Source organism: Leuresthes tenuis, unplaced genomic scaffold (assembly GCF_036924035.1).
Source record: "Leuresthes tenuis unplaced genomic scaffold, fLeuTen1.0.hap1 SCAF_11, whole genome shotgun sequence".
NCBI classification, from domain to species: domain Eukaryota; kingdom Metazoa; phylum Chordata; class Actinopteri; order Atheriniformes; family Atherinopsidae; genus Leuresthes; species Leuresthes tenuis.
Genome location: NW_027325365.1, coordinates 18,425,280 through 18,710,234, shown reverse-complemented (window position 1 = coordinate 18,710,234; position 284,955 = coordinate 18,425,280). Strand labels below are relative to the sequence as shown.

Here is a 284,955-nt window from a genome sequence, read left to right as displayed (position 1 = left end):
GAAGAGAGAGAGGGAGATGTGTGTGTGTGTGTGTGTGTGTGTGTGTATGCTGGAGCAGAGGATGGACGATAGAAAGAGCGACTATAGGAAAGGTTTTTTTTCCCTCCTGCTCCATCTATTGGTATCAATCAATCGCAGATGCAAAGCTGAGCTAATGAGTCATTCAAATCTGCACCAGTCTCTCTCTGTGTAAGACTAGCAGAGAGAAAGAAACAAAGGATGAGATATACAAATGCAAAGTGTGCCTTTTAATCTCAGTAGCATGCAAAAGTTTGGGGACCCTTGGTCAAAATTCACGACCCTGTGAAAATCTAAATGAGTAACAAAAAATAAAAAATAAATCCAAAACATTAGGGCTAAACATTCAATTAATTCGTACCATCTCTTACCGTTTCAAAAAACAAAAGAAGGAGACTTGTTTGGCAGAGAAGTTTGGGAGCCGTACTCAGTTCTTATCATGGCAGCAGGACCATGAGCTCGTGCTGCTTGAGGTATGTTTAGGATGATTATCCTCTAATGCAAATGTTCTCTTTTCATTTCAGTTTTTATTGAATACTTTTACTATTTGCTTTCAGGGTTTTCTTGTATTTAATTTAAACCATTCTTTCCTCAAACAGTGAAATGTTCGCTGTGCCAATGAATGATTGATCAGCTGCTATTCAGCTCAGAACAGTTAGAGAGGTGCTCATTTAGTACAATTCTGCACACTTTTTTCTCCATACAATATATTCTATTTAAAAAATGTTCTGTTTTAAGTACATCGATCCACATGACTTCCCAAAATGTTTCCAAAATTGCTGTGAGATCACATTTTAATTTTGTGTTAAGAACACAGGAGGAGTGCAAACAATTCGTCCACGAAGATCTTTTTCAGGTAGGTGTTGCTGCACAGTAAAATGGTGCACTTGACCTCCTTTGTTCCTTTTATCTGTCATTTCTTGATTACATCATGCACTAAGAAAATCATTTTTGAGAAGTTTAAGAGTTTCTAAAGCTTTCTGTTTTGAGAAATATAATGAGGAAACACGATTAATCTCTATGCATGTTTTTGGACCGATCCCACACATGAAGAGGGTGAACATGCAAACTCCAAAGAGAAGGTTCCAAGACAAGGTGAGATGGATCACCTAAACAACTCTTCCAAAATGCTGCAGCCAGAATATTGAGTGGCACCACACAGAGAACACATTTCTAATTTTTCATATCTTAGAAAGAGAATTTAAGATTCTTCCTATCACGTACAAAGCCCTCAGTGGCCAAGCTTCATACTATCTTAGAAACTTAATGCTTTCATTATCTCTTAAAGATCTAATTTTATGTACCATATTAACAGATAAAGAACTTCACTGTTGGTGAAGTTTTTTCGCTGACCTGCTTGTTATTGATAGCATTTCCATGATCAGAATGGGAGACAGAGGCTTTGGTTTTCAGGCTCCACTCCCATTGTACCAACTCCCAATTTTTATCCAGGATTCAAACTCCCTAAACTAAAAACGTACCTCCTTCATAGTGCTTTCATTTAATTTGTTGATCTCTTTTGTCCTTACGTTTGTATTTTGCTGTATTTACTGAGCCCCTAAGGGTACATGGAATGAAAAAAAAAGGTGAGCGAGATCTCGCAAAGTGTTATTTATTAATTTACTTCCAGTTCAGTGCACAGCAGTTCAAAAGGTCACGAAGAGAGCGATCATGGAGGAGGATTTGGAAGAATCCCTGCTCTCTCGAGCGGTACCTCAAGTGGGCATAAATCACATGAAGAGAGACAAGGTGATAAATAAATAAATAAATTAAGAAAAAAGACTTACTTGTGCCTCCAAATAAAGTAGCAAAACAAAATTACTCTCTCTCTTCTATTAACCGTTATCTTCACGATAGCACACACAGCTTAAAATCACACAGGCAAACATACATAGAAGAGGAGAACACCTAAATAGCAGCTGAGGATCTCCTCCGGCGATCTGTATATCAACCCTGCTGCAGAATCTACAGCCTTAGTCAGCTGCCCGCCTCCTTGAATGCTTAGGGGACTGATATATCACACCTCAACACTAAAGAGAGGAGGGGAGAGAACGTTTTTATAGCGGAACACAAAACACATACATATTTAAAACTCCCATCCTTCCTCCACACAACATCTCTGCCAGTTAAGCATATTTCCAGAAATGCACAAAAGTGGTAACGTGTAGATCGCAAACAGGAAATGTCTATCCCGCCTGTCATAAGATGAGAGGAGAGGTACGCCCTGGACAGGTCACAGGTCTAACAAAGAGAAAAACTGCAGTGCAACAAAGCTCACACTCACACTGAGAGCCATCTTGCTGTGAGGTGACAGTGCTAACCACCACACCACCATGCCACTCGCAGCTAAAACCACCTGCAAAAACCTCTCCAGGAAAAATAACAACTTATGGCCAATTTCATGGCTGAGCATGGCAGCACTGTCCACTTCCCCAAGTCTTACAGCTGTGTCAGCATGGATGCTACGAGAACCCTTCTCACATCCACATACAAAAAATTCACTTTTTTTTTTCCAAATCAAAAAGCTTGCAGTGTTTTAACAAATGACTGATCCACACTACCAAATTCATTTTCTCACCCTACACACACTGATCCCTCACCCGGATCTTAAAAATTCGACAGGTTAATAATGCTGTGAATCCAAAACAAATTTCCCATAATTGTGCCTTCTGGAATACGGTTCGATAACATTAGCAACATTTTTCAACAACGTTATATACTGTACAAAGAATCAAAGCATCATATTTGCTCTCTTTTTTTTGTGAAGACAGCTCTCATGCAGCTCAGGGGCATCATGCTGGAGTCTAAACAATCTATAAAAGACTTCATGTTAGTATTTCCCAGGTAGGCTCCAGGTCAGAATCTTTTGTAAAACTCTGGAGGAAGTCCATCAATAACCAAAGCTCAACCACAGCTGAGATGAGCTGACAGCAGCTGACGTTTCAAAGGAAGGGAATCATTCCAGGGATGCATCCTGTGCTTCATGAAACTTAGGGAGTCCCTGAAGTATAACATCTTTATAGTTAGTGTCAGTCTTCCATGCTGAATAGTTCCTGTTTATACTTTGGCGCCATCCCTCTTATCTCTGTTGAGTTAGTTGTTAAGGTCCTATATCAAGGAGTTTAATTTGTATAAGGCTGTAGTGTTACTTTTCAGAGCATAGATAGAGGACATACTACAACGCCTCCTGTGCTAATTTATGTGTCCCAATTCCAACTTAAGCTTTATTATTATTCTCATTCCCACTGTTGATCCTGCTATGTAATATCTGAATCTTTAAAGCTTGAAATCTTTAAAGCTCTTGTCTGTGTTTGGCAGATTGCTGACAGTAGATCCTGATTTTTTTTTTTAAACCTGCCTCTCACAACTAGGCTCATGTTAGAAAGTGTTTTTCATTAATCTCCATTGACTCCAAAAATAGATCGACAAAGATCAACAGAACTCTTTCTCATTGAACGTGTAAAGTCGCAATAAGAATAATGTTGAGGATATACTAGAGCAATGATGACTGCTATTGCTGCTTGACAATATGAGAAACCAATAAATTATGCTATCGTCCTAATCAATAGGTTATCAAAAATTTGATTGACCTAAATCCTGTGGAACCTGACTGCATTTACTTTGCCCTCTGGGATTGTATTGTATTGCATATCGACTGCCTGTTTTGTTAAGTTTTTACAGCCCATATATCAGTAAAATGATTTTCCACCACCACACTTAAGTTGACTGTTTCAATTAGTCATTTATTTTGTTGAGCGCTGCACAGTGGTGTGGTGGTTACCATCGTCACCTCACAGCAAAAGGATTCCTGGTTTGAATCCCAACTGGGGCCTTTCTGTGTGGAGTTTGCATGTTTTCTTTGTGTATGCGTGGCTTCTCTGCGGGTAATCGGGTTTCCCTCCACCATCCAAAAAACTGTGAGGTTAATAGGATATTCTAAATTGACCCTAGGATTGAGTGTGAGCCTCCATGTTTGTTTGTCTCGTTTGTTTCTACGTGGCCCAGTGATGGACTGGTGACCTGTACAGGGTGTTCCTCTTGCCCAAAATGGATGGATGAATTCATTTTGTTGAACAATTTTATTCAATCAGATCCACAATTATAAGCACAAACATGACTTCAAAAGGTGTGACACTGGTGGTGGCCTGTACATATTTTGAATTTGTCTTCCTGTTCTTCATAATGAGAAATGCTTGTTAAATTCAGATGCTGTTATAAAGGAATTGCTACACTTGCACTACAGTTTGTGCCATGACTTTAAAATACACGTCTTCTCAAACTCAGCGCATTTTGTCTAAGAATAACCCCCCTTTCATTTTTCACCCATGCTTTGTTGTTTTGCATTTAGAGCAGCTTCTCTTTTCTTTTCCTTTACCAACTACAGTCAATATTTTTTTTAAATGAAATCTCATATCCTGCTGTCCCTCTAACTTTGATTACAGAATTGAAAATGTGACAACATCAGGAGAACAAGTATGTAATTTCAACATTTTGTCTGTCATTTGAGTTATCCAGAAAATCATTAATCTTTCTGGGTTTTTTCTGTAGCACTGATGATTGTCTTGTGTCACAGTATTAGAAAAATTGAGACATCGTCTTCCTCCTTTTCATTTTGTACTGATGGAGCGGGACCTGCGGGCTTACTTACTCCAACATCACTCACTACCTCAGTTAGCTCACCATGCTGTCAGTATAAACAACAGGAAGTTGCTGTAAGCTATAGACAGGCAATCCAGTGTTAGCCCTTTCTCAACCAGATTATGAACCAAATGCTCTGCTTTTAAAAAGGTTTCATTCATCCAAGGGCCTGTGTATTTTCATGACCAATTTGTTCTCCAATAGCCTGGAGAATTTGCTCCAGGGTGTACCGAGGGTCAGCCACAACTCGAACACCATGTCAGATAGACACGGGAGGCAAACCTTCATCCCAAATGACAGGCTTATGAATCAATTCTCCTGTGTTAGGTAGTTAACACAGTTACAGAATGCAAAATGCTAAAACGTCCAAAACACAACTCCCAGCATGCAGAGCAGGGAAGAGTAGGAAGAGATGAATAAATCTGAAAAAACTGCAGTGTGACAACGCTCCTAAATGAACTGAAAAGGAAGTGGGGCATTTGATTAGAAAAAGGAAAGAAAAGAAAATGAGACAGAGAGGTGGTGAATTGTTGAGGCTCAGCTTCACTGACAGTGCACTGTGTTTTGTTCTTAGAGCATGCTGTCTGTTATGCTCTGACAGCCTCAGGAATTGAAGAACGAAGCAGTAAAGGATAAAATGAAGAAGAGTGAAGATCTGGAGATAGGAAGAAAGGCCTTTGGAATCAACAGAGAGAGAAATAGCAAGACAGAAAGAGTAAAGCAAGGACAATTACACAGTTCAGGAAGAGAGATTTAAGCAACTCTTTCATCTTTTCCTTTTCTCTTTCTTGTCTTTTCATATATTTATCTTATCATGTTGCTGTCTTTAGATGGACATCTCATTTCCTTTCTCTTTGTCTGGCTCTGCTTCCATCGTTCAGTGTGGAACCAACACTCACGTTGAAACAGCCGTAAAGAAATAGTTGATAGCATAATTAATTTGACGGAAAAGACCACTGGCAATGAAAAAAATAATATATGTGGACAAACAGCCATATGAAATAATAAATGTACTTCTCGAAAACTGTTACCTGTGATGTATTTGGACAAGCATTTGATCAATTTTGAAAAAAAAGGTGTGAGTAAAATTTGCTTTTTCGATAACTTATTCAACAAAAATATCAATGCATAACCCTTTTCTATTTTTTTTAATAGTGCATCATTCCAAAAGGGCTGGTGAGTGGTTATATGATCAGAAATACTAGTTGTTTCTTTTCCCCATGTATGAGCAATTTCTGTCTGAGATGCGTGTATTTTGAAGCCAAAATCCTCAAAAGTTACCTAAAGATCCTGTTAAGAAATTAAGCCTCTTGGAGACCAGCGAAAAGAAGCAGCCTTTTCAAAATTTACTACACTTGTGTACTATTTTCTTGTCAGCGAGTTAATCTGTTGCAAATCATTTGGAAGTCTTGATAACTCTCTTAATAACTCTCTTGTTAGACTCACAGGCCTCTATAACCTTTTTCTTAGGGTGTTCTTATTTTATCACACGGTTGTTAATTGTAGCTAGAACAACAGCTAGTACAACCAAGCAAGTACTTGAAAAATGCCTCTGACAGGAGGATCAGCCTGCAGACAGCTGTGGTTCCAGCATGTGACCGGACTGAAAGCGTAGTGTAATCAGACCGTCACTCTTCTGCATCATCACACTGACTCTTCCACATATCAACACACGACCAACTACAGCCCATATGAGTTGCTTAGATTTTATATTTATTAAGTACAATTCAATTCATGAAAGCCCTGTAACATGAAAGGAGAGTCATGGATGTGAATAAACTGATTAACAACTGTTTAAAATTCCTTCATGGTCTGCCCTTTGTAATTCATCCCTAAGCGGAGCTTAGTGTAGCCTTAAGAATATCCTGACTTGATCCCTCAGGGGAAAAAACGTCATGCGCTGTCCTGAGGCCTGCTTTTGAAAGGTATTTCTAAAACTTGGATGTGTTAATCTAACTCTATATTCTACAACAAATTCAGGCTTTTTAGAGTGCGCTGAGGCAATGCTGCAGAGAAGAATCAGGCTTTCGGAGCGTGTGTGGGTAATTACGCATGAAGAAGACGATTACTATTATATTAGATGTTGGCAGAGGACTAACAGATGGTAATTCCCTCTCAGTCCTTCATTCATGACAGATCTCTGGAATACAAATGCACTGCTAACAATAAATTCACATGTACACAGTCACATGGGTCCTGTTTGAATGTGATTCCGCACAAGCGTTACACTGTTGCTGCTGCTGGAAAAGCAACACAGATCAGAATTACACAAGATGTTTCTTTGGTCTTTCCTTTGCACATTGTGTAGATAAAAGCCTGTTGCTGTCTCAGTTTCAATAAACTTCAAGTCTGCAGTGTCAGTCGTTAATGAAGGGCATAAGGTCAAACTTTCTGATAAGGCATCAGTTCTTTAATAAAGTCATTATCAAAGCCCAGAATGTTCTATCCCTTTCAAAACAAGTCCACATGTTGTCTGCAATTATGTTCTGAAGTGTAATCAATGACACAGAGTCCCTGGAGTCTGCAACCTCCGAGCCCTTTACAGCACATCTCCTTCTGAGCTTTGACAAAATAAGCAAGGAACAAAGTGCTCTGCTATTCTTGTGAGTATGTTTTCCCAATATGTAGCACAAACAGGAAAAAAAGATGAACTTAACACCATTCCAAGGCATTACCTTCCTCTTCTCCAACCCCCCCATGAACTGTGGTAAATTAGTCTTCACTGCTCTGTTAATAAAAGGAGGTGATGATTATAATCACTATTATCCACAGGTGCTTTAACGGTACATAACACCTCATGCAGTTATTAATCCCTTGCAATCATGGTACCAGGGCAGATATTGATAAATCAGCTAAAGCGTACTATGATACGCTTCACTTTGTACTTTCGGTGAGTCACAAGTAAATGACTGCAGGCTGCAACAAAATAACAATACTCCCCTCTGTGCAGATCTAAAATTTGGGTGTTATAACTTTCTACCCATTTAACCTCTCCACAAACACACTCTCTCATTCTTGGCTGGTCACATACAGAATTGTGGTCAGGAGCCATTGGTTTTTAACTTACAGGATCCCAATTCAGCATATTTTTTTTTTGTTGTACAGGGAACTGTATATTCTTGTTTCCTTCCTGAAACTGGCTGGTGGTCATTTGCATCACCAAGGCAGGATGCAATGCTTTAATGATTTTTGTAGCAATATTCAGTAACAAGATCAGACAAGTGATCAGTCAGGTAATCTAATTGTTTGGCACAGAGCTTTCTGCTTGGACAAAGCTGAACTGGTCTCAACTTCCCACAGCAAGCTACGTTTGCAAAGCAAAGCAATGGACCCAGAATTCAATTTGTTAATGCAAGATATTGCCTCATTCAAAGTGAATGAAAGTCGAGAATCTTGACACCTGATCAACATACGTGTGAATCAGGCCTACTGAATGCACCAGCCATAGCACCAGTGTTTTATGAAGAAGAATCAGTAGATTATTTCTTTATCATTTCACATGTTGCAGTGAGACTGTTTTGCCTCATATGTAGGTCAGATGTGTGGAGGATAGTTTCTGGATGCAGGAACATGGACTTGAGTTCAAGATAACCTTTGAATCACTATTTTTCACTTGGATTCTAATCCTTGTTCATACAGTTGCCCCACTAATACTTGGTAAGGCATTAAATGCTCTTGGTCAGGTTCATAAAACCGCTGGGTTAGGGTGAGGTTAACCATCATGGTTAAGCTTTAAAATATGCTGTTTTATTGAAGAAGGCTTCTACATGCATACAAAACACACTTTATGTTGAAAAATGACACTATGGAAGAATGGATTGTCTCTGATACATGCATAATGTGGGATATGCTGAGTGCTGAGTTCTGGTTTTCGGTTGTATGAGACCTGTGAATCACCTTAGGCTTGGACCCCTGTGTTGGACCATGGGAGTGCATTTAAAAGATAAAGACCACGAAAGGGAAAATTGTAGGCTATGGCTAAAAGTACATTTTACTGAAATGATTACATGAGTGAGTTGAAGTATTTCTGACAGCTCTGTCTGGTGTGTTTTCAGCTTTACTGAGAAGAAATCCTACCAGAGAGAAATGTCTCTTTTGCTTGAAATCATTAACAGTTCTGTCCTTCTGTCATATAGCCACAGCTTCTGGGACTATTGTTTGTAATACAGATGGTGAGAGAAATGAGGTAATTTATGTCCACTTGTACAAGAAGTTTTCATAAGAATCAGCCAGCTTTAAAGAGTGATTTTGGAGAATTTGCCACAAGTTTGTGTTCAGACTGCTGCCATCTGCACACAGAGAAACCTAAATTCCCCTGTGTGGATTATCAGTAGTCAGTGTACCACATCAGCAGGACTCACACACTGACTACAGACTATTCATTGAGGTTGCACAGAATTACAATAAGGAGCTCCAGAGATCCCTGAAACCTTGACAGGACAAACTGGAGCTTGTTAATAAAGTTTAAAAAAAGTTTTGATCAAGCAGTGAGAGTTACAGAGGAGGAGCTGACAGAAGAAGATGTCTAATTCCTACACCGCTACAAAGCTGCAGTGAAAGAAGTCCAGCATCTGCCCCTTCAGGCTGATCCACAGCTGCTCTCAGGGGAACTAAATAGATATGAGCAAAGTGACCTTCAACATCATTGCTGGGCTACATCTCAAAAGCGAAGGGTTAGCAGCTTCCTGAAGACCCAGGGAGCCACAGGGTTATATCATCACACCTGCTACTTCTTCATAAGGGTGGAATAAGGCAGAAAGACTGGAGGTTGTTGATCTTTTTGGAGGTGAAGACTGACAGCATCTCTGGGGTTCATACTTCTACTGCATTTCAGATGTAGGTGCTTGACACAACTGTTTTTAGCAGCTATTGTCAGCAGCTTTTTGTGATGTATTTAGTTTAATTGCTCTCCTAACTATTGTTAGCAGCACAGAGCTCAAACCTTAGCATCTTTGTAAATGTACCAAGCTTCTGTTGAAGGAGACATGCCAAACAGGAGCTAGAACATTTGTCACATGCCAGTGTGTATTTCGTTAGATTTTCTCAACTAAGAATGCATTATCTGCAAAGAATGTTGCATTCATGTGAGTAGTTAGCATTATGTTACCTCTGCTGTCATACAGTCAGATGGGAATGATCTTTATTCATTCCATTCATCTGCCTTAGCCAATTTTTTACAACTCAAACAGATGCATATGGTGAAAATTATCTGTTCTTGTCAGACAACATGTATCCTGCATGCAGCCAAAGCTTCATGGACTTGAGCCCATCAAAGTGAATCAATATGTTGGAGGATAATGATGGTGATTATGTAGCCTGAAGTGTGTTTGCCTCTTTTTCTCTCACAGGCTTTCCAGACACAAAGTATGTTCAGACAGTTTTTAAAATATCCCCCGGATATGGATTTATCATAAACAGAACATTTTTGTTAAAATAACCAAGAACTTTCACTGTTCACATGACCCACATTAACCAACAAATTGTGTTTTTGCTGCATCAAAAACGGGGCTCAGTGTTTCCAGTTTCTTTTCTGCATTGATAACGACAAAAAAAGTAGTTTAAGAACATCGGAAGTGCTCATATCATAGAACCTGTCAACTTCAAAGGGTAAAAGTCTGCTTCCTCCCTGTCTGTAAACAATCCCTGTATTACCAAGAAGTTTTACAGTCAAATCTCCCAGGTTTTGATGCGAAGAAGGAATTTCGATGAGAAGCCTGCAAGGTTTGCGCAGATTATGGAGGAAAAAAAACAGCAACTATACACCAGATGTTAGTTGCCTCTAGATTTCAATACATACCATGAACTGTACACAGAACCCAGCAGGGCTCCATGGAGCAAGGGCCAAGGATGACATCACAAGAAAAAAAAGGCTTTTTTTTATATACAAATCTTTAAGGTAGAAAGTTATGAAATGGAAACCAGAGAAGTGCGGTTTGGGAATATATCGCATCAGTTTGTTATAGAATGATGAAAATGAACCCAAAGGAAAAATGACACCATGTTTACATTAAAACCAAGGGAAGGTTTTATGTTTTGGTGCTGCTTTTCGGCTTTTGCTCCTATGACAATGCATGGATGAAGGAAATGATGAAATCAAAATTTGACAAAGGCATATCAGACAGAATGTGTTACCCATTAACAAAAATATAGAAGGTTTGAGATTAATGCTTTAGGTTATTTAGGACAACAAGTGGAAGCATGCATCCTGTTTTGAACAGGCCAACTATGAGTCCTGACTGAAATTGCATTGAAATGACTAAGAAGGAACTAGAATCTGCTGTTGCTATACTGCAAATTTAAAGATCTTAAACGCAGTCGTGGAAGAGATCCAGAAACTACCAGCAGACAGGAAACATCTACATGTTGCAGGACATATTAAGAGGCAGTCACTGTTGCCAAGGGGCCTGTAATTAAAATGCCAATATTTATGTCAGGGCTACGTTTTATGTTTGCATCTTTTAGTTCTAGGCTTTTCAGCGAACATTTTGTAATGATGTGTAAGGTCAGATTAATTGAGCCCAGAGTGACAATATAGCAGCAGTCTTTTTTTTGTTGGTAGTATTTCCTTTCTTTCTTTAAATTTGAATTAATCCCTTCTTTATTTCTGTCACGCTGTGGCTCTATGAAGATACAGAGCTGACAGCTCCATTAATACATTTTTCACATCCACCCATAGCCTACAACCTCTTACAGCGCTACATTTGGTGTTTTGATCTGACGATCTCTCACAGCAGAGCACAAAGCAAGCACACTTTAAACCTCTTTTTAATTTCATTTTTTGTAAAAGCAAACGGCCCACAAATGCAGCAGAACTGACAGCCTATTGCAGTTTAATATGATAATAATCAATTCTAACAAACGCACAGCTACACATGTACAATACAAGTGGGACTGACTGAGTGGAAACAAGTTTGTATAGTGACAAGGGTTTGCTGACATGGAGCTGAAGCTTGTAAAGCTTGTAAAGTGACAGCAAAAATTAAGGAGGAGAACAATACCAAAAAACTGTTCAGCATTGCTTCTTGGTGCAGTGTTACATAGAATATTAAAACAACACAAAGTCTACACCGCAGAGAGTTACACAACCAATAGAAATTTGTAGTGTCACTGTTGGCTCAGTAAAGTTTTCATGATATTCCTTAAGACAACAGGAAAGGTGGAAGCAGTCCTTTCTGCCTTTGTCCATCTTGGGTTATTGAGCAAGATTCCAAATGTGTCATTAGTTATTGTTTGAAGCATCCTCACTGTTGCTTTACGCTAATTGTATCACAAATGTCTGCATAAGCCAGAACACATTAGGCTCTGAAATAAAATCATCATTATATCATAAATGAGATTTTCCAGTATAGTTGCATCTGAATACAATTTGTGTATGGTGCTGCATGCCATCATTTTCACAAAGAACATTCCCGTTGATGATGGTGATGCAGATATCTTACCTTGCTCATTACAATTAGAGCAATGGCATGATGAGTGATCAAAAAGTTTACCTCTCTTCTCACTTCTACCAATTGTCAGTTGTACCAATTATGACAATGTCGTGTTGTGGTAGAATTTGATGTAATTTATTGAAACTTGAGTAGGACAGACTGGGCAGTTTCCGTACGTGAATAAAGAGACAGAGCAACAAAGACAGTGAAAGCAACAGTGAAAATAATTTAATCCACTGGTTTACATTGTTTGGTGTACATATCAATAATTTCTTAGCTATTTGCTCTTGCAGTCTGACAAAATTTTATACTATTGATTATTCTAATAATGCCAAGAGTACTAATATTATGATGCATTTTATTCAAGATAATTTGATCTGTAATTGATATGATTTAAGTGTATGCTTGCCTGCAAAATGTGCCAGCAATTTTCTATACTTTACAAATGTTCTGTTCAATCGCTGCTTTCATCAAGCAAATAACACAGACAGAAGCCTATGTCATGCATTGACAGTCAAGAAAAATGCAAAGGAGGTAATACTGAGTTTTAATGGCTCATAGGATTAGATATAATTAAGCTGAATCACAGAATTCCTTGTTTAAATCTTTTTGTAATTCAAGGCAAAGACTGCTGATACCTTGTGTGTGAGCAGTGAAATAAACATTTACATCGCTGAGTTCAGTTAAACTCACAACTAAATATTAGGAAACAAGACAGCAATGAGACAACAGTGATACATATTCCAGTAAAAACGGGCTGTTTTCAAAGTTATAAGAGAAAACTATACATCACTTTTAGAAATGTAAAAAGTGAACAGAAGACTTGCTTGCTTAAAGACCAACAGTGGTGCTACCACTGGGCCACCTTAACACTCAAGACAGAATGACAGTTTAGCTACATGCACACTAACACACTGAGACACATTGGTACAAACAGGAACACACAAAAGATCTAACAAATCCCCAGCAGTGTCTGCAATGACCTTGCCAGAAAGGATTTATCCTCAGCTTAGACAAAGAAGGTGCTGATTGTGATCATAAGACTTAAAAGTGTTTGATCTTAACAGCATAGAGGCTGGACAGTCGATTAACCCTTTGATCTCTCCTGATCCATGTGGTGTACAACACGCACGGCCTATATATACAGTCCATTCTGCATTCATCTGTCAAATTTGCACTTCAGATTTAGATACACAGATGTCGATCCACCACATCCAGTTCATCATTTTCAGGGGTCATGTGTTGCACAGCCTGGAGTCGATGCTTCACTGCATCAATTGGATTTCATGAGTGGCTGAGCAATGAAACCAGAATGAGAAAAGAGACTGTTGATATCCCCATTGACCTCAGCCTGAACTGACATGATAGCCAGCCGTATTGCTATAGACTGACTGTTTGGATATTGTGAGGCCTGAAGTAAAAACGCTTGGCCTCGAGAAGAAAAAAAAAAAATACATCAGACAGTCCATCCATGCTTCTTCTTCTTATGGAGATGTAAGAGGAAGAATTTGCAAAAGGGATATTAAGCTTAAAGAGTTTTTTAAGTTTTTTCATATAGAACATTACAATGTTTTAAAGAGCTCTTTTACATTCCTCTTATTTCCAAAGAAAATTTTGCAGTTGGGTTAATTTATGTAGTCAATATATTTTAAGAGAGTATCTGTTTTTCTATCAAAAACACAAATATGAGAACATTTTTTACTTTATTCTTTGCGCCAAAAAGCAAATCTTTTGAGTTGAGTTTGCCATCTCAGATGGCTTGTTATTCCACCTGTTTTAAATGTTTAAGCTCATGATGGCCACCCTGGACTCTCCCTGAAAATGCCACAATGAATTGTTTGCGTGAGCTGTCATGATGACCCAAAGCTAAAATTCAGGTGTATGAAGGTGTATGAAATTTCTCCAATTTCATTTTCTTGGTGACTTTGAAAATTAAGCTTTCTAAAGGTTGTAAATGATGTGAGAGAGAAAGCAGAAACAGTCCTTTAGTGAAAAAAACAAAACAAAACTGCCTCTAAATCTTTGGATACTCCATGATACTCTATGTACTACATTACAACCACCCCCTTCCTTACATGGACTCTGACTCTTTTTGAAAGCTGGCTGGAAACTGGCTTCTCTACGATGTTTTAGAGATCAGTCATAGAGAAGGGACAAGCAATCCATAGTCGATCAAGCTAGAGGACTTGGTCAGTTAAATTGATGTTTTCTCATGTTACCATTTCCATAGAAATTGCCAGTATCAACTCACCAAGCAATTAACACCCGTAAGAACAGCAAGACAGTCCACATTCCGAATAGAAGAGGCATCTCCTACACCTAGGCTTCAACTCCTGTAAACAACAATGTTTTCCTACATGGGGACATTCTTTGATATTTTTCATGATCTAATTTCCAGCTTTTTTATTCTAAACTACTGTTTGGTTAAGTTTAGGCCAAAGAACATTTATCAGAATGGATGAAGCCAGCGTACTGAGCCTACAAAAAGGTGCAGGAGGGCATCTACTAGCTATAACTATGGGAATGATGAGAACTGATGCTGTTGATTCAATAAGTCAAGAAAGAATAAGGGATAAGGGATTTGGTGACTGAAATCTTGCTAATGCTAAAGAAAAGCATGAGCAACTCACACCAACTCACAACAAAAAAAACCTAAAAAACATGTGACATTTGTCCAGAATATGTTTTCATTTGGACATGTCGACTGTTATGTCTGCAGTTTAATTCAACAACAATATGTAATGGTCCTTATTTTCCACACATATTTGAGTTGTGCATGTTCCACAACAGAAGTCCTTAAGGGTAGTTTCACTAAGGCCAGTATTTCTTGTTGAAGCTCTAAAGGAGCTTTTATAGGAAAGATAGCTCTTTTGTGTTGTGTTAAAGCATCCATGGTGTTTCCCAACTGGGCTTTGTTCAAACCTTTATAGATAGCCACCAAATCCCAACAAGTAAGAAAGAGCAGTCATGAAGTGTTGTGCACTAAACCGATAACAGAATATTGCTGAGCGCATGTCTTTTAAAAGAAAGTCTGTCCATGATGTCCACATTCACAGACAAGACAGGACAGCTCTCTGAATAGGTCTTTGCTCAGGCGTGTTAAGGACTTGACTTGTTATTGACATGGGAATTAATCTAAAAATATCCGCAGAGATTCCAAGCAGCACATTAGACAGACACAAAATAGGGCTGTTAGTGCAGAGGCTTGAGCTCCTTAGATCTTTGGTCCCAGATCAATTTAAAGGTCTTTTGAACCTACACAATGCATCAAAACAATCTTGCACCCTCTTCCTTTTGAGAGAAAGACAGTAGGTCTGGTTGTAACTGATTACAGTTGACACCCTTGCAGAGAAGAATTCAGATTGTATCCTGACAAATACTGGCTAAATTTTCCATCGGAGGATAAATCAGCAGCAGGGGTCTGACAAATACCATCAAAAGCCTGTCGAACCACCATTTGAGAGACTACTCTGAGCTTTTAAAAATGATTGAGCCAGGCAGCTAATGAGACAAGACAAACAGGCTTTCCTTTAAAAGACATCTGATTTTGGATACAATATTTGCATCACCTCTCTTTGAATTCAAGGCCACCATGTTTCCTGTATATTTTATGCAATCTACTGTGCCAATAGTTGTATATATTTTAGCTATTACTATGTTTAGGTGTAAATAGTTTGAACTGATACAATTGGACATATCTGATACTGCCACTGTAGTAATTTCAACCAGGGAACATTATAATATTTATTCAAATACTATTTAACAGTGTATTTACTAACCCTGAAAGATAATCAGGGGTGTTACACTGAAGGCAAAAATATGTTCCATCTGTCAGTGCTTATTGATGATAATGAAACAAACAAACAAAAAATCCTTAAATGCTATTAAAATGAATTTAAATGCATATGTGGGAATGCAGGGCAGGTTAGAGGGCAGAGGTGTCATAATTAAGTCTGGCTGTGGTGTTATTGTGTGATCTGAGCCATAGGTTGGGGCTGAGCAGGTTTCAGAAGTTTTCCTGGGTGGAGTCTGGCCGGCTCCTGCAAACGCGCTGGTGCCTCATCCAACGTCATCAGGATCTCTTCTTAAGGACCAGCAGGAGCAGCCATTCTTCGCCAGATTGTCAGCGTCCTTCACATAGTAATCAGGTCTCTCTCATGACTACAACCTGAATTGAATCCTTGCCTTACCTGCGTTTCCTTTTGAGTCTCAGCTTCCTCCGTGGAACAATATGCTGATTTTTATCAGTTTAGTTTAGTTTCCCTATTGTCTATTCCCTGTGGAGATATCTTGGAGAACTGATCTCAACAACTTGCCTGCTTGCAAACTCTCTGACGGCTCAGTTCCTCCTCATCACAGCCAGTGCCTTTCACCTAACAAGGAAACTTCTGACCTGACAAGTAAGGACACATTAACCTACTAACCTCAGTGGACACACCTGGAAATCTTCAAGATTTATGACCAAACTTGGACTAACTTAGCTGTCATCATCTCTCATCAAGACAGAAGGGCTTTTGGGCAGTCGAGGCGTTTCTGTGGGCTTTGTGTGCAATTTTAACAGTTTTTTTAGCCGAAATAACACTGGCTTTATGTGGCTCCCCTGCTTTGTTGTTAACCCTCCAAAGAGCCGCCTCTTGGTTTTACCGTCCAATATGCAAGTGCCATTTTAACCAATTTTTTAGCTGAAATAGCTCAGTTTTGAGAGCTGACTGACCTTCAGACTGAAGGTCCCTGGTTCAATCCCAGGTTTTGGCAAATCCTACTGTTAGTTATGGATGTTTGTCAACTGGGAACAATGACTCATGGTAGGAAAATGGAACTCATGGAATGAGGGAAGGCAGAACCTGGCACACCTTGTATGAACCCTACTGCTACCATTACTCCACATAATCCCTGTAGTCGTCCACACTGCTGTTCTGCTCCAAATGCCACCAGTCTGGTAGTAGCACATCCAGTTAACATCTTTTAAAATAGCTGATGGGGGGAAAAAAAAGGCAGAAAAGCATCAACTCAACATAACCTGGCTTAATGAAAACAAACAAGCAAGAACATGGCACACTTTGTATGAAGACACCCTACTGCTACCCTTACTCCACATTATGTATGCAGTTAGCTTTATGTGGCTTTATGAACTGCTACCATTGCTCCACATTATGTATGCGGTTGGCTTTATGTGGCTTTATGAACTGCTACCATTGCTCCACACTATGTATGCAGTCCTCCACGCTGCTGTTGTCATCTAGATCCCACCAGTCTGGGAGTAGCACGTCCAATTTCCCAGTGCCATTTTAACCATTTTTGTATCCGAAATAGCTGACTGTCCTCAGCAGCCTTCTTCGAAGTCTTTTTGATTTCTAAGCCAAACTAAATTATTTTTCTAAAGCCAACCAGAAAGTGACAAAATTATTATGTGTTGTGCTTCTGAGTAGCCAAGGCAAGGTGTACTTTAAATAATAATGTATCTTAGGCTTAACTATGTTGTTTTATAGCTCATTTTTACCAGGAGGGTACAAAGGTGTTTTAGTAAAGCACTGCCGTGTTGGTCTCAAGCTCATAAAGGCTGCTTTGGTTTCTTAAACAAAAGACGAGAGAATCATGTCTGTTCTGATGTGGAAATGATCATATGAGTCATGACACCATTATGAGTCATTTTGTGGGGCATGACCAAATGACCTACATGAGTGTTGCAGTTAGACTTATTGAAATAGAGTAAGGCAGTAACATTCCTTCTGCCACGCAACAGGGAAAAAGTCTTTTAGAAAATTGTGAAATAGTTTTCTTATAAACACAAAGTAGGCTTCTCATTACAGGTGTAATAATAAAATTTAGTTCTCTCAATTCCACAACCTAAATTATATCAACAAAGATAACACATTAATGAGTTTTGACAAGCTTTTTCCCCTCAAAATGTTTCTTAGCCATGTCAAATGTTCATCATTGACTATGCATATAAAATAGCACATAGTCAAATCAGCCAAGAAGCACACAGCCTGTGACCTCAGCGTTCCTTTGTCCCACATGGATTTTGCTCATCTAATCTCTAAATCCTGAATTATTTATCTTGTTATCTCAACATGAAAAGAAAATTAATTGTTTTTCAAGGTCAAAACTTCCTTGTAATTTCTGTTACCTTTATTAAAAAGCCCGTGCATTAGACTGGAGAATGGAGTCATTCTGTAGGGTGAAATAAAATGGAAATGACAGAAAGAGAAGTGACTCTTAATGTTTACATTTAAATCAATGAGCATTGATCAATCATACTGAAACCACAGTTTGTTACTGAAGTAGACTTACAGTGCTTTTGTCCACTGAAGGCGATGTAGAGCAGATCTCAATAATATGATATGATTCACATATTTGGTAAAATAGGCTATTTTGCTGTCACTATACATGTCCACTAGGTCTTTTTTTTTTTTATTTACGATACCAAGAAGTTGGCAATGACATGATGGATATTCATTTTTATATAAAATCTATGGTTACTTTCATGGACTTTATCTTATCATTATATTGTTTCTGTTGTTTCATTTACTGTTTCCTCATTTGTTGCTGCCCGTTTGACTTCTTCCTGCGTGATTACTTATTCCTTCTCTAATGTTTGTCACCTGATTATCCTTCATATTGTATTTATAGATTTCTTTGTTTTTTTTCTGTCTCTAGTTTTAGGATTATTCCAACCCTAATCACAGTCCAGGATGTGTCATGTCTATGTTGATTCATGGTGCAAAATAATAGCACTTTTGAAAAAAGTAAAGAGAAAAATACTATAACTACATATGCCTGTCAAAACTGCTTACATTTAACATTTCATGAAGCTGTCATAACATTTGTTAAATCTTGTAGGGATTTAGGTGGTGATAGCTGGTGGCAGTAATCCATAGAGTGTCAATCAACAGACCTGGGTTTGAGTTCCATCTGAGCCAACAGTTTCTTTATTTTTTCCCAATTCACTGTCAATCAAGAATGGCTTGTTTTAGTTAATACAAATACATGGTTTTGGGTCACTTGCTAAAAGATTAGATTAGATTTAGAAATGAAAACAGAATATATGATATGAGGTAAAGTATAAAACCAAATGTTTAGGTTTTGAAATTCCAAATCGTATTTGACGTCCGCATTCATGTCACGTGGAAGCTGTCCTGCAAAACAAACACACCATCCTTACATTCCCAACTATGATTGAAATTTTCTTTCTTTCAACATGCTTGTATAACTAGAGTCCTCTGTTTGAGTCCTCCTCAAGAGGCATATGTGCAATGCCATATGGTACCTTTAAGTTGTAAAACCAAAATATAACAAATGACAACATATATCTGCCTTAGTACCCCTGATTCTGTCAAGACACAACAAAATACTCCCAGAGGTAATAGTCTGGGAACTTCCAGAGCTTCGTGTTTGTTTATTCTTTGCATCTTACTTCTGCTTTTGTCACTGTAGAAGCTGCTTTTTCTGAAAACCACAATTATGTTAACCCAATATTGTGCAGCCTGTTATCTTTGAAACAAATAACCATGCTCTCTAATTACAAGTTATTTAACAAGTCAAGAGCAAACTAAAACAAAATTAGCTTGCACACTGCAGTGTAAAGAAGAAATTTTTGCCACCCAGCACTCAGCCACAGCTTATTTCCAGTGTGCATGGAGCTGTAATGTCGTGGTTCCTGATGAACAGTGTTACTTTGCACTAAACTGAATATTTAATTCCTATTGTTCATGTGTGTCCAGTGAACATAACAAGCTCACGGTAAGATACCAAATGGCAGTCCCACTGTGTCACAGTCAGCCTTCCCCACTCTGAAACAATCTCAGCCCTTCTAACTTGTGCCATCTGTCTGGGTCATGCCACCGGGACAAGTTTACCACAGGGCTCTGCTCTTTGTTCCACTCATATGAAAACTGTGATGTCACTTGACATTTATTGCTTTTTTTCATCCTTGAATTAGCTAGTGCCCTTGTGGAATTTACCCTCTGGCTGATGTTGCACTAACTATGACAACATAAATCTAAGGTCACAGAACTGTCCTAAGGAATGGCTCCTCTTATCTGTGAATAAATCACAATGACAGGGCACAGAGAAGCCTGTCACAATATTGGCTAGTATGGGTAAAGGAAGCATAGAACTGCTAAAAAGTGACAGAAAAGAGGAGAGAGAGAAGGGGTGTCTGTTACAGGTACAGGACGTTCTTATTGAAACTAGCATTTTTCAAGATTTTATGAGGTGTTTTTTGATCATGAGGTTTATCGCCTGTCTTTGATTAGGGCTGGTAGATTATATGTGCACTGCTTGTGTGAGATGATGACAGACAGAACAATCACAGTCATGCCACGCGTGTAACATTTTAACATTAATGATACATTAAACGCCTTAAAAATTTTCCACAACAGAGGACACCTTTCACAAAATTATCCTCAACATTCTTAAGTGAGTCCCTCCACTATGGAGAGGTAAAACCTCAGGTGTCACACTTAAACGGAAGTTTATACTTTTTCTTTTTTTGTGTGTGTAGCATTAAGAGAGACATATTGGCAAAAATGTAATGTTGAATTCATAACTGTTTTAGATTATGTAGAGTTGTGTGAACATGGTAACTCTTTACAGCAGGCATCCTTGCTCTGCCATGTTGCACCACTATGTTATTACAAAGTCTGGAAAGGAAAATCGAAACACTTACTCCAGATGACTGTTTTTTTTTGCACATACCATAATTTTTTTGAGCATGTTTGCCAGTTGGGCTTATGATGTAGGGGGTTGAAATTTGTAATTCATACTACTCTATATCAATACTTCCTGTTGGACTTTCATGCACTGGAAAACAATCTATTGACTCAGTTCAGCACTCAGACTCATACTTTAGAGTCATGCCGTCAATATGTGCAGAATGTGGTTTGGAAATGCCTCGCTAAAATATTCAACGTCTTCCCTCAGAGACGCCTCATGTGGATGACAGTAGGCTATATGTTTGTAAGTTGACCAAGTCATGCGCAACTTTGTTGTCCCAAGGTGGCACCAAGCATCAGTTTTAAATGTGGATTCAGCAGAACTCAGGACAAATTTCTACTTTGCCTCAGCTCACCTTAAAAGAGTTTGGGTACAGCTTAGAATAAACTGAAACAGTGCTCTGAGCTGTAGCTGTAGAAAGTGTGGTCATCTGAAAAGCAAGGTGTGAGTAAGGAGCCTTTTTGTGCTCTGTGTTTGCATATCTCAGTCGTGGGTTTGACAATAAAATATTTGTGTTACAAGAGCTGTATTTGGAGTGTACATGCTTCTGGGAGTAAGCTCCTTAATGTGGGATGTCATGTCTAAGTAGGTTTTATTGACCTGGGGTATTGCTTTCTAATATTCCTTAGCAAACTGTAGTTATGGAGATCCCACCACTAAGTGTAGCAGTGCTATCAACTCCATGTGTAAGATCTGTTTTTCTAAGTTCTGCTACTAGAATACTCGTGTACAAGGGCAATATTCACACCAGGTGACCAATCTTAAACACAAATCTAGAAACATGTTTTTTTTATTTTAGTTATCATAAATAGTTCACTGGTAAATGTAAAAGGTACAGACCCAGGGTATTTCAAATTAATTGTAATTGTATGCCCTCTCATTCGGAATAGACATTTACAGATCTATCTTATTATAGTTGAATTTCTACCTTGTCTTTTTCAAACTTTTGGATCTAAGATTTTTTTAGTGGTTTGTTTTGTAATGACTTAGTTGATTATATGGCTGAAACTTCCTGTATGATTGGTTTAAAATTTGCTTTGCACTTGAAACGTTTTTGCTTTGTATCATACATTTCAAATGTTCATTATAATTGTTTTATTCTATTTTTTTTTTTATTTTTGTAGCACCTTGGTCAGCATATTTACAATTTGAACCAGGAACATGCTTGCTGTGAGGCGATGCTGCTATCCACCACACCAATGAGCTGCCCATTTCAATAATTAGTTGAAGCATAATTCTTGTGGCAGGTAAGGCAGTTTTAAAGGTTCAGAGAGCAAGTAAAGAACAAGTGTAAATAAATAATTTAAATCAATAAGCAGGCTTCATTGCACGTCTGTTTAGGTTTATGTACAATAACATCCAGGTCTTGGGATCAAGTACAGTACAGTCGTAGTATGGTGCAGTCATTTTGGTATATTTTTTCAAGTCTTTTACAATCTGAGTCTATTAGCTTTGGCTAAATTGTCCTAAAACGGATGCATGAGAATAAGAAAACAGAAATGACTGGAATCCAGTCTACTATGTAATACTATCAACAAGAACAGAGCTTTAGTTCTCTAATCAGTCAGGTTGAAATACTTCTCTCAGCTGAGAATTTCTATTTCCCAAATAGATGCTTGGCAAGGAAAGCCAAAGGGTTTAGGTAGAGGAGAGAAGAATCCCTTTCAATATTCACTCCCTAAAGTCATTTTTCCCCTTGTTTCTTTCTTTTTTCTTTTTGTTCACTTTCCCAGAGAATAACTGATTAGACTATAGTGCTTGTACACATGTTGTTCTCTCATCTTGAACATTAACTGCTGAGACTGCCATCCTCAAAACATGACCACATGACATTTTCTACATTCAGGCAGATACTCAGCAATTATGTTCAAAGAAAATACAACCTCTGTTGGTTATGAGAGAAACTGCACGTGAACGACAAGATGGCATCCGTGACGGTGCAGTTGCATGGCGGACAGAATATTCTTAGCTCATGCTTGTTTTATAAACTTGCCCAAGGAATTTTAATTTCTAACTCTAATTTCATGATGTTATTTTCTAAAGCCAACCAGGAATTGACAACATTTCATTGTGATGTGTTGCGTTAACATATTGGCTATGCAAGAAAACCAGCAATATTGCATCCATGAAAGGTCATGGTTGCATTGCATTGTTGAATGTATTTTAGTCCTAACCATGATCGTTTTATATGCCAAACCAAATAATGCTGTTGCCTAAAGCCCACCAGGTAGTTACAAATGTGTTTGATTAACATCTTGCAGTATTATTGATAAGTTGGTCTCAAGCTTACATCACACTAAGGCCCATGTTTGAAAGTGATGCTTTTAGATATGTCTCTGTTTTATGATTCACACTGTGCCGCCCATCTTGGTGAACCAAATTTTGGATGGGAAATTAAAATTCCCTGGTGCTGTTTCTTGCCCATACTTAGGTTAAAACATTGTGAGTATCCAACAATAAAATGGCGGATATATTTGCCCCTAACCAGAGGTTGTGGAAACAAGCTATAATATGAAGAATAAGCAACAGAAAGAAGAAAGTAAAGTAAAACACCCCAAGAACAGCAACAATCTAAAGCGTTGCAAGCAGGAGACAGTGAAGCCAAGGGGTTCTATCTGTGCTGATGCCAGCAGCCTTTAATTAAGGAATCAACAGAACTGCTGTGCCCAGTTAGCTTAAGTAGAGCACCCTCACCAGACATTTTTATTCCCGTTGTGATGGGTTGCCAACTTATTTGAATTAGTGGTGGATGCTGTTCTACATAGAAAAAGACTACAAACAAACGCATGCATAAATGTATGTCAAGTCTCCCTTTAATGTGTCTTCCGGTAAACTGAACAGCCGACGCTGCCAGATATTGTTAGGCTGCATAAACAATGCTTTGCTAATCATAACTGAAGTAAGAAGCAGACGTGTTGTGCATGTTGAGCTGATTCAATTTAACAGCTTTTGTCCCATATTGACACAGCAATTATGGGTGTGATCTTAAATGATACCACAATTTTTTTGCAAGTTATTAGATATATATTAATGATATAATCTCCTGCTACAACCAACATACTGTAAAATGTGTTTTCTGATAGAAAAACAAAAAACAAAATGATCCTAAACAGTTTTATATAGAGCACAAAAAAGACAATCATCCCTAACGTGACTGGATGAAATATTAGATTCCACCTAGGGAGTAACTTTATAGGATTGCTGAGTGTTTCGGTCCTAGCTTATAAAGTGACATCATCTGGGATGGATCACTTTGCCCTTGAATGTGTCGGTGGGTGTTCATGTCTGTGCATGTTTGGGCCATGATTGTGTGTACTTCTTTGTGAACGTCCTTGGCTTTTGAACAGTCTCATGCTCCCATAGTCATCAGCAGTAGCTCTCTGCAGAGCAATGTAAGTCAGTCTCAGGGGAGTGTGAGACAAATGTGCAGTGTATCAAGGAGTCATGCAGTCTGCTGTGCTATAATGTTGTATTTGTTTGATGGTGAGGAGATGGCAGGAAGTGTACAATCATATGTTCCAATCCAGAATCCATTAGCCTTCTTTTACTTTTCTGGCCTTTTGTTTCTCAGAGCATTTTCACTCCACTGACACAATTATCCTCCTGTCTGCTCACATCATGTTCCCTCTTCTCCTCTCATTAGCTGAGGAGAGCTTTACTGTAAGGTAACTAGTTGACCATTTTGTGTGTACGTGTTGATAGAAGTTTGTGCATTTGAGTGTGTCTGTTTACATTTGTGTTATTCCCTGTAGACTCGGTGGCAGAGCTGTATCTTTAAAAGCAGCTCATTAGTGTGTCCACTTGGATTCCAGACTATTTCTTCTACAGCTGGTTCTGGGAGCATTAGGCCAGTGATGCTCTCTCCCTCTAATGGAGCATAACGAAAGAACCAGCACTGCTCGGCTCATGTTTGGTATCCTTTTAATTATCCTACCATGGCCAACTTAAATTACACCGCAAGACACATACAGACTTTTGCTTTTGCTTTTGTTTTGCTTTCTTCTTCACAAATTGTCAGGGGAAATGTGCTTTACAACACGTCTGTAGTGTGTCACCACAATGTCACAACAGATCACAGCATGTGTACATTGCTCCACAGAAAAATGTCACAATAATTGTACAAAAGCTATATTTTCCCGCCTCAGTTCTCCATTATGATACAGGTGCTGTAGCACTACTGACAATGTTTCCACTGCTGTGGCGATGTGACAATATTAGCACTTGCGACATGACAGTTGCCACCTCTGGCTAGGGCAGATATCTCTATCAGGGTTTTGTGGGTGGCGTTAAAGCCCTGGTCTTGAAGAGAGAAATCCCTGGTTCATATTTTGCCCTTCGCAATCTTTTCTGATCACTGTTTTACTCTACTCACTGACTTCTCTTTGTCACCTCCACCTGCAAATGGTTAAGTTTAGATGTTCAAAAATACTTTGATTTAGGCTAGAAGACTATGCCTTGTCACAGACTACAGGGTTTAATACTCAGTGGTTCCATTATTCTTCATGTGTGCAGTGCTGCCACTGTCCACCACATCATTAACTCATCATTTTCATGCCTGGAATGTGAAATAACTACTGGACATCAGGACAAATGTCCTATTTCACAATTTCTTGGTAGTCTGGGTTGAGAACCCTCTTCTTGATTGGTAACTTCTGGGCCAGCTGTAAAGTTTTCCAAATTTCATATGTTTTATAGGTAGCATAGATGAAAAGAAGAACTGGGATGACTCCAAGTTAACTGTGTCAGATATTGCAACTTGCATAGGGAATCCTGTTTTTACACATTGTTGAAAATGTCACTGTTTTGCTTCATAACAGTATCCAAAGCTTCTGCAAACACTGTCGAAATAATGTTCCGCTGATTTGGCTGCCAGTTTCTAAAGGTGCTTCTTCCAAATGAAATATGCAACTGTATCTCATTAATCTTTTCCCTCTCTCTCTGAATATGAAGATTACCTTGCAATTAAAAGCAAAACTAATTGAGCCAAAACTCCCCCCCCCCCTCAGGCTAACTTCCCTACTGTGAAAGGGGAAAAAGTTTGCCTGCCCTCATTTAGAAAGGGGTCTAGTTTGTGTTTCGTGATCACTGTTTATGTAAATTTTCATTAATGTGCATGTCTGTTTGTTCTGAGTGAAACCAACTGCTGTGACAAAGAGCACCTTTCCAACTTCAGACTTCACTGACATCCTTTGTTGCATCCTCCCCTCTTTTCTCTTACGATGCAGCAGCTGTGTTTTCATTTTGACCTCAAAACCTGCAAAAAATATTTGCAATATCGTTTGGATTCACGCCCTTCGGAAAATGCTTTTCTAGTCTTTTGTTTTGTCATTAAAAACAATATTCTCTTCTAGCTTTTTGCTTTTTTTCATGTGCACGTCTAACAACTTCTGTAATGAACATCTGCATCCTCTTCCATTTTTCTGTGGGGCAACAAAGTACAGCCATGGTTCCAAATGGAGTCAGAAAACAATGTAAAACTCTAACAACAGGTTCAGGTACCTGAATTCAGGCTCAGGGAGCACTGTGTGTGTATCAGCAGAAACCAAGCAGATTATATGTGGTGGAAAATGGATCATTGCTTCAGTGCAGAGCTAGTAAAATAGCAATATTAAAAATAATAAAGAATTAAAATGAAAAATTGAGTTGAATAAAATACAACAAAATAAAGAACGAAGAGCTCTATATAAGAATATTTAGAAAAAAAAACATGGAAATAGGGTTGTGCCTCCCTCGTAAATAAAAGAGCCAACCAGAGGGCTTTTTCCCAAGCTAATGCAAATGTGTCCCTTTTTATTTTTTTGTTTATTTCTCTTTCAAGTTGTGTCTAGGAGAAGTGTATTTATTCTGAAATGTATGCAAATGACATGCAATATAACGTGCAATGAGCTGACCCCTACCAAAATCGTGGGACATGTATGGTATGTATGGTTCAATCAGCAACAACAGAAAACTTTCTAAATACAATGACTCATTGATGACCTGCTTCCGATTTCAAATGAAAATAAGAGTGTTTGTTGTTTAAACCGACAACAGACTTGCTCTCAGTGTTATTCTTGGAGGGGGAGAAGAGATGGGGGATTCATTTTTCATGGACTTATTTGATTTGCACATTTAGCTTTCAAGGATTCTCAGTGTATTTCTGCCACTGAAAGCTCAGCATGAATAAGTCAACAGTGTCAAAATGTTTATTTATGCATTTATGAATCTCTCTCTTTACTGGTGCTTCATCTCACAGTGGGATTTCAATATCTGCTTTTGTCTGTATGCAAGCAAATGATATAAAAAATGTGATTGTTTTACATATGAGATTTTTCATATTCCATATTCTACAACTTTCTCAGCTTAGCATCCTGATTGCTGATGTTAGACTAGCATTTAAAAGAAAAGTTAGGAAAACAAGTTCTACCTAATTACTTACAGCTATAGCGTGAAAAGCCTCAAAATGAAGGATCTTTAAACAATCTGAGTAGAAGTCTCAGTCTGCTGTAACTCTCAGTTGCTTTTTTGGCTTCTGTCTCAGTCTTAAATATTTCAGTAGCTGTTGTTAATCCAATTCTTCTCTTGGAGTGACTCACAGTCTCAGTGCTACCGGAGTAGTTTGGCTCTCAGCAAGTGAAAAATGCCTATTACTGGAAGTAACTGGTGTGTAGTTACTTGTGTGATAGAGGGTACGAGATTATGCTGGTTATGTGTGGTGACAGCATACTTCAGTTTGCAAAGTCAGCAGTGCTGCAAAACAATATACATATCAGAAAGCAATTTACATGTCTCAAGCAAAGAGTTTGTAATTCAGCGAATAGGCCTTCCATGCCGTACGTACTCATCCTGGGCCTGCAGAGGCGCCAGCTGGCAGACACTTCATGTGAAATGAGCAACGTAAAAACCAACGACAGTTATTGGTGGCCAGCTGAAGGCCATAATCAACTTATGGTTTTGAGATGACTGATCCTATCAAAATGATTTTCTTATAAAAACATTTATGTCTGTGGGCAGTCTAAATTTCCTACTACCTCATCAACTGACCTGACAAATGTCAGTGATTTCTATACTGCACTCATAAGTCATATAATTAAAATCTGCCAATCAAATTTGTTCCTGTATGTAACGTCCACTCCAGGTGCCACCAACACAGCTGGTGTGTGTCTGTCTTAAGAGTGATATTTTTCTGAAATCAAATTTTAGCATTTTAGCTTTTTTCTTATTTCAGTTTACATACAAAGACCTTTGTTTAATGAGTCAAAACTTAAAATGTAAGGGTGTAAAATTTGTTATACAGCTTGTTTTTTTTTTTCTATTTGCATCCTGACATGCGAGCAGAGCCCTGCACATGATTGTTTTCTTAATCCCGCTCTTTCCTGTAGATTAGCGGTAGATTTCTGACCATTACAGTCTGCTCCTGCTCGTTATGAACATTCACACCAGAGTAGGAAAATTTCTTGTCTGGATCACAAATAGTTTTGCTTTTTATGAGACAGTTATGTGCACCACACTATTTCCTACTAGAGCAAGTTTCATTACAACTCACACAAAATCATTTAATTTCTTTCAGTACAAAAACACTTTACTGACTTAGAGGTGCTGCTAAATCTTTCGTAATTAAGGCTTTTACAAGAGTAGAATCTATGCAATCTATTTAAGTGGAATGATTTGATTGTTGTTTGTAACAGATTGTTGGAACAGATTTGGCAGGTAACTCTAATCAAAGCTTAGAAATAAAATTTGTACTCCTCGCATAGTTATCATTTCCCATGTTAATAGAAAGAGCTAAAGGGACTTTTTCATGTAAGAATAAATTTTTGATAGGAGACAAGCTCAATATATCCTTTGAGGGAGGGATGGGAAATGTTAAGAATGTAGTACTTCTGGTTCCATTATCGGTATCGTTTATCGATTCGGTTCCTTATTGGTTCTCTTATCAATTCTCATCCAGTTATATAGTACAAATATAGTAAAATGTATAACTCTATATATCTAACTATGCCTCACTCTCGCAGTCCTAGTCAACTAAATGTTAATATCAGATGGAAATTATTCATACAGTATGTCGCTAACATTATTACAAAAGGGCTCTGAAGTTTTGAATGCAGGCAAGAGTGACATATCTTAGGAAAATATAAAGCGTGCACATGATGTAATCGCGCAAATGCGTCAGACGTTAGCAGAACCTATAAACGGGATCGTTAGGCAGGTGGATTAATGGTTCCACAGAATCAAACTACTTCTCTTTGAGAACCGGTCCTCTATTCAAATCCCTACTTTGGTCTGCTCTAATAAATACGTTATAAATCAGTATTACATGTATGACAACAAATGTTTTGGAATATCTAAAATGATCAACATTTTCTTTTCATAATTTTTTTTAATTCATGTAATGTTCTTTCGGTGATATTTGGACATAATACATCCATTAACATCATTGGAGATTTATAATTGTCACTATTACTTTGATGATACTGAGATTTTCATCGGATTGTTTTGGTTCAATCCATCCTGTGTTCACTAACTTCACAAAAGAGCTTGGCAGCTCTATCTGGCACATGAAGTAACGACGTTACAGTAAGTGCTCATTAGAGTATGTCTACTTTTCTCCTGCTAAAACCATAGCAATACATTTTTTTCTATCGATAAAGCCCTGATTCACATTTTTGTTTTACACATGCAGCTGGTTTATAAATCAGACAATCAACACAAAAGCAGAGATTCACTCTCAGTGCTAATGCCACGCTTCATTAAGCTTGTTTTGATGTATGCCAGGGAGTATTTTTCATTTTCCACAGGTAATTCCTACATTATGGTTGACAATCTGCTTACTTAATTGCAAATGGGATAAGTATACAAGATGTAGCCTGCTTTGAGCTACTGCAGCGTACGTAGGTAATGAACCAAGAGGCAGGTTTTACATTGACGGACAATATAGCTGCTAATTTAGAACAAACAAGAAACAAGAAAACAGCGGTTGTCAATACACAAGAAAAAAAATACAGATTTCTGAAGATGCAGCATGCTAATGCAGTGTTGAGGTTTTTTGAGTGGTGTTTTCTTCCTGCCACAGCTGTTTACATCGCTGTGCCGATAATTGGATCACACTTATTAGTAGTAAGTGAGCCAGTGAGGTATTTCCAGCAACATATGTAAACACACCTATGATTGCTTAACATCAGAACCAGAGGCTCAGACCCAAAAAGTGGTCCTGTTGTCATAAGGTGAAGACAGAAATGCCTACTTTCATTCCTGAGACATAAAAAATAAAGAATAAGAATAAAAAGAAAAACATGTACACACTGAGAAGCTTGAACACCTCAGAGATTACCATCTGTAACATTATCTCTCTTTAGCTCTCCCTGCAGGCAGCATTACCCAACAGCTTAGCTTTCAGCATCTTGGCAGCTTAATCAAAGAAAGTCCTCAGTGGATTTAAAAATGTGCAGGCAGGAACAGACAGTGCAGACTTTCTTTTACCTGTTGTGTACTGTTTGAAGAGTCATCTCAATGAGAACATGTTTCAAATGCACGAACGCACCAATCTTTAGGTGTTTTTCTTATAAATGATCTGGTGAGCTGGATCTGGTGTCATTGGTGACCTTACTCAGAAGTTCTTTGTTGTAGTAAAACATTTGGCCTCACAGTGACTGGGCAATAGATTTATCGATATTATTTCTTTTACAAGCTTAGTTTCTTGTTATGCACACAAGATTTTAATTATTGATTTCATTCCTTCTCTGCCTTTGAAATAAATGTTTACAGGACTAGCTTACTTGCCATCAGCAGAAGAACTTCCCTTTGTAGCTCTCACAATTGTTTTATTTGCTGTGTTGAAAAAAGACATATTTCAGTCAGATTTACACATGTTTTGAGGAGGCTTACATCTTTGGTGCTAGCTGATTTAAAGCGCATTTAATATTTTATTGTGCTTACATTTCACCTGTCTATTCTGTGCTTTGCTCCACACACACACACACACACACACTGTTTTGCAGCAGTGATCAGCTTACTTCTTTCTTGGCATTTACCAGGTGCTTGTAGTTATAATTGTTTCTGTCAGAAAAACCAAAGGTTCCGCTGCCAGATGCAGAGAAGCCATGGCAAAAGAATGTTTTGAGCATCTAATCTACTCAGCACTTTTTTTTCAGTAATGGAATTAAGAAACAGACAGTCCTTTATTCCTCATGACCACGTTGTAGATCCTATCAGTGCAACAGTGGCCTTAATATAGACCAGTATGTACCCTCAATGACTCCTGTTTTGGGCTGCACGGTGGTGTGGTGCTTAGCACAGCTGCATCACAGCAAGAGGCTTCCAGATTTGATGCCTTTGGGCCTGTGTTTGGAGTCTGCATGTTCTCTCTGTGTATGCATGGGTTCTCTCCAGGTGCTTCCTCTCAACCCCCCAGAAACATGCATGTTAGGAGCCCCGGGGAAGGACAAAAACCTTGGAGAAACAAACCAGAGTAGGGGATGCTCTTCAGCCTTGGTTGGCAAGTCGCTTATGAGAGGGAAAACTCGGACAAGAAAACCAATGCCGAAGACAGATATACTGGTGTGTAACGGCAGTACAACACAACTTAATGAATGAAAAGAAATCAGCAAAGAAGCAATTGCTGCATCAGGGTCTTGAACTTTATTCCCACGGTTGAAGCCTTGCATCAACTCACTCGATCCTTCCTGCCTTTCCTCTTTAGTGAAGACTTTACACTGAGCCTTGTTCCATCTGTATGGATGGGTGACAACAGCTCACTATATGACAGAAATGTGCACTTATAAGAACCCTGGTATGACAACATCGACACTGGGGAAATTGGGCTAAGTAGACAGATTAAAAACTGGGTGGCATGGTGATGCAGTGGTCGACACTATAACTTGAAAAATAAAGAAACATGCGGTTTAGGTTGTTTGTTCACATTAGAGGTATGTTGCATACTATGGCGAATCTCTGTTTTGGCCAATGACTGACGCCTCACCTTCCATTAATAAATACAATATAGTCATTTCTTAACTTTTTTTGGTAATCCCCACCAATCTGGCTTTGAACAACAGAAACAGTGGGCTTGCTCTCAGTAAGGCAGAACTTCTCACTTTTTTTTTGTCTGGTGCTTAGATCTTACAGAATCAACGGAAAGAGGATTATTTTAATTCAAAGTCAAGTCCTTTCTTTTAGCTGGCAGATGTTTCAATGACAATGAGAACACATATTTGCCAAAGTTAACTCACAGCTCCAGTTTGGGAAACATGGGAATACAGAACAACACCACCCACATTAAACCTAATGTGGCAAATAATTACAGAATTTATTTTCCATTTCTCCACACTCACCTTCAACTTAATCACAAATTGTTTTTTATTCTCCACTGGGGATGAAGAGAGTTTCTGGGAAATTCAATTACGTGAGTAGAAGATACTGTTTTTTAAGTACATGTGACAGGCCCTGATTCAATTTATATCTCCTTTTGTCTGCACTCTGGAATCTCTCCTTTTCCTCCTTTTTACTCTCTGTCTTCAACAGTTAAACCCAGGTATGATATTTACAATATAAAGGGGCTTTTACTCCTTCTGAATGTTATAATTGTATACTTGTAGTGTTTGTCGTGGTAAACAGAGCTGAAAAAATGTTGTGATTTGGAATGAAATAGGAACCCAGGTTTAGCTGACTAAAAGAGGCTTTTGTCGAGGCTCATGTTGGACTAGGAAGGGAGGAAGCTCTTGGGAAAAACCACTGAGAGCCAAACAGACAGAGACAGAGATTAAAAGAGTCTTTGCTGCCACAGGCTTTTAATCGTGAATCTCATAAAGAGCAGGAAACAGTACAGTGTCATGGTTCTGTTATATTTTGTTAGGATCTGATGCACATCCGCCCCCACACATATAGACACAGACACATGGCAAGCACATGCAGAGAGCACAAAACACCCAGCATCCACATACACACACACACACACAAAATAAGCACAAAATGAACACAAGCACAGTGAATCCTACAAACCCAAACTGACACCACCTATCACACAGAACCCCTAAGCTTTTTCTCTCTTTCATTACAAGAGCCTGTTTGCTTTTGGTTTCACTGTAAGATGTAAAATCCCATGGAACAAGTCTGAAAGCAAAGAACAACAGCCGTGTAACAGCCATGTCGACTGCAACATCATATCCTTAGTGAGTATAAAACCAAATGATAAGAGATGATAGCAATATGATTTAAGTAATGCTCATGACAGTCAATCGTATTCCACCATTATAAATTACTTTAGACACAAATGAAATATGAAATATAATGAACAAAATTAATTTCTTCAAAGATAACTACATCAGAATGATTTCTTTGCTCATGCCTACATTAAACAGTTTATTAATCCTAAAGGTAATAAGGTAATAATGATACCATACATAAGTTCTTATAACAACTAAGCAATAAAAACTCAATAAGAGGCACATCATGATATGTTAAATGATATGATAAACTGATGAAGCTTTGCAACAATTATAAATTAAATTGAATGAATGAATGAGTTGATGCAACATTAACTTTGCTTCAGAATGATCTTTTTCCGTCTGCTCTCACAGAAAAGTGGGAAATGACAACAATGGCATCATTGCATTGCATTACATGATGGAGACTAGCAAAATCTAAGCCTGTTAAGGGAAGAAACAACCTTCTCCTCCGATGACTGTAGAATGTAGGAAAGTCACGCTAGTCTCATGTCAGATCGGCTTGCTTGGTTACCAGGGCGATGAGTCCCTTCTCTTCCATGAAAGGTCCAAATATTCATTAAGGATTTAAATTCATTAATTTAGAGAAAGAGAAGAGCAAACACAGAGTTCTACTATTTTTTTCTATATTTTTCCAACCATAACCAAGTGATTTTGGTGTCTTAAATTAAACCGAATAAAAACTAAAGTTATAACAGTCCAAAAATGAATAACATAAACAGAGAAATGGAATAATATTTCCAGAGAAGAATAACACCAAGGTCTCTTAAGTTAAACTCTTGCCACCTCCACACAATGTGTTGTTAAAAGTGTTATTTTATTCAACATGTGTCTGTGAAATCAGGTCAAAGTTTTGCATCATTGAACAGATTTACACCCCCAGTCTGTTGTTTTGTAACAATTTCTCTCATGCTTTTGTTTCAGAGTATAAATCACCAAGTAATACTTATCATGCTCTCGTTTGCGCACTTATACACCAAACTTACATAAAGAACCAGCAGTGAGAACAGGGTCCCTGCTGGGTCACCTTATGTCGTCAGCATCTAGACAAACAAAAAAGCACTTGAACGCTCAGCAGAGATGACTTCCAACTGCCTGCTCGGTCGTACAATCTACATCTGTTGAAGAAGACAGAGCTGCAGTGCAAAAGGTGGCGGTATTATGATTCTACATGTTCCATCAGCTGCAAAATGGTACCCGTGGAGTCCGACAATGGCAATGTTGCACACACATGGAAAATACAAGACAGATAGACATCCGCCAATGTTTAATTGTGATCAGCTTAGTGTAAAAGGGCCCTTTCATTTACTTAAGGCTGGTAGCTAGCTGGTAGACAGTGGTTACTCCACTTTACTTTACGTGCATGAAACTGATCTCTATTTAGCCCTCTCTGGTTCTCAGTTTTGAACCCAGTGCAGAAGAGAGACTGTCCATCTTGTGACGTTTGTTCATGTAGGCAGATACTGCCAATAATTACGTTTAAAGAATGTGCAATCTCAAGTTGCCTTGAGAGCCACTGCATGTGACCAGATTTTTTTTTAGCTCTAATCGTTTCCATAAAAATTGACCTAACCCAAGTAGTTTTGATTTCTGACCCTAATCAAAGGATGCTCATTTCTAAAGCCAACTAAAAAGTGAGAGGGTTTCATCATGATGAGTCATGTTTACATGCAACCAAAGCAACCAGCAAAATAGTGCCTATGAAGGTCAAAATGTAAATAGAATGTGTTTTAGCCCTAATTAGATGCTTATCTAATCCAATATATGATAAAAAAAACTTAGAAGTTAAGTTTTGTTGTGTTATTGTTGGAACCTACTAATCTCTAACCACACAAAAACACAGGACTGAAAGCCCTGAGCTGCCTCGTCCGACTCCTCCTCCCTCCTTATAAAGACTTTGTGGCTGCTTAAATGAAAGCCTTGAGAATTATGTCTGCTTTGATGCGGAAACAGTCAACCGGTTCATAATTCCCTTCTGCCACTTTTAGAGGCAATACAACGCAGGACAGCGTTATGAGCTGTATTAAGGGTATGAACAACTGACCCGTATGACCGTTTCAGTTGGAGGACTTGTAGGCAGAAGATCTTGTGCAAACTTATTGGGTAAAAATATGCAATGCAGGCGGACAACTTCAGATAGTGTTATGTTGAATTTAAACCATAAAGTTACTCTTGTATGCAAATATTGAACTCATACAGCAGTTCAGATCATTCTTTAACACTTGCTCTCTCCTTCAAATGCTTACACCAACTGCATAGACTCTAATGTGTCTGCAAATAAGGAACATTTTCTTGATCAATGTTTTTTATTTCCAGTTAATGTAATGACTTCACCACTGAGCTTGTTGTATCAGATAAACTCGTAATACCGCCACCATGTGTAATCTGTTACATGAATCAAAGAAGAGCAGCAAGTCCACTCAACTCAGAGGACAAAATTAGTGTTTGTAATCATTCTGTGAAAATGATCTAAGTGGTTAAATAATTGACTTATCAGTTTACTTTGAAATGTAAAGAGAAACCTTTTAAACTAACAAAGTCTCAGATACTTAGTATGCAAGTTACCTCACCTCAAGCACTTAAGCTGCCGTTCTTCTGTCCCGACAGTGATTGGTTTTGGGGTATCCAAGCTTCATCACTGGCATATAAAAACATCTAATGACATAATAAAGTGTCCTCTCAATGTATGCACATGCTGCTGTGACCTTTGGAGCATTAAGAAACTCTTCTCATAAGTCAGATAATGACTTTTGATTGAATAGTTGTGTAAACCGATGGGCAGGTTTATGTGTGCTTGCATTGGGGAGCTGGATGTAAAAGAAAAGTAAGTTACAGAGTTTGACATCTACTCCATCAGCTCTGTGAATTGTGGAACTGCATCGATCGTTGTGACAATATTATTGTGTCTTGTGGAGCCCAGCTGGGGAGGGTGATAACACAGATAACATAGCTCGTTTCTCATGAGAGCACGCTTCCTGGCCTCCGCCCCAGGCTGTGCGTCTGAACAGTCGCGTGTGATTGTGCATGAGGACGTGTTCTGTTTATGTTGGTAGGATGTACGGTAACAGGCAGTGTCACTGCAGCGGCTGTGCAAGAGATAGCAGCTTGTGTATGTGTAAGATATTTCCTCATGTTTCTGCTGTAAAGATGATAGCAGATGGTGGGATTACTGTCGGCTATAAACAGTTTGAAATTTAAGATGTCACATGAAAACAAAGAGACACACATCAAGTCAAAGCATCTGTTTTGTCATTGCACTGCAGTGTGAGGAGATAATGATGCAGTGTATAACCCAAAGACAGCTCCAAGGTTGAATGTTTGTATTTCTCTGTGTTTCTGCCCCCATCACAGTTATTGTAATGAAAAGAGTGGATTTCCCTCATGTCTTTTTGAACTTGTGTGGCCTTTTGGATGACGATGAAGTGGTGCTGAAAATGTGCAAGCTGTGGTAAAGAAAGAGATTAGAGAGGGTCTGATGTGAATTAATTGACTGTGCAGTACCTGAAGGTGGAGCCAGGAGCTGACGGCATGCTTTGAGTACTGTGGAGCCTTTGCACAAAAGAGGACGCATAAACCTTTTTGACTGTGTAAAATGAAAAGCTTAATTCAGCGAATGAACACAGCAATTTATATGTATATCTGAACTACTCATATTTAATAAGGTTTCCAAGCTTTAAGAGTTTTCCTCACCTTTCTTTTCTTTTCTACTCTTCCTTCGTCCCCTTTCTTCTTTCGTCCTCAACATGTCTCTGTCTGCCCCTCGCCTCCTCCACCACTCCTCATCTACTTACACCTTTGCCCCCTCAGGCTCATTTCACTCTTAGCCCATGTTGTCAGAGAGAAAAATGAGATCACAAGACACCAAGGGACACAGAGGAGGCTTTTGTCAGTAATGGGATTATGAGGTAAGGATTGGTTATTAAATAAAAAAGAGGGAAAATGTCCAATGGACACCTCAACAGAGGTTTAGCAACAGTTTATCAGCTAAAACAAGAAGTCTTGCTTGCAATGTGCAGTGCGTGGTGGATGCACGAGGATGACAGGGAAAACAATAAAGGCTGTTTGTAGTGTATTTGTCTGTTAAGTATTCTATTATGTGCCACTGTGTGAATGAGGGGTGAAGATGGTTTAGCAGAACAATGGATAAAGACATTCTGTGGAGGCCACAGCTCTCTAAATCATCCAGGTTGCGTACTAATAAAGTTGTTTACATAAGATCATCTCCGTTCTTCCCCTCACACAAAAAGGTTTGAGACATACGGGCATGCCATTAAGATGCTTTTCTGTCCTTTTTCAAAAGTCCTTTTTCTGAAGCTTTTTAAAAAACACCTTCATCCTGTTGGAATGTCTGTTTTTCTGCATGTGTGAGTGTGTTTACTCGGTCAGGCTTCATATGAGACAAGCAAGTCTGTTCGTTTAACCTTGTGCCCTGCATGCATGCCCAGCAGATAATGGGTACTGATGGCAGGAATCAGTTTGCATCCTCTGACTTTGCATCTGTCATGTGATCTGGCCAAGCATGATGCCAATTTCTGGATAATGGAGTGAGGCACCCACTGACTGATTTAGCTCTCTCTCACTACTATAGCTCTGTTTTCGCTTGCTGAAAGTCAACTTGAATGTATTTAATTATATCTTGATTGTGCTTGTTTAATTTGTGTTGCAATTGTTTTCAGAACAGCAGTAGGATGGCAACACAGCCAACAGAGCTTAAACAGCTATTGGGTCCTTGAGTGAGACTCTGAATCCTTACTCCCAGAGGGGAAAGTTTCCGGCTGACTCTTTTGTTTCTGTGGCTGACTGGTTTGAAAACTAGGCCCCTATTATCACTGTGGACAAGATATTCTGTAAAAATCCCAATATCTAGTCCCAGTGTGTGCTGTGGGTTACATAATGGCCAGGACTATATAACATTACAATCCAGCATCACAGAACTGACCACCAACCAGATGAATTATCAACTTTTGTAGTGTGTACTTGTGGAATGATTACCCTGTCTTGCCCAGGTCAGGAGTGTAATGCCAAATCATTTACAACATGACATTTTGTTACCATCAGGTAGCCTACTTACCGGTCAAATAATGGTATCTACTGATCTACTTATTTTATTATGTAGGTAGAAATATGTATTAGTTCTACTTGAGTAGATGAAACTATTATGTATCATAAAATTTCTCAGTCAAAGAATCCTGATTTGTTGGCACCCATATGTCACATTGATAGTTGGTGAGAAATTTGCAGGTTATGTATGTGCTTTATTTACCACCATTTATTTATTGTATTTTGCTCTGTGGGTTTTTGAAATGTCATTTCAAGTTTTGTATTCTGTCTTACTTTACTTCCTGTTTTATTTCTATTGAGCCCGTCCCCATGTTTTTCCCCCTAAGTTTTGCTTCCTGTCTATGTTTCACACTTGGGTTTCTGTCTGATTGCACCATTTAGCTTGAATGAGTTATTTCTGCTTGGTTTTCTTTGTTCGGTGCAAGATTCTCGTCATTGTTTGACTGCATCACTGTTTGTTCTGAGTCTAGTTTGTTCCCCGCAAGTTTTGGTTTTAGAATTTTTTTTTCATTTTATTTTTTAGTCCCCTGCTTCTGCAGAGCCCTAGAGATGGATCATCTCTCAACCAAGAACTGTGTCGTAATTTTTTTTAAAAAGTGGGTGAAAATACCAGTGACAGGTCTAATTACTGAGATAAAATAAGATGAAAAGAATAGTTTCCTTCAGAACTCAGACTTGGATCTCTCAGATTAACGCAGGTGGTTTGAGAGGATCTGTGACCCCCCCTTCAGCATGACCTGAAAGTCTGTTATACATGTGTCACAGAAAAGGGATATTATATTTCATGATAGCAAATAGATTCTTCCATCATACTGAAACTTTAAAAACAGACGAAGCATTTGCTGTTTGAAAGTGCACTGTTCAAACGTGGCCAATCCGCCCCTACTCGACAAGCTTGAGTGTGTTCGGACAGTAAAAGACAGAATGAGGTCATCCCGGAAGAAAGCAGTAAATCAGAGAAATAAAATTAAATGTGCCAAGTGTTTTAATAGTGGTTTTGTACTAAAGCACAAATGAGCATGTACAGCATACTCTTGGGCACACTTTGACACAACTCCATAAGATGCTGTTTGTCAGATTGTATTTGTCCCTGTTTTGCCAACCAGCCAAAATGTTACGTGGCACAATAATCTAGACGGGAAACCAGTTTGACTTTTTCTAGTCCTCCATCCACTGTCATCGGTTGATGTCTACACACCCACTGCCAAAAAGCATCCTGAAGACAGCACGATAAGACGAAACATGGGGAATGCAAGCAGAGAGAGGTACACCAGTTTCTCTTCAAAGTTTCTGCATGTATATATATTTCATAAACAACCATGTATATTCATTTTGGCTGTATCTTTACTAATTCGTCATTCTAGCTTAGTGCAGGATTTTCTTTTAAATCACATAAATGCACACATATGTATACTATCGTGAGCCTCTGCTGGAGGCTCATAACAAGACTCTTTGGTGAAAAATAATAAAAGACATTTTCAGTGATTAATAAGCTTCTCTTCCAGCCTGTGGAAAACTGGCACCTCTACTCAGTCATGTCTTCAATCTATTTAAAAAAAAGCTATTGATTTTCAAGACAGAAAGACAGAAAGAGTTTGAAAGTGAAAAGTAGAGATGCACAGAGTCTGAGAAGACATATTAAGACAAACACTGAGACACAAACATAGTGCCCCAATAAAGTTGTCATCTCTCATCAGTAATTTAAACATGTCATGAAAATGAATGCAACTAGCTTCTTTCATTGCAGTTGGTAAACATGCAAAGGGGTTTGAGGAATGCAGTTCATACAGCGCATCTGGCCTCAGGAGCCCATTGTCTTTGATGCAACCTTTTTATCTTTGGTGTCAACCGTGTGTTGTCTGCATTGGCAGTGACTGATTTGGAGAGACACAAGTGTAGAGAGTCGCTTTCAAGTCAAAGCCATTCATTGAACCCAACAAAAGAAGAATGGGCCAGGATTCATAGTCCTCACAGACTGACAGCAATTCTCCTGAATTGTAGAACTCAAGTTAAAACACATCTTGACTCTATGTTCTGTAGGTGTAGTGGGTTGGCTGTGTTTGTGTGAGTGTTTGTTACAAATTTTGGTTTGAGGGTTAACTGTTGATCTCAATTTTTTTCGACAGTTGTAGCATTTCACGGTGAGCTGATGCTCTCCGAGCCAGATGCAGTTATTTCATTCAACAACATTGCTCTTATGTTCCTTTCCACAAACTGTCCAAGTTACACCTGATATCTGTAGACACATTATGCAGCACTCTGTGGTAAATGCTCCCTTACTATGCAACAGTTACACAAGAAATTAACTGCCATTCATGCTGTTCTGTTCTGGGGCTTTGTAAACAGAGGTGAGACAACAACATGTCATGGCTCAACATAACTTACCAATTGTAAGTTCAAAGAGTTCAGCTTTTCGTGGCGGTAGTGCTGGTAGAGAGGACAAATTGGTTAAACTGAGGTTGAAATCAGCAGGGAAGCCGTAGTGAAATGTTGTGTACCAGACACAGATAATACCAGATGACAGGTTAAAATGGTGGAGTAAGGCTTGAAAACCACGCAGGGGGTAGATTTAAAAAAACAAGGCAGGACAGCAATAGATATATATAGATATAGACATAACACAATAGACCATCTCATTGACCTCTCATTTACCACTGGCAGCCTCTCTGTAGATAAATGAGTCACTGACTTTGGCATGGAAACATGCTCTTGAGATCTCTCGGTGGTTTAATTTAGGTGAATTACTCAGTCACTATAGAAGGTCTTGTAACAACAGTCAGGTTTGCTCAAATCAAAACTAACTTATACTCAAGTGAATATATTTACATCTTTCATGGTTGACATCGCCAACTTTGATGCAGAACCATTCATCAGCATCTTTAGCATCAACAACCACTTTAAAGCATTTTTAAAAGATGTTTGTCATCAGAAAGGAATGCTTATGCAGCCTAAAACAGAGAATAATTACTCTAAAGTTTGTTCTTACTGACTTAAAAATTTTTTAAACTTCTTTTTTTTTTCTTTAAGATAACAAAACTGGAAAAAATGATTTAGTCATCTTGTCATTCAGTGTATGTGTGTGCAGCATATTAGCCAAACATGTTTATGCATGTTTAAATGTTCCTAAAAATACAATTTAAAAAACATTTTTACAGTTTTTAGAGCCTGAGTGACAGGACATTCACTTGGACATTTACAATCAGTTCACTGACAGGGTTTGAATTGCTTTTACGTTTGTTCTTTATTTGGTGAAAGATCACTTACATCAGCCAGGGTTGCACCCGAACGGAATTAAGAACTAGGCTTTTTTTTTTTTTTACAGCTGTGTTTTTGTGCCTGCCAGAAAGATATGATTTGGATTGTTCAATTGATGTGTTTAACATGTCGACTGTAGGGACACCTGGGCTGACTTATTGAGTACATAACCAGTGTGGTATTACTACTTGGCATGATCTTTGTTTTTGGGGTTAGTTAAGCCTGTCAGATCACAAAGGTTACCTTGGATATATTGAACCTGCTTCATAGTACAGGTCCCTGATTGTAAAATCAGGTAAATACAACTTTAGTACAGTACATTACACAATAGATATATGGATTTTTAACAAATACTAAACTAAAATACAGAAGTAGTCTAATTCCACCCCTGTGATTGACTAGCTTCTATCAGTCACACTGTAATCCACCTCTACAGACTACATATTTCATATGTATGGGGACTGAACCCCACGAGGCAGCTGACATGGCAACTCTTTAAGACACATAACCTGGTGGCCATACCGTGACTGGTTACCGGGGTCATATGAGCACTATGTGTGCGATACCTTTTCAGTTAGCTTTGATTGGAACGTGTTTTTCAGCTTCCTGGAACTGGAAATATATTCTCTCCACTCAGAGTACCTGGGTTATTGTAACCATCTGTTCTACACTGTGTCAACACTATTTCTCCAGCCTACTTATTCAGTATGTTTGGGCGCTGTTTAAGACACATCATAAAGGCAACCAGCAGACCCAGCTGCTCGTGGGAGCATGAAATTTCAGCTGTGGCAACAATGACAACTGTCTTGAATGTTTTCCACTTGTGAATTTATGCTTAAGAATAATGGACATAAAACTGTTCGGAAATGGTCTCACAACTCTTCCCATATTGAAAATTGCTTGTGTTAACTGACACCTGAATTCTCCAGGCCAGCAATTTCCCAAAAGTGCCCTTTCTATAGAGGTGGTCACACTTGCTAATGATCAGATAATTAAGTCCATTTGATTAGAAACACCTGGCTGATACCCGTCTAATTTCTCTGAAGCAGTGATGGTGAAGGTATGAATGACAGGGTGTAACATGTCATACGTTGTTGTTCATATCAGGTTGTGGTGACTTGATTTTAACACCTAGTAAGGACCAGATCATTTTCTAAAACATTTTCTGACTATGTCCTGTTATGTAAAACATTTTACTTGAAATAGATTGACATGACTGTATGTGTTCTTACACAATAAAGAAACAATAAAACCGAGCATCAGAATAACTTGAAAATCTGTCAATAGTTGTATTAAAGACAGGTTTTAAACAACACAGTATTAGTACAGATGACTAAAAAGTAATGTAATTGTTTTTCCTATGGCCAGTTAATTTTTCCCTCCATGTGGCTATCATGAGTTTCAAACTGAAAGCACTACCATATGAACTTTGATTAAAGGAAGACGTTGTCAACACACCTGCCATACTGCTTCCTCTGTAATATTGGTTGAATGCCACCTCTTTTAATAAGCCCCCAGGTTTGGAATCATCTATCTATTTTGTGACCAGACATGCCTCCTAAATGGCTGTCCAGAAGGGAGACAAGATGTTTCACACAGCATGGTTCACTCATGAGGCTTGACTGCTTTGTGACACTGCAGGAGCAGTGCCTTGTGGGACGTTTTTTTGTTATTTACCCAGAATCCAGATTTGAATCTGTGTTACTGGGGTGAGGAGAGTTTTCTCTACTGTGACTGAAAAAAGTAGGGTGTTTAAAAGAATGTACTAAACTAGTGCTACTGCAAGTGTAACGCAAAGAATAAATAGTGGTCAACCTTTGCTTTTACGTAAAGTATTGTTTGCAACTAATTAGCCAAAAGGCAGGTGATCATTGATCTGCATTCATACTGTTTACAGGTTTAAAGTCCAGTCAGACAGAGGTCATCATTTTGTTCAAAGGGCTTAGCAACCCTGCAAATATAGATTTTCCTTAATCCTCTCTTCATCTGTGCTCCAGCCACAAATCCCTACCAACGTATAGGTGCTCATGCAAGGGTGCACTGAAACTGCTATTACAGTGTAAAGTAATCTCACATGACAGATATATCAGCTCTTGAGATCCAGGACAAAATACCCTCACGTTACATAAATACAAGTATGCTTACAAACATTTCCAATAAGCTCTCACCTCATCAGTCACCGTTGACAGTCACATCAACTTTCAAGGCTCACTTCAAGTTAATCCAAACCTTATCCTAACCTTAAGGATAAGGGGTTTCTACAGAAAACACAACTGTAATGGAGAGCAAATAGGGTTCGTCATCAAAACATCGCTGTCTGGTAGCACACTCATACACAGTGGTATTACATCTATTAAATAAAGAACTATAGATAAGAACTTATTTTTACAATTGACCTCTTTGAAATAAGTTCTCTGATTACATTTTACAAATGACCACATTCAAAATTTGATTTATATTATAGTTTCCATGTTACATTTGACTCAAGTTTACATTAGATCACTCCAAGCCTTCATTATATTCATATCGATCATTTCCCTCAAAACACATAGCATCAGTGAAGTCTCTCCCTCACCCAAAATTTGATTATGCATACGGTGGAATTTAAACCGGCTGCCTTTTTGCTTTGTTATCAACAAGAAGTTGACTAAACTTTCGAAAGAAATGAGCTAAAACGTTTTATAGACATACTTTCTCTAATTTTTCATTTGATCGTGAATAAAAAAACAAAAGGTTTGGCTTGTACTTGGTAAGCTGCCTTGATTGCTGATTGATAAAATGCAGTAGAAAGGTTATTGCCATTTAGGTTATTGATATTTGATTTATCAAGAAATTGTCATAAAAGATTATCATTGACAATTTGTGTTTTTCTGTTTACAGCAATTGGTAGCTTTTACTTCAACTTTTACCAGAAAATCCAACATTTCACCTCCTTCCAGATGTTTTAAATTTCAGATTAGCCAAAAAACCAAACAATTTTGAGTTAATTATGGAAATATCATATCTCTTTTAGTTTAATATGTGTGTTTTTACCCAGTTGAATAGAATTGTCAGTTTTGCAAAATGATCACGATCATTAGATCAAATAATTGTTACAGGGCTTGTATTTACGCTTAAAACACAGCAATTCTGCTTCATAGACTTACAATGAGAATTTCAAGACACTCTGCAGGTGGATTGTTAGAATGTTGCTACAGATAGAGCTTAGTGGGGGTCCTTCCATCACTTGCAATTCTCTGTTATTTCAGTCTCAGAAGAAGTCTCTATCTGCCTCGAGCTGTTTGTTTGGGGTTGCTGTCACCTTTTAGAATAAATATGTGAATCAGATGCCTCTCTACTGATACTGAATGATGCATGACTCTAAACATCTAAAGAACCTCGTACTGTATATAGAAAAACATGTTGCCACATTGATCCCCTAATCTTTGTCTACACAGGAATTGCATACACAGATTCACAGACAGACACACACACACTGACATTTGCCCGATGACATTTAAATATATTTGGCCTCAGGGTCAAAGGGAATATTTGGATCCATACAAAATGTGTAGATGACAGCTGTCATTTACATACAAAAGTAAATTGTTCAACTGCTCTGAAAAGATCCATCTAGAGTAGCCTGGGTCTAGAAAATGCAATAAACAACAACAGATGTTTAGCAATTTAAAAGTCATCTGTGTCAAAAGGAAATCTTATTCATGCTGAAATGTGTTTAGAATGAAGTGACAACTTTTAAAACCCTGAGGAGTTCTGGTTCATGTTGATGCTCTTCATATTGATGACAGCAAGGGATTTTAGTCTATTCAGATCTTTATTTCTGTGGCCCTGTGGCCTGTTAGTGGGATTTAACAAGTGTCAGAGCCAGATGGCGTGTGCGTGTGATTGTGTGAGTGTGTGTGTCTGTGTGTGTGTGCATGGTTGTATGTATGTTTTAAACTGAATAGAACAGGTGTGCCTCTTCATGCTCCACAATATTCAATAATTACAAATTAACATTCATCAACATACACATGAAAGCCTCGTGTAGACACAGAACAGTATTCTGAAATGCTCTTGTTATGCAAGTCTCCTGACCCCTCCTCTGTCTTTGTTAACTGCTCTGCTGGTGTGTAAATACCAAACTAGTGATTAATAGTGGGATGTAAGTCCTGTTGTGACTCTGTCAAGTCATCTATCATACAATCCAGGATGGCCAGTAGCAATGACAAGATTAATTTGCCAGATAAACTGGATCTGCTGGCCTGTTGCTAAAACTGATTCAGTTTTTATTAATGGTTGAACCACTTAAACACATATTACCACAACAATAGCAAAAATTCAACAGGATTCATTTTGTTATCTCTGAGTTATAGTTATTGTCATTTAGGCTTGACAATCTTTTTTTTTTTTGTCATCTAAATGTAATTTTTGACTAATGGCAAACATGATTTTCTATCGCTTCATACCAGTAGATGTTTGTCTCAGATTTAGCTTTCGCCCTCTTCCATGGATGCGAAAAAACAAGCCTCATAATTTCAGGCGAGTGGCTATGTATTCTGTGCCTAAGTTGAAATGGCATTTTCTCACCGGTCAAAATAAACTGAACCAGAGGAAATAAATGTTCCTTGGTGTGACGGAGCTGCTCCAGAGACGACTGGTGTTAACATACATGGCCACAGGGCACTACAAAGAATCACATCAAAGAGCCAACATATTACAGTCCAGGTCGGAATTACTGGCAGTCTTAAATTTCAAGGCCATGATTCAGTAATAAAAGCTAGTAAATCAATTTGTTGTAGCTTGAATATTTTTGATAGATTGTTCCGGGTTACTGGAGTGAGTCTTTCATGTTTTCACTGTGCCTACGTGTTTTCTGTGTGGGATTTGATTTCCTCCCCTGGTCTGTTTCTGCGTTACCCTTGTACTGGCAACCTGTTATTTATTTGATTAACTCCTGGCCTCCTAAAACCCACAGTTATCTATTTTGTCTTATTCAAATTCAAGATAAGGTGATTGTTCCCACACCATGCCACAAAGTGGTCGACCAATTCCCTATGCACACCCTCTTGTCTATCACCAACACACCAATGGCATGTTCAACAGAGGACAGGCCTTTAGGACCCTGGAGCTGATACCATCTCGATCTGCAGCTTTGTTCTGGCTCAGTCTCCACAGCTGCCTCTTTCTCTGACTGCTGGAGACACACGACTAAAGGCAGAGGAGATTTCAATGTGTCCCACTGTGGGGGGAGATTTTGGTGAGGCTGCGTTAAGATCCATCAATGAGTCACAGGGTGAAAACAGAGGAGTGACAGGGAAGCTGTAGGTCCAGGGAGGATGTGGGATTTTTGTAGCTTGCCGGAGGGGAGGAGAATGCAGGGGGATGTTTTGAACTGAGCCTAAAAAAACCTGTGATCTTTTTCATCTATGACCACACATCCCTCATCTTGTACTCCTGAAGTTTTAATTTTTCTTTTTTTTTCTGCATGCCTCTCTTATTATTTTCCAGCTGTTTCTGCACACTCTGCAGTAACTCCCTGTCCCCTCTATGAATGCTTTCTTCTTCATGTTCAGTGGATTCTTCAGGTCACCATTGATCCAGGCCTTATTATATAGATTGAATGCTTGCAGTACCTGGCAAAGCAGCTCCACAGCACGAAAGAACCTCCACCATGTTTTCCTGTCGGTAGGGTGTACTTTCCTTATAAGTTGCATTTTGGTGCCTAAAAAAAAGAAGGTGGAGCATACATTGTCAGAGGGTTCTGTTTAGGTTTTCTTTTGATTGTGGCTTAGCTATAAAAGTTTTTGCAAACATTCCTTTTCCCTCCACTAAGCCCTGTTTGGTTCAGTTCACAGTGTATAGTATTGGCTGAAGCAAGCAAGGTCATCCTGAAGTGGACTTCACAGACTTCTCTTATTGAGGTTTTTTTATAGCCACTGATATGGCCCTTAGTGTTGTTTATCTCCCATTCTGTGAGTTGAACTATTTAGGTGTTCTTTTCTTTTGTTTTTTTCCATGTACTAACAAGTATGTGAAAGTGCTTTACCCAGATTTGGTGCCTGTGCTTGCTTCACATCCTGTCTCTGCTGCTCTTAAGTCTTACCTAACAGCTTGGACGAACTGACTGGTGCCCGGTCCTGCAGGAGCGATTCAGCATTTGCCTGCCATAGCCTGCTTATCAGAGCAGCTGAACAAATCAAATCATAGAGACTTTATAGTGATCATTGTTGCGTTCTTTGTTTAATAACTTTGAACATTCAATATTGCTTATGTGCAAAATTGGTTAATCTGCAGCTATCATTGGAGAATGTGACGTGTCTTAAACTCATATTTCAGGGGTGTCAGTAGGCTAATGCTAACCAGGACCTCAGGATACCTCAAGGACATACCCTGCTCTTTCTGAAAGATTTGTTTTTGCTCTAATTCTCACAGGCCCTGACTGGTCATCAGTCTTTTCTTTCTTGGCCTCCAGTTCTTTGCTGACCTTCATCCTTTTCTTGATTGTAGATTGAAAATCAAAGGTAATACACTCAAATGTTCACCTCTGCCAGCTAACTGTTCGCCTATACATTGATACTGTGCATTTAAGAGCAATTATTGTAAATTTGTGAGAAAATGCTCTTTGATCACCTCATTTTGTCTCCTTCTCCTCTTATTAGTTTGTTCTGAGGCTAGGGGAAAGGTATCCGATCTCCCTGTCTCTCTGAAATCCGAGCAAGTGATTACTGGCTTGTAATGTTTGCCAACATACAAAAATATATTTTCCTATTGGATGCACTACAACAAACTGAATGAGAATGTATTTGAGGTCACTTTCCCAGGCACAGCCATAAACATGTTAAGATTTGTGAACAGTCAACCATAAATGCCATAATCATTATCTATAGGTCTCATTTTTTGACATTTTGAAATAATATTTGAGCCATTTTAAGTATTCATATGAGGTCATTAGGGTAATTTTGGACAAATGTGAACAAAGCCATAGTTCAACACTTCTTTCCTGTGTTTTCACTTCAGCTAAAATTGAGATGTTCCCAGGGGTTTGTTGTACAAAGACAGCTGAGCTGGCAGATCCTGGTAGCATTGCTTGGCCTCAAGGCAGTGTGAAGTAACTGGCAGTCAGAAGTCTCCCCTCTCATCTACAAAAGGATGAGTTTGTACTCAGCATAAAAATAACAACTTTTTAGTGAACACTGAGTGAGTCGAGAGTGCAGTTGTGGTCAGTTCTTTTAAAATTATTATTAATGAGAACAGACAGTTTAAAGCTAATCAAACAATTTTCTACCCAAATGGTATGAATTTACAGATCTCTGAGTTGTATCTTATTCATGTAGCCTCCCAAAAAAGAAAAAGTCCTTTTTTTCCCCCATGACAATGCCACAGCATTCAATGAAAAGGTGATGGAAAAGATCCCAAAATCCTGTGAGACTTCCAGATGCAGACTAATAAATTGGTGAAGGCTAAACAACCAGACATTATGGTGATTAACAGACTGTAGAAGAAGGCAGTAGTGGTGGGTGAAGAAATCCCAATCAACAGCAACGTCAAGTATTAGGAGAAAGTTTGAAAAATACCAAAGGCTAAAAGAGGAAGTTGAAAAGATGGGGGATGTGAGGGCAAAAGTGGTGTCAATAATAATCAGAGTTCTTGGGGCAGATGGATGCACAGTGGTGCTCCATCTGTTCTTTGTCTATATGTAAGGAAACCTCCATAAATTAACAAAAATTATTATATGAATTAAGCTAAACAGCAGTGAGGCGGTGGCCAATGTTGCTGTGATTCACAGTCAGTGTCTGAAAGCTGATTTCCTACCTCAAGTTGTCACTATGAAGTTGCTTGGCAACCAGTTGTGGCAGGTCTGTGGATGCCACTTTCCATTAACCTTTATTTCAGTCGAGGTGTCCCAAAAACTGTCTATTATCTAAAAATCTATGGTATTAGACATAATACATGTGACAAATATCTATTTTTTTTTTAGGCTTTAACAGTTCAGTGACCAGGAATAGTACTTTATTAGGATATTTGTGGAGAGAATGGTTTATAACTCATGAGCCATGGGTGATCTTGCCTGGAGTTTTAAGCATGCACACTGACAGCACATATTATAAAGACATGCAGCCTGTCAACACACACCTTAATGTATGACTGAAAAGCTCTCCCAGCCGTTTACTTATTCAGGTAAGTTGTGTTTCCCTCAGGAAGTGACCTTGTTACTTTCATAACTGTCTCATTTTATGATGATCTCTACCATCACACCTTTCACATTTTCACACAAAAGAACAATCACCACACACACAGTGAGAGTTCAAGTTGAACTGAATCTCCACTGAAACAGTACAAGCTTGCAGTATGCATGACCCACCATTACACCAATGTAGAAATACATTGAGTGTCAGATGTTTGATCAGAGAGCTGTGATTATTCAACCTGTCATTGGCTGTGGAATCAGATGGATGTTGTGATGGTTGTGTTAAATTTAGTCCTTGCATGAAAATGACAATGATGATGGCAGAGATCTGACCAGGAAAATGAGGCTTCAGATTTATGGTTGAGCACATCAGCTTTTTGAAATGTGATATGTTATCCCAGTTTTAAGATCGTTACAGCAAAATCCTATTATCTCGGATAATGACCTCATCATTCAAAGTGAGCAAGCTTTATTCACTCCCCTCAGGATTTACAGAACAAAGGTCAAGGCTGGGCAGAAGCTGAGTTTTCTTTATTTTACTGAAATCTCACAGGACATCATCAACCACTGACTGCAACTTATTTAAAGCTATAGAGATAAGGGTTGCAGAAGTTCAACACACAGGTATTTGATATGCTTCTTTTCAGCTTAACTCAGCTGGAATGACGAAGTACAAAAAAAAAGAAGATCTTTTGAAACTTGAAAACCTAATTTTGGAAAATCTACCTTCAGACAAGTAGGTATTCCAGAAAAAACATCAACCAGGGAAATTAGAGTTTCAAATATGGCAGACATTGTACAGGCCTCTATTTGTCACTATCCATATAATGATGTCCTTACCGAATGCAAAAAATGTCCATATTAGCTTACCAGATGGGTATCACCTTTGGAGACCTCCTTGAGCCTGTGATTTGATCAGTCATAGAAAATGGTCAATTCCAACCTCAGTTTAGAGCTCAGGGGATTGTGCAGTGCTGGGATACATGAAAAATATCTTTCAAGATGCTGGTCAATGGCTGATGCATCTAAGCAGAGTAAAAAAGATGGGTTGTTTCTCCCACGTGCTCATTTGCAGGTTCAGTGATTGACAAGTGCATAAAACTGTCATCATTCAAACAACAGGCTCCATCAGCTGGCTCTGCATTATGGAGAACAAAAAGGGCTGCAATATGTGATTAGACTGACTGACACCATTCACAGGTTAGCTGGCACACCAGGGGTAGACTGTTTACAAAGCACTAGATGCTACGTGTAACCTGACAAAGGTAACACTGCATTCAGTCAAAACAATGGGGTGAGAATGCTCTGAGTGCATCAATATTTCACCAAGCATGTTGGAGGACAAAATGAGTATGTCCTGGTTTACTCCCAGGAGGTGTTGGGCTCTCCAGCAGACTAACTGTATTACATTTCTATGCAGAGAAGTAATTTACACTCTATTCCTGAGATAGCATGCATGAAGGAAAGAGCGCATGCAGCCACACGTGCCTCTTGAACTGTTGGGGGCAACCAAGTCGACACTTGAGGAGTTGTGCAAATTTCCAAAAGAATTCCTACTGCCGTGGAATTATAGATTTAGATTATCTGAAGTAAAATTGACGGTTATAAAAATGTGCTTTTTCAATGTTTAGCAACATTGTGCTACAGAATGTTAAAAGACCATGAAATCGGTAAACAGAAATGCTGTGATGTATGCGCAAATTGCTTCAGTAATATTTTATGATCAGAAGCCTCAGGATTTCTTGTCTAAATGAAATGTTTCGTTTTCAAATGGAATTTGAAATGCAAATAATTCACTGTGCAAATATGCTGACTCTTGATGTGTCATTTTCCAAGATAAATGCCATAAAATTGGAAGCTGGACAGAATACGGCTGCTGTTATAATAAGTGTTTTCCATTTACAACCGTGAGTGGCTGATATCACAGTGACTTCCAGAGAGAATAGCTAAATATGTGACAGTTGTGCATTTCTCTACGTGTGTATATGTATGGTTTTCATAATTGGATTTTCTTTGGAGCCTGAATGAAACAATTAAGTGTTCAGGGTTACCTTAACTTATTCAAGTGTGCTGATGGATTTAAAGTCCTGCTTAATTAGATAAAGAGAATTTATGATTTTTTTTCCTCCTCAGTCAGTGAGCGGGCACTCTCAGTCTCTCTCTATCTCTTTTTGACATTTAATGAGGTTCATCTTCATTCCAAAATTGTACTTTTTTTTTTTTTAATGGCCAGCCTTAATTGTGCACTTTAACCGCTCAGTCTTTCAAAGTCTGTTGGAAAATGCCACGTTCTGCTCGCTGCATGTCAGGTTAACATTAAAGAATTGTTGTGGGTGGATGTATGAACTTGGTTGGCAGGATTAAATGGCTGTTGTATTTGTCTCTCTGAAATTTGACAGTCTCTGCAGTGTTTTTATTCATTGTAAACATTGGTACTGTTAAATTTCTGTGAATGAGACCAAAATCTGCTCAAATAGTTTATATCCTTTGAAGAAAGCCATTTCAGTTTGCTCCACTGAAGCAGAATGTATCAGTTTGGAGATAAAGTAGACTGACACCCCGCGTAGAGAGCCAGTAATGAGACTTACACATAACGGTATCATATAGAATATTTTTTCTGCTTGAGTTATCCAAGAATGGGGAAGAGGAAGCAAGACAGAGAAAAAGTCGGAGAACAGAAAAAGATGAACTACGATCAGGAAGTTTAATAACCATGGACTGTACTTTCAAGCGACATGAATGAATTAGAAGCCATAAAAATGTAAAAGCAGTGAGGAAATCGGTTCAGTGCTGAGGCAGTATTTGTAAAAGGGGGCATTTGAAGCCACTCAGTAAATGTGACTAAATTCTGAACACAACAACACACGTAGGCCTCACACAAAATTATTACTGTTCTGGCCGTTTCCTCTGCAATGCACTTCCATGATTGACATCCCTGCAGTCATGACATCATCAGCCACAGCATTTAATCAAATATTAGCTAAATAAATTACGCACACAGATGGATGTGGGCCAAGGGGAATTGGCCTTATGTTGGTTAAAAAGGATTGGAATGATGGAAAATTGGCTGATAGGATTGATTGATAGATGCTTTCTAACTCAGAACTATACCACAGAAGAGAAGCGTGTGCTTCACCTTGGATGCCAGGGAGTGGGTTATTATTTTTTTATAATCAGTTTGATGATTTACAACTGATACTACTACAGAATGAAAGCAGGAAGTACCCCAGTCAACCCAGAATTTCACCATCACTTTTCATTTTGAAACCCCAGTTCATTGTTATTGAGTTGTGGTCAGAACAAATCTTTCATTGTGTTAAAAAATGCAATGGGCTGCTGTGATGTTGGCATGTTGCTATGGGTACAAATTATAATACTATGGCACAGGATGTTATATATTTTCCTGGTAAGAAATAAAAAGGTTGTTGATAATCCTGTAAGAAGGTTCACCATGTAATATCCCTCTGTCAGTCATTTTCTGTTTGTATGGGTCTCCAAAGCCAATTTCAGAGTACAAGACTTCCATTGTTGTCTAGTTTTCTGATCTGTGACAGGGGGTCACACAATTACAGTTTTTTTTTTTTTTTTACTGGGCCTTCCTCTCAACTTGTCTTACTGAGTAGCTCCTCTCTCTCGTCATTATTGTTACACTGTAACCTACACAATACAGTATCGGTTATGAACTGCCATTTTGCCTCTGATCTGGGCCATTTGTCTGCGATGTGAAAATTGGGCTTAAAATCTACAAAATCAAAACCAGAGTACCTGAACACATAGCTGACAGGAAGTTAATGAGTTAAAGGGGAATTCCGGTATTTTTAAACCTAGACCTTATTTCTGGCATGAAATACGTTTATCTACTCACCGAGAAAATGTGAATGACAACTTTGAGTACGATGGACGTCCTTACCGGAGTGAATGAGCTGTGCTGCAGCGGCGGGCGTCGATGACGTCATCCCAGTAGACGAGTGTGTAGAAAGCCCTCTATAAGCCCCCCGATAGCAGTCAATAACAACAACATTGCAGCTATGAACTAACAGAGTAGTAGTACGCGTTCGTTCATTCATTCATTCGTCTTAAAGTATTGGTGAAATAAAGACAGATAATGCCTTATTTAGAGAATGCATCATCTATGCCCCCGTTCACTCCGTTATATGGATCTCGAGGAATCTAAATATCTTCCGAAGGACACCGACTTTCACCAAACTGCTCTCGGTGAGTAGATGAACGTATTTCATGCCAGAAATAAGGTCTAGGTTTAAAAATACTGGAGTTCCCCTTTAACCAGAGGTTCTGTAGCATTGCACTGAAAAAATTTGACATGCCTGCACTGTCATGAAATTATTACTTGCCCTCTTTTCTGCAAAAAAAAGCTACTTGTAATGAGGTAATAAGGGATCAAGAGTGGCAGTGATCAATGGACTGTAATACAACTGATATTTTGCCCATCTGTCCCAATAAGTTCTTCCGTTCTTTTTTTTACTTTCTTGTTGTTAACGATTGCTTAGGGATTTGTATCAGAAATACATTGTTAGGGATGCCAACAAGAAAATTCATGGTATGCTGTAAGAGCTACAAAGTTAGGGTCAAAAATTGAAAATAACTACATGTCTGGAAAACGTTCACGGTATCTCTGTAAATGCTCGGCATAATTTGATACAATTTAAGAAGTTCAGAGATTGCACATCTCTCCAACCAGGTTGCACAAGACATTCAATGAAGTCTCAGCACAAAATGTGCAGGTGACAAGGGGGACTTTGTGTTATTAGTTTATACAGTGTCAACATTTACAGACTTCTACAGAATATTTTTTGATTTTCTTGCTCAATGGGGACGTCTCTTTTTCCTCTCGAACTGCTCTATTTGGAGTGATGGAGTCAGATCAGGCCAAGGATAAGTCGGTATGAAGCCTATCTCTATGCACTCACTGGCTGTAAAACTGATACAACAGTTTTGGAAATCAGAGATGTGGCTAAAGGAATTTGGGAACGTATTACATGTAGAGAAGGGTTAACTGCAGAATAATAAACCCTGAAAAGTTCAAAATTAGCCACGAAAGGTTTGGTAATAGCAATTCCGGACAAGCAAACAGCTGAACAAAATCAACACAGATGGGAAAAAAAAGCAACTGGTGCAATGCGCTCAAGTCACAAGTTTATCATCATGCATTGGATCCCAGTACTGTTTTGTTGCACCACAAAATTTCTTTTGGAGTTTTTTCGGTTTGCTAAAGTTCAGATGAAGTTTTGTTGCTCTTTGGCTAAAGTTCAGCCCTTGCTGTTCCGATGCAATACAATTACTGAGCATGTCGAGTTGTGGTTGGTTTGAACGTGGCTTTAAAGTTGCAGGTGCTATGAGGGGAAGTGAGCCGAGGAGTGGAATGAAAAATCGTGTTGCAGTGTAAAAGTAGTGCTATCTAACAACCCCCCACTTCTACATGCACTTTTCTAACACTTCTGGTCTTTTTGACAGTGCAGATTTTTCAGACTCAAACACAGAGAGAAAGGGAAGTCTCCCACATTAAAAAGTGACTCAGTGACACTGAAAGGAGACACTCAAACTCTTGTCCTATTTCAACACCAGAGACATCCAGATACATTACTGCCTTAAGCATGTGTCATCTTTTTTCCCCCAGAGACCAAACGTTTTTTTAAACCAAAGGTACCACATACTGTATGCAGACACCCAACGATGACAGATTTTCACTCACATTTGAATACTAAAACCATATGCTTTCAAAACTCCTTACCGAACTTACTGGAAAAAAAGGTTCAACGTGTGTACATAATATAAGTAACAAACTGCAGCCAAATATCTTTTGATTTTCATTCACCATCAGAGCAACTCAGAGGTTGTTAAGATCAAAAATAAAAAGAATAAAAAAAATTTGTGGGTGACTTTATGACGATTGCAGGGATTTTTAAACACTACTTTTTGCTTTAAACCAGGTTGTATTTTACAATAGGAAAGATGTCAATGTGATAAAAAGGCCTGTGTTTGGCTACAGCGAAATGGTTTCCAGAAAAATAGGATCGTCTAAAAATAATAATAATAATAATATAATAATAATACAACAATAGTTACAGCTATTATATACACAGTTACTTCTATTACTTATTTTGTTGGGGGTTAAACACATTTTTGACACAGTTTCAAACAGCATAAGATTCTGAGTTTTTTTTTCTAATATAATGTATTTGCATTTCTATGTTTAAACAATTCTGGTATATTCTGGTATTTAATCAGAATGAATTATTCAGCACATAATTACATTGGGTGAGAGGTGGGATACACTCTGGACAGGTCCATCCCAGGGCCACATAGAGATAAAGGAGACAGACATCTATGCACACTCACACTCACTCCTAGGGCTAATTCAGAATCACACGTGAACCCATCATGCATGTTTTTGGATGGTGGGAGAGAGAACATGTGCATACATGGGAGAACATGCAAAAGCCACGCAGAAAAGCCCCGACCAGGATTCAAACCAGCAACCCTCTTGCTGTTAGGCAAAGGTGCTAACCACTTTACCACCTGCAGAAAAAGACTACATAATTTTTTATTTCAGTGTAGATTTGATAAACTAATAATAGATTAATTAATAGTATGTGTATTTGGCATTTCATGGTATTTCATTATGTTGTGTACCTGTACTGCATATACAATATATATCACTAAAGTTCTGACCGTATGACTGACACAAACATTGTATTGTTATTATCTTAAATGGAAGTCTGAATAAGCCGCTCCCAGCAGTGGAAATGTGTGTTATAAAAGAACAAAAAAAATCATCAGAAGGAGAAGGATGAACATAACTCCAATCAGCTGATATTTTCAAAAGATCCCAGACCCTTTTATATTCCCCCCTCAGCTGCCAACTTAGCCCAAATGCAGACAGTCAAGACTTCTTTTCAATCATTGTGGAGGATAGTGTTTGTGCAGCACTTTAAGAGAAAGGCCACAAAGAAGAGTGACTTTCCATCAGTTGTCAAGGCACACAACACCTGCCTCAGTGAGATGGTTCTTCAGATGAATTGTCACCTTAGGCCCTCATCACCCCAAATGACAAGTTGTGCTGTGTAGATACTCCTCTTTGCTGTCAGTCGCAAAAAAAGAATCAGTAATATGAGCCTTGGAAAAGTCCCTGGCTCAAAGCAATGCTCAGCTTAGCTAAAAGAAAATTAAATAACATGCTTCACCCTCCCTCGCAACAATCCCCCCATCATTTATAGACCACGGTGCAATCTAAATGCACTTACTGTCACCATTATTTTTTATCTTTTATCATGTTTAATCTCTTTTTTAAGACTTTTTTAACTGAGCTGCTGGATATTTGAATTTTTCTGATGAAGATGAATTATTTTCAAAACAAATATTGCCTGAGATATGTACAAAGTAAGAAACATGTCCAACAAATACAAAGCAGCGGCTACATGGAGAGGCCATTCATAATTAAAAACTTTCATGGTAATTGAAGCAGCTGATTCATTTCAACAAAAGTCACAATAACAGTCAACATTTGTGTTTGGATTCCTTTTTTCTGATAGTTGAAGCAGGCCTAAGCTAACCGCTCCACAAAAAGTGTCAGTTTTTATTAAGGCCACTAACTCTCATATCTCAAAAAAAGTAATAAAACAAATCCAGTTCCTCAGCAAACTTATACCGTCTCTTAGACAGTTTGCACATTTCATAACAGGGAATTAAATTAACCAGAGCCCCGAGTGTGCCTAAAAAAGTCATTTTTGGGGGGATATTTACAATTTTCTTTGCTGTGGAAAAATGTCACTGGACTGCTTGGACAGAGAGCTATGCTTTGGTCATGACTGATGGGGGACATGCTGTTCACTTTCTTCCATCATTTCAAAGGACTGTCAGTGAATAAAACAGAGCCCTGCTATACAGGTCCATTTCAGCATCAACCCCTATGAGGGAAAGTGCACCAGTCACTCTCTCAGTGAAAGACTCTCCAAGAAGATCTACAAGTGCTGCTTTTTTGCAGGGCAGTGATTGTTCCTGCTCAGCTCCATGTGATGTGTGCAGGCCATCTCCAGACTCACTCGGTGCCGCTTCATTGGTTGGGTCACTGTACCTGGCTCTTCTGTCTCATGTTGCAACCAAAGAAGCAGAAAGAGGCCAAAAAAAATCTAGTTGTCTCATCTTGTTTTCAAAAAAGCAAGTGAAGTCGTCCTTTTTGTCTATGAGACTTTTAACTGAATCAGTGATCCACACAACTGTGATAAGCAGTTGTAGTGAGCAAAGAAGCCCGAGGCACAAGTAAGGACTGACACAGTGACTGTATTTTGTTATTTCATTCTCAATTTATCTGATTCAGATGTAGCAAAAAGAGTGCATCGAGCCGACAGTATGTCTCATTATTCTAAACACTGCTTTCTGATAGCAGGCTAAAAAGTTGCTTTTGCCTTTAACTGCTCCTATAAATCAGTGAATACCTTTTATGTTTCATTCTGGGATGAGAGATTTATCCATCATTTGTCTGAGTTCAAGTTCATCGTCTGCTCTGCACACTGAAAAGGGAATATTTAGAGGGTGTGTGAGCTTTTGTCAAAAGTAGTAATGAATGAATTAAAGTGCTTTCTCCTTTCAGAGGCATCAAGAAGAAACAATGAAAGCATTAAACCTTCAAATATATCCCTCATGTTTAGTCAATAAGCTTCCTTTTGTCCAAATATTTAATGCATTTTTGTATGCATTTTGTGGAAGTTTATGATGTCTCTCTTCACACAAACAAGCAAGATTCTTACAGTCAACCAATGACTTTAAGACATTACATTCCCTCTCTGTGTCAAGCAGCAATAGAGAATCAGATCTGATCTAAATCAGGTCTGTGGGACAAGCCTAAAATATCAATTTCTTCCTTCTGCTCAAACGTAAAGTTAAACTTTCAAACAGAAAGCAAAAAACAAATGTTTACTTCATTACAAGAACTCAAACTTTGGAGGAGGTTTTAATGGCCCTCTGCCAACAGTTTAATGTAGCTTTCATCTTCATATCTTCACACAAATCAGTGTGCTTAGCACTGTTCTTCCTTTGATGGTCTCCTGCTAAAACTCCTTGTTTTTAAGGCACGATAAGGCATGGAACACAATGAACTTCAGTGAAACTGCAGCTCTAAAAAGCTCTCACAGCATGCTGTGACTGTGTGAATCAAATGCAGCAAACCGTCGTCACAAGGTTTTATTTTTACACAATTCAAGGTCAGGCGTCGGGTAGAAAAGGCAAACACAAGATTTGTTAACCACTTTTAGGCGGTTTATTCTTTGTTTTGCTGTTTTGTAATCAGCTCTCTGAGCGCAAATTAAATTACTCTGGCGGAAAGCTGTAATCAATTAATTTGGGCTGAAAGAGCAGAAACTGTGACCTTTAATCATTACACAATGAGCTGCAACTATTTACAGCTCCTACAGCTGTGTTTGTAATACAGATAGAAGGCCTACTTTCTAAGCATAAGATTGTTTCACCTTTGTTTGAACAGCATGGGAAAAAAAGATCATCTTATTAACATTTTTCTTTATAATTCTTAAAATTACATGTCATTAGATTTAGATCTAAGACACTGAAGCAAATGAACTCAGCAATCCACCAAGAAAGTTATCATTGAGTTCAGTGCAACTTGAGCATGAAATACAGCACAAACCCATGCTATTGATCAGTACACATGGTTGTTATGTCTTTTTTACTCATTTTCTGTTCTGAAAGCACACTTTAACATAAATCTGCCTAACATAAAGCTTGATTGAGCCCTAATTAATTCTGATCACTGTAATCTGAGCTTGATATTCAGCAACAGTAAAACATGCCAATCATATACTTGCATGCAGTGACAACAATGCCTCACATGATGTCTCTGTTCCGAAGTAAGTAACAAAGCTTCTTTAACGGTTGAAAGAGTCTAATGCTGAGCACCATTATCAGAGACACCAGAGTCTTTCTGAGGCCAGCTGAAACCAGTACAAAGGAGTGACGGCGCACCGAGAGAAGATAAGGTGTATTCTCACCATCTCTCTGATTCACAGGCCTTGACAATCAAAGGTAGGCTCTGGCTCTTATTTTAAAGGTTTAAAAATGGAATTGCGTTTTTCATCTTATTTCTCCTGACCTCACTTTATCGGCTCTGAGCCTGATGGTGCAATTGGCTTCGAGTACAAAAGTGTCACTGCCCTCACTTCGCTGCTTTGCTTTGGTCAAAGAAGACACGTGCACACACACACACACACACACACACACACACACACATACACACACACACATCAGTGCATCATGACTCTGTAGATTGTGTTACTGTGTGCACGATTAAATCATACGTGCAGATCTATAACTGGTATTGTTTAGACAGAGAAGCCCTTCCTCTGACACAAGACTTTCAGCACAGTAAGAATACAGGGTCCAATGGGAGACTTTTTCTCAGCGAAAACATTGAAATGTGAAACAAGGATGAGAACACTGCTCTGAAACCTTTACCTTTGGGGAAAGGAATGTTGGAGATTGTGAGAGAGAATGAGTGTGATGAATATGTAAGCTGGTTGGCCTAAAGACATAGCATGCTGTTGTCATGGTTGGCATTAGAGCCTATGCTTCTGGTGATAGGTGACATTTTATTGATTTACAGCCAAGCCAGTAGTAATATGAGTGAGACAGCATTATGTGACTGCACACTGTGACAGTGACAGACTTTCTATAACTGGATGTTCCTTCCTTCTTCAACTGTATCAGTATTCAACTGTTATTATTTCTGTTTTCTCTCTCGTTGTGACCAAAATGCCTACCTCACACTCTCACGTGAGACAGGGAACAAAAGTGACCACAGGAACAGTTTGCAGAGTCCTTGGACACTATTTTGCCCAAGGGTCCTCCGTGTTTGTTTCGTTCTGTCCTTGCTATTTTGTTTCACAAACACACACAAGCACGGATGCAAGCAGAGAAAAAATGTGGTCCTTTTCTCCCTTAAAGGCAGGGACCTTGAGACAGCTGCTCTGAATGGCAGAAAAACAATGAAGCACTCTTCGTCCTCCAGTGAAGAGGCGTTGCCAGGCAGCAGGAGCATGACGTTGTTACCACCTCCGTTCTACCTTCCCCCACACACGGCACAGGCAGAACCAGGAGCCCTGAAACATGTGTACATGAGTGTTCGGGTGTGTGTGTGACTTTATCTCTGAAGGCTGCAGCAAAAACTACATCACATGAAGCATATAATTAAGATTCAGTAATATTGTCAGATTCCAAATCTTTCCAAGAGTTTATGGTTTCTCATGACAAAATTGACATTTTTTCAGCAGTGAGCATCAGGCTTTGAATTAAACATTTAAACCATCAAGTAGTGGAGAAGATGATTGGCTGTACTCAGTTGCATTTCAGCTTTTTCAATCAATTCTAACATCTGTTAATCTTAACAGTCTAATTATTAACATGCAGTATACATAACAATATACCAATAAGGGCTGATGGATAAACTGATTGATTGATTTTTCAGGTAGTGAGGGAGGTAAAATACTACACAAATGCTAATCCTCTGTATTTATGGTATTTATGGTGCAGCAGACTGAACAAACATCAGTCGTATTTTGGTGGCCATTATTCTTCCTGTCATAGTTCAGGCTCTGGGTGACAAATGATGTCAATGAAATAAAGTGAAGAAAAATATTCAAATCTAAGTAATTCACCAATGCAAGAGTTTGTTTGTTGTGTTTATTACTTGGTTTGTAAGCCGCAACAAATAATGGAGACTGAAGACTAATAAAAAAAAGATTGATTGATTTGTTCATTCAGTTAGTTACTAACTATTGGCATATTTTTGCAATATACATTATGGAAATCCAACAAAGCACAGTTTAGACATTTCACTCAAAAATTTCAAATGCAAACGTCATCATTTGGCTACATGAAAAATGTCAACTGGATACATCCTTTAGAAACAACTGGTAGGTAGATAAATGTTATGGTGCTCCACAGTGGCTGCTGCAGTGATATTACACTGTCACATATGCATCATGTTGGCACAATCGCTGCAAATTTTACAGCCCAACTAAGACATCCAGCTGCTTACAGCTTTTTGTAAACACCTGGATACGCATGGCCACACAGTCACAATCCCCACATCAGCAATCCACTCTTGTTTGTGGTTGTTCAGTGTTTATCAGTGAGTTGGAACTGTCTGTTACTGAATGACTGCCTGTGACTCACAGAGCAGAGAAGCAGCCTTAGGCTCTCTCTTGTAATCCTTCCATTTCTTATTGGTTAACCACATCTTTAACACATCCTGAGTATATACAGTTATTATGGTGTTTTACCTGTTAAATCACTAATGCCACCTTGCAGTTATCAACCTGTACAGCAAAACCATTTCAGGAGATTTGGAGTTTTGGCCTTGCGGTAGCAGAGACTTAGAGTAATAAGAGAACTAAATGAAAAAAGAAGGAGATCCGGACCGGATTATGGTAATATGTGCTAATTTTGTTTTTATTTTCATTCTGAAGTCTGGAGTTCTCGAGCACCACAGCATCAATTCAGCTGATTTGCAGCCATACTCCATCTGTCTTTCTTATCTCCTCAACACTCTCCCACCTTGACTCACCCCGCTCACCCAAAGCCTGAACCACTTCCCCAAAGCTGTGTCTCTGCTCTCCAGCTCGAATATTAATATATTATGGGTTTATCGACTTTCTACTTTAGAGTATGTTTGCTGAAATGTTGCTTACACAGAAACTGAAGTTCAGCAGAGAAAACATTGCAATCTGATCAGTTAGATTATGTTCAAAAGTAAAGTTTGCACAGGTACGAGGACGTGTCTGGTATACTGATTGCATTATATTCACATTCGAGCAGCACATATGGAACATGATAGTTCAGTCTGCCAGATATTAACAATTTCTATTAGAATTACAAACTATACATCATGATATGGTAACACTATGCTGTTGCATCCACAGGCGGCTTTGAAGAGCATGTAAAAATGGTTTAATAACTGCTTTTAAATTTAAGAGATGCCATTAAAAGACAGTAACAATGTTTTTCATTAAATGTTTATGCTTTAAATGATACCTAACAGAATGTAGGTCTAATTAAGCTGGGTTTAAGAAACTGGGATGGGTTTTAGGAACTTAAGTTAAGATGACTGTAAGCATAGTGTTAAGCATGATGGTCTTCCAGCCATCGCCAGAAAGGATGGCTGAAAAATGTCTAGCATCCCAAGAGAGAACTTCTTCATCAGCTGAGAGTACAGACTTACTTGAATTCATATAGCTGAAATAATATGCTGTGTCATTAAGGTCCAAAACTGGCTTAGTAGTGTTGTGGATTAGGAAACACTGCATGTTTATGGGTGTTTTAATGGGAAGTGTGGCCATTTCTCAAGCTTTATGATCACTGTGTCGCTGATCTATAGTCTTAAGTGCTTGTTAGGCTACTTGTAGTAAAAGTTTTCAATCTGCAGACCACTTCTATCAAGTTGTCAATCAGGTCAGAAGTGGATGGAAAATGTATTTCTATACAATGACTGTCTCTGTGCACAGAGACAGCTTATGTATTGATTAATTTGCACTCTGATGCACTACATCTCCATATTTGTTCTTACGTGATGATGCTCACATTCCACTTCTATTAGGTAGGATTCACATGTAAACATTTCAGGAGTCAAGAGTCTTGCTTCTCATTCACTTTGAATAGGTTGACGTCTTGGATTGTTGAATTGAGCACAGCACTGCAGGCTCCAGCCAATCAAATCTACTGACTGATTGCAGAACAGATCTTGTTACTGATTGTCACTATCCTAAATGTCAGGTCCACCCAGCACTGACCATTATCACATTGCATCCTTGTGAATTTTGCCTAAATGGCTGAACATAGATCCTATCACACTCTCCTTTGGTGTCTTTCAAATGGGTGTCGCATTTTGCTCCCATTTGGAAGCAGTGTTGTAAATATGTGGAACAATCTGAACTGTGGATTGCTCCCATCTGTTTTGGCACTGTTGTTGGTTCTTTATTGCTCTGTTGTGTAAAAGACAAAGCTAACAGAAAAATCTGCTTTGAAAACCAAGTCTTGGGATCATGAAGATCGTCAGTTTAAATCTATGGATTGTAAAGCTACCACACATTAGACATTAGGGCATATATATTTAGGATATTACAAGTTTTCTGGTGAGACTGGCTGGGCTGAGCTCAATATATAGAAAAGTGCTTCCAGCTCTCTATCGCATGGGTTGTAAATACCAGCGCATATTTTAAAGTTAAACAGCAGCTATCTACTCTTTAGATACATACATGTTCACACTACTTGGTATTTTTCTTTAAAGAATCAAGAAACAAAAAGTGGTGTATAGTATGGAATCACTCTCTTTGCTATAAAGCCCCTAAATAAGATATGATGCTGCCAATTACCTTCCAAGGTCACACAATTATTTAAATAAGCCCCATCTGTGTGAAGTCTAAGTCTCACATGATCTCATTGTATATACAGCTGTTAAAAAAGGACCAAGAAATAAGTACTAAATAAGGGGAACCATCAAGCAAGCGCCCCAACAACCAACTTGGAGAAGTCTTCCCAATGTGCCCATCAAAACTCACAGACAAGGCAAGGAGGGCATTGATCAGAAAGAGACCAAAGGTAACCCTGAAGAAGCTGTAAAGCTCCACAGGGGATACTGGCATATCTGTCCATGGCACCACTATAAGTTGTACACTCAACAGAGCTGGGCATTACAGAATAGTGGCCAGAAAAAAGTAATTGCTTACAGAAATGTTTGCCAAAGGGCATGTGGAACACTCCCCAAACATAAGGAAGGAGAATGAAACTCTTTTGGCCATCAACACCATGTCTTGTGCAAAGCCAACGCCTGTCATCATCCTAAGAACACCATCCCCACAGGAAAACATGGAGGTGGCAGCATCCTGCTGTGGGATATTTTCCACCAACAGGGACTGGACAACTGGTCAAAATTGAGAAATTGAGAAAATAATGGATTATGCTAAATACGGGGAAATTCTTAAGGAAAATCTCTTCCAGTCCTCCAGAAATGTGAGACTGGGACAGAGGTTCCCCTTTCAGCAGGACAATGAGCAACACTTAAGTGATTCACGGGGAAATGATTAAATGAGTTGGAATGGCCTTGTCAAAGTCCAGATCTCAGTCCAACTCAGACTCTGTGGCATGACGAAAAGTTGTTGTACATCAGCGGAACCCATCCAAATTGAAGGAGCTGCAGCAGCTTTGCTTTGAAAAATGGGCAAAACTCCCAGTGGCTAGATGTGGCACAGTCACAAAGTCATACCCAAATAGATTTACATTGCTACAGAAGCTGGCTCAACAAAGTACTGACTTTAGGTAGGTAAATAGCTATACCTTCTCAAATTTATTTAAAACTCTTTTGGCTTCTCAAATTAACAAATATTTTGCACCTTCAAGTTTGTTGGCCTGTTGTCGAAAGTGAATAATAAAAAACAAAACTAAGATCTATGTTAATTTCAGGTTGTAACACAAGACAATTAATCTTTTTATTTACTAAAAAAATGTATTTTCAAAAACATTTGTTTATCCTTTTAGAGATGCAGGGGCCAGATCTGATACTATTATGCAAAATATGAGTATGAGCAAATAACAACAAGCAAGTCTTGTGTGGAAAAATAGAGAGAAACTCAACTTCACACATGGGATTTGTGGACGAGTCTAAGATTACACATGTTGGAGTTATCGCCTAACCATGAGAATAACATGTATTGCATGTTATCTCTTGTACCATAGTGACAGGAATGATAGTAAAATAACTAATTTTGCAAGGTGCAGAGGATCACCTCATCCCATCCATCTAAGAAAAACGTGCTACTGAGAAAATTTCCTCTTACCTTAAAGGTATGCTGCTGACTGCAGTGATCTATTAAAGGTATTAGGGGAACTTCGACTGCTTTGCATTGGACTTTGTCCCCCATGGGTGAGATATATAACAACAGCAGGCTTAACCTCTACTCACCAGAGAAGAGAAAATTCACCCAAGTTCTCAGGGGGGGGTCAAGACTTTCCCATTTTCATGTCAGGGATTTTAAACATTGATAAATCACAAAGAACCAAAAGAAGGAGGGGAAAACCTTCTTACAAAGAGAAGCACTGACTGCAGAAAAAATGCTAGCAGTGAATCCAACTAAACCCATGGAGACATGGTAGGTTAGTGGTAAGACCTGCAGAACATAAATCACTGAGACGAGCGCTTTAACAATGAAGGTGATACATCCTCTTTGGTTTTAGTGCCTTATAGTTGTGGTCACTGATGGAAAAGGCTGTGCAATAAATTGAGCACAGTATAGAAATACATCGCTTCAGCCACCTTTGAAATCTGAAAAGCGAGATAATGTTTGACTGAAATTCAAGGTGTTCATCTGACATTTTTACCCTGTTCTTTGCAATTTTGTAAAATTTCCCATATACAGTGGAGTATGTTTTAAGAAAGTTGCCGAGACCTCTCAGTCACTGCTGTCCGCTGATATAGAAAAGGAAAGAATAACTAGGTAAATGTGCCCTGAAAAAAATAACAGAGAATCAGTTTCAAATGAAAACGTATATCAACAAACAGTGATTGACTCTTCAAAACTGACTATAATTCAATCACATAGCGGTATGACAGATGAATCACCAAATTTGAATAAATCCACTTTATCAATTCATTCATTTTTGACTGCGTTTAAATGCAGTGATGTGATACTACTGTGCCACCAAAAAATATTTCAGCACCACAAAAAAAAGACTTTTGAATCAGATAAATGTTTTAAAAAGCCGTGTGGTGCATCTCACCCTCTGTGACTTGAGGGCAACCTTAACTCAGATCTGTTCTTCTCTGCTGCACATCACAAACTCCCACTGGACGCTCCAACTACTCTGCTGTCACCACATGCTCTATTTCTCCTCCAAATGTGAATACTCTCAATCTCTCTGTCTTCTGTATCACTTAGTGACAAGTGCTGGCATGTGAGTCTCTATTTGTAGTGTATTTGCATACTTGTGTATCTGTTCTCTACCTGTCTGCATGAATGAATGTATGTGTCTTCTCTCGAATTCAATGGACTCCCATAGATTCGTAACAGTGAAGAGTTTTACTCTTTCTGACATCTTTCCAAGTATTTGCTGGTGTATGTGTCCATATTCATGTATGTGTGTACACAGTGACACTGAAGATCTCTCCTGAGGGAGACCAAGAGAACAGCGGGACTGAATGTCCGACATTTTGGACAGCTTCCAGTCTGATACAGCGCAATATCTTTCTTCTTTTCCCCACAGGCTTGGTTGACATTTAATTTCTTTATCCCGGTGACCAATGCATAAAAGAAAAGGTCCTCCTGCAATTACAGCCAAGGTCAGTGCAGTGGAGTGTAGTGTGCTGTGATGTTAGGTTGTTGAATGGGTACCTTTATGGCATTACTGTTCTGTTCTGTGCATACACACACAAATATGCACACCGGTGTGCAGACGGGGTAAAAGGGAAAAGGCTTCATTTTAATAAAACAGAGACATTACATTTAACACTCCACTGAACTGCACTTCTGAGGCCAAAATCTTGTGTGAAATCATGAATGTAATGCAGTATTCTGTCCCTGTCAGTCAGGATGTGTGCACATTTAATTCAATCCACTTATAGCTATTTCAGTCAACTGGCATGGGAGCCATGCATGTCAGGAATTCTGCCTCCTGCTAATGGTGTTAACATAATGCTTTGGCTTTACTCTGTCAGCCTGATAAATATGTAGAATTCCATGCACATTAATGACCTGTCTGTCAAGGAGAAGTGGAGCCACAGCAACCTCAGACAAGCACTCTAAGGCAAACAAATACGACCTAAACACACATAGAAAATGTCCAAACGTCTCCATGGACACACTTCTAAAAACAGAAGAACAAACAAGGGCATCTATGTAATTGTATTCTCATTCATCTCTTGCATAGTGCCTCTCAGTGTGCAGATGTTGTTTATTTATTCTTGCCAAAGCATTATATACCAGCATAAACTTCACACCTAGCCAACTGAAGCAAGAGCAACACCTCGTTATCACTTTTTTCCCCCTTTACCCCTACTCACTGCAGCTCTCTAGCCTGCCAATATTTTTTCCTCTCCCCCCAGCTCCTTTACACCTCTCCTATCTCATTTTGTTCCTTGCTGGAGGCTCATTAAGAGCTTACCCTGGACGACTGCCTGGTTTGAGACGCTGCCAGTTTAAGTGGATGCAGGCTGTAGTTACAATAAGTGGCCACCGGGAGGCAGTAGTGTGCTACAATGTGTTGCCTTTACTGACCAGAGAATTTCCCTGTACTTGAGCTCAAAATGTATCCCCGCAAAATAATACTGGGCGGCCAAAACACGTGTGCTAAAGTAGGCAACTGACTGAGAGGAGAAGACTGTACTTGATTTAACATGGGAGTTAGACGGATGGAACAGATGGTAGACAGATGGAAGAGGGAGTGGAGAGAAGAGAGACGTTGCAAGAGAGGAGAAAGGGCAGCATCCAGGGTGAATCCATCAGCCTCTTCCTGTGAGGCGTGACAGAGCGCCAGACAGATAGATGGATGCCTTTGGGTGTGCTCGCTGAGTGGCAGAGCAGCTGGCTGTTCACTCCTCTGTCTTTTGTCGGATTCACCTGGATGGCCCATCAGCACACATGCAGAACATAACAGTGCCGCACATACATTCAATCACCCTCGTCCACCCCAAGCTAATCACACTCTCACAAAAAAAGTGTTTAAAATTTGCAGTAACTTCTAGGAAGAGAATACAGTGAGAGTGTAAAGACAGCCACAACATTGCTTAAGTAAAATTGATATCCTTGTAATGCCAGACATTTTCTTCACCCGATCAGCTACTTAAAATGGAAGCTCGCACTTAGTGGACTCTTTCCTGAGCTGCATCTGCTAGGGAAGCTGAGCCCACTGGTGGAAACTTGTGTGAGTATGTAGTTAGTTGCCACCACAGGCTTAGTAGAGTGGATGAAGAGACAGAGCGAGACAAGTTGGTGAAGAAGGCGAATGCAGCGCAGGTCTTGCCTGGGGGCTGTGAGCCAATATCCGTCACCGTGGCATTAATTATATTCTCTATTCATTAGAGAACACCCTCGGGACTGCCTTTATTACACACAGCCCAATTAGGCCTGCAGTGAGCTAACGATGCTAAGGCAGGGTGAGGGGCAGTGGGATGAATAAGAAAACCTAGAGGGCTGCAGCAGTGCCTCCATCAGCCCTTTTTTCTGGGAGTGGGAGGACACAGAGCAGATGGAAAAGAATGATGTAAGAGGATATGTAATGTTACAAGACATACCCTCAAAGAAATGTGTTTTTGCTCTGATTCTCTTTGAGCCTATGAGACTCCAAAATCAGGATTTATCTTTTCACCTGACTGAAAGATTAAAGCGTCAAAGGATAAAGCGAGAGAAAAAAATATTACTGAAACCCTTTTTTCCCCCCACAGTGGAATTGAAATGTGCATCAGAAACAAAGCTGTGTGTAGACAGCAACATTGTGGCATACTGTGAAAGTGCCATGTTGAAATGATGGACTTGTATTTCGTGTGTGTGTATGTGTGAGTGTGTGTGGCACTGTGTTTTGTAAAGACTCATACTATAGATTTCAATACTTTCGATTTGGAAAAGTCACTGTCCCATGAAACCCACTTACATTTTCTATTGCTCATTTTTTAGGATCCCCCAAGGATGCAATGGAAATGAGGAAGGTCATCTAAACTGAGGAAATAGTACCTTATCTTCATCATTTTGTGAACAGCATCCAAGTCTGAAAGTGCTTCAGAATGACTATGATAGTTTTTACTGAGAGAATTCTTACATATTTTGTGTCGGCTATAATTTAGGACAAAATGATTCAGTAAAACTTTGTCGCGATCCAATTTATTATGATCTCTGAATCAATGTTATTGTATCCCGATGTCAGAATACACAAATCCTAGACCACTCAGACAAATGCCCTCCTTTTCCAGCTCACCCCCCCCCTCCCCTCCCCAGTTTATCCCTCCTTATGCTACGACAGCAGCATGTTTTAGAGTACTGTATTTTTGGCTGCCGTGGAAGAGGCAAAGCAGATAGGCTGTTATGGCTGGGGGTGAGGCGAATCACTGTGTCAGCACTTTTTTGATGCAGAGCCTGTTCCCTATAACGTGTCTTTGGTTGATTAAACACATTGACTGGCCTGTCAGTAGGCTGGAGGGATGGCCCACTGCAGATCTGTGGCACCTCTTCTCCACCAGCTCTGCGTCTTAGCTGGAGGCTAAAAGGTAAAAGCAGCTCTGGATGTAAGGTGTTATCAGCACAATGAATTTGACAACACAGTAAAGTGCATCTTCATCTCCAGTGTTTTCCTTCCTTAAGCCTTTTTGCAACACTACTGGCTGCGTCTTTATCTTTTTACTTCTTTAACTTCCCCACTTCAATTCCTGCAGGTTTTTTCAAGGTTCAAGATTAGACAACCGCCCTATCCATGGCAATAACAATCCAATTTAAATGCTAAATAGACAGTCATATTCTGTAATTGCTTCAGTCTGCTCTCTGCCTTTTATTACTCATTTAATCCTTTCAGACTGCCCTATGTGTCTCCTTCTTATTCCCCTGGTCTCTAACTGTCTCACTAACTATCCTGGTCTCTCTTAGGGTCAGCTGATGCAATCATATCAGCGAGTGTCTGACTCCAGTGCATCTTTAGGCTGATTATGCACTTTTCAGTCCAATCTCATCCAGCTAATGATCCAGGGATTTCATATTTATTAGGCAGCGTAGCATTATTTATCATTTGCCAGCATCCAGCATAAATACTCATATTGGCTTTGAGTAAATGAGAAAAAGGTATGGGCAGAACTTGCTGTCTGGGAGCTGGAAAGGATAATAGGCCCATATACTATAAAAGGCACAAAGCAGGTCTTTGTCTCCAGAATCATTATCTGATTTTCTACTAAAAAGAAATAATATTTCCTTGTAACTGTTAACTCAACAAGATCCATGGATGTCCTGCTTTCATACTTCCTCAAACGCAGAGTATTCATCACCACGGTGAGGAACCTCAGTAGGAAGGGAGGTTGTCGGTCCACTGGAGGGTCGGTGATTTTGATATCTGTCTTTCCACTCCACATGCCGAAGTGCTCTTAAGCAAGATACCAAACCTTACAGGTATACATTGATGGCGGTTAATAATCATGTCCTTTTTAGTAACGTACACCTCGGATTACCACAGCAATTCCACATCATGGTTAATCCTATCAGCCAAAGTTTCAGCATATTTCTAAGCAGCTTAGATTTTGATTATTCTCTGTCCCAGAGGGCTTCTCTGTTGGGCTCACATTAATAAGACTAGTAGATACCCATGTTTTATGAATATTTGTGTTTGTCATATAGAAAGAGCTTTTGGGCCGTTGTTTGTATTGTCAAACCTTATTTTCTTTATCATCTTTGAAAATGTCAACTTGATTTTAAAAAGAGTATCAAAGATTAAGTCCCAAACTCAGGTGAAAGAGTAAGGTTTAGAGTGACAACACCTCACCGCATTTCCCACAACAAGCAAATCTTCAATTAGAATAATATTAATAAATTGATATGGATCAATGTTGTGCTCTCATTACACTATAAATTCTCTGTTTGGTTTTTGTGTTTGCCTTTTGGTTGACAACACGCAGAGGGAAACAGAGAAAGACAGCGCAGGTGAGAAAGTGGATAGAAATATTCAGAATGCTCTCCCCAATCCCAGTTGACAGCTGCAGCCGTGCATGATAATTCATGATGCTGAGACGCCTACACTCACAACTGAGGTGCAGGATTGGGAATACCAAGCCCTGTTTTTTAATTAAACGTTCTTATTGAAACACCGAAGGAAGAAAATGTGCAGTCATTTGATCAGTTGACACTTTTATCTTTTTGTCATATTTTGTCATGTCTTATCTTTTGGACATGCAGAGTATTACTTTGAGGTTTATTATTTTTCATAATGTGTGTGGGGGCGTCTTTTTTTAATATTTAGCCTAAATTTTTACTTTTAGAAAATACATAGTATGCTTACCCTTTTCTGAGGTCTCAATTAAACATCTGTGACATGCTTTAGATGAAATACAGACTACAGTACAATTCTTCCTTCAAAGCTATGATTTTACAAGTCCTTTTCAAGTCTTTTTCTGGCAAGTTGTTTCAGGGCATGAAGTGAACAATTTGACTTCCCCTTCACTTTTGCAGGGCGCATCTGTGGTGATATTTGTCCAACAGCTTCAGACTACAATACAGATAACTCAATATAACATGCCTCAATAACTCTTGTTATCATCATTTGACAAAGCATACAGTACCTGGTCTGACACAAACAGCAGACCCAGCTCACAATTCCATTCATCAAACTGAACACTTGACTTGCAGTTTTATACTCAAATACTTAACATTTTCATCGTCTGCTGTTTTGTCCGGGCCGAGTTGGTAATGATCCCCTGTTTTAGACACTGTCTTGTCACAAATTGTGTTTATCTGGCAGAGGTTGCTAATAAACCCCACCACTAATAGGTGGGCCCTCACTGTTGGTGCATTTTTCTGTGTTTTCTTTACATCTGTAGGGGCAGATGTTAAGAAATGTTGCTTTTATGGGTTACTCTTGATTTAAGTTTGTGTTACTAATGGTGGAAGGTAGAGCATTCAATGACAAATTGTAACTCAAACTTTTTACCTGTGATAACATCATTAACATAACTTATTTATAAAATATTACAAATAATGTAGCAGTAGTGCTGTTTTGGAAGATCTAGACACATAATGAATTTGAATATTTCAGTGTCGTGCAGATTTTGTTGATGATTTGATGTGCACATTGATGTTTTGTGTATGAATATTTATTGTGTTGCTTAAGTGAAAGCCAGTTAATCTTGCTTTGTCTCAAAGCAGAGGCTTGCATTAAAAATCCTGAAGTAGAAGCTTCCCGTGCAAGTGTGCAGTCTTGGCAATGAAAGGCAGCAAATACCAGAGCCTCAAAGCTCAGGTGCCTAGTGTTAGCCTTTTTTTTTTTATTGAGATTTTTTTTTCTTCCATGTGGCACCTTAATTGGTGACCAAAATAAAATCAAACAGTTTAGGCTTACTTCTTCCACCACACCAAACTCTACATTGACATTAAAGTGCATTAAGTGCTAATAGAGCATTATCTACTAATCTCTTTTTGTGTGAATTATATAACTACTGATTAGAACTTGCTCTAGATGGTGAAGCAAAGAGCAAAAGAGTTTGAACGTCCCAATTCCAAAGTAGATCAAACAAAGCATAATTTGAACTTGAAGACGGAGAGACATTTGTATTCTAAGGTGGGAGTGCTTTGAGTACTTTTTACCTGCAGACCTGAACCACTTACTAAATCAAATATTTTCAGAGAAGAATTTTATGTCTAGCAACATCTTTTTATAAAAGCTGAGATAATTTGGAAGTCGCTGACATCTTGTCTAATTCAATAAGCTCAGCTCTGTGATTTGAGGAAGTTTTTCTGTAATTTTTTTGTTTTATCTTCACAGGTCAGAGCCTGCTCAGAGCTGCCATCTTCCTGTGCATATCTGATGCTGATCCTCACGTCTTCATGTGTCTGTCTATACACACACACACACACACACACACACACACACACACTGGAGAAATACATAGTGGATTACAGGTGGATTTGATATGGTGTTTGCTTTCAGTCAGGTGGGTCCTATGTTCATTCAACCCACTGATTCTGTTGTGCTGATCCAGACCCTACAGGCTCAGTGAAAGCCACCCCCTTCAACACACATTCGCACCTCAGTTTATATTCTCTCAGCCAGCACACACATACAGTATTTAAAAAAAAGCAAGATGTAGCATACAAAACATGAAACTCCAATTTGCTTTACTTGTATCCAGTAATTACCACTTGCTGTTCTGATATGACTGAAGTGGGAACTTCTGTTGTGTCAGCAAGTATGCATCCCTCTGTGTATTCACTCATAAGGGTGAGTAGTTGTGATGCAATAATGGGCAGGCCAGGAAATACGACATATCTGTTTACATGATTAGCTCTGCAGAGGCAGCAGCAAAGCTGGCCAGTTTGAAGTCTGCAGGAGAGGATCAATACTTGGCTCGGTTCTTCAAAAGATCACATAATGCTCCCTTGATTGGCATGAGAATGACACTAAGTGTCACAAAGCTGATCATCACAAATCAAACTGACAATTTCAGGTCAGCTCTATTATTTGACCCCCTTACCAATCTTAATTGAGGCAACACAAACTAAAAGGATCAAATTACAAACAAATGAGTTTGGCACAAATGCATGTAAAATTATCTAAGGTTGCTTTATGCTGTGATTTTCCTACAAAAGTGTTAAAACATTTGTTGCAAAAAATTCTGTATGTCTAAAAGTCTCTTTTTGGTTGTTTTGTTTTTGTCTTCCTTGAAATCTTCTATGTTGCCTTGCATCTTCTGTACAACCCCTTCCTCTCTCCTTCAATTCAATTCAATTCAATTCTCCATCCTCAAAGCCAGCACAGAGATTTGAATGAAAGACTTAAAAATGAGATCATCTGAATGCAGCCTTGTGTGATATTGCAAACTCCTGCAGCCCTAACACCTACACACGCTCTTTTACCTGTGGAATTTTTATGAAGCTCATGCTCAACAGATTTGTTCGTTGATGGATGTTTGTGTAACCGAGGCCCCTGTCCTCTCTCTGGCCAAGTCAGTGTGATAGGCAGAGCTACTTTAGCTCAGCACCATTTCTAATTAATTGGAAAAGATCCAGGGAGCATTTCACTATAATTCGCCATCACACTGTGACAGTGTTTCACAGTGTAAGACGCAGACCAACACTGCACTGCAATACCTCTCTGTCACCTCTTATGATATTTGCAGATGATAAATAGGGGTTCATAACTACAGAGTGAGGGTCTAGGCCAGATATGCAGAGTGTTTGGCAATCATCCTTCTATCTTCTTGGAGAAAAAAAAAAACAAGGACAAAGAGAGGGCAGAGGGAGGAAAGGAAAAAATCAATGAAAAAGAAAGTAAAATAGGTACAACAGCAACTAAAATGGTGATCTAGATTATAAAAAAGGGATTATAATGGGTCTGACTAAATGGACAGGATTAGATCTACTGCCTGCAACAGTATATCAGAGACAGTGAACTGGACCTTTGATGTATTATGTCATGGCAGGGCTGGAGGAGCCACAGTCGAAGAATGTGTCTAATGAGCTCACCCATGCTGAAGTGCAAAGTAGTGTGACATTAATTCTTAATAGGAGCATTAAAGGCTTAGTTAATGGAGAATAGTGAGCGTTTGTGATTAACTGGCCAAATTAATAGCAAGTGTCACATAAAAACTTTGTTGAACTCTGGGTCTCTGCCTCTATGCAACACAGGATATTTGAGATGGAATCAGAAGAACAACAGACTCATCCATGGAAAGCAAAAACACAGCTCAAAGGTCTAACAGGATAAGATGGATGTCTTCAGCTTTTTTCCCCATCAGAGAATCACATTAAATCATCAAAAGTCCCAAAATCCATTTCTCAGAATTTTTCAGTTCCTCTACCATGCTGTTGTTTTGACAAGGCCATTGTCAAGGCCCTGAGGCCATTCTTGAGATTCTACAAGTTATATTGCAAGCAAGCATTGCTTTTGTGATGGGCATCAATAAAAATTTGGTGCTCAAGTGAATTTACAGCAGCTGAACAGACTAAAGCCCCATCATCCAGAACCACTTTGTGACTCAGTCGTGTTTTCTTGTAGTGTAGAGCAGAAATGGTTTAGACTACACTGACAAAACCTCAGTAATAGGACGAGTTCAAGTATGTTATTTAAATGGGATTAACTGATAGTAAGAAATTATATATCATCTGTCTAATCCTCTAAAGGACCACTCTGTCAATTGAACATTCATGCAGCCAAAACCAAATCCAGCCAACAAGAGATTCAATATGACTAAGGTGAAATACCTAGTCATAGGAGACAGACACCCACTGCAGCCACAAAAGTCATTGTTCAACATTCTCACACAGGCAAAAGTACTTCCCCAAAATCTTCAAATTGATGTTTTGGAGTTCCCCATTAATGATCTTATGTTCCCAGTGTCTGGTGTCCTTTATGTCAGAAATTGCTGGCCCAGTAGCCAATGTCTATCATAAAACCCTGAAACCAAATGACTTAAATGTTTCTAACAGGCTGAGGATGCTATCAAATGTTTCATCAAAGAGCCTTCTGTAATTTGGACAGCCTGTAACCTCAAACTGTTTCTGTCTGCATACTAACATGTTCACCTTCTTTTAAAGACACATAGGATCGATGCCTCTCCCTCTCTGTTTCCTCGTTTTAGTCTAATGCTATGTAAACAAATCAACTTTATTGTCCAAGTGTTTGGAAAATAATTCATGTGACTCTGTGCCATGCATATGAAATAGCTTTCAGAGATACTTTTGTGGCTCTACTTGGCATTCATTGTAAAATTGTCATTCGCTAGTCAGCAATTCTGCTGTGCCGCTGGTCCCAAAACACCAGTAGCATGTATATTAACGACTAATACATTACTCAGAGAGTTTGTTTGCATTCATGTTAATGTGGGTGAATGCAGATTAGCATGGATGCTGGCCTGTGTGTCACTTTGCTTTGTCATACACAAGAAGAGGGCAGGTGTATACGTTAGATTTATGCATAACGGCCCCAGGACTCAGCCAATCATGTAACTGAGACATTTACACCGGATCTAATTTATTTTGAAAGTTTTTAGTCAAGAAATTAGAGATGCAGTTTTATCATTGAATGTAAAACAGCTTTTCTAATTCAGTCACTGACCCTTGTTGATTTGGTCACGCTACTGTAGAGCTTGAGACTAATCAGGTAAGAAAACTGTTGTGTTAAGCTACTTTTAGAATCTGACTGCTGTATTTCCCCTGTCCGATTTAAAAATCCAGACCTTTTCCTTTTAGATTATAAAGAATTCCACTCAAACACAAATATGATGAGCCATAAAGCAGAAGAACTATCCACCATTCAGTGGTCCTCACTCTGTGGGACACTCTTGATTCCTCTCTGCGATATCTTGTTAGGCCAAAAATCAATCCTTCTATGGAGTAGCAGCCCATTTGTCCTGGCTCTGACAGAGGTTTGGGTCAATAAAGGGACTGCATTGCTACTCCCTCCTTGCAAAGCCTGTGCTTGGCACAGCATTTCTCTGACTGGCATCCATGATAGATGGCACAGACATGTGAATGCAATCATTGGAGCAAGTCAAAGCTACACTGGGAAGCGCTGACATATTTTGTTGTTTATCCTGCTTTTATCTCAGGGCATTGCATCGGATGGTAAAATGACTGCAACGCCGACCATGCCTACAGTGTACCGAAGTACATTTAAGATTTATGTTGTTTGGAAGGGTTGCCAAGAGAAATCCTCTTCTCACTAAAAAGAACATGGCAGCACCGCTCAGTTTTGCACATTTTAATCTAAATAAAAAACAAGACTTCTAGAACCAAGTCCATTGGAAAGACAAGAGCAAAGTACAGATGTCTGGTCATAATGCACAGCAACATGTTTGATGAAAACCAAACAAGGCATTTTAGCATAATCATCTCAGAACAGCTGTCAAGCAAGTGGTGGAGGGCTGATGTTTTGGGCTTGTTTTGCAGCCACATGACCTGGACACATTGCAGTCACCATCAGCTCCTCTGTATGCCAAATTATTTTGGGTGCTACATCTCATGGTTTACTGAGCACCTCTCCTCACTTTGCAGCTATCATTGTGGTCATTAGCTTTGTTTTCAGTTAGCCCGGCCTCGTGTTTCTGTATTTAGTTGTGTATTCATCTTCTCGGTTTTTCCACGAAGGTGATCAAGGCAGAATCTTGAGTCTGGTTCTGCTAGAGATTTACTCCTGTTAAAAGAAAGTTGTCCCATCCACTGCTTTGCTATGGGGGATTGAATCAAACGTGAATATTTGATGTGATCCATTGATTTCCTTTGCTAAATTACCTAAATTACTTATTATATTACTTGTGTTTTTTCAGTTTATAAGAATAATTTAGATTAATTGGACTGAACTGTACTGCACCAAATTTGAAAATGATTGGATTGAATTGGGTTGAACTGAATGGTTTTGTATCACACTTGTTTCTCCTAAATTAGCTTGCACAATGCACAATGCACAATGGAATCAGTAGTATATGACATACTACTGTCAGTCTGCACAACAGGTCACGTTTGAACTTTGAACTTGTTTCCAGAGGGTAAGAAACTTTTCGAGTTCCACAACAACTTCACAAGATCAAAAGGCTCTACATTGCTCAAAATTAGGTACATGAACAAAAGCGCATTCTATATTGGTGGTAAAAGCGCCTAAGGAATTTTCATCCACTCACAGTAAGACGTGACAGTTTCATATAGGCCACTGGACAGCAGCTACTGTAATTTTGGTAGGACAAAGAGATTTCTTCGTCCATGTCCTTCCTCACTCCACTAGTGGCATTGAATCTCGTGGACTTGGTTGAGAAGAGCCAATCGTCTTCGTAATTGTATTTTCTTAGTGTTAATAAAAGACATCTTAGCTTGGCTAAGTGAAACATAATAAAGAAATTTCTTTGATTTATTTGGTCATAACACGTGATTTACTAATTAACCTGTAATGAGCAGACCAGTGCATACAATTACCCTGATCTTATCATTATATGTCATGAATAAATATATGCATAAACAGTATTATTATCTGTTACACTTCTTGCATTATATTATCATGCAGAAATTATGCATATCTATTCAGTTTCCCACCCATTATTGTCTTTGTGACTGGCTCATTTGAAAACATTACAGCTCAGCTAACATGCAAACAGTCTTCACGACATAGACACAATTAAAAACACAGCGCACATGCAACCCTACCCCCTCCCACACACACACACACACACACACACACACACACACGCACCCACACCCACACCCACACACATTCAGCTCTGAGTGGACTTTCCCACATCTTCCAAATGATTTAAAGCCAACTGTGTAAACGAACACTGTATGATGAGTTTACGCGAGGTACAATATGTAAATAACCACAGTGGGACAGGCCCTTCTGCACGTAACGCTGAAACAGCTTGTCACTTCCTTTTCTTTGCATCATGTGGCTCTTGGTTTTAGCTCCTTCCTCTTTTGTTTCATATCAATAGTGACTTCACTCTTTATGCTTCTCACCACATGCCGAGGGGAGACTTTGTAATGAGACTTTGTTGAAGACTTTATGAAAATTTGACAATGTCATCGGTCATGGATGGAGACCTGCTTTCTTTGTCATCATCCTCATTGGTATCTTCCTCAGCAGCAGGAACACAGAAAGACACTTCATCTAAGACTGACAGCAGCTTCCCTGAGAGCCGACAGGAACACAAATCACCCGAAGAATTATGGTTTGTATATATGTTACATTTGTACGCGAAAACAGGAGGAGAGGAGAGCTTAATCTTAAACAATCTCCTGACCTAAGCCCTGAACTGTGAACATTGAGGTATATTAATTTCTTTTAAAGTGGTATTCACTTGTACGGTTACGTCTGTATTGTACAAACCTGTCGTAGTTGTGTCTACGCCCGTATCTTTTATTTTCCTCACATAGTGGTTTAAGATAACTCAAGAATATAAGATAGTTGATTGAGTTTGTTTTTTATAGAATTGTATAACTGTGATCTACAGTATTTTAAAATGTATGAAACCCTCATTACATATAGAGATGCTCGGATAGTTTAATGACGAGATTCAGCTCAGTGAGAGGGGGAGTGAAAGGGTATAGTGAAGTTTCCCATGAGGTCATAAAGATGTAGGCTTCAGTTCGTTGTTTCACTGACTCCATTATGTTGTAAAAACGGCTGATAAAATGCTATCTGTTATATAATGTCAAGCCTTTGACCTGAAATATAATTTGTATTTTATGGCAACAGCCATTGTTCTTAATGTGGACACATTTGGTAAAGGCCATGTCCACACTACTTAAACGAATAAGTAGTTTACCATGTGACATGTCTGAAATGATATATCTGATCAGGAGTGAAACTCCACAGTCCTGTTCATTGTTAGGCAACTCAGCTATGGTCACTGGCTGGTTACACACAGTCTTGTTCTGAGTATTGTTTTTCAGGGTCACTGTTAGTAAGAAGGAAAAATATTATCTCTCTCTTTATCATATGCCAAGACAGAGAACTACCATATAGAAGAAAAGAAAAGAAGAGCACAGAAAATGAAAGAAAAAGCAGTGGCATTTAGGTGCTCTTCCACAATGGCCTGCAATTGAAAACTTTGACAAACTGGGTCACACAGTGTTCATCCATTGTCAGAAAATCAGAAAATTGAAAAAGCTCTGGATCAAGAGAACATGGAGAATGTTGTGGTCCCAATGGGACAGCTGAATTTATAGAACTGACTTGCCAAGACAGGGTACTGGACATGGGTGGGTTAGCATTTCATGCTATATTGGCCACTAAAATTAGGCTCTTTTTTTGTTTCAATTAATTTAATTCAATTTTAACTGTTATCTTTGTAGTACACTTCCAAAACTGCAGAGCAGGGGATTTAAAGCAAATGATTCACCTAGTAGTGGCATCAAACAGCCTTCGCTTCAGCCTTTTCCGACCTTGTAGAATGAAGAGGGGTGACAGGGTACATTGTGCACACTTAGACTGAATAAACTTCCTCTTTTTACAAAGTAGCATTTGTCATTACCTAATAAGACCATATGACTTTTACACAAACAACAACATATTGATAAAAAAAACACTGAAAAAACACTTTCCGGAAACATAACTTTGCTTATGGAGTATGTATTTTTGTGAAAATGTCACACTTTCAGGAAATAATGAAAATGCCATTGTTTTGAGCTTTGACAACAGCACATATTTCACATTATGTGGTGGCTCTGATAAGTTTTCACAAAAGCCTAGGTCAGTATTTATTAAATACACTCAAGGCATGTTCCTAGTTTACATCTGTGTGTGCAGACTAATGTAAACTTTAAACTTTAAATAGCTGAAGTGCACTTGGTTTTATGCTGCAATTTAGATCTACAAAGTTGACTAGAACTAGGGAAATGTGGGTATGACTGTAAATCCAGACCCACAGACTCTCCACAAAACAGGCTATGTAGGTACTTGAGGAACTAGAGTGGCATTCATTTGCAAATGTTTTCCTGTTCATGTACCACGTCTGTGCATACCCTCCATAAGAACATAACATTTTTGATGAACATCTGTAGGTTAGTAGTCCTACATCTGTCCACTGCAAGCTACAAGCTACCATCTACCAGTGTCTTACAATGTTTATCTAAACTGGAAAAAGAGAAAGCAGGACAAAACAGAACCATAACCCATATTACATTAAAATAAAAAATAGATACAACCCAATTACTTTTGCTAAGGTTACCTATGTTGTTTATGCTAAGCTAAAAAAAGCTAATCTGTCTCATTAGCTTTATCAAACCGCTCCTATGATTTCACATCCCACAGAACTGTTTAATCTGTAATCTATTATTGGACAAATTGCTTAACATTTCAAATAGAAATTTTACTTTACACATAAAATCTATTTCTTATAGGTTATTTTGGCATTACATGTACTTGCATGTTCCTATTTATATAACCTTCATCTGACAATGCAACTCTCTGATATTGTGTAACAGGTTTTTCACATAGCGGGACACTGTACATAAGTGGATGAAAGCATGTATTTGTGGAGGAGTTTAGCCCTAAGGGGGGGTGAGAGGTGATTGCAGATTGTGACTCTTTGTAGTACTAAACTCTGTGAGGTTACAGTAGTCCACTAGTATGTTTGTGTGAAGAAGCCCTGGAGGGGTATCACGCAGAGTTGTGTGCTTCTCTTTGAGCAGATTCCCTCAGGTCTTCTCTTCTGCCTCCCTGTCAGCATTTACTTTAAAACCAGATAGAATATAGAGCAATAGAACTGATGGAAAATAACCTAGTTTGACTAATTAATCCAAGCAAATATTTTCATTTTCTGCAAGAGGTTCGCTAGAAATCAACATTTTCCAGGGATCATCACCCACATTGTTTCCACAGGCTATCAGTGCACAAATACATCTAATCATAAACAGAGATTTTGATTGGCTAGCAGAGCAGATGCAGAGAAATACATCAAAATGTGCTCAGATGAGTGTGTCTGAATGTCTTGAGTGTATAATGTGACTGCAGTTGTGTGTGCGTGGGTTTGCATAATAGCTGCTGTTCGATTCTCTGTAAGTGCACTCAATGCGAGTGGGTGTTCAAAAGTACCTTGACTTTCTTTTGTGCATACGTGTGTTTGCTTATTAATAGAAAACCTCTTCTAATGTTCATCATGATCAGTTTTATTTATGGACCATAGCGTCCTCATTCCTTGTGTCTGTGTTGGTGTGCGTTTGTGCAGGACAGAGAATATGAACCCCATGGGGGACAGACTGCTGTCCACAGAGGAGCAGGTCACTCTGATTACTGAGAGTCTGACAGTCACTTCCACTGATCAGGAGAAACTATTGCTGCTCAACAAGAATACCGAGCTCCGCAGAGTAAACAAAGAGGTACAACATCTCACTAAACCAGTCCAGATTCTCTACAGGCCTGCTGATTTACCGATGATAAATTACAATTTGCATTTAGCTCTCTCTGAAAACCTGAGAATGCATGTGGGTGTTGTGTAAGAAGTGCTGCAAAGCTGTGCAAATATACATTTTTCACAGCTTTGTCTCCGATTTTAATTACATGATGCTTAATAACTGTAATGCAGTCAGAGATTTAGTGATGTGCAGAGAGCAGAGAGAAGTGCCTCACCCCACTTTCTGATGCCCACATTGTTGTGGGGACAGACTATAGAGGAGAGCAGTAATGGTGAAATGAATGATGTTATTGATTACTGCAGTGGAGGCCTTGACAGTGATGATTTTTATGCGATGACGTTGGTGTGCCACAGTTGATGAAGCTGAACGAGGACTGGGACCAGGTATACCGCAGTGCCACGCTGGGTCTGCAGCACAGAGTGGAGGCTTTGGAGCTGGAGAACAGTGCCATCAAACAGCTAAACAGCCGACTGCTTCTCAAAGCTGAACAGCAACAAGTAAACACCCGTACAATCACAAGCATACTGCAATGGCCTATACACTGCAATGAAAGTGCGTGGCAATATGGTACATGGGGGAATTCCTTGCGACAGACAGCAATTGATGTGGTTTACATGTGTGATGTTTACTGCTGTATTTTGACTTACAGAGTGCAAAGGAGTATTACGAGCAGGCGCTGATGACAGAGCTGAAGAAGAACCAGGAGTTGCAGGAGTATATCAGGCTGCTGGAGAACAGGATGCATCACCCAGAAAGCAACAGCAAACCTGTCAAACAGGTATTTTTGCGCACCTGCTCAGTTTGTTATTTCAATTTCTTTCAATTTTGTCTGCTGTAAGACCAGTATGTAGCTCATCACCTCATCTTACCTTTTCACTGAAGGGCAGCTTTAGTGCTGGGATGATCGGATCGTACACCACCACTAATCCCCTCGGAAGACCTAACCTGTCATACAGCCACGTTTCTGGGTACAACCCTTTATCCACCTTTTCCCCAGCTTCCTCCAGCCCAGATGCAGGATGGCAGGGAAAAAGCCAGAGCAGTGCTTCAATGGGATCTTTGGGAAATACTCAGCAAGAAGTGCAAGATTTAAAAGAGCAGCTGGAGGCACGAAGATGTCAGGTGGGCTACTCTTGTCACCACAGCACCAAAAAATGTTTTAAATGTCTGATGTGATGAGAACAGAACTGATATCAAGTCACTGTTGCCGGGTAAAGATTTGCTCAATACTTAAACAAAGGCTTCAATAAGACAGTGAACTGCGCCACCAAGTGGTGGCTCTGGGCCAGAATAACAAATAGACCTGCAGATCACAAAATGTGGCTTTAACACTGGCTTACGGCCATGTTGATGTGTCACCAGACTGAGATTTATGAGGCAGAATATCAGACCGAGCACAACAACCACAAGCACACGCTGCAGGAAAACCGAAAGCTGAGGAAGAAGAGGGAGGAAATGCGCCAACAGGTGGCACTACTGCAGGAACAGGTAACGTTTAATTATCTGTAATCACACCTATACAGCTGGCAAATATGTTGTCTGATCCTGAGCTGAGTGAAAAGAATAGACTTTAGTATCACGCTGAATTGGTTTAATATAGAGTTTGCAACAGCATGTTAAACTAAAGGAATCCTATGATCTGAAATGAAGTCTATTTTAAATTGAACACTCCTCAAATAAATTTGAATTATTGTCACTTTTCCTCATCGTATGAACTTACAAAAACCTGTTTAGGAGATAAATACACACTGATCTGCTACCTTAATGTCTAAAAGATCTTTGTTTGTCAAGTCTTGTGAACTCTAGTGATCCTATTTTTTGTTGATCTGAAATGGCTGCAGCTCAAGATTTACGAGGATGACTTCAGACGAGAGCGGTCAGACAAGCAGATGCTGCAGCGGCTGTTGTTACAGAAAACACCTCCAAACAAGGACCCGGTGCTCATCCACCGCTGCAATAATGAGCAGCATCTTCTGGGGAGAGACAAGAGGACGCAAAATGAAGAGAAGCGAAAGCAGCACCACCCACTCTGCCCGAAGCACACAAACAGGGACAAAGAGTCTGACTGAGGCTCTGAGGGAGAGGAACACGAGGTCTTTCACACGGAGAATCAATTCAAAGACTAAAATGAGTCTGAGTCTCGAATAATGAGAATTGTTAATTGTGTCAGAAACTATGAAAATTTGGACAGCCACTGGAAAAGAATCATAACACCTTTACAGTGGGAGTAAAATCAGACTCTTTGAGCAATTTTTATTTTTGTCATCTTGGTTCTGAATTTAACAGATATTGTATATCTTTTTCATATGTCCCAATGTGATATTTTTTTTAAATCTTTATTTCATGCTAAGAATTGTTATGTACTCTGATTTTCATAATAAGACGTCAAAACAATTGTTGAGTCTGTAAGCTCATTAGTGATTTCAAACCTATAAAAATGTTTTCATATTACCATGTAACTAATGTGTTTGTGATAACGTAATAAATTCAGATAAGGAAGTGTGAGTAGCTATTTCAAAGAAACGCTGGTCATGTTTGCTCTATCTCTTTCCCTCTGTGAAGTGTTTTCCATCACGCTCATATTGTTCCTGTGCAAGATGACAAGTCATAATCCACTGATTTATCAACTGATCTACACAGATACACAAAGAATCAGCATGACTTGACAAGAATGTCATTTCTCTGACATCAGGGGGCAGCATTGCATTGCAACTATCTGCATGCTCAAACTACTTTCTCAGTTTTTAAAGAAAACGTCGACAGTTGTTTAGAGCTGGATCACCCATCTATCCCAGTTATATTTTTTTTCATTTACCCTCCTTATGTGGCAAGAACCAAACATATGGCATTGACGAAAGAAACGCAGAGTAGAAATTCACAATAACACAGTCAGACAACAAATGCAAACGTCTAAAACAAAGGCTGTAAAGAAAATTTTTGAACAAGAACAATGGAAAGATGACAATGAAAAAAAATGTGAACATTTTATAGGCTGAAATAAATGTACAAAATTGTTTGTCTTGTAATTCCTCTTTTTATTTTTCATTGGTATTTTCCAATAGTCAAAAAGAATAACATAAACATAAACCTGTTATAATGTGATGATATTCTTAAAAACACATAAGTGACAGAAAAGACTGACCAGGGAAAACAAGTAACAATGGAATCATTTAACCCAGAAAAACAGCTAACAGTAAAGGTGAAAAGACTGATGCTGGCAGGAATCGTGTGATTATTATTCCTCAGTCACATTCCGTCTTTGCTCAGCTGTCCTCACACTCTCATCTGACACAAAATGAATTTTGCCTTTGCCTGTGATCAGTCATCATTCTGTCACTCTCTGAGTCTCTGTCCAGGAACAAAAAAATGTTTAATACCAAAATGTGATGAGTGAAAAAAATTGGGGCTGATACAGTAATAAGTTCAATCAGGACGAAGTTCAAAAGAAAATTAAAAATAGTCCTTATCTTCGTGAGTCACGTTATCTGTTTCCTTTTGAAATCTCATGAGGCAGCCCTGTCTATAACAACATGTTTAACAAGTGTATCCTGTAAAGCAAAGGTTTCAGGATGCTGACTCAGGAGTAGGATGGTCCACAAGCAGCTCTGTCCAGTATATAATCTCTGTCAAAAAGTGTTGGCAGAGTCCAGACTCACACAAAGCAAGAAAAGACTGCACAGCAGACAGGTATGGATACCGTTTCTACAGATTCATTCATTCTGACAAATATGTTTCATTTGCAGATTAAAAATTTACTTAGAAAAATTAAAAAATCTGCACTGGGATGCAAAAAGATTGTACTTAAAGGAAGACATTTTTGTTCACTTTCACTGTGTTAAATGTTTTCTTTTGAATTAACTTTGTTTTTCATTTTTTATTTCATGACAACATAACTGTCTTCAGACAGTTTTGTTGTCTGACTGTTTTCAGTGTCCATTAAGAGGATAATGTTTGTTTTCTGGACCTCAGTCCGCAGGTTAAAAAAAGAAGAAAAGAAAGACTGCTAACATGGACAGTGAACATAATTTAGACAGTTTATGAGGTGTGGTGCCTGGTTATATTGGTCTTGAAGGCTGAGTTAAGTCTGATCTACTGTGTGTGACTGTGGTTTTCTCTTCAGGGCTTCAAGGGATGAGCAGCATTCATTTCTATGTGTTTATGAACCCAAAGGAAAACAGGATAAATACCAAACTATTAAAAAATTTGAACACTGCTTGACTATCCTTTCTGTCTTTATGCAAATCTTTAATCTCCACCATCATCAACAATCTCTACGTTGTAAATTTTGGAAGCAGAAAGCCTGAGGCATCAGCAGTGAAACAGTCCAACAAAGATGACTTCATCCACAGCTGAACTACAAGACAGCTACAAGCAGCAGGGCTTCCTCTCACCGCTGCCTGTGTTGAATGAGACAGAGCTGAAGGAGGCTCGACAGGCCTTTTCTAAGTTGGAGGAGGAATTTGGTAAGGAACGTATATGGTTCTATGATTGTCTTTTATTGTTATTGTCTTTTTGTCCATCCTAAGTAATGATAAGTTCCACATACAGTAGTTTTGATTGGGTATTAATTCTTCAGTACTGCCTTAAAAAGAATTTGTGATTTTTTCCAATTTAATACATTTGTTTTGTACCTGTTGCATCCCCAGGTGCAGAGTACACTCAGTACAGCCTCCACAATGTTCATCTTCAGTATCCATGGGCGATGAACCTGACCAAACACCCCCGTATCCTGCAAGCGATCCAAGCCATCCTGGGCCCTGACGTCATCCTGCTGGACTCACGCTTCATCTGTAAATATCCAACACTCAAACCAGGTCACACCCAGGACAACGAAGAGAACAAAACCAAACCTGATGGAGAGAATGGATTTCCATATGTGGCCTGGCACCAGGACATGAGGTGAATCCGACTTTCTAAAAGGAAAAAATGGATTTTATTTTTTTCTGCTTTTCTTTGTTTTGTCTGAATGTGAGTATTCTGTTCACAGGTATTGGGGTATTGCTGGTGGCCCTGTTCTCTCTGTGTGGCTCGCTCTGGATGACTCACTAAAAGAAAATGGCGCCCTTCAGGTCATCCCAGGTACCTATATGCTGCATATGTACTTTTTGTGCAAGCCGGAGTCTTAGCTCAGCTACAGCTAAATAAGTGTCTGTTGACCCCCACCTAAATGTACAAGTTTTTTTTTTTTTAATGAATGAATTTTGTATGTATAAGTGATCTGAATAAAATAGCATGTAAAAAGTAATTATCAGAATCAGCACTCTTCCTCACTGCCATTTGTGCTCTGGAGGTAGGCAGCCACTGTTCTGGCATGTTGCCCCATCGCCAAGCCACCCGCCCTGGAAACATGCTGTCAGTCAACCAGGAGATCCCAGAGGAGCTGGTGCAGGTGGAGGAAGCTGTGTTTTGCCCTCTGAAAGCTGGGCAGATGTCTGTGAGTTTGGTTTTTAATTGATTCTTTTTGTATATTTCTTTTTTTGTCATATCGTCTCTTAAACAGGTCTTAAATTATTTAAGCTGAATGAATCATGAAATTGTTTCAACAGATTCACGATGGACTTCTTGTCCATGCAAGTGATGCCAACACATCCCAGAGGAGGCGCTGTGGCTTTGTGATCCGTTATGTTCCTACCTGTGCCTACCCCATACAGGTGAGAGGAACGTTTTTTATGGTCTGCTTACAGTTTGGGATAGTCAGACTTGCATTGTGTATTGACTTTGTTGGTCTTTTTGCTTGAAATGTTTTGCTGTCAGGATGCTGATCGACCCAGGAAATTCAAGGCGACACAGTTGGCTTGTGGAGTGGATCAGTTCAACCATTTCTCCAACAAAAGCATTTGAATGATTACTGGAGTTTTGACAACATTTACTTTTACACTTTACCAGAATATCTGAGTTATATTAAAAGCCAAATGTCTGTTCTGAGTTTATCACTAGCTGTATTGATTTCTGAGATATATTTCACAACATATTGAAGTGTTGAAATGTTTGGGAAAAGTGGACATTGAGTTGTAATGATCGTTGCACTGCTTGATGAAGTTTTAAAGAGACAACCAACAAATAAATAAAAATGAACTCACAAACTATAGTCGGTAATTTCATTTCTCTTTTCTCACTGTATCTAATTCTGTACCAAATAAAGAAATGTAATTAGTTGATTTGATTTTAAAAGCTAAAACATTCATCAAGTTGCATGAAATTAAACACAAACATTCATTAACTAATTCTGAAGACGGTTTTCTCAGAGCTATCTCATCTATTGTAGTCTGCTACCACTGGTTTATTGTGCTGTAGAGCTAAATAAGTGATATGTGTGTTCCTGGTTATTAAAACAATAGACCGACAGTGTTATTTTACTAGAGATAACAAACAGATGAATAAATAATTGAACAAGGGAGAAGGGGTTCACTTTAGTTTCTCTTTCTCGATGCTGAGTAGGTCCCGCAGCATTTGAAGACCTTCATCAGGAGGCTGAAACAGCTCAAGAGGCGCAGCTCCCTAATGAGTGCATCCGGTCTGACAGAAGAGAAAACAGTACAGAAAGGCAGAGATTCTCTATTTTGTTGCTATTGTAAAAAACTTTATCTGACCCTGAAATGGCTCCATACTCCTGCCCTGTCTCCTCTACACTATGCAATAGTTCTAATAATCTGGTAATTCCACCAGGCATGGTTGAAACTGAGGTTTATTCTAAAAAAATGCAAGCAAGATGATCTGAATTATTATTCAACATGAAATGCATTGCTGCCAAGTCCATCAGCCAAGAGGCCAAGGGGCCTTGCTATACCCTGCTTCTACTGTCTTCTCCACACAGCTTCAGATAACTTCTCATTTCATCTGCTCTTCACATTGCATGCAAATTAGCTGTAAAGCTACACCCAGCAAGTAGTCAGGATTAATTTTTCCAATATTTAACAGGGAGCCCATGGGCTGCCTCGCCTCACTTTTTTGACAGTTGTATTGGAGAGGGACTTTAATGAGTTCTCTCAGTGTTATTCTCATCTGTAGAGGAAAAATAATTGCACAGTTGTACTTCCCAGAAGTTATTTTATTCAAAAATTTGAACACTTCAACAGTTTTGACAGTGTAACATCTGATTAATATTCAGACAAAATGTGAGTTAAGTTAATATTAAACTCAACATTTTCAAATGACATTTTTTAAAGAAAATAAATACAATGAATTCGTCATAACACTCTTGTTAAGCCAGCTTCAGTGTCTCTTTAACCATGACACTGATTCCATCAAACACCTGGTGAAAGGGAGCGTTGCACATGAAGGCAGAGGTGGTGACCAGCTTATTCTTTACATCAACGTGAGCTTCCTCCACATCTTTGTTCACATGTTTGCAGCCCATCTCCGTCACAGCACCTGCTGTCTGAGCGTATGGCCACCTGAGGATGAAAAGAAAGAAAAATGTTGAGTGAGACTGTTTTTTTGTTTTATAAACATCTAAATTATGTAAAAAGCTATTTCACACACTTTTCACACTCTTTGTCCTGCCCCAGGGTGAGCTCACATCCAGGCAGGATCTTGGCAGCCAGAACAGGGGAGATGCAGCACATGCCCAGAGGCTTTCCAGCTTTGTGGAAAGCCTTGATGAGCTTCTCCAGATGTGGCTGGACGGTGCAGTCCTTATTCTTCACGGCCCAGTCACTCAGGTTCTTAGCCACGCCAAAGCCCCCTGATTGAGCGCAACAGAACTTGTTAAAAAAGAAAGGTTGCATCTATCTTACTCTGTTCTCATGTATGTCTGAGGCCGACTCACCTGGGATGATTACGGCATCAAATGCTGAGACTTCTAACTTGGCCAGGTCAGTCACATCACCCCTGGCGATGCGGGCGCTTTCCTGCAGGACGTTTCTCTTCTCTTCGGTAGGTTTCCCCTCACAGTGATTTACAACATGCATCTGATCTGCATTTGGAGCAAACATCTGCACCTAAAATCAAACACCAGCATGTTAAACATTCTACACCATGTTAAACTGGGTATCTATGGGCTCCCTTTAGAGTTGCTATTAAAACAAAGTGTGTTATAGGTATGAATGTTATAAATGAGACTGGATGTTGAAATTTGACACAGAAAAAAACCACTGTAATAAATTGACTCTTCTTCTCTTGCACTTACTTTTGCTCCGGCTCGGCTCAGATGAACAAGCACGGCCGAGGCCTCATGGATCTCTGTGCCATCATAGACTCCACAGCCTGAGAGAATAACTGCAACGCGCTTTGCCATGGTTACTGTAAAACACCCAAAAATGCATTTATTTCAAGACTTTCTGTTTCTGTTAAACTGTCGTTAATTCAACTTCCATAAGTGTGACAATCTATTTGTTTCCTTGCAAAGTGAAAGGCTTATGAAGTGCAATGTTTAAATCGCTGAGCTTGTAGCATCCTGAGCCACCTGCTGCATGTTCCTATAAAAAATTTAGAGAGCCAGGTGAGCAGTTAACTGCAGTCGACTGCTACCTCTGCTGCTGCCAAGTAACACTGTTGACACTAGTTAAGTTTCGGGAAGACAAGACTCTGCTTAATGTGCATGACTCAGTTTGACTGAATAAACATAAAACTTGAGGTTGTATCAAACATATAATCAACCCATCTTTGCCCCTTACATCAGACAATCTGTCATCCCTTTTTATTGTATTAATGGATATCTAAAGTCAACATGTTTCTTATCAAATGATATGGCTAAAAGCATCAATAAAGACAGCAAAGATTTTTCTAGATTTAGATTTCTCACCTTGAACAGGAAGTTTAAAGAAGCACGTAATCAGGTCTTCAGTTGAGATGTGCTGGTTGAGCTCTGAGGCAGACTTTTTATAGTCCTGACTGCCTCTTTTGTCTCCTCCCTCAACCTGTTGTCCAAACTGGTGACATCATACATATTAAGGTAAGCAGGAACGCTATCCCCTTGGAGCTAATAGTGCTGACTCATACCTCTTAATCATTGCTATAATAAGACAAGTGAACTTTTAAACAGCATAGTTAGTCTATTCAGACATTTTTCACTGAAAGATTATTTTATTTGTTTTGACTCCTAATAAAACTTTTTTTTTGTTGAACAGAAGCTTGTTTGGGGGACAAGATCTGATTTTAATAAATGTGTTTCCTCCAAATGGAAAAACTCATCAAGACATCAAAATAAATCCCCGAGTATGTAATTATTCATAATCTCCTCTTTGAAATTCACAATTTGTACGCGCGTAATAAAGATAGAACTGCGTTCATAACACTCAAAATTATTAACCGTCACATTAAGGAGGAAAAGAAAAAGAGATTTTCAATTACATTCCTGAACGTTGACACATAAAACAAGTTTCCAACTGCAGTGCTTCACATTAAAGACAGATAATAGTCATAATTTCATGTGCAGTTTATCACACTGTATATCCCCGCGCTGAACGGTCTCTGTTATTTCGCAGGAAGGCGAAGCTTTTCCTGTAACTGCCAGAGTGGTGTGAATAAGATGAGATAAGATAAAGTATAAGGCACTGTCCTAGACTTTTCTCTCAAGTTCCACCTGCGTGCTGACATCACACGTCGCTCCTATAAAACCAAGCCTTGAGTCGTCAAAAGTCGACTATAGTCATGGCTCAACGAAGCTCGCTACACGGCTCCGTTGGCATTCTGAGCATCTCTGCTGGTAAATTTTTCCTTTCGTACGTCAGTCAGCGGCAGAAATTAGTCTTATCATTAATAATTGTGTGTAATACACACATTATTAAAACTAAAATACGTGGCTCTGGGGCGGATTAATACGACTCCTGTAAAGTTTAACTTGTGTGGTGTAACGTTTTCTTAAAAAAAATCTAAGCATGTTATTTAAGTAGAAGAACTACACTTAAAATGTGTTAAATGATGTACCTGCCGCTAATATGAGGCCATGTCCATTTGTTTAATTTTTTAATCATTCTACTGAGAAAAAAATCCTTTTAGGAAAGACTTAATCATACTGGATCATTCGAAGAGTCATACAGACACCTTCTTGATGCCATTTGATTTGGCAAAATATTCTCTAAAGGGACATATATAAATTAATGAAACAAAAAATCAAATCAATAAAACAAAAGCATTGTAACTTTGTCTGTTCTTGTGCTGTAGTTTAGGATAATCGCTGTGTTTTTGACCTACAGGCTCTCTTCTGCTTTTGGTGAACAACTACGCCAGCTCTCCTGAAAAAGACTTCATCCCTCACACTGCTCTGGGGATTTTACTCCTCATCGTTGCAGCCCTTGTAGCTTATGCAGGTTTGTATTGATTTAACTGAACTGTAATATTACTTTTGAACATACAGATGGTCTGACCCTGCCTCATCTCTCTCGTAGGTGTCCGTCACAGTCTGTCCCACGCCCAGCTGTTTTCCGCTCTATGTCTGACTGTCTCTGCTCTGTGGTGTGGTTCGGGTCTGGTGTACATCCTGGTAGGACAGAGGGTGCTGCAGCACACAGAGCTGGGGTCATCTCTGATCCCTGGCCTGGCAGCATTTACCTTGGCCTTGTTCATCATAGGCAGTGTTGCACTTTTTGTGAAGAAAGTAGTTCTGTTTGTCATAGCTGTCTGCATTTCTTTAGCCTGCGCACACCAAATTGCTGACCTGTCAGCTGCAGGGTTTGGTCAGTCTGCTACTGCTGCTAACTACCTCCTTGTGTGCCTTGTGGGTGTTTACTTTGGATTTGGACATCTACTGTCCACAGTCACTCAAGGTAAAGTGGAGCCTCCTAGTACGGGCCTGAAGCAAAAAGATGAGCAGAAAACAAAGCAGAACCAGGACAGTAGTGATGCAGTAAGTGTAGGTTTGGTGCTGAACTTGTTATCTGCCTCTGTATTAGCCTGTCCCCTGTTAGGTGTGGTCCCCCAGCTCTTTGTCGGTCATGTTCCCTGGTTGTGGACAGCTGGGGTCTTCCAGCTTGGCATGTGTATCATCTTTTATCGAGCTATGGACATGCTCGCTGCCACTTTCTATGGTTTCACAGCCTTGCTGAAATTTACAGAGGGCTACAGTGCTTTGTTATCTTTTTACTCCATTCAACCTATTTCCCCTGTCCCCTTCCCTGTGGTCTTCTCAGTGCTTTTCTTCATCCTGGCGCTGTTCAGCTGTCAGAAGAGCTTACTGGATGGACTCTACCAGTTATTCTTTGCAGCCTATTGTATTTCTATTGCAGCGCAGCCTCAAGGCTTCTTCCAAGGAGGCACTCAGGGTGTGCAGGCAGCCATATTTGTAGCTTCTGCTGGCATGCTTTTAATTACCTCATTCAACATGGTCTCCACTACCATGATTCCTACAGGACAGGGTTGTTTCAAGGCTTTAGTAAGCAGGATGAGGAGTCTTACTCTCAGAGCTCACAATAAGGAGCTACACGCACCTCACCTGGGCTACTCTAAATATGCAGATGCAGAGGTTTTAGGCCATGCCTGCAGTGTGCTGGCTACTTTTGCCATCACAGCCACAGTTGGTGACAGAAACCCATTGTCTGTTCTGGTTCTACCCTGGGTGGTGATGGCTGGTGGGGCGCTGCAGCTGCTGTGTGGCTCGGTAGCATTTGCCCGGGGTAAAACCTTTGAGAGCACAGTCTTTATTCTCTACGGGGTGATGTGGACAGTGTGGGGGCTGACACGATACGGCGGCCTCTACGGTGAAACCAGAGGCTTCAATGTAGCTGTTGGGATTATTGGCTTCATGCTGTTTAACTGTCTGGTGACAGTTGCAGCGTTGTTTCTGAATGTAGCCTGGTTTGTCTACGCATTCACCTTCCAGCTCATCCTCATCAGCTTCCTGCTGGATGCAGTAGGTGCACTGCCTTATGGTTACGACATAGGAGTCACCATCATCTTTGGCCTGGTCAGTTTTTACTTTTTTCTGGCAAACATTTTCAATAGCACATTCCAGTCTCCCCAAATCCCCTTCGGAAGACCTCTAGTCAAGCTGGGCGGTGTGGGGGGACGGGCAAATATCTGCCCTCACGTGCCGGCCCGCAAGGCCACGTCAGTCCAGCAGATTGCAGGTGAGAGATAACATACAATGGTGCTGATTTCTGAAATAAACAGTTGTTTTTATGCTAGTTGTGAGTGTATTTTTCCTCTCCCCCACTCCTTTCCTCATGCAGATATCATGAAAAATGGTGGCATATGTGGAATGCCAACTGACACCGTCTATGTGCTGGTAGCAGCCTGCAACAGACCAGATGCTGTTGTCAAAGCTTACAAGTACGTTTCCATTTTTATAAGAGCTGCCTTTTTTATATCGGTTTTGTGTTTCCCTCTCATTGATTTGTGCTGTTTGGTTTCAGGGTGAAAAAACAAGCTCAGGACCGACCCATGTCTATGTGGATCTCCTCCATAAAGCAGCTGGAGCCTGTGAGACACCTGCTGAGCCCCCTGCTCCTGGACTTCATGGAGGCTGCGTGGCCATCCTCCATTAGCATGGTCATACCCAGAGGTGGCTGTTTCTATATTTGCATGTGAAATAGTGTATGTGGGCTCCTGCATGTTGGGGTTTAATATTATCGGCTTTCTGTCTCACACAGGTCCCTGGATGGACACGTTTGGTTTGGGAGACGCTGCCAAACACATTGGAACTCCTCAAAGCATTGCTATCAGAAACCCAGACTGTTCAGTAGCAACACACCTTATTAATCTGGTAAAGATCGTGAATATTGATCACTGCATACTTTCAGAACGAATAAAAATCAACCAGGTGGACCTTGAGTGAGCAACTATTTTTATTTTTTGTAGGTGGGGCCCATTGCAGTAACCTCAGCCAACCCTACAGGCGAGGCAGACACGACTCACCATAACCAAGTTTACGCCAAGCTGGGAGACAAAGTAATGATTTCAATTAAGTGTTAATAAAATCACAAGGAGATGATGATGTTTTTGATAACTGTATGTGCATTTTGCTGTTTCTAGGTGGATGGGGTGCTATGTGATGGACCCTCACCAGAGAATATTGCATCCACTGTGGTTGACTGCACCAAGATTGAAACAGGACACATTGGGTTCTTCAGAGTGGGTCTCATTCCAAAATCCAAGGTCACGTAAATATTCCGAAAGTTTTCTCATTCTTTGAAACATCGTTCCGGCATTTAGTTTGTCTGTTCACACTAAAGTGTTTTTGTGTTTTGTAGGTTTTTCAGATTTTTGAGGAGGTTCAGAGTCGGCACAGGCAGGGTCACACAAATCCTGCTTTTGAACACGATCTGCACCCATCAGATACACAAATGGAGCAAAGTTCAAGAGGGGACGGCCCGGCAGAGTCAGCAACTGAAAACTCATAACCATCCACTGTTTTACACAAAACAGATCCAGATATAAGAAATAGATCATAGGATCTATGTTATAAGCACGGCTTGAAGATGCTGCCAGCTGAATAATAAATATTCTACTTTAATCTGGCAGATTAAACAGATGTGTTTATAAAGTGTGATTGTTTGCTTGAGTGTACACCATTCATTGTATATATTTAACAAAAATACTGTTGTGTATTATATCTATTGAATTATGTTTATAGAATTGCAACATGTCAAATAGAATGTGTGAACTGTTTGTACTTAAGGGATCGTACATAATACACTTCTACCTTACACATAAAGTATGGATAATAAAGTAAATTTGTGAAATCATAATCTTTCAAACAAGCACCCAAGGTGAAATCCAAGCCCATGATGTCATTGAGATATGTGATAAGATTCACCTAACTTTTTTAAATCTCCAGATGATATTTGAACAAATTTGTGCAACAGTAAAAAGAACTTTGTCTAAAAGTTGTCCTCAAAGTTTTCTATAATCTTTGACTGATGGTAAGGAAAGCACAACTCTTTATTCTTCAGACACGGTTGTAAACGGGTTACTTGTTTTGTGTTTTATATCACAAGCATCAAATTTCCATAGACACACTGGACCATGCTTCATGTCCTTTCTCCTTTTTGTCAATTCAAATTCAGTAAAAAATAGTAAATTACTTTATAATAAAGAATTAATTCAATTTTAGCCAAATATTCTTTGTTAGAAATACTTATAAAACCAAGCTTGGGCTGTGACCATAATCTAAACTTTTTTTTTTTATCTCAAACAACATTCCAATGTTTTCATTGTTTTTTCTCACTTTATTATGTTTTTTATTATGTTATGCTGATTATTCCACACTAGAATCAAACAGCTCATTATGCATGGATCTGTCAGTTTACCTTGTTTTTCCATGTAAATCTATTTCATCCTAAGTCAGATTGGATGTTATTTATCTGCCATCTTTGGACCCCTCCACAAATGCTCTTTGTATGTGGACTATGGTTTGGCAACTAAACAACAGTAAGACATTTGTCCAGAAGCCATTATTGTCTTGCCTTTTTCAAAGGTTTCACTGAAAAACTGAATTTTCAACAGCAGGTTTTTTAAGGACCTCTCTGTATTTTCATGCATTAATCCTTCCTATGTTTCTGCCTCTGCATCAGATAAAAACGTTGTCATCCTGTTTGGGGAAACATAATCACAGAGCCCTGTGCTCCTGGGAACTTAAAGCTCCAATCCGGTGACTGTATAACACATGTAAAAAAGTACTTTTCTTGTATTTCATGGCTGTTTTTTGTGGCGAAGTGCAATGTTACTCGTACCAATGTGGGTCTATATACAAATTTTTACCATGAACAAAGGTAGACTTAAACTGAGGTCAAGGCATATATCAGAGGCATTTCATTAAAAAATGCTCTTGATCAAAACTGTAAAGTCTACTTAATTGAGACCTGAGTCACTGAAAAAAAAAGTTGGAGACAGAAGAACGCAGCAGCTCATGAATTGATGACCAAAACTTGCAAACTGGAGACATGCAGTTAAAAACCTATCGGGAGGTCCTATTGTTGGCTTTTATTGAAAATTATCTATGGTCTAAATGAGGTGACGTGAAATGTTACTTGTCTTTGACTGTTTCTTTATTAAAGCTCTTCACGTATGGGAAAACTAAAGCAAACTCTTAATGACTCTATCATGTTAATCTTGTATTTCAGTGAAACATATCAACCAATTATGTTGTTATATGAACCAGTTCTTCCTGGTGACCAACCATCTATCACAAGTTTCTGTGTCCTGTGAAATGTTCCCTGTTTCTTGCTTGTCATTCCTAAAGTTTCTTGCCACTAACAAGGAAAATCACAAGGGTGATGTCTTAATGAGTCTTTCACTGACACCATATTATATTACCTGTAATGAAGAAAAAGATTTAGCTTTTTCCTAATTCTTCATTAAGTCTTTCTGCACAAATATTTCTGATATGTCTAACATTTTGTGACTAGAGAAACAACTTTAACTTATTAAGAAAAAACACTGGAAAAAAGGAAATATAAAATGAATTGCCATTGTTTTCGGATGTGCAGTATTTTCCACAAAGAGGATGCTGGTTGTCCTGACACTGACACACAAAAAAAGGAAGAAGAACATTTTTAAAAAGAAATGTGTTGTTCACGTAAGTGCAGAGTCTGCAAAGAGTCTGTGGCAACTTGTGAACATGTATGACAGGAACTAACACATGTTATTTTGAGCAGGATGCCAGCAAGGCACCAGCACCAGGAAAAAGAAGTCATTTGAAAGTTCGGTCAGTGTTACTTATTGATGATGTTAGCTAGTAGAGGAGTCAGGAATAAGCCTTAACCATTTTCAAAATCCAAAATCAAGCACAGTAAACAAAGTAAATGACAAGCAAGAAACAGTGACCTCGCAGGAGAAACAGAAACCTCTTGGTCAGGATCGAAAGATTAATAATCAGGAAGAACGGGTTCAAACAGCAACATTATTGTTCAATACATTTCAGGGAAGTCCAGGTTTAGCATGATGAACACTCAATGAATGATTGCTTTCGGTTTTTTCCACATGAAGAGCTTTAATGGTAATACAATAGATGATCAAATCAAACAAACATCCTCATCAAGTTTTTGTGTTTTAATTTGAACCCATTCAAACCTGAATCAACAAGTGTATGAAATCTTCACCTTTTCAAGATGCAAACTATAAGAATATTAACTGTGTGAAACAAGGGTTTGTATGACAGTTTGAAGTCGGACTCGAAGAATGTTTTCATATTCTGGAGATCCAATGTGTTTCCAGTTTCTGTTCATCAAGTTTATCATCTTTTTTATTTCCCTTGATTTTCTTCAGATGGAGTTTTATACCACAGAGAGTCATGAGACACATGGCAGTAGTGCTGCGGTTCACAGCCCAAAAATATTCTTTGTCACACTGAAGTGGGATCTTTATCTGTATTGAATACAAACTATATAATTTAGAAATTAAAGATGTCTTGAAATAATACGTTTAATATCTGTATCAGGCTTATTATGCTTGTACTTGTTATTGATATTCTTTGGCTTTTTTTTTTACCTTTACCTTCTTTTTTAAGTGTCTTTCATCCAGGAGTCAAAGTCAGAGTCATTAGGACAGTCAAATAGACAGTGAGTCTTCCACGTAATATTAATAGAAAAAGACATTATTGTAAGACGTTCACCCACACAGAACGGAAACAAGGAAAGATGTTGTGTTCCAGTAAAGAAGTTGTGCTCCAGTAAGGAAACAACCAGTTTAGATTTAAAGCCTAAATCACTGTTATCTTCTGTGAGTGAAAGACAGATTTAAGAATAAGTTCTTGGTATTTTCCTTGTGAAAGTAATCCAAACAAAATTAAAAGCAAACACATGACACCCAAAAAAGAAACAAAGAACAGAGAAATAAACTTGTGCCATTGTGAAAGATTCCTGATCAGGAAAAATGGGTTCAGACAACAGCGTCATTGTTCAGTACGTTGTTAAGAAATACAGGTTTAAAAGATAACAGTCAGTGAATGTTTCTCCAGCTCAGTCACCAGGAAAATACATTTCCACTCACATTTTTGGAACTAGAAATACCTGCAATGCCTGCATTTCATGCATGAGTATTGAACAGTGTTTAAACTCATGCACACAGTGTCTTTCTTATTTTCCTGCCAACTGGCCTTGTATTAAATACCAATCATATATCATATATATATATCAGGACCAGATATTTTACATTCTAGCCATAAGCAGATATTTCATTTTCTAAACTTTACCAAGCTGCTTTGGTTTGTATATGAATCCAAAGAAAATAAATTAGAGGATATACACTCTAAATATATTTTGTTCTAAAAACATCAAATGGTTACACATCTTCCTGGCAACTGGGTTACGTTTACCTCAGTTTCTATCCACAAGAGCATAAATAGAAATACTGTAGATGATCAAGTCAAGTGAATTTTGAATGTTATTCTTTAAACCTTGCTGGGCTTCCTGAAGCAGTCATGCTTTTAAGCAAAAATTACTCAGAAGAATAAAAAAATAACTAATTTGGAGAATTTCTTTTTTTTCCTATTCTTTGATCGTTGATGTTGAATCTAAATTGTTATCAAGATGTAATGTCATTTAGCATCTATTTACATACAGCAGAAACAGAGTCAATGAACAAAGTAGAAAAATCTTACCAATTTTGACCAAATGTTATTCTTTAGTTAATTGTATGCTATGTGACTTAAACTGAAAAAAAAAGTAACAATATAAAAAAATTACTGTGAAGAAATAGTGACCATTTAAGAAAATGCATAAACTTTGTGAGCAGTGAGGAAATAAAGCATTCTTCGTTACAGGTTATATAATGTGACATCAGTGACAAACTAACTGAGGAAACAGCTTTGTGATTTTCCCACGTTAAAGAGAAGCAACAAAGTAAATGACAAGCAAGAAACAGTGACCATCGCAGGAGAAACAGAAACCTCTTGGTCAGGATTGAAAGATTAATTATCAGGATGAACGGGTTCAAACAGCAACATTATTGTTCAATACATTTCAGGGAAGTCCAGGTTTAGCATGATGAACACTCAATGAATGATTGCTTTCGGTTCTTTCCACATGAAGAGCTTTAATGGTAATACAATAGATGATCAAATCAAACAAACATCCTCATCAAGTTTTTGTGTTTTGATTTGAACCCATTCAAACCTGAATCAACAAGTGTGTGAAATCTTCACCTTTTTAAGATGCAAACTATAAGATTATTAACTGTGTGAAACAAGAGTTTATATGACAGTTTGAAGTCGGACTCGAAGAATGTTTTCATATTCTGGAGATCCAATGTGTTTCCAGTTTCTGTTTATCAAGTTTATCATCTTTTTTATTTCCCTTAATTTTCTTCAGATGGAGTTTTATACCACAGAGAGTCATGAGACACATGGCAGTAGTGCTGCGGTTCACAGCCCAAAAATATTCTTTGTCACACTGAAGTGGGATCTTTATCTGTATTGAACACAAACTATATCATTTAGAAATTAAAGATGTCTTGAAATAATACATTTAATATCTGTATCAGGCTTATTGTGCTTCTACATGTTATTGATATTCTTTGGCTTTTTTTTTACCTTTACCTTCTCTTTTAAGTGTCTTTCATCCAGGAGTCAAAGTCAAAGTCATTAGGACAGTCAAATAGACAGCGAGTCTTCCACGTAATATTAATAGAAAAAGACATTATTTTAAGACGTTCACCCACACAGAACGGAAACAAGGAAAGATGTTGTGTTCCAGTAAAGAAGTTGTAATCCAGTAAGGAAACAACCAATTGAGATTTAAAGCCTGAATGCCTTGAGTGACGTTAACGTTAACATTAATATTAATGTTTGTACCTTTCAAGCCTGAGTCAGCATGAGCATCAGATCATCCTTTTCAACGCGTGGAAGATCATTTTGTTATTTAAGAATTGATAAATATAGGAGCAAAGTAAATCATTACCAGTGAGAGACCAAAGTTTAAATCTTAAAACTTTTATTGTTTCTTGTTTCTTTAGAGGTTGAAAATAGGTTTTAATGGACAGTTTTACTGGGAATTCTTCAGCATTTAGCAGGCTTTATCAAATAAAGCTTAGGTTTCAGAATGCTTCATAAACAAAGCTGTAGGAGTGAATGGATTCAATTTTCAAAGACTACTTTAGAGAAATGATGTAAAGCAAGAAATAAAACAGACAAATGAAGGAAAAAAACTTTTAATGGATGTAATTGTCCTTGAACTTTCCTTCTTAGGATGCAGACTGGGTCTGTAAGTTCCTTTCAGGTAGTTTCAAAACAACCACAAAGCATTGTCTTGGTTTTCTTGCCATGAACCATGACTGCTTCAGGAACACTATGACATCAGTGTCATCTGGTTAAGACAGTATTTCCCCAAAATGGTTTGAACAATGATGCCTTGTTTTAACCCATCCTTCCTGGTCAGCAAGGTTTGACTATAAGACAGGTTTCTTTCTCTCTGTGTCCATTGTTTTTTGATTGCCATGCTTTCTTTTGCATCAAAATTCCAAGGATAGTTTGTCACTGTGTCATTCATGAGATAATATCAACTTTACCGAAGATTCATACCGTAAGAATCATCCTTATTCATCCCATCCTTTATGTAACATAACTCTTAATGTTTCCGTATGGGTGGACGTCTTACTGTGAACGGTTTATGTTTGACCGGAAACGTATCAATCCCCGGCCAATGGTGCAACTGGGGAAGCTAAAATAAAATCCTTCAAAAAGGAAACATTCATAAAGGTCAAAGAAACAGCAAAAAATACAAACAATTTCAGTAATAAGACATTCAGTGAAAATGTTTGGTTTGTTTGTGAGATTTTATATCAAGCTGTTTTACAGGGTGTAACCTCTCCAATGTTTCTTTGTATAGTCCATGTTTGATGGGGTTGCTCATTTGACTTGCTCAGCTACCATATTTCTATTTAAACTCGTCATTCATGAGGAAATAAGTCAAACATTCATTGATTGTGTTGGTATGTTTAACCGGTTTTTGCTTGCAATATATTAAACAATGATGTTTAAACTCATTCTTCCTGATGATTAATCCTCCTTTTTGACCTTCTTTCACTAATGACATGTTAACTGTTTCTTGCTTGTAGTTTAATGAGTTTCCTCTGTTTAACAAAGAAAAGCTGTTATATGCAAAAATCATGCAAACTTTGCTGTGTAAATTGGACTTAACCATAGTTTATTTGTAGAGCTTACTCCTTGTTTGGCTATTAGGGAAGAAGTTCTAAAACTAGCAGAAGAAGTTATAATTTTCTTCCTATTGGCAAAATGTTTCAAAGCTGCATACCTTTAGATGAGAGAGAGAATTTGACCAAATAATGCTTTATGCTTTGCTGGTTTGCACTCTCTATTAAATGCCCCCATTGTAATGACTCTTGGGACTAAATTTTTAAATAATTTGACTAACTGTGAAGCAAGACCAATGACACATTTACAAATAAATTTCATGAATTGCTAAATACTGAAATCAAGGTTTTAAGATCAGTTTGGTAGCTGAACAATTACGTAGTTACAAAAGTTTGATACAATCATGAGATGCAAGCAAAATCTGCAGCCTTTAACAGGCAAAAATAATCCAATGGGACAGAAATAATCACTTTATTGGTTCTGAATCTTTTCCAAATGATGGCTTCAAATTGAAGCCTGAAATACAAATATCTTTTAAATTTTCTACTTTCAGTTTCCCTGTTATTGATAACAAATGTTAAATCATCATATTTTAGCACATTGAAAGACATTTTTGGACTCTTCTGGTAAGGAAAATTATTGTGAAGCCTCTGTGAAACACCAATCATTCATCTTGCTTGGAAACTCGCAGTATGTTGTAGAGGCTTAGCTGATACATAGGTGACATCATCATCTGCATACATTTGACACTTAATGTCGTGCACATCTGGTTGTAACAATAGTGCTCCAATACACATACGAAAGTAAGAATAGAATAATACTTTAAAACACAAATAACACATGGGAACAAATGACAATAGCTTTAAGAAATACTAAGGATACTAAACTCAAGTTTGTTGTGTAAGTCTTTTAAATTTACCAGTGAAAATAATGAGAATCAATGAGGTTATTCATTTGACTCTATTATCCACAGTATGTTTATTTAAACTCTTCACCTAATGTGAAACTGAGGCAAACATTCACTGTGTGACATCATGTCAGGCCTGTATTTCCACAAGAACATGGACAACGATGGTATTGTTTCAAATGGTTCTTCCTGATCGTGTGGTCTTTTGGAAACGCCGTTTTAATTAGAAACTAATATATTATCCTTGTTAGTCATTAATTAAAAAGTAATATCAAGGGCACGGGTTAAATTATTTAATGATAAAACGTTTCCACTCTTAACCTTGTTACCATAGTGCTGATAATGGTTATACAGGCTTATAAGGTAGCCAAGATTCATTTCCTTATTTTTCTATCCAGTTACAAGATGACAGTGAGCAAAATGATGTACTCCCTTTTGTACTACTGAGTAAAACAATTAAAAAACTTGAAAACTTTTTTTTAAAATGTAGTCTCAATGGTCTTAGGAGGTTTGTTGTTTTTTGTCTTATATTTTCCATTTGTTGATGCTACAAATGGTGGTGTATGGGATACCGAAGTTTTCCTTATAATCCAACACAAGTTTGTACTTCAGCAGAGCTTTGTATGGGGAGCTTCTTGGTCTACATTATAGTTAGTTAATGGTGTTGCAAACTCTAAGAGCAATTAGATTGGACAAGTAATATATTTAACATTGTTTTCACAAGCAATGATTTGAATCCATTGTCGCTGCTAAAGAAAATATAGCTATTTGTAACAGCTTATTTAAGACTCAAAAGTTTCCATGAAATTAATTTATTAATCACGTGTGTAATATGTAATGCAGATTGTTCAAGTACTTATTACACTTAAATTCACAACAAGAACATCCACAGGACACAAAGTAATGAAGATTATGAAGATACAGAATTTCATCCCAACAAGATGTTAGTTTCTAAAAGGAAGTCCACAAGCTGAAGAAGCTTATGTAAAGAAAAAAAATATACGCTTTGCAAGAAAGAAAAGAAGATGATGATCAAAGCATGTTGCTTTTCACTCTGTCGAAGATCTGTTGAACTTTTAATGCTGGAACACAGCCTTCCCTTACGATACTGATGGTCCCTGCGAAAAGAGTAAGAATGCTCTAAGTGACTCTTTTTCATTAAAAAAACAGATGAAAGCAAAGGAAGAAAAATAATTATTTTTGGAACTATTTTGAAGTTTACCTTCATCTATTCTCAGGCAGTTGACAACTGTAGAAGCAACAACTTCATTCGAATCCCCGTCACAGAGGACTCCTTGGATCTTATGTCCCAGTCGACTATGGCAACACAAATGGTATTTCAGACATTTAAACTACACTCCAGTTGCACATTTGATACAAAAAAATTTAATTTTACAGAGAAGGAAATAAAAAGACAATAGTACAATACGACCAACTCTCAGCAAGCTCTTCTACATAAACACCAGATTTACCTGATAACCATGCTGTGGTGGGTGCTGTCTGGCTCTCCGCTGGGATTAGCTGATGTAATAGCAAGAGGCCCAGTAATATCGCATAAGTGGCCGGTCACTGTGTGGTCAGGGACACGGATCATGATGCTGTCCCTAGTTCCAACACGGTCATAAGCTGGTCCTACTCCTACAAAAGATACATTCAAAGTTTAAGTGAACACTGATCATTGATAGTGATTAGTGTTAGACAAATGATGAGAAACTCCTAAGAATCTTTTTTCATATGCATTCTATTCTGTTTCTTTTTTGCCCCTTTTTTAATAAAACAGAAATGTATACAGATCAAGAGTGCCCAGCACCTGTTTCTTAAACTCATTTTGTGCAATTCGGACATAATTTCAATCAGTTTTGAAACAAGTCATTTATTCAAAGGGAGGCTCCAAGGGCAACATACCGAGTCTGTACAACCAGTCTCCTTTGCTAACAATGCAGCTAATGCCTCCAGGATACACATTCTTCATAAACTCCCACAGCAGAGGACTGAAAGGAGGCTTGGCTGCCACCAGTTGCTCCACACTAGAGATGCAAATACATATAGGCTTCTCTGCTGGTCTGTCCTGGGACACAGTTTGGAAATTGAATTAAATGATTTTCCCCATGTTACACACCAACAAACATTTTGTTTTTCTTTCTTACTTTAATGTTGTAGATTTTCTCTATCGCCTCAGGATTCTTGCAGGAGGCTGCCAGAGCATACACAGTGTCTGTGGGAATACCACATACTCCTCCCTCCCCCAGAAGGCTAGCAATTTTCAAGAGACTGCTGGTGAGACGTGAGTTAGCTACTGGACAGGGTGGTTCTGGAGCTGTTTCCTGCTTTACTTTTTCCTACAACAACGCAAAAAGGAGGGCATACTGGTAAATGTAAAGGATGCATTACAGCAGATTTCAGTAGGAATACAATGTTGGTCTCATCACCACTTACCTTTATCAGGGGAGGGCCCATCGGCAGCATTCTCTGTGAGAAGATGCAGTTTACCAGAGAAGCCAAAGTTCCATATATACAAATGATGGATACCAATGCAAGCATGGCCACTGTAAAAAGAGAAAGAAACAGACCACAATATTATGCATAATCAGTTTGATTTATATATTACATGTTCTGATTAAAGACTATTTTCATTTTTAAAAATGAAGCTTTTTCTATACTTACTTTCAAGTTCATATGGTAGCTGCTGCAGGGTGGAGAGCAGAAAGCACACCAGAACAACCTCCATGACAGTTGTTAAAAACAGCAGAACCAGGTTCCTGTAGGCAGCTGAGACAAAGAAACTAAATTCTAAATAGTTCAAAACAAACTTGTAAATACTTTAAATAAAGGAATATAATCAATCTTACCAATCAACATGAGGAAAGCATTAATGAGCAGGAAAGCAATGCCTCCTGCTGTGAAACCGTAAGCTGCCTCTGTAGAGAACTGAAGCTGGTTACCTGGAAAAAAATAACTTAGGGTAAGATTTTGATTCAACACAAAGAGTTAAATGTTCGCCTTTTGATATATATTGATGTACCTGCAAACCTAAACCAGGTCCAAGTTGCCCAGACAACCACATAGATGGATGAGATGACTGACCCAAAACGGCCACCTCCTGTGACTTGCAGCCTGCTGACATAGGCCTGGATGATTCCTCCAGAGATGAGGACCCAGGGGACAGTCATGTGAAGGAGAGCAGGATTCATACTGGACACTCTTGAATGGAGAGCTGAAAGAGATGCAACCCCATTTGAAAGATAGAACAGAGCATCTGAGGCCTGGTCAGTTTGGGGCAGCACCTGCTGGTCTCCCTGTTCAGAACGTCTACACTTGAAAGCCATCTTCAGCTGGTCGGTGGAGATGGGCTGTGGTCCTACAGGCATGAGAGACTTTTCTGCGATGGTGTTGATGAGACGTGAGAAAGTGCCATAGATAGAGGCTGCAGTGAATAGGGAGCAAGCTACACCAAAGAAGATGTAATAACTCTGCAGGGGGATCTGGGGGATTGTTGCGACGGTGAGGAGGACAAAGAGCAAGTTGTGGATCAGTTCCAGGACATCCATGTTCAGGCTGCCCACACACAGCACCAAGCCTGCCACCACAAAGAACCAGTTTCCCACCATTGCTTCCCTCCCAGAGACCACTCGACTCTCCTCTACTATCAGAGTCGATACCACAAACTCATCCCAGGCCTTGATCAGCCAATATGTGGCATGAAATCCAAACTTAGTTGCATGGTAGCAATCTAGGCGCAGATGAGCATAATAGCTGGAGAACAGCTGGGCAACACTAATGATTGATACCCATGCAACTCCGAGACCAAATGATTTCATGTACCCAAAGCTGTAGAAAGCAAAGATGAAAGGAGCAACAGAGTCACAGAAGAACCCCAATGCCATGGGCTCAGCATATTTTGTGTTTTTCTTCTTCTCTTGGCCAATACTCTGGGCACTTGTTGAGTTGGTGGTACCCAGCAGGAGAACATTGAAGAGGGGGGTCCCAAAGCCTTTGAGGATGAGGCGCTGAGTAAGACCTTTGGCGAGCAGAGCAGCTGAACCATATATGGCAAAGATCAGAATAAGCAACTCCAGAACCCCAGAGACCACAAGGGCCCAGGAGCCTGCTACTAGAACTACCGCTTCAAAGATTAAAGTGGCCGTGATGGCCCCGAAAACAAAAGGCATGATGTAGTTGACTGTGGCAGAGCAAAATGCCAGAAGAAAGGACAGAAGGATATAGGGGACCAGACCAGCAATGGCCGACTCTTCTATGGACAGGCATAAATGGCACTTTGTGGAGTCATTCTGAGATGTGTTGCCCATCAAGTTATTGGTGGAAATGTTTAGCATCTGATCTGACGCAAATGTTGTTTGATTTTGAAATAAGGCACCATTGTAGATTCGTGTGGCTCCAAAACTGCCCCAAAGAGCAGCATAGCCAATGAAGGCAGTACCACTCAGATGATCGTATTTTCGAAAGGAAAGCAATCCAGCCACCAGTTGGCAGATACCACCAATCAGGATGAGATGAACACCTGTAAAAATTTTGTAAATTGGAGTAAACCATTATGAGGGTGTATAACTTTCAGAATAATTTCTTGCTCATTTACTACAGGTTTTACCTGCAAGTATGTTCTCCACTCCAACTGGCACTTTGCCAGTGTGAGCTGTATTGAAATTCTGTAGAAGCACAAGGAACGCACTGATCCCATTTGATAACATGCCCAACACTCCTGGTTCCCCATAGAAACTGGCAGGAAACCCATCTGATCCTGACATGGTGTTGTCAAATTGTAGTTCTGATGAAACACCTCACAGAGAATATACAAATGACAAAGTGTCTATATATATTAACGAATTTGGTTAACTAATATTTAATAGGGTGATATAATGATATTCTGTTTAAATATTTTATTGATGTACAGATGTTCAAATGGAGTTCCTCTACCTTGCTGTACCAAGCCAGTCAAAGGCATTAAATATGGGGTGTGTTTGATTAGATAAAACTGTATCAGTAAAAGTCATTAAGATATGTTGCTTAGCATCACATTTCATTGGTCATTTATTGGTAATACACCTTTCCAGTTCCATTATCCTGGGGCATTTTGTAAACATAGCACCTTTAGGACATTTAGAAATCAACTGAGTTACACACTAAATCCTTGCAGCACTGGTACATTTGTCTGGAAATACCTGGCTGTGTATCTCAAATAATGACATTCAAATGTTTTTATATGTACGTCGATAATAACATAATAAACACGGAGCAACTTAGCTTGTTAAGCATCTCAGTTTCTGTTAGGATCTTCTTGCTGCCACACAAGTCTCATTTGGGTTCAAGTTGTACAGAGAATGATGTATTGATTAGTTTATAAAATTAAAAATAGTGGCTGTGTGTTAAAGGACATTTTACTTGACAAAAGTCTATCTTAAAAGCTAAAATGTTCCTGTACAAAAACTGCAAAAGTCAACTTCACTCAAATGAACTTGAGCAAGTGAGTAGACAAAGTATTAAATAGCAAGTCATCGTTACAGTAATTCAAATACTTTGAATCAAAACAATCATTATCCACCCCGGAGCAGTTTTAATATACCGTAAATGTAGAACTTCATCAGCAATCTTTTATTTAACACTAAGTCTCACACATTAGTTTTATGTGAATAAAACCTTCATATTAACTGTTTATCACCAATGTTATGTGTTTCAAAAGCTCAAATTAAAGAATTATTCAGTTGTGCAGGAAAAAGGGAGGAATTAAATGAAAGCCTTACTTGGTCAAGATGCTTGAAAGATGAAGTGCTGAGTGATTCTGAAGCAGGGATGCAGGTTTGTCATGAATAAGACTCACCTATTAGTAGGAGGAGTTTGAAAGAAATTTCTTGACCAACCAGCATCATTATGAGAAAACTACCTCAATGCTCCTTTGGTGATGTTAATCATTCTGATGATCAATAATGTTGAAAAGTCTGACCTTCATTTACATACTTGTCCTTCCTTCTTCCTTTTTGGGTACCTGGGTTATTATATAACCTGCCCAAACTCAAGTCAGCATCATCCCAAGCCTTTTGACTGCACAGCAACAGGAGAAACACTGAGGAGAAAATAAATGTACTGACAGAAGCAAAAAGCCAGTGTGATAAACCCAGTAAAGCCATGATGTCCGTGCTACAGGTAAGACTCATAATGCAATTCCAAAATGTTTTAAATAGACAAACGGATAAATGCTCTGCTCTGTCAAGCTTTAATGAATTACTGAAAATTTAGTTTTACACATTATATTTTGACATGTAATTAGCTTAATCCCATGGTTGTAAAAGTTTTGGAATTATTGATTATATATTCATTCATTATTCCATTTTGTTGACTCTTCAAGTTGCAATTGATAAACACACTAAAGTCTGAGTCTGAGTAGCTTTTTGAAAGAAGTGAACACACTCACCACATGCTACTGTAAAACAGTTTGGCACAAAAATCTCACCTGCACATTACCTCTAAAGGGAGCCTCTTATTACAGAGATGCCAATGTGCTCTTAGACACTGATTTAACTTCCTCTTGGCTTGACAAAAAATCCCTGCATGTTTCCTCAATGACACAATCAGACCAGCCACTGATGTGAGGTAACACAAAATGTTGTGTTGATGTTTCCAATCCTCTATACTTGCTCTCCACAGAAAACCCTAAGACCTGTGTGCGCTATCAGGAAAATGCATAATTCTGCTGCAGAAGGTAGGTTTTCGTGATTGGCAAATAAAGACAAGATTATCAAACTTAGCTGAAATAACTATATAAAAATAAACTGTTTTCTTTTTTTACACTTACACTTATCAGATCAACTTCCGTTTTCTTAGTTTAGACTGCTTAAGAGGAATGTAAGGCTCTGCTGAAATAACAGTAAAAAAAGGGGTTAGTTAAAGGACATTACAGCACTTGAAGGTATCTTCTATAGACATTATGTAATTATAATGGAGAGACACTTATCTTTTGGCCCAGTATCAAACAATTTAAAAAATTCCCAGCTCAAGTTAATTTGCGACTAAGCATGTCATGACTGTGTAAGGGTCTACCAAGTCACATTGTTGGTGTTGCTCATTACATAGGTATGCTACAGAACAGGAAAAAGTTTGACATCTCCATTTGACACTATATAAATAAAAACTTGATTTAATTGCAAGGAATTCGGTTTCTGTTATGTGCTCCTTTTGTTTGGCAGTCTTGAGGCGCCCGGCCCCTGAGGACACAGTTACAGCAAGTTTTGGGAAATTCATAAATGGGGTGACTTCGCAGCACCTGTCGTCTGTGGTCCTCCACCGCAGCAAAAGGATGGTGCTGGACAGCATCGGTGTCGGTCTGATTGGTAGCACTACTGAAGTGTTTGAAACGGCCCTAAAGCACTGCCAGGTGAGACTTAGTTAAAGAAAAATACGAGTTTAATTAAAACATCATATAATAACGATCATTGGCAACTTTTTGAGAACGAAGAGCAGCTTCAAGTAGACATTTAATTTATATTTGTTTGTTTTTGAGTGCATGTGTACTTTTTAGCTCATGTTCCGCAGACATAAATCTATTGTCACATTATGTCATCTTATGTCACATTATGGGTCCCTCCATTTTAATAAAAAAAGTACAAGAACCTATTCACTTGATTAAATGTTTGAGTTTGCAACATACCTGCAGCATCATGAGTCAACATAAGCTATCAACATATCAAGAAAGAGTTGTCCAGATTTACACATTTTATTAATGACCTCTGATGATAAATTGTGCCTGGCACAAAGACTGAATCACTTTTGAACCAACAATAAATAATGTGCCTTTCATCACTTTAGACTGGTGAGCTGTCACACAGTCGCCAACATTAAAGTTGAAAAGTGAATCATCAAAGTTTGCAAACCCTGTACAATCATGAAATGATCACACAAGCCTATGTACATGTCCTTGTGATGGCTGTCCACATTTACCTGTACATGTCTTTTCCTTAAGCGCATGTATGGCCCTGCTAACATCAGCTCTGTGTATGGACGAGGGGGCATCAAGCTCTCTCCAACACTGGCAGCTTTTGTCAATGGAGTGGCGGTCAGTATGAAAATATCAACCCACTATCACAACCAAACTACAGGTATCTTCTTTTAACAACGATAGAACCCAGCTTGGCAGAGTTGGATGAAAATGCTGAATTGATCCAAAATAAACATTCTTTTGCATTAGTAGCACGCATTGCTTCCGTCTCTAAGTAAGCCACAATAGACTGTATTGTTCTCCATTGATCAAACCCTGAAGCCAAAGCCGAACAGCCGTCATCCACAAAAAAAAGTGGGGATTCCAATACCATTTTATTTCAAGTGCAGTTCAGTTTTGTTTATGGTAAATGGTAAATGGACTTGTACTTGTATAGCGCTTTTCTAGTCTAACTGACCACTCAAAGCGCTTCACTACATGTGAAGTAGCTCACTATGTGAGTAGCATGCAAAATTAATAATATTAAAAAAACAAAAAAAATTAAACGTTTCCACAGACTCATTCCATGGATTTTGATGATACGTGGCACCCCGCAACTCATCCCTCAGGAGCTGTCCTTCCCGCCGTCTTGGCTCTCAGTGACATGATGCCAGCTAACAATAAACCTAGTGGCCTGGACTTCTTACTAGCCTTCAATGTTGGCATCGAAATCCAAGGCCGCCTCATGAGGTTCTCTAATGAAGCCCAAAACATCCCCAGGAGGTGAGAGCATAAAGTCTACCAATCTAAACATTATTTTATTCTGGAAATTTTATTGTTAGATGTTAGGAATCTTTTTTGTTCATTTAAATCTTGTTGATGCATTTAGTTTACATAGAGACTAAAGCCATAGACATGATGTGTATTTTCTAGGGTTTTATTTTGTGAGGGAGAAGAAGTTTTATTAGTATTGCTGTAAAAAGGCCACAAATACTTGAGCTGTTTTCCATGGTTGTATTTTAGAGTGTGTGTTTGTCACTGTACTTCACTGTGTGCTATTTCTAGTTGTGGCTATTCTATCCTGCAAGATTACAAAATGTCCAGACAGGATTTTATGTTTAGTTCAATGTTAGTAATATAACACAGCTTCAGAACCATTAACTTTAGCTGCAGACAACACAGTTAACTGCAGGACAAAACCACTTTTCAAGCTTGCAGCATTTTTTTTCTCAGAAAGATGATTTGGCATATTGATTCACTTTATATCAGTATGTCATGTTCATGTCCTCTACACAGATAGAAATGAGTGCAACATTTAATGCTCATAATTTTCATATATTATGAGTGTATATTCAATTCACCTTGAGGGAAAATAACACATTCCAACTGTATTCCAACTGTAAAAGAGTATATACTTACTGAATACCTGACTAAAGTGTCTCTGTCTGACCTAGCACATTACTCACTTGTTTACCCACTTTTTAAATGACTTAATGTGTCCTTTCTTTGACACCCATAATATAAGCTTTCTCTGCACATGGAGTCCCATAAAAGAGTTGCCATTTGAACAACACTCTTTTCACACAGGAGTTCTGTTTTAACCACAATGATGGAGGTCACCTATTTAAAATATTCCTTTAGAAACTAAAGTAAATATTTCCAAAACACTTGACTAAAGTGTCTCTGTCTGTCTCCCTCCACAGGTTTCACCCTCCCAGTGTGGTAGGTACTATGGGAAGTGCAGCAGCCTGTGCTCGCCTCTTGTCCCTGGATCCCTCCCAGAGCAGTCATGCCTTAGCTATAGCTGCTTCTTTAGCTGGAGCCCCAATGGCTAATGCTGCCACTCAGTCTAAACCCCTTCATATTGGCAATGCTGCACGTTTGGGGCTTGAAGCAGCTCTGCTGGCCTCCAGAGGTCTAGAGGCCAGTCCTCTGGTCTTGGATGCTGTTGCAGGGGTGGCTGGCTTCAATGCTTTTTATGAAGATTATATGCCGCAGCCTTTAGAATCACCCAATGAAAATGGCCATATGTTCCTGCTCGAGGAGCAGGACATAGGCTTCAAGCGCTTCCCCGCACATCTGGGGATGCACTGGGTGGCGGATGCTGCAGCCTCAGTCCATAAGCTTCTTGTAGGACTTGGTCCCGGTAAGGTTTCCTCAGCTGAAGTCCAGGACATCCTGCTCCGAGTCCCCCAGTCTAAATACATCAACAGGCCTTTCCCTGAGTCTGAGCACGAGGCACGCCACTCCTTCCAGTTTAATGCGTGTAGCGCTCTCCTGGATGGTGAGGTGACCGTACAGTCCTTCACCCCAGCTGCCATCAACCGCCCTGAGCTGCACGCCCTGCTGAGCCGTGTCCGCATGGAGCATCCTCACGATAACCCTGCTAATTTCAACATCATGTATGGTGAAGTCCAGGTGACACTCGTTGGGGGAGACATTCTAAAGGGGCGTTGTGACACCTTCTATGGTCACTGGCGTAACCCGCTGACCAATGAAAGCCTGAGGAAGAAGTTCAGAAACAACGCAGAGGTGGTGCTGCCATCAGAGAAGGTCGAGAGACTGATTGAGGTGGTGGAGGAGCTGGAAAGACTTGGGGACTGCAGGGCCCTTCTCTCACAACTGCAATGATGATTCACACACACACAACCACAAGAACAACAACATTTTACATGATATCAAATGACAAAGACATGGAAAATTTACAGTTTATACAAGATATGTGCTAGATGCTCTTTGGACTGCTGATAATAGTTAGATACAAATATCTGGTTGCACACAGTATTTGCACGTGGAAGTAAAGCAACTGTTTTGTAGTCATCAGGGCATTTAGAAGATTATGCAAACAAAAAACACTACATTCAATCCTAAAAAAGCCCAAATTTGAAATGAAATACAAAATGACTCTACTGCTTAACACATTGCTCTGCTGTTAAGCGCTCACCATCATGCTGTATATAGTTCAGGATTAGGATTTCTCATGTAACTCCAAAAGGTGTTTTCTTCTGTGCTGGATATATTTACAGTAGTTTTGAGGATTATATACAGGTGTGTTTGGGTGATGGATTGGGTCAGTGGTCCTACTAAATCACTGCATCATAAAAACTGTATTAGATGGAAAATACAACTGCTGCTTTACTGCTAACATGTACGTCGACCGAAGATCTTTGTTATATTGAATCTAGCCAGAACTAACTCGATACCTTTAAAGGGGTGATTTTGGATGACTGTGAAATGTTTATAAGCTGTCTTATATCTTTGTATTGCTACCAATTTGTTCATTCCAACATTTTGTAAAATAATTGCTTGAGACTAATGGTAAAGGAACCATGTATGTTCAAAAAAGAAATGTAACACAAAAGGGGGGCAATAAACCATAAGCTTGTATATTTGAAATTGTTATTACATATGATTTGTATTGTATTGTTTTTTATTCAACCCTTTAATAATAATGAGCCAAATTAAAACTTTAGACTTTTTAGAAAACAGCTTCCTAAAACCAATGATTTTTCTTTTTTTAATCTTAAGGTCATTGTTAAGATAAAAGTACAAGTATTCAATAAAAACACTGAAGAACTTAAACCTTTGTTGTAATGTTGTCAATTACATCCCCATTACTAGCATATATGCTTTTAAACGTCTTAGAATGAGGACACAGTGAATGAAAGCAGGGGCACATGCAATGGAAATAATCACAAGGAGCCCTACTGATGTCATTTTGAAATTTACAGCCATAAAGAGATGACGTTTGCTCTTCAGTTGTAGCAGTAATATTCAAGTCTGTCTCGATTTGACTGGACATTGTTGCATGTTCATTACAATCTTGTCAAGTCACTGTTGCCGGGTAGAGTTGCCTGAACAGAGACTTCAATAAAGGAGCAAACTGCTCCACCAAGTGGTGAATCTGTGCTTCAGAAAGACATCACACAGCTGCGAATCAGAGGGTGTGGCTTTCCTTCCAGCTCTATGCCATGTTGATCTCTTGTGTAGGCAAACTGAAAATAAAGGAGCAAAATATCAGACATGGCACAAGTACCACGAGCACACCCTGCAGGAAGAGGGGGAGGTGCACCAGCAGGTGGCGCCACAGTAAGAAAGGTTAGTGTTTTATGCTTTTGTCCACATGTCCACATAAAAAAGGACACATTTAGTCATACACACACCTCAAAGCCTTTGTATATTTTACAACTACAGTCTAATGTAGAATCAAACCTTTCCTGAAACGTATGCACTGAGTTGAGTAAAAATATGTGTGAAGTTTATTATCTTTGGGTGGGTGGTGTGTACAGATTTAAGGATCATGTTGGATGGACTTAATATCAAATGTAAAGGCAATGTAGTTGCAAATTAAACTTACTGTAGTGAACAAATTATCTAAAATAAAGCCTAATTTTAAAGCTTATACTCCTTATTATACCCCTTAAGTTACTTCATTGGTCATTTTCACAGCTCCAGGTCTCTTTCAAGAATTTAGAGTAACGTGTGACAAACACATGCTGCAGCTTCCTTTGTTGGAGGAAACACCTTCAAACAATTGCTATCCACCTCTGGAATAATGAGCAGCACCAGCTCTGTGGCAGAGACAATTGGACACACACTGGAGACAAAATAAAGCTGCAACACCAGATCTGTCCAAGTCAACAACAACTTGGTGACAGTATCATCTCATTTTGATCTGGATTGACTTCTTCTTTGTGGAGTGATTGTAAACCTGTGAGAGAATTTGTTTTCAAACTACTACATGACTCACTATGCACAGTTGACCATGAATTGTGTTTGCATTGACTTAAAAAAAGTCAGATAGGAAAAGATAAATTGTTGATCCACAAATAAAGCTGTACATGTTTGATCTGCTTTGGAAAGAATTTCTGCAGCTATTCCCTGGTCACTGGTGAAATTGTCTGAACCAAAACCAGACATCAGCACAACAATAAAGCTAACCAGTGAGTGATCAGGGCGTTTTCCCCTTTGAATTATTTTCCCAGCACAGTATCATGTTCCTACTACAGATTAAATGATTGCTTAGCTTGTCTTGGTGTGAGCACACAAGACGCAACCAAGTGACGTTTTCCATCACTTGTATGCACAGTGCAGATCTGATTTACAAAAGAATCAAACTGATAAAGTTATCTAATGAATTAACAACAGTGAATAAACGTCTCACCTTAATCACACAGAACGGACAAGGCAGGGTTGACCATGAAGACAGTGAAGGAAATATCAAAGAAAATGTCAAAGAAATGTTTGACTTTTTGGTTGATAAGGAAAGGTCTCCGAGGAAAGGTTAACAGAACAGTTACAGCTGGCAAAAGAAAGGGCGACAAGCTAAAATCTGGTCCAGTAGTACGAAACGTTATTATTCATCGATATTGTTTCACAGTCCCTACATTTTCTTTAAAGATATCACCTAAAAATCTATCAGATTCTCCTAAAAGCAGATGAAGAGAACTCAGTCAAACAAATTATGTCAAATTATTGTACTTTGCTATTTAATTACTGAAAAATATGAACATTTACCAAAAATATGTGAGCAGCAGAAGAAGGTAACGCTTACTCAGCAGCTTCAGCAGGAGATGTTGTGGGTTCTTTACACTAACTGCTCGTTTCAACTCCTTACACAATATTGTTATTGTGATAACATCAGGATTCTGTCTTGGCTATGCCAGATAGCAGCGTTTTATTCCTTGAGCAATTACTTGGTGAACAGCTAATGTGCTTTGTGTCAGAGTCTTGCTGCATGACCCAATATTCTCTTGAGATTCAGTTCATGGGCAAATGTCCTGATAGTTTCCTGTATAATTCGCTGCAACAATTCTGAATCCATAATTAACTGTTCCGAACAAAACAGACCCGAATGTTGACATTACCGCCACCATGTTTCACAAATACAATAAGATTCCTATACTGGAGCACAATGTTTTGCATTCTATAAACAGTAATTCTTGCTTAATCCAAAATTATGTTTTTCTGCCGCTTTTACAGAAACAATTTGTCCCAAAAACCGTCCTGCTTTACCATATCTTTGCTGCCCTGCCATCCACACCATCATTATTCCTCATGTGCTCCTCATGGTGGATTCCTAAACATTAACATTAGCCAAGAAAACTCTGAAAGCAAGGATATCGAAAGCCATGCGGTCATTCCGAGAGGGTAACAACATTCATTCATTTCGTCTATCTGTATATAGTCTGTTTGGCTGTTTAACATAGGTGACTTGATACTTTAGATATTGTTTTGTAAATTTGCCCAGCATGATAAGTGTCGACAACTCTTTTTCTGAGGTCTGAGAAATCTCCTTTTCCACAGTACACTTTCACAAAAGTGTGGTGAAGCTCAGTATTTGAAAGCTCCCTGTCCATCAAATTAAACCATGAGCCCCCCCCTCGCAACTGATTGTCAAGCAGCCTGACTCTAATATTAAACTTTAGGTAACTGCTATTCCATGACATTCGCATACTTTTGCCACTAATAGAGGTGGAATATAAATGTCAAAGGTAAATACATGACCAAATCCAATATTTTGCCTCATTTGTTAAAGTTTTCTTTATGGACTGACATTAAAATCTGCTGAAGTTTTAAGTCATATTCGTACAATAAATTGAAGATTTTTGAGGAGCACACACATGTTCTGTACTAATTCTGTATCCATCTGTTCGAAAGATCTCATCAAACACAATATGGATTCATTATTTTTGTGTGATCATTCATTGTTCCTTCACTCTCTGAGTCCCTGACAAGGAACAGAAAAGTTTATTATAGGATTGTGGTGATTGAGAACTGTATGGAACTCATTTTAAAAAACCATATTTCTTGGAATCACTGCACCTGTTTCCTGGTGATCTTACACGAGGAAGTCCTGTTTGTGGAGATAAGATGTCTGAGAAGTATTTCCTGAAAATGTTCCTGTTAATGTTTTATTAGCCACTCCACCTGAAAAAGGCAAAACTGCAAAAGCTGGTAATATCTTCCAGGTCTGGCATCATAGAGTCAAAGATTTGCCTCTTTCATTAAGTCTTCCAGGAGACGTGTGTCACATATGATAAGACTGTGACATAAGAATACATTTTAAGATAGATGCTGACTCAAGAGTAGGAGTTTCCACAGTACGCTCTGTGCTGTATATATAATCTCAGCCACAGAAGGATTCGGCAGGGTTCAAACTTATTCAGAGCAAGAGAAGACTGCAAAACAGACAGGTACGGAGACAATTTCGGCAGCAGTTATAGTTTATTCTGATTATCAATTTGTTTTAACAAAAATCGAAAAATTCATAAAGATATAACAAGTTTGCACTTTAAAGACAGAATTTAGATAATGGAAATGTTTAAAGTTTTGTACTCTAAGTGCGTGACTGTTTTGAGAATCTGCTGAAACAGGGATGGTGTTGTCTCCTGGACTTGTTTTAGTCAGCAAAAAAAACAAAAAAAGACTATTAATTCAGACTCACACTGGTAATGAGGTGTGGGCTTGGGTTATATTGGTCTGGAAGGACAAGTTTAGTGTGTGTGACTGTGGTTTTCTTCAGGACTTCAGGACAGGTGGGCAGGGCAGCATTCATTTTTTTATGTGTTTATGAACCCAAAGGAAAACAGGATAAATACTGAACTATAAATTAATATTACCACTGCTTGACTATCCTTTCTCTACGTTGTAAATTTTGGAAGCAGAAAGCCTGAGGCATCAGCAGTGAAACAAACAAAGATGACTTCATCCACAGCTGAACTACAAGACAGCTACAAGCAGCAGGGCTTCCTCTCACCGCTGCCTGTGTTGAATGAGACAGAGCTGAAGGAGGCTCGACAGGCCTTTTCTAAGTTGGAGGAGGAATTTGGTAAGGAACGTATATGGTTCTATGATTGTCTTTTATTGTTATTGTCTTTTAGTCCATCCTCAATAATGATAAGTTCCACATACAGTAGTTTTGATTGGGTATTAATTCTTCAGTACTGCCTTACAAAATCATTACCTGTCCATAATGACTAAAAAGAATTTGTGATTTTTCCAATTTAATACATTTGTTTTGTACCTGTTGCATCCCCAGGTGCAGAGTACACTCAGTACAGCCTCCACAATGTTCATCTTCAGTATCCATGGGCGATGAACCTGACCAAACACCCCCGTATCCTGCAAGCGATCCAAGCCATCCTGGGCCCTGACGTCATCCTGCTGGACTCCCGCTTCATCTGTAAATATCCAACACTCAAACCAGGTCACACCCAGGACAACGAGGAGAACAAAACCAAACCTGATGGAGAGAATGGATTTCCATATGTGGCCTGGCACCAGGACATGAGGTGAATCCGACTTTCTAAAAGGAAAAAATGGATTCTATTTTTTTCTGCTTTTCTTTGTTTTGTCTGAATGTGAGTATTCTGTTCACAGGTATTGGGGTATTGCTGGTGGCCCTGTTCTCTCTGTGTGGCTCGCTCTGGATGACTCACTAAAAGAAAATGGCGCCCTTCAGGTCATCCCAGGTACCTATGCTGCATATGTACTTTTTGTGCAAGCCGGAGTCTTAGCTCAGGTACAGATAAATAAGTGTCTGTTGATCCCCACCTAAATGTACAAGTTTTTTTTTTTAATGAATGAATTTTGTATGTATAAGTGATCTGAATAAAATAGCATGTAAAAAGTAATCAAAATCAGCACTCTTCCTCACTGCCATTTGTGCTCTGGAGGTAGGCAGCCACTGTTCTGGCATGTTGCCCCATCGCCAAGCCACCCGCCCTGGAAACATGCTGTCAGTCAATCAGGAGATCCCAGAGGAGCTGGTGCAGGTGGAGGAAGCTGTGTTTTGCCCTCTGAGAGCTGGGCAGATGTCTGTGAGTTTGGTTTTTTATTGATTCTTTTTTTTTTTTTGTCATATCGTCTCTTAAACAGGTCTTAAATTATTTTAAGCTGAATGATGAAATTGTTTGAACAGATTCACGATGGACTTCTTGTTCATGCAAGTGATGCCAACACATCCCAGAGGAGGCGCTGTGGCTTTGTGATCCGTTATGTTCCTACCTGTGCCTACCCCATACAGGTGAGAGGAACGTTTTTTATGGTCTGCTTACAGTTTGGGATAGTTAGACTTGCATTGTGTATTGACTTTGTTGGTTTTTTTGCTTGAAATGTTTTGCCGTCAGGATCCTGATCGACCCAGGAAATTCAAGGCGACACAGTTGACTTGTGGAGTGGATCAGTTCAACCATTTCTCAAACAAAAGCATTTGAATGATGACTGGAGTTTTGACAAAACGTGCTTCTACACTTTATACCAAAACAATTTATTTCTGTTCTATGCTCATCACCAACTATATTTATTTCAAATATCTAACTTTTCAGTATATTCTATAACGTGCAGAACTTTTCTGAAATATCACTGCATGTTAAACTTTGCTGTTTTAATGTGTAGAAAAAACTGTAATATATATATGTACCCTGTTTCAAAAAGCTTTAAATAAATGTCAAACTAACCTCACAATCTGTAGCTCATCATATCATTTCTGTTTTCCTACTCTAAGGGCTTGATGTTTCCCTAATGTTGAACAGCATATTTAGTACGAATTAAAATGGGAAAAAAAAGTTTTTTTGTGTGTGATTATCAAAAACATGGAGTTAAGTTGTTCCCATTTTTATTTTTCTTTATATTTGAGAATTAGGTTAATGGTTTACGGACGTTTCATCAGGTTTTTATCAGATGTGAATTTTTTCCCAACCAAACCACTTCCTCTTCAGATTAATCTTTTTTTACATATTTAATGCACAAAGACTTTTAAAGTGTGCCATAGTATGTTGTTTGATAGTCAAGCAATGTTACTATTATTCAAAGTACTTTTTTTTCACATCTGGTTTAGCAAATCCTTTTTTTTTTACAGCATAAATATGGATTTTTGTTACGTCAGGTTGTTTTAAACTTCACTAATGCTACAAGCAAAATGAAGACCAGGGCTATTCAAAACTTAAGTGTTTACACCATTTGATTAATAAACTATTACTCATACATACTTTTATCTTTACTCAAGGAAAGTTTTAAGCTTAGTCTTAAAAGTGGAAAGGGTGTCTGCTTCCCTATTGTGGCCCATTCCACAAGAGAGGGGCCTGAACTGAAGGCTCTGCCTCCCATTCTACTTTTAGAAACCATGGGAACCACAAGTAAACCCGCAGTCTGAGAGCGAAATGCTCTGTTGGGAAAATCTCTTAGATCTTTAAGATATGATGGAGCTCAGTCATTAAGAGCTTTATATGTGAGGAGAAAAATCTTAAATTCTATTCTGAATTTAACAGGGAGCCAATGAAGAGAAGCTAAATCTGGAGAAATATGATCTCTCCTGTTAGATCTCATCAGAACTCTGGCTGCAGCCTTTTGGATCAGTTGGAGGCTTTTCAAAGAATTTGTGGGACAGCCTAGTAATAAAGAATTACAGTAGTCCAGTCTTGAAGTAACAAATGCAAGAATGCAAATATTTCTTTGTATTTCTCTATGTATGGAGTGCTGAGATTTGAACATTCTGGCCTCCTCCAAGTAACTCACTGAGTAGCAGAAAACAAAACGAATTAAGCTTCACAGATATCTCCCTGGACATGCTTTTAACACTCACACTAACAAATGGTAAAGAACTATATATAAAAATAAATATATCTATGTATATATATATATACATAGATATATGTTTAACTAATGCAGTTACCTGACTCGGTCAAGGTGTCAAACAATGTCAAAAGAAATTGTACAGAAAATCATACAGTATTATCGTTAATCATTCTTTGCTATTACTGACTAGAATGGTTATCATTTCACTACGTTTTGACAGTAAAGAAAAAACATGACAGCAAAATTGTAATTTTCTTAGATTTTATTGAAAATGTCAACACTTTGACAGTATTGATAGTTTAACATCTGCTTAATGCTCAGAGAAACACGAGTTAAATTCATATTAAACTCAATGTCTCTGTACAAATCTGAGACATTTAAAGAAAATAAATACAATGAATTCGTCATAACACTCTTGTTAAGCCAGCTTCAGTGTCTCTTTAACCATGACACCGATTCCATCAAACACCTGGTGAAAGGGAGCGTTGCACATGAAGGCAGAGGTGGTGACCAGCTTATTCTTTACATCCACGTGAGCTTCCTCCACATCTTTGTTCACATGTTTGCAGCCCATCTCCGTCACAGCACCTGCTGTCTGAGCGTATGGCCACCTGAGGATGAAAAGAAAGAAAAATGTTGAGTGAGACTGTTTTTTTGTTTTATAAACATCTAAATTATGTAAAAACCTATTTCACACACTTTTCACACTCTTTGTCCTGCCCCAGGGTGAGCTCACATCCAGGCAGGATCTTGGCAGCCAGAACAGGGGAGATGCAGCACATGCCCAGAGGCTTTCCAGCTTTGTGGAAAGCCTTGATGAGCTTCTCCAGATGTGGCTGGACGGTGCAGTCCTTATTCTTCACGGCCCAGTCACTCAGGTTCTTAGCCACGCCAAAGCCCCCTGATTGAGCGCAACAGAACTTGTTAAAAAAGAAAGGTTGCATCTATCTTACTCTGTTCTCATGTATGTCTGAGGCCGACTCACCTGGGATGATTACGGCATCAAATGCTGAGACTTCTAACTTGGCCAGGTCAGTCACATCACCCCTGGCGATGCGGGCGCTTTCCTGCAGGACGTTTCTCTTCTCTTCGGTAGGTTTCCCCTCACAGTGATTTACAACATGCATCTGATCTGCATTTGGAGCAAACATCTGCACCTAAAATCAAACACCAGCATGTTAAACATTCTACACCATGTTAAACTGTGTATCTATGGGCTCCCCATAGAGTTGCTATTGAAACAAAGTGTGTTATAGGTATGAATGTTATAAATGAGACTGGATGTTGAAATTTGACACAGAAAAAAAACACTGTAATAAATTGACTCTTCTTCTCTTGCACTTACTTTTGCTCCGGCTCGGCTCAGATGAACAAGCACGGCCGAGGCCTCATGGATCTCTGTGCCATCATAGACTCCACAGCCTGAGAGAATAACTGCAACGCGCTTTGCCATGGTTACTGTAAAACACGCAAAAATGGTTCTCTAAAGATATGTGGACACTATAAATTACCCAAAGAGTCCTCAATTTGTGGGTCACAAACTGCTTCTTCTTTTTTTTTCCCCATTTCCCTGTAACATATGAGGAGTAACTGGATAGCTGCTGTTTCAGAGCCAACTGCTGCACGTTACCATTAAAAATTTACAGAAACAGGTGGGAAATAACTCCAGAGTGCTGCTGCCTCCGCTGCTGCCACGTAACACTCCTGACACCAGTAGAGATAAGTCAGAGGAATACAAGAGTCTGCTGTCTGTGCAAAATTGTGTCACGAATGAACACGCCGGTGGAAGTTGCATCCAACACTATTTTTGCTCTCACCAACTACCTCGGGCACCACTTACTTTTTCCATCCCAAAGCTGTTTAAAATCAGCAGGCGTTCGTCCATAAAGTATAGGCGAACAAACGCATTTATTCAGAAGAAAACACAGAAGTTGAGGTGAAGTTGAGCGATATCTCACCTTGAACAGGTATCGTTGAACGCAGCTTGAAATTTTAGGTAAGGATGTGACGCCTAAACTCGGAGGCAAGCATTTTATAGTCCCGTCTCCTCCCATATTAGTTTGTCCAACATGGTGACATCATTGACCCTGGCACCCGCTACAAGGAAACGTAAAACGCCGAGTCATTCCTCTCATTAACCGTGTTAAACTGACACTAAAATTGTTTGAATTGTTCATCCTGTAACGGTCACATCTCTTGGCTATAACTGCCATTGAAGTTATAGAAATTAAAAAGGCCGATCGCACAGGCTTTCGCATAATTAGGTCAGAAAGTGTGGCGGAGCAACGCTAAATAAACCAACTGTATAATTTTCTATTTAGAAACTACAAACGAAACAATTGTATTTTGTTTGTGTCATACACAAACCTTTTTGGGGGGGCAAGACATTTAAACTTAGGAAAATATCCTGTTTATGCCGAGTTGTTAACGTTTACGACTCAGTTTCTATTTAAAAAAAAAAAACACCTATTTCCTTATGTCCTCACAGTTTTTTTTTCCCGAACAGCTAATGTTACAGTCAGAGACTTTTGGGCTTAATCATTTCTTCCTTATCCCCCTGCTTCCCGGTCGGTACTCTTCCTCATGCAAACTGCGCTGCCGCTGTTGTTTCTCCAGCGTGCTGACGTCACGCAAAACTGTATAAATCTCAGTTTCACGAAGCCAGAAATGACACTGCTGCCATGGCTCAGCATCGCTCTCTTCATGTGTTTGTCGGCATCCTCGGCATCTTTGGTGGTAAGCTTTTATATTCACTAATCAGAAGACTTGTTTTATTTAGCTTTTTTATTTCTATCATTCATTGGCATTCTGTGTAGCTACTTTCCCCTCATTATTTGTCATCACGAATTCGGTGAAAGCATAGTTTATACTTTATGATCAGAGTCTGAGTGACAAGTAACATTTTTTAATCCATTACCGATTCATGAGTCGCGATACGTCAATTCTCCTATAATAATTCATCAGCTAAAGCATATCCATTTAAAATTAACCTCATTACAGTGAGATGGAAGTTTATTGTGCGCTCTGGGTGTCACTGTAAACGCTCACAGCTTTGTTTACCTTGCTAATTTGATTGTATATCAATTAAATATAAAACTGATGACCTATTACATGTAAAAAAAAAAACTAAAAAAAAACATAATACCATAGTGGTTTGATCATGTAATATGAGCCACAGGAATTTCATAAATTCATGCACCGATTCATCATGAGTTATACATTAATGTGGCATTATTTAAGACATTGGTTTTTTATTATTATTATTATTATTAATAGCCCATAATAACAGCTACATATAGCAGCTTTTGTTTTGACCTACAGGCTCTCTTCTGCTTTTGGTGAACAACTACGCCAGCTCTCCTGAAAAAGACTTCATCCCTCACACTGCTCTGGGGATTTTACTCCTCATCGTTGCAGCCCTTGTAGCTTATGCAGGTTTGTATTGATTTAACTGAACTGTAATATTACTTTTGAACATACAGATGGTCTGACCCTGCCTCGTCTCTCTCGTAGGTGTCCGTCACAGTCTGTCCCATGCCCAGCTGTTTTCCGCTCTATGTCTGACTGTCTCTGCTCTGTGGTGTGGTTCAGGTCTGGTGTACATCCTGGTAGGACAGAGGGTGCTGCAGCACACAGAGCTGGGGTCATCTCTGATCCCTGGCCTGGCAGCATTTACCTTGGCCTTGTTCATCATAGGCAGTGTTGCACTTTTTGTGAAGAAAGTAGTTCTGTTTGTCATAGCTGTCTGCATTTCTTTAGCCTGCGCACACCAAATTGCTGACCTGTCAGCTGCAGGGTTTGGTCAGTCTGCTACTGCTGCTAACTACCTCCTTGTGTGCCTTGTGGGTGTTTACTTTGGATTTGGACATCTACTGTCCACAGTCACTCAAGGTAAAGTGGAGCCTCCTAGTACGGGCCTGAAGCAAAAAGATGAGCAGAAAACAAAGCAGAACCAGGACAGTAGTGATGCAGTAAGTGTAGGTTTGGTGCTGAACTTGTTATCTGCCTCTGTATTAGCCTGTCCCCTTTTAGGTGTGGTCCCCCAGCTCTTTGTCGGTCATGTTCCCTGGTTGTGGACAGCTGGGGTCTTCCAGCTTGGCATGTGTATCATCTTTTATCGAGCTATGGACATGCTCGCTGCCACTTTCTATGGTTTCACAGCCCTGCTGAAATTTGCAGAGGGCTACAGTGCTCTGTTATCTTTTTACTCCATTCAACCTATTTCCCCTGTCCCCTTCCCTGTGGTCTTCTCAGTGCTTTTTTTCATCCTGGCGCTGTTCAGCTGTCAGAAGAGCTTGCTGGATGGACTCTACCAGTTATTCTTTGCAGCCTATTGTATTTCTATTGCAGCGCAGCCTCAAGGCTTCTTCCAAGGAGGCACTCAGGGTGTGCAGGCAGCCATATTTGTAGCTTCTGCTGGCATGCTTTTAATTACCTCATTCAACATGGTCTCCACTACCATGATTCCTACAGGACAGGGTTGTTTCCAGGCTTTAGTAAGCAGGATGAGGAGTCTTACTCTCAGAGCTCACAATAAGGAGCTACACGCACCTCACCTGGGCTACTCTAAATATGCAGATGCAGAGGTTTTAGGCCATGCCTGCAGTGTGCTGGCTACTTTTGCCATCACAGCCACAGTTGGTGACAGAAACCCATTGTCTGTTCTGGTTCTACCCTGGGTGGTGATGGCTGGTGGGGCGCTGCAGCTGCTGTGTGGCTCGGTAGCATTTGCCCGGGGTAAAACCTTTGAGAGCACAGTCTTTATTCTCTACGGGGTGATGTGGACAGTGTGGGGGCTGACACGATACGGCGGCCTCTACGGTGAAACCAGAGGCTTCAATGTAGCTGTTGGGATTATTGGCTTCATGCTGTTTAACTGTCTGGTGACAGTTGCAGCGTTGTTTCTGAATGTTGCCTGGTTTGTCTACGCATTCACCTTCCAGCTCATCCTCATCAGCTTCCTGCTGGATGCAGTAGGTGCACTGCCTTATGGTTACGACATAGGAGTCACCATCATCTTTGGCCTGGTCAGTTTTTACTTTTTTCTGGCAAACATTTTCAATAGCACATTCCAGTCTCCCCAAATCCCCTTCGGAAGACCTCTAGTCAAGCTGGGCGGGGTGGGGGGAGGGGCAAATATCTGCCCTCATGTACCGGCCCGCAAGGCCACGTCAGTCCAGCAGATTGCAGGTGAGAGATAACATACAGTAGTGCTGATTTCTGAAATAAACAGTTGTTTTTATGCTAGTTGTGAGTTTATTTGCTATCATGCAGATATCATGAAAAATGGTGGCATATGTGGAATGCCAACTGACACCGTCTATGTGCTGGTAGCAGCCTGCAACAGACCAGATGCTGTTGTCAAAGCTTACAAGTACGTTTCCATTTTTATAAGAGCTGCCTTTTTTATATCGGTTTTGTGTTTCCCTCTCATTGATTTGTGCTGTTTGGTTTCAGGGTGAAAAAACAAGCTCAGGACCGACCCATGTCTATGTGGATCTCCTCCATAAAGCAGCTGGAGCCTGTGAGACACCTGCTGAGCCCCCTGCTCCTGGACTTCATGGAGGCTGCGTGGCCATCCTCCATTAGCATGGTCATACCCAGAGGTGGCTGTTTCTATATTTGCATGTGAAATAGTGTATGTGGGCTCCTGCATGTTGGGGTTTAATATTATCGGCTTTCTGTCTCACACAGGTCCCTGGATGGACACGTTTGGTTTGGGAGACGCTGCCAAACACATTGGAACTCCTCAAAGCATTGCTATCAGAAACCCAGACTGTTCAGTAGCAACACACCTTATTAATCTGGTAAAGATCGTGAATATTGATCACTGCATACTTTCAGAACGAATAAAAATCAACCAGGTGGCCCTTGAGTGAGCAACTATTTTTATTTCTTGTAGGTGGGACCCATTGCAGTAACCTCAGCCAACCCTACAGGCGAGGCAGACACAACTCACCATAACCAAGTTTACGCGAAGCTGGGAGACAAAGTAATGATTTCAATTAAGTGTTAATAAAATCACAAGGAGCTGATGAGGTTTTTGATAACTGTATGTGCATTTTGCTGTTTCTAGGTGGATGGGGTGCTATGTGATGGACCCTCACCAGAGAACATTGCATCCACTGTGGTTGACTGCACCAAGATTGAAACAGGACACATTGGGTTCTTCAGAGTGGGTCTCATTCCAAAATCCAAGGTAACGAACAAATCCCCAGCTGCTCCCTAAATTAATGACAAACTGTTGTAATTTGGTGGGTCTGTTTGTGGTTGAGCTAACATTAGCACTGCCCGTTTTACTTGCCTCTTTTCAAGGTTCTTCAGATTTTTGAGGAGGTTCAGAAACGGCACAGACAAGGACACGTGAATTCTGGTTTTGAGTACGATCTTTGTCTATCAGATACACAACGGGAGCTCAGTTCAGGAGGTGAAGACACTGCAGAATCAGGAAGAGGCAGTGGAAACTCAACACCATACAACTTTTCACCTGACCAGAGTCCAGTCCTCAGAAATGAGTCGTGATAGTGTTATTTCTGCTATTCTTACAGATGTTGGCTCCGATATAATAAAGTTGGATGTACACAAACAGCTGTTATATCAGACGGAGCAATATCTTATCGTTTCCACAGATATTCTGTGCACACAGACAGAAAAACTTTGTTTTTTTTGTATTAAATGTAGTTATTATATGAAGTACTGTAGCATTTTGAATACAGCTTTGTTTATGCTTTTCTTGAAAAAATGTTGATGTCGAATTATATCCAGATGTTGCTGCTGTTGGTTATACAATAATGTTTCAATAAATCAGTGATCGTGTTTTTTAAACACGTTCATTTTAATATTCACAGACTTCTGCGTATTTTTAAAGTAGTGCACTGTAACATCACATCATTTAAAAAACTTGATACAAACAAAAAAGGAAAAGTAACATGAAAAGTTTATTTTTATGTTTGATCATCAGTAACTGTGAGTTTTCAGCCTTTGCACCTTAGGAAATCATGCACACATCATTCTTATTGTTATCTCCAACGCTGCCCAGCTCAGTCCCATCCAGCCATGTAAGACTTTTCACTGGTGCTCCCGTAGTGAGCCATCTTCCCAAGCCTTTGTGTAATAGTTGGCTTACAAATTACACATTTTTATCTTTATTATAGCTGGCAGTCTGCTGACGTGATACACAATCATTCCCAGTTTTACATCCACCCAACTTCAGAGTGACTCATAAGGTACTTTCCTAGAGTAAAGTCGAACACCTGTGTGGACAAGTGACAGGGCCACTTACATCAAGACTCCAAAATCACATCCAACATTTCATTAAATGAAACAACAAAGGCTGTTAACCATTTTTGGGGGTAAACTTTATGTACCAAGTATGACAATTGGTTTCCACCTTCTTGAAAGACGTGTGACAAAGAAGAATGATTACTGACTATAAGCATTTATAAATTGGACATATTGGTGTTTATCAGACTTAAGTATCAGTGATACAATATATACATAATACAATATGGGCTGCACGGTGATGTGGCGGTTAGCACTGTTTCCTCACTGCAAGAAGATTCCAGGGTTAATTCCTGGCTTGGGCCTTTCTGTGTGGAGTTTGCACACTCTCCCCGTGTATGCATGGGTTCTCTCTGGGTACTCCAGCTTTCACTCACCATCCAAAATGTGAGGAGCCCCGGGGAAGGAAAACCTCGGAGAAACAAACCTTGGCTGGAAAGGCGCTTACGAGAGGGAAAACTCGGACAAGAAAACCAACGCCGAAGACACATGCACTGGAACCCTGGCGCGTAACGGCAGTACAACGCAACTATGTCATGGAGATGAATGAGACAACAACAACATACAATATAGCAAGTGATATTGTAATGCTATTGACCATTGAGTATAAAAATATCATTGTTTGTTGAGAAAACAAGTTAGAGTTGCACAGGACATAGCGGTTTTTCATCATATGAATGGAGCGGTGTGAAGATGCTTTGAGCAAAACATAGTGTAAGAGAATACCCACTCCAGCCGTGGGCTGCTCACTCTGCTGCTGTCAGGTAACTGATATACAGATATCCTGTGGCACAGCCCCAGACTTCAGCACAGAGACTGTGAGAAAATTTAATTCCTGAAGAAGGTCATATAGAAAAATGTACCTTTTGTGTTACTGAGTAGTCCATCTCTGTGCAAGACTTATTCCATCTATCCATTTTCTATAACCGATTAATCTGTCAGTCGGATCGTGGGGGAGCTGGGGCCTATCCCAGTGGTCATCGGGCGAGAGGCGGGTACACCCTGGACAGGTCGCTAGACCATCACAGGGTCACACATAGAGACAAACGAGACAAACAACCACACACACGCTCACACTCACTCCTAAGGACAATTTTGGAGACACCAATTAACCTAACACGCATGTTTTTGGACAGTGGGAGGAAGGACCTGGAGAGAACCCACGCATACACGGGGAGAACATGCTAACTCCACACAGAAAGGCCCCCTAGAACACTCTCGCTGTGAGGCGACGGTGCTAACCACCACACCGTGCAACCCGCGACACGTATTCATTTATCTATTTACTAATTAATTTGCACATGGCATTAGGAACTAGACTATATTCCAATTTGTAATATGTAAGACTCGTCTATAATATGGTTCGGAATGTATACAAAAAACGGAGAAACAAGGCAGGAGCCATAGGAAACAAAAACAAGTATGAAGATGCCAAAAAGAAAATAATTGAACCATCATAAATTGATAAAGCAATTACAACTTCAGTCAGTTTTATTAAAACATTACTAAGGTGCAGACCACTAGAAGATCACTTCTTACATTTCTATGTTGTGATGAGGTTCATAATCTATCTCCCAACCATGTGTCAATGTCATATGTTTTAATGTCAAGTATTGTTTTTTTAAATTGTATGATCTTTCTGGTGTTTTCTCCTTAATTTTCTTAGTGTCCTTAGATACAAAATGTATTTCACTTTTATATCCTGCATGATCCTTTGCCATTGATATATATATATATATATATATATATATATATATATATATATATATATATATATATATATATATATATATATATATATATATACACATTGAGAATAACATACTCCCCAGTTAGTTTGTTCAAGAATAGGCTCAAAATTACGCACACACCCTGTCCGGGCTTTGTGCTTGGTGATGGGAACATGCAACATCTTCAAAGTCACTAAGAACCCTCAGTAAGTCAGAGATTTTGGGGAATACGGGCTTGACACATCTCTCCAGACTTGATGCATCATTCTGTAATTCTGATACGGACCTGGTTGACAATAGGTTTCTGTGTTTGACCAAGTCTGAGTCAGTTATTTCTGCATCATCTACACACAGGCTGTTTGAAGGCGATCATCCCCAATACACCATATTCTCTAAATACTTGACTGAGTCATTTTCAGCAGAACTTTGCCAACCAGCATGAAGCCAGTTTACAGAAACCAAACAGTGGAACTAAGCATCATTCAGGTAAATGTAGCGGTTTGTTTGAGTAAGGCGTGCTCTATGCTCAAACCATGATGTTAAGCAGCTTTGGGAAAAAGCAGCTCTTTTCATGACAGTTTGGGTCGATCTTTGTGTACTTTTTTACCTCCACTCCCATTTTTCCAGTTACTCTTTCAGGAATTAACTGGAAAATACCCCTCGGTTTGTAAAAGTTTTGTTCTTTCAGGAACATTAAACCAATACTTCCAGTAAGCTTAAAAGGCTTATACATGCCATCGTATCCATCCATTGGCATACTTGTATGAGGATGTTTGAGGAAGCTATCATACTGCTATTCAAACCATAAAAAGATAATTCCAGTCACTTTCTTTCTGTTACTAATAGCTCTGTTGATCTATTTATTCCAGGTGCAGGAAAATGATTTGCTTTCATACAAACAAACATTTAACTTTCATTCTAATGGTGGAGACCCTGTGAGAGATTTCTAATCATAACATCACATTAACTCTCCTCCTTCAGAAAATAACTGTCCTTTTTTTCAAGCTTTTTCAAAGAGATACAATAGGATGGTGATTATTCTTGTGTTTTGGATTTAATTTTTAAATTAGAGAGCTCAGTTTGTATTAATAACACTATCATATGGCATACTATGTATCCTGATGAACACAATAAAATATGTTATTTCCTGTCAAACACTTTTTGCTGTCAAGGCAACAAATCAGTAAAAGTTGAAAAAAGTTGGGATAGCGTTGAAAATGCAAATCTAAAGTATTGCCATACACATACACTTTTGAATTGCCCTTACCAGCATTTAACAAGGTTACCTAATCAGAGGTTTTGCTATGAATTTTGGGATTTTTAACCTAGGACTCATTGATTATGTCTCATGTTATGTATATGATGTGTAAGTCACCTGGACTTGAGGATCATAATGGTGTGGGAATTGTAGATGAAAAACAAGTAAAAATGAAAAAAAAGAAGGAAAATGTTTGCTGTGGACCTTCTGTGAATGGGTCTACTTTAAGAGTTCTTTTTTAACTTGCAGCATGTTCTGTGGATTAAACACACCTCTCTTTATCGATTAATAATCTATTTTATAGCCAAATGCCTCAAGCAGGCCCCATGACAACCCCCTACACCCACCTCTTCCATTATTGTCGTGGGTCCACGAGAAGTAACGAAAACAACAAAAATCACATGAGGCTTATAATGGCTGTGTTGGTGTAGTTTTGTTACTCAAATAACAAATATGTTTGCTATGACATGATATTTTTTGTATATTTAACAAAAGTCTTGACCAATAACTTGGATAGAGTTTCTCCTATCATCTCATATATGAAATTAGAAAAAAATGAGGTGGTGGAAAGTAAGTTTCAAACTTACAGTCATTGTGTGTTTTCATCTATTTCTTCCACGTCTAAGTTAGGAATTTTTCTAAACAGTTAAACTTTGGCCTCGTGCTTGAGCTACGTGTCCTTTCTCCATTCTGCCTCACTCCTTGTTTTCAGTATACTCTTAGTTGTCAAATGCTGAATATGGGTGGAAATGTCTGAACATATCCTCACAGTTAGTTTGGTAAAACTTACAACATTCTTGACATGATAACATCGGCTTGTTTAGGACACAACATTAGTTAAATATTTGCTTTATTTCCACAAAATGATACAAGAGTATATAATGAGCTTAAATACATACATGTTTAGCATCCTGAACCTGAAATGTGTGAAATCCATGTAAACATGATATAATCTAATTACATAAAAACGTATATTTACAAACTATATCATTTTATAAACAAGTTTTGATATTATTTAACATAGATAGACATTATCTAATTAGCTAAAACTCTTTCTCTTTCACTCTCTCTGAAAAAATAACAAGCATAGCCAAGGCATAGCCAGTCTTGGTGCTTCTGTTGTAACATGTGCCAAGACTACACCTATATAAACAGCACCGTCATAGTCTTGTCACAGTTTCCAGAGAGTTGAACGACAAGGTGGAGCTGAGGAAGCAGCGTGTCACTTCAGGGGAAATAGCTGGGTTGGACTCTCACACCAAGGCACTTTTCACTCGGTCAAAGATCTGTTGGACTTTAACAGCAGGGACGCATCCTTCTCTCACAATGGTGATGGTACCTGAATAGAGAATGAGAGAGTATTGAGTTACGTGCTTAGTAAAGCACATAGTCACATCAAACAAAGATTAAGTTGTTAACATGCACTTACCTTCATCAATCTTCAAGCAGTTAACCACGGTGGATGCAACAACTTCATTTGAGTCCCCATCACAGAGAACTCCTTGTATCTTGTGGCCTAGTCGACTATGAAAAATCAAATTGTATGTGAAAAAAATTATTGTTTGTGCACTGTAATTCCATTTTTTAGCTATTTGCTTTGCAAATGCTTACAAATTTTAGAATTAAATTACAGCTTCTTGAGGAGACACTTACCTGATAACCATGCTGTGGTGGGTGCTGTCTGGCTCTCCGCTGGGATTAGCTGATGTAATAGCAAGAGGGCCAGTAGTGTCACATAAGTGGCCGGTGACTGTGTGGTCAGGGACACGGATCATGATGCTGTCCCTAGTTCCAACGCGGTCATAAGCTGGTCCTACTCCTACAAAAGATACATTCAGAGTTGAGGTTAATACTTATGATTAATATGCATTTAACTTTCTTTATGATGAGCCAAAATGGTGCATTAAATGCTCTACACTGTTTACCAAGTCTGTACAGCCAATCTCCTTTGCTAACAATGCAGCTAATGCCTCCAGGATACACGTTTCTCATAAACTCCCACAGCAGAGGACTGAAAGGAGGCTTGGCTGCCACCAGTTGCTCCACACTAGAGATGCAAATACATATAGGCTTCTCTGCTGGTCTGTCCTGGGACACAATTTGGAAATTGAATTAAATGATTTTTCCCATGTTACACACCAACAAACATTTTGTTTTTCTTTCTTACTTTAATGTTGTAGATTTTCTCTATCGCCTCAGGATTCTTGCAGGAGGCTGCCAGAGCATACACAGTGTCTGTGGGAATACCACATACTCCTCCCTCCCCCAGAAGGCCAGCAATTTTCAAGAGACTACTGGTGAGACGTGAGTTAGCTACTGGACAGGGTGGTTCTGGAGCTGTTTCCTGCTTTACTTTTTCCTACAACAACACAAAAAGGAGGACATACTGGTAAATGTCAAGGATGCATTACAGCAGATTTCAGTAGGAACACAATGTTGGTCTCATCACCACTTACCTTTATCAGGGGAGGGCCCATCGGCAGCATTCTCTGTGAGAAGATGCAGTTTACCAGAGAAGCCAAAGTTCCATATATACAAATGATGGATACCAATGCAAGCATGGCCACTGTAAAAAGAAAAAGAAACCGACCACAATGTTATGCATAATCAGTTTGATTTATACATTACATGTTCTGATTAAAGACTATTTTCATTTTTAAAAATGAAGCTTTTTCTATACTTACTTTCAAGTTCATATGGTAGCTGCTGCAGGGTGGAGAGCAGAAAGCACACCAGAACAACCTCCATGACAGTTGTTAAAAACAGCAAAACCAGGTTCCTGTAGGCAGCTGAGACAAAAAAAAAAAAAAATTCTAAATAGTACAAAACAAACTTGTAAATACTTTAAATAAAGGAACATAATCAACCTTACCAATCAACATGAGGAAAGCATTAATGAGCAGGAAAGCAATGCCTCCTGCTGTGAAACCGTGAGCTGCCTCTGAAGAGAGCTGAAGCTGGTTACCTGGAAAAAAATAACTTAGGGTAAGATTTTGATTCAACTCAAAGAGTTAAATGTTTGCCTTTTGAATATATTGATGTACCTGCAAACCTAAACCAGGTCCAAGTTGCCCAGACAACCACATAGATGGATGAGATGACTGACCCAAAACGGCCACCTCCTGTGACTTGCAGCCTGCTGACATAGGCCTGGATGATTGCTCCAGAGATGAGGACCCAGGGGACAGTCATGTGAAGGAGAGCAGGATTCATACTGGACACTCTTGAATGGAGAGCTGAAAGAGATGCAACCCCATTTGAAAGATAGAACAGAGCATCTGAGGCCTGGTCAGTTTGGGGCAGCACCTGCTGGTCTCCCTGTTCAGAACGTCTACACTTGAAAGCCATCTTCAGCTGGTCGGTGGAGATGGGCTGTGGTCCTACAGGGATGAGAGACTTTTCTGCGATGGTGTTGATGAGACGTGAGAAAGTGCCATAGATAGAGGCTGCAGTGAATAGGGAGCAAGATACACCAAAGAAGATGTAATAACTCTGCAGGGGGATCTGGGGGATTGTTGCGACGGTGAGGAGGACAAAGAGCAAGTTGTGGATCAGTTCCAGGACATCCATGTTCAGGCTGCCCACACACAGCACCAAGCCTGCCACCACAAAGAACCAGTTTCCCACCATTGCTTCCCTCCCAGAGACCACTCGACTCTCCTCTACTATCAGAGTCGATACCACAAACTCATCCCAGGCCTTGATCAGCCAATATGTGGCATGAAATCCAAACTTAGTTGCATAGTAGCAATCTAAGCGCAGATGAGCATAATAGCTGGAGAACAGCTGGGCAACACTAATGATTGATACCCATGCAACTCCTAGACCAAATGATTTCATGTACCCAAAGCTGTAGAAAGCAATGATGAAAGGAGCAACAGAGTCACAGAAGAACCCCAACGCCATGGGCTCAGCATATTTTGTGTTTTTCTTCTTCTCTTGGCCAATACTCTGGGCACTTGTTGAGTTGGTGGTACCCAGCAGGAGAACATTGAAGAGGGGGGTCCCAAAGCCTTTGAGGATGAGGCGCTGAGTAAGACCTTTGGCGAGCAGAGCAGCTGAACCATATATAGCAAAGATCAGAATAAGCAACTCCAGAACCCCAGAGACCACAAGGGCCCAGGAGCCTGCTACTAGAACTACCGCTTCAAAGATTAAAGTGGCCGTGATGGCCCCGAAAACAAAAGGCATGATGTAGTTGACTGTGGCAGAGCAAAATGCCAGAAGAAAGGACAGAAGGATATAGGGGACCAGACCAGCAATGGCCGACTCTTCTATGGACAGGCATAATTGGCACTTTGTGGAGTCATTCTGAGATGTGTTGCCCATCAAGTTATTGGTGGAAATGTTTAGCATCTGATCTGACGCAAATGTTGTTTGATTTTGAAATAAGGCACCATTGTAGATTCGTGTGGCTCCAAAACTGCCCCAAAGAGCAGCATAGCCAATGAAGGCAGTACCACTCAGATGATCGTATTTTCGAAAGGAAAGCAGTCCAGCCACCAGTTGGCAGATACCACCAATCAGGATGATATGAACACCTGTAAAATACACATGATTTAGTGAATACTAAACCTATTCGACAAAACCTTACATTATTTAGAGTATTTTTTTAAAGTTTTACCTGCAAGTATGTTCTCCACTCCAACTGGCACAATGCCAGTGTGAGCTGTACTGAAATTCTGTAGAAGCACAAGGAATGCACTGATCCCATTTGATAACATGCCCAACACTCCTGGTTCCCCATAGAAACTGGCAGGAAACCCATCTGATGATGCCATGATTTTTTTGTAGTCAACCTGCTATTATACTAAAACAAAACAAAACAAAAAAAAACACACAGAGCTCAAAATGCATCGTGTGCAGTTTTTGTAAAGATTCATGTTCAAATCCATAATCATCCAAAGTAAATTCTGAATGTCTTCATTCATATTTAATAATATCAGTACAGTGTTTATATGTGTTACCAGTTTTATAAAAAAAAAATCCCTGGTAGAATAAAATAGAAAAGTATAACATTTAAAAAAAACAACCCATAAATACTGTACAGAATATTGGGCAACTTGTTAAGTCCTACACATTCAGTTACATGTTTTATTACATTGAAAATTAAAAAGGTTTCTCTGATACTCTTTGCCATCGTATCTGTATCACCTGAAATATTCTTGCTGTGCCTGAACTAAGAAGCTCAGCTGTGTTAAGCTTACCAGCTGTATTCACTAGTGTTTCCAGGCTCTTCCAAAGCAAGGATTCAGTTTTATATCTTTAAGGTTTTGGTACTTCAGTCTCATGAATCCTTTTAAATTGTAATATGTATCTCGAAATCAAGTGTAGAGATTTACTCCAAGAAAACTGTTTGTTATTTATCATCCTCATAAATCACTATGTAGGCTTTCAGGCTTTGAAAAAGTTAGATAGAGAAGCAAAGTATTTGCTCTTATCAGAAATAAAGTAAATGAGAATAAAGTCTTACCTAGTCAAGTAGTTCAGACAGGTGAGCTGTTGAGTTGTGCTGAAGCAGGAATGAAAGTTTGTCATAAATAAGGCTTTCCTTTATGTAGGAGGAGTTGATGAAAATTCCCCAACTCTACCACACAATCAGTTAACTGTAAAATGACATCACTGCCTTGAACTTTGAGAAATGGGTAAACTCTTTCCTCGTCTTTTCCTCCTGTGAGGATGGTGATGGTGCTGTTTATCACAATGGTGATGACGACTATGATGGAAATTCCTCCTCTTGATACGAGAAGAGTTTGTTATGGATATGCCTGCCCTTCCCTGTTCCTCCAAGCCCCATATTTGTTGTCACTGTGAGCACTGGACTATATAAGGCAGGTGGCTTCTCAATCAGAAAAGCATCTGAATCCTTTACAGCAAAGCTGTTGCAGCGACGAGATTTAAAAAAAAGAAGAAGACAAACATATCAGACTTAAGCCATGCTCTCCGTGCTACAGGTAAAAACTAACTTTTTTCTATGTTCCTGTTTCTGCTTTTTTTGTTGTTGTTGTTGCCAATAATCTATGTTTTCCAGAGTGTAATGGTAGGTATATATCTTGTATATGTCTCAGTCTAAAGTCAATTGTTGAGCACACACTGGGCAGCTGGGCTCAAAACACTCTTGTGGAGGAGTTGACAAAGCTATAACATGGTATGTATAGTGTAGGTAGTTGTTGTAGAAAGTGTTGTTAAATGTTGAGGGTATTGGTTGTGTTGGACCACACCTGTGATGGCACCAGCTCAGTGCCACAAAACCTCTTTCAAATAGGAGCACAGGCTTAGTGGTATTCATTAAAGTGACAGCAAAGTCCACACTGAGTCGGACAAAGAAAAAGTGAAAATTGCCATGTCTATCGTTCATTTCCTCCCTAACAGTTTATAGGTGGTAATAAAGATGTTCTCTTTCCTTTAACACTGCAGAAAAGCATTCGACCAGTGCAGGCTGTCAGGGGACTGCATAAGTCTGCAGTAGAAGGTACACTTGTATGCTCACTCTGTCATGTTCCCAAACACCAGAGAAACTTTTTCTTTTTTCTCTGGATCGACTGCTATGAGCATCAACTTTATCAATCCATGAAAATGAATTAATGCCTCTCCCTTCATTTCTTTTCCTCATTGCTTTCCTGCAGTCTTGAAGCGTCCCACTCCTGAGGACACAGTCACAGCCAGTTTTGGGAAGTTTGTCAGTGAGATTAAGCCCCAGCATTTGTCTCCTGATGTGCTTCACCGCAGTAAAAGGATGATGCTGGACAGCATTGGAGTCGGTCTCATTGGAAGCACAACAGAAGTGTTTGAACTGGTCCTTCAGCACTGCCAGGTCAGGAAATGTGAAAGGAAAAGAGATAGAAAGAGCTTTTTATTAACATCTGGTCTGATATGAGTCAGCGAGACAGATTAAAGCAAAAGCTTGACCTTATATAAACAGTAGTGCTGAGTCAAACTGTGTGTGTACAGGTGGTTAATTTGATAAATCTTCTCAGAAACAGATCATTCTTTATATTTCTCTCTCCTAGGTGACCTTTGAATTTTGGTCTTTTTGATATGACTTACAAAGAAACTTATTTAGAGTCCCATCATCTGTGGAGTGATATGTCAGAGCTAAAGTTCACCTTAGTGTGTGTGTTTGTGTGAGTGATCATATGCTCTGGGAGTGTGAATGCTGCTTACCGTTCTGTTCTTTTCCTTGCCCCCAGCACATGTATGCTCCTGATGACATTAGCTCTGTGTATGGACGCAGGGGCACCAGACTCTCCCCAACACTGGCAGCTTTTGTCAACGGAGTGGCGGTGAGTGTAAAGAAGTGGCAAAGATTTGTGAGAATTACTCACGGTACATGAGCTGCCTCCTCTCAGCAGTAAGAGGAGGCATTCAACTGACCAGAGAAATTTCCATCACCACATTGCCAGTCACTGCTTGGCCCTTGATTGAGAATAAGTCATCTGTATCACAAGCTTACTTCACAAGCATTCTAATTGCTTTCATTTTCACTGTGATACGGCATGATTTGGTAACTGTTTTGTGTTTTGTTCACTTAGACTCACTCCATGGACTTTGATGATACGTGGCATCCTGCTACTCATCCCTCAGGAGCTGTCCTTCCTGCTGTGATAGCCCTTAGTGACATGATGCCAGCAAACAGTAAACCTAGTGGCCTGGACTTTCTGCTTGCTTTTAACATTGGAATCGAGATCCAAGGCCGACTAATGAGGTTCTCTAATGAGGCCCACAACATCCCCAAAAGGTCAGCACTTAAGAGCCAAAGCGACGTAAAAATATTTGTTTTGTTCACATACTTTATTTGTAGCCTGTTCTACACACACCCAAATAACTTTATAGACATCCCTTCTTGACTGCTGATCTCTACGCTGTGGTTTACTGTGAATGGTGTGTTGTCAGGTTCATCTCTGGGACAGCAGAAGCTCTGTTGGAAAAATTTGTACAATTAGCCATATGGAGGCTAAGAACACTCCATTTTTGGTGTGTTTTTGCTCATTCATGATGACCTAGCACATTACTCACTTAATTACCCACTTTTGAAATGACTTAATGTGTCCTTTCTTTGACACCCATAATATAAGCTGCCTCTGCACATGGAGTCCCGTAAAAGAGTTGCCATTTGAACAAGACTCTTTTCACACAGGAGTTCTGCTTTAACCACAATGATGGAGGTCACCTATTTAAAATATTCATTTAGCCACGAAAGTAAATAGTTCCAAAACACTTGACTAAAGTGTCTCTGTCTGTCTGTCTCCACAGGTTTCACCCTCCCAGTGTGGTAGGTACTATGGGAAGTGCAGCAGCCTGTGCTTGCCTCTTGTCCCTGGATCCCTCCCAGAGCAGTCATGCCTTAGCTATAGCTGCTTCTTTAGCTGGAGCCCCAATGGCTAATGCTGCCACTCAGTCTAAACCCCTTCATATTGGCAATGCTGCACGTTTGGGGCTTGAAGCAGCTCTGCTGGCCTCCAGAGGTCTAGAGGCCAGTCCTCTGGTCTTGGATGCTGTTGCAGGGGTGGCTGGCTTCAATGCTTTTTATGAAGATTATGTGCCGCAGCCTTTAGAATCACCCAATGAAAATGGCCATATGTTCCTGCTCGAGGAGCAGGACATAGGCTTCAAGCGCTTCCCCGCACATCTGGGGATGCACTGGGTGGTGGATGCTGCAGCCTCGGTCCATAAGCTTCTTGTAGGACTTGGTCCCGGTAAGGTTTCCTCAGCTGAAGTCCAGGACATCCTGCTCCGAGTCCCCCAGTCTAAATACATCAACAGGCCTTTCCCTGAGTCTGAGCACGAGGCACGCCACTCCTTCCAGTTTAATGCGTGTAGCGCTCTCCTGGATGGTGAGGTGACCGTACAGTCCTTCACCCCAGCTGCCATCAACCGCCCTGAGCTGCACGCCCTGCTGAGCCGTGTCCGCATGGAGCATCCTCACGATAACCCTGCTAATTTCAACATCATGTATGGTGAAGTCCAGGTGACACTCGTTGGGGGAGACATTCTAAAGGGGCGTTGTGACACCTTCTATGGTCACTGGCGTAACCCGCTGACCAATGAAAGCCTGAGGAAGAAGTTCAGAAACAACGCAGAGGTGGTGCTGCCATCAGAGAAGGTCGAAAGACTGATTGAGGTGGTGGAGGAGCTGGAAAGATTTGGGGACTGCAGGGCCCTTCTCTCACAACTGCAATGAAGATTCACACACACAAGAGCAACAAAACTAAAACAATGCATATAAATGCATAAAATAACATTCTACCCAATTTCTATACATTTGTCTGGATAGGTAGTGCAGAATATCTGTCCAAATCAAAACACCACGCTTACAACAGTTTACCCACTGCAGGAGTTAAGGTGTAAAACATATTGTGTTGAGCTGGATCTCTACATTACAAATACGTTTTATGAGGTTGTTTCCCTAACTTGTTGAGAAAGATTCTGAAATACCTATTGAATCATGTCAGAGCATGTTTTATCTGATGCACCCAACACTGTGCAAAACTCTAATATCATTATTTCTGTTTATTAATAAAATCTATATTGTTATATTGAGAAAATATGATAAACATTGTAAATGGGGAAAAGGGGAAATGTATTTAGTCTTTTTAGATGTCAATGTTACGTAGAACACAAACTAAATGTCTGTAAAATACTGTACTTTGTGTTTTTGCCACATCCATTATTTGATAATATAGTTGTATTTACTATGTCTTTAAACATTATCCAAATGTAGCATTCCTGTCTGTGTGTTTTATTGAAATAAAATTACAAAGAAAAAATCATGTTTTGGGATCGTCTTTGATAACAAAGAGTGAAAATGTCGTTGGAATTCACATTTGTTTCTGTGACCACTCAAACACAGCTTATTAAATACAAAAAGAACAAACTGTGACCTCTTCAGCTAATCGGTTAAACTGATGTGCAAAAAAAGTAAAGGTCTTTTAATAGCTGCCTAGAACTTTTAGAGCAGAAACAAATATAGCGTGTAGAACTGTTTTGAGTTCTGTGGCTACTTTTTCCTGACAAAAGTGCAGAAGCAAATTTTGTACAATACTTATTCCAACTGTATTGATACTAAAGGTTTTGCTTTACTGATCGGAAGAAACTCTGTGTCTGAGTTACAAGGAAGTCATCGGGTTGCAAGTCACTTAAGGATGCAAAAACCCAATGAAATAATGAGCACAAGGTTTCGAAAAAGAAAACAAGTAGACCCAAACAACACCAGACAAATGTCCCTGCAGCAAAGCAGAGCTATTAGATCCCACTCACTTAGCAAGGCTACATGCACAGTTGAGTTGAGCTACTCACTTTGATCATTTAATTAGACCACTGTACAGTTTACAGCAGTGAAATCAACTTACTAACAGAAGTAGGCCCTGATGCCATGATGCAGTGGATTGTGTCGGTTCGAACTTTCTCTGTGAAAGATCATTTAAATGTACAGTATAACACACTGCTGATTACATTACGCAGAAATTGCTGATTTTGGCAGATGATGTTGCAGTTTTAAAATCCGTTTTAATGGTGCGGAGTGAAAGTCTGAAAACATTTGGGACTGGATAGTGTAGTGGTAAGATTGCCACCTTTCATGTGGGTGACATGAGTTTAAATCCCCTGCATGAAAGGTACTACCTCCAGTGGGGGTCCTCAGGCAAGACCCCCTTACCCTGACTGCCTACCAGCTTTGGATAAAAACCAAACATTTGAAGTGACCATGAGCTGGCACGCAGGCTTATTCACTGATTTCTGGTCACAATTTCTGACACAGTCAGCTGTCAAAACAGAAAAGACATTTTGGTGTGGTGTGGACTGCTGGGTTCCTAGTATGCATGGCAATAAAGCTGAGTCAAGGGGCAGAGTCAGTCAAAACATTAGTGCCAGTAAGCCAAGCGCACATTTATAGTCCTGCTTTCAACACAAGGACAAAGTGAGTGAATTATCTTGTTTGACTGTGCACATCTAAAAAGCAAACATATAACTGTCTTGAATGTAGGAGGATGCTGGGAAACATGGTTACTTCCTTGTTTCAGTCGGTCTTCCTTAAGTTAATGTGTACTGCAGAGCCTACACAGAGACTTTGTTTGATGCATTTGACCAGCTTGACCCTGCAGGATTCACAAGGCCACCAGTACGCTTAAACCTATTGGCTGGCATTCACAAAGAACAGTTTTGCAAAAGTCAAAAAAAGAACTAAAGAGAAAAACACTAATGGGTTTATTATTAAAGCTAGATAAAGTTCAAGAGCAGAGACTCAGCCAAAAAGTAATTCTTATAGGGTACACCAGAAGAACCTACCATGTAAGACCATTATGGAGACTGATGTAATCAGCATTCATTTCTTTAAACTGGTCTTATCTTGCATAGAGAGGGCTGCTTATTTTTAGTGTTGTGCACAATTACAACAAATTAATTTGTCATGGAGCGTGGTGTAGAGGGAGGACTCGGATGCAGATATTGCAAAGAAAACTTGATTTATTATCACACAAACAAAAGGAACAAACAAAAGGTGCGGCTGAGCCGGAAAACCAAACAAAGGCAACTATGACTATGAATAAAAAACAAAACCAAACTTGGCATAAACTGTAAAACAACGACGATGACAACGAGTACAGCAACATGAACGGTGCTAAGGTGGCTAAGGATCTGACACAGAACTGAGGGAACCTGGAAACTAAAATACTGTGGGGAGGTGATTGGTGATGAGGTGCAGCTGTGAAACAAAGACAGGTGAGATGGATGAACCTGATGATGTGCAAGGGGAAAAAAAACATGGCAAGAAATACACCTAAAGCCTGAAAACAAGACAGAAACAAAACTCAAACCGTGACATGACAGAATTCCTTTTTCTTTAGAAATATTTGGGATCTACACATATTGAAATCTACTTTGATTCATGACATTGTGAAATAACAAAACACCAACTTAGATCAATTTGAGTTCAATTTCATTTGAACACCATTACAATTTTTACAGTAAGATATGTCTCTTCCACTCTTATCTGAGATGCCAAAGCTGCACCTCACATTGTAAATACAAGATCTTAAAAAAAATGATGAAGATGAAAACTAAATTATTTGGTTTCAGCATATACCAGGAAATATCTTTTGATGAAAGAAAATAACACAAGACTCTGGGATGTAAGTCATTGTCCTCGACCTGTTGGGGTGAGCAGATAAGAAGAGTTATCCAAACAGAATAACTGGTTCCTGGTTGGGTTAGTATTCACGTTCAGATCAGAAACAGAAAGAGATGTACCTGCAGGGAAGGGACGTGGTGAGAAGAGAAGGGGAAAAGCACAAACTACCAGAGGAAAAAGTTAAAAAAATTGTGGGAATGCATGATGAGTAAAAGACAGGTAGATTGCTGGGAAAGGTGCTATAGCAGCATCACTATGGGATGGAGAGGAGAAGGGTCAGAAGCAAATTGTGAGTTTTATATTTATTGTGCCTGGTGTTATAGGTTAAATAGAGGGTGTCTGCTGCTCAATCCTCAATTAACACACTGCCTCCAATTCTGCCTTTAGAAACTCTGAAATAAACAAGCAAGTGGGCACAAGCAATAGTAGGTAGAGAAATAGAGAGAAAGACTGAAAAGGTAGAACAGAGAAAATGATTTTGACTGCTGCATGTGTAATGTTGCTTACATCCAGTTCTGGGTGACTACAGGTAAATCAGCGGTGAAAAGCTGCACCTGAAATATTCATGTTAATTGTGGCTAGCAAGCACTTGAACCTACAGTTGGGCTGTGTAAAAGTTCATTTAAAGCATTTAGAGTTGCCACTGCTCTCCCGTGTTAGGAGAGTTGCAGGCATGCTCTTTATGTAAATACTCATTTCAAACATTTTTGGAGTTTGGAGCTATTTGATGTCAAGTGTAACTAACAGAGCAATAAGGAAAGACTGGTACTGTTTAACCTGACATTGCATGAAATGGTTCCTGTTGACCCAAGGGCCACTAGATGATCTGTCTCCAATGAAACAAACTTAAGATGACAAATGTATTAGTGAGCAATAATTTATTGAGGAAGTTCTTTGAAATTTTGAAGGAAGTAATAAACGTATTACTTGTAAGCTCCATTTCTGGGAATGATTTTCTGTGGACACTTCCCACACTACTCTGTTTTATGTAAAGAAATATCTCATCAGATAACTACAAAAGACCCAGGGCAGCTATAAATATATTTCTGTGTTAAAGTGGAACACAACTGGTAGCTGTGTATTGAGACAACAAGGAATAGACTTAAACTACAATAGGCATAAGTTACACAGGCACGGCTCTCATGTTCTTTTCACCCACACCAAAGCGAGACAATACAAAAGTCGTGAAGTGATGTCTAAAGATTTAAGCCTTCCTACATCTCCAGTTGTAACATAGATAGAGTTTCCATACAACAATGGCAAATTCAGGTTGCTTTTGTTGGCTGACAGTAAGCCTACTGTTACCATTTACAGTTGGAAAACTGAGAAACAATTATCCACCCCTATCTTTACTACAGGTAAAGCACCTTATATATGGCTGGAGCATCAGGCACCTTTCACATGTCATTTATACTTTCTAAGCTTGCATCTCATTCCACAGCTTTGAATTCAATGCCAAACTGATCTGTTTATGGTAAAAATCCAAAAGTGTTTGCACGTGAGCACACAACATAGCAGGTGATATGCTTTAATGTGGAGTGAGTTAGAATTCACAAATGGAGATGTGAAGTGTGTCTCTTGTGCATCCTATTGCATCATTGAAGTAAACCAGGAATATGGGGGATTTTGAGCCTAAAACAAGTACATTTAGCAAAGGGGAAACTCCTGGTTTCCGTAGGCTAAATGTCACCATGTAATGATGGCTATTGCAAGAAAGAGTGTTTTTCCTAGATTACTGGCTGCAGTTCCGCCCCCTCACATAAACACACAAAATTTGCAGGACAAATGAACCACGTGTCCCATTGAAATACATCACTTTGAAAGTCATGCTGAATGACATAAAAATAATACAGATTTAGTCCTCATCAGCACAAACAAAGCTTGCGGTTTCTTGACTATTTCCCTTTTTTTCTGTAAGACTGCGCTGTGAACACAGTCCAGGAGACTGGACTTCCAGGAGATACGTAGCTCTACCCACAGCGCAAAATGCAGCAGTTTTACCATAAAGACAAACATTTTTAATGACTGAATTTTATGGGCTACAAAATTGTTGTAAACCCACATTTTTGCATTACGTGTAGCTGTCACGCATGACCAATAAGGGCAAAATGTCGACATTGTCAAGGCTTGAAATATGTTACACGCCTACAGGTTCCTTTAGAATTGTAACGTGCTAAAATCTAGTATTATATGACACACTCACAGTTGTGATATTGTACGACTATTACACGTTAAAGAATGAAAATTAAAATGCTGATAAGGAGGGATGTTGGGATTGCACCATTGACCATGTTCAAGCCCTATTTGACCCAATCTTTTCCAACTACTTCTCATCTCTCTGTCAGGTTTAAGAAATACATGTTAAGGTTTTGATATAACTAAAAAATATGATTAGGGTTAGATATAAAACATGTGTTTAGGCTTAAACATCAATAAAGACTTGGTTGCAGGTTTGTACCATCATCAACAGAAATTGAAAGAATATCACAGTCTCAAAATGTCCGCTCTGTTGGCTTTCTGGTGACACTATGATGCTGGCCTGTGGATAAATGTACCCGTTACGTATTTTCTTGCAACACTGGGCAAATATCTGCACACACTGATTACGTTTAAATATATATATATATATATATATATATATTGTCTCAAAGTTATTTTGGGAACATTCCATATTGTATGTGATAAGCAAAGCAATAAAGGAAGAAAACAATAATATTACTTAGAAAAATGACTGATTGGGAAAGGTGGAATCGGTGATAAGGATGAGATAGAGGGTTAGCACGGCATGATACACAAAGAAACTTCTTCCTTTAGAAAACAGGCCAACTCCCTTCCACAGAAAGTTTTGGATGCAAAAACATGCCTGGTGAATCAGTCACACAACCTTGATGATTTTGTGGGAAATTACAAAGAAGGAAATAGGTTGTGATCTCTCCAGGGTTCAAGACACACAGATTAGAGAACAAAATATCAAGAAAAAAGAGCTATAAAACTTCACAGGTGTGTGGCTGACATAAAAAAAGATTGAGACTGAGCTCGGCATGAGCGGTAAGTAGGCTGCTTATGTTATAACATAATGAGTGCTCAGTGGTGATTACTACAGGAGTAACACTGTGGCGTGGCTCTGTTACGCTGGCGGACCATTTCCCAAATCATGTTCCATGACGTTACCAGTCACCAGAACTCAAGCCAACTGTTTACCAATGGGTGATTGATGTATCAAGCAGCCCTCTCAACCACCATCGCTATAAAAAATGATGTAAAATCTTGGAAAAATGGCACTCCATCCCTCTTATAGACTTTCAGAGGCTAGTAGAACCAATGCCAACATGCGTCAAGGCTATTCCTGTTGGATGTGGCGGCCCAATGTCTCACAAGGCTGCAAGATATTTTTTTTCCTCTAATTTGTCTGCACAAACATTTGCCACATTCCCAAATAACAACTTTCCGGTAGCTTGTGCGACTGCAAATGTTTCTTGGTCCACAGTTTGCCAGGATGACATAAACACAAACAGACCTCGGACACAAACATCAACTACACTAAAACCATTGCTCCCGAGAGGCGGGGACGCCAAACGTGTCTTGCTATCAATTGCAGGGTAACATGACACATTAACACTGAGACAATGTCAACAAATCGGAGATGTTTTTTGTCCCACAGCCATTGAGACAACACAGTGGTGGTGCATCCTATAGTTGTGACATAGATGGAGTTTCCAAATAACAGTAACAGGCCAGGTTTCTTTTGTTGGGTAACAATAAGCCTCAGTGTTTCAGGTTTTCAGTCGGAAAATGGCGTATAGGGGCCGCTCTCTCCCAACAACAGGAAACGCCTTTAACTCATGTCCACACTGCTTCTCAGCAAGAGGAAGAAGACAAGAGGAATTGGGAACTGAAAATCTTCAGCACCTGAAAAACATAATGAGCAAAGGTTAAAGTGTCAAACAATAAAACATATTATCATGAAGTCATATATTCCATTCACCTTAGAGTACTCAGTTTTGATGCTTTACCAGCGGATGGCATTACGTTTAAATTAGATAGATAATCTGAGCACTGACTGAGGATCTGAAGCTGAAGCTACAAATCAGGAAACACTTTAAAAAGAATTCAAAGTGCTGGATGCTCAAAAGTGTCCGTGTTCAAAAAGACTCTTTGCCAACACATATTAGTCAGGTTGAACAGTGGAAAACACAAACACAACTTGTCACGGTATTGTTGAGGGTTTAATATCAACTCTTATTGTACATATGTATGCATTGTGCTTATACAGAGTTGATACACTCCTTTTTGAAGGGAACCAGCATTGACCCCACGGTGTGAAGGGTTAAAACAGGAGAGAGACTGAGTTGAGTTTTGAGAGAAACTGCTACATGCTTCCAGGGGGAGTCAAAATGGGTGGGATGAAGCCCATACTGGGAAAGTATCAGACACAGGGAGATAGGGAGGAGTTTTCCCAAACAGGTAGAAGACATCTGAATGAAGCAGAGATGGGGTACAAGGCCGATATTGACCAATCAGAGAAAGCCAAGTCTGAACCACAGCTTCTCCCTAACTTTTGGACCAATAATATTTACATAGTTTATTTTGCAAAAGAGTGGTACTCTTTTTCTGATTAGACTACCTGGCAGGAAGAGGTCCACAGCGCTGTGTAACTTGAACCATTTAATAATATAATAATAATTCAGATTGAAAGGATCTCTTCAAAATATTGTTAAATTCTGCAAAAACCAGCAAATGAGGCATTGATCTCAATCAGGTGTGTCAGAGCAGGGAAACATCTAAAAACAGCAGGACAGCGGCCCTCGAGGACCGGAGTTTTAGATTCCTGTTATAGGTGAAGTAAAAACGATCGAATCAAAAATCTGCCGGACCATTTTTTGCCTGTACACCAACTCTCAAAAACACAGTAGTTCAAGGAACTGGGCAGGCTGGTTCCAAGTATTTGGAACCCTCCACCACACCTGATTCAAATGAATGGCTCCTTATCAGGCCACTGCAGAGCTTGATGACGAGCTACTCATTTGAATCACAGGGAAACATCGAAAACATGAAGGCAGTGGGTCATGAAGACCAGAATTGGAAAACACTGTACGAACCACAGCGTCTCTAAGACAGTCAAACCAAACAAAGCGGACAGTCCTGATAGTACCAATATGGCAGGTTTTCATTCTTCACAGCTGAAATACACAAGTGAAAATACACAACCAGAGGTGCATGTTGGAGAATTTTATTTCATTATAAAAAGAAATGACGTCGTTCGTCTTGGTTTCTAAATGAACAGTGTTGAAACGGGCCACCCAAATAGAAACGAAAGCAGAACTACAGACCCCCACCCCCGGTCTGAGTCAGGTGCAGGTGATGTTTAATTACAGCCATTTTGGTTGAAACGCATCATTGTGAAACCGAGAGAGAAGAGTCAGACTGTTTATCTTTGTGTGTACACAGTCTCAAGGAGAACCCTCTGCTTTAGTCTGGCTGTAGTTTGAGACTTCAATGAGATTTTGGTCAGGATCTCTGAAGTAAAGTGAGGTTATGGGCCCCACGGCGCCGCTCCTTTCCACTGGACCCTCTTCAATCACGACCCCACAAACCTGCAGAGGACGAGAGACGGCACAAAGTGACAAGGACCATTTCCTTAGCAGTGACACACAGTGATATAAGTAATGACGTGAAATCTGTCTGAGAGAGGCCCACCTTCAGATGCTCAGCGACAGCAGCCAGTGGGGTTTTGGTGATGAGGCACAGGTCTGCCGAGCCTGCTGTTGGGCGCTTGGCTTTCGGTTCAAACTCTTGACCCAGCTGGTGAAGGTTAAACTTCTGCTGCCCAAAACTGAGAGCCTTACGGTTTCCCTGGGAAATAAAGACGAGACAAGCGCTTGGTATCTCAAAGCCAGGGAGCGATGCCATGAGTTGACTCAAAGTCAAAGCCTGCCATCTAGTGGAGGTCAAACGAAATTCTTCAAACTTTTTCTGGGAAATAATTTGCCCTTAAAATGCTGCCACTTCATAGACAAACAAACCATTGTTGTTAAAAACAAAATGAATGTGCGACTAGAGATAATGAACCATGTTTAATCTTAATTTGTGCTTAGCTTTAATGAGCTGACACGTACCTTGAAAGTGATCACCTCCATGCCAAGAACTGAGCTATAAAAGTTGATCGTGTCCGGCACACTTTTCACGGTCAGCACCAAATGATCGAGATGGCTCACTTCTACGGGACTGGTGGCTTTGAGTCTGACAGCTCCTTGTGTTTGAATGGAGGCTATCTAGAAACAGAAAAATCCATTTTAATACAAAACACGCCGAGGCATTACAGTTTAATTCCACACGAACAGCGCCACACTGCGGGTGAACGCGTGCTGCCAAGGAAAGGGCTCATTTTTGTTTGAATAAATAAAAAGTCGACGTGGGACGCAGATTAGCAACAAGCCAATACTCTCAGTCCGAAAACCGGAGCCTTTTACTGTGGTATGTGCCATTTTTCTGAGACGGGTTATCGCAGCAAGCATTTACCGAGACGTAAGTTTCCACATAAACGTTACAAATGAGCCATGCCTGTCCTTGCAAGGTAGGCGTGAGAAAAGTGAGAGCAGATGTTAGCTAAATGAACAGATAATTGTTACTTTTACCTTAAAAAAAGTCCTGTGCAAATGAGACAAACAAGTCCCAGCCGTCCGGAGCGCCATCCTTACCGTAATGTGTCACTGACCGGTACTTCCTTGTTGCTCTTTCCCTGATAACCTGTTACATAGTACACTGGTTACAGTTTAATAAGTTAGAAAGTAGAATAATGGCCCCTGTTATTGGGTGTTTTTTTCCCCCCTCTCTGAATTCGAACTTGGAATTGGGGGGGGGGGGGGGGGGATAAATCCTGTTTAAGCAGTAGATGCGTTAGTAACCACACCGAATCTACTCTGCCACACGTTACCTTCCTCACGGTCATATAGTTTTCTTTTTTCCGACAGTATTTTTTGGACATAAACGTATCGATGTGTGTAGCAATAAGGACGCAAAAACGATGACAGTACGACGATTTACAAGTATTATTTCAATGAGAACGACTTCAACCGTCGCTGTAAACAAAGAGTCGATACATTGAATCCTAGAAGACTGGACATATTAACAACCCCCTCAAAAAAGTTTGGACTTTTTAAAAGAAAAAGAAAAAATACAAGGATAGAACACAAAACCATTTTCATTTAGTAACTAACTATTCTGGCTTTGTAAAATATACCTCAAATCTTAATAAAATTGTAATTGTTTAATTTATTATTATTACTCAGATTTAGTAGAAAAAAAAACTGATGAAAGCACTCAACTGTGAGAAAGAAAAAAAACAGAATCATTAACTTGTTTAAATTATTTACAAAAAATAAGTCCTCTTTATTTGTTTCATTGGACCTGCACCAACACAAGTTCCCTTTGCATCATCCCCTTGCCAAATGCAGATTGCTATCTCATCACTGAACAAAGGCCACCTCTACCTCTCTTTAGGTGTTAGTGATGGTTTGCGTTGGGTTCTCCTGGAGGTCAGTCCAAATGTCGTACCTGCATGTTTGAGATGTACCTTTCCATTCTCTTCGTACCCGCTCCAACTTTTGAACACACCCGACCGGGAACAGCCAACATCTTTTTCCACACAACAAACTGAATTACCCTCTCCCAATTTTTTATAATCCAGCTCTTGTTTGGGTCGTGTCACAACAGCTCATTAAGCTCTCTTTTAACTACAGACACATGTGTCTTATTTAAACTTGTGCAGGTATTTGCTTTAGAACGACCTTCTTGCTCTTCACACCATCAAGGTGACTGCTGGACTGTTTTTTTTTTATTAAGATATAAATCTAAAAAATAAAATGGGGTGGAGAAGAGAAAAAAAAAAAAAAAAAAAAAAAAAAGGTGGACGGACTCCTATGGCACCTGAACGCAGCATATGATCATTAAACAGCACAAGAAGAGAACAGAAAACATACATGTGATGCATAACTACATAGCATGACAACTTAGTTTAATTCAGCGGTTAGTTTCATTCAACACCCAGTTAACATACTGCACTGGGTGGGTCACAGAACGGGGCAAAACATGAAGCTTTACCTCAGAGGAGACGTACATTTCATTTACATGTGTATAGTATTCAACAATTTCTCGCTTTCAAATTGTTATGTCCCACAACGGGAGGTAATAATCGTGGCTAAGACATCAAACAGTGAAACAAGAAACATGACAGGATGGCATTAACAGCGATGCCCTTTCCTTCCTTTAGCCAGTGTTCCTGCTCATCAACAACAATAGTAAAACCTACAGAACTTCTAAATAAAATTAACTTCAACACATACTGTAAAGGGTAATAAGTCTTCATTTAAGATTTGAGCCATAAACAACCTTTTTTTTTTTTGACGACTGCACACATTTAGATTGTGGTTTGCGTCTCCCCAACGTTCGCACATATTGCACACCAGCTTGGAGCACTTGCTCATGAGGCGGTACGAGGACTCGCCGGGCAAGTGTCGCGACTTTGTACTGAAGCCGAGACTAAAGGACAGTGACGTGAATGTGTCCAGACACCATGAATGTCTGACGGCGGAACCCTTGGATTAATAAATTAAGAAGTAACTTTTTCAGTTAGTTGGAGCAACAGTTTAAGAAATGTTTCTTGCTTGGATTAAGGAGATAAATCATATGTGCTTAAAACCCATTATCTGGTCACTTGAATCTGCTGATAGAACAGAAATCCTACTATAGTGGGTGGGTGGGGAGGGGATAAAAATAAAAAAAAATATCTAGCCAGCAGCTAACAATGATGATTGAGCAAGAACGATTGTGAGATCACTGTACACCAGAAAATAAATGTCTCTTCATGGTTGGGATGGGGGTCAGAAATTGAGAGTCGACATCTATTACCGAGATGCTTCCATTTCTGATATTCCTTCTGTATCATTGTAAGGCTAAACAAAAAAAAAAAACAAAGGCTTCAAGATTCCAAAAGTAGAAAAGTTGGATTTGCTTTCTTCAAGCCAGTACAACACTGATATATATATATTTTTTCCTTCACCCAAGAATTTGGCGCAGACTGAGAAATTTAACGGGAAACGCCACTCCCATGACAGCGGCTCGTTTTCGCTCGGATGACAGAAAGAGCGCAAGTTACACCACATCAACCGCAAACCAACTCCGCTAAGACCGTTTCCGCCGCCCGTTGGGAAATGCATCGGTGTCTCGTGTAAAAGCGGCCAACGTGACCCAGATCTTTACAATCCAAAACCCATTCAATGATACAAAGAATGATTCAAATTTTTTTTTTTTTTTTTTACAAGCTTATTTACAGCTAATACTTTGAGGTGGTGTAACTAAGAATTGTTGACCGTTTCCAACACAAGCCATTTAGGATTTAATACAAAAGATTCGATTTGAAGTGCCTGTACAACCTGCAGGTGTGGAGCATTTATTGTAAGAGGGTTTATTTTGATACATAGGTCTGCCTGTGTGCATGACATTATGCAATGCAACACTGCATGGTCACAACAGGTTGATCAACAGCATGCATTGTTTGCGCCCAATTTTTTTTGGACATCAATAGTAAATATCTAACTAGAAACAGAATATGCCTTGATATTATGGGATGGAGCACCCCAAAATTAAACAGGTGACATTATGATCAAGCTCACCGACAGTATGAAGGAAATGCATTTCAACAATGGAGACATGTTTTCAAAGTGTCTTATATGACTTGGGTTTTTACTTAGTTTAAGAAAAGAAAAGAGAAAAAAAAAAAAAGAGAGAAAAAAAAAGGCTTGCAGTCTTTTAGGAGTTACACCACGCTTTCTCGGTTGGCTGATACCAGGACAGCCCTGCGGCAGATGGGGCAAGTGGAGTTTTCAGAAAGCCAGCGGTCTATGCAGTGCACGTGGTATTCGTGGGAGCAGGGAAGCTTCCTTAGCTTGTTCCCTTCTGCATACTCCGTTATGCAGACACTACACGTCTTCAAGGCGTCACTCTCGCCAAAGTTGCGCATGGACAGGTTGTCAATCTGTTCTTTGGTCAGTCCCTGAGGCTGGTCGTCGTCGTCATCGTTTAGGAGGAAGAAGTGAGCGAGTCGCAGGAAAGGCAGCGAGTTGGGCTCCTCGAGGTTGATCGGTGGTCTCGGTCGAGCCCTGCCACCAAGGGCCTGGGGACCGGTGGCAAGGCCCTCATCTGCATCAGTCTCCACTGTCCTTCCCCTGACTCCAGCAGCAACTGGCTGCTCATCGACGTCAGCAGCGGGAGCATCAGTATTATTAACATCTGGATTGTTGAGAGTATCCAAGTCTGCAGGTGTGCTTGTGCCACGGTTCGAATCTGAAGAATCCGAGTCCGAGTCCATGAGGTAGCCAAGTTCACCGAAACCTGTCATAATCTGCCTTATCATAGACTGGAGAGCCATTGAGGTTGCCTCTCCCAAACCTGCATCAGAGATTCTTCGGATGGGAATTCGAATAGTGCTGACGTAGGTCCGCACACCAGCACGCTCTGAGCGTGAGAATGTCCTACGAAAACCACCTCGCTCACTCTCATAAAGAAATGTATTGTTTGAGTTCTGGGAACGTGAGCGGGTACGACTGGCAATGCTGTCTCTCTGCCGATATTCACCTGGTCGCACGCGACGCACCTGAAGATCAAGCATTATAGTAGGGGGTCGGCGCCCTGCTGCACCCCCTTCAACCCCAACAGTCTCTCCTTCCTGAGATCCAACATTCTGGGCCTCTGGGACTGGTTCTACAGCAGCCCTCGGAGGCTGAGCATCACTGTCAGCAGTGCTTTGCCTGGAAAGAACATGTTGTCGAGTCCGAGAACTGCCCTCCACTTGAGGCACAGGGGGGTTATTAATGGTAGAACTAGGGCTTTGAGTTGTGTAATGTCGTGGATTAGGTAAACCATCAAGCTGATCCAAGTTGAGAGGGGAGCGGCTCCTGGCTATACGGGCTCTAGTCCTGCGTGGTTCAGGACTACGGCTTCGGGCTCTCCTTTGTCCTCTACGTGGAGAAGGACATGGTGGGGGTTGTACCAGCAGTGCTGCTGGTGGAATGGGAGGTTCCCCCACAATCTCTGGTGAAACAACCTCTTGGAGTTCAGGTTCTGGCTCCACAATGACAGCCAATTCCTCTACAACTGGTTCTTCCACCACCTCAGTCTCCATTGGAACCTGTGGTTCAGGATTTGTTACCACCTCTTGACCCTCAGGTGACTGTTCGGGGGACTCCTGCCCCTGCTCCAGCTGCTGCCCCTGCTCCAGCTGCTGCTGCTGCTGCTGCTGCTCCAGCTGCTGCCGCTGCAGCTCCTGTTGCTCCCGCTCTCCATCCTGCTCCTGCAGCTCCTGCTGCCTCTGCTGCTGCTCACGCTCCTGCCCCTGCTCCTGCCCCGGCTCCTGTCCCGGCTCCTGTCCCGGCTCCTGTCCCGGCTCCTGCCCCGGCTCCTGCCTCGGCTCCTGCCCCGGCTCCTGCCCCAGCTCCTGCCCCAGCTCCTGACCCGGCTCCTGACCCGGCTCCTGACCCGGCTCCTGACCCGGCTCCTGCCCTGGCTCCTGCCCCGGCTCTCGCTCCGGCACCTGCCCCTGCTCTCGCTCTTGCTCCTGCTCCCGTTCAGCCGCTGCCTGCTGCTCAGCCAGGTTGCGGTTCACACTAATTTCCAGGCTGAAGCGAAAATCGCCACTATTTGGGTTGGTCTGGCTTACAGCCCTCCACGACTGGTTTCCACGATGACCGGTTCTGGTTGTGTTGCCTGTGCGCCGGACTGTGTTGAGCCAGTCCAAGAGGCTATCCCCACCGGCAGGATCCTCAGAGCTCTCTGGTTGTTCTGAACAATCAACAGAATGAATGATTGACAAATCACATCCAAATCCAACAACAAGTCATATCGTTGAAAGGAGGCGGATAAACCTACCAACTGGATCTTCACTCCCCTCAGTAGTAGTAGGGTTGTTATTCTGCTGCTCTGGGCCATCTTTGATCTGCTGAAGTCTACTAAACAGCTCATCCTCTGTTACCTCTCCTGAAAGAGATGACAAAACATTCTTATAAGATGAGAAAATTTGTCTTTGGTCAAGCCACAATACTTTGAGGGCTAATTGGGGTCAAATTCACTTGCTCTTCTCTAGTGATCTGCAGGGAGAAAGACATGGCACATGGCTGGGAGAAAATGACAGCCTCACTTCCTACAATAAAGACAAAATTTGGATTTAACACATTGATAGAAAATAAGTTATCTGGAAGACACACTACATATCTGGTAGGTACAGAGTAAATGTGACATATGTAATGAAAATAAACAAATATATAAAAGCTTTTGTTAAGTTTTGTGCGGTACTGTACTGGCTGGTTTACTTTGAACACAGCAACAGGACAATACTAAAAGCCTCCAGACTTACCAGGGCATGCCACTGTCCAGTCAATGCCCTCTCCTTGAAGGATGATCCAACCTTACATTCCCCCTCCCACTGTGCAGGGAAAGAAACAGATTGGACGTCTTCGACTGTCCACAGACGGTTGCATTTCGAGAATATTCAGGAATGCAAGCACAAGTATGGTGGGAAAAAAAGGAGAAAGCTGCAAATAGTTGTGAATGGCAGGGTGGTTAAAAAAAAATAAATAAATAAAAAAAACAGCAGAAAAATCAAACATTTGACTTCTGTCTGAGCTTCATCACCATAACCCTTTATGTTCGATTCTTGTCTTTGAAAATTGGGACTATTTTACAGACTTTAAGCACAAAAGCTTCCATAGCTAATGCACGGATGTTGGCACGACTATTTGAGGACAAACTGGTTCAATTCTATACTGCTTTATTGTACTTATTTACATGAAGTCTCAAGCAACCTTTCTCAAGGTATGCCAGATAGCGCTCTAACGTGGAGCACAATAAGGTAGCTAAAAAGAAACAAAAACAAACAAGCCGTTTTCACACTGAAACACATTTTTATAAGAATGTGCAAACAACTTGACCCGTTCTCTTTCCACTGCTGCTGCAGGTGTCCCTCTACAGTGCAGAGGAGGCAAAAAGTGATGCAAAAAGTACAGCGTGGAACTCAATGTTTTCTTAACAGCACATCAAAAGCAGGTGATGGTTACCCAATTACCATTGCTGTGTTGATATCAACACCAAGTGTATCTGAGAGTATTCACAATGGCAGGGACCGAGTGGAAAGCATTGAATAGGTCAGCAAAAAGGACACTCAAAAGCCCACCAGCACGTATCCCAACTGAACGCACTCGGTAACAACAAATCTTCTGGAATATTTGCTGCTACATTCCCACGTTGTCTCACCCACTAGCTTGTGCATGCCACCGCTCCAGAACATTGCTAAGATATTCTGGGATAAAAGTGCACTTGTATAAAACAGCTACAGAATACCTAACCTAGAAAGTAGGGCTTGTGGGGTGCCCACGATCATTCATCCCAATGTTTGCAGCTGCCCCCCATAAAGTGTAATGATGCCATCAGAGTTTCTAATCACTCTAAATTAATTTAGGTTTAGTGCGTTTAATCAGATGTGAACTCCACATCTGCCCATCACTCATTTTAGATTGATTGGCACTAGTTTGAAAACGTATACTTGTGGTCATCTCCAATTAAATCATCTGTGTTGTAAATCTGTATACTGTTAAAATCTGCCTGCTGTTTCTGGTACTGGTACTTTTTTTCTTCATGTAATTACCTTTTACATGCGCAACTTGATCAGGATATGAACCCTCAATAGCTTCAAAACAAATTAGACTTAAGAGTGCTCATGTTGCCCTCCGGCACGCTTTGCTTGAGATGGTGCAGCTCTCCTCTCCATTTAAAAATAACAATGATCAGCTTTTCGGGGACCATCAGTAGCATTATTTAGGACAAATATCAGCATTTAGTGCCAAGACGATACAAGCATCCTTGTCATATATATTCCTCAAAAATGTAGAAATCTATCAAATTGTACCAATGCAAACAATTACGTTTCAAATTCACAATAACCCCATTAAAACATTTTTTTCAAAATAATGAATTAAAAAAAAAAAAGAAGAAAAAACACACACACACAGAAAAAGTTAAATTATATCAGAATTGTTTTCATCTTATTTATCGAACATGGAAGCAAGGAATTCACACAAGCATTGAAAGGGAAATAAGATTAAAAGGGGAAAATGATTTCCAGTTACAGATTTGTTACAAGCTGACAAGTGTAACTCGGTAACTGTAAGATTTATTACCTGGATTGCCCAAAAGATTGTTGTCTCTCATAAGACGATAATCCTCATCACTGAGGTTGTTGACAAACTGGTAGAAGGCCTCCTCTCTGTCCAACCGATCAAGCTGTCTTCTGCGTTGCGACTCTGGCTGATCATTGCCACCCTGCTCTACACTGTCAGACCCTTCCATTGACTCAGAAGGGAGGGGATGTCCAAGGGATGCTGTCTAACCTTCAGCAAAATCCAGCTGCAGAAGAAAAGAAAGGCATTATGTAGCTATGTATTCGAAACCACAGCTTCGTGATAGCACACCTTTAAATACCCCTACAGAGGAGCTACCGATATGTTAAACACAACTAATCACGAGAAAAGAACAATACTTTACAGAACTCAAAACAAAGAAAAATAGGACTTGCTACAATTGTGATAAGCTTAATATTACCTAATATTAATGCGGTTTATGTCCGATAGTTACAAAAGAAAACTGACATGCTAGCATTACAATAAACGCTACAAGAAACACTAGCACGCCGAGTAACTGGCTTTACAGTCGCGCGATATATACGATTTTACCCTGGAAAATAAATTACGAAAGAATTTTTAAGTCAACTTATTGATATAATGATTTGTGTATCTTAAAGGCCTGACGAGAGTCAGTATGTTGGTCAAAGTCGAGATGAAAACAAAATGGCATCGTATAGCTTAGCTTGCGTTTCCTAGCTACCGATTAGCATTGTCTTTCGTCGCTGACGCTGACAACTTCAATAACTTTGAAATATAAAAAAGTAGCAATAATATTTAAGCAGTAATCACATATACGGCAGTGAACCATATACAGTTTGTAGTTTCGGTTTGAAACAAGCTTATGAAATACCCAAATAACTTCGTTATGATGCGCTAAACTTGGTTAGCCATTTGGCTATTTAACTTGGAAGCTATCCCCGTACGGTACACACAGGGTATCTAATCTTAGCTAACTCCGCCAGTGTTTCTCAGTTACATCAAACTGACTGACCGTATTATTGTTTGATTGTGAAGATAATATGAAACATGATGTGATCTGAATACTAGTATTACTGAATGTTTCTGGACGCATACCAAATCAGAAGCGTAGAATTAAATATACAATAACTATTACTAGCATTACCGCAAGCTAACGACGTCAACCAGTGACGTTCGTAGACAGTATCTGACCAGAGCGAACAAGCTAAAATGAGCTAAGCAGTTAGAATAAAGTTAATCAGAAAGAATATATCATCTGTCACAAAATCGCTGATATATTACCTGCTCGATGATGTTAGTGGCAATTTAATCGGACAACGCAGTTGTTTTTTTAAGATTCTCTGAAAAAAGGGGATTGACGGTTTAGCTGAATGCGATCTCAGGATTCCATTTTCTTTCTTGTAGGAAGGCTGCAATGATCTTCCGGAAATGGACTCGGTGGTCGCTTTTCCCTCAGCTTGATCTGCCAGGCAGACACCGACCCTGTTTTTTGCGTTTAGATTTAGGTCCTCCAATCGTAACAAATAGTGTGATTTTGGTTATATATGTAGACTGCATAGTGGATACAAAATTTCTGTAATTCATACAGAGTCTATGGTTGCACACAGTGTAACAAGAGGGGCCACCCGAAAGACTAAATTCAGGGTTAAAAATGATCACTACACATATAGAAGCAACAGAGAAAGGATGTTTGTTTTGAGCAAGAGTGCCGCGAGATAGCTGTAGCGGCACTGTGCGGTTGTAAATGCAAGTACCACACTTTTCTGCAGAATTCAGTCTTACAGACAAAGCAGGAGAATTTATGGGGGACAGCCCTATCTATCTATCTATCTATCTATCTATCTATCTATCTATCTATCTATCTATCTATCTATCTATCTATCTATCTATCTATCTATCTATCTATCTATCTATCTATCTATCTATCTATCTATCTATCTATCTATCTATCTATCTATCTATCTATCTATCTATCTATCTATCTATCTATCTATCTATCTATCTATCTATCTATCTATCTATCTATCTATCTATCTATCTATCTATCTATCTATCACATACACACACACACACACACACAAAGCTGCTGGGTATCACAAAAAAAATCGCGTCATGTTTTGACGTGTGTGTATGTCTACATTTTTACTGGGATTATATGCAAAATATGCAGTGGTAGTTACCCATGATGGGCACATTTGTTGCATGTATTGCACATTGTTTAATGGCCCTATTTTCTTTAATTTCTCCTTTCCAATAAAGTTTTCTCTTTGAAAATATGTTGCACTACATGGGTGATACTTTACAGTATGCTGTCATAGGTTAAATTCTGAGGAACTACCAAAATAATTATTTAGTTGTTTTGGTTGGAGGACTTGTTGATGACACAGTCCCGGTGCATTGTTCAAAAATCAAAAGTTTATGATTTTAAAACACAGTAAAATAATGTCCAAAGCTCACTTGGCATTTGTCTAACATGAGCATAACATGTTCATGGGCCTTTTGAGAGTTCTCGATATTTGCGTTGACAACAATAAAATGTTGCATCAAGGACTGATTGGAATTTACAGCGTAGCTTTCCTGAAAAATGATCAAAGTAAATAACATTAGATAAAGAAAGAAGAAGGACCGAACTGAAACACTGACATGCTAGATGAGACCGAGCATGACCACTTGGCAGTGGGTGGCCCCTCTGATAAATTGAATTAACCTTGAAGGTTAAAAGTCAGAACTTGAGATTTTGTTAATATCCAGGCATTTTACGCACAGGTTGGCTGCTTCCAGATGTCCTTTGTTGTTGTTGTTTTTTTCCATTACTACCAACACTCGCCAATAGAAACATGAAGAAAACTGAAAAGCTAAGAAGGCTTGCCAGGTCTATCTTTTTTATTAGATCAAGAACTGCATTTGCTGTACAAGCTGCCTTTTTGAAGAGTTGCCTAAAATGGGACAGGCTAGCCTGAAAGACCTTACTTAAGTTGCAGATTATTGTAAATCCAACTTCTCGTGTTGTTCTCTCGATTTTCCTAGTTGGCAATTGGAAATTTTGCTTTCAACACCGCTTACAGGCCAAACTGCTCGCACCCTTATTAAAAGCTTGTGTTGGTGGGAAATACATTGATCTCTCCTTTTTATCTAATACCTGGAAATACACCTTTATAGGGCAGCTGTTGAGAACTTAGACTCAAACTATTGTTCTAACACTCAAACAGGATTATCTTGAGGTAGTACAACGTGATTTCAATTAACTGAGCACATCAGATTAGTCTGTAAGTTTTTCCTTTCACAACAAGTAAACCAGCCACATAAAAACATGTTAAGTGATTATATTGTTTGTACGTTTCCACCCTTGTAAACAGGCAGAATTATACATGCTCATTCTATCAAAATGTCACTCTGCTCTCTTCTTAGTAGTGAAAGAAAAAAAGACACAAACTCTTGTCCTAATGACAGAGATGCCTACATCTGTCTGTGCAATGTAAGCACACTCACAAAACAGACAGGATTTAATTTAACAACCAGAGGTGTACCCAATCTATCGCATTACACTTTCCATCTTATAATTTACTTGCTCCCTTATCTGCTACGGGTGACTAAAGAACAAAAACAATGCTAATACCAGCTGACAAATCTGGAGGCAGACATCACAGGATCTGTTTACGGTGCAAGACTGTATCTCGGGCTCCAATTAAGCATGCCAGGATGAGTTGCAGTGTGGACCACAGCAGCCCAGCTCAGATTTATGGATGAACAGTCACTCCAGCAATGCCTGACCCTGAGTGCTAATTAGATGTGACATTAAAATAACATGAGCTGAAGCCAGACTTGTAAAGAAATTAAAATTACTTTCGTCTCAGAATCTTCCACTATAACAACCACGGATAGACTAATTGGAAATATTAAGGTTGTTTTTAGGCTCACACATTCCATGGCATGAGCAAACACTGAGGAAAGCAGATTACTTTCTCCCATATTCAATTGCATTATGGCTGTACCCCAAAGATGGAGGAATATTTACTTAATGGATATGTTACTTACCCATACCTCCTCACATCTGAAAACGGCGTTTCTAATAATAAGAGTTTATTACAATTTATGGTCACCTTTCTTTATTCTAATTCTGAATTGGCAGGATGTGTTTGCAGTGAAGTTGATAATGTGAAGATTTTGTCTTTACTGTAATGTGATGTGGATCCTGGCAACAGCGACGGGATGGGCGGTAAAAAACACAACCCGACTCTCTTCAGAAAGCAGCATTCAAAATCTTATTTTAATTTGTATATTTACTCCATAAACATTATTACAAAACTCAGCAAGTTACCAATATTACATTATCACCATACAGGCTTGATCACAAATATTTAAAACCTTTGCAACAGTTACAACAAAACAAAACAAAAAAAACAAAATAATACTCAAATAATTTACATGAAAATCTATAAAACAGCAAATTGTTCACAAATTATATTTTTTTTTCCCAAGTTTTCCTTTTTTTTTTTCTTTGCTTATTTGTGTTTTGCACAGTAACACAACACTCTCACAACAAGATCATGGTCTTATTACAAAACTCCCAACAAAATGTAAATATTTCTAGTTTTCTGTTGATACTTTCATATTTTGGTTTTTAAAACCAGAAACTTGTCACTGTATATCCTTTCCACTGCCCACAGAGGCGCATAAAAGGTTACTCACACACACAAATACTTCACAGCACTTTCTAAGAAAAATATACACTTACAAAATATGTTACAAATTGGCACACAAAAAATATACAAGATTTTGTTGTGTCAAGAGTTCATTAAGATTCCTTCTGGTAACAACTCTAGACAGTATATATAAAGCTCGGTAATCTTTTAATGAAAACAGTGAAAGTAATTCCAATCAGTGTCAAAGAATCATGAAGTGAATACATCAAACATAACATTATAATATACATTCATAAAGAGGGTTAGGTACCTAATCTATTTTGCATTTCTTCTTTTGTTAACTCTGGGAAAAGTAAGAAAGAAAGAAAGAAAAAAAAACTCTAAATCAAAACCAAACAGGAAAAGAAAAGAAAACAATTGTCAGCTTTCTTAGCACCATTAACATGAGGCAGCTCAACAGTGGCACATTTTAGAAACAGAAATTAGTTACAGAAAAAAAAAAAAAAAAAAGAAGAGAAAAAAGAAAAATGAACTCAGAGAAGTACATTCAATTTGACAATAGGCAGAAATGAGAGAAGGCAGACTAAATGGGCCGGCAGCCCATGTGAAGCTTCCCGTCAGCAGCTTGTCTTGGTCCTAACCCTGATACACTATAGAAAAGAAACAAAGGATCATGGCAGAGTAGAGAGAAAAAAGAGACACAGAAAGATTGATTATGATCCTTGCCTTATGCAAGCAATCAATTACCATAACCTGTGTGTCAGAACTGCCATATCCAGTGTGACAAGGCCTGTTCTCAAATCAATCAGTCAATTTGCCTGCATATCTTCGTGGAGTAATTACTTCTATGTTCAGAAATTATATTATTGTTCAAAAGAGAGAGAAAATATAGGCCTTATTTACGTACACATTTTTAAAGGATACTGTGTAACCGTTTGATTGGCTCTGCATTTCTCCTGAAATCCATTTAGTTATAAAATCTTTAGATTTTATAACTGATTAAATATGATTGTATGGTCCATTTTAAGGTGGATTTTTAGATGTTTATTTCAGTGCTCTGAGGTAGTGAATGAGCCTAAAATAACTGATAGCAAAGATGTGGGAAAAACACTGGATCAGATTGTAAGACTACGTTTTTCTTCTCTTTTTAAAAAAAAAGTTTGTGCCCTTCTATTTGTGGCCGTGAATTACTGGTCACAGGATTTTCTACCAGAATACTGACCCACTCAAACTGAGATAGCAGGTAAAGACATGTAAAGAAAAAGTACCTTGTAAACAAAGAAAGGAGTTAAACGGAGACATCATGTGGAAAGTGAACTGAAAAATATGAGACACCAGAGGTGCAACTTATAAAGTAAGGCAGTGTTATGTTTACAAAATGACATGAAAATGTCAACAAAAGTTACCGTTGAAATGATCCTTTCAGTTAGGATAGTAAAATTTCCATGTGGAGCGGATGCAAAGACATGCTTTCCTTCATTTACAAGACTACTGATTCCATTTGTACTGAAAACTGTTGTCACATTCACAATAAACCTAACTGCAAAAATGTCCATTCACAGCTGATGCATGCATCAGAATCTCCATGGGTAATAATCTGCCTTAAATTTCCAGTACAAACAGCTATTCAGTGAGGCCCAGCCCCAAATGACAAATAATTCCCTCGCTTACCCTCAGAAATCTGCACTACACTCCCCTTGGTCCAGAGAGAGCTTATTTGAACTTCTCCTATTTTCTCTGTCTTCGTCCTCTACAGTGGCCTTCAGAGCAGATCTCCCCTTTACCTCTCTTTTGTTGCTTCTCAGTGCCACAAGATGTTGAGGTAAATTGAATTTGGCAAACATAGTGGGGGAAAACGAGAATAATTCACAGTCTTTCTGATTTGGTTTAGTGCGTGGTGGGGTACCACTGCCAGCTGTTGGTGCCTTTCATCGGAGAAGAGAGAAAAAGTCTCAAAGAATTCCTGTAGTTGCGAGTCTTTGTAAGGAGTCTCCAACCCGAGCAGCCAATATTCCAATGGATAGAAAAGAGGAACAGCCAATATTCACACATATATAAGAGGTCATTTACACAGCATTGTTACTTTTGGCACATTGATTTTAAGATTATAATCATCTTTTTTTTCTTTTTTTGCAAATATTGCATGTCCTTGTACAACAACATTGACAAAAATACTCTGAGGGTGGAGCTGTTATGAATTTGCAAGGCGTAAAAATGTAAATTTTGATAACCAGTTCCTCTAAACTCCAGGAAAAGAAGAAATGCTCAATTAAAGAAAACAGGGAGTCATTCCAACTTTGAGGGGAAAAAAAGACAATGTCTGATATGTCATCAATACAAAATGGTCCCATCTCGTGTGTTTAAGATGTCTTGGGCTAAAATAGGGCTCATAAACTGTAGGTTTCCCTCTTGAAATGAGCCAGGCAGTGCATGAAGGACAGCAACAACAGGACATCCATATTCTGCATACAAAAACAGATGAGGAGGGGAGGGGGGGAGGGAGGGGGGTACGTAGAAGTCACTCAATGCATTTGTGTATATAGCTACATCTTTAGGGGAAAGGGAAATAAATATATAATTCAGGGGAGCTAGTTCTGCTGATAAAATACAAAAAACAAAGTTCCTCAAATAGGCGACAGAGCTGTTTTCAAGGCTTATTCTCTTTTTTTTCAGACAAAAGTAAAACAAAAAGAACAACTATAAGAAGAACAAACAAAGCATAAACAACAAAAGCAAGAAAAAATGCAGCCATGGTCATTTCAAATCTCAATCAAGCTTGACACAATCACTCAATAGGTAGTTTGCAAAGTACAAGAAGTTTGTCATGCAGATAATAGTTTCCTCTTCAGGGGGGGGTCAAAAGGAAGTGGGAGGAGTCAGGGGAAACGTAGTACTCATGCAGCTCTGGCATAGCGTCAGTGTGGGTATGTTTGGGAGGGAGGGCTGAGCAGGTGGTGGGGAGGGGGGAGTGAGAAAGGGGAAAAACAGCAGCTGATAACAAAATATTACCTCAGTTTCTCAAAAGAGGTCATCAGTGCTATGTCCTTATTTGGGTCTCTCTCAGCTCGCTTTCCCTTCAGTGTCTCAATCCGAGGGAACTTTGCGCTGGTCTTGTGGCGATACAGCTTTTTGTGCGCAGGCCCAGGGTTAATAAAGTTGGGTTTATCAAACATGTTGCAGCCTAGTGCTAGCTGAGGGAATAAGGGATGAGCGGGGTTGAATTTGGCCTGGTTTTTTACTCCCTTCCCCCCAGCCTTTCTGCCTCTGCCAGCCCCTGCTAGCACACCTCCTTTTTTCTTCAGGTCAGCCTCTGTTCCTGCCAAGATTTTGAGGGTCTTTAGGTTGAGGCTGTTGGCCTCAGAGGGCATGCAGGCCTCCGACATGGGATTCCATAGTGGCTCAATGGAAGCCATCATGAACCTTTGGACCTCAGCCATACCAGAGACAATGTTGGACAGAATATTGGAGGGCTCCTCAAATTCTCTCTGGTCGTCCCCTACCAGGCTGTTACTCTCTGACCAGCTAGTGCCAGTCCAGTCCCCGGTGCTTCTACTGTCAGTCAAGCCTGTGCCACAACCACCTGCCTGGTTCTTTGCTGCCTTACCCTCTAACATAGCCTTTATCTTTTTGGTGGACCGAGAGTTCTGTTTGGGAGTCTTGACCTTTTCTGACTTGGGAGCTCTAGGAGCCCGGACTTTCTTTGTGCTCTGTCCTGCAGCTGTCTGTTTGCAGCTGCCTTTCCTCTTTGACTTTATGCTTTTCGCACCAGCCAAAATCTCAACAGTCTGTTCATCGAATTCGGTAACTCCGAGCTCCTTTTTATCTAAACCTATGACATCCTGACCGTTGAAATTGTGCAGTGGAAACTGACTTTCCTCCACTGCATATGCATTTGCTGTGTGTTCCTGTTGCTGTATAGTGTCACAGTTCCACTTTACGTCCCTACTGCAGTCCATATTCATGTCATTCACATCCTGGTATTCACCAGCATTTCCTGCCATCTTCATTTCGCGCCCCACCACCTGGGGAGACAGGTTGGGGGTCTCAGGAGGGGAGAGCTCTGACAGTGATGAGTGTCTGAACTTGTCGGGAGTGAAGTTAGAGATATCCAGCAGATCTGAGGACTCCCTGAGTGGGGTAAGGGCATCCACACTCTGCTGAATCACCACTTTAGGACTGCAGTGAGCTAAGAAACTGTCTCGGCCTTCCTCCTCACCCTCTCGCTCACAAGACTTGAGGCTGAGAGAGCTGTAATTGCTGGAGGAGGCTGACAGAGAGCCCACTGAGTCATAGCTGATGAGCCTACCATTGTCTGTGCACAGGGACCCTCTCTGGTATTGCACCTGGCCCTCCACACAAGCAGACTGACACACTTGCAGATCTGCCCCAGGCTGCAGCCCCGCCTCAGTCAGGTAGCTCTTCTCATAAAGCAGCCTGTCAGCCTCAGGGCTCAGCTGGCTGTAGTTAGACACTGGCAGGCTGTCATTCAGAGGCACAGCAGCAGGGAAGTTGTTGGGTAAGATGGGAGTCTCAGGGGTTTCTGGCCCAAAGTTCTGGCTGTGATTTGTGCAGAGCTGTGGGTGCCACATCTGGGGGAAGCTAGGGCAGTTCTGGGGAGATTGCTGGAGCTCCGACTCGGAAGGAGGGGAGAGGACGCAGCTCTGAGCGAGCTGAAGAGAGGCAAACTGTTTTTCCTCCAGGGAGAGCCCCAGTGAATACTGCTGCCTAGAGGACTGCTGGGAGAAATAGGAGATAGCTGCTCCACCAGAGGAGTCTGTAGCATCTAACAGTGTCTGCAGGTAGCCCCCTGGGATGACAGGGACACCTGTCTCCACCTCCTCTGAGGAGGGTGCTTTGTCAGAGGAGCAGGTGGATGAAACAAAGGGAAATTTCTCCTCAGATGCATGAGCAGTGGTTGTATTGTCAGAGAAATGGGGTTTGACTGTAGTTGAACTAATGCCTGCCTGTTCTAACCCAGCAGTAGGGTCCTCAATCTGTGTCGCAGTGACACAGGCATCCGTTTCATTTGTCACGCTCCTTCCTTCCTCTCCTTCTGCCTCTTTCATTTTCTTGCTCCTCAGCCTGGCTTCGCTTTTGAATTTCCTTATCCTGACTGTTTTGTTTCCTCCCAATCTCCTCCCCTCCCTCTCCTCCATCTCCTGGGAGCGGCTCTTGGCTGTGACTGTGTGCGTGATAGAGTTTGTGTCTAATGTGACTGGGAGGCCTGGGGCTGCTATTATTCCTCCTACCGTGGGGGTGGCCTCCTCTTTAGTGACACCACCCTGGCCCTGATCAGAGAGAGGGGAGCCCTGTGTTGTTGCTGATTGCTCCACAGTGTGAATTCTCTGAACCTTAAGCCTGTTTGCAATCTTGTATTTCCTTTTGGGATGACTAGAATTGAAAGGGCGATGATGGCGTCCGTTTAGATGAAAACCACGTTGTTGTTTATCTCTGGCAGCCAGCTTAAGCTGTTCCTGTCTCTCCCTTTGCTTCTCCTGCCAGAAATCCTTCAGAGGAGCCAGTGTCTCATATTTGCTCACTGTGTCGGCATTTAGGTTCACAGTCGCATCCACAGGGTCCAGCTTGCCCAGTTTCACTGACATGAGTCTCTCTCCTTTGAACCTGTTGATGATAATGTACTTGATGACCACGGGTGGCTCTTTGCGACAGGATTTCCGACGTTTTTTGGGGCACCAGTCTACATCCTCCTCCTCTTTCTGACCAGTGGGAGCTTTCTCTTTTTTCTCAGCATTCTTTTCACTCTCAAGCGAGTCAACATCATATAAGTAATCATCACTATATCGGACCTTTCTCTTGGAGCGCAAGCCATAATTGAGAGGGTTCGAGGGACTGAGAAATCTTTTGGAGTGACCCTTTTTAAACTTGCCCTCCTGCAGAGTGTCTAAGGAGGAGCCAGTGCAGGAGCTGTCATCACTGAACTCCCCTGACTCCTCTGTTGAATTGAAGTCTATTAGGTAGCTGACTTTGGAGGTGGACATGGGGGAGCCTTGAGAGCCATCAAGTGGGCTCCTACTACTGCTGTCCCCAGCTTTCCCTTCCTGTGCAGCCTCCATGATAAGCTCATCAGTTTTGGGCTGTAGCTCCTCAGTGCTTCTCCTCAAGACTGACGCTCCCTCCTCTTTCTTGGCACAGTTGGCCAGGACGCTGGGGAAAAAGTTGAACTGTGTCTCCTCCTGGAGCACATTTGTTTTTTCCCTCATGTTGTCCTGGAAAGATTCATAACGAATCTTAAGTGAGCAGACATCGCTGCTTAATGTTGAATCATCATCTTCATCATCAAACAGATTGTCAACATCCTCCTCAGAGAAAAGGTTGACTGATAGTTCATTCTTAGAACAGAGGTCCAAAAGTTCCATCTTACTCTCACTGATAAAAGACTCAAAGTAGCCCCAGTCCTGACCAGCATTAGCCAAGAGAACCTCTTCTCCGCTAACTTTGTCCAATAACAGTCCCTCATACAAGTTCTTAGCTGTTGCATCATCTTCTGGATCATCACAGTCCTCAGTTGTTTTGTTTCCATCTGCTCTCTTACTCTCACTTGAAGCTTTTGGTAGAGGAAAGTTGAGGAGCTGATCAGAGAGGAGCTGTTCCCCAAAGTGACTCACTGCCTCTCCGGCATGGCTCAGGCACTGGATGCTGATGTTATTGATGTCTGAGAAGTCCTCACGACTCACATCACCTATCCGAACACTTAGCCCAGGGTCTGTGTCAGGGTTGGTGTTAGGGTCATGTGGGGGGTTCTGGATAGAAGTAGGGTCAGTAGCATCACGTGTCTCGATAAAGCAACCAAGGCATGTTCGAGCGGGTTGAAGAAGACACTCCTCAGTCAGGGCAGACACAGCGGCAGGCTCCATCATTGCAGATGACAGAGGGAGGGCAAGTGGTGAGGAAGTTTTCTGGGTGTCTCCTGTTGAGCCCCAGGAGCTTACAGTTTGGGTGGGAAGTGATGTGGGAGCGCGGTGAAGGTGGGGGACTACAGGTGCAGCGTCATCGGAGGGAGGGCAGCGGGCCACTGTTTGGTCCAGAGAGGGGTTGGTGACAAGGGGCAGGGGGAGGGATGGTAATGTCGGAGGGGTCCTCTGGTGTGTGTGGCAGGCCCGCTTCGAAGTCTTTGCAGCAGGAGGAGGTGAGGAGGATGGAGGGAGAGCAGCATCGACGAGCCCGCACAGACTCAGATCACCACTCTGCTCACATAACCCTACAAGGAAGAAGGAAGGAGAAAAATCAGCTCCTTGAACTTTAAGTCTGAACATCATTTTTGTTCTGTTGTAAGACTCAGATGTAATTTGTGTCAATTAATCCCCTGGAGTTTGAAATGTAATTTTGCTATACCAGTCTTAAACACAACTAATTTACTTTTTGTACCAGATTCAATGAGCGGTATTAACAATGTCAAATTAGATAACAAATCGCTCATTACTATTGGATATTCAATCATAAAAATTAACACTATGACATGGCATGACAAAAAGTTATCTGCCTCACATCAAGTTAAAATGGAGGCAGCATGATTGAAAAAAAAGCTGCAAGAAAGAAGTTGTTTATTCAACAGCCCACAATAAGCAGTTACATTATATGCTTACAGTTTAATGTCTCTCTGCTTGATTGAAAATGAGTGTAAGTGACTTGCAAGAGATTTACAGTAAGCAACATTTATTTAAAGAAACAATAGTCTCTAAATGGTATACATATTATGTAGCAATATGGATAACTGAAAATATGTTTAGAAATATGAGAGAAATTGTTTGTTTATAGAAATATTCAACAACAGCGCTGCTCTATTATACTGCGGAATGAAAAAACTGAATTCAAATCTTTCAAAAGGGACATATTGTGGAAGGTGAGGGAGGAAATCTCCTTTTCTGTGCTTCAGAGCTTATATCTAAGTGTCTGAGGTTACTGCCAACTCAAAAACCCTGGCACTTTTTTGAAAATATGTCATTCAGTGAGTGGTTAAGATTTGCAATGCATTTCTGTCACACTCCTAGCTCAGGGTAGAATTACCCAGCCTCCTCATCTTTATCTCTACAAAACTTCAAGTTCAAATCATGCTGCATTCACTGTACCACAGAAGTTGGAGAATCTTTTGCTCTTGCTTATTGCTTTGTTTATTATTTTAAAAAAACAACAACAATAATGTCATTATCAGTTTTATAGTCCACAGAACTTATGAAAGAAATGCAATAATAATCTCAGTACTAGGAGTTTGGTTCCCTTATGTTTCAAATGCACCATCAGCAGCTACACCATTACTAAAATAAACTTAACTTCATAGAAAAGTAGCCTTAATTAGCAAAGTAAACAAAACACAGAAGAATGGATCAACAATGAAATCCAGGGTTTATAGAGCCAATGTAGAGCAAATGTGATTTTTGACTGATGTAGTAACTGGCTGGGGGAGCATTATGTCCTATGTGAACATATTTCAGCAACCTTTGCCAGGTCGGTGCATGACTCACAACAGCTTTGTGCCTAAAATTGGGATCACTACCAACTGTCCGTGACTGAACCACAGATGAAGGAAAAGCATTTTTTTGAGAATAAAAGTCGAGTATTTCTCTGTTAGTAGATCATTGGTAGTCTGACCTGGGTATGCTGCTGGTGCTAGTGTTAGCTCTCAGGTTATTTATTGTATGCACTGTCATATGGTAATAATGTGCTTTACAGGTTACTAAGTACCACCAATCACAAGATGCATAGAAAGCGAGAGAAACACATTCACTCCACCCTAAAACTGGTCAGTGTGATCAGAGGTGTAAGTTCACGGTGCAAAAAGGAGCCATTCTACCATATTTCTCTGGAATTTTGACTGAAGCATGTCAGAAATTTTATCAAAACTTCAGGACATTGTGTCAACTTTCGAAAAAAAAAAAAAAAAGGGCAACTGTGTCTCCTTTAAGTTCAGGTTTGCATATACTCAACATTAGTTCATGACATAATGTATGTGATCTCAGGGTTCTTCAAAAATAAAAAAAAGATTAAGCTGTATTGCCTCACTTTGCCCTCCTTTTTGGCACAGATCCAGCTTAGCTTTAATGTGGCAACATACCATAAAATTACACAGACTGGCAGCAACAATAACAGTAATGAGCATATCGAAAGTGATCTTTTATGATTTCTCTACAAACAATTTCCGACAATATCTAAATCAGTTGAAGACTTCCATCTGATGTGTAACAATCAAAACTCAGAGAAGCAGGTTTGCAGCAGCAGGCAGATCGCTTTGTTTGCTCTGCATAATTAGATGACAGCAGCGGAGGCAGGTATGTACACATGGGACACGACAGGCCCATATGTTGGAGACTGTATAACCAACATTATCTACACCTGCCTCCCTCTCCACAATCCCAAGCTGCTGCCTCACACATATTCTTTAAAACGATGCCAAAAAGAAATTTTGAAATTGAAGAATGTAGCACAACAATTAATGTGCTCACAGAGGTTAACTAGCAACAACCCCCATTTTAGAATGGATGCATCTAATCACTATTAAGGTAGTGATAAATGCTTGCGGGGAAGACTGCTTAGCAAACAGCATTCAGCACGGCTGTATTGGTGATGAGTAAATCTTTGAATATGGATATGATTTGAGAGTGATTTAATGAGGTAATGAAATTTATGAGAGCCGGTCTCTCTTGTTCTGTGGCAGAAACACCGGAGCAACAAGAACGCCTACTAAAAGCGCACGATTGCGCTACTGCCATCCTTAATGAAGAAAACCTTAGAAGAAACATGCGTCCTCTCTCTTCCTCTGGGAATCAGAAAACTGTTATAGCAGCAACTTGTCAGAGGTGGCTGAAGCCTCACAACGAGGCGTTTGCCATCAGCTCCTTTCAATCTGTGAGCCAGAATGACCTCAGAGCAAAAGCATGTGACTGACACATGTTCCCTGTGGAGAGTCAACACAGACACACTTTTCAACATTTAGCATTCAATTTCTGCTGCATTGTATGACCCCTGTTGGAAAGCAAGGTGCAATGAAAGATCACAATGAAAAATCATTAAAAAAAAAGAAATCAGTTCAATGGTATTTATCTGGAATTACATAAGGATGGAAGATTTTCCAGCACTCAAAAAAATATTTTTTAAAAATTGGTTCTCGATTACAATAAAAAGGCAGGGTCACAGAAAATGGGGAGCTACAGAAAAAGGGGGGAGATTATTAACTTCTGTTAGCCCCTTGTGCTTGCACGAAACCAAAGCTGCCACCTAATGTTGCCCAAAGATTTGTTCGAAAATTGCTGTGAAACATTAAACTCATATTGAGAAATGGGTTTCCTCCAGGTTTAGAATGGATTAACAATCTATCCTATCCAATGTGTGTGTGACTGTATTTTCGCTGTGACAGAAAGCGTGTGTATGCATGCGTAGGTTCATGAGTGTGTGTTTGAGTGTGTGTATGGTGTATGAGCGGGAGAGTGATAGAGTGTGAGTATTGGCTTGGGGGTATAGTGTTATCGAGAGGCCATCTGTCTCCAGCTGGACCATTAGCTCCTCAGCTGTTCAGAATGTGCCACAGATCAGTCAGTCAGACAGGTACACAAACACACACACACACACACACACAGAGGGACTTACAGCGATGACTGAAGCTGACAAATCGAGTTTGACATTAGAGGTCAAAAGGGGATCAGCAGCCTCATTTTCGCTGATATGGTACAGCATAATGTTACTACTGCATCTGAACTGGCAAATGTACACAAGATAGACATATAACATGCTCACTGCCACCAGGACTCAATATCCACAATATACAGCTTGTGGAGAGAATAGGGCATAAAATAACAAGAAAAGAAAAAAAAACTATGATATCATCTTAACACACTTGTGGTTCTGTAATGGTGTTATCAAGAGCGAGGCTCCTTGAATAAAAGCTGAAAGTGGATGTGACACAGTTCATGCAATCTGGCATGAACATTCACCACTGAGCATATGGAAGAGCCCAGGCTGCTGGCAGGTGGTGGTGATCTTCTGATCCCCTGTGCTGCCAAGCCCAGCCATGCTAGACAGCCCGACCACCGCCAAACTAGACCAGACCAGACCAGACCAGTTAGCGCTCTGAGTTCTCAGAGTCACATATCTCCCTCTTCGTGCACCTGAGGTAAGCCCGAGTTGCTCTGTGCCAGGCAGCTCTGCAGGCAAACAAGCCCATGTCGAGGGACATGGTCATGGACATGAGCAGGAAGGCTAGTTGGCGCCAGTGGCCCTTTCTATAAGTGTGTCAGATGCCATATTTGCACATACGCACCCATACTTCTTGCTCTCTTTACTTACAGTCACGGTATAAATACAACAAAATAAAAGAAAAACTATATATTTTTTATAATCCTATAGACCTAGCCCTGATATTCAGTTTATTTGAAAGTTTATATATCCATTCAGTGCAGAAAAAGGAATAAGATAAGCTAAGATAAGGAATAAGACCACAAAAATGAAGTGTGGTCCAGATGAAGATGGCTGAAATGGACTTTTCCTCCTTTTATGGGCTTTTTTAAATAATTTCTTTCTGCCTTACTGTCTGCTCTTCCATCGTTTTCCGCTCACTATCTCCTTTCTCCCAACTTCCAGCTCCTTATCCCTGCAATATGGAGGATTTTACATCTGTAAAATGCAAAGCTAGCCATTTCAAAGGCTCAGCCGCCTGGGGTGTTCTCTCATCCAGCTGGTTGGTCAGCCACAGAAACCTTTTTCACTTCATCTCCACTATATGACATTTTATGAATGGTGGTGCAGAGGATCAATCCAGCTAGTACAGGATGTTCATAATAAGCGGTGAGTAACTGCAGCATGATTCATAGCCGACCTTCTGAAAGAGATGCCCTATTCCTGCTCAATGAAGCCACTTTCACCCTTTTCTCCACTTTTTGAAGGTCTCTTCTCCTTACTTTCTCTCCTTCTCTCTTCCTCTGGGTGCCGCTTGAGGAGCAGACAAATGCTGAGGATAATCTATGTGATTCTCACAGAGGGAACCTGTCAGTCCCCTCTGAGCCTGGTTAGAGCTGATACATTAAGATAAACCTTATCTAAGGATCTGTGGAGCTTAGTTAGTCTGACTCACTGGATGCTGGCTACTGGCATACACCTGATAATCGGCCACATACTGGTTACTGTTTTCAAAATCTCCTTTATAACAGGAAAAAAACAACCTCCAAAATAGCAACCTGTAAGCTGCAACCGGCAAGTTTTGATGAAGATCTGAACTGTGCAGTGAAGAAAGCTGCCTGGCTCTTTTGGATGGTTGTAAGCATCCACCTGGGCCGATCCCATTTGCTTCCCCACAGGTTCCACCAAAACAAAGACCCAGTCAATGCTGGACTTAGTGCTGGCTGTGAGACATGATCATCTCAGTTATGACTCAATCTTTCACTGTAGTTCCAGTGTGTCTGCAACATGCCACAGACTTTAAAATATTTCATAACATGTCACAATGATGATTATCTTTGATTTAGGCAATTTTATGTTACTAATGTACTAAGTGTTTTTTGGTGCTCCGCTGTCCCACCTTGAGTGTTTATAGTTATGTGACTGTTATCTGGTTAAAACTAATCAAGCAAATCTTTATGTTTTGAATCACACAAGCTATAGATGACACATCATTTGTGTACTGAGTACAAATATGTCCTGGCATAACTTTTCTGGCTATTCAGTGTTATTCAAGCAGGGAGATCGAATGGATACAACTCAAGATGGTTTATGAAATCAAACATTCTGATTGTGGACCTATATTAACTGTAATGTATTTCAGTAATATTCAAACAAATTCACCTCTGGTGGTGGTAGTTATATCTTGCTATTTTACAGTAAAGTTCCCAAATGAGCCACTTTCAGAATGTTAAGGTGGTGCATTCAGACCATTCTGCGCTGCTAGCATAGACGGTGATCTGGCTGTACAAAACTAGGTAGAGGTGAAAAAAAAAAAAAAGGGTTATGAAGTTTAAGGCTAAATAAGGCTTACAAAAATGCACAGCATTTGTGTGCCAAAAAGTCCAGAAAAGGGAACAGACTCTGCTGCAGGCATACATGTATTCACTGGAATTTTTATTTGGTGTCAAGAGCTTTCATCATGGAAATATGATTATCAGGCTTCCCAGCAGGATGGAAAAGTATTTTAGTAATATCCAAGTCTGGATGAGTGTGGAAAAACATTTGAGTTGAACACTGTTGTCTTTATTCTTTTTTTTTTCTTTTTTTTTTTAGATAAAGTGTTGTGAAAGTGCTTTGCTTTGAAAAATGACTGAAAATGGACTGAATACACAAGCAGTGAGTTTTTCATGCTATTTGGAACAAGGCAGAAGATATTCTTGTCTAACCTGCCTCTCGGCTTGTAAGTTGGAGTTTGCTCAACCTCTTCACCCAATTTGCCTTATAGCGATCAGATTCTGACCATGTTATTGTGAGAGAAGTTGCAACAATTTCTTTACATCACATGTACCCAACTGTACAAAAAAAGCAAAATATTAAGCTTGTCTGAACATTTCTGAGCGTTACAGAGATGTCTTTATAACATCACTTGGCCAAATTAACTGCATTTGTGAGATATTCTGCTCCAGAAAACTGTACACTAGAACTCCTTTCTTCATAGATGAAGTGAATAAACAACGCTGCTTAGAGTTCATTAAAATTTAACCATGTAACCCTTTTCAAGTGTTATTTGGTTCTTATTATAAAAGACATTAAACACAGGAGAACAAGAATACAATTTGACTACACTGAGTGAAAGTAAGGAGTACATGTACCATTGATTTAGTTTAAGTTTTTGCTCTTGCTCACTATTTTAGCAGTGCATACATATATATATATATATATATATATATATATATATACATATATATATATATATATATACATACACATACATATATTTATTTTTCACTAATGCGTACACTGGGAGTTAGCTCTGCTCCAATGCTCTGTACAGTGCAGATTATTTTTTTTGCATCCAGACTTTCAGCCTGGATGCATTTTGTGCAGGTGTGAGGACTTTGCTGGCACAACTGTAACAAAATAACACAGCCTAGAGTGGTGTGGATTTTCGATGAGAGGAATATGCACCCTGGGATGTGATGGAGTTTCAGATGGAATGTAGGAGAAAGAATCGTGTGAATTTGATAGCAGACAGTAGTTCTCTCTCCACAGCAGCTTCTACTGTATGTTTCCATCACACCGGTGTTGGTACCGAGGGACAAACATTGACTTAGTGCTGACATAAAAAAGACAGGAGCTGTGTGCAGTAAGTCTTGTTTTCTAATTTGACAATTATTCTTTCATGTCTTTTTTTTTATTCAGCCTCCCTTTTCCCCAATGACATCTCTGGCATGGGGAAACACAGTTTTATCCTGTTAAAATGTCTGGCCAGTAACTGCTGCTGTCTTCTGGCAATAAGGTGTGAATTTAATCATATACATAGTGAGAATATGGCATATATGACATTTGGATTTTAAAAACATATATTTGCATGATACAAATTTAGACATTTATATTTTGATGAAAAAATAAAACTGAAAATCTACTCAGAAATTCTACGTGTATGGAAAAGTGAGAATTTTTGAATATGTGTAGGAACCCTGTATGACAAAAGATGATTTATGTTAGAGAAACTTCCCATTCGAAGTATAATCGCAGGTACAAAACCCAATGAAAGTTAGATAATAAACAAAGAAATATAAATAAACTTGAATTTGCACACAGACCTGTTTTGTGCCTGCTAATGAATCTGCTAATGGCTGCACCCGCTGTCACATTTGCACCTTTTTGTGCGAGAAATTAGATCCCATATTTCGGAGTTGTGGAGGCATGAGCAGAGAGGATTAACAATAGTTTAAAAGACCTCATTGAATGTGTCTTTTTTCCCCTTCTCATTTTAAAAAGACAGGATGTGTTTCACACTCCTCATTTCTTGTCAAAAGCTTAAAATTGAAGGTGAAAAACTCCTTTTAAGGAAACTCATTTCAGGGTATGTGCTAATACTAATTGTCTCTTCAAAGCTTTCATTTATTCAAGGGGAAATATTCAAGCGCTTGCATATTGCTGGTAAAATTAAAAAAATTCTTCTTTCGGATCAACAATAAAGTTTCCTTAAATGTAAATTTTCAAACAACTTCAAAGCCAAATTAACAAGTTGCTAAAGTCATATTGAGTCGACTTCACGTTTATGAGGTTTAGATTTAAATCTGCCGTTACCTGTGTCCTCCACGACATTCGCATTCTCTGGTTCTGAAGTCTTCACGATCAATGTGAGACTGCTGTCTGTTAACACATCCATCAATACGGCTCAACGCTGCACCACCTACGCATCATTTTCACTGTCCCACCTGTTGAAAGAGAAAGACAAAGAGAAAGATGAAGCGAGATGAGCAGAAAGGGAATTGCTTAAGGATGACTGTCTAATGAAGTGCAACATTAACGTCAGTAGCATTTGACTTCTTTACAATATAGAGTGAGAGTAAACACAAAAACAAAGTTGCAGTAATTGAGTAGAGAGCTCTAAATATGATGGAGATATCAAAGAGGCCTTGAGGGCACCAAACAATCACTAATTTCTTCTCCATAACACAGATTCATGTCTAAGATTAATTTAAACTTTGCCAACCAAGAAAGTACACAAAGAGCCACTGCTAAGATCTCTATGGCAACTGTAAGCCATACTGTCCTATTTTAAGCTTCATTTAACATTTATAGCAGAGTTGTTAACCTATGCGAACTTCACATAGGCGGCGCTGAGCATATTTGTTTATTGTAATTAGCTGACTCCATCTCTCAGTAGCAAGAGAACAACCTGACACAAAGAGGAGAGATTAAAGCAATGCGGCTGAGGTGGTGACAATACTTATAATACTTTTTATTGCAGAAACTCAAGATGGTGAAAGTGGAGGTGGGGAATGATTGAGTGCATGTAGTGCATGTGTATGTATGAGTGGATGAGCACATTGGGTACAGTGTAATACAAGACTATATTTTGAAGGTAGAGAGGTTGAAGTTTGTCAGCCTCCTAAAACTGGGTAGTAAAAGAAGTGTATAAACCCACTGTGACTGTGAAAGAACAGGATACAGAGACTCTGGGCCTGTAAATGATGAACATTTGATGTTGTGGTCTCCTGGCTTTTTATATTGTTTTCTTTTTTCTTCCCCTGCAGTCTCTCTCTGGAGGAGTGGTGCTGCAGGATGACAAATGAGCCAAGGGAGGGGATCTAATAACATGATCTCCTTGTGGTGTGAAAAGGGTGGATGGGAGATTAAGACAGAAGGTAGACAATAAGACAAAGGTAGTGTGTGGCTGACTACAGCCAGCTGCCATCTCTTTCATCCCTTTTCTTCTAAATGTCATTAGCTGTTCACTGACCTGAGTAGGAGAGCTACCTGAAGGGAACCCCTGCTTCAGCTTACAGTTGCATACACACCAGCTCAGTGGGTAATTACCTCATACCTATCACATCTACTCATGAGTGCAGCAGGTACAAGGACTCTGTAGGTAGAGCCTGTGTGTATAATAGCCTAATAATGCAAGTACACATACTAAACGAGAAATACAAATGGGAGTTTTAAACTGGATGTCAGGAATAAAAATGTTTCAAAAATGAATAAAACAGATAAAACAAAGCAACACAACCAAACCAATTATTAAAATAGACTGCAATGGCTCTGTAAATCAAGACGAAACGTTGTCACAGATATTTTTGTTTGAGTTAATGAGCTCTCTGGTTTGCTTTAAAGGAAACTCTAGAGAAGTTTGTGCGCCTTAGAATTTTGTACTTCTGACTCATTTTGAAGCACGCCGACCTTTATGCACATTCCTGGGCCTTAAACTGCCCTAGAGCACCCAGAGGCTGAGATATTGCACTTTACAACTTAGGTTTCTAGCCCGAGCCCGACACCTTTTTACTTTATACCATTTTTAATTAAAAAAACACTTTTGCCATGAAATAACTTTAAAAAATTTTTTTTAAAAAGACATTGTCGCCATTACAAATTGTGGGAGAAAAAACACTGTTGTCAATATAAATCTTTTTTTTTGTAAAACAAAACAAACAAACGAAAAGTGTTTGAAGATGTGAGCAGGAAGAAATAAAGTGCAAGACACGTAACAAGAATAAACATCAGATTGGACATTACTGCTGGAGTTTGCTCAAAGAAAAAACAGGATGCAAAGTTAGCTTTATTGTTGCAATCAGTCAGTGGGTCTACATGAAGAGATTAACTGGATTATAGCTATAGTTGGGTTATGCTCCTTATCTGAGGGTAATTATCCGTGGATATATGGCGGTGAATGAATCGAATCACTGGCACAAAGCATGTCATACCCCGGTATGATAGGTGGCGCTGTACCCATTTCAACTATCGCTAATAGAGCCACTTCCGGTTGACGTCTTCACCACCACCAACAAAACACAGGCATTCGAGAAAGATGGCGAACGAAGAGCAAGATGAAGCTACATCCCTACATCCCGATGGCCCGCATGTAACCGCACTGAGTGAGTAAGAACTGATTATCTCTCCTGTTCTGGCTTTGCGTGGCTCTGTCTATGAAGTTGTCGATGTGCAGGTTTAAACTGATGAAAAGAACGTGTTCATGATCATTTCTCCCTCTGCTCTGTGTAGGCTGTAAATCAGAGGAGATTGAAGCTGTGATTGAAACATGTTTATATACTCCAGAAATGACTAACTGGAAACACAGAACTTACAGCAGCATCATGTTCATCAGTTATGTTGTTTGTAAAAAGATAGATAGATAGACAACTTTATTAATCCCTTTGGGAGATTCCCAATTGAAATTGAAATGTATGTTTTAACCTTATTGTTATCATCTCTGATTCACAATAAGGTGAAGCCTCGGTTAGCTTCCTCAGTTTGAAACTAACATGAAAATTTCAGCCCATTTAATATTTTGTCTAGCCAGTCTAGCCAACTTAGCGATGCATATACCTGCCAGAGCGAGAGCTCTGCCCTTTAACAGAGACACCTCTCTCTTTCTCTGCACTGGTCAATGAAATTTAGCTCGGAGCTTTATCGGAGGCTGTGAACTGACTGAGAATACATTGGAGGCATGTTTCTTCTAACATTCTCTTTGGGAAATCACAGTACACTTAGATATAGCCAAAATGACTGCATAGATGTTGCCTTTAACTTATTTGGATGGCTTTGCTTTTTCATTTTCAGATGACGCAGCAGTAATAATAACAGACCCAGATAGCAGTCTGTAAATGTTCACAGAGTGACTGCCAGTTGCTATGTCTTCCTCCTAATGAGACGCTGTTCAGTAACAATTTCAGACCTGTTTCGTCATGTAACAGAAGAAACAGAAAAATATATGAATGAGAAGAGCTTTATCAGTAATGTGGTTGGAAAAATATACTGTACACGTGAGCTCAAGGAATTAGGAGAGACTCAAATATTGTAAAAGGCTAGACAAGGCAGAATATATTTGCAACCATGACACTATGTATGCGCAACACATTTTCTGTATGGAGTTGACAGACACTAAACCCTGTTTGGGATCTCAGATAGCAAGCAATTGTGTTGCTGCTGTAAAACCTGTGTCATGGACTTGTTTCCCCATAGAAATTGAGTGAAGAATCAATGAGAGGATCAATAAGTGGATTGATAAGGAGCATCAATAATGGCTTAGGTATTAATAAAATCTTATCAATTCCCCACCCCTAAAGTACTTATGGTGACAGGCTGTGAATACGCAGTCAAGATCTGGTCTTTACTTCAAAGAGAAGCACCATAACACCTCAAGCCCTGGCTTAAAAGCTCATCTTTAGAGCTATGAAATGGTTTTGAGGTCAAGTTGTATTAATCACAGAAAAATTGAAGTTGTACCTCTGGCAATAAACACATCCCCTCCAATAAAGCATGAACTGGAACTGACTGGCTGAGATGAGCTATGCCTGGCCTTATCAGCCTTATCAATACTGCAGCCTTGAGAAAAATAGCGAAGGCACAGCAGCACCCCATTAAAGAATAGGCTGGAACCAGCGAGAGGTGTGTCTCCAGCATGTCTGCGACAAAACACATAGCTGGGATGCTGTTTAGGCCACAGAGGTGCTGCAAAAGCTCATCACTTGAGTGCTGCTTGTAGGTGTGTATGTTCAATTGCATGTGTGTTTGATAAAGGCCCAAGGCTGAGGATCCACAGCATCAACATCCCCTAGCAGAAGCTGCACATACAATCACATGGAGTGAGACGGAGAGAAAATGAAAGCTGGGCATTTAACAACACTCTCAACACTCCTCCTGCCAGCCAGCTCCAGCGCCTCAAATGTGTTTATTTTCCACATTATTCATGATTCTCCTGTATGCTCCCTCTCGCTCCCTCCTTTACCATCTCCACCACTCTGTCAAGACCTGACGAGAGGCCATTTCAATAATGAAGATGGACTAACTGCAATGGAGAGTGCACATAAATTGGAGCTACAGCCAACAAGCATGTCCAATTTGCCAAGCGGTTAAGCCTGATGTCTAGGTGCAGCTTTAAAAGAGCGCAGTGGCTGCCGTCAACAGGTTTGTGCAGACCCGATTCATCCATCCACATCATTAATACTTCACAGAGGGCACCACCATTTAACTCGGCTGCAGGAAACTGCTCTTTAAACACCGCACATTAGGCCACGTAATCACTAGAGCACTCAGTTTTTGAGCATTCAGCAGGTGCTGGAAAATGGCTAGTACTCCTGACCCTTCCATTGTTCTTGCTTGTGGGCCGGGGTCTTTTGTATGATGAGATACAGAAATAGAGAAAAAAAGCAGAGAGTGGAGGAAGACAAACAGAATTATTAGAATTTGATTTATCCTTTTAAACCCTCCTCCAGAGATCATGTGTTAATGTGCAAGCTGGATAACAAGATAAGAACGTGTTTACCCGGTCTATATGGAACTTATCAGCACCGCAATCTAATTTCTGCAAGCCTCTTCCAAGGTCCCGGTTTCACTGCATTTGTCCTCGATTCAATTGCATTTTTATCCAATGAATCCAAGAAAACAGATAGTTGGAGTAGGATTGTGTATAATTGCCAAAAATACAAGTCGAGCTCCCACAGTGGTAGTAGATGTAGATACAAAGAGCTCATTGTGTCAACCGAGGGAGCGAGTCGGGGACCAAGGAACAGATCACCAACTGAGGAGCTTTGAAAGAGGGCATAGCGCCACAGGGAGCACTGATCCAAACAGACAGCGCTGAAATGGCGACTCCTCTTTTCAGCACAGGTGTACAGTTACAGCGCAGGTTCACTGACTGGCCGAAGACAGGCTGAGTAACCTGCTTCACACACAATTCACGGCAATAATCTTCAGCTCGAGAGCTTGCAGCAGTATGTGTTAGGACTAGAAAGAAGCAAAAATCCAATACAGACACAAGTATTGTATATAATAGTACATACTACATAAATTCTTGAAATAACACATATGAACAATATGAACATATTTAAGGCTTGAATTATGAAATCTGGAAAGATTATGAGAATGACTTGAAAGTCTATGGATACTGTTGAAGATCAGGGATGATTTTAATAGAATCAGAATCTATTTAATATGTTGTAGTCTTGAACATGCCCAGGTTTAACCACTGACACTCAGCTATTATTAACAATGAATTTTCAAAGCAGTTGGTACCTGACAGTCTCACAAGTGAAAAACAACAGCTGCGCCGTAATCTCTATTGTAATTACATGCAAAATGTTAAGTGAGACAGAAAGCAGCAACAAAATGGCTTGTCTTCCATGTTCCTTCCTTTTGCACGGTACACAGTCTGTATGGGTCACAAACTCAACTGCTGTAAGAATAGCTTATTCATGTGTGCTGCTGCTAACTTCTATGTGCAACGAACTGAAAATGTTATCAGAAGAAAAAGAAGTTTGCTACCGGTAGAAGATTAGTGGCGCATTCCTATTGAACAAGGAAGTCAGGGAAATGTCAGATTTCCAACTCAGAAAGTCTGAAGAACCTCCCAAACACCAATCCAACATGGTTCCCTATGCTTAAGTCAAAGCTGGAGTAAAACAGGCTGCTGTTTATTATAACTTCTGTCAACTTGTGTCTTATCAAATCAATCCACAAAAAGGACTAACCATCTCCTATCTCTGAACATCAATTTGTTACCTGTATCAACAAAATACCATTCAGTGCTAACAGTATTGCTAACAATAAGTAACTTTGTTAGCCAGCAGACCTTACTGATTTTCCAAGATGTTGTGCTGAAAGCAATCAATAAAGGTCTACTCAGCTTCTAAAGCAGAAGTAACGCACCACAAGTTGTAATTCCATTAAGGCATAGATTGTTTCTAATCGTCCGAAAAGTTGCTAGTTTTGATGCTAAAGGTTAATGCTCTAAAAAAGTCACAAACCTGGGTCAAACAAATTGCCTTTTTTACCCTCAAAGTCTCTAAATTGGCAAGAGTAAGGTGAACTGAAGCTCGTCCTTCGTCGCTATGAGTGAGAGGGATGTTAGGTGTGAAAAATTAGATACTTAAGGTTACAGTATAGTGGTATTGACGATAACTGAAAAATTTAAAGAATTATATGTAGTTATTGTGTTAATGATACACATGCGGGCTGCAATGTTGCCTCATTACGAGAAGGTTTCTGTTCCAGTTCCAGCCGAGGTCTCTCATGTTAAATGTTTTCTCCAGCGACTCCAGCTTCTTCCCACAACCCAAAAAGCCTTTTAGTTTATGATTCTAAATTGACCCGAGGAGTGACTGTGAGCTTGCATTATTTTTTGTCTCAGTTGTCTCTGTGATGGCCCTGTGATGGATGGGTAACCTGTGCTTTTGTCTGATGGCAGCTATGTTAGGCTCCAGCCGCCTACAAAACCTGAAATGGATAAAGCGAGCATAGAAAATGGATGAATGATACACATGATAATATAATTGTTTTTAAGTTTACATTATATTGATGCAGTAATGTTAGTGGCCTTGTGTCTTTCCCATCCATCAAATGTAATATTTCATTCATTCATTGTACAACATGTGTCATGTGCTTCCTGAATTGTTTTATATGTTTTTGTTTTAGCCACTGTTTCTTAATACAAAGCCCAGACTGGCTAACTCAGACAAAAATATTGCTTGTCAGGTCAAATCTGTGCTGCAGCTGAGGACAAATCTCAGTGATTTTGTCTCTGACACATGAGGAGAGAAAAAAAAAAACATTTCTTATCTGTATATCTTAATACATTGGTGTACCCTACATGTGCCTCTGCTACTGTGCACTGTCTGTGTCAGCTGTTTGGTGCTGTATTTGATCCAACATCCTCACCTACAATCCCTCACATGGCCACTGTGATGGCAGAGATATGGCATCCGCTTGAGATAATCATCGTCAATCTCAGGCTGCTGAAGAGCCAGGGAAGGATCCGATAGGTAAAGATTCACTATGAATCAGGATTAGGATCTTTATCAGCGCAGCACAACCTGCAGAGACAGATCTCGACAATCGTAACTACAGTAAAACTTGAAGGCTTTTGGTTTGCTCAGAATAAAGATACAGGCCTCTTAATTTATTTCAAAATCCAGTTTTTTATCAGGTGTCTGCTCTAGCCATTAGTGTTTCTTCTCTTAATGAGATTGAAGGACTGCTGAAACATATCAGTGACACGTCTTGCACGATATAATCATAGCTCAGAGACAGGTCATGTATCTTTCCAGTTTAAGGTTTATTTAAAGAAATGTTTTCCCACTGTTTTATGACAGTCAATTCAATATTTTTGATTATTCTGTGACAAATTTGTAAGGATACACTGCTTGCTTTCATTTCCTGAAGAATGACTGCAGTATTCTACTATATTCTACAGTATTCTCAGCAGGGTAACAGCAAAAAAGATTCTCAGAATTAGCTTCACATACAAAAAACAAAATAAAAAGGGATCTTTTAAACTATATTCAATTGAAAACAGGACAAAGACAGCATATGAAATGTTGAAAATGACACATTTGACTGATCTTGGAAAAATATACGCTCAGTTTGAACTTGATGTAAGTTGCACATTTCAGAAATATGTTTACCACTGGGTTGCATCCCCTCTTCATTTCATTTAGCCACACTCTGTCAGTATTTGGGAACTGAGGAGATCCGTTAAGTGTTTTTTTTACATTCTTACTTGATTTCAGCTGTTCAACACTTTAGATCCCCTTTTGTCTTATTTTTCATCTCATAATGTGCTAAGTGTTTTGAATTGGTGACAGGCAGGATTACAAGGAGGTCATTTTAGCTCCTCAACTCTTTTACCACAAGCCTTGCTGCTGTCATATGTGGTTTGACGTTGTTGTACCAGTGTAAGGAAAGTCTTCACTGAAAGAGATCTGATCAACCCCCAAACCATTACATATTGTAGTTTTTGAACAATGACATGGTTTGCCATATGGTTCCTTTACTTTTTACCCTCTCCGAACAAAGTGTCCAAAAATAAGTGAAAATTTGGAGACTTTTTGGAACATAGAATACATTTGCAGTCAGTCCATCTTCTTGTTAATATATCTCTTTTTGCATATGTTTTAACTTTTATTCATGGATGCAATGTCAAACTGTGCTATTTGTGGTTTTCAAAAGCTTTCCTGAGCCCATTCAAGGATTTCTACTATGGCATAATATCTGTTCTTAAGTTCTTAATGCAGTGCTGCATTAGGGCCTGAAGATCACGGTCATTCAGAATTGGTATTCAGCTTTACCATTTGAAGACAGATATTTTTTAGTGATTCTTTAACTTATGATATGTACTGTAGATAAACTTCCCAAATCCTTTTTGAGAAATTTACCTTTAAATTACTTATTTCCCTGCATGGCCTTCTACAGAGGGAGGAGCCTGTCATCATCTTTATTTTTTAATGACTCAGCTTTTCAGGGACACTTGTTTTTTAACACACTCATGCTACTGATCTGTAGTAATTAACAATCACTAAGCCATGACTTAAACTCTTTAGTGTATGACACAACTTTTACGTTTTTTTGTTGTCCCTGTGTCAACCTTTGTTGCCATCTATTTTTTTAAAACAAGAAAACAGTCAATTTGGTGTTTTCTGTCTATTGTTTTCCATGACATATAGAGTTAAAGTAACATATTGTTCATTCTTCTTTATTTAGATTTTATGCTGCATCTCAATTTTTATGGGACCAAGGTTGCACAGTGCAGAAACAAGCAGATACTGTATGATGTCTAAATTTAACATTGTTATCTATTCGCTGATAACAGTTCTTCTGTTTATCTTTTGCACAACCTGAGATTTTCAACAGCAGGGAGAAGAGGACAGTAAGAGATAAGGAAAGGAGAAAAATAAGCGAAGAGAAGGTCAAGAGTGAGGACAGAGACAGGCGATTACAATGCATCACCGCTTCCCTCCAGAGACAGCCGCTGTATGTGTTGACAATGCAGCTTCATTCATACATGTGCAGATGATCAGGAAATCAACGTTACCACTTGAAATAAAAATGAACAAACAAAATGGAATGGGGCCATGATAGTGAATGGCAGAGAGAAGAATGGCAATAAGGCAGGCAGTAGGCGAGGTGTTAAAAGTTGATTAGGTTGTTAAAGGTCACATAGTCAGGCCTCATCAGCTGTCCCAATGGAGCGCAAGAAGTAGCTAAGGGCCTCTGCACTGCAGCTAATGAGACAGAAGCAATGGCATCCTCACACACATATGGATATATTCTGTTCCCATGTGCAGAAATATCCCGATAGTACATGAGCGTGCATGCCAGCACCCAGTTAAAGTGATGGCATTAACAAAAAAAACATCTAGACTGGCCTGAGGTTGTTATAACAAGCCCTGCATATAGCACGGTGAAGGTTGAAACAAGTGCAGCATACTATAGAGGGAATTTAAATGCTGAATTATTTGATTACAGAGATTGGAAATGTACCGGACCATGCTTCTACACACAAAGTGCACACATGCATATGTACACACATGGGCTAACACACCAAAAACTTTCACAGTACAGATTCATTTGCTCATTTGAGCGAATCGTGTTTGGTCCACCCACAACTCTTGAAGGGTCAGCCTTATGAAACGATTGCGTATTTAATGAGGCTGTGCGTACAAGAAGCTCACACGCGCACAATCCAATACACACGCATGACAATCGCAGTGCTCCCACTCAGTACAGTTAAAAAGATGCTGATGTATGAGTAACTGCTGATAAATACAGAAGATGCATCCACCCCACAGAAACTAAATAATGCCCAACCCTTGGAACTCCTGGCGGATACACAAAAGGATGTGCCTTCACATGCATTCATCGAAGAATCTTCACTGTAACAGCAAAAAAGGTCAGCTATCAGAGATGCAATTATCATATTTCCAACAGGTGCATTTATTAGAGCTGTGCTTCATTTGCTGTGCTGAATCTAAATCAGGCTGGGGGGACTGGGGGCCATTACGCTGCAGTGATCAGTGCTAATACGGTGACATAATGTCCTGCAGGTTTACATGCCTGCAAAGGCACTCTGTCAATGCTTCTATCTGCCACAACAATTCCTGTCAGACATTTTATAGCTTAAAGTGATCAATATTTTTTATTACCACCACTTTGTTCCACCTCTCTCACATAGGCTCTAGAATAATGGACATTAGTGGGCTGCTGCCTTTCTTTTCTTCATGAGTGAGCCTATAGATGTCTGTGTACATGTCTGTATGAGCTCCTTATGAGAAACAAACGTGTGACGGGCTTTGTCTCTTGTTATTTATTATTCGTTTATGTGTCTGACCGTGTGCTGCATGTGCTTGTGTTCAACATTGCACGCGTACTGTGTGCAGCAAACGTGTTCATGTAAGAGCTAAGAGTCCCTCATAATGAGAAGCCCTTAAAGGTGAGGCTGGATCACAAGAGAAAGGGCATCAGAAGAAGTGATGATGGTCGCTATGGCAGTGGGCACAATGGTCGGAAATCACAACTTACAACAAAAAAAAAAAAACAACCTCAGCACATGTAGCAACACAGAGGTATACTGTACCCGTTTTAATTTAACGTCTGCAAGAACAGACCTGCCTACAGCGGAGATGGTGGAAAAAAGCAAAATCGCACTCAATATCAGTGTTGGCTACAACTGCCAAGAATGGCTAATCAATAGAGCAGTGCACCTATGGGAGACATGTTCCATTAAGTCTGTGGGTCAATGTGTTTTCCAGCAGATAGCACTGGTTTATTTTCCCTGATGCTTGTCCCCTTCCCCATTACCCCCATGCTTGATTAGCTGCCCTGCTTGCCTCTATTGATGTGTATTAGTGATCACCCCTGGAGTCCTATCAGTCAGTGGCTTTCGGGTGAACACATACGACCCGTGACCCCTGCCCTCCTACCCAGGATGATCCTCAGTTAATAAGAAGCATGTTTACCAAACATCTGCTGTACAGGGGACATTACTCTTCTGTCTGAAATGTACACACACATCACAGACACAAATAATATAAGTGAGTTATGATGCAGAGCTGGATTGAATATTGAGCGATATGGCTGAAAAACAAAGCCAATATGTGATTTGCTGGTTTAATGAGAGTGTGGGTTTAATTTGGGGCCATTTGTCCTTTGTTTGATATCTCTCCTTTTTATTTATTTATTTTTTTTGTCAACAGCAAGATTTTTTGTCTTCATGTACATCAAATCAGACACACTGACAAACAGAATGTGTGAACGCACACATATCACGAGAACTAGTAATTAATGAAATGACCTCTGAATGCTGCACTCCCAGCAACCCCCTCTCAACATAGCCACACACACACACACATGCGAGAATAGAATGGCTGACTAGAACCTGCCAATTATTCTGTACTTTACTGGACCCTCACTGCATCAGAGGTGTGATTGGAATAACAACCACCCCACCAGACCATGCTGTTCTCCATTCCCTGTAGGGCTGCACTGAACCAGCATGGGGAAGAAGAAGGAAACACTGTAGCCATGATGAGGAAGAAGAAGGGGACAAGACCAAGGGAGTGGCAAGGGGGAAAAGGCAAAACACTGAGGATTACATGATGGAGGTAGAGGAAGGAGAGGAGAGAGAAAGAAGTCAAAGACGGGGCTCCCTGGCAACATGCATCGGCAGTGTGAGTGCTGTCTGAGTGACACTCACTCTCATATCCCCCCTCTGGGGAAATAACCCCCTTAATCCAGCATGCTCTTTCAGATAGACAAGATCCCCCTTCTTCTCCCAGCACGGATATGAAACGCTCCCCCTTGTGATTCAAATACCAGGGATGAGGGCTGGAAATCAAATACACAACATTGTGACGTGGCACAGGCAGAGAAAGACATCAATGTTCCGATCTCCTCCTCTCTGGCAGCTGAGTCGCTGCCATAGAAGAAGGCACAAAGTCATTGGTTATCACAGTAGGAAGTGGCCTGCTATTGGCTCTTTTGTTGGGAGGTAGCGTAAGTCAGTTAGTTAGTTAGTTAGACAATGTTAGTCAGGGTCCTTTATCTGAAAAAATCAGACATTTGATATTAAAGCATAGTTTCATTCATGTTGCAATAAAATTTGCTCTTTTTTTTTTCTTTTTGTCTAAAATAAATGCAGTTAAAAGCAGCTCCTAGCCTCGGCTTCTTAAGAACACCTTTTATATCCTTCCCGCTGCTTTTAATGCCTTGTCCCCCTTGGTAATATCCTTTCTCATAAGCATGCACAATGTGACAAACATTCAGAGACAGAGTTAATTAACGGTACACAGCACTGGATGGACCGCTGAATCAATAAAGTCAAGGCAGGCCCAGTCGCAGCAGGCTGAGCGGCGGGACCCGCCAACCACATAGCCTTTTCAGTGCAAACCGAGGGAGGTCTTTTTCTCTCCATACTGGTAAATCACTCCACAGCCAGGCTGCTTGGTACACAGAGCGAACTGCAGAGCTAGGCCGACACAGTGTGATATTATATTAGCATTACAAAGGCTTTCCCACCATCTGTGACACACTGTGGAAAAAAAAAAATCACTTTTCAGTTTCCAAGCCCCGAGTGCTGATGTTTCCATAGGTTCTGTGAAGACGGCTGATGGGAGTGTGGCTGGGAATGACAAAGAAAACATGCATTTACTCCAGGCTCTCCAACAACTATGGTTCACCTACACTACAGTACATACAGTACACAACACGGTCAGAGTCTTGCATGTACTCTACCATTGCTGACTTACTAATATTACCATGCTGCACACTCTTCTTAATTGATTCAAACATATAAAACATGATAAAGAAATCCAATAAAAGCTATGTTCTCCTCAGAGAGAGCTGAAAGAGTTCTGTGCTTCACTCAGCGGCCTAGGGGAATGAATAGACTTGGCTCGTCTACACAGCCCTCCTTGCTTTCCACTGTAGCCTGTTGTCACTAGCCCCTGGTCGTATGCCAGTCGCCTACTTGGCAGGGAGAGGTGCTGTACAAAGCAACTGGCAGGTCTGGTAAATAATGCTGATGGAGTGTGATAGAGAGAGAAGTATCTCCTTTATTCCACAGAGCTACTCTATCTGTTTCAGCTGCAAGAGAGGGTGGACAAATGCCGGCTGCTTTTCTTCCGCAGTCTATTCGACCTTCCCATCTCTTCTTTGTGTTATCTTTTATTATGTTTGTCAGCTTAAGAAAAAAACCAATAGGCTTCAGCCAATGGTTTACCAGAGTCCTCAGCACTGCAGAGGAGACAACCTGCCAACAGCTGGGATTTACAGTTGAAACTTCATGCATTCAATTACACAGATGAAGGAGGGACAAGTGGACAATAGCAATGCAGTGTTGAGGAGAAACACTCATCCACGCAATCATGCAAAGCCCTCTACTTAGGCAGGTGGAAGAGTGTGAGAGAAGTATATATGCTTATCACACACTGTATAACTGACTTCATAGCTCAAGCCCCAGCATCATCCCAGAAATATGATCACCGTCCTGTGAGAACATTGCCTGCTCCTCAACAATACTCAGCTTTAATGCAAAAGCATCTTTAAGTTCAGCCTCTGAATAAAAGAACTCTGCAGTACATTTGCATGCTCTGTTGATTGCACTTGTACATATTGTTGTATGAATTTTCAGGCTTTGGCAACAGGAATATGCTATAACATTGTCCATTATCCCTTTTCGCTAATTTTACACCCTACGTTCAGTGCCTCGTGCTTGAAGACATGAGGGAAATGTGCAAGCAGCAGGAGCTATTATCTAAAAGGGGCAAGCACTGCTTAGTCCAAGTGCACACATTTGGTCGCTTCAGGCAAAGAGAGCAGTGACACTTATCTGTGGAAAGAAAAAAGATTCCTGTAAATGACAGCTCATGATCCCATATATACTCTCTGATTTATATTTGTATAAACACACTGTCCATGTGGTACCCTGTCGTCGGATGTGGATATTAACTGGAAGTCTTACCGCACATGAAGAGCATATATGGCACAGTAGCAGCATGTAACGCCTCTCTCATCCCCACGGGAGTGCAAAGGGTCAATGAGGTTTTCAGCCTGTTGTAATATTCCTGTCACCGAGCCTCATTGTGAAAACACCTGTAGATGCATCCTCCCTCTCACTAAGTGTAACTCACATTAGCATATGGCCAAGAATATCCAGTCTGCCGAAGCTCGTCAGAAAGACAGCCTGGTGAGAGCGAAGGTAGCAAGGTTAGCTCTCTTGTCAAAACCAATATCCACCTCTTAAAGACTAGACCGGGCAGAGGCAGCCAAAATCATCTGCATAAAGGAAAGGCACTAAAATCCCCTCTCATAAAATACGACAGGGGAGCCAGCTCACACTGGTTAAAGCATGATGAAAGGAATGGAATCCAGCACAGCTCCCTGTCTGTGGATAATCAAACAACCCTGGCGCTAAAAGCATGGCATTCAGATTCAATTGTAAAAGCTGCTGCCATCTGAGGAAAGAAAAAGACATAAGAGAAAAATACATTCCTGTTGTTTTGAACTCTGTGGGAGCTTAAAAGATGTGTTTTATAATGTCTCCTATTAGAAATAAACACACAAACTAGAAAAAATAGTTCACAGTAGTGAGCTCAGAAATCAAGAAATGCAACCATATTTGTGTCAAACGGTTACTGATTGATAATGTATTAAAAGCAATAAGGATTTATTGAGTGGGGCAGCAGGATGATCTCATGATATCCTCGAACTGGAGCATGATAGCCACAATCTTATCCTCAAGGGAACAGTGGTACATATTAACCAGTAGATGATGACAATTTATCTCATGGATTGTTAATGAAAAAGATACCCATGGTGCTATAAGCAGAACACCTTGTACAGTTCAATTGTCAGAGAAAAGACAAAAGACTATAAGATTTATTCACTTAAAATGGAATTATTCAATACACATAGAATATATGATATATCTGTGGGGTAAAAAAAAAAGTCAGTTCACATCAAAGAGCCTCAAACGTTCCCTGACACAACAACAGGCTTTTATACTTAGAATGCAATGTAGTGGTGCACCAAAACAGCCGAGGCAACAGAGAGAGCGTACCGATGCCTTATTACATGTGTGTGAAGTGGAGCTGGGAGCAGGGAGGGTGCAGGGAATGTCTCAGTGACAGAGGCAAAGGCTGATGAAAGCTCTGCACAGAGCAGTTGAAAGCGCAGACACATGACACAGCTCATAACTGCTCACCATCCAGGACAGGATCACATTCATGTAGCCTTCTCCTTCATGTATATTTAAACACTCGCAGCTTCAGTTCAATTTCGGCTAAAAGCATTTACTTTTCCCAGCACACATACAAATATCTAAGAAAAATCGGGGCGAGCCTCTCAAAGAAGCCAACGATGACCCCAAAATGGAAAACATTTTCTTGACGCAATTTTTTTTTTTTTTCATTTTAACAAGCAGAGAAACTGAGCAGGCTGTAGTGGCCCTGACACATTAAGACTGTGTGATCTCACACATGGTTTGTCTTCAAGGCCCTTTGTGTGTATGTGTATGGGAGTCAATGTGAGAAAGCGTGTGGGTGTGTTTGCTTGACTATATCTTTGTGTAAGGGAAAAAGAGAATGACGCGATGATGAGAGCAACTGAGGGAAAAGGAGGAAGAGAACAGGGACAGGAGGGTTGAGATGAAAATGAGAGACAGAAAAAAAATAAACGTGGTGGTGGTGGCAGCAGCCGTGAGTGTGTGTGTGGGGGGGGTCTCTGTGAGCCCAGGGGGTACGTAAGATTACAGATGTACACACAATGTTCTGGAGCACAGGCCAAGGGCTGAATAACAGAGTGTTGCTTCTTCTGCAAAGCTGCCTGCTGCAGCTCACTCTGTGCCTTGTTCCGCTCAATGCCCAGGGCGGCCATTCAGAGACACTCCCCGTGTAGACTTTCATATCCCAAAAAACAGAGTTCCTCTGACAGAATGCCACTGTTGTTGATGAGCCTTTAGAAACCCAGAGAAGAGAAATTCCAGAGGACGGGCATTTTTTTCTTCATTGTTATTCATGTTTACTATCAGCCAGCCTGTCCAAGAGCAGTGCTGCCATTCTCCTCTGGTACTTATGTATATATATTTGCCATTTGATTAAGTGTCAAATTAAGTGAGGAAAGTTGCTTCCATTAAGCATCCGTCCATTAAGATGCCTGGTTAAAATGCAGGGAAATTTTAGTTAGATTGAGGCAGAAACAATCTGACTAACCTGAATTACTTATAAATTACTGTGACATTATTAGATCTTTGGCTATGACCTGATTCTGCACGTTATGGTAGAACAGTACGTCTCACTACAAACACTGGTAAAACACTAGCAAAAGTCAGAGAAGTGACCACGTTTGGTAACACTTAGTAAAAGTGTTATGTTTGTGACGGTTATCATTAAGTGTCACTCTGTGATGTCTTTAATAAATGAACTTGACCAAGACAAGAGGCACATGACAAAACAGGCAAAGATATCACCCTGAAAGAAACGATCTAGCGTTGTGTGTTAGTATTACATGGAACTTTCATTTCGGGTGGTTTAGACACTGGCTGTTATGAGACCATTATCGCTCCATCGAGAAGATTTTCCTTAACCTGAGGAACAGATGCACAATGTGGATTAGCCATTAAAATGTCATTAAGTCTTATTACACATCAAATGATTTTATAACAATGTCACCGACATTTTCTTTGACCTCAAGTACAGTGATTAGTCATTTTAATGTCAACAGGAGTTAGTGTGTTGTAAATGGTTTTATAGTCACAGCAGAAATTCATCAAAGCAAAAACATTAAACAACAACGATCATCCTTGTCCCATTTGTACCGTTTTTCTCAATACACACACACACACACACACAAGCACATATACATATGTGTGTCTATTATAGATGCCAATTAGTAGGGAACATCTCTAATTTTATTCAGCATATAAATGCCGACTATTTATAAGCATCTTGAATATAGTGAATAGTGGTGATAGCATAGGGTCAAAACGAGGTGTGGCAGCCACAGTTTGACAATAGCAATAAAGGTACAAACTGTGAGCATGGTTTCTTAAGAAAACAAAAAGGAATGTAATGATTTTAAAATGCATCTTCTGTACATTTCCCTTGTAGGAACAGTTATAGTTCTTGTGGTTATTTTGTGTTTTAGCCCTCTATGGTTAACGGTCAATCATACAAAAATCTACCGTCATGGGGTACAGGCTCAAAGCCAGATGGCTGAAACATGAAGCCTCAAACTTGTATCCCTGATGTAATCATTTTTCTCAACTTATAGCAATCAACATTTCATCAAGCAGTTACCTGGCATACTAACAAGAACAGTGTTTTCAAATCAAGGCAATCAACTTAAGGACAAACCAGGAAAAAACCTGAAACATGAACAAGTTACTCATTGTAATGAATCAACAACAGCAGGCTAGAAGCATGCTTGTAAAAAAATCTAATTTTAAAACAAATTATCCTTTTCTCTCATTTAAACGTAAGACATTCTCAACTCTTGTCCCCCTAAGTGTGGACATATTCCATACATTATGGACATATTCATATTGGGCTGTCCTCTGAATGTCAGAATCTCTGCCAGATTAAAAAAAAACAGCTGTTTCAGTGCAATGAGTCTGTCTGTACATGTATAATTTCACATGAGTCATCTCAATTCTGCAACATGCCAGCATTGATTAAAAATTAGCAAAACCGTTGGACAAAACTGGGCAATGAGCGTGCTACAACATGGGTTAAGTAGTGTTTAGTAGGGACAAGTCTGCTTGGGTTTGTAGCATGTTTGAATAAATGCCTAAAGGGAGAAAAAAAAACAGCCAAATACAAGCTTAAAGATGAGTTACTTGTAAAGAAAATAGTACACCCAGTAGCGTCTGAGCTTCCCTTCCAAGCTGTTCCTGTCTGCCTCACTTCTTCTGCAGCGATAACATAGCAAGTTTGTGCCAAACAGAAAACAACACATATGATAAGCTGCAATGCAGAGGACTCAGCACCATTGCTCTTTTTGGGCTCATATTAAGGACCAGGGGGACGTATCGTGTTCTTCTACCTGTTCTGAAACTGTTATTGAAGTTTAGTCTTTAAGAGCGACTTTCATGGTTTTCACTGGTAAACATGTCTACGTGAATCACATAAATGCTTTTTAAAGATGTTAAGCCCTTAAGGTGCATCTTTAATTTAGTGTTTGCTGGGAAAAAAATACAAAACACTAATTTTAATTAGATGACAGCAGAGTCTGGCACACAATGGCTGTTCTCCAGATATTATTCCCTGACTTTATGTTGAATATAACACGAGGCATCGTAGGTGTCACAAAACATTTAAAGGAAACTTTTTGGTTTTTTTTTTCTTATCAAGCAAACATAGTAAACAAAGTAACATTTTCCTTCGTGAAAAGAGTATTGTTTCGGAGAACCAGGATGTAGCAGTTGCATGTTTGTGTTGTCATTTCCATTAGGTAACATTAGATAAGTGGTGTTAAATATCTTAAAGGCAATACACAAAGAATTTATACCAACAAACAAACAGAGCACTTTAATAAGACCAACTACATGCTCAGTGTCAGTCAGTTTCACCACAAACAGAAGCTTGAGGAGGTAGTCTCTCTTTTTTTAAACGAACGTAGCATACATCATTACACATAGGAAGGAAAGCAGAGACAACACATATACTGTGTCGAACGGAGCTGATTTGATTAGTCAGTTTGCCCTGCTGATGAAGAAAAAAGTGCTGTTGGCTACAGTTAATTCATTCTTGATGTAGCACACTGTATCAAGTGAAGCCATTAAATTGAAATTTCTGTTTCTAAATCAGTGTTCTACTTTTGAGGACTGAATGTTGCCTTTGTTCAGATATAGAATGATAAAAATTAACTATCGTTTTTTATATATTCTCCGTCTGCTTTCTCATTTTTCTTTCTAAGAGAGCTGACAGAAGAACTTCACGGCCTTCATGACCTGTGGGTCCGCCCCCTGATCATGAATATTTAAGACTGCCCTCAAAATAACACACTGATTATGAATGTTACTCAGTCTGATTTTTGCAGATTCAGAAACCTTGATACCAGTTATTTTTGACACATTGTCATTCATGTTAGAACATCAATTTAAATGATTCTTTTGCCAAAAAAAAATTGAGCTTCAGAAGCCAGAAGTATATTGATTAATTTCTACGTAGCACATGTTCATTGCTGGAAAATCTCAGTGCAACTTATACAATTACAGCTGCACATTATATGCAGCAAATGAAGAGCGGCGTCAAGGGATACCAGCAGTTAAAAGAGGTCAAAAGCAGGTGGAGCTGTCTTCAGTATCTTGTGCAACAAATCTTGTTTGGTGTGTGAAATTGAGAAGAAGCTGACACACATTCACTTTTTCCCCAGTTACTCTTTTGAAGTTGCAGCTTTCATCAGCAACCCGCGTAGCTTACTCCCTAAACCTCAAGGCCAATGCAGCTGCCTCCACAATGTATATGGGAGCTTATATTGACTCAACATTTGTGGAAAAAAAGTGGAGCATCTTGTCATCTCTTCCTGTTGCAGCACTAGCTAACTGTCCGGTTTTCAGATTAAATTTTGTCTTAAATAGCATCGTTTTCTTTTGCAATCCATTTGGCTATCCATCTGATTATGTGTATCCTAAATATAATGCAAAGTATTAAACTAATATCAATGCAGAACAGCAGATCCATTTGAAAATGATCTTGCAGCTTTTAACCTTTGCTGGGTTCTACAAGATACACAAAAATATGTTTCTTAGCCAACCCAACCCCCCACCCACACGTACCCTGCACCCTGCTTTAATCAGTGCACACAGTCAAATCTCATACCCACTGAATGATGCAGTTGATGGGAAATGTGAGAATATCGTCTGCCTCTTGTAAGAGAAAGTGCATTTTCCAATCCAAATCAAGGCCACTGCCACTGTTATGTCACTGAAACAGTACATCAGCTTCACCGCAGCACCTCTCTAACCTTGTTAGATTTTCTTTTTTCTTCACAATTACAGCCTAGCTTTGGGCTTTGTCCTGCTCAATGCCACAGTGGCCTTGCTGCTTCCATCCAGCTTCTCCTGTGTGAATGACAGCTGATAAAAGCCCTAAGCTTTTGCTGCCGTCACCGCCACTATGTAATTCCACTGCAGGGGAGTGTGTTTTTAGCTATGAAGCCCACTGTCACAAAAGCACTAAAGACACAGGCACAAACCCTCACCAAACTGCCCTTAAGCTTTAGAGATATTTCCTCTGACATTTTATTGACAGAGACAATTGTCACCATTCCCCCCATGTGTTGTGTACTGTAGTGCAGCACCTGCATATGCCATCGGTGCAGACAATGAAATGAGACTGGTAGCAGCATCAAATTCAGCCACCGTGATTATGAGGGTCTGCATTAAAATTTCATAACAAAAAAAACAAGATGACAATAAAGCCTCTCAAGTCAATAATGCACCAAGGCGGCACAAAATTATTTTCTACAACCTAGAAACCTCAAGTAAAATACAAAAGCCAGCTTATTGATGCTTGCAAAAGTGTGTGTGCATATATGAGTGCATTTGTATGTGTGTGAGAGAGGGACCTTGAGTGCAATGGGAGGAGTAGATGCTGCAGCATTCAGGGAGGGAAAGCAAAGCTAACTGTGAGTCAGACTCTCTCTGTCTCTCTCCTCGGCCCTTGCCTCCCTCCTTCCACTTTCACTCTCCCCTTCTCCTCCTTCTCTCAGCACTTAAGCAGCTGCCTCCACTTATGCAGGGCACATTTCAGACGACAGGAGGGAGGGAGGGAGAAAAAGGGGGAGGAAGGGAATGATGGGGAGGTGGCAGGAGGGGCACTGGGGGGAGGGAAACAAAAGGTTGCATGATGATTGCACAACGATTCAAAAGCTGCTGAAGGGGGACATTCCAGCTTAGGTGAGAACGCTTCCCCCTCCTCCTGCTGCTTTAAAAACCCACACTGCTATACATCAAAGAGGAGAAGGTTAACCGCTAGACACAGTAACCTCTGTAATAGAATTGTTTTCTAATGACCATCAAAGAGTGTTTACTACCTATGGGCCTGTGATTAATGGCTGTATGTGCAGGACACCACCTATTTCACATCCTCTCTCCCTGTGCTTGAGGATGATCACAGAGATGTGATGACGGTTGGGATGGGAGATTTGTCTTTCTGAATGGTTCTTTAGGATCTCTTAAGGTATGAATAGCTTGATCTCAAGACCTGTTATATGAAATGTTAGTGTCTAAAATCAAAGTAGAGCAAAAAAAATGGGCGCATGTTATGCCCTATGAAGCCTTCGCGGATTATGAAGACATAGCAGAAATGTTTCTTTTTTTTTAAATGCCTAGGATGATTCACTCAAGCTGCTTCAGTTGTTCAAAGCAAGCAAACATGATTCTAAAGCATCTCTATAACATGAATTTCTTATGACTTTAGACTTTTAAAAAAACACGCAAGGTTAAAACAGAAGAAATGGTACACTTGACATTTTGGGTTGACTGCATTAGTTAATGACTGATATCTATCCATTCTCTATACCCACTTTATCCAATTCAGGATAGCGTGAGGGTGGGTGGAGCCTGTCCCAGCTGCCATCGGCCAAGAGGCAGTTTACACTCTGGAAAGGTTTCCCATTCATCACAGGGCCACACAGAGGCAAACACCCACACATGCTCACATTCATTCCAAAGGTCCGTGTACGTTCACAGATCAGCCTAACGTGTATGTTTTCGACTGTCATGCATGTTCTCTCCAAGTGTACAGGGAGAACATGCAAACTCCACACAGAAAGGCCTCAAAGAAAGATTCGAACCAGGAACCCTGTTGCAGTGAAGGACCAACCACTGTACAGTCTTACTGGCTAATAATGTGCTTCAAATGTCGGATTAACCTTGTTAATTATATCTGACTAGCCTCAGCCCACAAGTGTATTCCTTCTATTATTAAGTATGAAACTCTTGCTATCTGAATATGTGGTCTTTTAATTAATTTTGTGAATGTAATCTATTTCTAATGCCATACAGACACAATGAGAAAGTAGGTTAGGGTGCCTTTTTGAGTAATAAACGCTAAAGAAAACAATCATAATCAAAGTTCAAAGTTTTGTATGTCCCACCACAAAATCTTTTACTCTGTACTAACTACAGCTAGACGATAATGTCAATTGAAACATGTTGTTTTAGTGCACTTGCTGAAACAACTTGTACTTTAATTTTAACAGTTTCAGACAGTTTTAACTGTCTGACCATGCAGTCTTTTTTTTACTAAATGCCAAGTCATTAGCTGTTGGTAGGAAAGATTTGTATGCGGAGAGAGGTCTTTGTCAAGCTAAAGGGGCACCAAGAGCGCACATATCTCCAACAAGACTACCAATCTTTCTCATAGTTTAAAGGAGTTTAAAGCTTTTCTTTTTTAGAGTTTGTTTTGTTTGTTTGTTTTTAAGTGGAGTTTTATGAAGGGCTTATGAGTAGTCAGTGTCTAATGCATCATGTGAAAGCATCGGACACAGACATAACGGGCTCTGTAACGTGACATAATGTTGCAACCTGAACCAAATCGCCACAGACCGAAAACTGCGTCACTACAAGGACATTCTGCAGTTGAAAAAGTGCCCAATTCAAAATTCACAATTTAGCATCATCTCAAACAGTTATGACATTTTTTAAGATTTGAGTTGTTGTTCGATGGCTAAACAAAAAAATTGCTCATAGCCCCACTCTGAGTAGCTTCTAGCTTAACTTGTCCATGAGGAATTGTCTCTGACTCTCCGATCTGAGATCACTCTGACTGCTTTCTACTGAAGGTAATACACTGATGACTCATAAGCATTTCACGCAAGCCTGAATAAAAAAAAAATCAAAACAAGGCAATAAAAATATCCTTTTATTGCCCACGTGTCAGCTTTCAAGCAACTCTACCCAGTTCATTTCTACCCCAATTCTGTTTAAACTATAACACTGACTAGCCTAATGTAAGTGCTACAGTGTTACAGTGCTAAGAGTTTGTGTTTTAAAGCACAAAATGCTTATGCTCCTGTAACAAATGTGCTGATGGTGGACAGCTAAAGATGACTAGCCCTGTGACTGCAGGAGCTACCAGAGATTAAACTAAGGTTATTCCCTCCTCTGCCTTCATCGAGGAGCCATATTGACAAAGTAGGAGGCAGTAGGAGCGATGCAGGACAACCTGCTGCTTCTGCTTCAAAGATTACAGGGTCTCTATCCTCTCTGTGGCCCGGAGTCAACTGCACAAAGTTTTTCTGATTAGAATTAATTTACTGGTTCACAGCATTGAATAAATACAGTGTTTCTTCAGGGGTCATTTTGGTTAGGTTGATATCATTAGTCACTTTAGTGCATTCGCTCACTGTGCGGAGTGCAAATTGTGTTTTGAAGGGGATTTAGCTTCCAACACGGGAGGCCACTGTAGTAATATTTCAATAGCAAACATAATGTTGCATGGCAATAATTATCCTATTATTGTCATTAAGCATAATGCACATTTTTGTAATCTTTTCTGGATGTTACCTTAAACCTTTGTCTCATTTCATCTGCTAATAAGTCCCACCTGTCTATCCACGCTGCTCACCTGGTTCACAGCTGCTCACATTTAACTCTCCTCACATAATCTTCCCTCCTCGGCAAGACTGCATTAGCAAACAGCTAATAATGTGTTGGCGATATCTGATAAACCTAGTCCCAAAGAGCAAGCTGGTGAGACCGAAGTGAAAAGAGCGAACTTGGCGCACTTAAAGATTCAAATTACACGTCAAACACTATTTGCAAACCTGCACTGTTATTTTTCAGCCACTTTGTGTGGAATGAAAATTTTGTCCAGCGTAACAAGAATAATCCCACACTTTGCAGGCCTCTGTTAACTTGTTTTGTTTTAACCACTCTGATTAAGCCAGACCTCCTCCCCTGAATGTTCTAGATGAAAAGCTCAGCAAAAAAAACAAAAAAAAAACATAGTATGCCTCATTACCCGCCCTGCGCCAGACATCAGACAAGGTTAGCACCCAAGCATTTAGCATGCTGAGAGCCCAGATGGTGGACGAAACCAGAGCTAAACTTACAACGGCTAGAAAGCAGTTAAAAGGGAAGTCGCTGTATCTCAGAGCTCTTGTTAAATGTGTCATAGGTGATACTGGGTCTTACACTAGGACTTTTTGAATTGTATTGTATTATATGACTTTAGCTCGTTCACCAGTCACTCAGCAGTCAGTGTATTCTGTCACTCATTCAATCTCTTTTGAAAAGTCCTGGAGATTTCCATGACCAACCAGAGAGTAAGTGAGTAACAAAATGTGACACTAATTCATAGATATTTTTAAGTTCCCTACTTCCCTTTCTTTGGAAATAATGCTGTGTTTAAATATTTTCAATAGTTTATTTAAGAATCTGGAATACAGAAGGATGAAAATATATCCAATAAGGCACATTTCTATTGTAAAATGTCCAATAGCTTTGATTCTACAGAGATTAACTCCAAGTAAAAATATTGCAGAAAAAAATGCAAACAGTGTATATCAGGAAGCTGTTAGTTATTTTAATATATTCATGAATGGCAAAAACAATTAATAATAATAGAGTTAAGACCCATGAGACATTTTACACAGTCTAAGACATCAAAAATAAAAACCCATAGCGTCTTGGCTCTCCTTACTCCTTGTTCTAAAACATGAGACATGTCCAGCTAATTGTCCAGTCTCTTGGGCCAAGACAAAGGCAGCTTATTGATAAGAGCTCAATAAGTGAGCTTGGAGGTCTCTCGAGGGCTCTGAGGAATTTCCAAACAATATGTGGCCATACTAGATTGTGTTTAAATCTGGACTGATTTTCTTGGTGTGATATATTATCCTCATGTTTTTGTCTTTTAACCTGATAGCCATGATCCTGATCCTTAGGGTAGAATATGTTTATACATCAGATATTACACTGTTGTTATTTTCTCTTTCCTTCCTTACAGTATTTCATCTTTATTTTGTCTTTCAAAATGAGAGCCTAAAGTGAAGACAGTTTTCATCCACATCACAAAATCCATTCCATTACTCTCACAGCAAAGATTTCCCTTTGTTCTCGGAGGCACAAATTATTTCCCCGTTGCTTCAGAAGGCGACTCCTTTACTTGGCTTCAAAACCAAAGGACAGGGGCAGGCAGTGTGGGAGGAGGAGGATGGCAAAGGACAGAAGGAGAAGAAAGGAGATACACAGAGAGAAAGAGGGAGAGTGAGGGAATGGGGAAGGGAGGGCAGAGGGAAAAAAAAAAAACAACGAAACAGGACAGGAAAATCTAGCGGTGGATGTTAGTCAGAGAAAGAATATGTGTGCGATGTGTCTGTATGTGTTTAAGGGTAATAATGAGGAGGATGTAGGACAGAGCAACAACACTACTCTGCCCTTCAGTCCCTCTACAAATCTCGATACTCACCCTCCATCTCTTATACTCCGCCTTTCTTTGATATTTGTTTTCCCCTTTAAAGTCACTGATGTTATTAGTTTTTCAAACCCGGCTTACGGGCTTATTGATAGGCTGTGCAGATTGAAGAATAAATGGTCTCAGAATCTCTGATGAGAAAGAACAATAATTCTTGTCTATTGTTGCTGAAGCTGCAGCACATCTGCAAAACAAACCACGGCAAGAGGGAGTTTCTGTGTTTTCCTGCATTGAGACACTCTATGCTGCAGTTTTTGGCCACTGTGTGTTCAGTGGTCTTCCTCAATAATACATGAAAACACCCGCTTTCTTGTGAAACACTTAATCAGGCAGTATGGCATCAGAGAGAGCAGTAAAAGGAGCACACTGTCACGGCTTTAATGTGCGTCTCTCTGCATTTGGAGGGACGTGTGTGTGTGTGTGTGTGTGTGTGTGCGTGTGTGTGTGTGTATGTGTGTGTGCGGGTTTTTTTTGGGGGGGTTAACCGCTCTGATGTGCCACAGCTGAAATTGGCAGGCTATCAGTCGCAACCCTGTAACACAATGTACAGCATTTCTAAACAGTATAAAGAGATATGACAGCCAAGAAGGCAGAGACACAGATTGAGGGAGGAAGAAGAGATGGAGATAGAGTGCAAAACACAGAGTGAGAGAAATACCATTTTTAGCTTAATGTGTAAGTCTAAATGTTTTCTTCACAACTGGGTCAGAACGACACTTAATACTAGACTCAGAGAACAAGTATTTGTTATGTTTGAGACCAAGATCCAATGCAAGGTGCAGCAGACCAAATTTACCTGCAGAATAACAGAAACACATCAGTCACGTTATTGAAAACTACCTCATTTGATCATTTACATAAATACAACTATTTTTATTTAACAATTTATCTAACTATTCCAAAAATGTTCAATGTTTTGCAACTATTTCCAGGTCAAAACATTTTTTTTTAGTGAAACCATGTTGAAAAATGCTTGTTTCAATTTGTAAACAAATTCTAAATTCATTCACTTATATAAGCAGCATGGCATGTTGTGTCAAGCTGCAACGTACTGCACTATGTTCCTGTTCATTGGCTCAGTTAGGCCGTATTTGCTTGATGTTAGATCAAGTAAGCTCAGAATTATTTTCATTCTTAGAAAAAAAAGACAAGCGCTTTACTCAAATAGTTGATTTCCTTTAGTCTCCTTATAACTTAATTCCAATTCATAATTAGCTGATGCACTGCTTAGCTGTTACCAAAGGCTTTATCACCCTTTGTTTTCCCATCCTGAGATCAGCGTGTAAGATGCTTAGCTTCCTCGTCTCCTTTAGTTGTTGTGGTACTTGTTATAAAGAATCTAATGAGTAAGAACAACTGCTTTGCCTTCCAGTGACGGAAAATAATCCATCAATTGGGATAGTTTGTAAGTTCCCAGCAGCCATGCAGGCTGACCGGGTGTAAACATTTTTAACCAGAGTTTTCTTTAGTCTTAAAGGGTGTTTTTTTCTCCCTACCTTCACCTGGTGCTTACTCAAACGGGAACTGTTGAGTTTGTCTTAATGTAAAGTGCAAAGTGTAAATGTAAAGGCCTGAAATTATGTTTTATGTGTTTAGGTGTGTGTGTGTGTGTGTGTATGTGTGTGTATGTGTGTGTGTACTGGCACAAAATTTGATTAAATAGAGAAGAATTTATGTGCAACAGCTAAGTCACCATCCAGATTTAACTAAGCATATAGGTATGAGCCTTCCATTGTAAATGTGCTATAGGGATTAATATGTTAATATGTTACTCCAACTGATGCAGTGAGTAGCTTTCCACTCCTTAAAACAACCATGTCAAAAGAAACATTCTGTGGCCGTGGAAAGGAGTTACTCTGTTTCACATCAAGCTAACAAAAAATAAATGAAAAATTGCTGAAACTCTTAAAATTAGGTTAAGATCTGTCCGACACATTATTAAAACCTGGAAGAAAAGTAGGAGATATATTCCATTCCACTGTTCTTTGAGAAAGAAATGTGATTGAAAGAAAACCTTTAATGAACAACACTTTGAATAGCTTGTGACATTAATTTGAAGAGAATCAACAATGGAACTCATTGGCAAAAATTAATGAAAGTAGGAGCATTTCCACATGCACAATGTGAAGAGAAGTAAAGATATTTGCACTGTACAACTGTGTAGCCTTAAGAGAAACCCTTTATCAGTGAGGCTAATTGCAAAAAGGGCTTTATTTGGCTTGGCCTGTTTAGTCTAAATTGGGCTTCTGTACGAGCCTGTTGGGGCGGAGTTATAATGCGGGGTGGCTTCAGTTGGTCTGGTATATGTTAAGTAACACCAGACCTTAGCCCCAATGAAGAGGTTTGGGAGGTGCTGTCAAAGACTTTATGCAGGAGTCTAACTCTACAATCATTAAAACAAAATTTAGGTGAAATGTTTTACAACTGTGGGCAGAAATAGATGTTGTGGCACTGCATAAGTTTACTGAAATGAAGCCATGGTACATGTGTGCTGTGATGAAAGATAAAGGTGGTCCAAGAAATGATTGGAGTGTGTGACTTCTTTTTTTTTTTGGCCAGACAGTGTATCAATAAACTTGAATAAAAATCTCTGTTTCCAGGATGTTTCCAGCTTCATTTTACTAGAATTTAAATCTGTGAAATTAAACCTGAGGTGATGTGCATAAATGACTAACACACAATGCGTCATAAAATAAACCTGCAAATGTACTATTTGGATATTTCTTTCACTCCTGACTGAGTAAAGACATACATGTGTAAAAAGACAAAGATTTGTCTGTGGGGTCACCTTAAACATTCCAAGTTTGTGTCAAAATGAAGGCAAAAGTGGCAAAACGTTTGGGAAAAAAAAAGAAGGCTGGATTTTCAGTGGACAATTGACAGCTAAGGCCCCCCTGTTGGTAATCAAGCCTATTGATTAGAGCCTGTGTGGTGCTGTGAGGGACTGGGAGCCAGTGTATGTGTGCATATGCACAGTGGTATTAGCAGTGCTTATTCTCCAAGCCTGTGGGACAATGCAGCCTCTGAGCGAGGTGATTAAAAGGCCCGAGCTATTGAGCTTCTCCAATCAATGCCCTCCTGTGCCGGACAGAGCAGGAGGCCACTTCCTAAACAACACACACATACACACACACGCACACACACACATACATGCACTTACATGCTTTCATCTCCTTCATTTTCCTTCACCCTTCCCCCAAATTCTGAACCAGCTTCATTAAGTGTTTGGACCAAATCCCCATCGCCCGGCTGTATGGCTTCTTCAACCACATCGCAAAGGGCCTTGTCATTTGCATCATGCACACTGGCCAATTAAACAAATCAAATACTGGAGAGAAAAAGGGGTGCAGGATAAAAGTAGGAGCTTTCCATTTAAATGGATAAGGTTAATGAGTTATTTGTATGGTTGACGTATTCCGATGGTTTAAAAGGTTAGGCGCATCTACACAGCTGCCCTTTGGAGTGATCTCCTCCGTTTCACGCTCCCTCAAGCAGCGGTAATGAGAGGTCACTGTGCACCATAAGGGCCTCAGGAGCCAGCAGCCATGGCCTGACCACCACACAGCCACTGACATATTATGATTTCCTTCAAGATAAACAAACCTTGAAGAGAGGAGCAGGTCATTTCATCCCTTTCTCTTAACCTACTTCTCTGTCTTCCTTTCAGGATCCTGACAAGTGGTTTGCTTTCAGTTCGCCACGACCAGAGAACACTCTTTTTTTTTTCTTTCTTGGAAAATCTACTTTCATATTTTCAGTGACTGCAGAGGCCTATTTTTCGTTTCCTATTTTTTGTCCCTCTTGTTTTTCTCGCCTCTAAATCCTGTTTTTTAAGGGACTGGCCTGTCCTCTTTAGATCCGCCGTATTAATCAGACATCCTGGTGTTTTTGTCGCTGCATGTCTCATCAACACCTCAGTTAATCCAGTCAAAAAACACTGCAAATTGCTGATACACAATCAGTCATGAAAAACAACTTAAATTTAACATAACTATGGAGAAACAGGCTGCCCAATATATATCATACCAGTTTCCATACTGACCGCATTCTAGCCATTAGTTTGGACGTGATGAGATGATTAAAAAGGTCTGGAGGTCCTGTTTAACACAGGATTACTGATTTGGTCATTATTTTTATAAGCCTACATGTCCAAATAGGACAAAAATGCTCATATCACAGACAACCAGGCAGCCTGGGGTGTGTTGCTGTCAGTTTTGCCGGTGTGAACGGACAGAGGCGGTGGGCTGTGCTTAAGACAGAGTATTGTACAAACACAAACAAACGAGGCAGCGGCCACTGTGACTCAGTGCTCTAATGAACCAGCGTATTGACTTGCTGGCTTTCTCTTTCTCTCTGCCTCCATGTCTTTCTCTCCCTTACACACACACACACACACACACACACACACACAGCCTGGCTCGCTCTCTCCCTCTGTCTGCTATGTTTGTATGGATCCCAGCTGCCACTCGGAATACCAATTACTGTAGGACCAGTAGTGGGGGAAGGACAGGGAGAAAAGAGGAGTGAAAAAGAGAATGAAAGAGAGCTGTAGGCTAAGGACTGGGGAGAAGGAAGGAGCAAAAAAGACGAGAAGTCACGGAGGTGATCCCGCTCAGCTTTACTGGCAGAAACAGAGTTACAGGTGATCACAGAGCGATAACGTCATACACCACCACTATGTCAGGACTTCTTGACATCAGACTTCAACACACAAGTTGGAGCAAAGGAAACAAAGGAGGCCAACGGGCTCATGTCCCACAGTGTTTGTATATGTAGATCTCTGCATGCCTGTTTTAATGACTCCCATCCAGCTGAATAAAGCAGGCAAAGATTCAAAGATTGACTCTTTTAATCCAAAATAAAGTTTGTTATAAAACACTTTATCTGAGTCTTTTCCTTTCAACACCATCATTCTATGAGGACCAGCTGATGTGCTGCTGAACTCTGTACAGAGGTAAAAACCTCTGTAAGTTCCTTTAACAGCACTTTGCTTTTTCATTTGATTTTTTATTCTTATTTTTCTTTTTCTTTCAGCTTTTTACGTCATCTCAACATTTGAAATCTTTTTGGTCATAAAATTCAAAATTTTAATAACCAGGGAACTTAAGTGATGGTATTCAGTCATTTAGACGTTGGTCACTATTCCATCATTGACCGACATACCTGTGAAAATGATAAAGACAATCACATTATATGTGAGATATTTACGCATGATTTGAAGACTTTATAGTCGCAGTTTCTCACGACCATTTCTCACATTACCATGAAAATTCATATTCACATAGCAAGCCAGGAGCTGATTGTGTAAAACATTGGAGCAATGGATGGAAGTTGAAAATATCACTTTCCTAGATGTTGAAACTTACTGAACAGTCAGTGTTACATTCAGAAGCTTTCTATTGCCTTACAGTACCAGTGCAGTTGTTGTCAGCTCAGGGAAAAACATTATTTTTTTCTTTTTCTTTTTTTTTTAATTCACCTGAGGACACCATGTCAGATGAAGCTGAACCTCCACACAAAACGTCCTTCTAGAGTCACATTCTTCCTGCAAAAGGTTACAGAAAAGCACTGGGAGGTTAAATCAGACATGTTCAGTTGCTACCAGATTAATGGAAAGCAGTGCATGTCTAAGAGGCTGTTTTGCTTTCTGAGACAAAAAGGGAAAAAAATAACCAAACTCAAATACCTAAACAAACCACAGCAACATTTTTATTTTAGCTCAAACTCTAGAGCACTAATCCCTCAACTTCAAGATGAGCAGTTCCATCCTTGTGCCCACAATCCCTATGTAGCAGTTTTTATTCATCAAAAAATACCAAAACACACATTTCTCTATCCAGCATCATTGTCCTTTGGTGTCTTTTTAAAAAAAATTGCAATGTTAGATGAGATGAACACAGGTTTCACTTGGGGCTCTGGGATCTCAAACACAAAACTAAGTGGAAAACCAACAGTCTCGAATGGAAGTCAAACTCAGTCAACAAGTGAGAGCGCTGGAACTTATTAATCGCTTCCTACCTGCTAATATGGGCTTTAATGCTTTCAAAAGAGAATGTTTGTAGTCCATGTCAAATAGTAGAGCTTCTGGTTTTAACCCAATGTCAAAGAATACCTTGTTTTTATCTCAGAGATGCTACAAGCCAACTGAAATGATGACATGAATGAGTTGTTCATACCCCTCAGCACAGCTCATAGCAGCGTCCTTTAAAGTACCATCCCGACAAGTGGCAGAAGAGAAATACTATGACTCATTTGAGTGTGTCCACATCGGATCACGTGTCACTCTCAACTCTTTTGTTTGACAAGCCACAAAGTTTTTCATAATTTTTTGGTGTAGGCTCATCTTTCCCCCCCTGTTGAAGGGCAGGGCATGCCAACTGACGTCAGCTGTCATTTCGACTGATCGTGTAGGATTGAGTAGTAAAGTGCAGGGCTTTCAGTGCTTGTTCTGTCAACACTTTGACAAGACAACACTTAACTAAAACACTCCTATTGTCATTTCTTCATTAGGTTAAGGCAAGAACATTACTTGGTTATGGTTAGAAAAAGGTCCTACTTTTTTTTTTCATTTTGGCCGGCACACTCATGAGTGCCATTGAACTGTTTGCTGTGGGTACATGTAATCACAAAACCCTCTTTCTATTTTGGTTTAAAAATTAACATCACTCATTCAGGGTTAGATATCAAAACTACTCGACTTGTATGAAAACAATAGTCATGGTTCTAGCTAAGACGCTTTTTAAAAAAAAACAAAAAAACATTTTTACCCTGCGGTTGCTCTCACAGCCACTAGAGGTCACGCATTTTTGATTATAATCAACAATCACATCTGTCTGCATGGCAAACACCACATTAGCGTGTTTTGGGGAGGGCCGTGTCCAGTGGTGCAACCAGTTTTGACAAAACTGCAGAATATAAGGCCCTTGGGAATATGATTGTGTTGCACCTTTCAAGAAACCAAAAATTGTCTGCATGTGTGACATCTACATCCAAGATGCTGTGACACTCTTGCAGCTGACACATGACGGTAAATCAAAGGAGGCCTTTTTTTCTGGTCTTCCAGAAATAGCAGCAGCCCCAACACAGGAAGGGAACAGGGTGTTTCACTGGCAAAAGTAAAATGTTCTCATTGTATTTGTGGGATGAATCTGCACGCTGCATCTCCCTTATCAAGATATTTGTACATGATAAAGAGATTGAGACCATTGGAGAGCCTTCGGGTCCAGTGACACCCCTTCGCTCCTTCCCCCTTTCTTTTCTCTTCTTCAACTGCCGCAACAATTCTCATGACAACCATAATGAGCACGCTCACATTCTGCACGATACCACTAATTTGAGAAATTTCCAGCACAAAGACATAATTAGACAAACTAATTAGACGAAGACTTCACTGCACAGAGATCCTCCACAGTTCAACTCATCCGCCTACCTGCCGACGACTAAAATAGGAAGCAGCCGTCAAGCCCATCCATGCTTATTCCCTTCAGTTAGTGCAGTGAGATGTTTGTGAGATGGCGCATAAGGGAGAATAACATGATCTCTCCCAAGGGCTGCAGCCACTCCTCAGCAGCAGTACAGCAATGCCTTTGTTGTTGCTTCGGTGTCACATAGGACTAACAGGTCTTACCCAGCCACAGTGTCTTCCTATTTATATCTGACGCCGCACACTCTGAAAAAGCTGCGCAGGCCTCCACCTGTACGCCTCCGTGTAAGACATGTTAATAAATCAGAGAGAGACACTCAGTGAACACTTAAAAATATGCAGAGTTCTGGTTTAGGTGTTCATAGTGAGCTATAGGTGAAGTGGTGGGTTTCCTAATGAAGAATATGACAAGAGTACTTAGAGAGAGTTGAAATGGCGAGGGAGGTAAAAAGGTAATTGATTTTAAAAGTGATGGGAAAACCCACAGGTCTCAGGAGGGAGCAAAAAACTGTCTCGACGGATGCAGAAGCCCCAGCTGCCTCCAAGATTAATGGAGTTAATTCGCAGTCTCACTTAAATACATTTTATAATGGGAACTTAAATTAACATTTCGCAAAGGCCCAAGAGACAGAGTCAAAGTGTAAATTGTTACATTTTTTTCTGTTTTTCTTTTTTTTTTTCTCTCAACAATGAAACCTTTTTCTCTCAGTAAGAGTTCCTTGTGGGCACTCGGCGTTATCCAAATAATTGTGTTCTCTTGTTTGCATTTTGTACAGCATATAATGGGAAAAAAAAAACATGCAATAATTTTATTATTACACGAGTGCAGACTGACCCATGCATGCACAAAAACAAACCTGCATGCCCACATGGAAGCTCAGGGAGCCAAACAGGCTTGTGCACATGCGTACAAACGCATCCACGTTTCCGAACGCTTGGCAGACTGTCACTGCATTCATTGTGGAGTCTCAATAGTTGTGGGCAGATTTGTAAGAGCATGAGAAAGAGATACAGGCTGTGTGCCACAGTATTTGTTACTGCTAATTTTCTGTCGGGTCACCAAGTCCAGATAGACCGGGCAGCAAGGGATTAACAATCAGCACATAGGGCTTCTGCAAGCACAGGCAGCCCCTAAAACAAATAATTCATATGCACATATGCACACACGCACACACACAAGCAGTATGTAGCAAATACTTTACGCACAATGCACATAGATACACCGCCTCTCCAGAGGCCTCATCACTTGAGCAAAACCCCGTAGCAGCATACATCTTTGATAGCAGTTTTGAAACCTATTAGATCCCATGGCTAGCTCTACCCTTACAAAGAGTCTCTCTCGGCGGAATTAACTGCATAAATAAACCACAAGAAAATCCCAAATAGTGTACACAATAGGCTAAAAAGGTGCACACATGCACATGCATAAGCACATACCTCAGAGACAGATATCAAAGGAGCATGTTGTACATAGCGTCATTTGAATATAAAAGGGAAAATATCTGGTCTTGTGATGCTCTCAAAGTATTTGGCCAATTGATCACAAAGTGAGACGAGAGAAAAAAAGATTCTGTTGGATTCAGTTGCTAAAAGATTAAAACCTAAATTCTGAAAATCGGCTTTCTATGATCTGTCTTGTCATGTACAAGAGACAAACCAGAAAAAAAAAAGTTACTACATCTGGGATCTAATCCAAATCATTCCCAGCTGATAGAATCTCCCTCTTCTTCTGACTGTTATAGTCGTTTGCAAAGTTCTACTCTGTAATTGTGTGAGGTACTGAAGCCATTCTGAAAACGAGAGGTGAAGCTGGAGTGATACAGACTTCTATCAGAGTGTCGTTCAGAAGTGCCAGGTAATATCCAGGTGCAGGGGTGGTACGTCTATAGCTCACCGTGGGAAAGCGGTTTGCATCCAAAAATGACTCTCTGCATTCTTAAGATGACAGAAAGCTGTTCTGTTGAAATACAATAAAGAAAAATGGCAGTAAAATGAATAAATATGGCTATGAAGAAAATAATTAAACAAATAAGTGGCACAATAAATAGTACATGCAGATCAAAGAGATCAACTACCAAGCAAATCTGACATCAACTTAATTTGTTGATGACAAACTTTGCTCTTCCTCCTCATTAGGAGGATAAAAAAAATAGAACAAAATCAGTCAAGAGGAACCAGAAGCTATGGATATTTTTTGAAACATTGCAAAACAAAGCAATGCTGACGGAATGACAGAAAATTGTTCAATTGTGAGCATTTGTAAGATGATATATTGATTTCCGCCACTTTCCCCTGCTGATTATTCCTACTAGTGAACGACAGGTCCTTTCAAAATTAAACATTTTCAAAAAGAGCATTTAAGTCTGAGACTTTCCCATTTTGAAGGAGCCATTACAGTAACTTCAGTTTTTGGCTAAATCAATGTAAACATTCTCTCTGATAAATATCAAGACACTAAACTGATTCAATTGAATGAAATATTAGCTGTGCAAAATGGGTTTGGCACGAAATTAGAACCAAGCAAACAAAGAAAATAACCATGTGGCACTGTGATATGCGTTGGGTGCACCAGTGTACCTGTACTTCCTCCTGTGGTATCTTTACAACTCAGCATGTTTGAATAGATACTCCTTCACCTGAGACTCTCATGCGATTAGCCACAACGTTAAAACAACATGGCTAACGTAAGCAGGTTCTCCTCAGGCCACCAAAACAGCTTTGACCTGTTGGAGCATGGCATGGCAAGGCATCACATTACTGGAACTAGTGTTTGGACAGATGTTTGTGATGATGTAATGAGGTGGGTCCAAGGAGGTTCCCGACATTAGGCAAGCCAATTCTGAACTAGCACTAGTACCTGGGTCATATGGATTGAAAAGGTGTATGGGGCACATTCTGTGGTTGTACCTTGTTATTATGGTGAACTAACTGTGAGTCGCCTCCATAATGCTGACAGCTTTGACTTTAGGCTCAACATACCTTGCTAGCCCATTAATCTCCCCTCTCCCATAAGAGATGCAACATTTTATTTCAGTGTGGAGTGAGAGTTGAATCCCTGAGATTGTCTCTCATTTACTCAACAAAATATTCTTACTGAATAAAACATTTCTCAATAGTCTTTGCACATTCTACGAGATGTTAAAATGGTAATTTAGTAGCCAATACGCTGTATATCTTCCTGATTCCCATTAACAAATGAGTGCAGAAGGGCACTGACCCAGTCTCGTTTCTTCTTAAAGCTGACATTTATCTTTTCCATTTATCTGTTCTATCATGGTTTCATTAATGTATATTGTTATTTTCACTTCAAGCTCACAGTATGACATTGAAAAAGATATCAAGCTTGTCTAACCTGTGTGTACTACTCCTCTTCTACAGCGAAATTGAGGCGACAAACAACTCTAAGGCTAAACAAGATTTAGCATTCAGTGCAGTGTAACTGATCAGTTTGCTCTATTTGTATTGTCTGTAGCTGATTCTCCAAGAACAGCAGCTCTCACAGGATGCCAGGGAAACGGAATAGATTTTATATATCTTATCTGACCACATTTAGCTTCCGTAAACAAGAGTTGGAATCAGTGTCATGGGATCCAGTCAGGGATTTACTTTGGAAATAAGTGGTTTTGCACATTATTACTTCATGCTTCTGTTTGATGTACCGATACACACTTTAGAAAATATAGCATGGAATATCTATGTAGGATTTTTTTTAAGTTTATTAATGTAAATCTAATTTGAAAACTATTCACAGATCATTTTCATCATTTATAAAAACACCTCACACTCAGGTTTTAATTTCTTTCTGAACTGGACAGCAATCGAGGATTATTTTTGATTAGCTGTCGACTTCTACCTGATGAACTGCACAAAACCTTTAAGATTGAAAAACTGCTGCAGATTATTTTTCTGTCGATCAAGTATATGAACGCCTGACACCGCTCTTGCTTTAACAAACAACAAACATTCAATTCCCTTCAATTGCACATTACAGTCTAAAATTAGCTTGAAAAATCCATCCATCCATTTTCTAGACCTGCTTAATCCAAGTCAGGGTAACGGGGGTGGGGGCGGGGGCTGGAGAGGCAGTGTACGCCCTGAACAGGTCGCCAGTCCTACACAAGGCCACATAGAGACAAACGAGACAAACAACTATCCACGCTCACACAACTCCTATAGTCAATTTAGAGTCACCAGTTAATCTGACATGCATGTTTTTTATGACGGTAGGGGAAAGCCGAAGTACCCAGAGAGAGAATTTTTTTCTGTCGGTTTCAAGCAGAAAAACTGTTTGTCATACTTGAATTAAAAACATAGCTAAAGCTAACTATTTTGAACCCTGAGCTCCAACAATATGTAAACCATTACCATGGCTTAATGAGACATTGTGTTACTAAATGATGAATTAACTCTTTTATCAGCGACGGCTACACTGAGATGCATATGTGACTCCTTGTGGAGAGCATTTTACAGGCTCAGCTGTGATATATGTGGGCTGCATTCTGACAGTGTCGCTGAGTGATGACTAGGGGAAATGGGTTAGAGGAGCAGGGAGAGATAGCAAGTTGAAAAATGTCTATTTGCGCATGACGGAGCTTCAGCACATCACAGAATGTTGTTGTCAGGGGTGAGCTGAGAATAAATGTCAGGCCCACATCCTGGCCCTTCAAGACTCCTCATGCTACAATTAGCTACTTGTTTATGACAGCAGTGACTGGGTCACTGTCATAATGTAAAAAATACAGTAGTGTGTGTGTGTGTGTGTGTGGGGGGGGGGGGGGGGGGGGGGGTTGCGTGCACTGTGAGAAATAACAGGAGTCACAAAGCTGAGGAAATCTCAGAACTAGCAGAAATTCTTACTGAGGCAGACTGGAGCTGAAAAACATTGGGGGGAAAAGGTAGTATACACACAGCTGTACATCCTAGAAGTCAAGCAGCCACACTACACACTTCATGCACTTCATACACTCTCCTGCGATGCATCTGAAATGAGAAGTCCTAATTATTATTTCCATTGTGCCCCACTCCTGTGACAAGGACCACTAACTGTGAATGATTATAATTATTATCTGTAGTAGAATAGCAGTCATGCTGTTGTATCATCAGCAACATCATCCAACAGATCAGGGTCAGATCCAACTTGAAATTCATGTATGCAATCTAAGACACATTCTCTTGTGTTAGGATATTCAAAAACATTCAACTTCTGCTTCGATGTGTTGTGCATGGATTATGTTTTGCCTCCAGCACGCTATGGTAAACAAAAAGTAAAGCCCTTTTCGTCAGCTGATTGCATCTGACGGGAACACCGTTTGCATCTGCAGAACAGGCTTTTGTCATTCTGCTCTCAACATCAGCTACAACTTCTGATAAAACAGCCATTTGATTCAATTATCAGTAATGTTTGAAAAGGGCACAAATGGCGGCGTCTCCACAAACAGCAGCGCGATTAAAGAGAAATGAATTACGACAGATCTCAGACCAAACGCCAGCAGTGATGTAAATTTTACAAACTCAACTGTGAAAAGATTTACTGCAAAATATAGCCTGTCTCTTATTTGTACATAAATTCACAACATTGTTTAGAGTAGAAAACAAGCCTGTCTTGAATGGCTGGTAATTATGTACAGCAACAAATAAAGCGTGGTTTCTCTCTGAGGCACTGGTGGCTTGTTAAGTGGTGAACAGACAAAACAGCATTTAGAAAATGAAAGGTGCAGGGAAACATCCAGGGCACAGTGAGCTTCCCTCCCATTAGAAATAACACTGTCTCTCTTGCAACTGTTTGTTTGTTCCAACTGGCTGGACTGGAAGGACGCACCCCGAGCCACCCACTACCTACAGTAACTATGTATGTCCTTTTTTACTGTCCCGTCGTCTGCCCGACACTTCCTCTAATCTTCCCCTTTCATCCATCCCTCCTGATCTGTTCTTTCCACCCTGACGATGCATCCTTCAGTGTTTTGCTCCCATTCTCCTCGTCAACCTCTTTCATTCCATCCCCATTTTATCCAACCTCCAAATCAAAAATAAGGCTAATGAAGGTGCCGTTTTATTCCAGTACAGAGAACCCTGACAGTGCACGTGTCCAATGTAACATGAATATGAAGCTGCTGCTGGTCCAACATGATGAAAAAATCTGTTCAAATTAGACAAGGGGCATTACAGACAAGGGGAATCTATTAGTGGTATTATATAACAAAAAACAGGGCTGTTATTGCCACTATGTGTGCTATTACAAAGAGAACAATACATAGAAGCACACTGTGTGAAACCAATTAAAATCCAGCCCTGTCATATAGCTTCCTCCCTTTTTGGGTCATGTTGTGAATCTGCCACTTTCACACCACTCACATCAGTGCACCTGTGTCCGCTGCATTAAATCTCCACCTCTTTGAGCTCCTTCTCAAATTTCCCAGCATTACGTCTCACTATCTGTTTCAAGAATCCCACAAGCTGAAATTCAAGGGGGCCCGAGAGAGTGCGAGCAAGACTAGGGAAATTTCACATTATCTACCCATCTGCAATATAAGGGTCTGATGTGGAAGCAGGAAATGAGCTATGGATGTCAAGCCTGCCTGCTCATGGTCCCAGTGGCCACTAGCCTATTGAGATCAAGTTGGCAATGTGGGAAAGTGCTTTAATAGACCCCAGTTTGATTGGACTTTTATTTGTTGGAATCTGGCTTGAATCTTGATGCATTACTTTAATTATCCTGGTAGAACTTGTTCATGGACACAATGCAGGAGATAAGCTGGACTTGGCATTCAAATTGCATCAAAATGCTTCCTGCTTTTACCCTTTTTGAAACCTCCACTCCTCAAAGTGCTCTTTGAGGAGGCCATTTTCTTCAAATTTTTTAAAGGAACTGGGGCCCACCCAGGTCCTATAAGTGAGCACGTCCGTGTTTGCTCAGCCCTCAGAGTGCAGAGAAGTCTGCATTAGTTTAGCTGCTGCAATGGAAGTGAAGAGGTAGGGGGGGCAGCCTCAGCTGACATCTACACTTAGCCCAATCAACAGCTCTGTCAATGCCAAAGAGCAGCCAATCAACAGCAAACTCCTTAATGTCTTCATGATTGCATTGTTTTTTATTCATTACATCACTCTGCTGTAACAGTAACAGTTCCTCTGCACCGCACGTCTCATTCTGACACATATTTTCAAAGAGGGGGCACTCTCTAAAGTAGATTAGCACAGTTTGCCTGTCAGCTACAGATGTGATTTTTTGCCTCTCTCAGCCACTGTGTGTGCATGTATGTGTCTTAGGGAGAGATCAGTAGAATGTGTATGTTTAGGTGCGTGCACATGCAGGCACAAATGTGTGCATCTTCCTGGAAGAGCTTCCGTCTGGGGGGCAGAGCAGGCAGCAAAAAGCTCAGCAGCACTTCAGTCCCTCAGGACACGCTGCAGTTCCCTCCTCACGGCCATGAAAAGCAATCAGAGCCCAGCCTTCTCCCCTGGACTTACCTCTGCCTTTAATTACAGAACTCAGCAGCCGCAGCAGAAGTAGCAGCAGCACAGACAGAGACTGCCTCTGCCGGGCCACAGCCAAAATGTCACAGCCCTAACACAGGGCTGGGGTCGACACAGCAGGCCTCTGTATACAGTGAACTGACATAAACAGTGAGCTGAAACAATTCAGTGGGTCCTGATGGGCTCAGCGTGCTTCTGTGTAGACTGAGACAGAGCCAAGGTGCTTGTAATGATACAGCACTCCAGACGTAAAACAGCACGGCTCCACACAGTCAGAGAAAGTCCTTTTTGTGCCCTTAATGAAATGTCACCTGGTAAAAGTCAGAAACTTGTAACACAACTGATACAAGATCCCATGTTTGTGATACTGCAGGGCATCTTTAAGAGTGATCAGAACACACGGTTTGTAAAATATCAATCAGATTCAACGTCCTATGATTAATGTGTCTACTTGTAAATGAAAGAACGACTGATGAGCATCAGCTCACTGAGTATAATTGAGACTCTCTCCAATGTGAGAGACGTGGAGGTCTGACACATATGCCCGAGGCTGAAGTAGAGGAGAAGCCACAGCACACACATGGGCAGGGGAAGATAAGAGCCTGTGTACACAAGCCGCTGGTTTTATTGCTGCAACATAATACTCCAACAGCATTTTAAACACATTTCTAGAAAACCTGCAAGCGTCGTCCTTGCTACAGGGGAACAGAGTCGTGGTGCTATAATATGTCATTGGGCTCAATTTCTCACGCAATTTAAACTGAATGAAATATGGCACTTTAGTGAAAGCAATGAGGCTGACCAGGAGGAGACGTGAATGACAAATGCTGTACATACGAAACTCCATGGCACGCTTGGTGACACATCACACAAGCGAGACACATACGGTCTGATATCATAGCTATCATTTTCCGCATCTATCTTCAAACAAGGCTGGCTGGCCAGAGCAAGGAAGCTCTCTCCCCTCCCCGTGTCACATAGCCTCAGGCCCAATGGCACACTGTGCCGTCACACATGATAATGACACCCACATCAACGTGTCAACACAATTTGTCCCTCTTATAGGCTTTCTTTGACTCAATCAATGCATGGCCTTCTATCTGGTTTCCACTGCTGTCTTCACATTAGAGAAGGAGAGGGCAGGCAACGGCTCACTGTAACTATCCCTGAACCCTTGCAGTTTAACATTATAATGTGTTCTTAAAGCAAGTAGTTCAGAGGGTACCTGGAGTATGCTGGAGAGTCAAAAGCACACTGTCAAATTGGCTACAAAGGCTACATCAAACCAAATCAATGCAGGTCTCATCAGTGCTTGTGGCCATAAATTCCCAAAGTTCTTATCTAAAAAAATTCCATCTTACCAGTAAGAAAAGGGAGCGAGGGGAAAGTCTGCCAGGACTATTTTTTTTTTTATCTTGCTCAAATGTAATCCAATTAAAATCCTGTTTAATTCAAAGTTACACCTCCAAAGAACCACGCAGACGGGCTGTTAAGGGCTGCAGCAGCTCATTATTTTTCAGAATGCGGCTGGCCGTGTGGCTGACTGGGACATCCAGTAAACATCTGTCATGAAGCGCTCTTAAGCGGAGCACAGACACAGTAAGCTACTGATCTAGTGACCCCACAGTGCAGGCATTCACACATGCTTTAGTGCACCTGTGTGCGCTCTGCTATGGTGATGTTAAGGCCAATTCTTGGAATTTGTGCTTATAAACCGTTTATGAATCATTTATTCACCACATCACGGTGGAGGGGCCTAGCTGTAAGATGATGTGTTATCCCATTAGGTTTCAATAGCCCATTCATGAATCATTCATTAGTTTGGACTATGGATTATTCCCCTTTAATCATTCCTTATTCATATTGGGTCAGAGCTGCTCGGGATGCATAACGTTGATTCAAAATGACGTCCACAGGCCACTGTTTGTCTCCAAAACATGCAAACAGAGCAAGATAGCTGCCTTGAATTTACACAGCCACACGTGGTATCTGTATTTGCGTTGCATTTCTGAGCCTAAAGCGAATCGGTCAGAGCTTGTGCTTGAAGTAAGTGTGGGTATTTTTCGCAGGGAATAGGTAATCAATGGAGCAGAGACGGATGAATGTAGGCTACGAGAGCTGTCCCAAGGAGGTAGGGCTGCTACTACACCGCATGCATGGTGTGTTCTCCCTTTGAATAAAAATGTCCGATCAGACCAAATCGTGGCAAAGCAGGAATAAAAATCCGTGTGTGTGTGCGGGTGTGTGTGTGTGTAAATCAAGCTGTCATGTGCATACCTAACAGAGCTCGCTCCGTATTCAGACACACACGGCACGCTGAATAGCAGCATAATAACGATTTCACTGCCTACCTCCAGAGCGTATGCGCCCAAACGGCGTTTTTCCCCCGTCGCAATGGGATCCTTCTCTCAGCTGCTCTGGACAGTAGTATCAGAGATGCGTCTTTCCCCCGAAATGCAAACACTTCCCCTGCATGTCCCCCCACCCTCCCCGCCACCACCACCACCAGCAGCAGCAGCCCGGGCCTCCAGTAATAGCAGGTGGACGCGCCTCTCAATGATGGAGACAGAGCGACTCTCCTCTCCCCCGCCGCTCCATTTTCAATTACAGAAGAATTCGTATTCCAGGAAACGCGCTATAGAGCAGCCAGCATGTCCTAATATCGCCGCTTTTCTCGGGACAAGCAGCGGCCGTCGCCTCGCAAACTCCTGATTCGCGGCGCTCTCTCGCCTCTTATCTACCTTTCACGAGATGCTTGATGTTGCCATTGTCACGGCGTATTTTTTCCTCTTTTTTTTTCTTCTTCTTCTTTTTTTTTTTTTTTTTTGCAGCTGGACCTCTCCCCCTCCTTGCGACGCGCAGTCTCGTAGGCGCGCACTGTGACTGCTCCCCCTCGGATTCTTCTCGGCGCGACCTATGAGCGCGCACAGCCAGTCGACGCAGGGCCACGCACTGCTTTGACGGACGCGCTGAGCAAATCAGGTAGCCCACTCCAAATAGGACTGTATCATAACAGGGCAACTGCAATGACATGAATAATAAATGGGCTTCTCGTGTTCGCCTGAGCTGGATGACAAGCCCACTTACAACGCGTACCGGACTGGAGGCAATATTTGGATAGACTTGAGGGTCTTTTTCTCTCTCTGTATGATCTGGATCTACAAACTATAGGAGAGGAATCAATAAGTAATAAGTGAATAACGCGTTGTATATATATGTAGTGTTTCTATTAAAGATTAAAAGTTTGTCTTCGTGGAAGTGAGACAGATAAACTCCACAGTGGTGTATGCAGGTTACTGTTATAGGAAACATAACAGTGGATGGAGGACTAGGTCACAGCATCACATAGCTTCTTCAATTGTGCCAAAACCGTGACTATATTCAATTACTGATTAATCATCTGATTATCCAATTGATTGAATGCATATTGATCAATAAAACGGCAGACAATAGTAAAAAATGCCAACACTGACTTCTGAGAGGGCAATATGATGCATCAGGTTCCACCATTCATTACATATTGGCATATAAGAAGTTTAAACTTGCAAAAGAACAAGATTGATTCTCTTCACTAATCTTTTCTAAAGTGAATGTAAAACAATTACTCAGTCAATTGATCAGTTGATTGGCTGTCACTACCAAGCAGCTTGGATAATGATTAACCATGTACATTTTCATAGAAAGACTTACTGTTTTAGAAGGCCTATCTTTGGCTGTTAGTCTGAATTATACATGTGAGGAGGATAACTGGGTCTCAGTGAGAGGACATTTTTATTTTCCAATATTTATCAAACAAATCCGAGGCCAGGTAATTAATAATTCAGTTGTTTATTTTATGATGTTTTCCCATCACATCTACCTAAAGCTGAGTCAAGGCAATTAAAAACTAGCAGATACTAACCAGGATTCACTCAAATTTTGTCTTACACTGCTGCTTTTCAAAGAAATAATGTTCCCTTTATTGACGCAGTTCTGCGCATGTCTCTTTTGCACAAATCAGTGTGACACTTGTGTTTCTGGCATTAAAAAAAGGCAAGTGTTTCTATGGGGTAGGGCATCAGAGGGAATTAAATGAAAAACTCTCATTTTATATTTACATTTATATGTCATTTGGAGGCTTCAACCACATAATATTGAAGTTTGTAAGAGTTACACTCTGAGAGATGATGCTAATTTTCCTATGTGAAATGATTATGTTTGCAGAGTTCAAACTGTTGGCAATGTCGTTGTTAAAATGTATTTGATTCATTTAAAATTGTACTTGATACATTTTATTTATATACTATATATAGATCTAGCTATAGATAGATAGATAGATAGATAGATAGATAGATAGATAGATAGATAGATAGATAGATAGATAGATAGATAGATAGATAGATAGATAGATAGATAGATCGATAGATAGATAGATAGATAGATAGATAGATAGATAGATAGATAGATAGATAGATAGATAGATAGATAGATAGATAGATAGATAGATAGATAGATAGATAGATAGATAGATAGATAGATAGATAGATAGATAGATAGATAGATAGATAGATAGATAGATAGACTGTCTCTGTTTGATCCAAATTGCCCTGTGGTAAGGATCAATGAAATACAGAAACAGTTTTTTTCAGACCGAGCAGTTAATTTCCTGTGTTGTGAATATATGATTAAGCTGTAATGGCCTTTAATAAAACAGACACAAAAAGCATTGCACTGCAAGGAAATGCACATTACAACTGATGTAATGTGTAACATACAATTTGAAATTAAACGTGTTCTTCTGCATGTGTTTGCTCACAACCATGTCTTTATTTACTGTATCTATCTTTGACCCTCGTTATTATCCTGCGAACACAAACATACACCCCTCCTTTTCCAAATTACGTTGGAAATTGAAGAGTAACATTTATTTCATTAGAGAAGTTTTCACTTTAAGTGCTAAGTACAATATGTATGCTAATGATCACCATAGTGACTCCATAGTAACAGAAATCATTTCTTAAAATACCTTTTCAACCTCCGTCATCCTTACAGATGTTTTTAAGCAAGAGTCAAATTAGCTTTGAACTTTTCATAGCACTGCAAGTTGATACAAGTTTTTTTTCGCAATATTTTACCATAAACGCAAGAACTGGGTGCTGTAGTATGGTGAATTTAATATGAAATAATATCTTCAGCTATGCAAATTTACACAGAGGTTGTGTCTTCCTAACTCATACATTGTGTCTTCCTAACTCATACATTGTGTCTTCCTAACTCATACATTGACTTGGAATTAAAAGTTTGATATTCTATCAGTGGCAGCCATTCAGCATCTGTGCAATATGAGAAAAGGTAAGCGATCAAAGATCAGAAGTTGGATTCTTGCCGTTTCTTCTTTATTTGAATGCATATGTCATCACCATCTCAATTGAAGTAAAGACACCTTCTCTGACCTTCTACAGACTGTGGACTGAACTCGAACTACAGGATTATGACAGTGTGCAGCAGTAGCCATGGATAGTTTAGAAATGGACCAACTTTCTCAAAGAACACAGCATCCGAAACAAACTACATGTTAGGGGCCAAAAAGAAAAGAAAAAAACAAATAAAAAGTTCTATAGTGAGGCTCCTCTGGCCAAAGGGGAACTGTTGTGATGGGAAAACTGAGGTCAGAATAAGCATATTTTATGATTCATGTGAGCATATAACATTAGTTCATACTTTCTAAAGCTAATCTATCAATATAATGCAGCTTTTGTGTCCATTGTTTTCTGGCCAGTGCCCTGGATGCTCGCTTACACTTGTCAGTCACAAAATGCATATACAACTACCCTTGATCAGAGCAGCCATTTTAAAGCCTTGAGTTGTACGTCTTGGTTTTAATACTAAATGTGTGGCAATGCTCAATAAAAATAACTGCGTGCCATTTTAGTCTTGTCGGAGGCAGAGGGGACCATTTTATGGACTAAAGTGAAACTGGAGAGTGATACATGGAATCTGGTTGGACGAAAATATGCCTTTTAGGAGTCTGTCTGCTTTATAGTAGAAATTATCTCAAAAGACACCTGATCATGAGGATTGAATGTAGTTAGTTACACCATAACAAACGTGATTAGTTATGGTGGTTAGTTAGTTAGAGGGGGTTGGTTGGAGTCAGTGTGTAGTGCACTTAAAGGTACTTCAACATTGCCTTTACTTTTGACAGTGACTGAATATATCCACATTTGATATTCCTACTGTGCTAACATGCTAACGCCATGTTTGTGGAGCCCACCCATCAAGTTGGTGTATATATATATATATATATATATATTTATCTATCTATCTAAATAGATAGACAAATATATCTATAGATATAGATATAGATATAGATATATATATATAAATCATGTAAAACTGGGACCAAGAAATGAAGTGAAATATACATTTTGCATTTCTATATTTCAGTGAAGATGCTTCACTGACGAGTTTTCATAAAGCAGAGCACAAACAGCTGTCCATCACACCTGGAGGCTTTCCACAGATGTGGAGAATATTCATTATATGCTATATGCAAGATATGCATTATATGCATAATTTTTCTGTGGTTTAATACTGAGATATGAGCATGAGGATAGAACTAATTTGCATATTCTTCCCCTTTTTTATTTGTTGTGAATCAAGAATAAATGCATACTGTATCTTCTCTCTTCCAGTTGATGTATTTATTATTTGTTTTATGTGGCTGATTTAGGTATAGCTTTTACTATCGTTTGTGTTTTCTTGTTTTGATTCCACAAAAAGCTTAAAAGTTTAATGGGTTTAAATATGTGTATATATTACAATATAGATATATGTACAATTGTGTCAAAAGCAAAAACTGACGAGCAGTTAATGACAGGGTTTGGATGGTATTAGGAGGATTACACCATAATAAGGTCGGGTTTCCACATCGAGCAATCAAAAATGTGCTCCTAATCAAATGTGATAAACAAGCAGATTTTTGGTTTTAATACTATAAATTCTCAGAGGATAGCCCTGGCACTGAAGCCCAGGGCTGTAATCCTGCAGAACAGAGAACAGAACGTTAAATGCTGGTATTTCAGGCTTTGATGCTTATCGAGTCTGACGTTCAGTGTGAAATCTTCAACAAGTTTGTGACAGTTGTAACCTGCACAATCCATCCTCGTATTAAGATCACTGAGCCTGACCGAACAGCCAAAAAGGAGCTATTTGGTCTGATTTGTCACTTCTGAATGAGAAACACAGAACTTGATGATTCATGATGGTTCACAGTGATCCATGGAAATCTGTTGGAAAGCCTTGCAGACCAATAAATGACAACAGTACATTACTTGATATGGTTGTACTGCTTTACTCACCATCTCAGACTCAGATCTCATACAGTTTTATCAACAAGTAAATTGTAGGTGTGACTTTTGTTTTTGAGATTGAAACTATGAAAATAAGCTCTCCAAAACTATAAAACGGTCTGTGTGATACAAAGATGCTGGGATGGTGTTGAAAATGAAAACGTAAACAAACACAGAAAGACCATCTCTGTTTTTAAACTGAAACTAGAACAACGACAACGTTGAAACTGAGAAATTGCATCTTTTTCTCTGAAAATCATTTGCTCAATCTGAATACGATGCTGGCAACACATTCAAAAACACTCCAACTTCATCACTCCGCCAAAGGCTGGCTTGACAAAAAGTTGAGCAGTTTCAGAGCAAAAAACGGAATAATAAAGTTGAAAACTGTTCTGTGGTCCGATGAATACATTTTAAATTCACGTCGGAAGTCACGGTTGCTCATGTCACTTCTTCATGGCTTGAGATGAGAGGAAGATCCAGCTTGTTGTCAGCACACAGATGAAAAGCCAGCGTCTGTGATGGATGCATCAGGGAATGAGGTACGAACAACTTGCACATCAGTGAAGGCCCCATCACCGGTGAACAAAATATACACGTTTTTAGCAACATATGCTGCCATCTTTTTCCTAGTCTTGCAAGACAATGCCAAACTTCGATCTTCGTGTATCACAGCCGTACGGTTCTGTCACGGAGCTAACTCGGCCAGTATTTAATCCCGAGCTGTTTCCAGTTGAAAACAATTTGGAACGTTATGAATCATTATGACACTCTGCCCTGAGCTGTTGAGCAGCTGTAAATCTATATTAAGTAAGAATGTGAAAACGTTTTGCTGCCAAATAAGAATTGACAAACAAGGATAAATGTGCCACTGCCCCAACAGTCTCTGAAACATGTTGCTAATGTCAACTTTCTTAAACTGATCTGACCTCTGGTCGTCTTTCTATATTCTTTAAATAGGTAAATACATTGTATGACTTACAAATATTTACCTTCTGTAAATATTAACATCTCACACAGTATCTGGACATTTTGGAATTGTACTTAATAGTTGAACTTTGAACTTTGATCCAGTTTCTTACTAAACCAGAAAGGGACGGGACAGATGATGATGTCATTTGGACACAAACCCCAGAGATGCTCCAAAGACGGTGAATAATGGAACAACTCCTGTGGGGCTCTTTGACAGCAGCTGTAGTCGCTTCACTGTGACACAGGGACATTCTCTGACACACAGCAGGAAGAATTACATTGCAATTATCTGCAGACCCAGTCTCTGCAGACCCAGTCAACCTGATGGCCTCAACTCGCTCAGATTTTCCATAGAATTCTCTTTGTAGCATCTCCCATCAATGAGTACCCTGGTAAGGAGTGGTATATGTAAATCAAATTTGTAGTTTATCAACAATTTGCAGTCGCTTGCAGGTGGTTCAGCGACATGTGCATTTGCATGATGATTTCAAACACTTTGATTACAGTTACATTTGTATAGTTAACTATTAAACTATAAACAGTTTTGGGCCGAGACAGGAAAGAAGCTATTTTCTATGTTTTTTTTGTTTTTTTTCTACAGTTGCTTCTCAGCTATAGTTGAACCCTCTTTGACCAGCCCCTCCCTCTCCATCCTTTATCCATGTAAAGGCTGAATGCCCAGGCAATGCCCTTGTCTGGCAGCCAGCATCACACACTTCAGATTGTTGTTGTTGTGCAAAAGCAGTAGCTTGCAAAGCTGTGTGATGTTCTTTTTTTTTTGTCTATGAGGGTAAACCTATTGTAATTTGCAAAATCTGCGGCAGGTCTACATATTGCAAATGTGTGGCCTGGATCATCTGAACTCTGCTCAGAGGTTGCATCATCTGCAGTGCACTGTATGCAGAGGTGATGACACCATTTTTGTCTTTATTGACTTTAAAAAGGACCAGCTGTGTTTGTGCAAGTGCATGCATGTGTGAATATTCATTCTCATTTTGACCAGGAGCACTGATATAGTACACAGGGATTACGCACATAAATTTACACTCCCACACAAAACGGTGGAAATAACTACATCTTCTCTGAGGGCTCGATGCATATTTATCAAGGCGTAGACGCCCTTGGCCACATGCTACTTCCATTGTAGTGGGATGGGAGTGAGCTGACTGTCTGCTGCAGAGGGATCGCCCCGGGTCTCAGCCTGCTCTGCCTGTTATCATGATGAAAATAGGTGCGGAGGACTTCAGCAACAGGCCAAGGAGGGGTCAGTAGGGATTTGACGTGTGTGGCTGAATCCTTACTATCACCTGTGCAACCTTAACAGCTGTCATGGGACCAGAGATGCAGCTCTTTGGGCATTTTTTGGAGGATCTACATATTAAAACCAGCACTGAATCACCATGCAGGATAATATGATACAGCCAAGTGCAGACAGAGAGAGAGGGTGCAACAAGACAACCTTATCCTATCTGTTTATCTGCAGCATTTTCTTTGAAAACCACTCCTTCAGCAGAAGGTCGTGGTGCTTCTGCAGTCCATATTAAGGGCATTATTAAAGGCCTTTGTGTCTGTCTCTTTCTTTTGCGCCTGCAGACTGCAGCATGGTAAACAGGGAAATGGCTTCCTCATTACCTCCTCAAAACATGCAGGCAAACGGCTCACAAGAGCACTAATCACATGCATGCCACACAGAACAATTAAGTGCCGATGAACAACAGATTTTGTGACTCAGTTTTTAAACATAAATAGCCAGAAACCAAACACCCTCCCCGTTCAAGTCCATCTCAGATTGCTTAGTAACTCGAATGCTTGCATGTTATGTCCTTGACATGCACAAAAAGAAAAAGCAACACAAAAAAGTCCTCTGTGTAATATCTAAGGCTCTTTCACAGAACTGTGGCAGATCATAGGGAGTTATGTTCTCCGAATAATTAGCGAATAACCTGTTAGGGGCAGCAGCTGAACGTTGCTGGGAGTCGCTAATGAATAGTCTTATAATCGCTTCCTAGGTTAGATTAGAAGGACACCATTAACATCAACTCATCTGCCTGGACATCTGACGCATGAAAGGAGACCCATCCAACCATAATCATCCAGTTGGTTTCTTTTTGAGCAGGGTCTTATCAAAGTCTACTTTCATCTATAATGTGTGACTTTCTCAGGAGGTGGGGGGAGGCTGCACGATGCAGCGCAGCAGGGCTTGGTCTGTCACGATGTGCAAATGTTTTTGTTATTGTTGGTTTCAATTATAATCCCGCCAAAAGGCCTCACAGAAAAGTTTGGATGATGTCTCCGGTCCCAGAGGACGATCCAGAGAGCTGCAGGGGTTCTTAACGGAGATCTAATGTCATTCTGTCCACCAGACAGCGAACGCAAAGAGAGTGTGTTAGTGTCGCAATTGTGTTAATGGCTTGATAGCTTCAGCCTCGACGTCAGATCTTATCCACATGTACTTAGTGGAAGAAAGATCAATAATCTGATCTGAAAAAAAATCTGTTACAGTTTTTGTGTAACAGCTACATCTTATACTCCTTTGATTGCTAATCAAGAGATGCACACGGTCAACATGACAACATTTCAGCAAATTAATCTGTGAATGGCAAATACATTAGGCTATTTACTACGAAGAAAATGTATAAATAAGAGAAAATGTATAATATATTTATACTACTCAGGGCTGCATCTTCCCTTTTCCTCAGGGCAAGCAGGTATCAATAACAGTGAGCTATTGCGCTCACCAGTAATTACTAAAAGTAATTAGTTACAGTTACAAATTACTTTTAAAAAATTACTCCAAAAAAGTAATTGAGTTAGTAACTCTGTTACCTTAAAGTAAGAGTAATTAGTTACTCAGCAAAGGAACTGTGACGTTATTTTTCATGTTCTATACCTATTAATTTAATTACATCTTTAACATCAAAGATGTTTATATTAACGGATTGAAGAATAAAAACACTATATACCGTATTTATGAACATTTGGAATTTATTTAAACTCAATAGATTGCAGCCTGTCATATGACATGAACAGAAATAAAATATAAAAAATAAATATTGAAAATAAAATTCAAGTGCAAAATTAAGAAACACGTGTTAACTTGGGTAAAACAAAATGAAAGAAAATCTGGCCATTATGTCGTGCAAATGTCTCTAACTGTATTTTAGGCCCACTGCACAATAAACAGAACACTATATTCATATATTTGGGCTTGGGGTTGCGTTAGCAGCAGCAGCAACACGTGTCATGTTAGCATGTGTTGATGTGAGGTGCTTCGTAAGATTCGAGTTGCTTGAGGCAGACGTGGATCAAATCTTTTTTCCTAGGCATAGCGTGCATGTTACATAAACATTCTTGCCTTTAATTAAAATGAGCGAGAAGTAGTATTTCCAGTTTGAGGACGCTTCCTTTGAATTTCCCTGGCTCGTCGCCGTCTTGTTGTATTTGGCAGTCAGAGCGTGCAGTGATACGTGAACCGCCCACCCAGCCAATCATCATCGCATTTGCAACGGCGTCATTATCCCCACCCCTGCTCTCTCCAGGCACATCATGCGTGGCCAAAATCTGACACCTTGCTACATTCCACCAAATTGTAGTAACGCGCCACTTCACATTCTCAGTAACAGCAACGGCGTTGCAACGATGGGAAAAGTAGTTAATTAGATTACTCGTTACTGAAAAAAATTATGTCGTTAGTAACGCTGTTATTACCAACACTGGCGCTCACACGGTCCCTTTGTGCCTCTGATGCTCTGAAATGTTCATTGTTTTCATTGGACTTTCAACTTTTAATTCATCCTAAGCATCGGTGATCTGTTGCAGTTACTTTTGAAGATGTCTATCTGAGAAGAAAGAAAAGTAATCCCCGGGCTAAACATGAACATAAACATCCTCATCATCACATTGTCAGGCTGAGTCATTCATATGAATTGCTTTTTCATGATTTCACTGTGGTCTGGTAGCCTGCAAACCCCTCTAGAATATGTGAAGAAAAAAAAATAAACTGAGAAAGGGCCATTCTTCTAATCATCATTTCCTGTCCTGATCAGCACAATTGTATTGTTCTTTAAGCACTGTTAGTAATCACAGCACACTCAATCTAACTCATCTGGACATGGTCTAAAAATGAAGGTCATTTGTTTTACATCAGATTCTTTTTTTCTTCTTCTCTTTGGGTTGGTCTTCTTACCCCACCCCAACAATTATTCATTAGTCCTGGTTTGCTCGCCAATTTTAAAGCAACCAGGTGTTTCTGGGAGCGGTTATTTTGCTTAGTGGGACTGAATAAAACATAAAACAGAAACTGCTTGGCCTTGGAGAGGAATGCTGTCATGTTTAAAGTTAATTAAGGTGGTCATTTTTTAGCTATGCCTGGTTTCTGTGAGTTTTAAGCACATGCGAATCGAATGCTCCAAATATTGAATACCTTGGAAAGGGACAAATCATAATTTTTTTCCTTTATTTTTCAATGTTTTTTTTTATTTTTAATTGTTTTGTTGTTTTTTTCTTGACTAATAAAACAGCTTTAATTCTTCATGACCTGCAAAGCTGCTGGTATGCACATTTTGTTACATTTAGACAACACAACCGATGGTCATTTGTGCTCTAAAAGCATCAACTTCTTAAAAAAAAAAAACTTATAATTTATAATGTCCTCACGATCAATGTGTTAGTTTCAAAAGCAGGTGGTTTCTCTTGAGACTCACAAAATCGCAATCACGAATGACAAATCATCTGACTGTTGGGTTAATGTGTTCCTTCTGAAAAAAATTCCTGTGAAGTTCATATTTGTTATTTTCAGTGGAATCAAACTGTGTTGCTCATGTACGTTTTTTCTGTAAATATTTACTTATCCTTTAATTTATCTGGTTTTACAATCACATTGTGCTTTAAATGGAACTTTGAAATCAAGTATAATGCATATTGCACACCAAAGCTTGCCTCATTTTATTTAGTTAAATGATTAGAAAGGGAAGCGGTTAGCAGTCTATCAAGCATCACATCGATTCCAGGATCCTCGCAAAGCAAGCTTGCTAGCTCACGCTGAACTCAGCAAATAAATGAACACACCCTGCCTGTCTACCCGATGCGAGTCACATATGCTCAGAGAAGATACCGAATATAGCCGCCCGATCCTTTCATTACATAGAAAAACAAGTGCTTCTGTTGCTAATGTGCGTTGCTGCCATGCATTTGGGCTCCAAAATATGTAACGAGCTTATAAACATAAGAAATGCCATGACTTGCTATTTTGGGTGGAACTAATTTTATAGATCTGAGCCACAGCTTTGTCTTCAGCCTATTTGAGATCCTCCATTAAAGTAGAATTCTTGTGTTCTGGTTGCTTGATAATGTATTGGTAAACTTGAAAGGCTTTGGTTAATGAGAGGGCATCTGGTTGTGTGATCAAATCTCACATCAGAAATGGACTCAGGTAGTGACATAGCCCATAACCATAGAAGCATAGATAGGCTGTCAGCGTAAACTACCTCAGACCCCCAACTTTCTGCAGAGTAAAATCTCTAAAAACACTTTTTTGAATCATTTGTGCAGTGCAGTGGGGCCAGAGGCCCAGGATTGGGAGGTCGTTATAACCTAAATCTAAGGTAACCCTAATCCCATTACAGGTCTGTCACGCCGCTCTCAAACACTGCAAATAAAAGACTAAGAACATCATTATGACGTCTTCCACCATTTGTGAACTTATGAGACCTTCGGTTTAGTAATTTGCACCATCACCTTCATCTTTTTGGTACCCAGACGTGACCACATGGGGAGGAAGGTGGGGCTTTAGAGCGCAACAGGGAAGAATATCTGTTCAGCCATAAAATCATCTCTAAAAGGACAGTTACCACACTGATCAGAGACATTGAACCTAATTAATTCCACTTTGATCAATTCTGGAGAAAATGTATTCCTTTAGTATTTCACGAGAAATGAAAACTGTCATGACTGAGTTGTGTTCTGCATGTCGGCGTCTTGTTCAGGACTGAATGGTTGTACATACTCAAGGTGTGCGCTCAGTTACTCTGAAAGCCGTCTTTTGGGGAAAATAAGTAAAAGACAGACGTTATGAGTCAGAGAACAATCCAGCGTAAGGAAAGAAAGTATAATATAGCCGTTGTCATCAGAAAGATGCGACCTGACAATTATTGACACTAAAAATGATGAAATAAATAACAATCGCTGCATTATTTCTTGTTACACTGTGCATCAGAAAAGTGAGGAAACTTTAGTCAAAAACCAACATTTATTTATCTGTCTGAAGTGAACTGGCTCACATAATCCAGAATATTATAGGTTTTACACATTATGCGGGTTCAACAAGACACCCAAACATCACTTCTCCCTTCCTAGATAAAATAGTGTGGCAATATTCCTAACAGCCCTTTGAGAATAAGAACGCACGTGTACCGTCAGTTTTTACACATTTACATGCGACCTTCAAGTGGAACACTCCACATTTTGGTCATACAATCTAGAAGGCCGTCTTAGCACTGTTAAAAGTCTTCAAATCACTCAACAGAAGCGGTCGGTAAACCATGGCTGGATGTATTGAAAAAATAAATTGGTTTGAAGATTCATTCATGATTTATCTGACCTTCTACATATAATGAGTGTGACTACTTATGGTACTTATCAGCTTTTTTGTATGTTCCTGAAAACATACCAAAAAAATGCTGTTATTTGTCTCGGATTTTATCGTTTGGGTCAGAACAATGTCACGGGCCGTGTGCATCATGGCTACACTTTGAGGAGCATTTGCTTGCTACGATAGCATCAAACCAGCTGCAGAACATTTTTTTTCTCCTTTAATTCTGGATTTTGCTCTGTGATCCCAGAGCATAAACTGTGATATGTACACACCTTTTCATAAAATACAAACTATAAGTTCAGTTTATTTCGTGAATAATTTAAAAAATTAAATCAATACAAATTCTGTGTCAACATAAAGGCATATGTACGTCATCACATGTTTCCAGTGCAATGGCAGATGTCACAGAGCCTGATGTCAAAAATAAGGAAGAGAGGACAGCCGTGTTGCCCAACAGATGTCTTAAACACACGTACGTGATATACAATGTCTTATGCTTTGCTTTAGCTGAGACAACTGGCATATAAGCTGTATCTCTGGCCACCAGCCAGTGCTAAATACACTTGCTCCCTGTTCTGCTCCTCCTCCTTCATTTTGGCGAGCAGTGGCCTTTATTCGCGTAAGGAGGAGGAGAGATAGTCACACTAATGGGGATTCGACTGGAGTGGGTAGTGGGGATGTAACCCCCCCCCTTTCCGATGCCGCAGAGACCAGGGATTCCATCGTAGGCCATCTGTGAGAGATGAAGGAACATGGCGATGGCAGCTTCTCTCAACAGGAGCAGTTCCCACAGCCTTTCACACTGTTTAGGATCTCCTCCTGCAATTTTTTCCTCTCCTCCTCCTTCTGGGACAGCCGCTCGGCCGGCGGCTCGGCCGAGCTCTTGGTGTTGTTCAGGATTCGGCTGTTCTGAGCGTTCCACAGATCTGCGTATAAGCTGCCCGGGGTGTCGATGAGGGTGTGGTGGTCGCCTCGCTCTGCCACTTTGCCCTGGCAGGGACGAGAAGAAGAGCAAAGGAGAAAAGAGCCACAGATTAGCACACACACGCAAAAAAAAGGCTTCACGTGAACATAGATTCCTATAGTTAGCTTCTCTTCATGACGACACAACACTGACCACACTCTGCGGAGAGTCAGCTCCCCCCCTTGAATCCTTGCCGCCTCCCTAACAACTGTTGCGTTCCTCTCGCAAAAAACACCGACTCGCAGACACACACACGCAAACACACACGCAACAAGCACACACCCCTCCTACGCAGTAAAACACAATTGAAGGCCCTCTCATTCCCCCACCTCCCATGAGCATGCAGAGGTGTTGGCATCATCTTTAGTGCACCCAAGATGAGCATGTGACTGCATCCGCTCGTTATTTTAATGAGCACCCCAGGCTGTCCTCTGCTGGTGACACGAGCAAACGCTATGGCGACATCACACGCAAACGTGCCTCCTCGCCGCTACCCTCTGATCCCTGCCATCTGACTCTGGAAACACGGAACAAAACATGCTCGACTCGCCACAGTTCAAAGGAATCTCTTCTCATTTTATCCTCTCACTCGAGCACTGCTGGAAAATGTCACCTCACCTGTTTTACATGCTATATTAACTCTTACTTTCTAGATAATAACTGCCTTCACTCTTGTCTCTTCTGTGCTTTACAGCATCTCCAGGTCCAACCCATTGCATACTGCCGCCTATTTCTATTCAATTGGATGCTTCTGTGATGCACCGTGTAATGATAACACACAAAAAACATTCCATTTCTGCCACAGTTTAAAACAATCATGGCTGTGTCTACATGTCACCTCCATTCTGATCCGAAAAAATAAAAAATAAAAAAGCCTGCACAGAAAACCCATTTGAATCTCCATTGGAATACGTGCATAGTCTTGGATAAGGCCTCATCAGTGTCTGGGAAGCTGGCCCATACATTATTAGTCACTGAGACAAACAAGACACGCCATCTGACCAAAACAGCCAGTCGAGACTGAATGCTTTAATGAGCCCTTATGGAGAAAATAATACATTGTCTTCTACCGACAGTGTCCTGTTGTTGTTAAAGTTAATGAGAAAAGCTAAACAAAGCATGTTTTCCTCACTTACATGGAGGAAAGGTAACTGGAAATAAATGAGTGGCAAAATAAGGCAACTTGCTAAATTCTCGTTGCTGGCAGACACGGTGCAAAGAAGGTTATGGAGAGTGCAGGGCATTGTCCTTCCCTTCAAGGCAAATTCATCTAATTGGACCGGCAATTAACACAGTGCATGTTTACACATGGAAACCCTCAACTGCGATATCATTTTCTTTTCATCAGGCTGACATTAGAACGCCAAATGTTAATCAAAGAAGGTATGTGATGGAGTTAAAAATAGGCGGAGGAGCGCTTACCTCGTGGAGCACTAAAATCTCGTCTGCATCCACGATGGTAGAAAGCCTGTGGGCGATGAACACCGACGTCCTGTCTTTCACCATCTCCCTCATTGAACTCAGGATGTTCTACAAAGACAAATGACATAAACACTCGGCAGCCTTGCAAGAGTATGTCCCAATCCCAGATGAAAACAGTTTTCATATTACAATAGTTTGCAAGAATGACGGTCTGAGAAAAAAAAGGAAAAAAAAAAAGGGGGGGGGGGGGCATGAATGACAGAATATATATGAAATATATTTTCAAACTTCGAACTGACAGAGAAACTAAGTCAATACAATGTTGCCCAGCAACATCCACCCTCGTATGCTTTCCTTTGCAGGGTTTACATATGATAATTCAAAAACATCATTATGATGAGAGGCAATAGAGAAATATCAATTAACAACTGCATCTGCTACCCCACTCTTTCTTCTGAAGTTCACAGAGGCTGTGCTGAACTTTCTCTTCAAATATAACATTTACTAAAACTGCGTGGTACAAGTTTAGCAGGAGATTAGGTAGGAGAAATCAGTGGCAGGTGGCAGGGGAGAGCACGGAGGTGGTTTGTGCATGTGTGGGATGGGGGGTGGGGGTGTGTGTGTATGTCACAGCAGGAATGTGACGCAGGAGTGAGCTGAATTATTGTGTACCTCCAGCAGGTGACCGAGTGGGTGTTTGCTCTGCTAAATGTGCGTTCAGCCGCGATGAGGCGCCGCCCTGTACACGCAGCACTTAGCAGGCATTTGAGGGAACTTTTATGCATGCGTGCCAGTGTCTGCCAGCGGGAATGTGCTCGTTCACTGTCAGACCAACCTCTTCAGTGATGGAGTCCAGGGACGACGTGGCTTCGTCATACAGCAGGATAGGTGGATTCTTAAGAATTGCACGGGCGATGGCGACACGCTGCTTCTCCCCCCCTGAAACAAATGACGAGACACCGCCAACATCAGGCTACAGCCGAAATGTTTGAAATATGTCTGGTTACAGCGGGTAACGCATCAAATAATCACCACAAATGAGGGGCCACAGCTCAGACAACACAAATGCTATGGGGCTCAGTCTGGCTAAACAGACTCCCATTTAATTGTGAGGATGAATCAGCAGGGCTCAGAGATTTCTCCCACCGTGTACGACTCGGCTTTTATTACATATGAGCGACGTGTGGCCTCTTGAAAGCAAGCGGCTTTCAGTGAGTGTAAACATTGCTGGCGGTGGAGAAGAGCACTGAAGTGAGTTTGGAGGCTCAGAGCCCAGACTGCCCCCTTCTCTGACCCCCCCCCCTCCCTCCACTTCTCTCACACTCTCTGGCAGCTGTCACATATAGCAGCAGTGAAATTAATGAGAAGTTACTCATGTCTTTATTTTGTCCGTTCTCTCACTCGCTCAGTCACTCAGCATAAAGCTGCTGGTAATTGCATCTTGAATGCTGAGTGAAACAGCTCACACTCCGTTTACGTGGGCAATATAAGATGCAGAGCTCCTAGGTGCCTAATTCTACAATGCTGTGCTGATCAAATGAGAATGATCTCATTCTACAGCAACACACAATTAAACACCCTCCGACAATAAACTAAAGAAAACCAGGAGAGAATGTCGGTGCAGCGAGAGATCAATCGGTTTTTTTAAAAGTGTTTCTAAAACTGCGACTATGCAGACGCAGTGATGTAATGCAGAGCTTTGTACATTTTTCAAAGTGAGCGGTTCAGTCACTTTCAAAGCACCCAATAATTAGAACTACAGCCTCTGATGTGCAGAAGCTTGCAAAAGTTATTTAGTCACATTAAAAATGTAAAGATTTTGCTATTAGATACCAGAATGTCAAAACAAAGTGCATTTTTTTTTAAAGACAGGCCACATTTCTGACATTTCCAAAGGAAGTATTTTCGCATCAGACAATGCTAGTAACGTTTAGTGAATCCAAATATTTGGACAGAGAGGTTGATCTTAGCGGGCTTTTCTGTGGATCTAATATAAGACGAACCTTTCATGTAATAAGTTGATTAACGGAATGGAAACACTCACTATATGAGACAATCGTTATCAGCCAGTTATTGAGATTATGTTTGTTTTGAGGGTTTTTCAGCTCTGTCCCCGGCTTATATTCAGAGCGCATATCCAAGCAGTACAGACAAATGTGCAGCAAACCTGACAGCTTGAGGCCCCGCTCTCCAACCTGGGTGTCATAGCCATGGGGCATCCTGAGGATGGCGTCATGGAGGCCTGCTAAACGTGCCACTTGGTACACCTCCTCTGGTGTAGCGTTGATGTTCCCATACTGCAGGTTGTAGAAGATGGTGTTGTGGAACAGAACGGCATCCTGACAACAACGCAGTTAGAAAGCAAAATGGAGCTTCAGAGAATGTTTTTATTGCAGCAGAGGGACAAACAGAGGATGGCAGATAAAAACACCAGGATAGGAGGGAGAAAGAGGAGAAGAGCAAATGACTAAAAAATGTTCATGGACCATCTGTTCAGATAAGCCTCTGAGCTCACTGAAATGGAAAAATCTAATTGAATTCACCTTAGTTCTAAAGCTATTGTTAACAGTTAATCATGTACTATGCTGCGCATTGCATATAACTGTCTATAAAAAGGTCAAATACATGACATTTACTATTCACAGATAATGGCACAGATACATTCCATTTGTGGTGGAAAACATCGAGCTGCGGAAGAGCTGTCCGTGTGAATGAATGATTCGTTTTTTCTCAGACCTGAGGGACGACGCCCAAAGCCTTCCTCAGGCTGTCCAGGCTGACTTCTCGGATATTCTGCCCAGCAATGTAGATGTTCCCCCGCTGGGGCTCGTAGAAGCGGAACAGCAGTCGCATAATGGTGCTCTTCCTGCAAACAAATGTGGAACTAACAGTCAGCACTGCTGTCAGTGAGCTGCCACACCTGACCCCCCCCCCCCCTCCCCCGTTCAGCGACCATACTGTCTGTACATGAAAAAGGACGACACACACCTGGAACATTCTGTAAAAGGTGACCTACCCTGAGCCACTGCCACCAACAATAGCCACCTTCTTCCCAGCAGGCACTTCGAAGGACACTCCGTTTAAGACTTTCTGACCATCGAGGTATTCAAAATAGACGTCCTCAAAGCGGATGGTGGCCTCCTGCGGTGCGATTGTTAATGGTGGAGCGAGATCCTTCTCCTAGAGCAGACCATCGAGAGGGTTGGGTCAGAAAGGTAGAGAGCACACGCTGCAGAGAAGGCCTGACATGATCCAAGCTTGTTAAGAGGCAGAATGCCGGAGCATGTAGCCGACATGGACTGCATTAAACAGAGACTTCACAGCATATTTGAGAGGTCATTAAAAAGAAAAAAAAGACCATATAAATATCCACTCTGTCCTTCAAGGTCACTGACCGAAGGATCAGGTATGAAAACTTTTGATACATACTGAACTCTGTGGTGTGCAGAGTTAGAGCCAAGGTCAGCAGTGAATAAAACGCCGTCCTTAGCCAGAGGATGAAAACCTGCTCTGCTCAACGTGTGCAGCACAGCCACCCACAATCCGCCGCAGTCAATTAATACAAATAACCCAGAGACCATTAGCATAAACAGATGATCATAAAACACCCTCCAACGAGGGTGGGGGGTGGGGGGGAGGCAAAATTATTTAGCTTTTATTTTGTGGTGCAGTTTCAAGTGAAGGGGAGTATGAAATAATTTTACATCTGCATAATAGGCCAATGTGCTCCACATAAAAAAAATAAAAATAAATGAAAAAAAATAAAGCATTCAGACAATAATGGCCTGCTGGGCAGCACCGGTCCACGGGGAATCACAATGGAGGGGAATATTACTGATGAGTGAAAAGTAACTGGACAGATTCATTTCTGCTCCTGTAATTACAGGCTGCAGATGGGAATGCTCTCCTTATTGTTCGGCAGCGGGCACGTGTTTGCACTTAAGTGCACTCATATGACGCAAAAGAGAGAGAAAAACACAAAAAAAAAACATTACAAATGACATGAAATGTCCCACATAAACAGCTGACACAGTAGTTATTACAGGGAAGGAGTTTCAGGCTTATAAAGTCTTAATGCTGAGGTATCAACAAACCAGATCTGTTTGTGGACTTATTATTAGAATAATTAGGAATAATTCTTTATTGATAACTTGGGTACATTGTAACCCCAAATAGGCTAGCAGAGGTTGGCTGGAACTAGAACTGAAACAATCATTCATTTCATCAATTTCATCAAAGGCAGAACAATCAGACGCAATACAAATATTTCTGCTATTTTCCAGGAATGATGGAAAGAATTCAAATTTGTAGCCCTAGCCTTGGAAAAAAAAAATAATAAAAGAGTTTTTTTATTAACAAAAACCACCAAACTGAGGCAAAAACAAGTTGAAAAGTGCCACCTACTCTCCTGGCATTTCACTCACTCTGGCTTAATCAAAAGCAACACGAGGTGAGGCAGACCGAGAAAAGGATAGAAAATATAAAAGAGAAGGACAGACTTAAATAAGAACATCTATCTAACAGAAAGCCACTCACTCAGTCACACCTCTGACCTCTGCTTTCACACCTTGAAAGTCACCCTTTGTCTCGCTTTTCTTCGCTAATTATGATCAGATCTTGGAAGGGAAAACAACTTAAATAAGCTGAACACGACTCGAGCGTCACGCAGTTTGTTGAACTTAACAGTGGACGAAGTGACGGACTGCAGAACTTCAGCGAAAGTAGTAATTCAGACAAAAACCTGCAAACGTCTCCATGTCGGACAATTTAAAAAGGGAAAAACAAAAAAAAAAAAAGAATGTAAAAAAACTAACGATGGCCCTCGTTAAAATTACAGCTTAGTTATAACAGTTTAATAACTAAAAACGGGTAAACAAGAAGTTCTGGTGGAACCTGTGATGATATCAACAAACAGATCGCACTAATGCAAGCAGCAATGTCAGACACCGCAGGTGGTGACAGACGAGGAAGCACCTGTGTCACATCAAGCATATAATTACCGTGTTTGACTACAACCCATCATTTTTACACCCCACGTGGACAGGTTCTCTGTGTCATACAATTAGAAGACCGATCAGTTCCGTGTTAAAGTCTTCTACCGCTTCTTTTCCCTTACTGCTGGGTGAAAGCCTTTTTTTTTTTTTTTTGCATTTATCTTTGCTTTCAGCTATCAGACTGAACTCTGTGCTCACTTTCCATTATGTAAAAAACCCCAGTTCTTCTGTTCTTTTCAGGCAGAGAGTTAAAACAAAAAAAAAAAGAAAAACAACAGAAGAATTGTGCCGCGACGTGGAGAAGTTCGTGTCAGGCTGACAGGTTACCTTGATCTTAGGGTCGACGTTGAGCAGGGTGAACAGAGTGTTCATGTCTATGAGGGCCTGTCTGGTCTCTCTGTACACTGTGCCCAGGAAGTTGAGAGGAAGGGAGAGCTGGAAGAGCAGGCCGTTCACCATCACCAGGTCCCCCACAGTCATGGTGCCTACACAACAACAAACAGAGATGCGCATCATCTTGTATTTATCTGTGGATGGAAGATCTAACAGAAAATAAATAAATAACAGCTAAAATATTTTCTCTTGAATCGCCGTGAAAGCAGACAGAGCATCTCCACCCACCTGTGATTTCATTTTATGCGTCACGGCTATTTTCTTCTCCTGTTCATGACACTTTTACATGCTTGCTTTGCTTTGCTCTCAATTAGTCTCTGTTATCGAGCTCAGTCAGCTTTACTTGTCACGTTTGATTTAGTTTTGAAGATTTTTTTTTTTGTTTTTTCTCAAACTTTTTTGTTAGTTTTTTTTTTCCATTTGATTTCGTCCTATTGTGCCGTTACTGAGTGTGGGTAATGAGAAGTAACATTCCGGTACTTTTCACCCCTCCACTCTTAAATTGCATCTTGAAAAGGTGGTTTTCTGGGAATGTACCTCCAACCTTAATCCACATTTATACATAAACCTCAAAGTTGCCCACCTGCTGCGATGCCTTTGCTGGCCAGTAACATGATGGCAGTGAGGCCGACGCTGAAGATGGCACTCTGGCCAAAGTTGAGCATGGCAAGCGTCGACGTGGTTTTCAAAGAGGATGATTCATAGATCTTCAGGAATGCATCGTACCTTTCAGCTTCATACTTCTCATTGTTGAAGTACTGCAGATGAGATGAGAAATTTGGTGAGTGTGGAGAGAAGGGAGCACAGGCTAAGGAGACACGCATGGACTCACAAAAGGAAGGAAAGCGTAAGTTTAGCGAAAAAAGACGCAAATATGGTTGAGGTTAAAGAAACATGGAGAGCGGGCTGTGTCAGGCGGATAGACGCTTTAGCTCAGCCTGCCTCAAGGCTGCATTTGTTCTCAGTGACTGCTCTGAGCAAAGTCTGGGGCTCAGTTGGCCTCTAAAGCACTTTTTCATGTCTCTGTATCTTCATCTGCTCCCAACAGATTTTAAAGGACGTGAAGGGCGATGGAACTAAATCCAAAGTCTGCTTTGCCGAGCAGGCTGTAGAGCTGAAGCTTTGGCAGAGAAGAGCGACTGTGGTAAAACAACAGTTACAAATATTAGGCAGTTGGAACTGGAAGGAAAGCCCAATCATCACTTGCGAGTAAAACAGGAACCGCTGCACAGTATTCATCACTAGAGCCAAGGTCTCTGTATTTGCATCTGTAGCAGCTCACACAGGTACCGTCATTACAAACAGGGCACAGGTAGCTCCCTTTAATGTTACACAGCACAAGCAACACTAATTTTGATTAAGACAGCTATCATTAAGAGAGAAAAAAAAAAGACTCACGAATCAGCCTCAAGCAGGTCTCTTAAATTCAGAACATAAAACAACTGCATAATCATAACAATTCTCAACTCTGCTGCCAATTACTTCAAACAGTTTCTGTGCTGCTGTTGTTTAGTTTGCATTAATGGTTCCCTGCTTTGGTTAAGTGGGCGATTTAGTTCTCTAGCTAACAGCAGTGGTGCTGTGCAGATACTGACTTGCCACTGATTTGCATGTAAGAAAATGCAGCAAATCGGAGAAGAGAGAGAGAGAGAGAGAGAGAGAGAGAGAGAGAGAGAGAGAGAGAGAGAGAGAGAGAGAGAGAGAGAGAGAGAGAGAGAGACACAAGCAGCACACGGAGGACAAACCGAAGCAGCGCAAGGCACCGTGTTCAGGTTCCCATCCAACCCTTTGTGAAAGTGGAACGGATTTCTGAGTGGGCGGAGATCTAATTACATATGCACACTCACAGCTCAGAGTGATGCTAAATCCGGCCGCATTGACACAGATGACACAAAATAACTGAGAACAAAACATCAAGAGAAACAGAACGCAACTAATAATACAACCAAGAAAGTAACATGGTAAAAATCACACACACACATATATATACACACATGTATATAGGGGGAGGACAGCAAAGCACCTCGGTTACCTAGAAAGGGCCTTAAGAAGAGCGCAAACATGCAGACTGAAGACAGTTATGACAGAGAACATAGAAAGGTGTAAAAGCAGAGGGAAAACATTCCATGACATCGGTAAGGAGCCTGTGTCTCTTTCACGCAGCATTTCAACACTTGATCATAACAATGCCCCAGTGACAGACACCTTTCAGTCTAAACTGTAACTAAAATGCCATTTGGGTCATTAATTAAACCAGTAAAACAGTCCTGAGTGTCTAGAGCTTAATGACTCATAGTTTGTAGTCAAATAGTGTGAAACAGGTGGACCACTGACACACAGAGAGAAGAACAGAATGAGGTAAACACATATGAGATATCAATAACAGGGAATTGTGCCTTCAAATGTCTTCAAAAGGGGTCAAGTGATCAATTTACAATTTAGATTTGAGGTTTTCCCCCCAAAAATGCTGAAAAGTCTCAATTCTTTCCGTTTCTGCTGTGCGATAATGTCACATCATTCTTTGAGGGATCTGAGACAGATGAGCAGTTGTTGACAGCTTTTCTATTTGTTGAAAACTAAATCCCTGTACAAAACATATATGACAATACATCTTATGGCACGATCTCAGTGTATCAATACAAATGCTAAATGACTTTGTAACAAACAGTTTCTTGTGGGTATATATTTGAATTTCACTGGTTTAGAATAACATGGGAGGGGAAATATGATAGCTACAACAACCACAAATCTAACTGCTGTCAGTCGTTTTTTCGGTTTTCAATTTCCCTGTAATGAGGGTCAGAGAGGAAGTTGGAGGCATATTATAGGGCAAATTCTGACACTGGAAATCACATCATTGAAACCATTGAGACTAAACAGGTGGATCCAGGGACAAGTTGGGGTGTGATTGGGGCTCACCTTTACAGTCTCGTAGTTGAGCAGCGAGTCGATGGCTGCGTTGCCCGCTTCGTTGTCCGCTTTGTTCATCTCTATACGAAAACGAGTCCTGCATGCAGAGACACGGGCACAGCGACGTGAATGCTTTCATTAGTATGTTTCAGCCAATGAGTGACCACCACTGAGGCTTTAACTGATGCCGGAAAGAAATGCCTATCCTGAGCTGCAGAAATGCAGAGAAAGCACGAACATCTCCATTCTTACCTCCACTGAGTAACAAGAATTGTGAAAAGTGTATATGCTGATAAGGTGCTCAAGGCCACTGCTGCAAACTCCCCTCCACACTTGTAATACTGTAGAAGAGAAGAGCAAGAAAGGACACATTTTACAATGCTGGATTGAGATCATCCTGTAGTTTGAGAGGTTACTGTTGTTGACCATTCCACTGTGAAATAGTGTGTCACAAATGGGCGAGAGACTATGAGACGTAATCTTGCTAATTCTTTGGCTGTTTGGGCAATTGAGTCTGCCCCTCATTATGGGCAGTCGGACATTTTCTTCTAATAGCATGCAGCTTTTCGTTCTGTGGTGGCTAAGAAGTGAGGCATCTGTTTGGGGTATACTTCACAGGAGGACATTAAGCTGCTACAAAGCTTTGGGATTCATCAAGACACAAAGAGACATTGTTTTCACCAAAAGTCCACAAGGATTCATATTCCATTAAGGATGTAAATGAGACAATATCTGAGAAATTGATTTCCAGACTAACTGCTGTGGAACTGTCGGCTTTGCGTTGCTTTATTCACGGGACTCACCAAAATTGCACTGACGAGGCCCATCTCGAAGACCGTGGGTCCTAGATTGAAGACAAGAGCGCTGAGGACAAAAGAGATGCCCCGCGTGCCACGGTCAATCGCCTTGGACAACGCCCCCGTCTGGCGGCTGAGATGGAAACCCAGGTCCAGGTTGTGCAGGTGGAGGAAGACGTTCTTGGCGATGCGCCGGATGGAGCTCTGCGCCACTTTGCCAAACACAGTGTTCCTCACCTCGTTGAAGAGAGCCGCACACGCTCGGGAGACGCCATCTGGGACAAGCAAGGGAGACAGAGAGTTTCAGGACACCTGCTGTGAAAAACAGGCAAGTTCAAACAGCGGGACGATAGTGTAAGAATCTATTGTCGTCCAACACACAACACCGTTATGAATTGACCTGCACTTTCCTGTCCCATTTGATGTGATACATCAGACTGAGGCAGCTGAGACGAGGAAGGTTTGAGACTATTTGACTGCACTGTATGACGAGGCAGGACATGTCTCATCTCTGGTCTGCAAACACTGCAGTGCTACAGCAGCAGCAGCAGCCTCGGTCTGTAATTACAGACCAGAATGCTCTCTTAGAGCTCACTAGTGTTGTGTTGAGCAGGCTACACGTGTTAACAAAACACTGGAGGACGGGGTGAGATCATGAGTTCCCAATGAACAGGCTTGATTTCACCAATGCGTGAGTCTAGTTTTATTTTTAAAGATAGATGGTTAACCTGCAGCAAAACCAAAGTGGTTCAGTTCAATAAAATCAAGGTCCTCGTACTTTCAAAGGAAATTATTTGATCTCACACTGCTCATACATTATTGTATAATAACGTGGCTGGCATGACTGTCACAAATTGATAAGAGTCTGAGTTGGAATGATGCATGGTGCTCCTGTGGGGAATTTCACCGAGTTGTGTGAATACATGTCTTGTCTGCTGAGACCAAAGTCAGGGTGATAATCGTCCTGTCTGCCGGTCTTCACGGTGCTGTAATGTGGCGTTAAATAGGAATGCTCGTCTAATGAACAACGTGTCCACATCTGACAAGGTAGAATGAGAACTGTGCAGCCTTTACATTCAAATTACAGCAGTCTCTGCAAGCTCCAAAATACAGGGTGTTCAACAGCAAAAAAAAAAAAAAGGAACAAAAAGAAATCAATTTCTTTCTTTAACATCTTCACCAACATTCCTCTTAAACATGCAGCACTAGTGTGAAACACCTAAGTGGGCTCATCAAAATCAAACGCTGCAGGGCTAAGTGCACACTGCATCTAGGCTGTCAGTCGAGGCCAGAGTGGGTGTAAGGTTCACAATATTTATTCATGTTTCTATTGCTTTTCATGAGCAGAAAAACTAACCTTTAGTGGCCTATTTAGAAAAGACAAGGAAACAGATGACTGAACAGAAGGAAATTTCCCATTTGGCCTCTGCACAATGCCATTTCTTTTCTTTTTTTATCAGCTTCAAAATGTATCCTTTGCCTTGGGAGCACACTGGTATCGTACTGAAAAGTCATCAGTGCGCACAAGAGTGTTGTGAAGATTAAGAGAGGTGAACTCAGGTGCAGAACTGAGCTCATGATGTACGTAATGCGAGGTTGCGGAGCAGCATTGATATGAATGTGGTGAGAAAGGTCAGCCTGTAGATAACAGAGTCCCACGGTCCCCTCTGATGAGCATGGCACCTGCCAGTGTAACACAAGTCAGGGACTTACAGCCAATCAGCACGGCCGTTGCCATGGTAGCCACTGTGCTTGGCGCGTCATTCAGGTTCAGCATGTGCCCCGACATCTGGTTAAGCTCGTCCACTGCATACTTAAACATGAAGGGCACCGTCACATTGGTGAGCTGGGAAGGAAGAGAGGGAAGAAACGGTGTTAAAAATCACACAAGGATGTGCTCAATGCAAGTTTAACCACGGCATTTGTTTCATATTCGAGGAATGATTCATTTTGACTTCTTTAAAAGAAGCGCCTTCTATTTGGCTCGTCAGACACGGAACGGGATACAGAATAGAGTCAAACCTATACAGCCTGTGCTGACTCAAAGTTAGAAATCACATGACAACATCAACAAACCTGGTGGGATTTTCACCGTGGATAAGAGGTGAGCATTTTAACAGTGCGCCACGTGAAACCTTTTACAGACACCACCCCAAAGGAAACGTTTAAAGATTAATCGAAGGGCTTTTTAGGAGAAGGCAGTCAGCGAGCTCGATCATCCATGTAAATATATGATTTTTGCTGGACTAAATGGGACTGCTACTACGTGGCAAACAGAATGTTGTGCCTCTGAAATGACTCCCGTGTAGCCCTGGGAAAGGTAAAGGGCTGCGGAGACACGACTCGACTCTGCACCGCCGTTCGCTCAGCTGCGACGTGCGCTCTGCTACATGTGCTGCTGACAATGCTGACCGTGTACAGCACAGCTGGAGCCAAGTTTTCTCCCCACGGAGTGATCCACTTGAGGTGCGCTCGAGATTGCAAACCCGCTGAAGAGGCCATTTTATTCCATTACAAATAAAAGGGCTCGCTCCGTGAATTTGGTAACATTTCACCAACATGCAAAACGAGCTCTTTCACAACTGATCCATACTCTTCCGTAACCTTTGTTCTAATACCAAAGTAATCAAAGTGCACATTTCTGTTTCGAACATCGGACTCTTCCACGAAGGTCCCGTTTGTGCAGGAGTCCCTGCTCCGTCTGCTGCATCCCTCTGAGGATCTGCTGCACTCAAACAGGGCATCTGATTTGCCCATCTACACATCCCACAAACAATTCTCTCTAAATCCGCCGCTGTCAACTTCTTCTTTTACACTTTTAATTAACAACCGCATTGTTCATCAGTTACATTGCACTGTGTAAGAAAAAAAACGGAGCAAACAAAGCTACTTGAAAATGCAACCGTCTTACAGCGGTCTCGCTCTTCGTGAACGTCAATTATTTTAATTTACAGGTGCTAGGCAGCTGATTAGAGCAGCCCGTTGCTGCTGATTGGGGACATTGTTTGAGCAGTCAGAGTATTTACAAAGCTTTGAAATTTGGATTACTTTGTCTTTCGCCATGATGACAGTGAACAAGCCATTGCACTAAGAAGCTACTTGGTGTCCAAGACTTGATGAAATGTGTCTATTTTTCGAGCACCTCGTGTCTATGCATGCACACCCCACATGTAAACAAGATGATTTCACCAGGAGGTCCATGAAAAAAACCAAAAACACCCATTCAGGTGCTTTTCTAACATAAGCACGGTGTGATGTGTTGGTGTGTGCATGCATGTGTATTCTTCTTGACTGGCTCTGCTAGTGCCGGAGAGGAGGCTGGTACTTCCTGCTAATGGAATTGAAATGGTTATTAGGGCTAATTAAAAGCACAGGGACAGCTGTGTGACTCAGGCAGGGCGGTCCGCTGCACATTAGGACAGACAGAGAACTCTGTATTACACAGCAAAGCATTTTCATTTGAGACCTATTTCATTTAAATCTGGGGGGGAGGGGGGGTCGTCCTTTTTTTTTTTGTGTTTTGTTCTTTTTCTGTCAAATTCTGCACGCTAAGCTTTTCAATGAAATGGCAGCAATTATGTAAAAGCCGGGAATAAAAGAAACCCAACATTAACCTGAATGTAAAAGGCCACCTATGAGGCAGAATTTCTACTGCAAAGGGCTACATCTCCAGGGCACTTGCTTTATACATGCGAGTATTACACTCAGACAAAAGAGGGCCTCCTAGTCCCCCAAGGAAAAACAATATCTGCCACTTTGCTACCAAGACAACAGAACATGACACAAAAATAGCCTGAGCCTATTATTGCAGAGCCAAAACATGTCCTCAATTTTACCACTAATACATGATAAGGTTGGATTCGCTTTTTTTAATCCATTAACAGCCACCACTGGAGATTAAATCGACTCTGTGTCAATCTGTACCTGGCAATGTGTCATCCCTTAATAGAGATTCAGTGTCAAGTGGCAGGAAAAAGGCTTCAGGCTATGGAGAATCAGCTTTACCTTACAGTCTGACATACAGACTGGCAGAGGGCTTCATTTGAGGCCATCTTGTATATAATCATTTATTTGCAATGAAAATGTCACTGATAATGTGGCTTGCAGAGGTGAGATGCACTGGAACCACATAATTATTCAGTTGATTTAAAAACTGCATTTGGCGCAGCTGGTGATTTCAGTTCAAACAGACAAAGTGGTGAAATGGAGGTTAACTCCAACCAAGCAGGAAAATAGGAGGCGCAGATTGGATTGTATGCGAGTGTTCCCTGCTCCTTAGCACACACTAGAGGGAGCCGTGCTGGGTGGCAGCGGGACACACTTATTTAGGTGCTTTGAATTTGTGATTGTTTGCCAGGGTGTAAATTAGAGACCATCAACAAAGGAAGAGGAAACACATCAGACACTGATTGATGCATGCAATTAATTATTTAAAAAAATCTGTTTTAACTAGACACTGTTTTTAGTTTTTCGCGTGGGTTCCTCCCCCGAGTGCAATCACTGTTGGTCGAAACTGCAAGGGTGGTCGAAACCGAGCGGTTATTTGATTTGAGTGAGATGGAATTGCAAATAAAAAATACATTAACAATCAGACCAGTGCTTATGCTGATGTTTTTCATTTAAAAAATGTTTTTAAAAGGCTTTAAAAAAACATCTGACCACAGAGTTCGACTACAGTATCAGACACCATAAGCTGTAGTGAGTCATTTTGAAAGATATTTGCTTCTCAGGTCTACAACCCGACACGTGCTGCTCATAAAGCAGTGCTTACAGGCAATGGTTGCTATCATAACACATTAAACATTCAGAAACAACTAAAGCAATGTAAGGGTGAGGACTTTTAAATCAGCTGAGACGTGACACAGGCATGTCATTCCGAAAGTAAAAGCAAATCAGTGGCATGCTGATGTAATTAGAGGAAACCGCAATAAATACAGACAAGATTCATGATATTACACGCTGCACGACTTCAAACTGGGCCGTTTGAAGGGCACACAAACGCATCACGTGACATGCCTTTCATATCAAGCCTGCTTTCCAGCAGCAGTGCCAAACCACAACAATGTGCCGCCGCACGCCCATTTAACTGACACAGTGATTCTGTGCCCTCGGTTTACGTGTCGGGCCTTTCTAAAGTTTATCACTTGAGAAGTCTGTGATAACTGCAGAGGTGGTGCGAGGACCAAATTCTGATCTTTGAAATGAAATCATATTCCGTGTCATGCTGAGATGGTCTGCAGCTTCGGACTGGGACATTCCAGGTTGTGGATTTTACTCCCTCTTCAGATAACTTTGTTATTAGGATTTGGAGCGTTGTTAAAAAAAACATCAACACGCCGAAATGCAAGAATATCTCTGAAAGTGTGGAACTGGGAGATAGAGGCAGACAGGAGTTTTGGTGGAGAGGTAATATTCCTTTTCCACAGTAATAAGCCAATGCTGCTGGATGGCATAGTGACTGCTGTTTAACCAGGCAGAGAAAGAAAGAGTTTTCCAAACCAAAACAGAAGATGAATGATTTTCTTCATTCCTCTACCCCTTCAAGTCTTTTTCTCTTTTTTTCCTGCTTTGTTCTGCCCCATCCTCTTTGTGGAGCCAGACACGTGAATTCGGACGGTCCTCTTGGGTGGTGATCGTCCTCCAACATTAAAATGGGACGGAACTTTGCGGCAGCTGATATCGAGTTCAGCCAAGTTAAAAAAAAAAATCGACGCATACGACGCAACACAGTATCCATGTATCTGTGATAGGCCAACTCAAACGAATACACTGAATCCTTAAATCAAATTAGGTCAACAGCATCAAATTGTACTAGTTCCTGTATGAGGCATATTCAATGTGACAGCCTACTGAAAAGCTAAGCCTTGCCAACCAAGCATCGAGTTGGTTTTTTGGTGGAATATCAGCGATATGCATCTGAAACTATTTGTCACTAGATCACCGTCACTGAAACAGGAGCGGCAAACCGTCTGCCACTTGTTGACCACAGCGCTACTAAGATTATTTTGCCTCACATAGACCAAAACCACCGTGAGAACAGAGCCCCTGTTCAAGCTAAACACATACCTTCATACAAACCTGTAGTCAAATGACATTTTATTGCTCTGACTTGGTGATTTGCTCTGTGATTGATCGCCGTCTCACTACTTCTACACCTTCTACTCTCGCTTGCAGAGCAGTGGAGTGGAGGAGGAGCAAAGCTTTATTGCAAGGTTTACAAATAGTAACCACTTTGAATGCACTTCAGACAAAAGCGACTGCAAGAGACGGCACAAAATCCAATAAGATGATGTTGTCTTTAAACCTACCTTGGCTCCAGCCAGCAATCCAAGGGAGATGGCGACCCGGGCCCGCAGGTCTGGTCTGTCCTTTGGCCACACGTAAGACAGCATTGCGGACAGGATCGTGGTTGAATTCACCTCCTTCAGCTGTGGAGAAGAAGAAAAAAAACAAAACATTTCTTATTAGATCGCTGTGCTTTGATTCTAGGCTGTTCCTGTTAAATGTAGGTAATAGTGAAACGGTAATCATTCTCATGTTAACTTTCTAAACTGCCTTATGTCGACCAGTATTGGCAGCTTGTACGAATCACAGTCGCTTTAAGACGGCGCTGTGTGTAGACACATAGAACATCAAATGTCAACAGGAGTCCCCTGGGAGATGTGAGAGCAGCAACAATGGCAGAGTCTCCAGGTGGACTCGGCTATCCAGTCTGACACTACAAGTCCCAGGAGACACCTGGGCTGTCATCCCAGTTGAGGCTGAGAGCTAGCGAGTGCCAGCATGGCTGTTTACCCACGCTCCAGCACACATCTGCCACCGGGACTCTCCGCAGGCCAGAGAATATGCGGTAATTCCTCTAATCCACTCAATATGGTGGCTCCATGTTACAGCATTGCTGTATGGCAGCACCTCCAAGCAAATTACAATGACAGTGTGCCCAACACCTGCTTTCGATCAAATACAATCAAGCGCTGTGTGACACTGTGAAAGGACGATAATGGATTAATACACAACTGAAGGAGCACACCGGTTCATCTTAAATAAATACAAAGTGAAGCCAAGCATCACTCCTTTTTTTCCCCCCCATCCACATACAGCAAAATCCAACTCAGACTTCAGTTAAAATCTTCTACACCGCAGAGTCCAGCCTGTTCAGTTTATACACTACACATGTACATTGTATCTTAGTTTTTACATGAAGATTAAAAACAACAAAAACAGCGCAGAAATTCTGACTCCTCTCCTTAGATGATGCTGCAAGTAACCAATTAGCCCAATATTTCTAAAATGACTGGCACTAAACCCAATTTTTACCAGAGACCACTGCTTGGATTCTGGTAATTAGACCGTCAGTCACATGTGCTCAGGTGGGAAAATGATCATATTATATTCAAAAGGGCATAAGGGCGTAATGAATCATTAGTTTCTTTGGAAAAACAAACAAAAAATGGTTTGACATTAAATACAACAATCAATATAAAAGCCTTCAGAAACCTTCCACAGAATGTTTAACACACAAAGTAACCGTGAACAACATCGATGGCACCACAGCTGGATAACATAAGCATAGATATGAGCAAACCTCTTTTTGTACTGACAGACGAGCGGATCGATCAAATAAATGTTAAATCAGCACTGACAATGTTGGATCAGTCCTTTCGACAAGCAGTGGATGAACCAGCGTGATTCAAGGCTGCTTCGCTCAGTCTACAAGCTCTCCTTGATTGCTCTGCAGCGACTGAATTGGTCCTCAATCTTGGCAGGGTAAAGACTCCACCGAGCAGTGCCTGAAAGAAAGCCGAGTTGCTCACCACATTTTTTGGATCTGTATTCAGACCTCCACCTGCGTGTCCGTGCCAACATGTCCGTTTGTCTGAAGTTTGCAAATGCTGCGGAAACACGATCAGAAGAAAAACAATTGTTAGTTTTCGGTTTAAACGTTGACAGCAGACTCGGCTGTTGCTCAAACGCACTCACCTTAGTTGCCTCTAAAATCCGACGACTGGCTTCTACTCTGCTTGTGCTCCACGTGCCTGCTCGCAGATGTGGAAGCGAGTGTAACTGAAACACATGACATAGCTCATATGAGTTCTGTCTCATCTGTTGCATTCGCTGACGTTTTCACCTTTGAAAATATCCAATCATATTCAACAGGAGGAAAAAGACCAAACTGCACAGCATATACCTTTGATTCCAATGCAAACAGGCACTAAACACCTTCTCCTGAGCATTTTTCTGAACTGTGAACGTTACCAGAGCTCAAAGGTCGCGCTACGGTTGGAGATCAAGTGGGCAAATGTGGAAACAGAAAGGCTGATTAAGCTTCCCTACAGATTTTGAAAGCAGTATTTGTATGTTAAAATCACCATAACGTCATTTTTATGCAACATAAAATCAATGTGTGCAATAAACCTTTATGAGCAAGCGGAAAGCACCCAATTTAAACTCACTCCCGGTTTACGTAGGCTGGACACTACGAGCACACCGACAGGGGCTGTGTGCCGGATGATACGAGATATATTGTGGGTGGTTTAAGACAGACACACTGGGCTTAGTGTAAACTTACCCTGTGTTGTAGCTACAGTTGTTCTGACACAAATACACATCTTCATTGGAGAAGCGAGTGAGCAAACATTGGATATTTCTGTTTGCTTGAAGACTCTGTCAACGCAAACACACCTGCTTCCTGTGATGGCTTCGTCCATCATGTCAATAGAAACTGTATGGCCTTAAAGAAAAGACGCATCGGTGTTGACACCGTGGCTTTTCTTACTTATTCTACAAGAAAAGTACCTCTTACATTAAAAGTAAATGTGATCATTCGTTTGCATTCCAGCTGAGTTACTGAGGTGTTGCTTTTATACCAAAATTCTGGAAACCTTTGAACTTTGAACCGCAAAATGATGTAAAAATCATTCGAATTTGACTTCCACAAAAGCACCGCAGAGGCTTTGGCTTTCTGGCACAGTGATAAGACACATAAAAAAAGCCCACTTGGGGTTCATTAAAAGCACCTTAGAGCACTGGTCAACCGTGACCTTTATGTCTTGATCAAGTCAGGCATTACTCATTACCGGTAGTGACAGCAGCATCATCATCGTACTGTGGGGGTGTTTCTGGCTGACATGAAGCAACAGGCTGGTAAAGGTTAAGGAAAATCTGAGTAAAGGAAAGTACAGGAAATATTTCTAAAAAAAAAAAAAAAACCCTGTGCATTGAGAACTTTAAATTGGGCCAAAGACTCATTTTTCAGCTGCAAAATGAAAGTAAACAGACAGCCAAGACATTGTTGGCGTAGCTTAGGGAAAATGACTCTGAAAGGCCCAGCCTGAAAGCAACAGTGCAGCTCTGAAGACACCTAAAAATAGCTGCTTGCTGATGAACACCATCCAGTAAAGCTTATAGGGATCTGAGAAAAGGCAAAAACAAAAACCAAACAAAAAAATTGTGGCAGCACACCAAAGGTGCGTCAAATTAAGAGGCAGAGAACGGCTCTTTTTAATAAGTTGGCAATGTTTTCTTAAGCTATTTTGGCGTTGTCATGATGGGGAATTACGTGAGGGCAAAAATTGGTTCAAAAGATATCGTTATTTATTTGGAGTAGCAACGACATGTACGAAGACTGAATGGGTTGGAGTCATTTATAAATGAAACGGGGCAAATAAAGTGGCAACTGAATTCAGTTTATCACTGGATTGATCAAATAATCGATGAGTCTATGGAGCCAAGTTGGTTGAAAGATCAGCAGTGTCGTCTGTTATCCCGGGTGGGACAGACGCTCTTGTCTTATCTAACTCGTCCCTCTGTACTGAGTGCACGTGACTGGGACCACTGTCCGGGCACGGGGTACGCGCACTCATTTAGTAAGAAATCACTTTTGCACTTGGTATTTAACCTGTTACCACGACATTAGGTCAAAACCAAACGTACAAGCTAAGCATTTGGTAAATTTTCAACACGACTAAAAACGCGATTACGCAACTGGAATTGCAGGTAACGCAACCGGCTGATGTTATATTAGCATAATAGCTCGTGGTCCTTCAGCTCAAAACTTTAGACGGGTGGTTGATTAACAGCGTTTTTGTACGACAGCGGTCGGACAATCCAGAAAACTATCCGAAGGACATCATTAAGTTTGCTTCCAGGGAAGTTAGTTTGAAACACTTTCATTCTGCCCTTGCGTGGTGACTGTCATTCCAAAAAACACCGCGTCCTCTCCGACCAGCCGCCTTGTCACTCACCACGTATGTGCTTTGGCGCTTAGGGTTCGTCCCGTCTTCTATGCGGCTTTTATTCCAAACATGATATGAGCTCGTCTGGCGAATGATAAGTGCTAGTTTTCGTCTTTGAAAGTGAAAACCGCATTTCAGAGGTACCAACATCGGCGCCATGTTGACGAAGAAGGAAGGCGGTTCGTCAACAAACCGGCTACGTCATATCCGGCCTTCATCAGCGGTGAAGTGTCAAGGCTAGCAAGGAGCAGCTCAGCTGTACGCCACGTTTTTGGATACATAATAGCTGTTAGGCTACCTTCAACACGGCGTGGACGAGCGTTCGCATATTTTTCAGCCAGGTTCTTGTGGGTGGTGAATGCGCGATAGTTGCGTAAGTCGTAGAGGAAGAGTTGAGGCCACGGGAACAGCACGTTGTCGCCTTTGTCAGACAGAGGGTTAGTACGTGTGACGCTCGAAAAAGAAACACTAACTGGCTTTAGCCCTGAAACGTTTTGAATTCATACGCAGGATGCCATGCCACAATCAGCAAGTGAGCAATGTCAACAGTGGCCAGGAGCACCCAATGAAGCAAGTCCGGTTTGCAAACAGCAGCAGTGTACCTGCAGTACTGACCAACTCGGAACCAAGCGATGCCTCCACGCAGCCTGTCAGCCAAGATAACCTGGGACCTCAGCTTAAACTGCTTCCTCTAAACGACCAGATCCGTGAATTACAGACGATAATCAGAGACAAGTGAGTGACACCCAGGCCTCACAATCAAGTGGCCTTTATTTGTGACTCAGTGTCTTCAATTCAAAGTCAAACCTATATTCAATCTAACTTGAAAATCGTTAAATTGAAATTGATTTAACGGCTAAAGATATGGCTGTTTATTTCACACGGGCAACAAATGTAAGGATGTTACCTCTTTAAAAGCCAGTGCACCATTTTAGGAGGACGTCATATAATTCTAATAATAACAATGTGTATTTTCAGGCAAAGTAATGATGCAGTAATAAAACACAGTCTTGGATTTGCTTGCTGGGCCTACTGTGAACATAGCTCCAAAGTATAAGATGAGAAAGTAAATACAATATTTCTGATTCTCCCCCGTCAAGAAAATACAGTCGTTTTAAGATCTTTTCAGAGGAAATCAAAGAACATTTGGTGAATGAGGGATGAATACAGTTTCTTCATCGATGTCAATATAATTCCCACGTTTCATCTTCTAAGAAAATGACCTTTTTTTGCAGAAGACATCCAGTATTTTAAGCTTTGTGTCTGTTCCAGACATTAAGATTAATGTTTTAAGTTGAAAGAGAAATAAGACGAGCGTCATCAGAGCAGTGTTAAGTATCGACCCCTGACCCAGATTGACTTGTTTTACAGGACAACCAGCAGAGGAGATTTTGTTTTTTGTGCAGACCGATTGGTAAGATCATAACATTACTGCTCCATACACACTTTAACTATACGTTAATACATGAATAAAAGGATGTCAGTCACTTTTTCTGTGTCCAATTACAGATCAGACTAGTAGTTGAAGAGGGCTTGAACCAGCTCCCTTATTCAGAGTCCACTGTGACCACTCCGACAGGTGAGAATCTCCTTTTTACCCATCCGGACCTGTGGCTTTGTTTCAAACGGGCTCTCAAAGCCTGGGGGATTCTGTGGAAAACTTAAAAACCCTCCACGGAATCTCAATGTCGATTTGACCTTTAAGTGTCTGACAAAATGAGAAACTTGAAGTAAAAAAAAAAAACGTTTATGAGATTAAATCTTCCGCCTATATCGTAAATGAGTGTTATTAAAAAAGTGATAACAGTTGGAATGTCTTGGCAATGTCACTACATGTTATAAATGGGCTGTGATAAAGTCAGGTGTGAGGGTCGACGTAGAACGACAGTTCGGTCCAGTTCACGTGCATCAATAAATGCCCAGCTCCCCTCCTCCATACCTCGTCCTTAACTGCTGCGTTTATTTATTTTTTTCCCCCATCAGGGTACAAATATGAAGGTGTCAAGTTCGAAAGAGGCAACTGTGGAGTCAGCATTATGAGGAGTGGTAAGTCAAATCTGCTGGAGCACACCCACCAGTTTAAGTCTTTCCTTTTATAAGGACATTCCACAAGTTTTGCAAACATATGTGATTTGCTGCTGGCAGTCTGTTTTTATCTCTCAGCGAAATTGATGGATTGTTTGAATACCAAGTAATCCAATAGAATCCAGTTATGCGGGACATTCGAGCAAGATACAGTATTGTGGAAAATTCTTTAGCACCCCTCTTTGCTTTATATTTAGTTTCCAAGGAGACTTTCTTACAATCTTTACAGTGGTCTTGAGGCATCTTTCTGATAGGTTTGACATTGCCTGCTGACCATTTTCTCCTATTTTTTCCCCCCCTGCATGTTTACCCACTTAACATTGAGCTATGAATCATTCGAGCATAAAAAGAACTTAAGAGATAAACCAGCGTTGTGCGTGTGCTCAGAGCAGATGAATTAATTTATCGGGATGCCGATGAGCGCACATGACGGGCATAAAAAAAAATCCTCCTTGAAGATGATTGACAAAGAGCTATTAACTGAAAACATTGGATCTCTGAGCTTAATTAGTTTTTTTTTTCAAACTAAAGGAAACTAAATAGGTGGAGGAAAAAGGAAAACGTGGCAGGCCCTAATACTGTCTACCTCAGATTTCCTTAATAAAGATCCAGCGAAGATGCATCTTGACACTCTGTGAATCCATCTACCGTTGTGTACCGTCGGCCGAAGCCTCATCAGAAATGGAGCTCCGTGGAAGGGTGGCTGTCAGGAAGCCATTTGAAGGAAGGGGCAAAAATGAGAGAAGGCTGAGGAATCCCAAATGACAGGAGACGTGGACTGACAATCGTTGGCAACAGGTCTTATAGAGGGATGAATCCTCCCCAGAGCTCTGACTTAATATTATTGAAGCAGCGTGGGATCATCTTGACAGAGAACGGAACAAAAGGCGGCCGACATCCAATAAAGGGCTTTAGAAAGTCCTTCATGAAGCCTGGAGAACTATTCCTGAAGACTACTTTACAAGAAATTGCAAGAAAGCCTGTCTAAGAGGGTTCAGGCTGTGTCGAAGTATAAAGGTGCTCAGACCAAATATTGACTTTCAAGCTTGTTAGACTCGTACAGGCTTTGTTGCCTCACATGTTTCATTTACGATCACAAACGTTTCAGTATATCGTTGCTACTATTTCGTATTTTCCTGGCAATACAAGAAGGAATTAGCAGTCGTAGACGACAGACGCACCGACTCCAAACACAAACGTCTTTGAATGGAGAATCATTTCATCCGGTTCTGTGTGCCTGTCTTCCCGCAGGTGAGGCCATGGAGCAGGGCCTCCGTGACTGCTGCCGCTCCATCCGCATCGGGAAGATCCTCATCCAGAGTGATGAGGAGACACAGAAAGCAAAGGTCTACTATGCCAAGTTCCCCCCGGATGTGTACAGAAGGAAAGTACTGCTCATGTACCCCATTCTCAGTAAGTAACACGGGGCCGAGCGCGGCGAGCCTTTCTGGGAGCTCCTGTTGCCGCCTTCAGTCACGCATAAATGTCAAGAGATGTCTGATTTTTGTGCAAATGCAAAAACAGCTTTATGTATTTATTCATGCTGAGAAATCTTCCCCCGAGTTGACCTTCACCACCAAGTCTGCATTTCCACATCATACCGGCCCCTTCATGGTGCTCTGATAATTATAGCTCTCATGGGGGAAATTATACACTGCCTGGGAAATGGCCACCAGGCTGTTGAATAGCATAATGAGGGCCAACAAAAATAGTATCTTAATAGTCCTGGTTTCCCAATGTCACAAAGTAGCATTTTCTCACTTTTGACAAAATGTGACCGAGCTGGGCTGAAGATACATTTTATCGGGGGGGGGGGGGGGGTGGCGGCATTAGGTTTAACTGATGCGTGCTAACAGGGTGAAAAAATGAAAGCCTCTCAGGCAGGTCAGCGAGTGAACAACTCAGCACTTTAGGAGGTATAATAAAAAATAATTTAATTGTTATATGGACCCGGTCTTTTGTAAATACAAGTCAGCAAGTTTAAATGTATATAGAGTCATTACTTCCCCTAGTGAAGTTGCATTGTACCCAGAGGGATGTGACGCATGTCTCACCTCGCACTTCCTGTGTCTGCAGGTACAGGAAACACCGTGATCGAGGCGGTAAGAGTGCTGATTGAGCATGGCGTCCAGCCCAGACACATTATCCTTCTCAGCCTCTTCTCCACACCTCATGGTATACCACTCCACAACTTCCACAGAGTATTCATTTGCCAACACACCAGATCACACGTGCAGTCTTCAGTCTCAGCTCCACTCCCGTTTATTTTTTTTTCTCTCTCCGTTGCTGCCCTGGTGAGGCTAATTGTCCTCTCTCCATTAACCCCTGACCAGATTGCAGTGACATTTAATGTAACTATTCGTGGTTTCCCAGAGAAGGATTTCCAATTATTTCAACTAGGGATGCACCGATCTGATATTTGGATCGGATATCGGTTCCAATATCGAAGAAAATTCGAGATTTTATTTTATTTTTTATTATTATTTTTTATTTGTTCCCCTCCCCTTGTCCTGTCCAGCATTGGCATTCGTCCAAGGGCCTTCTGCCCCCTCTAGTGGTGAAATGGTTGGGACTACCTGTTTTTACCCAGCCACAGAAGCTATTGTGTTGTTCAGATGCTTTTGTAATGGATGTTTAATTCCCATTTGCACTAAACTATATAAACAGCAGATTGCTATTTATTTTGAAAGTCCACCAACCAAGCTAGTGCACTTATTGTTTTTTTTTCTCAATTTCAGCTCCTTTATTATTTAATATTTTGTTTTACATTGGATTTTGAATCCTTAATTGCTGAACCAGTTACACTTCTTATATTTTTATGGTTAAGATTGTTTTACTGGTGCACAATTATTAAATAAGTAATTCAGTACATTTATATCTGTTTATTTGTTTTTAAAAAAAAAATAAGAAAGAAATGTTTAAGTCAAGTCAGATGTTTCCCTGCACAAAAAAATTATCCCAGTCTTCTCCACACAATGAAACTTACCATTTGGTACCATAATATACTAAATCTCAGATATCGGTATCAGAGGTGAAAAAAGCAAATCGGTGCATCCCTACTCACAAGTTTGCCTTCGTAAGAGGTAAAGCTGAGACCACAGGGAATTTGATGTGTTGCTAACTCTTTAAAAAAAAAAACACTCTTATTCCCATTTTTGCCACTAGTTTCTGTATGTTTTTCTATCTACTTTTACTATTTGCACTCCCATAAATGTATTAGGATATTTTTTCTTTTTAAAAAAAAATATAATCCAATGTATGCACCTCTTCCAGGAGCCAAATCGATAATCCAGGAGTTCCCAGATATCACCATTTTGACCACAGAGGTCCATCCAGTGGCCCCAACGCATTTTGGACAGAGGTACTTTGGCACCGACTGAACTGAGGACAAACAGAAGAACATGATCTCCATGGTCTATTTTTGGTATGCTTTGTCTGGTAGCTCACGTTCTCCTTGTTATGCCAAATAACGCTTAATTTACAAAGTTCCTGAGCTGTCACTTAATTCTGAGCTGTCAATTAATTAATAGGATTGTATTTATTGTTTTTTTTTCTTTTTTGTGTGTATGCTCAAGCTTTAAAAAAAAAAACATTTAAAAAAAGAATTGTGTAAAGAGTTCGAGGTGGATCATTTTATTTTGCATGTTACAACAACCCATCGATCAATAAAGAATTTATATTTCTTTACAGACAGAACAGCAAATTAAATTGTGAGTTATTTTCGCTCAATCTCAGGCGGTGACAAAGGGGGAGGCACCACAATCACGTACTCTAAAAACGGTTCAAAAAGGACCACGTGCGCTCCCAACAGAATCACCCGACCGGGTGTCATCTGTCTTTCACTAAATATATCCCACAGTTTTCTAATAGCATCAGTAGTTTATTTAAAGTGTCACAGAAGGGAGCAAAATATACAAAGACTGCCTGCAGCAGGTAGAGATCAGTGAACTCAACACACAGAAAAAAAGCCGAAACATTATTACAATAAATAGACACGACCGTGGGAAACACTCAACATGAACGGCTTTCCTTACAGTTTCTACACACGCTTTAAAATACACATCTCAGAAAACAGTTTGAACACAAAAATGAGGGATTTCTCAGGCACGAGCAGCATTCCATCCAGCTTACCCAATAGAGAAGAAGAACGGACCCGACGAAGCAACTTCAGGTGTCCAAATCAAACCTTATCAAGGTTTATTGAAGACCAAACTTTTTAACCATTATTGGAACAGTGGGGGGGCCTCAAATACAGAAACCGTTAAAAAAACGACTTAAGTTCGGAAGTCTTGATGAGGAGAATCTGTCTCAGTGCTTTTAAAAATGTAGAAATACATACACAGACATACATATAGATATATATATTTTTTTTAAATCATTTGCAGAAGAACACTGTCCTCGGCCAGCCAGTGGATGAGGATCAGCTGTCAGAAATGAAAAATATATGTACAGTTTTGACTATTTGAATGGAACAAAAATGGAAACGCAGAAAAATACGCATCCTCTCCCATGCATAGTTTTGTGCATATGACAAAAGCCGTTTTCGCTCGACTTGATCCCCACACAACCAGACTTGAGTGTCATCTGACTAGGAACAGCTGATATGACGGAAAATAAGAGTGAGAATAGTTAATAAACACAGTATCGTCCAACAAGCTTCCCCACAGACTGAAAGGTTAAAGCGATTTCCTGGTTGTTGGTCCCGATGACTCTAACCGCAACAGAACGCTAGAATTCTCTATAAAACCAGAAATATGATGGATTCTTCCATGAATTTCTTTCCACCAAAGAGGAATACAGTAAGGCGCAGGTCAGGTCAGATATTACAAAATGCTTCCGTTCAGCGGAACAAATAAAGGGAAATCTTATGTTAATGCTCTGTAAACCCACCCAAAATGGCAAAGGCCAGACTACAAGGTCACTACAAGAGATGTCTGAGGTTATTAGATACCACCCGGCAAAGGTCGAGCCCTAAGGTGCAACACTGTTAACTCAACCCAACTCTGGAAGCGAGGCATGTGGACCGGTACCCGCCAGGAGCTTCCCGCTGCCCCTGCAGCAGAACAAGCAATCCCCCTGGAGGATTCAGCCACGATATGACCGATGGAAAATAAATAACTACTTTTATGTAGGCGAGGTAATACTTGACAGAAACCGTTGCTTATTCATCTGTGACAGGAGAGGTGAGGATGCGGCTGGTCATCCAGCTAGTTCCTTTTTTTTTGTTCGTCATCGTGTAAAACATCAGGGGAAGATTGGCAAAGATCATCTGAATGCAGGACGTCATCCACGTGTTTGGCCTTCTTCGGTGTGTCCCAACATCCACATGATTTGGAATGCGTTCACCTCGTGGTACACAGTGTGCGTGATGCAAGTCTACATCCCCTGGACCGGTGTAAATTATTCCTCCATCTCTATGGTAACAGAGGGGTCTACGTCCTCGACTGGAATGAGAGAAAATACATTTCAGCGTGCAAATTCGTGCTATTCTTTCCCCTGGTTTCGCTGTAACTGATAGAGCTCAAAGTTAATGGTGTGTATCGTGTGACCACCAGGTGGTAGCAGAATGTTATAGAGGAAGCAGGAACAAGACAGTCGGAGGCCCTCCAGATCTTTAGATCTGAGCAAATATCTGCAGATGGGGCTGATTACCGAAGCGAAGAAAATGCAACATCCTCTAAACCTTTTCAACCAAGAGCTGAAAATGTGTTCTTTTAACATACACAGGGGAGAAAGGAGGTGTTTTTTTTATTAGACGACAGTTTGTTTTTACGATTTTGAATATGTAAGCGTTTCAATGTCGGGACAGCAGTCACTGACACTTCCGGATAAATCCGTCGTAGAAACTGGGGGAAATCAACGGCAACTGAAACTATGTGCAATACTTTGCTAATAACTAAGGTGATCATAAACAGAATTGCTCTGAATTAATAAATGCATGTTGTAACTTTAAGGGAAGTCAAAACTACCCCATCAAAGCACAGTTCTCATCAACACAAGTCGTAAAACAGCAGGCATATTTTGCCTCTTGAAAAGATTAAAAGATGATAATGAAGAGTCAGTAACTACTCAAGGAAATTGTATTTCCAGTACCTCACCTACAGGGTGAGGTTTTTAACGCTCATATTTCCTCATGTGCTTTCTACAGCGGTAAAACCCTACACCTACTACATTTACCAGGGTTTGCTCCTTCAGGCTACTCTACTGAGAAGCGTTTGGCCCGTTTTGTCAGGTGTCACCACTCTTCGATGACAAGAGACAATGAAGACACTGAAAAATACTTGTATTCTAGAGATTCCACAAAAAGTGTGCGTGCGACCATGAATATATCTAAATTTAATGGGAACTCACCCAAGCTTCCGTCTTCAGATCCGTCATCTGACTCATCCCACATGTCCTCATTAGCTAATAAGGGGTTATGTGATTCACAGCTCTGACTCTTCACGGGGAAGTAGTGGCCATTCCCTTGGCTGACACGCAAAAAGTACAAATAGAAGTGGGGGTTAGTTAAAGATTGAAGACTGTTACCGGATTCCAGTCCCTCGCTCAACATTTTGTTCATTAGCTTCAATGCTAGTAAAACCACTTTGTACCCTGCAGTCAGCATCATATTACCAGTCAACTGTCTATCTATTTTTTTGATTATTCACTTCAAAGGCCTTTGGGTCTGCAATCTAACTTAGTCCTCTGCAAAACTACAGCAGGTTCCGTTGATGCACTCATTTCCATCTCTTGACAGGAAGCTCACCTTGTGAAGATGGGGATAAACCACAGTCTCCTGTCCTCTCCAAACACCTGCTGCAGGTTTCTGCGCATGCCCACGTTGAACCCATTTCTGTCTGGTCCTCCGACAAAGACTGGAGCGGAGAAGGCCTCTGGAAAAGGGAAAAAGAGAGCAGCGGGTTGGAATTTTCATGCCGTAATTCTTCACCGCTATTTTTCTTTATTCAGACACCAAAGAAAGATCAAGCCTGCCTGCCATCTATGACAATAGGAGAGAGACGTTTTGAAAAAAGTTCACCAAAGAAAAATATGGACACTCTCACCTAAAGTGGATCGGTTCTTGGACACCAACCAACAGTGGTACCCAAAGAGGAACATGAGGCTCACGAAGAACATGAGTGCCACGAACATGAGGAAGAGGACGTGGAACTTTGCAGGCCCATTTGGCAAGTCCCCCTGAGAGAGAGAGAGAGAGAGAGAGAGAGAAGCAGTGGATACAAGAACCTTAGAAAAATCAAGGGGGCTTTAAAAACAAGAGATAATAAGAGTAATAAGAGATAAAAATGACTCACCACCCAGAACTTGAGGAAATACTGAAAGACTGTCGCAGCAATGAATACGCAGTACAGCATAGAGTAGGCGAGGAAAAGAAGAAAAAACTTGTAGTTGGAAAAACCAACACAGTTGTTCACCCTAAGAGGAAAAAAATAAACCCGATGTCAGAGTACAATAAACACATAAATACACTCTAAAGTTGAAATGCAGGCTGAGTTACAACTTACCAGGGACAGTGATGGTCCATCTTCAAGACGCACCTTCGGGGAAAAACAAATGATTTACACTATGTCATGTTAGAGGAACGCCAGAAAAGCCGGGAATAACTGAAGGGTATCTCTCGCAAAACAAAACCCAGAAAGTTGCCTCAAAGTTTCAACATTTCCACAGTTCAACCCGTTTTGCATGCGATCCCAAAGGAGACGGCAGATAGCACTGATTGATCGCTGGGCTGGTCTTCTTAGCGGATGGCATGCCAACAAAGCAAAGAGTTTCTAATTATCACAAACAGTACCAGCCCGGCCAAAAACAATATCTCCTCGCCCGGGTCAGTCTCTGAAAGAATGTATTAGGGAGGAAAGAGAGGCTTACGTTTCACAGACGGAGCAGTGGTGACAGCGGTCAGGCTTCAGTACCTGGCAGCGGTCACAGAACCTGATAGCTGGAGACAAGAGGGTGGCTAGTTGAATGGACGACATTTGAGCTGAGCATGCCCTTCACGTACTTCCTGCAGTCTAGAGCTTACGCTTAGCAATCAGCACTAATGAAAGAGATACATTGGCTGATTACTGTGGATGGGGATGCTCAGGAGAGCACACAGAGCTAATTTCCCTCACCTACTTGCTGTCATCAAACGCAGATGGATGGATGGCGGCTAATGGCTCTTTACTCTAGTGGTTGTGATATTTTCAATGTCCGACAGAACGGTTTACCTCCAGATTGAGCGCGGGTGAAAATGGGCAGTTTCTTTGCGATGTCAACCAGGATTTGTTTCTGGGCGTCTGGCCTCTCTTCCATCTCATACCGTTGCTTGTCCGAGTACGACAGCTGGAACTGAGAAACACCAGATTTTCTTTAAACACATCATGGACTCTATGTATGTCTAAGTCATCTCGAGGGTTTTCCAGGTACCTTTTTGCAAGGTATAGCAGGGGGGGTGAATATGGCCTTCCAGTAGGTCCATGAGAACATCACGAAGCAGACGTGAAACACCAGCAGATAAACCACTGCCAACACAAAACCAGTCACAGCAAAATGAGCTGAGGTTCGATGCTTCACACTGCTTATAGCAGAAACACGAAGGCGTCGCTTACCTTTTTCCAAAGAATTGCTGAGCGTGACTGTAAATAGAAGAACATTAAAGATATTCAAAAATATATATATTTTAAAAAAAACTAGTAACAGTTTGCTCAATAGAGAAATGACATTTCCAGGCTAACACAACTAGCACGATTATTGGGCTGTAGTTGTCTCAGAGCAACAATAGGTTTGTATGATCCCCGAGCAAACGCTGATCTCTAATAGGCAATAACAGATTAAATCAGCCCTTTAATAGTTCATTAATCAAATAAAAGCAGACGCAGATTGCCACTTCCGCAGTCTGCTAGCTCCTGTCCAGGCAGTAACACTATTTTTGTCAACACTGCTGTGCGGTAATCTGCGGTGTTTGTGTGAGGGAGAGAGGAAACGGTCAAAAAATGCAAAAAAAAACTAACACACTCCGTCATACTTACACAGGCACAGCTCAAAGACGTAAGCATAGTATGACCACAACATAACAGCAGTTATTATGAGAACAGGAATCCAGGAGAAAATCCTTTGACAGCATCTCAAACCTCTGGAGAGAGCCATGTTCCATCCAATCTCCGAGACCATCTGCGCTCGATTACTCTTCCTGGAGCTAATCCATCAGCGACATCCGGAAGCAACTCGCTGCACTGAAATCACCAGACAAGTCTGTGGTTAGGGTCGAAATACACACCTCAGAGCCGTTAGTTTAACGGGAATTATTTGTTGATGTGATTTAAGTAAATGATTTGAATACTTTCAATATAAATTTAACGTGTATTTAAGGAATTTACGACAAGACAATAGCTGTTTAGCTGTAGAAAATCCAGTTTTCAAACAGTGGAACTGCTCACTGAAAATACACAAACCTAATATCCAGTAACAGAACAGCTGGCTTCTGAGCCCTCCATCATTATGTAAAGATGTTTCTAGACTTTGAACTGATTACCTTTAAAAAGGAGTTAATGGGCACAGGTGATATTTTCAACAAAGACACATAAACTAATGCTTTGAAATATAAAGAAAAATGTCATCTAATCTGACCGCTTTTAGAATACTTTCACATTCCATCACAATCAATCACTGAAAATATTTCACTTTATATCAATAAATGAAAAAATTAGAATTCAACGTTCGTTACTGGTTTCTCACCTGGCAATGGTTCCGCTACAAGTGCATTATGCAGTGTGTAAGCAGCAATGCTGTTCCTTTCAAGAACGTATTTCTTCTGCATTTGCTGTTCCAAATCAAAAGCCACGATACAACGTTGTTCTCGAAATGAAAAATGAACAGAAGATGGCTGGCTGGAGAGAATGAGGGAGGGGGCTGGGATAGAGAGCAGCATGGGTCCCCAGCTGGACGTCACCTGTGAAAGGTTTTAAGGAAAACACAGAAATCTTTTGGTGAACGGCTCTTTGCGCTTCATTTGTAGGTTTCACCAGGGCTGAATGTTTTTGCAGTCACGATGACTGCAGGCCACACACACGCAATCAAGAAATCCCCTAATTGTTTTGACCTCCCCAAATCAAAGCTCTGTCAGCTTTGTTTGAGGGTATAAGCTCTGAATGGTGCTGCTGCTCATTAGCTTTTAACATGAAGAACTGGGTTCACCCTCTCCGTTAAACGACACTGAGGGAATTACGTCATCTTGGGCTGTTTCTAATTAGTGTCCAAGATTTTGGGCCAACTTTCAGTGTGTGAATATTGTTGTCCTTTTTTGTGAATATTAACCTGGAAGACCTCACCCTGTGTGGACCTGGACATGGTCTGGCTTTGCCTTGCTGAAAAAAAGGCAGCATTCACAGATGTGCCATGCCAAGAATACTAATAACATCACAAATACCCATTTTCTGTCCTGATAATAAGACGGATGGTCCGTGTCGTCTTCAGCCTGGAGGCTGCATCTGCCATGACTTTGCCTTTTCGCTCAGTGCATCTTAAAGGAGCTTAGGTTTAGGGAATGCAGCGGCATTACTGATTTTGTTGATGTTGCATCATGTTTTAATGCAGTGCTCCCTGAGAGCCTGAAATTATGGCTCTCCAGCGCTGATTTTCAGTCTCATGATATTCATGATATCTTCACAGATGCTCTAAATATTTAATTTATATCATCATAGATGTTGAAATTGGCTGAGTTAATGATGAAATTTTTCTCACTGAAAAAGATGATTATTTTTAACAATCTTCAAAATTTCCTCCATTTTCCTAATTTTCATCTTATTTTCATCCTACTTTTGCATACTCTGCTTTCTAAGCCTTATGTTGCCCTCACCTGTGTCATCTTTTTTGCAAAAATGTTTCTAGCATCATATTTGATACAAAACATTCTGTTCTTAACATGTAATCGAGTGTCCAAACCTTTTTTAAAACACTGTTTGAATCATTTGGTATTATTTCATCAGCTCCTCACTGAGGAGGTAAAAAGGATTGTGTCTCCGGGGTATCAGGTTTGCCCAATGAGAGCCGGCCTTGTAAACCGCATACTTCCTGTTGTTGGTCTGTCCCATGTTGACACTGATCCCCCTTAACACCTGCGCTGTTTGGGCTCAGGGATGACGAGTTGCACCCTGAAAACTTTGGGATGCATCAAAGAGAAAAGTTTTTTTTTATGTTTTTCTCTTGCTCGGTGCCACAATGTTATCATTTATCTCTGATGCAGGAGCAGATTGTAACCAGCTGTTCACTGTGGATTGTGACAGATGTCAGGTGCATGGAAATGCATAGACAGCTACTTTATCTTACTTCTACCAGTGACTCTTCTTTCACTTCTTGAATTTCTCAGGCAGACTCCTGCCATCGCCTCCCAACAGGGCGGCGCATATACATTCATGGATGAAGACAGAAGACATGACAGTAAATGCAATGAATTTCTAAATTTAAATGAATTTAGACTTTTTATATCAAACAGAGTCAACACCAAATGTACTTTGCAGTAGTCCCCAATGGGAGGCACTGTGAGACTGTTTTAAAACCTATTACTTGCAGCTTGCTGCCTCAGATGTTATCATGGCAACTTACAACACACCTTTTACTGAGTGCTCTTTATACTTTTGAGTTGAATAAGGACTCATTAGCGGTGTTCATCCTGCTCTGTAAGTTTTGATCATTACATCAAAGGAGAGTGAAGGTGCGCAATAAATGTGTGTGGAAATATCGAGGTATTCAATAACATAAAAATAACAGTTGGTTGAACATAGGTTTGTGTTTTTCTGGCTCACAGTCATCATTGTAAGATTGAAAAATGAAAAAAAAAGATCGCTGATGTCACTATAACCTTCCCATGTTCTCTCTTTATGACTGTGTGACGCTCCACTTAATAAACTTTGCTTCTCCGCCTCTTCGGAGAGATGCCGTAAACTCCTTTTGTTCTCAGGATTTATGTCCTGCCATCATTTTCTGACGTGGACGTCCAGCACAATGCGTAACAACCAGAGTAATTGTCTCCCCATTACTGAATGCTGTGAAAGTTTTCACCATGTCATGGGACCTTAAGATTACTGGAGCATTTAACCGTGGAGTCACAGGCTGAGCAGTGACAGTACCACCTGCTTTCCCCCTTTACGTAATGCAGACTACCTCCCTCTTTCTGGGCCTTATGGGAGAAGGGTGTGAGGTGGACTGCACCCAGTACTAACCTCTCTCCCATTGCATATGGTTTCCCCTCTCTATTCTGAGGCCTGTATCTTCTCCCACTTCAACACATTGTCCTTCGCTGGCTTTCCATCCAGTTCCTACTCCCTTTGCCCCCTCCCTCCTCCACCAGCACCCGCCTTCCCCTCTCTTCAGGCAACAGTGTCGGCAGCCGGGTGATGACAGCTCCTCTCTCATTCAACCGCTCACTGGAGGCAGGGAGCGGCCATCCATCCATCAGCACGGCAGCAAACCCTTCCACTACAAAGTCATTGTGACTAGCAAAATAGTAACGGCCTTTTAATCAAAACATTTACCCCTGTGCAGAAGTAAAACACAAACAGCTCATATCAGCAGGTTGAGGCAAACTCCTCGTCTCAGAGATGTGTGCGAGCGTATCACGTTGGAAGTGCATTCCTTGCCGCCCCGGTGGCAGTCTACATACACAGACAGTAGGTGCTGGAGGAGAGCCTGTTTGGGGAGAAGTCATGCGTGGCCGCAGAAAAGAGCGTTAGGACCCCTGTTTACAATGAACCGCCATGTCGGTTTATTAACTGGCGAGAGGCGCACAATGGGCAACCCAACGCTGTGCTATAGGAGTTTACTCTTAAGCTGCTCCTCACCGTTATGCCTTGAAGATGAAGTGGCACTTAGAGTGTGCATTTCATTTGACCCCTGAGACTCTCATGTCATGCAGTTGTGCTCTGCAGTCACGGCTGATTCAGGGAATGCTGATGATGCTGAGCACTTGGGACTGTGATTAATCTGGGAGGTGTACTGGGGAAGGGAGGTGAATAGTGGTATTGTTTATGTTGAGTGTTTGTAGACGTCTGTCTCTGTTTTTTTTTGTTGTTGTTGTTGGTGCAACACCACAAGATGATGCAGTTTTGAGTATGATAGAATTTCCATTTCATTCTCCGCATGCTTCAGCGTCTGGACGAGGAATTCATCATGTGTGCATCCTGTTTGAAGTCAATAGGGAGCACATATTGGAAAGTCTGCATTCATCCAAGCGTATTGTCATTGGTGTGCGTCCAGGTGATCAAAGAGCTGCTGTTTTGAGTTGTCCACGTTTAGACAAAAAGTATGTGTGCAAAAATCAGACATGAGCCCAGGAGTAATTAGAGAGGCAGACCAGTACAAGAAAACACAGCTATGACTTCACAGAACACGGTCGTACAAGTCATTTGCAATTTAACTTAACACAACACAGAAAAACACTTAATCCATACTAAATTTAACCTATTAACACAAATGCATTGCAATGAGAAATGTCTTGTTTGATGCATTATGCATGTATGAATAAGTCAGGGGTAAATTATGGAGAATAATGCAAGACATTGCTGGATTTTTACATCATGCAGCCACATGTTCTGACTCCGAGGACGGCTGCAGAGCCTCAAGGTCTGGTTCTCACCCCACTGATGGACACAGCGGACTTCAGACGTCTGGAAAGCTGTTGAGTTGCCGTGACATCAGCAAACTGCACTCAGCGGAGCAGGGGAAGCCCTTAAAAAGGGCCCTATTTCTGCCGAGCCTCTTCTCATATTCACACTTAACAGCAGAACAAACAATGACGGGGCAGGGAAGAATTGCAGACACCTCACCCAGCATGTGTAAAGTAAATCTGCTCAAGGGTGGAGACATGTTTGTGTCTTAAACAATCATGGAAATTTCGTTGGCCACACCACATAAGAGGACTGTATGCGTTTTTAATAAAGGAATTATATTGTCAGACACTCGTGGGTAATTTCTATGTTTCCTTGAAGACCTCCACGGAGCTCTTTTGATTGCTTTGATGCTGACAGGATTTAAAATGAAAGTGTATTTCATCAGCATCATTGTCCGTGTTCTGTGGTTGTCATCAAACTGATGAGCTGCACTTTGCCAAGTGATAAAGTAATAAACTGTGTGTAACCACATGATAATATTTACAGTAGAACATCAAAGGGAAGTTGTAGCAGCGTTGTCGCTTTCAAGAGCCTTTTTGAAAGCTGAAACACTGCCGGTCTCTGTCTAAACTTAACCACCTCATCGCAACTGGAAATAACGTGTGGAAAATCTGATCTGGAGATAACCCTTTTAACCTCTCTAAAGTATAGTGAGAACAAAAGGCGAACCTGTTACTTAGCCCCACTTTCATCACCTTCGGTTGACTTTCCGTGAATACAATTGATTGTATCAATATGTGTTATTTGGCTGAGTGAAGGGGAAGTGGTTGTTAAGTGCCACTAGTGAGATACAAACAGAGAGAAAACAGAGCTGCACTGGACACAGAGGGCAGCTGGGAAGTCTATCATCTCTCGAATTCAGATGCTGTTTGTTTTTATTGTTTGTCTGCTTCCACGTTCGCCAGCTCAAGGACATTGACTGTATCTGTGGCAGAGGGCTTTTTCCATTAAACACAGACACAACATACAACCCTGTATTTACAAAAGATGTGAGAGAGTTCAAAATATCAGTAAATAACAGAAGGGACTGATTTGCAAATCATTTAAACCCTAGGTTTCATCAGAAATACTGCAGACAGCGTATCAAATAATGCGTCTAGGAAAAGTCACCATGAAAAACACAATACCCTTAAATGCAACAAAAACGTTTGTCTGCAATTTGTCAGTCTGTGTTTGAACCTTTGTAAAATAGATACAAAAACAAAGAAATTACTTTCTATACTTTGATTGACAAATTCACTTATATTTAGAATATCAAATGCAACACTTTCAAAATAAAGGAAAAGATCAAATGTCAGGAGCACCCAAACATTGTTTTCCTGGCCTAGGCCTGTACGCATTTAAATTTCCCCCGGATTCCGTGAACAACAAGTTCTCTAATCGAAACAATCGCTGCATCCTGGAAATTAGGCGAAGCGCTTTCATGCGTCATCCTGACAGATTCTATTTTGCTGTTTGTCTTGTTTTGAAGTCAGAACAACAGCACGCATCATCAAAAGTTTGTCACCTCTCGTTGGGTTTAGTCAGCAACGTAACTTGGACAGGGTTAGAAATCAAAACTAACTGGTCAGGGTTAAACAACCTCATGGTTAACAACATTCTTCATCACTGTCATTTTGATAGATGTGATTTTCAGACTCCTCATGCAGTTGCTCTCCTGACCACTTGAGGTCAAGTCACCAAGGTTGCATATTCTTTGAATGTGTGTTAGATTCTTATTGTCATTATGAATAAAGATGGGGTTATTCGGACAGATTCTGCTCCATCTTTCCACGTTATCATGCACTGTGGACACTGAAACGACCCATTCTTGCTTTGAAACACAAAACCTGACACCCTTTCCTGTTACTAATTAATCCGATGATTGTAGAATCTTACAGACTGCTGTTACTTGCTTAATCTATAAACCTTTCTGTATTTCTTTATCTCCCTCTAAACCTTCTTTGAGCATGCTGCTGGCAGCAAATTCCTTAGGGCCTGTAGTTTAAAGATCAAACAAAAAAACAAATTACAGGATTAAGCCTTTGTTGTGTTTCAGAAAACTCTCCAGCTTTACTGGAGATTGCATTTGTTGATGCTGATTTTCAATTTCATACCAATAACAAACTTTTTTCAAATGAACTTACAACCCATTACAAAAGAAAAATGGATTTAAACCCTTTTTTTTTTTACATCTGCGATCAAACTCTCAGCAGGCATTGGGAGCACACGGCAGGAACAATCAGAATATCCTTTTTTTCCACACTGCCTCAGAAAACAGATTGCTCACTGATGGTCAAACAGGGAATAGCCTGAGGTAGATGGTGGAAAGCTTCATGGGGTTCTGATGATCCAGTCCTGTTGATGTAAATATATGTCAGGTTCACTTGAGACCACATCAGTCTTCTTCCACCACTGGTATCTGTCTCTCATCTCTTATGAATAAACACTAATCTGCCTATAAACACACAGAGAATGTCCCCTATCATTCTCTGTTGCCCTCAGGATTAATGAGATTAAACTATTTGAATATGAGTAAACTCCTATTTCTTGACTTTTGGGCCACTGTGTTAAAGGCAGTAATACATAATTGAGATTGGCAATAGTCACCAGATCTAATTTTGCATCTCTCATACAATTTGATTCTCTCTCACTTGTCATATTGCCGAGCCCACGCTTACCTGAGGCCCTAGCTGCAAAGAAGACAAGAAGGTTAACTCATTTGTCAGCTGTCCGGTTACAGATGTGCACAGCTTCATTAGAGCCAGGTCACACAAAGAACTGATCTTTGACAGAGCAGCAATGTGGCATTAGACAGTCTGGGTGAGAACAGCTCATCTGTCTTCTGCAAGAGCAGTGAACAGTCATTCATGAGCACCCTTTTTGAACCATACACAAACGAATGCCCTCCAAGTTTACATGCTCATAAATATTCTCATGGATGCCTTGAGTAGTGAGGTGTCATTTGCATTTTAAATGGCTTGTTTTTCCCTTACCCTTCTAAAAATTTTAGTTTAGGTTGACAGTTTTCCCAGTCCTGCATGGAAAGGGTCTGGAGTTATCATCGTGTATGAGATTCCTGAGCAGGTACTTAAGGGAATCTGTTTCCATACTCCAATTTAACACACTGCAGCAGAGAGGCAGAGGGCGAGAGTGGAATAAATAGAACAGAAAGATGAATGTGGGAGGGAGAGAGATGGAGAGAATGAAGGCCAATGAGTAATGAGAGTGAGGAGCAGACAGGAGGATAAACAAAGCATAGGTAAAAGAAGATTAAGAAGATGCGTGAATGTGGGGGTGCTCACAAAGAAAGATCCAGATACAAGGAGCAAACCAAAAGCATATGGGGGTGGAAAGGGATTTATTGGTTTAGCAATGCAGTCAGAGCTCCCAGCACTGTGAGACAAGGCAGCCAAAGGTGGCATGGTTACTGAGTTGTAAACGACAGTAAGCAATCCCAACCTTTGCATTTAAAGCCTCCTGATGTCGGCATTAAACTGTTTCATGCTTTGGGTTACCAAAACAAACGGGTTGACCGTGTTTTGCTCTGAATCATAAGGAATGTAACAGATGCAGTCTGGAGCTGCAGGGGATCTGGTTAGTAGTCATAGCACATGTTGTTGACCTTGTCTGCCCCCCCAAGAAACCTGGACCAGTTTACTGTATCTGATACTTGCATGCCTTTGAAGTGCAGACAGACAGACAGACAGACAAGGAAGTGTACGACCAGGGCACATATGCCATTTCAAATCACTGCCTCTGCCAGCAAGAACACTTCATTAGCTGACATTGCTTTTAAAAATAGAACTGATACATAAACCACGTGTCTTGCAAGTTACTACTCATATTGCAAGGAAATTTCCTGTCATTTTCTGCAATACTGCCTCATGCCTGAGGATTCATAATGTGTAATCAGTCAAGAGGGTAGAAATTTACAATAACAAAAACTTGAACATTGCCCACAGTAATAAATATGGGGACCTTTTTCCTGTGAAGAAAAGAGCACATTCGGGTAGATGCCAAGGTTTTGTCAGAAAAAAAAACTTTTTGTAAAGTACTACAGCTAAATGTTCGCGCCCACAATAACAATACTGTTGTTAAGCTGGTTCAAAGTGGACCTTGTCCTGAGGTCCTGAGAGCATAAAGAAGTAGCAGCAAGTCTCTCCAGTACTTACTGCGTGTCTTTAAATGTAAAACTCTGATGCCATGTCATAAAACTCATCTCTGAAAATGACACTATACCATGAGAGCTCGCTCAGTCTGTGGGACAGTGACTGGAACTGACTATATTTGGACTGTGCCATATATATACACAAATATGTGATCATTAACTGTATGAAGTGTTGCATTTTTGATTATGTCCATAAAGAAATCTTAAAACAAATATGCTGGGAAATTGCAAGGTCCCAACAAGATTCCTGACAAAAAAAACTGGTGTGATGTGTTTCGTACATTTAATTTCTGCAAAATGAGGCAAGTTGTAAAGTATAACTTGGCCAGAGTTAGAACATTATTACATACTGAATCCAGGGAAGCTTACGCTACTGCCATGCGGCTGATATTGTCAAATGAAAAGAACAGAAACACAATCAACATCGAAAAACCAGATAAGATGATTGTTTGTCTATTGTCAGTAGACATTTTCTACAAGTCTATCTCAAACCTCTACAACAAGATAGTCTTTTCTGATTGTTTTTCTCATTAACAGGTCAACAAGAGTTCACAAACTATGAAAATACACATTTATTATAGGAGTTTATTACAATCCTATGACTGGTTATGCATTAAGGAATGTTGGCAAGCAATAAACCAATACTAAATAACTAATAAATAGTGCACGACAGACTCATTACACGACACATCAAAAGTAATGTGCATGTGATGCTGAACACTTAAATCCGCAGAGATAGACCATCGTGCATTGCACCCTGCCTTTAGGAGCTGTAAGACTGTACATTTGCAAGCTGGCAATGTGATGTTCTGACCTGCTGAGAGAACCTTGTGAGAAAAAATGACTCCTCAGGCGGCTCAATCTTGATGTGGTCATTCTGTTTTTCTGTCTGACTTGAGAAATCATTTTTAACATGTACAGGCACCACATTTGAAACTTAAGCTGCTCAGCGAAAAATAGAATATGAGCCTTTTCAGTTGCTCTCTGTGGATAGTATTAATTCATTCTTAGTTGATTTAAGATTATTATATAGTTACAGCTAGTCAACACAGCCTTAGACATACACTGGGTGCCATGAATACATGATACAAAACTATAAGGCTGTCAATCTGATATTAGATCAGACGTTTAAAATTTAAACACTACGAAGATGACGAAAATCCACAGCTTGGAAAATTATAAAGTCTCATACAGCCAACTAAAATCACACAACATTTTTTTGAACAAACTATTAATATCTAATGATCCTGCAGGTAGCTCTCTTCAACCCTTCGTCATGTTGAACTGCTGTGTAACTCCAGCAGCCCGGAGGGAGCAAAGTGCACTGGCTTTAGTACACCACCATTCTGAAGCCATAGTTTGTCTTCAGACTTGGAAGGAGAGGATGAGGTGGGGCATTTCCAATACCAACACATTCTCACAGAAGTTCATGAAACTGTCACAGACTTAAACTGTTCAACTGTTAATGGAATTTCTTCTGTGGACATAAAAATAACTTTGTATTGGAATATAGTCTCCTGGCATTTCATAACAAGTGAAATATTCTGCTTTTGAAGGTTAGAGTGGTTAGCTGGTGGGATATACACGAGCAGATCTGAACTCACTCTCAGTCTGAAACAATACTTCTTGATCTAAGTTTACTTTAAACTTATTTTTTGTTTTCAGTTACTCTTTTCTTTAAGTTGCTTCTTGGTTAAGTTTAGAAATGAGGGACTTTCTGATTAGGGTTAGGCCTCAAAATTGAATTTGGGAAGGTTGGGAAAGGCACTTGACTTTTGTTAAAATGCTAATAGGAGTCAGTAATCAAATACAGCATAAAAGCGTCAGGAACCCTCTGCCAAATGTTCAAAATATTCGGGACACACGAATTAAACCTCCTTTGAAATACACTACTTAGGAAGCGGTGCTGGATGACACACACACGCATACATAAAATTCATGTCCATTCAAAGATTTATGTTTCATGATTTTGTCACATTTTGCCATGAGAGCAGTTTACCTAAACGCCAGACCTGTAAAACTGGTAAACATTGTCATGGTACACTGAAATGCAGTGAAAGCAAGAGCACACGAAGTAGCAGGATATGTAAATATGCAATCACTTTTGTGTACATGAACATAAAAAAGTAAAAGCTGTTTCCAAGAATGCAAGTCAGGAAATAACAATTTGTTGCCGTTTCATAAACTGCATCATGTGAATACAGCTGAACATGGTCCAATGTCACTAAATTACAATGAATTGTTCTCAGTTCATTTATACTAAAAGACATGCTTTTTAAAAGTGTTTTCAGCCTTATATCTAAATATGCTAATGTTGCATAATCTAATTAAAAATCACATTTTTTATATAAATGTACAATTGATGAGCTTTGGTAAGATAAACATGCTAATTACACATTTCTGAAGAAGACATAGACTGCTAAACAGACAAAGAAAGCCCAAAATCTGTAAAACCATCCAGTGCTGACCCTTTAACAGCCCACACCAGGATTGGCTGGAAGCATTTGTCACATGGACGAAGCATTGAAAAACAAGCCTAAACAGTGCCTTATTAAATATGAGGAATTTCCTTTGATGGGAACATTTTAATTTACAGAACAGTGGTTTAAAAAAGTGCTTTAACAAATCAACCTTGTATTATGTATAAATACCTTTAGAATCAATGGAACAAAATTCTAAAAGAAAATTTGAATACATTTCTGATTCATTCATAATATTTCCACAGAAAGTTTTAAATCAATGAGTGGGGGATTTAGTTATTGTTATTTTTCTTTAAATCTATATTTTTTTGTCAACAGCACCCTTTATTGGTATAGGAGGAAGCTGGTTTCACTTAAGCTGGTTTCCAATGATGTATTTCATTATAAATGCTCCATCTTTCCATTGGCACTGTCATGTAAATCCTGGCAACTGCCTTTGCCTCTCTTGCAATGGATCCAGTGTTACAGTCCCTCTGCTGTCAGGAACCACCAGCCAGACCGACAGCTGGCCGGAGAGATATTCTTATAAGTCGAAACATAACGTAGTTGGGGTCCTTTAGGTCACAGCATGACTGCAAATTCTCATTGAGTTTGTGATGTCCAAAAATATTCCCATTGCATAGTCATACATTCATTCCTGCAGACTGCAGACTATGCCCACAGTAACTTCAATGCCTACTATAGCATGCCATTCTGAACACTATTATAAATTTGACAACATAAGTAATTACTGTCAAAAGAGTGCAAACACAAATTCCTCTTAATGTGAGTGTGATTCATTGATGGGAAACATCAACTGAACGGGTAGAAACTTGTTTCTCTTGGAAAATCATGTAAGCTCAATATTATGAACAAATGTTATATGTCTGGTTTGGATTGAATTCAAGCTACTAACACTGGCACTACTGCTGTAATGGTTCAGTTAATCTTAAGTTGAATTTTGTGTTGTTGGATATATGATCTCGACTGTACAAGATCCAAAATACAAGACTCGTGCTAATATAAAATCAAACTTCCAGTCGATGTTGCTGCTCCACAGCCAGAGATATGCATTGTATATACTGCAGTGTTTCTATCTCCATGACAGCAAATTAAACTTGCCCACATGTCATCAGGTGGCCGATAATGGACATGAATTGTAGTGATGATGTCACTACCTCCATACAAAGGCGAGCTCCAGCATTAAATCGAGTGTAGAAGAGACTTCACATTCGTAAAAGAGCTCTGTGTTGAGTTAAGGATTAGGGGGGAATTAGACTGCCAGTGTCACCTCCAAATAGTTCCCCATCTTTTAAAGTCACATAAAAAGTTAAATCTATGCACTTGGGCAACAACAAGAACTCTGTTACATTGTATTTTCCATTTGGGTTCAAGAGCCAAGAAAAATATGGCATAACCAGCAGTACTACATCAAAGTCAAGGATTGCAAAGGGTGCAGAAGGAAAGAGAAAGCAACTAAGAGAAAGGAGGGTACAGTTTATGCAGGTCCTGTGTAATTCCTTGTTAACTTGCCCTCTGATGCCTCAATGCACCAGTGCGGAGCCTATAAGGGGGTACAGCAGCCTGACTCTGTAGCCACTATGACCATACTTTCCATTTGTGGTAGTTTTTATATAGTTACTGCCTGTTTTCTGGTGTATGGATGTATATTGATGGGACAGCTGCTATATTCCATTTGTATCACAGACAGTAAATCAGTCCTCTGGTCTTGATTGCTGTTCAACCAGTTGAGAATATATCTTTCATGTAACCTGACACAGAGCAGTGCTCACTGAATCTTTTTTGGTCTGAGCAGAGCAGAAAAAATAATAATAATCTGCATTCTGAGTTTGTCACGTCGCAGAATGTGTTATTCAATACTCAAGTCAAACATGACTGATTAAAACAATCACCAAGTTAATAAAGTTAGGAGTCAAAGTGATTAGACAATGAGCCGTGCTTTCTGCTCTCAGACTTTAGAGGAGTGTCAGTACAACACTGACTGACAGATCATGGGTTAGCTCCAAAGACCCCCACTTTAAGGTCGAACAGCGAAATCCATTTTAACTAAAGCAAACTGCTGATATGTGGTATCACAAATACATGCTGCACATATGAAATAGTACAGTCATCTTCCAGCTTTGGACTAAGTTACAAACATTCTTAAGTTATGCAACCGACATCCTCATGGCAGGTATGTCCTGCTGAAGATTGGGGTGAGATATATCAGTAGATTGGGAGCACACTTGAGGGGGCGGCAAAGACTCCAGTAGCTGCATCATGACACTTTTTCACAAGCTAACACAGCTTGCTGAGCTTATAATGAAATGTCTGTGTCTCATGCTTTGATCAAAATAACAGCGACAGTACAGCAGCTTACAGCAGCCTTTTTATTTCATTAATTTTCATCTTTATTCAAGGGTATGAAGGGATCCACTCAACCCCCCTCTGCTTCTCTCTTCCTCTGGGTCTGCTTCTTTTGAAATCTGTAGAACTTAATAACCCTTGAAGCACACTATTACAGTATGAGTGGGCATAAAGTAAAGATCCTGAGAGCCCCAACCACACACCAAACTGATAAAAAAGAAAAATGCTTGACTTACAATTTTACTCTGCACTTCAACCATGTACTGCTGGTAGGCTACCAATCCCTCTTAAAGGCACAGTCTTGTCACAAGTGATATTTTTGAACTGGTCCAAGTTGTTAAAACATGCACCACAGAAATAAAAGCCACTGTCCGGTTAAGAACACAACGGAGAACTCACTTCATAATTCCTCCACCACATATCGGCTCGATAAACTCTGGGCCTCTCTGACGCACCATTCCTCTGTGTTTTGTTTAAGTTTTTAGCGGCTAACATTAAGAAGTGTTGCTTATATGGGCAGTATTTCATCAAAGCTGTTACAGCTGGTACTGTACTGGTGGTGCTTTCAGTGATGAAGTGGATATTGAAATAAAAATTAAAGTACTGGTAGACAAACAGACAGATGGACAGATAGAGAGAGAGAGAGAGACAGTTCAATTTCCAATTTATCCAATTTGTTTTTGTGATGTAGATGTTTTTGTGACTTAATGTCATGAGTTATTATGTCTTGCAGACAACTAATTAAAAGTTTATGAAGAAAGGAGTACAACACCTGCCGCTGTCATGGCAGCCTTGCTCAGAGAACAGATGATGATGACAGACATTTCTATCATCACCCTTTAAAGCCAGAACCTCCGCTTTGTCTAAAACATCAGACAACATGCACGTGCACACGCCTCCTTCCCATACATATTGCACAGAGCGCACAGAGATTGCGTGTTACACCCCTGTGGAATGCAACGACTCTCACTCACACCGTCAGCTATACTGTTGCACCTGCTGATTTGTGTTGTGACTTCTGTTGCAATCTTGACAGATAGCGACAAGGCTGGGTTATTGCGCCCTATTGGAAATGACAGTAGTTGCTGTGAACTCTGCCACACACTCCAGAGCGAACTCTCGTGTTTGGTCATGTTGAGGACAGCCTGGGTCACAGCACCGGTCAGATAATCCCCATCCCTGACGTCTGCATTCAGCCCTTAATAGAAAACAGACACCATTAATAGCAGATTCCTGTCTGTGATTAATGATATTGATTCAGTTTTCCAAGTCTGTGTTTTCTCCTTCTCTCCCTCTGAAATATTTCATCAGTGTTGCCACGGCCAATTAGTCTGATTGCTCTGCACTGGCATCAAAGCCTGCTGGGAGAACAAGCCTGATGGGTCCTGGCCTGAGTGTTCGACATGCACAAGGCCTGGAAAACAAGCCTGATGTCTCTTATTAGAACTTCTCTCACATAATCAAACAAGACTCAGGCAAAATGTCAACTATTTCAGCTATGTCTTTACGTCTGCTTGTATAAATGATTACAAGGACGAAAAATCTTCTGAAAATAGCCACCAGGGAGGCTGAGACACGTGAAGGCTCCCTGAGGCAGTAACACGGAGGTGCAGAGGATGAGAAAACATAAGCTCTCGCAAATCACCTGTTGTGACGCATAACCAAATGTACTCTGGTTGACTGGGAGACATTATCATGAGAGAGATTAAAGATGAAAGTGGAAACCTTTTCATAAATAAATCTCTCATGAGGAAATGTCATTTCTAAAGAAAATGTCATTCAGCAGGGGATTTACAACTGCAGCACCCAAAGGACAAAAGGAAACAATCCGAACTAAACCAGGAAAAGACTGGCCAATGAACCATAAACACCTACAGTGCAGCACCATTTATTCTTTCAGCCTTCACATTGTGCTGAGCCACTGGACCATCCACACCACAAGACACATGATACAGGTAAACCCAGTTCAGAATTGGTCATGGGCATAAATGTTCATAAAACAATACTCTATGAGTTAGAAAGACATGACCATTTTTAACATTCGATTCAAACCCAGATCCTTCTGGGCTTGTAGGTGTAAAATTAATTTATCTTACTACCAAATGTAACACACCAACACACTTGCAGAAGTATCAGAGCGATACCAGCGGTGCTCTACTTCTCCCCTATTTGAACCTATTAGAGAAGGCATCATGTTTTACCCAGTGGTTAGTTGGCCTTTTGCTTTCAAACAAGGCAATACTTCCATTAAAAACAGTAAAATATGAAAACAAGGAATTACAAACAAATAAATCACTTCCATTTAAAAAAAAATAAATAAATCACATGCATTTCAGCAATTACGATAAATCTTGCAATAATGAGAAAATACAGCCAATAGAATGATCAGCAATAAACCTTTAAACTTTTCATTTAAATATTCTAATCTGAAAACTTAATCAAACTGCTTCCTGTAGTGATACGCCCACAGAGACTTATCACTAGTTCCCTCCAGCAGAATCTTTCACCTCATTCTTTTGATAATACAGGCTGATAACAGCAGTCTCCCAAAATTACTATCAAGAGGAGTAAGGCAACAACCAAATCTTCATTTAGACTTCAACCGAGGACACTGAGGTTTGTTAAAGAATTGCTTCAGCAGGCGTTGAACTAATGTTGAAACTATTCTTGCCTCAAAACTATGTGATCAGATACAGGATAGTATCCTCGTTTGACCTTTTCACAGTGTCAGCGACACGTTGGAAGGCAAAAGTGTCCCATCTGCAATAGTCTTTTCTCATTTGTGCGTAACCATGGTGACAGATTTTATTGATAATGACAATACTATCATGTGTCTGCTCACAGGGTGACCTTAGCCTCAGAGCAACAAACAGTTTTCAAAACTTGCAAGTAAAACTTACTGCAGTATTTCTTATGAGAAACACAACGCTAGCCTGGTCAGCATGTCTAACCAGAGGAGAGACCTGGTTTTAATTCTTCTGTTACAGCTACAAAGAGTGCACAAAAGCCAAAAATATCAAATGAATGAATACATACATTTTAAAAAGGTTACAGGTATTGCTACGAGTTCTAAAGTGAACACAACCCCAGTTATCATCGTAAACATCAGCCAAAAACAGCAGTTATGAAGGTAACACCTACTAATCTACTGCTCAGATGGTGGGACATAGTGTACATGCAGGTGCTTATGGGATGTTTGAAGTTTGCGCTGCTTCTGCACAGATGCTGGTCCTGCTTTTCCGATGAAGTTGCCAAACAGTATGTTGTTGCCAAAAAGATTACAATTTGTGCACAGCACAATAACAAGGCATCTGTTGTCTCCTATTATTTGAAATGTCCTCAAAGAAACTTTCAACACACATTTAGCTTCTGTAATGTGCAATCAATTAAAATGAATTACTTTAGAACACAGTGTGCAGATCGTGGCTCGCGAGCTATTTCTGTTGGATTTGTTGGACGAAACTGAAGACCATGTATGAATATGTGAACGCAGGAGGAAAGAGAAAGACGGATGTTCGTGGCTTTTCCATCTTGATTTGTTCTGTCAAATATCATTGATAGTGTCTTGGATATATTCTATTATATATTAGGCTTTAAAACAAAACAAAAATGAATGAACATGGAGTTTGTGGATACTGGCAGAATGATCTGATGATCTGTGCTTTACAGCTCAAATGGCAACAGAGATCACTTTAACGTTGCTACAATTTGTGCGACATGAATTTCACAAGTAACACAATGGGAACAGGATAAGGTGATTGGGGGGGGGGGGGGGGGGGGTGTACTGAAGCAAAAATGATGCACCGTCATGTTACAGGGGTCTTGTCTGAACATGAGGAATTCATCTTGCTGAAAGTTGAGTGTTTGTTACACAACATGAGTCCAAACATGATAATTATGCTTTATCGATTCAGTAATGACATTCTTGTCCACTCTATCTCCACAGGGTGCCCCACCCTAACTCGATCCAGATGAGCTCCATCATGTCATACTTGGAGGGGAACCAATCTTACATGACAGAAGTGGGTGGGTATTTCTATACTTCTGATAAAAACGGGGAGAGTAGGAAAAACATTTCTTAAGGGACACTCTATTAAAGAAAAGGCATGAGGCCTTTTCCACAGCTGTTTTGCACATTGGCCTGAGTCAAAGTGCGCGGTCGGTAATGGAGTGATAGGCCGTGTGAAGGCTCGCTCCACTGAGGGACATTTTATTGTTTTCTGGGTGTTTAAGAAGTACAATAGCAGACCGCACACACTCACGGCTTTTTCTGTTTGTTTCTCACACCAACAGACAATGAAACTCCGACATGAACATGATCAAATGAGTAACCAAGACATTACGAAACAAATGATCAAATGAAAAATACAGACAAATGTTGCTTTAAAAAAATGAAATAGTTAAACCCACTTTTATTACTTACTCTATACGCATCATCAAAAGCAGACAGTGTGTCACCACTTGCTGTTACTGCAAAAGGAAAGCAACAGTTTGTGAAAATTTAAGTTTCATAAGCTTGCACTACTAACAGCCAGGCCACAGTTTAGAACCATGTGATCCAAGGAGCCATAATAGAAACCCTGCCAACAAACAAAAAGTGTCTTTACAATTTTTTTTTTCTTTTAAATTTCCTCAACAGAAATTTTAAATTCCAGGTAAAATTAAAACTTTGCCTGAATCAATAATCGAATGACATAACTAGTTCTTCCAGTTATGTATCGTGAAGAAAAGTGGGCGCTGTGACATAAAATACACTGAGGTAAACATTTTCTTTTTTTTTATAACAGGGGTTTATGATAAAGATGTAGAATTTTAAAAAAATTACTAATCTGTGGGATTATTTTACAGTTATGCTAATATATATTTGCATGACGTCTTTTGTGATTATTCATTCCACAATATCGTATCTATTTAGTTAAGCTTACAAGCCAACATGATCTCATGACGCATAGTGTAATAGTTACAGTGGTCCACAGCATGAAATTTTGCAGATTTACAAAGAAAGGTTCCAAAAATGTAGCATGACTAAATTTTCCACATTCATTTCCAAATATCTTTAAGTGATGACATAAATGCTCATCATCTATAACCATGTTCTCGCAATGTGGTGACATTCAATAACGTTGTGTTGATGTTCCATGACCTCCTCACCTCTTGCTACATGACAATGAACACAGGTTACAAACTGTTGATTTTGTCACTCATAAGAAGGAGCTGTGGAGAGTGTTACTCCGC

The 284,955-nt window shown here is 40.2% G+C and overlaps 17 protein-coding genes and 1 long non-coding RNA gene across 19 annotated transcripts; 9 read left to right on the top strand and 9 right to left on the bottom strand.

The window, feature by feature from the left end:
- The first annotated feature begins 78,573 nt into the window (after window positions 1-78,573).
- LOC140318211 (uncharacterized) lies at window positions 78,574-84,483 on the top strand. The gene is made up of 7 exons (XM_072395919.1): window positions 78,574-78,900; window positions 81,901-82,051; window positions 82,441-82,584; window positions 82,737-82,865; window positions 82,970-83,209; window positions 83,450-83,575; window positions 83,929-84,483. The coding sequence occupies exons 1-7, from the start codon at window positions 78,749-78,751 to the stop codon at window positions 84,154-84,156; spliced, it is 1,170 nt and encodes a 389-aa protein (XP_072252020.1). The 5' UTR covers window positions 78,574-78,748; the 3' UTR covers window positions 84,157-84,483.
- Window positions 84,484-85,701: 1,218 nt separating this feature from the next.
- Window positions 85,702-88,091, top strand: LOC140318209 (L-threonyl-[L-threonyl-carrier protein] 4-chlorinase-like). Its single transcript, XM_072395917.1, has 7 exons — window positions 85,702-85,774; window positions 86,383-86,550; window positions 86,734-86,986; window positions 87,075-87,166; window positions 87,382-87,521; window positions 87,634-87,738; window positions 87,842-88,091. Exons 2-7 carry the CDS (start codon window positions 86,421-86,423, stop codon window positions 87,926-87,928), a joined length of 807 nt encoding a protein of 268 aa, XP_072252018.1. The 5' UTR covers window positions 85,702-85,774; window positions 86,383-86,420; the 3' UTR covers window positions 87,929-88,091.
- Window positions 88,092-89,230: 1,139 nt separating this feature from the next.
- Window positions 89,231-90,939, bottom strand: LOC140318644 (glutamine amidotransferase-like class 1 domain-containing protein 3, mitochondrial). Its single transcript, XM_072396453.1, has 5 exons — window positions 90,831-90,939; window positions 90,216-90,328; window positions 89,856-90,027; window positions 89,570-89,771; window positions 89,231-89,481 (listed from the first exon to the last, which is right to left on the bottom strand). The coding sequence occupies exons 2-5, from the start codon at window positions 90,321-90,323 to the stop codon at window positions 89,289-89,291; spliced, it is 675 nt and encodes a 224-aa protein (XP_072252554.1). The 5' UTR covers window positions 90,324-90,328; window positions 90,831-90,939; the 3' UTR covers window positions 89,231-89,288.
- Window positions 90,940-91,671: 732 nt separating this feature from the next.
- Window positions 91,672-95,408, top strand: LOC140318208 (uncharacterized). Its single transcript, XM_072395916.1, has 9 exons — window positions 91,672-91,733; window positions 92,224-92,337; window positions 92,416-94,092; window positions 94,195-94,294; window positions 94,378-94,526; window positions 94,615-94,727; window positions 94,823-94,912; window positions 94,997-95,119; window positions 95,215-95,408. Exons 1-9 carry the CDS (start codon window positions 91,679-91,681, stop codon window positions 95,362-95,364), a joined length of 2,571 nt encoding a protein of 856 aa, XP_072252017.1. The 5' UTR covers window positions 91,672-91,678; the 3' UTR covers window positions 95,365-95,408.
- An 8,055-nt stretch (window positions 95,409-103,463) lies between these two features.
- Window positions 103,464-108,741, bottom strand: LOC140318206 (uncharacterized). The gene is made up of 11 exons (XM_072395914.1): window positions 108,717-108,741; window positions 107,567-107,624; window positions 105,983-107,479; window positions 105,810-105,902; window positions 105,625-105,729; window positions 105,397-105,506; window positions 105,108-105,299; window positions 104,866-105,028; window positions 104,433-104,598; window positions 104,183-104,277; window positions 103,464-104,078 (listed from the first exon to the last, which is right to left on the bottom strand). Exons 3-11 carry the CDS (start codon window positions 107,292-107,294, stop codon window positions 103,993-103,995), a joined length of 2,322 nt encoding a protein of 773 aa, XP_072252015.1. The 5' UTR covers window positions 107,295-107,479; window positions 107,567-107,624; window positions 108,717-108,741; the 3' UTR covers window positions 103,464-103,992.
- Window positions 108,742-108,960: 219 nt separating this feature from the next.
- On the top strand, window positions 108,961-113,565 carry LOC140318205 (cis-aconitate decarboxylase-like). The gene is made up of 6 exons (XM_072395913.1): window positions 108,961-109,116; window positions 109,618-109,672; window positions 110,157-110,344; window positions 110,930-111,022; window positions 111,462-111,667; window positions 112,588-113,565. The coding sequence occupies exons 1-6, from the start codon at window positions 109,099-109,101 to the stop codon at window positions 113,513-113,515; spliced, it is 1,488 nt and encodes a 495-aa protein (XP_072252014.1). The 5' UTR covers window positions 108,961-109,098; the 3' UTR covers window positions 113,516-113,565.
- A 4,965-nt stretch (window positions 113,566-118,530) lies between these two features.
- On the top strand, window positions 118,531-120,189 carry LOC140318642 (L-threonyl-[L-threonyl-carrier protein] 4-chlorinase). The gene is made up of 6 exons (XM_072396452.1): window positions 118,531-118,715; window positions 118,926-119,178; window positions 119,267-119,358; window positions 119,567-119,706; window positions 119,808-119,912; window positions 120,016-120,189. Exons 1-6 carry the CDS (start codon window positions 118,586-118,588, stop codon window positions 120,100-120,102), a joined length of 807 nt encoding a protein of 268 aa, XP_072252553.1. The 5' UTR covers window positions 118,531-118,585; the 3' UTR covers window positions 120,103-120,189.
- A 1,517-nt stretch (window positions 120,190-121,706) lies between these two features.
- On the bottom strand, window positions 121,707-123,511 carry LOC140318641 (glutamine amidotransferase-like class 1 domain-containing protein 3, mitochondrial). Its single transcript, XM_072396451.1, has 5 exons — window positions 123,421-123,511; window positions 122,808-122,920; window positions 122,448-122,619; window positions 122,162-122,363; window positions 121,707-122,073 (listed from the first exon to the last, which is right to left on the bottom strand). Exons 2-5 carry the CDS (start codon window positions 122,913-122,915, stop codon window positions 121,881-121,883), a joined length of 675 nt encoding a protein of 224 aa, XP_072252552.1. The 5' UTR covers window positions 122,916-122,920; window positions 123,421-123,511; the 3' UTR covers window positions 121,707-121,880.
- A 603-nt stretch (window positions 123,512-124,114) lies between these two features.
- Window positions 124,115-128,287, top strand: LOC140318207 (uncharacterized). Its single transcript, XM_072395915.1, has 9 exons — window positions 124,115-124,198; window positions 124,784-124,897; window positions 124,976-126,652; window positions 126,737-126,836; window positions 126,920-127,068; window positions 127,157-127,269; window positions 127,365-127,454; window positions 127,539-127,661; window positions 127,778-128,287. The coding sequence occupies exons 1-9, from the start codon at window positions 124,144-124,146 to the stop codon at window positions 127,982-127,984; spliced, it is 2,628 nt and encodes an 875-aa protein (XP_072252016.1). The 5' UTR covers window positions 124,115-124,143; the 3' UTR covers window positions 127,985-128,287.
- A 4,491-nt stretch (window positions 128,288-132,778) lies between these two features.
- Window positions 132,779-135,588, bottom strand: LOC140318640 (uncharacterized). Its single transcript, XM_072396450.1, has 9 exons — window positions 134,776-135,588; window positions 134,604-134,696; window positions 134,416-134,520; window positions 134,188-134,297; window positions 133,899-134,090; window positions 133,657-133,819; window positions 133,385-133,550; window positions 133,161-133,255; window positions 132,779-133,070 (listed from the first exon to the last, which is right to left on the bottom strand). The coding sequence occupies exons 1-9, from the start codon at window positions 135,569-135,571 to the stop codon at window positions 132,985-132,987; spliced, it is 1,806 nt and encodes a 601-aa protein (XP_072252551.1). The 5' UTR covers window positions 135,572-135,588; the 3' UTR covers window positions 132,779-132,984.
- Window positions 135,589-135,638: 50 nt separating this feature from the next.
- LOC140318204 (uncharacterized) lies at window positions 135,639-137,471 on the bottom strand. Its single transcript, XR_011917818.1, has 3 exons — window positions 137,205-137,471; window positions 136,356-136,541; window positions 135,639-136,272 (listed from the first exon to the last, which is right to left on the bottom strand). It is a non-coding gene; the product is annotated as an uncharacterized lncRNA (long non-coding RNA).
- A 128-nt stretch (window positions 137,472-137,599) lies between these two features.
- irg1l (immunoresponsive gene 1, like) lies at window positions 137,600-141,398 on the top strand. The gene is made up of 6 exons (XM_072395912.1): window positions 137,600-137,685; window positions 138,149-138,203; window positions 138,358-138,545; window positions 138,922-139,014; window positions 139,264-139,469; window positions 139,985-141,398. The coding sequence occupies exons 1-6, from the start codon at window positions 137,668-137,670 to the stop codon at window positions 140,910-140,912; spliced, it is 1,488 nt and encodes a 495-aa protein (XP_072252013.1). The 5' UTR covers window positions 137,600-137,667; the 3' UTR covers window positions 140,913-141,398.
- Window positions 141,399-149,141: 7,743 nt separating this feature from the next.
- glod5 (glyoxalase domain containing 5) lies at window positions 149,142-150,601 on the bottom strand. The gene is made up of 4 exons (XM_072396449.1): window positions 150,491-150,601; window positions 149,972-150,127; window positions 149,553-149,708; window positions 149,142-149,449 (listed from the first exon to the last, which is right to left on the bottom strand). The coding sequence occupies exons 1-4, from the start codon at window positions 150,545-150,547 to the stop codon at window positions 149,306-149,308; spliced, it is 513 nt and encodes a 170-aa protein (XP_072252550.1). The 5' UTR covers window positions 150,548-150,601; the 3' UTR covers window positions 149,142-149,305.
- A 3,778-nt stretch (window positions 150,602-154,379) lies between these two features.
- LOC140317790 (uncharacterized) lies at window positions 154,380-155,685 on the top strand. The gene is made up of 4 exons (XM_072395296.1): window positions 154,380-154,442; window positions 154,513-154,644; window positions 154,842-154,946; window positions 154,992-155,685. Exons 1-4 carry the CDS (start codon window positions 154,380-154,382, stop codon window positions 155,517-155,519), a joined length of 828 nt encoding a protein of 275 aa, XP_072251397.1. The 3' UTR covers window positions 155,520-155,685.
- Window positions 155,686-155,791: 106 nt separating this feature from the next.
- Window positions 155,792-266,279, bottom strand: zdhhc15b (zinc finger DHHC-type palmitoyltransferase 15b). 2 transcript variants are annotated; one of them, XM_072395909.1, is made up of 12 exons: window positions 266,110-266,279; window positions 265,690-265,716; window positions 265,508-265,602; window positions 265,309-265,429; window positions 264,968-265,037; window positions 264,604-264,636; window positions 264,394-264,514; window positions 264,145-264,277; window positions 263,847-263,973; window positions 263,450-263,568; window positions 156,262-156,365; window positions 155,792-155,885 (listed from the first exon to the last, which is right to left on the bottom strand). In XM_072395909.1, the coding sequence occupies exons 1-12, from the start codon at window positions 266,249-266,251 to the stop codon at window positions 155,877-155,879; spliced, it is 1,101 nt and encodes a 366-aa protein (XP_072252010.1). In that variant the 5' UTR covers window positions 266,252-266,279; the 3' UTR covers window positions 155,792-155,876. The 2 variants fall into 2 exon arrangements, with proteins under 2 accessions (XP_072252010.1, XP_072252011.1); XM_072395910.1 differs by lacking the exons at window positions 155,792-155,885; window positions 156,262-156,365 and adding an exon at window positions 260,716-262,542.
- Window positions 162,328-221,350, bottom strand: nexmifb (neurite extension and migration factor b). The gene is made up of 3 exons (XM_072395907.1): window positions 220,755-221,350; window positions 177,907-178,037; window positions 162,328-169,924 (listed from the first exon to the last, which is right to left on the bottom strand). The coding sequence occupies exons 2-3, from the start codon at window positions 177,986-177,988 to the stop codon at window positions 165,711-165,713; spliced, it is 4,296 nt and encodes a 1,431-aa protein (XP_072252008.1). The 5' UTR covers window positions 177,989-178,037; window positions 220,755-221,350; the 3' UTR covers window positions 162,328-165,710.
- abcb7 (ATP-binding cassette, sub-family B (MDR/TAP), member 7) lies at window positions 233,572-255,210 on the bottom strand. Its single transcript, XM_072395908.1, has 16 exons — window positions 255,023-255,210; window positions 252,759-252,842; window positions 252,593-252,670; window positions 251,087-251,206; window positions 246,492-246,624; window positions 244,785-245,053; window positions 244,234-244,322; window positions 243,991-244,078; window positions 241,655-241,829; window positions 241,006-241,163; window positions 238,701-238,864; window positions 238,421-238,550; window positions 237,852-238,023; window positions 236,520-236,623; window positions 235,685-235,792; window positions 233,572-234,288 (listed from the first exon to the last, which is right to left on the bottom strand). Exons 1-16 carry the CDS (start codon window positions 255,170-255,172, stop codon window positions 234,070-234,072), a joined length of 2,241 nt encoding a protein of 746 aa, XP_072252009.1. The 5' UTR covers window positions 255,173-255,210; the 3' UTR covers window positions 233,572-234,069.
- Window positions 255,232-260,794, top strand: uprt (uracil phosphoribosyltransferase (FUR1) homolog (S. cerevisiae)). The gene is made up of 7 exons (XM_072395911.1): window positions 255,232-255,748; window positions 256,385-256,427; window positions 256,523-256,592; window positions 256,997-257,059; window positions 258,350-258,511; window positions 259,175-259,273; window positions 260,372-260,794. Exons 1-7 carry the CDS (start codon window positions 255,525-255,527, stop codon window positions 260,476-260,478), a joined length of 768 nt encoding a protein of 255 aa, XP_072252012.1. The 5' UTR covers window positions 255,232-255,524; the 3' UTR covers window positions 260,479-260,794.
- Window positions 266,280-284,955: the final 18,676 nt, after the last annotated feature.

Coding starts and splice junctions, on each gene's coding strand:
- LOC140318211 (XM_072395919.1), top strand. CDS start 78,749: ATGTCATCGGTCATGGATGGAGACCTGCTTTCTTTGTCATCATCCTCA. Junction 82,585..82,736: donor TCAAAGCTGAACAGCAACAA/GTAAACACCCGT, acceptor TTTGACTTACAG/AGTGCAAAGGAGTATTACGA. Junction 83,210..83,449: donor TGGAGGCACGAAGATGTCAG/GTGGGCTACTCT, acceptor ATGTGTCACCAG/ACTGAGATTTATGAGGCAGA.
- LOC140318209 (XM_072395917.1), top strand. CDS start 86,421: ATGACTTCATCCACAGCTGAACTACAAGACAGCTACAAGCAGCAGGGC. Junction 86,987..87,074: donor GCCTGGCACCAGGACATGAG/GTGAATCCGACT, acceptor TTCTGTTCACAG/GTATTGGGGTATTGCTGGTG. Junction 87,167..87,381: donor CGCCCTTCAGGTCATCCCAG/GTACCTATATGC, acceptor CTCTGGAGGTAG/GCAGCCACTGTTCTGGCATG.
- LOC140318644 (XM_072396453.1), bottom strand. CDS start 90,323: ATGGCAAAGCGCGTTGCAGTTATTCTCTCAGGCTGTGGAGTCTATGAT. Junction 90,028..90,215: donor TGAGCCGAGCCGGAGCAAAA/GTAAGTGCAAGA, acceptor GTTTGATTTTAG/GTGCAGATGTTTGCTCCAAA. Junction 89,772..89,855: donor TGATGCCGTAATCATCCCAG/GTGAGTCGGCCT, acceptor GCGCTCAATCAG/GGGGCTTTGGCGTGGCTAAG.
- LOC140318208 (XM_072395916.1), top strand. CDS start 91,679: ATGGCTCAACGAAGCTCGCTACACGGCTCCGTTGGCATTCTGAGCATC. Junction 94,527..94,614: donor TAGCATGGTCATACCCAGAG/GTGGCTGTTTCT, acceptor TGTCTCACACAG/GTCCCTGGATGGACACGTTT. Junction 94,913..94,996: donor ACGCCAAGCTGGGAGACAAA/GTAATGATTTCA, acceptor TGCTGTTTCTAG/GTGGATGGGGTGCTATGTGA.
- LOC140318206 (XM_072395914.1), bottom strand. CDS start 107,294: ATGCTAAACATTTCCACCAATAACTTGATGGGCAACACATCTCAGAAT. Junction 105,903..105,982: donor GACCTGGTTTAGGTTTGCAG/GTACATCAATAT, acceptor ATTTTTTTCCAG/GTAACCAGCTTCAGTTCTCT. Junction 105,507..105,624: donor GCTACCATATGAACTTGAAA/GTAAGTATAGAA, acceptor CTCTTTTTACAG/TGGCCATGCTTGCATTGGTA.
- LOC140318205 (XM_072395913.1), top strand. Junction 110,345..110,929: donor CGGCCCTAAAGCACTGCCAG/GTGAGACTTAGT, acceptor CTTTTCCTTAAG/CGCATGTATGGCCCTGCTAA. Junction 111,023..111,461: donor CTTTTGTCAATGGAGTGGCG/GTCAGTATGAAA, acceptor ACGTTTCCACAG/ACTCATTCCATGGATTTTGA.
- LOC140318642 (XM_072396452.1), top strand. CDS start 118,586: ATGACTTCATCCACAGCTGAACTACAAGACAGCTACAAGCAGCAGGGC. Junction 119,359..119,566: donor CGCCCTTCAGGTCATCCCAG/GTACCTATGCTG, acceptor CTCTGGAGGTAG/GCAGCCACTGTTCTGGCATG. Junction 119,913..120,015: donor CCTGTGCCTACCCCATACAG/GTGAGAGGAACG, acceptor TTTTGCCGTCAG/GATCCTGATCGACCCAGGAA.
- LOC140318641 (XM_072396451.1), bottom strand. CDS start 122,915: ATGGCAAAGCGCGTTGCAGTTATTCTCTCAGGCTGTGGAGTCTATGAT. Junction 122,620..122,807: donor TGAGCCGAGCCGGAGCAAAA/GTAAGTGCAAGA, acceptor GTTTGATTTTAG/GTGCAGATGTTTGCTCCAAA. Junction 122,364..122,447: donor TGATGCCGTAATCATCCCAG/GTGAGTCGGCCT, acceptor GCGCTCAATCAG/GGGGCTTTGGCGTGGCTAAG.
- LOC140318207 (XM_072395915.1), top strand. CDS start 124,144: ATGGCTCAGCATCGCTCTCTTCATGTGTTTGTCGGCATCCTCGGCATC. Junction 126,653..126,736: donor GTCAGTCCAGCAGATTGCAG/GTGAGAGATAAC, acceptor GCTATCATGCAG/ATATCATGAAAAATGGTGGC. Junction 127,069..127,156: donor TAGCATGGTCATACCCAGAG/GTGGCTGTTTCT, acceptor TGTCTCACACAG/GTCCCTGGATGGACACGTTT.
- LOC140318640 (XM_072396450.1), bottom strand. CDS start 135,571: ATGAAATCATTTGGTCTAGGAGTTGCATGGGTATCAATCATTAGTGTT. Junction 134,521..134,603: donor TGCTTTCCTCATGTTGATTG/GTAAGGTTGATT, acceptor TTTTTGTCTCAG/CTGCCTACAGGAACCTGGTT. Junction 133,256..133,384: donor CACCACAGCATGGTTATCAG/GTAAGTGTCTCC, acceptor GATTTTTCATAG/TCGACTAGGCCACAAGATAC.
- irg1l (XM_072395912.1), top strand. Junction 139,015..139,263: donor CTTTTGTCAACGGAGTGGCG/GTGAGTGTAAAG, acceptor TTGTTCACTTAG/ACTCACTCCATGGACTTTGA. Junction 139,470..139,984: donor GCCCACAACATCCCCAAAAG/GTCAGCACTTAA, acceptor CTGTCTCCACAG/GTTTCACCCTCCCAGTGTGG.
- glod5 (XM_072396449.1), bottom strand. CDS start 150,547: ATGGCGCTCCGGACGGCTGGGACTTGTTTGTCTCATTTGCACAGGACT. Junction 150,128..150,490: donor TGCACAGGACTTTTTTTAAG/GTAAAAGTAACA, acceptor TTCTGTTTCTAG/ATAGCCTCCATTCAAACACA. Junction 149,709..149,971: donor TGGAGGTGATCACTTTCAAG/GTACGTGTCAGC, acceptor TTTATTTCCCAG/GGAAACCGTAAGGCTCTCAG.
- LOC140317790 (XM_072395296.1), top strand. CDS start 154,380: ATGTCCTACGAAAACCACCTCGCTCACTCTCATAAAGAAATGTATTGT. Junction 154,443..154,512: donor ATTGTTTGAGTTCTGGGAAC/GTGAGCGGGTAC, acceptor ACGCACCTGAAG/ATCAAGCATTATAGTAGGGG. Junction 154,947..154,991: donor AGGTTCCCCCACAATCTCTG/GTGAAACAACCT, acceptor CCACAATGACAG/CCAATTCCTCTACAACTGGT.
- nexmifb (XM_072395907.1), bottom strand. CDS start 177,988: ATGGATGTGTTAACAGACAGCAGTCTCACATTGATCGTGAAGACTTCA. Junction 169,925..177,906: donor GAATGTCGTGGAGGACACAG/GTAACGGCAGAT, acceptor TCTTCCTTGTAG/GGTTATGTGAGCAGAGTGGT.
- abcb7 (XM_072395908.1), bottom strand. CDS start 255,172: ATGGCGCCGATGTTGGTACCTCTGAAATGCGGTTTTCACTTTCAAAGA. Junction 245,054..246,491: donor AACGGCCGTGCTGATTGGCT/GTAAGTCCCTGA, acceptor TGCTTGTCCCAG/ATGGCGTCTCCCGAGCGTGT. Junction 235,793..236,519: donor TGGACTCCATCACTGAAGAG/GTTGGTCTGACA, acceptor TTGTCTTTGTAG/AACATCCTGAGTTCAATGAG.
- uprt (XM_072395911.1), top strand. CDS start 255,525: ATGCCATGCCACAATCAGCAAGTGAGCAATGTCAACAGTGGCCAGGAG. Junction 255,749..256,384: donor CAGACGATAATCAGAGACAA/GTGAGTGACACC, acceptor CTTGTTTTACAG/GACAACCAGCAGAGGAGATT. Junction 258,512..259,174: donor GCTCATGTACCCCATTCTCA/GTAAGTAACACG, acceptor CTGTGTCTGCAG/GTACAGGAAACACCGTGATC.
- zdhhc15b (XM_072395909.1), bottom strand. CDS start 266,251: ATGGTCTCGGAGATTGGATGGAACATGGCTCTCTCCAGAGGTTTGAGA. Junction 265,603..265,689: donor CAGCAATTCTTTGGAAAAAG/GTAAGCGACGCC, acceptor TTGTGTTGGCAG/TGGTTTATCTGCTGGTGTTT. Junction 265,038..265,308: donor CACCCGCGCTCAATCTGGAG/GTAAACCGTTCT, acceptor TCTTGTCTCCAG/CTATCAGGTTCTGTGACCGC.